Here is a 232,747-nt window from a genome sequence, read left to right as displayed (position 1 = left end):
TCTCGTTTAACTGCTGTGTAATTAGTGCCATTAAGACTTTTAAATCATTTCTGCAGAGAAAAGAAGCAAATAAGTGAACGCTACAAACAAGAACTCCAATACAGTGCAATGTACGCGCAGCAATAAACGAGCTTTGCTTCATATTTCTGTCCTTGCTTTTATTTATTTATTTTTTCTTCCATATTTTCCTTCACCGCTGCAGTATCATCTCTGCTAAAACTTCCGGGTGTTTTTTTGTTGTTGTTGTTTTTTATGATTCAAATGAGTTTGTAATTGTCTTTATTACTTTCATTATTCCGTTTATTTGGCAAATAACATCTTTCTAATGAAAGTAACGAACTGGCGAGGCAGTCATCGGACCTCTTAGGCTCACAATATTGGCTGAGTGGTTAATTCGGTTTGTGTAATAAGGTGAACCGTTTTGTATGGCGATGTGTTTCTTTTTTCTTTTTTTTTTCTCCATTGGACCGAGTTCAAGTCCTCCGTTGAAGCTGCGTTTTTTTTTCATCACAGCAACAGAGATCATGAGGCATCAATTAAATTTACTATTAGCAGATGAGTGTTTGAATTTGTTCATCTGTGTTTGGGTGATTGATCTGTGTGGCATCTCTACACCGAAACATGTCTGCGCTGATACTGCAGGGATGGAGAAGATGGGGCTCAGTATTTATTTGTTTTTATGATTCGTGGCCGTGGTATCAGTTCGGACACTGGATGTTATAAAGTTTTGTTAATTTATTTTTTATTACAGGATTATTATAGATCCTTTCAGGAGCACCTCAGACTTATTTGATTTGAGTTTATCACGATATCGATCTTGTTTTTTTTTTTCATCATAATTAAAGAATCCCGGGGAAAAAAACAACGCTTTACAGTCTGATACTAAAGAAGTGTGAAGTTTGTTAAATGCAGGTTTAGATTTTAGATATTTTTTTTTAATATAAAAAATAAATAAATAAATTCTGGTGCAACTCGTTTTTAAATAACCAAAACTGCGCCTCATATGACGCAATATTAAGAAATAAAAACAAACATCTTCCTTTTGTTGAATTATTGGCTTATTTAAAATAGAATAAATGAGGTTTTCAGGTTGGATGTGGCACCAAGCGCGCTTATAAATCGGTGCAGCTCCTGGACTCGCTTGCATTCGCCATCAATTATTTTTCCTGCACAATTGTTGACGTGCTGCAGTGTGTTTCTCCCTTTTATTCCGTGTGTACATTGTCTTCTCTGAGCTTAACGTGAGCAAGAAAAAAAAAAAAAGTTAATTCTTTCTTGACACAACCCGGTGCCTATTATGTAAATGTTTTCTTTTTTTATTTTCTCTTTCCACACACGAGCTGGGACCCAAAGAAAAAAAAAAGAGGAGTTGTACCAAATGGTTAATTTGATTATTGAAACCAAAGAGCCAAATGGTTCACCGTCCTCCCTCCACGCGTCTGGCAGCGAGAAAAGAAACCATCTCTGGGAATTAATCTAATAACGCTCAAAGGAACGAGAAGTCTTTTCTGATATTTCGCCGAGGCAAATACAATTATAGCTTTTAGCCATCGGTTTCTTTCACTGAAGCCGCTCTTTATTCTGGTGCTCTATAGTCACCGCGCTATAGTCCACCAGCTATTGAGACGCCTCCTCCTTTATATTTTCAACATCTTTTAATTCTTTCATCTGGTTCTGGTGGTGACCAGAAGCCACAGATGTTGGATGTTTTTTTTTTTTTTTTTAATGTCAAATCCAAAAGATGGGACTGATTGTGAAATACATTTTTAAGGCAAGATTCAAACAGTGCGGACAGGGGCCTGCGGGGTTGAAGGTCGAAGCCCCCTTTCCCAAACTAAAATAGTGATTTACAGTAACATAATGGTCCTTTAATTCAAATAAAGCGGTGGTTAATTCGTAATTACGTGGCAAATAAAGGGCTTCAACCATATGCCTTCACTTAAATAAATCAGCAAAATGCGATGTGTGCAAGACCCTAAATCCCCCTGGCAAGTGCCGGACAATAGCCTGGATATGGGAGGAACTCCTCTCCATTTAGTGCGCACTATCGTTGCTCAGCAATATAGGAATGCGGGTCGACAGGAGGGACAAAAAGAGGAACAAAATGCCATTGTCTCTGGATGGATTGGATGGATCCACTCCCCAGAAAAGGCAAAGAGACGGAGGAGGATAAAGAGAGAGGGAGAGAGGGAGATGGGAGGGTCCCGCTGTCACATTTCACCTACAATGTCTCACTCCTCCGCCCGAGGAAATCCTACGCTTATCAAAACGGTTATTAATAAGGCCGCGTGTTGTAGGGGAGGGGCTCTGGAGCAGATAGAAAATTTATTTTTTAGGGGGGAGGGATGCTCTCATGACAGTTTAGTCTGATGTCTCAATTTGACGGGATGGATGAAGGCGAGCTTTCACCTGCACGAAATGAAAAAAAAAAGAATATCTGAAGTAAAAACCGTCAGATCCTAAAAAACGATCCATCCAAAGCGATTATTACATTCTGCATTGAACCAAATAAGTTATTTTTTGTCTTTTCTACGACTTTAAAGTCTAAAACAGCAGGTAACAAAATAATTTAACCAGAGAGATGGAGAGTGGAGTGGAGGGGGGGGGGCCTCAGACATCAGACTTTTAGGTGTTCCGGGCTGGTGCGTAAAAAAGCGCATCGCGTTTCCAAGTGCACAGATGGAAAGTGACATCTGGAGAAGAGGCGAAATTCAATTAGAAGCTGGTCTCTTCTCTCGATGTCTGCAGGAAGAGGGGGAAAAAATAGCGTGTAACACAAAAGATGTCAGGGATTCAGTCCTCTGCGTGCGGTCGAGTTGGTCCAAATGTTTTTTATCTGGTGACGGTGGACGCTAAACCACCTGACCTTGTTTTCCAAAGAGTTTATGAGGTTTTATAGATTATTATGAATGTTAATTTAACTGACTTCAGGTAATGTTTGGATGTCACAGGCTACAGCTCGTGTCGTGTGTAATATCTCTCTGTTATCTCACATTAACTGGTGCCGTTGTCTTCCAGATGCTGCAGAGAGCGACTCCTCTTTCCCTCCTGGCCTCTCCGGCCCCTCTGAGCCTTTATCTGCGCTTCCCAAGTGACCAAGAGACCAGCCAGCGGATTAACATAAAAATCTTATTCCGGGGGATAAGATTAGGAAACATATTACCCTCAAACGCGGCCTTGGCACGGGCGAGAGCCAGGCAAGGAATCAATTACTAAATTACTCCAACCTCTAAGTCGACATTAACGCAGAGAAATGCCATCGACCGGGCTCTGAAATAAGATTTCGCAAAGATGTGATCATTAAATCTCTTGCCAGTGTTCAAGAATTTGATTCATAAAATCGTCTGAAATGAGATGGAATTAAATTCTTATCGGGGCTCTTGTCATCGTTTCATCCCGCGCTGTTTAACGTTGGTCAATGGCCTTCATGAGATTTTCCCTGTAAATAAACTTAGTAATTGAATCGGCCTCTCCACGACACATTGTTTGGTTGTTATTAATTTATTTGGAGCCGTGCAGGCGGGCGGACGGATGAGGAGTGGGTGGGTGTGTGTGCGCGCAGGCCTGACTCGGGCCTGGATGTTGCTGCATCGCCTCTTAGATCGAACCAACATTGTGTTTTTTTTGTTTGTTTGTTTTTTAGTTAATCTGCGACGCGCTTTAAATGAGGAGGGGGGAGGAGGTTATCTGAAACATCATCTGTCATTTTTTTTTTTTTTTCTTTTTCAACCCCCTGCATTTCACCCCCAGTGGGGTCAAGGCATATTTTATTTGGCATAGTCTACCCCCCCTGCCCACCACCACATTAGCAATTGACAATTATTAGCCCCGGCCTCATAAATCAGCTGCGTGACCCGTTATTATTGTTGAATTGAATAGCTGTTGGGGAAGTGAGGGTCAGTGTCATTAACTCACCCCCCCTCCCTCTCCTCCTCCTCCTCCACACCCACCCGTCCGTCCTCTACCTCCCTGCACCACCACCACCACCACCACCACCCACCCCCGGGCCCCCTGAAGGCATTTGGCCCTCTATACAAGGACCTGCTGGCTAATAATGCCGTGTGGTCGGACCCTAAAAGCTTAATCACACATGCATTAAGCGGCAGACAGCGGCCCTTTGTGCGCACGTAGGTTTACTGGAATTAAGCGATTAATGGTCATCTGAGCGGCAGGCGACAAGGCGGCGCATCGAGAATGATGGAGCGGTTTTTAATGCCAAAAAAGGAGGGAAGAGGGAGTCGGAGCGGAGGCGTCGGGGTGAGAGGAAGGAAGATGGGAGGGAGGGACCGGGCAGCAATTACAGTAGGCCGTGTCTCCCAATCCATCATAAAACGTCAAGGTCATTGTGAATTATATTGATTATCATACCACTCTTTGTGATGTTTATTACCCTCCCTCCTGCTTAGACATTATAATATGCAAACAAAAAGAAAAAAAAAAACAAACGCCACGTGTAAACACCTGCTATCAATTTCTAAAGCTGCTAATTTGTCTCGCCTCCTGCCCCCTCCTCTTCTCAGTTTCATATTCTTTTCATGTGTTGTACATTAGACTCGTTGTTTTGCCCCCGCCAGACTCCATCTGCATAGAAAGCACCGGACAGCTCAGATGAGCTTTTATTTCCATATATTTAAAAGAGGTGCGACAATGGGACCAACATCCACGCAACAGGGCTGCGCAAACATATTGTTTTCTCCGCATCTGAGGTGTCAGACATGTTAATTTACTTGTCTGTAACGTGGTTAAACTGAGTGACTGCGTGAAATGATGGTATATAATTGGTATATAGGGTTCCATACGCACATCATCTGCCCTCAGAGGCGTTTAGAGGCACTTTAGTCCTTTACTCAGGCCTAGACTGCTTCACTTTCAAAAATAATTTCATTTTAATTTAAGACAGTGGCATAGAAGTACCCATACCAACACTGTCCGAGGTGTAGCTGCTGCAGTCCTCTGTACAGAATAAGGGAGTTAAGGGATGGATACACGCACCGATCAGCCTTAACATTATGACCACTGATGGGAGAAGTAAATAACATTGAGCGTCTTGTGACGATTCAGTGTTCTGATGGGAAACTTTTGCACCTGGCCTTGATTTGTGTGATTGTCACTTAGACATGTACCATCCACATAGACCAGACCAGGCAACCCCCCACCCCATAGCAACAGGAAACAGCTAAATAAAAAAACAGCACAAGGTGTTGACCTGGCCTCCAACTTCTCCAGATCCCAAATTGATCAAGTATCTGTGGGATTATCCATAGAGACCCCTCCCCTATAGGACACAAAGTACCCCCACTAACATTATTTTGTTACCAGACACCACAGGACAATCTGAGAAGGCCCATGTCCATTCTGTGATGACTGTTTTAGAGGCACAAGAGCGACCTACACAATATTAGGAAGGTGGTCATAATGTTGTGGTTGACCGATGTAATGTGCACAATTCATTCACAGATTTAAAAGGTAAGAAATATTGTGACCATCGTAGTATCAGGAAGCTTAAACCAGTGGTAGAGGACAATCCAAAAGTGCATCGATTTATCAGTCACACTGTCAAACATCATCATAGATTTATAAGTGAAATACTTCATGTTGTGTTTTGGGTAATTTTCACTGAACGAGAAACTTTTACAGTATATTTCAGGCTTGCTGTAACTTTGCTGTAATGTGCCAGGGTAATAAACAGGAGGAGGATTGCTGTAAAGGGTGAGATGTGACACCTGACATCACATCACAGATGAGCAACGGCACCTGATGTTACACTGTTTGGTGAGTTTGTTTTACTTTATGTTATTCGTTAAAGTTTTCATGCATAGTTTGTTTTAGTGAACATCCAGACTGCCAGCTAGTTAACCCACTGATGTCATAGCCAACCTTCAAAAAGAATAAATAAAAACACAGTGTTCAGTAACCAGAGTTCAGATTGTTGATGTATTTATTTTTTTGGGGAAAACTTGTGTTTATTCGAAACAAACTCCAAATATAAACTCATAATTAGTCTGTGTCTTTTCGCTTTTTGTGAGTCTGCACACAGTCAAACCTCCCGTTTCCTCTAACGTACCTGTTCTGTCAAATTCTAAACTTGGTGATTTAAAACACATTCCTGATGCCATTTAAGTGGTAACAAAGAATATGTGGGTTCCTTCATAATTTTACAAACTTTATGGGGCAGATAATCATTGAGGTGGGGGTCAACTCTTGTCCTCTTCACAGAGGATGCGATCCAGCATTAGGGATGGGCATCGATAAGATTTTATTGATATCGGTGCCATTATCGATTCTGCTTATCGATCTGACTCTTTATCAATTCCCTTATCAGCTCCTCCTTTTGGTTTAGAAAATGTAAACTAAAGAAATTTTATTGAGTTTCTAAACGAGAAATAAAAGCTTGTGTAAGTAAAAAATAACTTAGCGTTAGCTTCACTCATTGACCGGAGATTGTCGAACACATTTCACCCTCTGTAATTAATGCTGTTAATCGTTGACTATGTTTCATTGTGTTGGTGGTGTTGCTGTCCTTGCTTTAAATTATAAAGTTGCATGTTGCGCTGTTACAGTCCCTTCTGGAGAAGTGAAGCCACATGTTGAGTCGTTTCAGTTTCTCTGCCATCGTGTCGTCCTTGTTGGCAAATAACGTAAAGATTCGGCACGAAAAGAATCGATAAGAACGAAGGCTACTGATATCGATGAGTCGAACGAGTCCCATCTCTATTCAGCATATTAACTAAATGCTGAACTATCTCCTCTTTGTTGACTTGTAGCTACAGTGTTAGCATTGTTGCGGAAAATCTCTGATTCTTTAGTCGCAAACATCTGAGAAATGTCCGACCTGAGGAAATCTAACCCCAGTGGACAGCAACAAACCCAGCAGCATAAAGATATTTGACTCAACCTTCATTAATTTAAGGCCGGATTTAATGATTTGGGTCTTTTCTATGCGTCAAATTTGATCGTTTCGCATCTGAGAACAACTTATTTTATGGTAAAATCCTGTGCCACATACTGTAAGTATAAGTGATAAGACATCATCTTGATAGATAGATAGATAGATAGATAGATAGATAGATAGATAGATAGATAGATAGATAGATAGATTATCTTATCTTATCTTATCTTATCTTATCTTATCTTATCTTATCTTATCTTATCCATCTCTGAGCAGAGCCATATCATCTTATTTCATCATCTCTCTCGTCGCTAACAGAAGCCTCAAATTAGTAAACTGTGTATTGGACAAGAGGAAGTAAACCTCCTCGAGTTTCATCCCCACTTTGTCACCGTTGCTCTTCCTTGGAGAAGCCATCCGTATCGATGGCACGGGGGGTGATTTATATCGCCATGACTACCATCCAATGGCAGCGCTTGTTGATCAATCAAAGCTAATTTGATTGGATGGAACCCTTTAAGAACAGCCAGATGGGGGCCATCACAGTCGGCCTGTCCGCTGCAGACTCTGATTCACTTCCTGTTCCCAGAAGGCCGCTGTCTGGGCTCTGAAGGATGATGCCGCACCGCAGAGCTGGAAGGGGAAGATTCGCTTTTCTGGCTGGAATCAATAAATGTGGATGGTAAATCGGGCCGTAAACAAGAAGAGTGCTCTGATTTATAAGGTTTTTAAAGAGAGTCTTCATTGTTAGAACACATTTAGAAACTAGCAAGTTGTTTCTGTACCATGTTTTTCTTATTGTCAGCAAATCAAAAGACCAAAAAAACAAAAATGATTTGATGCTTGTATATTCCGTGCAGAGAAAGCTTCTCGTATCTTTGTTCTCCATTAAAGACACATCACTGAGTCGTGCTGTTGCTTCTTTAGGATGGACACACATGCTGGAAATACAGATAACGTATGTATTAATCTGAAAATAGTCCCTGCTAAATGCACTGTTTAATTTAATTTTTAGAAATAGTTCAGGCGTTTTCATTATTCTTGTGTTCCTGGATCCGACAGCCACATACAAAAGTGTTTATTTTGGAATTTGCGTGACTTTTTGCTTATAGAATAACTTATAAGGAGATCCAAACATGATTTATTATTCTCTCTCTCTTTTTAATGAAACGAAAATAACTGCAGCAACAATAATGATGCTATTTGCCCAAAAGAACAAAATAAGCTACAAAGACACTGCTAACTTGGAAACTGATTGGCCCAAAAAGGAGGACATGACCATCATCCATCAAAGGCTAACTTAAACCACTCATTCTTTTTGTCTTCAAAATGGAGGGTGGTCAAAGTTTAAACACTAAAACCATTAGCCAGTCACTTTTCACACAAAGCTAACTGGTTCCTGCTTGTAGTTTAGCCCCAGTTGTTAGCTTGATGGGCAAGATGGGTTCTTAAGTGATCTTGCAAAGGGATGATGTTTCTCAATCCAGTTAATCATCCTAGGAACAGTTCTGTCGGCACAGACCTCTGTGTGGAGTTAGAAGTTTATTGTCTCTGTAATCCAAGCTCTAAGCTAAATGCTAACTAAGCTAAAGCAAAGGCAACATGACTTGTTTGGACTCTAATGCAAATGGCTTCTGTTTCTCTAGTGTTGAGGACATTCACACACACTCAAACATTTATTGTTCTCTGTTTTACTTTGGTGTTGTTACAAGAATTTTTCCGTAAAGGTCGATTCATTGCAAAACCACATCTAGTCATAGAAAGGCTGTAGTACATATCCCAGGCCTATGCGTGGCGCTGTCTCTGCTACAGAGCCCTGGTGCCATGTACAGTCCATAATCCTTTTTAGCTCACCGTAGTGGCGAAGTAACAGTCTGTACTGCCCTAGCCACCTAATCATGTTTATATTACACACAAATGAAAAAAAGAAACCACACAGGCTCTGTATTTGTTCTTGTTTTTCACCCTGGAATCTGGTTTCAAAAAAGATGCGGTTCCAATCACCAAAATATCCGCATCCGTCATGACGGTCGACCTAAATGTGAAAGACTTATGCTGCTTCACCCAAATATCAGATTCGTGTAAACGTGGCCTTAAAAGAAGACGTCTTCTCAGACGAGATCATTAACATTAACAGCACTAACATTATTTAGCAGCAGGTTGTAAAAGAAAAATTCAGGAGTCAGATGAGAATGGTATTAGCTCTGCAGATATCTAATCATGAATACTGACGAATTTAAAATTTTACTTGATCGTGGTGTTTGTTGAAAAGTCAAATATTGAAAAGCATCATGACAGTGATGTTTGAAATGTACGGAATTTAATGTCGAACCCAAAACCACATTTACCAAATACATGTAAAGTGGAAATCCCGTGGATCGACGTTAGCGTGGCTAAATATTTGTGCCCACAGCCTTAGTTGTGTGACTTGCCGTAAGCTTCCTCTCTATCTGTATTACTTCTATGCAGTGCATCTGCCCTCCTCTGCCTCCCCTGTGGAAGCTTGACGTGACAAATAGCTGGATCTGCACTTTTCTGCAGCAAAACCATCGTGCCCCTCATCATCGCCGGGTGCAAATTTGATCAGAACACACCCAGAATCCCCATCGGCCGCCTGATGATGAATTGGTATATTAGGAGCGATGTTTATGCATCAGGCCGGCGCTCTTCTGCAAATGACAGTAAATTGCCTCTCAGACAAATCTCTGGTCTGGGATTCCACTGACTGGCGATGAATTGAACCTTCTTCCTGGATCCCATGGGTTCCAGGAAACCTTGTCAAAGAGAGCAGACGATGCCTTGTCCTTAATCGTTTGGGGTCTGCAAAAAGTTTACTGGAAAATTCGTCAATTGCAGCTCATTCTTGGCAAAACAAAAAGTGAGATAAAACAAAAACCAAACTGCACCGTGGCACTAGAATAAATAAAGGCAGAGCTGAAGCTACATTAAAAACCGCAAGCTTTTTACATAAACAGTATTATATTAATACAAAGAAGCACCAAAATGAGAACATCTATTTGCCGTTGCTCATTTGAGGGAATTGAGAAAAGTGACTTCATCAGTAAATTACTGCTGCTGTATATATTTACCTTTTAATATACTCTGTCAGATATAACGTCCCATTGATGCAGTGAGCTTGTGAAGTCAGGAGTTAAACTTGGCTGTTCATATAGCTTTTATATGAATTAACGTCAGTGTAAGCTGGTCGAGAGCTTGGCAGCCTGGTCCAGGTCCAGATTGAAGCCACAGAATGAAAACCAATAGCCCAGGGCTGATATAGAGTAGCAGTGAGAAGACGGAGAGGGAACCGTAAGAGGAGCAATAAAGCTAATGTGATCAAAGAAAATGGCTTTCTGAATGGAGGTGGGATGAAAGCCATACCCCTGAAATCTGGGGTTTGCAGGCCCTGGCCGAGGTGACAGCGTGATGAAGTTTCTATTGGATTTCCTGAGAGTAGAAGCAAAGTAGCCTTAAACCACTGCTACTCACGTGCTGGGTATGAAATTGATAGGCAATATGTGTTCATGGGGGTAAATTACATTGGTAGGCTTGCTTATAATGTACACTATATATACATCTCAGGCTCCGGAAAACGTCATACTGACATTATAGGGAACTAATGGTTCGAATTACAGGCAAATTAGCTGAGTTAGCAAGACTCATTCGTACATACTGCAATATATTTCTTTTTAGTACTGAATATAAGACAAAGGGAATGTCCAACAGATTTGGATGGCCTCCAAAATTCAACAAATAATCAGAATTATGACTTTTTATTGGTTGCTCAGGTTATTTTAGCAAAAAGTGTAAACTAAAACTCTGCTTGATGGTACTGATATTATATAAATATGTAATCAGACACTGAACTGGAAAACTTGAATTATTCTTACTTCATTGGGGTTTAACATGTTTATATGAAAAGTCCCCCCCCCCCCCGTGGTATCCACAACGTCATAACTGGGAATTTTCTTTAAGGTCTGAATTGATGAGTTGTGATGCATTTGCCAACAAGACGACAGAGGTAAGTAAGTAAGTCAATGGTTTATATTCCACAGGAGTTTGCTTTATAATTTTATGATGTGTCTGGAGAAAAAAAAATGTGGATAATCCCAGCCTTTCATTAAGTATTTGGAGGTACATCTAGCTAACAAGGTATAATACAGTGCATGTGCATACCAGACACATGCATGAAGTGTGACATGTGAAAGTTCAGCTAATTTGAGTTTTTTTATTTTCTTTACTAGTTAAATGCCTCCAATAAAGTCAACTAGCGCTTGAGAAGTGCTGCAACTGTACAGTAATTAACCTGGTTATACTGACTATGTTGTAGCTTTTCTTGCTAGTAGTCTAAATGCCAAACTTTCTGTGTATCCACATAAGCTTTTGATTTCCACTTGGAGGCACCATTAATTCTGTAACTGGTTTGTAAACAACCGGCCAGAGCTGCCCATTGCCAAGCTAAGCTAGCTGGTTTCTAGTTCTAGCTCTATACCTGAACTACTAGCAAGGGGACAATTGTTTCAGCTTTCTCGTTTAACCCTCACCAGAGAAGTGATGGCGCGTCCCAAAATACCTTTAAATGTCTCCATAAATAGTCACGGAGGTAGAAATCTGAACCTGTCGGTATCGCTACAATCTAATTTCCTTATGTCGGTTTTGATGAGAATTAATTCAAGTAACCAGGTGTGTGTTGTTATTTGGTTAGAGTAACTCGGCTAATCTCATATTTTGATTATGACAAACACAGTTCACGTGGTTGATTTATTAGTGCAGGTTAACTCTCAGTGCCAAACAAGACACAATGAGTTTAATCGAGTGATGTAAAGTGCACGTTAATCTGAATATCACTGAGTTATCGTCTGCATATCTCTAAATCAACACCTTTTTTTTTTGATGCTATCCAATCAATAATCATCTTTTATCATCTATCGTGTATCCGTCAGCCGACACGTGTCGCTACCTCGTTTAGTTTCTGTTCGGAAGCAAAAATCACAAAATTGCCCACGAGCTTGCAACAAGCGTTTGTTCGTCCGCCCTCTCCTTCCCCTGCCAGTGTTTGCAGGTTTGCATCTGAATCAGGGTGCTGGTGGGGGCCCTGAGCGCTCGGCCACGTGGACCAGATTGATGTCATTGTCTCGGCACACTGACCTTTGCTGTAATACCCACGGCAGACATCACAAACTCTCACATCAATTTAGTCCAATTGGATGTGGCATGTCTTGGCTAACTCAATTTGTGGAGAAATGCACCTGTCTCTGCCTTCCCTCCCTATAGATTTACTCAAGGGGAGGGGAGGGAGGGAGGAGGAGGAGGTATTGCAGGGAAAGAAAAAAAAAAAAGGGAGAGTGAGGGGAGGGAGTTGACTGCTGATCCACTACCCTCCCCCCTTTCTCCTCACCCCTCAAAAAACCCACATGCATATAAACTCCACACACCAACTTCTTCCTCCTTCTCTTTCCCCCTGCTCCTCTCCCTTGGCCATACTTTGCAGATGTAGCGCCTCTGCAGCAGCACACACCCTCGATGCTCCCTGTCTGTGTGTGTGTGTGTGTGTGTGTGTGTGTGTGTGTGTGTGTGTGTGTGTGTGTGTGTGTGTGTTTGTGTGTATGCGGTGTGTGTTTTCCAAGGTCTGGGCAGAGCGTCTGGGAGGAGCAGAAGGAGAGCCATTAGCCCAGCGGTAATCAGATTAGAGCGACGTTAAAGGGGGATGTGAATTTAAACAGCCAGCAGAGAGGAGAAGAGGAAAAGTTGGAGGTGTTATTAAGGTTGTTCATTACTCATATGCTCTCAGTGTGTAAAAGTGTGTGTGAAGCACATGCCGAAGTATGATCTGCAAGGTCACTTCTGCATATGTGCATTCGAACAGTTGCACAGCTGCTTGTTGGTTCAGGTTTTCTTTTGATTGTCGAGGCTTAACACACCTTTTAAAGGTTTGTTTGAAGGACAAAGCTTCGAAAAGCTTCAGGTTTTGGTTAAGGTTACGAGTTTAGACGTGAAGGGTCCGGTTTAAGGTGAGGGGCCTGGGAATGCTTTATATCAACAAGGGTCCTCAGAAAGATAGAGGTACAAACATGTGTGTTTATGAGTGTGTGTTTGTTTTATGCAAAGCAGGCAAGCTGTCAGAGATGACTAATATGTGCAGGGATCTGAGCATTAGGTAATGAGCAGCATGCTGTGAGGTGAGGCACGAGTCCTCCATCTGCACTCGTACTGCTTACTAGTGAACACAACACACACACACACACACACGCCTTTTCTGCTATCCTTATGAGGTCCCGTGTTTATTCGCTCACCACTAATCCAGAGTCTGAAGTGAACTTTCCACGGAAACAGGACGATGTGTATTACAGGTTCCGTTTGATGTGATGAAAAACGACAAAGATTAGTCAAACTCTGCAGCTCCTCTGAGTTTTTAAGCCTCTTTTAGCCTCTTTCTTTTGGTTTTTATGGCACAACCTGTTTGCAGCAGCAGCAGCAGCAGCAGGTGTTGGTTTTCTGCATAATAAAGCCCAGATAAACCTCCTAAATGTCGCCTTCCCACCGATAAACAACTCAAAGACAGAGTTGGCAACTAGCAAGTAAAGAAAGGGAAACAGCTGAAACTAGTTAGCCATGTTTTTCTTCTTGTGGTATTTCATTTGCCTGGCAATTGTTTCTTTAAAAAAAATATTTCAACTTGAATTTTTATCCAAAATCTCCTCCTTTTATTCTGTCCTTGCATTACAACATTTTTAACCCTTGTGTGTGTATATATATATATATATATATATCCACCTCATATTGTGCTAAAATGTTCCGTGAGACCTTTAAACCTTGTCACGCACGAGCGAACACACCCACCCACAAACGAGCGGATGTTAGGATAACATTCACAGGCCTTATAGATTTGCCTGCAATGGTATTGACAGCCGAGTCAATAAGCCAGCAGGGTAAAGACGAACCTAACCTTACTATTCACTTAACATTGACTTGAGTGGAATCTCCTGGACAACACCAGTGAAAAGAGCAGCGCATGTCAAAATAGCAAAAAGCTTTGCGTGTCACAATGGAAGTGCTCTTTGTGGGATGAGTGTTGAAGCTTTTTCCATTTCAACGTGCCTAATAAACCTTTATATACTGTATATATATAGTACATTCATGCATGTGTTACAGGAGAAAGTGTCGAGTGAAATCTGGCCACTAAGCAGTTTAGTTTGTAATAATTTTATTGATGATGATGACTAAATGATAATTGATGAGGGCCTGGATGAAATGCCCTTCTACCAGTTTCTGCATCCAGATGTTGAATTAAACCATAGACTGTATATAAATATGGACACGTGTCTCCACTTCCTTGCACTGACGCTGTTTTCCTGGGGACACGGGTGGCATTATTATTTTTCACATTTTACTTTACAATTCTCAAGGTCCCATGGTACTGCTTTACGGTGCGGTTGGCATGGCAACTGGCGGTCGCCATTATGTCACATCTTGTTTCTATAGTTTTGGCACGAAAAAATGCAGCAAGACGATATTTTCATGGTTGAAAGTGACAGTTTTCGCCTCAAGCTTCCCTCTGTTTTTCCCTCCAGCTAACGTTGCAACGTGACAACGACGTCGGCCATGAAGGGGAAAATACTGCAGCCAGACAACAGGGGGAGCTCTACTTGCTTCGTTTTCACTTTAGAGGAGCAGTTCCCGCCACCAGTCTATGGTTTAAACAGGTCAGTATTATTCAGTCGATGTACTTGTTTAATTATTCCGACGCTGTCCTCACCTTTTAGAGACCCTGTTGACACTGTATAAAGCTTTAGTTAATACTAATATTCCACTAATAATCAAAGAAATTCAAACGAGTGGTGTAAAATTTTGATAATCTGTTCAATAGGAAAATATTAGCTCCTAATTATTGTGTAATGAATTATTTCTGCACATGTAAACACCACATGGGGTCAGTTGATGTGACAAGTTTCCAAAAACATCTTCTCATGTGATATTATCAGCAGGTTTGATGATCTAAACTGAGTCTCTTTGTGAGAAACCTTATGTTCTGATTTATGTTTTAGGGCTTATAAACTCATGTATCTGATCAGATCATTTTATTTAGCGTCCACGTAAAGAGTTCAGTCCCTAATCAGAACAATGCCACTCGGGCTGAAGACATATTGTCCAGGTCGCCAGGTCTCAGTTCTGTGAGCTCAATATGTTCTTTGATTTCTAGTAATTAGCCCAGTATTTGGTTTTACATTAATCTCCTTGATTAAGACTCTTGGTTTGTAACGATTCTTTGGCCAAATGTCGTCAGTCATCTGCAATTATGAAGCCAAATAAATCAGAAATAAATCCACAATTGATCAAGTGATTACTTGGAGGGAATGAGGACAAACAAACAAGGATTTCAAGCTAGTGGAGGATTTTACACAATGATTTGATTCATTTAATCTTGATCGTATAAAAACCTTCATAATTTATGTCTTACCTCAAACAGTTATAGGTTATTAGCGTATGAAACCTCATTTTACTTCTCACTAGAAAGTAAAATAATGTGCATGGGGGAAGAAATAGAGCAGGTTGCTTCAACGTTTTTTAGGCCAAGGACCCTCAAACCGATTAGAGAGATTAAGTAGGGACCCCCATCCTACTGTATGTGTTCTATATTAAACTCGGCCTAGTGCTATTTATAAATATGCAATATTATCATTTTGTATTCACTATTAAGCTGTTTAAATAATACAAAGGTGCAGATATTAATTTTTTATTTAAATTTTATTTATTTTTTAAATATATATACGTATAAAAAATGTCTAATCAACTAAATATTTTGCGACCCTCCTGCAGTATCTCTGTGGACCCCATAGGGGTCACGGACCCCCTGTTGAAGACCTATTAAAAAAGAGAATAACTTAACGAGGAGGAGGTTTTATTTGCAGCATTTGCCTGAAGCAGGAGTGCTGCCTGTTGCTACGGTTACCTGGAGTTTAATACACCTGTAGCTTTTTTTTGTAATTAGAGCCGGCTGAATCAGATATGTTTGAGTTCCCCACATCACTCTTTATATCGTTTCAGGGTGACAGAGGCATTCTGGGAAATGTAGGAAGTCACTGGTGCGGAATTAGAAGAAGCAGGTTGAGGGTAAATTAGTTAAATCTTCTGAAGGTGTCAGATTTATAATTTCTCTTGCAGTTTCGCTACGAAGCAGCTGCAGAGGAGACGTGTTTTTCACTCTTTATATCACTTCGGGGTGACAAAGGCATTCTGGGAAATGTAGGAAGTCACTGGTGCGGAATTAGAAGAAGCAGGTTAAGGGTAAATTAGTTAAATCTTCTGAACGGGTCAGATTTATAATTTCTCTTGCAGTTTCGCTACGAAGCAGCTGCAGAGGCGACGTGTTTTTTTCCCCTCCTGCTTCCAGCCAAAGGTCCGGTCACCAGTGACCTATTACAGCCAGGCTGCTCACAGTGACCCCCTCTGCCCTCCTCACAACACCACCACCGCCGCCGCGACCGACCCGTCCCGTCCCTTTGGCCCCCCGCTCCCCACCCCGAATGCTGAGGCATCACTGCTCTTGAGCACACAGTCCTGTAGCACCCCCTGACCCCGCGCTGTCCCCCATTATAGAGCAGTCAGAAAGCTTTTAGGGGCTCCGGTAACGCTGAAAGATTGATGGCGTAAAATGGGGTGGAGGAGGGGGTAAGAGCAGGTGGTTAAGAAGAGAATGTCCTGCTTAATGGGTTGCCAGGAATGTAATTCAATAATTATGAAAAGTGACTCAGGAGAGCTGGCTGGATGGATGGATGGCGGGATGGCCACTGAGGGAACCAGGGAGGCTGCCCGGCCCTCTGCACATGCCGGAGCATCCTCAGCCTCCTGGTGCAAGACAGAAAAAAAAACAAAAAGAAAAAACAGGTGAGCAGATTTCCCAAACATTCAAATTCAATCAGTGGTGCGACATCATCTCTGGTTGAATTATCAGGTTGTAAAATGATCAGCTGCATTAATATGTACCTGGTTGCTTCATAAAACACAAATACAAGGCAACATTTAATTCATCCATTCAAGGTTTGCCTGCATAGAAGTAGATTAAAATATATTTTAAGTGCCAAAATTAAAAAGTGCTCATTCTATATTTATTTGCATTTTGCCTCATGGTTTAATAACCTCACTTTACCTGGAATAATTCACCATATTTCTGTCTGTGTTCTTCCAGTTAATCTGAAGATTATCACAGCATAAAAAAACACTAGTATATGTCATGAAGTACTTTTCTAGATTTCAGTACTAGATCAAATTAATTTTCTATGTTAGAAGAGAAAATGCATTTGGGATGAGCACGTGTTTTTAACGGTTTAACGCTCGGTTTATTTGGAGGTGAAACTACCTTCAGTCTCGTATGTAGCTAACTTGGAAGCACGACTTCTGCTACGTCCCCTCCTACAATTGTTTTTGTGCCATAGGTCCGATGGGAAACTGGGATTATTCCCCAGCAAAGACCTGCAGATGAGTAACAACGTGGTACAACGTGGTACAACGTCTACGTCATCTACGAATTTATTTACAATAAAACGGCTGCCGTTGGAGAAGCTAGCTGCTTTGAGTCCACTATCTCATTTCTTGTGTTAAAAAAAAAATAAAGAAAAAAATTGACAACGTAGCGCGAACTAACTTTAAAATATTAACACTTAACGATTAAATCGCTTAACACCACGCACTTTATTGCTCCGGTTGGTTGTTGGACTCTCCTAAGAGGTATTTTATTGCCCTGTTTTGTTTGAAACGCGCCTCATAATGAAATCTAAAAGCCACGTAACCAGACTGATATTCTGTTAACAGTCGAGGCCACACCGGGCCAGGATGGAGGCGCTAACTGAACCAAAGCCTTTTATCACTTCAGTCCTTTTAAAACACTTAGTAATTCTCAATTTTTAAGTGCGGTAGATATTTATTATTTTAAAATAAACCATTAAGCCAATTGTGCTAATCATTGGCTGCGATAGAGCGCTACAACTCTTTTTAATGTTATTTTCTCCTTGAAGTCTGAGGGGGTTACAATAACTTTAGATTTACGCTTTGTGGAATATTCTCGTATCATGTGCAATATTACAATGTCACTCTTAATTTAATCCATGCTTCACATTATTTATTGCTGTACTGAATCTGCTATTTTACTTTTATTTCATATTTACTACTATTAACCTCAACTCTTTATAGATACTTCTGCCTTTTTACCTCCACAGTAACAACTCATACTGTTACTGGCAGCAGACCTGACGTTGCACACAATATGCTGCTTTTGCACCTTTGTGTATTTCTTGTGCCACTCTTTTCCCTCCTAATTGCCCCTCGGGATAAATAAAGTTTTTTATTTGTGATTCTGGAGTATCACTGTCCTATAATATAATAATACAGCCACATGCACATGGCTTCAACTCAGGTCACTTTAGTTGCATCGTGGGTTTGTAGGTATCGGTTTGTTTGTTTTTCCTGCTGTTGAGAGTAAAGTTAGTCTAAGAATTTAATACGTATACACTGTTTATAATGTCTTTTTTTCTTTTGTTTTTTTGTGGGTTTGTTTGAAGGTTTTCACCTGCTTCATGATCAAGGCTGCCAAACCACTGAAACTGAAAATAAATGGATGATAGAAAGAAGAAACTGTTTGGTCCTTTGAATCCAGCTTAACTCTGCATAGACTGACAGTATCTGTCCCTTTTCGAGTGGGAAAACTGCTCAGAACAAGGCAAAACTGATACAGTGGCACCAAAAATAATCCCTGGTGCTGCACTTTTTAGTCTCATTTACAGAATGAAAAAAAAAAAACATAAAAGTGTTCAGATCTAAAGCTTTGTTATAGTATCAGTAGTGTATGTGGTTGATACTAGAGTGAAAAAGTAGCTGCAGCGAAAGTTAACTTCTTTAACTTGAAGACGAGTACAGTATGTGTTCCTATGTTTTTATTTTTTTTTTAAACCCCAAAAAATGATATAGTTTTTGATTTGCTTTTAAATCTCTGCTGTGGGGAAATACATTTTTTTATTCCTTATCTATTGTACTCCGCTTCCTCCACATTTCAATACACATCCGTTTACTTACTGGATTTAACAGACGCAGAATAAAGTAGCTTCTTCCCTGCAGGAGCAGTATTTTGCAGTTTTGATGTGATTTGCAAACTGCAGCGTATACATCTGACCCCCAGTATGTCAATAAATCCCGCTTCCAGTTGGTGAAAGTCCTCCCATCAACTCTTCCTCATCTTTCATCCACTGCATCCTCCTTCTCCCTCTACCCAGGGTCTACTTTTGCTCCGCGTCGTCTTACTTTTTTCGTCTCCCCAAGATGTATTGATAATTTCCAGCAAAAATACGATTTCAGTTTATTCTACAGAGCAAAAAATCTAATAGCTGACTCCTCAATTCGATTGTGTTTTACCGGAGTGAAGAACAATAAACAGGGAGGAGGGCTCCTTTTTTCCAGACGTTCACCAAGAGATTATTGTTCAAAAGAGATCTGATACGATTACAGGAAGCAATAGATGATAATTACATCAGAACATGACTTTTCCTCTGCGAACACTTATATTCATCTGGGTTATGCATCGGCCCAAAACCGAAATGTGGCAACGCATGAGATAGCATGGCCCGCTAGTCTCTGGGAGAGAGGAGGGGGTGTTTGCAGTCATGGAAGGGTCATTTGTGATGTTTGAGGGGGGACATTTTGGCCCCACAGTGTATATTTTACCAAATAAACTCACCACCCTGACGCAATTTTCATTTAACATTACATATTTTTTCGTCCCCCTTTTTCTCCTTCTCGATTTCCAACTAGCGGCCACGTATTATATGTCTAATTTGCTCTTGGTCCGTGGAGATTCCCCTGCACGCTGTTCGGTATACAACGAATAAATCTTTCAAAAACTGAAGTAATGCATCCAGGAAAAACATAATTCAAGTTGTTAAAGGGCCAGACTCCACATTTTTAGCTCAGATGTGGCAGATAATACTTGGGAGTCTGTTTCTTCTTACTTTTATTGGATTGTTATGAGTTTTTTGAGCTCTTCATCACGAAGTAAAAAAAGTCCTGACGTGAAACCCTGCAGAAGCTGCAGCCTTAGAGCGTTAGCTCTCCGGTTAGCTTTGGCTAATGTTTAAAGTGCATCGGTTTAGCTGGTTAAGATCGCGATGATTAGCTGAGTTTGGTTTTATTTATTATTTTTGCATCACATATTCTATTTGATGTTTGATGAGTTTCCTCATTAATTGTACTTAAAGCAATAATATGCAATACTTATAGTGAATGGACTCTTGAAAGGTAGATATGTTAATTAAAAGTCTATTAAAGTCGTAGCTGATGGCGCTCTTATCAACGACCTCTACGCGCAGAAGTCTGAATAATTGTTCTATGAGCAAAAGTGTCCGTATCAGGTGATAAAAATGTTAATTACAACGTCCAAAGCAGCTCATTTAAGTGTCAGCGTGTCCAGAGAGGCTGCGACATGCATCAGAGAGGAAACAGAAAATGTTATTAGCATCTACTGTTTCCACCGCAGTGCAGCAGACAGATGTAAACATGTAATAAAGTTCTATAATGCAGTATGCAGCCTGCGAGGGGCTGTCTGTTGGCAGCAGCTGGGTCTCTGTTCGTGGAGTTTCTGTCCTCGACAGCCGCCCCGAACAAAAACCTGTGAAGAAACAGCAAAACAAACAGAAAAACTAACTTGGAGTAATGACACTGAGCGTTTGCCAGACTCGGCTGTTTGGTAAAGAGCGGAGCGGAGCGGTGGTGAGGGCCAGGCGGTGAAAGATGGCCACTTTTACAAGGCAAGACAATGCAAAAGAAAAATAACAAAACTGGCCAACTTTGATGGCCCCTGAATATATTGGGCACTCTGCCTCGGCTGTGTGTGTTGTGTGTGTGTGTGTGTGTGTGTGTGTGTGTGCCTGCCTGCCTGCCTGCCTGCAGCAGCGGGTGGGGGGCAGAAGGGTTAAGTAGGATAGAAGGCACCCATACTTCAGATTGGCAGCAAGCTGCCGCAAGGATAATCTAATCAGGGGATGCAATTCAATTAGCCAAGGGTCTCTGGGGCCACTGAGCCAGGCAGCCGGTGGCAGCGCTGCAACCGAGGGGGCTGCTGCCTCCACACCCGACACCCCGACGCTAGCCTCCGCCGGGGCCCTGGCCGCTCCGCATGAATGCAGATGAAATTTGAAATATGAAAATCTCCAATAATTTATGGAAGTTGTCAGGAACACAGAGCCAAGCTGCCGCTGGCCGAGGGGAGGGAGGGGAGGGAGGGAAGGGGAAGGGGGAGAGGGAGAGGAGTGGGAGAGGGGTGTTATTTTTCTATGAGGTAAAATTGTCTCACAGCAGCTGCTTTTGCTGTTGCTGCTGCTGCTGGTACCACAGTGTGTGAATACTGATGTTGTAACACATATTACAGAGCAGTGAGCCAGGAACCTCCATTATATTGTCAGTCCGAGTTTTATTTTGGGTTGGTTATGTTTTGTTCTACTTCTCCGAGATTCGTTTGAAGTAAGTGCGCATGCAATTTCCATGAAATGGAATAATCTTTTTGAGAAAGACATCTTTTAGAAGCTTGTTTGCATGAAGGCCGATGCCGATTAAGATGACGCCTAAAACAAAGGAAACTGGACTTGGTTCCTCGAAGACGTTTCATCCGAGTGGTTTCTTCAGTTTTAGAGGATTAATGGAGAGTTTACAGTTCAACTTAATACACAGCTGCAATTCTGGTTCAATAATGGCCCAAACGTTCTTGTTAGGTCCAGGCTCAGGGGGCTGCAGCATAACCTGGAGCCAGACGCAGTTTTAAAAGTTTATTTCCATAAATTACTTAAACAACAACAACAACCGTTGAGTTGTGGTGTCTTTTTCTCCAGGCCTATCTGCAGCCAAGCCGTAATATCCACACCTCTTATCAGGTGTGGATATTAAGGCAATTAAGGCCGTGCCAAAGACGCCTGCACCGCCGCTGCCGGGCCGCTAGGGGCGCAGAGAGACACGACACCGTGTTGAAAGTGGCTGATAAGTGATGCCTCAGTGTCCCCCCTCCCCTCTTCCAGTTTTACATGGACGGCTCTCTACACCCCTATTTCAAATACAGCTGTCATCTGTTGGCTGGTGTTGTCCTCAAAAGGAGACAACTATAGCATGTCTCATTAAATAAGGTGCATATTTAATCTGCACCAACAACAACAACAACAACAACAAAAAAAGAAGCATGAAAGGACGAGCTGTAGTTTTTGATTAATGTGGTTCCTGTGAATGCATTTTTTTATATATATAATATGCTACACAAGTTGGTTTTAGTACATGTTGTTACATATATATGAATAATTTAGATTTTGGACAGTGGTTATCACTAATGTCTCACAGCCAAAGGGTTCTGGGTTCAAATCCATCAACCGACTGGTTTGCATGTTCTCTCTGTGTCTGCGTGGGTTCTCTCCAGTTTCCTCCCACTGTCCAACGACATGCTCGTTAGGTTAACTGTTGATTCTTAATTGGCCGTAGGTGTGAGTGTGAATGGTTGTCTGTCTCCCTGTGTTGGTCCTGAGTCGGACTGGAGACATGTCCAGGTTGGACGCCGCCGCCTTTCAGCCCAATGACAGCTGGGACAGACTCCAGCCGGACTCTTGCAATATGTTTTTGTTTTGTTGTTGTTGTTCAACTTGTCTGTGGTTACTGATGCTTTAACCCTTTCACTGGCATTGTAACCGCACAGTTGATCTTTTTTTTGTAGTTGTAGTAAAAAATAAAATGCTTAATTTCTCATTTTGTACCCATATTCTAATCATTGCTTGTCATTCAGTTTGTAAGATACACAATTTTACCCTTGTGTGCACACATTATATATTTCTAAGTTGTGGCTTTTGTAGTTTTTTAGACATAGGGCTTTTGAGCAGATGACCATAACTAAAAAATATAACTTCAGTATGAATATTGTATAAATCTGTACAAGTGTGTAAACATTTTAATAATGATTTGTCAAAATACTCAGTTTGCAGTGCACACTGTTAATATAGATTAAAAATTAGTGATATTTAATCGCGATTAATCGTATTTCTTAGTGTTGTTACATTTGTATCACGCAGGTTAACATTTATGACTTAGCAAAATAAATATCTACAATATCTTTTTTCAAGCTATTTTTTAAATATTTTTTTTCCAGTATCTTAAAAATACAGAATCAGGGCTTAAACATAATTTGCCTTAACACACGTCGAAAACATTTTATGGTTCAGTTATTACAAATATTATTTGTGTACGATGAAGATTCTCGTAGTGCGTCACTAGATCTTCGTTAAACGTGACCAAATCCACTGCACACTCCTCTTTACCGTCCACTTCGCCCCCTCCTCTGTCTTCCATGTCACACAGCTGTGACACGCACCTTCCCTGGAAAAGAGAAGAAGCTGTTGAGAGCTGGAGTAGTGGGAGGAGGGTGGGACGGAGGAGGAGGAGGAGGAGGAGGAGGGTGAGACAGGATGAGAAAGAAGATGGAGGGAGAAACCAAGCGGCAGAGAGGGAGAGAAGCTCTTAGACAGATTATTGCTCATTAGAGGCCGCCTTGCACCGTACCATTATGTCAGGAGGAATCTTTTTTCATTTGCACAAATTTGCCTGGAATTTTTCTTATTTAGCCCGGCCTCCATTATCAGACCTGGAAATCAGATTAGCCTATGATTATTCTCTGGCTCGCTTGCCAACATTTCCCCATGCGGCCAACGCCGGTGGCTCGGGTTTTGTCTTGGCCTTTTGTTAACCTCTGCCCACCAACAATGCACACAACAACAGCAGCAGCAGCAGCAGCAGCAGCAGCCGCGATATGAAATAATTCAGTGCTGGCTAATGGCTCCACCTGAGAACATGCGGATTGGATTTGTTCCTGCTCCACATCGGTCATAAAGCGGACATTAACATCCCTTTTGGACGCGTGCAAATCTTCACTGTATCGTCCATTAAGTCTGAACTGACTTTAACCTCGTTTGTTTTTGAAAAGCAAGAGATTTTCCACTAATTTGGCTCATAAAAGTCGTGTTCTGTTGGAGTACGACTGCTCTCGTGGAAAAAGATCTGCAAAAAAAAATGTGATAAATGAAAATTGGCAGCTGGGTTTGAAGAATACAAGTTTGAAAATATAATACAAAATGCTGCATTTCTGACTGAAGTATTGGTGCACTATGGGTAATGTAGGCGCCAGGTTTTGACAAGGAATAAAAATGTTTAGTTCAAACAAAAATCTTCTTATTCTGTTAATTCTTTCTGCAGCCTCTGGTGAAGCTTCCTTTTTTTTTTTTTTTTTATGCGAGAACTGGAGCTTGTTTTTGCCACTAGCTTCTCCTTGGAGAGCTGCTATCATAAGATGTCTCGCTGGCAGCCATCCAGGGGTTATCTCCCTTCAACGAGACCTGACCCCTTTGTTGGGAGTCGACGGACTAAAACGATTACAAAGTAATTGAAACTAGTTGCGTCATCCTCAGAAAACAGTTGCTCAGACGTTTCTTTTCTGCAGAATAAGCCCCGTTAGCTCAGACGATGTAAAGATGTTTAACCAGGATTTGGATGCAGGACATTTAGAATCTCATTAGGATGTAGAGTGCAAAGAAAAACTATTGACCTACTTAGATGTCTCTCGCCCCTTTTAAAGCTTGGAATCATGGTCAATAAAAAACATTTTGGTGTCAAAGTGAAAATAGATTTCAACAATGATATTTAATTTAAAAAATTTATACTTTAGGAGTGACGTAATTAAATGGAGGTCCAGCCAGTTGTTTTTACGTAGATCATCTGAGTGCAGTGACTGTGTTTCCAGTGGCTCTAGAATAAAGACACCTGTTTGTGGAAGGTCCAGTCACTGGTTCATCAGTATTCCTGCCTAAAATTACACAAAAACACCTTTTTTTATATAAAATTTATTAAGCGTGGGGAGCCCATGTTTTCAGGGACTGTAGCTGCTTGTGTTTACATGACTATCAAACACTGCAGAAGCTTCCAGACGTACAGAGGAGAAACAGGTGGAATGGTTTCCCATTGCTAAATAATCACTCCAATTAGGCAATTAAAATCCGAGGCAGGATCCAGTTATGGATACCCCACGACTGAGCCCCACGCACTAATCGCAAATCAATAAAGACACGTTTCACTGCGGCGCTTTCATTAACCTATTGTTTCTGAACAAATTTTTGGTGGCTTTAATTGACGGCGAAGCAATAAGATGCAATTTGTAGACGGTTAGGTCGTTTTAGGTTCATTAGTAAAATGGTGCGAGTCACTGATTCGAATCGCGAAGGAGATGAGAGGACGTAGAGGCACGAGGCTTCTCAGTCACTTGCACAGGTATGTCAGTCAGTTTGGTCATAATGGAGATTTATCCTTTTAGCTCCTTTTCCGTCATATATTCAAATCTCTTTTCTGTTATAAACTTAAACTTATGTTTGTTTGTGATTCTCATTGCAGGTCTGTCTTCATCTTAACATCTCAGAAGAGACCTCACTGATATCAGTTCTCCTTTAAAGGTTTTGTACATTTTATATTATTTTTATCATGTTTATTTATTGCTCTGAGAAATAGAAAGTGAAAACTCATGAGGGTTTATTGTTGACATATGCATATCTTTTAAATTATTCAAAAGTTTTAATAATCCAAAGAAGAGAAGAACTTGAATTTGTGCAATGGTATCACTTTAATATTTTAAGCTTTTGGCCGTAAGACCTTCATCAGAGCATTTAAGCATTTTTTATACTGAAATGTTTAATCATATGTGTAATCGACTGAAAACACATTTTATTTGGAGTAAATCCAGTCAACTTTCAACTGAAAAATGCTCCAAACTTGGATTTGAATCTTGTTTAACGCAGAAAATGTACATCGACATTCCTCTCATGCAAATCATCTGCGTACGAGGAGACGAGTAAACAAGCTGGAGTCATTTTTATAAAAGTCATGTCTTTTCTGCAGCATTATCACCATGATGCTCCTGATCAGCTCCGTGATGAACGTTTTGGTTTCATCTGGACGAATAATATCTGTTTTGTGAGCGTTGCTCCGTCCGCCATGTCTCAACCTGGCTCTTAAGATGTGCCAGAAGAGTGAGACTGTGCATAGCTGTAGAGGGCAAACCATAATTTAAACAAATTAAGTTAATGAAATGCCTGAATAAGGTAATCACAGACATTATGCTGGTCTGTCCGAGGTGCCTGCATGAGAGTAAATGTGCGAGTCGTCCTAGCAGAGGTTGACTTCCTGCAGTGTCGTTCGCTCTCTCTGAGCAATCAGTAAAAAACGGTCTCCAGCAAGTCAGATGTAGGTTTGCATAATTAACCAGGATAGATCTCCCTCTGTTATTTGTAGCACGTCTCTTCCTCCACCTGTGGATCCCTGCTGCACATCTCATCCTCTGATGATCTCCTCCCGTCTTTACAAATCTAGTTCTGTTTCCTCAGGATGTGGAGCCAAACCAGGCTACAAACCCTCCCATGCAATAAGCCTTAATATGAAATTATATCACATTTCTAGTGTTAAGGTTGTACTTACGGTTTAGATTTGGTGTTAACTAAAAGTTTAGGGATTGCATTTCAAATAGAAGAATGGAAAGCATATTTTGTATTATGTCTCCCTTTTTTCTTTGATTTTTCTTTCATGCATTTACTTAGAGCAGTATGCTCTTAAAACTTGGACTTGAGTCAGACTCTAGTCACAAAATTCAAGACTTTAATCCCCATTTGTCTCCTTTGAGTCTGGACCGCCAGAAGACTCAAAAAACCTGATTAGTTTTGACCCAGTAAGGGAATAAAAACTGACCTTGCAGTCCGTGCCTCCGTTCACAGGAGAGATCTGTCTTGTGGGTCATTTGGAAACTGTGTTTATTCAGTTTACCGCGATTAAATGTATCAGCGCCAGTGAAGCCTTACGGCTGTGTGACTCGACTGTCCTCTCGACATGTCAGGCGTTTTTACCGGAGCAGTTTTAGTCATGTTTGCGGTAACGAGTACAGATATTAAGACATTAACTGCACGTGCAAAATAGTGTGTATTTGAAAAAGCAGCTTTGAAAGAGAGATTCTCAAAAGATTTTCTGCTTCTGTGGGAAGAAGGACGTCAGAAAACAGTTTACAGGTTCAATATGTTGCATTCAAGACTGATTTTATGTACGTTAGCTTGTGTTTGAACTGCGTGCTCTTTAAAATCTTGTCTTGACTTTCAAACCTCCCCTCAAAAATCTTAAAAGCAGAAGTTATATCAATGAATGAAGTGAAGGAATTAGGAACAAAAAGCAGATTTGTTTTGCATAAACTCAGATTTATTTGCAGGAATCGCATTAACAACAGGTCTGACACAGGATACCACAAAAGAAACGACATTTTAAAGAGATTTGTAGAGTTTTAGAAACTTCTCAAACTCCAGTTGCCTCCATTTACCACGACCTGGATGACTGAGAACTTTTGTTAAACATTTTGTTAAAATACAAATATAAAAGTCTGAATTACACAGGAAAGCATGTGTGCAAAGTATTGTAATGCATTTGGTCGTCTTCACCCAGCTTGCTTTTATTATTTCAGAAAAAAACATTTCCCCTCGTCTTTCACCTCTCCAGACCCTGCAGAGGGAGGACAGTCATCAGTCGACTCTCCCAGACCTCCGTCCTGCCAACTCCAGCCAGGAGGGTCTGCAGGACACCGTGTAGCCACGCTGGAGTCACTGAAAGCTGGCTTGGTAGGAGCAGATTGCTGTCTAATTGTGCTTTTCAGAGCTGCTGTGAGCTGGGGGTTACAACAGGGCTGCATGTGGTCTGGGGCCACGGCAAGTGGATGCGGCGGCACCGAAGGAATCCAACCTAGCAGGGTCTCATTGATCCGCAGAAGCAAAGGTCACCACAGCTATGCATCTGTAGGATGAATGATGGCCACCAGAGTAGCAGCAGCAGCAGGAGCAGAGAGGTTTTAGGCTCTGATCACTTTCTCATGCTCAATTTTTCTTTTTCTTTTTCTTTCTCTCTTTTTTTTTGGGCTCTTGATCATTTGTGTGAAAAGCAGCCCGCGGATCTCATTTCCAGCGCTGCTCATCCGCTTCCCCTTTTCCCATTATGCATCCTGAGACTGGATGATCCATCTCTCCCTCCCTCCTTCTCCCTCCCTGTATCTCCCCCTCCAGCACTCCACCAGCCAACCCCTGCTATTTTCACCCCACACACATCCGTCGCTGCACTTATCCAGACTCTGACGGCTGCTGGCTCGATAGCTAAACAGATTATCCAACAACAGAGCACCTCTCCTTCTCCCTCTCCTCCTTCCTCTCCCTCTATCCCTCGCTCTCCATGCACTCTTCTAGCCGTGAGTCCTCGGAGGCGGAGGGGCCCTATTGAGCGGGGCCCAGGCTCTCCACTAGCCAGGCTCTTTATTGAGGCGTCTATGGGGCTTTATGCTGCCAGCGCTCGGCCTTGCCCTCGCCATCATCAATCATCCTCGGCTCCAGGGCTGCTATCACTGCCCAGACAGCCGGCCAATCACAGCCTTCCAGGAAGCTCTATAGGAGATGGAGAGAGAAGCAGGAGAAGAAGAAGAAGAAGAAGAAGAAGAAGAAGGGAAAAAAACAGAGAATCAGTTTGTTTCTGCTGCTGCCAGTCTGATTTGATCGACATCTTCTATAACTTCTGGGTGCATGACAACACAGGCATACAGGCCTGCGTGGTATTTGATTAGATACAGAGTCTGAGTCATGAAAGCGCATAAAAACATCATAATTACAGCAGACTTTTGGAAGCAAAGTCTTTTTTTTTTTATGACGGATCTTTATTAATCCTATAAGGCTGAAGTTGAAGGAAGCAGGGTTCAGTATAAAAATATTGCAAACCTATAAATCCCCAGAGAAATAAAAGATTATTGTGGGAGGTAAAAACACACCCAGTAATGAGTGCGACACTGGAAGCTGATATAGGAAAGTGTATTTAGAGAAAAGTCAGGATAATTTGTATGTTAAAGCGTTGGCTTTCCCTTCTTTTTCATCAAGCCTCAACAGTGTGTTGAATTTAAAGCTTAACTTTTTTAATAACGATTTCTCCTCTTTTTTCTTTTTTTTATATATATATATTTTTATTTTTTTTATTTTGCCCCATCTCTTTCTCTCTGCAGCCCTGAGCTCTCATCCTGCTCCAGGAGGAATAGGCGGAATCTGATTACAGACCTATTTTACAGCAGACGCCGGGGCGCAATAAAGGCAGGGAAGAGCACGGAAACGGGACTCGGCCCATCAATTAGATCTCTATTAGCAGCCAATGCAGACCTCACCTCAGGAAACGCCGGGGCCCTGAAATTAAACAATTCTTCAAGCACGACAAGGCAGTCAGTTCTGCTATATCTTTGAGGAGGGAGGAGACGGTGTCCTTGCCGGAGTGCTGCTGCAATAAAAATTATTAAAAATACACTATATTGAAACAGGAATACTCCATATCCATGGAGATAAGGACCTAACCCCATGATAGGGTCAATACTTAGTACTAAATATAGACTATAAATCCTTATTTGGATGTTTTAAAGGTTATGATGGTAGGATTTTAAATAACATAAGGGGGGAAACAACAATATTCTCTGTTATTGGAAACACGTTGTACTCTAAAGACCTTAAAATATCTGAACATTATCTGTCAAAAAACAAAATATAAAACATTACATGCGTATTACAGAAACATCACAGTCACTTTTCCCTTGTTTTCACTTTCCTTTAACCTGCTTCCGGCGCCATTAATCTCCTACTGTTGACCCGGTGACCTGAGGCGGGACAAAATGTCAATATGGGATAATTAACCGCGGTATTAACGCCGTTTAGAGGGGACACCTTCAGAGGCGTCTGCGCCGGCCGTTTAAATCATAATTGCTTTGCAGGAAAATTAAAAGTTTTACTTTGCAAATTTCTAAATTCATTCCGGCTCTGCACCAACGAGGGCTGCAGCGAGATGCCGCCGGATAATTGGGTTTAAGTCGAGAGGATGTGGTATTTCCATGTTAATGGGGGTTTATTGGTTTGGGAAGACGAGCAGGGATACCGGTGCAGCTTCCTGCAGTTCCAGGCCAAAGAGTCCTATATGTTTATGGGTCCTAATCCGGTTTGTTAGTGCCGGTAACCCGGTAAGAAAGACCAGTATTACTGGGGTGATGTGGCATCTGGAGCTCATGGCTGTCAGTCAGAGTTAGGGGTTGAGTTGAAGAGGTAAACTCAGGATTTGTCTTCAGAAAAAAAAACAGACAAAACATTAATACTTGCCATGATATTGGCTATTAGGCTTCTACATCTATATTTAAAGCCTATTTTATTACATATTATAGACGAGTTATGGTTTATCCTGCTCTTAGGCCTCATTTATACCCATGGTTTGGGAATACTCAGTTGTTTTCAATCCTACCCATTTGAAGCGATTCATTTCTGGCATGATCCTGACGCAAGACTCCTCTCTCAACAATCTTCGCCTGTTTCTCAGTACCGTGGCACGTATTTCTCTATTTGCTCAATCAAAGGATGCCCATTTATCATCGAGAAGGACAGCCTCGTATTTTCTACCTTGCCCGCTCGGTTCCAGGACCAAATTCAGCATTTTTATGGAAAACTGCAGTCATTTTGATTGATGAAATCCAAAGATGTCCAAAACAATCCGGGAGATCCCCAACTGTGGCGCACCGGCGGGGTGCTCCAGTGTTGTCATTGTTCCGCAGAAAGAAAGGAGCGCGTCCGGAGAACACCAGGGGAAAAATCACGATTTTCAGTTCAAAAGGGCCAGAAAAGCAGCATTTCTTTACAGGCAGTGGGAAAGTGCAGGAAAACCTTTTCCACTTGCAGACGAAAACAATACTTGCTTGGCTTTTTTCCCCCTCTTGATGCATTCAGCTATAAAGGCAGGGTCTAATAGAAACAGGCCAGAATAATGAATTGATTATTTTACTGTGAGGGCTGATGTTATTTGTGTCTGAGCCAGCTGAATGGCTGGTGCAACACATCCCCCTGCATTCATCCGATTTGCGCATATAGACTCATTGTGTGTCATGTAGCCGAGAAAAGCAAAATAACTTTTCCTTAAAACCGATTTCCGCATAGCTTTTATTTACCCACGCTTGTCTCGTTTGCGGTGATTCATAATGTCTCGAGAAATGTCACCTGTCTGGCCTAATTGGCACCTTCCGTTATTAATACCAGGAGCGTGTCTCCCCTTTGCACCCGCGGAAATAAGCCTATATTGCGTACTTAATACAGCGTCACCCAAAGGGAGATTCAATAAATCTCCCTTTAACGGCGTTTCCCCTCAAAACTCCTTCAGGCGAGTGGAGGCCGTGTCAAGATTGCGATTGTGCGCCAGTGCTTAGGACCAGCTGCTCCCAGGACAGACAAGCCCTTGTCAATTAGGCGGTGACAAGCAGGTCCTCCAAATGCCCGCAGGCGCTCCACCAGCCAGCAGTGTACAGTCCCCGCAATTAGTATCAATTTCTGTCGAGACCTCCTTGGAGCGCGCAGACACAGGCCGGGTAAATGGCCAAACATTGTCCGAATAACACCAAGAGCCACAAATGACAACGCGTAATGGGGCCAGTGTTAACCGTGCGGCGCGCTGTGGAGAAAGAAAAACGTTTGAATTTAGAGAGAGCGGGACATAAAAGCACATAAACACACAAACCTCCAGCTCGCCGCCTTATTGACCTTAATTGCTGTTGCTATTTGCCTAACAGCAGGTGAGGGCAGCTTTTAGCAGCTTTGTTTTTTTGGGGGGTGGAAGGTGAAAAGCAATATTGTTATTTAATATTTAAATCTTGTTTGGTAATCAGCTGTCTGACTGGAGAGATAAACAGGCGAATTAATAAACGCAAAAATATGAAATGTTGGCCATCTCGCCCTTTATGAACGGCTTAAATTATTTACTAATAATTTATTAACATGATCAACCAAAGGTCGACAACATCACAATACAATTTCCACGTTTTAGTGAGACAGAATTTGTGGAAGATGGGCAATGTGTGCCTTTATTTCTGCTTCAAACGCTGCATAATAACGACAGGTTATTCGCATCGTTTCTGTTTGATAATATTTATAGATTAGTCAATGGTTGGCTTAAAATGTTATTTTCATTAATGTGCCATTATTTAATATTCACACATATAAGCGTTTATAAGAGGTTAATGAATAGACTTTTGTCCAGATGATCTCTGGCCTGAGTGAGGAAGTTGGCACCGCGTGGCATCTCATGACTTGTGTTTATTAGTGGCTTATAACTGATTTATAAAGCATTAATAGACACCTTCTTAAACCCAGTAGCTGCGTCTCATAAGTCAGTCATAGCAGTCGCGCTTCCTGCTTCTTGTGGCCTTAGCCTGCAGTGACTAACGTTGAGAATAATCCAAATTTGGCACCTCTCTGCCTCAACCAAAAAAAAAAAAATGGATCCTATGAGAGAGTAAATAAATGTCAAACTGGGACTGTCACAACACTGACAACCCATAGAAGGATTGCTCACCAAGCACCCTTTGTAAATGGTGTCACCAAAAGCAGCTGGTGGTGGCATTCCCGGGCCTTGGACGCTGCCCTTTGGCCCCTGGGGGGTTGGACTCCGGACAGGGCGGTCCAGCCGTCTCCACAGCTCTGTGATAGCTCGGGTCAGTGGGGCCAAGTTTCCAGCAGGAGAAGCTGGGCCAAAGTAGGCGAACAAAAACCCCAGAGCTCACCAGGCCAGTGGGATCATTAGTATGAGCGTTTGTTTAACTAATTAGCAAGCTGGGCAGCCAGAGGGAGGCTTGTATAGGCGACATGGACGTCATAAATGGCAGAGGTATGGGCATCCGTCATTCTGCGTCAATGGGGAGTGGACCAAGACTTTCCAGTTAAGACTGTAGCATTAAAGATGACACTGGTGAAATTATGACGAGCAGGCAGTCAGCCATCCTCCCCCCTGGTTTCCGACAAATTGAGGAGTCTGCAACAGTTTCGTGGACCGACTCCAGGCTTTGTAAACAATAAGTCGTTATTTTCTGAGGAAGATTGTTTCGGTTCAAAGTACAGGGTGGGGACAGGGCAGCGCACTGAAGTTCAAGAACAGTGCAAACAGCACATGCCAACAAAAGGAGCCACAGAGCATTCAGCTGTGGCAGAGCAGAAGAAGTTGGTGGGGGCAGGCTGAGGGTCCCGCGTTAAATATGGGAAAGTTTGGGGAACGGGGTCGACGGGTCAAGAAAAGTCAACAAGAGAGCAGTGTTGATGACAGAAGGAATTTAATATCAAAAATACATAAATCTTCAAGTGAGGGCAGGCGCATAATGGGCACAATGAAGGCGAGTGTTAGAGTCAACACAGATTTGTTGTTGGAGATTAAATGGATCGGGCCAAGTTGTTAACATTTAACACAAAACGTTGGCACTAGAATAGAGGTTGCGCGGGATGGAAGGGGGTTTCCTGGATGGAGCAGGGCAGTCGTGACACGCAGAGAGACAGCTCGTGAGTAGCGGTAACCGATGTGGCTCTGCGAGGCACGTTTGGCACGTTTGCACCATTCCCGTTTAAAATTAAAAAGTGTGTGAAATAAATGTAAAGAAGAAGTCGTGTTTAAGTTAGATTATTTTTGATGATGTGTTTGGCTATAGCTCTGAGTCGTCCTTGTGTCCATTGTTGCGCATTTACGCACAAATTTTACGCACTGAATGAATTGTCATGGAAGCCCACTGCTTGTTGAATCACAGTGTCATTGCATGGGCGTCGTTCATCACGCACAATGTCGAGATTAATCTTCCCAAATAGGCCTACATTTGTCTCCACGTCTCCTCTGACTGCGGTGCCACACTGGACCCGGCGATGAGAACTCTGTCTGACCTTCGCCCTCGCCCCTGCGAAGCCCTGCGAGTTCCCCGGCAGTCGCAAACAACTCTGAATTCCATAATTCTTCGCGAAAAGGCACTATTAGGGAAAAATCCTTCCTTTTTGACAATTTAATAGTGCAAACTAATCATCTGGTTGACACGGGCCATTCATCTCTGCACAGGCAGACAAAGACAAGGCCTTTTCCATAGGTTCGTCTGGATCCTGCAGTCAGACCAGCCCCTATTTTGAGATCAAGTGCACAATAAAAGCATTGTGACTGCTTAATGACTATGTTTGTGAAGCCACCCAAAACCCAGTGTATTAAATGCATTTTTTTTTTTTTTTTTTTTTTTTTTTGCAAAGGATGAAAAATAGGCGAACGTGTACAAACGGCTGCAGAACTGAGGGTAACCCGGTTTCAGTGAGAGGCAGGATGGTACAAAAGTTTGTTTGGATGCTTAAAGCAATCAAAACATGAAACAAAAGAAAAGATTGTGGATGAAAACTGGGCTCGGCGAAATTGCTTAAACGCCCCAAGTTATGAATTCGTTTCTGAATCAATTTAGCGATGCAGGCATTTTCCAAACATCCTCTTGCGGGAGTAACAAGACAGGGAAATTGATCCGGAGAGACCTCACCTCTCGGTGCGCCTCAATAAAAGAGACATCAGCCTCTCTCGACGACTGTATAATTTTTAATATATATGCAATAAATGTTCAATTTGTTTCCAGAAATGACGGGAAATAATAACGTCACATTTTAAAGCCATCCATTACAGCCAAACAATGCTCATGTATAGGTGCTCTAACGCAGAGTGCTTTGATTAATTCACATTTTGATTGCGTTTGATAAAGCAATAAGCTCACTGCGCTCGACTTAAGATCATTTCTCCTCATGAAAACAAACACCATGGTGGATGTTTCTTAGAAAATGTATATCAGATGCTATACTTTATGAAGCCAAATGATCCATTTTAGAGGCTTTTATCTGCCTCTAGTCCAGATGAGATTAGATGGACTCTATATAAACAAGGAATTAAGAAACTGTTAATTTGTTGTCATTGTAGAAGCAAGACACAAAACCGTTTCAAATAATAAACATATACATTTAACATTTACATTTAATTTAGCTGAATAGGTTCGTATTGGTTAGAAATGAAAGGATTTTAAATGCACAGTTTAAAAGAGCAAATATGAAATACAAAATAGTATTTTCGTGATTCTAGATATTGTGTAAAACCTAAAAATCAGTCTAACTCTACCACAAATGTAACAGCCAGCCTTACAAATATGCAAATACACTTGAAGGGACACTGTAGAAATTTAAGAACTAAACAATTTCTGCTACTAAGTTTGGGAATTAGCTCCTAAAGTAAAGTAAATTTAAACCACAAGTCACTAAAGGACTGTTGAGGCGATAACTGGTGTTGTATTTGTTTTAAATCAATTAAATAAAAAGGTCACAGTCAGTTTTAGTGCAACATCACATGTCCTCTGTGGAGCGTGATTGTGTTTTCACTTAGGTTCAAGTCCACACATGTTCAGAAGAAAGCAGTTCAGGTAGGAGGAGGCCGGGGTCTCGGATCACTGTAGACACAAAGTGCATTAAGTTGGCCGATTTCTCTCAAACCATTTGATTAATTCACTCCCATTCAAACCCGAGCGAGCAAGGAGTGGAGGGACGTGACCAATGACATAATAGGCTCTGTCAAACAGCCTTGCAAAACGCCCAGACCATTTGTGGTGACAATCCTGATGCCATCAGATCCATTATAGCCCCCCATTCAGGCCACAAACAAACATAGCTTTACTCCCAAAAAGGGAAAAGTCAGCTTTCTGGTGGATCCCTTTGCTTTCTGTGTCAATAGGTTTTTGACTCGGGGTCTGAATGTGGGCATCAGATACCTTCCAGAAAACAGTTTCCCTTTCACCTTTCCCGAAATATTCTACCAGTTACAGTTTAGTGCAGTAAATAACAAGCTTGTATTCAAAAGCAGCTGCTCAAATTGCATATAAAAGAACAATTTAATGCATGCATAAAACATGATAACTGCATTTAACCTTTTATATTCAGTTTGGAAATCAAATATAAGAGAAGCTTCTCTTTTCTTTTTCTTTTTTTTTTGCAGGTATGAAAGATTTTATAGATTCTGTAACAAAATAATATTTTCTGGGGTTTGGTATGAAGGTGTTGATGGAGGAGAGAAGAAATTCAGCAGCAGAGTAAGAAATGATGAAAAGTCACTGCATATAAACAACTTAGAGCAAAATTGAAGCCTCATCTGCAAGAAAACATTTCCCAAAGTGCTTCTGATTTGATCAAATAAAAGATTGCTGCTATGAGTCTACCAAGAGATGGTTAAACGTCCAGATCAACAAGCTGAATTTTGTCATTGCATTTAGGACGGCGGCCTGCATCGGGGATAAATCACGACAGAGGACACAGGATGTTTTGGAAAATATTGCACCGTCTGATAAAATCGAGGAGGTTTGTTTGTTGGGCTTTAATCTCAAAAGGCTTCCCAGACAATATTTTAGCAAAAAATATGATGAAAAAAAATAATAAATAATTTAAGAAAGGCAACTCAGTCTAATATTAATCTACACAAATATCAAATAGTATTTTAGATGATATGAAAAGACCCGGAAGAACCAGATTAAGATGCAGAATGGTAAATCAGAGCCTTGACCTTCATGATAGAAACAATCCCAAATAAATAAATAAATAAAACAAGTGTAAATACCATGAATTTTTTGCCAAATATAAATTTTACAACTGCATTAGTACAATTCAATTTAAATTTAAAGATTTTTATTTATTTATTTTATTATTATTTTTGTTCTCAGAGTCTAAAAAGGGGGGAAACCCATATAATTCATCATCATCAAAGAGCTTTTTTCTCCTCACTGTTAATCATTGAAATAATCCCGAAACGCCTTCTTAGGTCGCGCAACAAAGAGAAAAAAGCCGAGGAGTCTGTTGATAACTCGCTTTTTATTGTTTCTTTAACCAGTCTGAGGGAAATTCACCGTGTCCTCCTTTACCTCCCTATCAAACCGACTCTTTCTTCTCGTCCTCTTCCTCGCTTGTCCCGATTTTCCTCCCCTTCCACGCCCTGTTTGTTTTTTGGCCGAATGGATCCAGAGGCAGAGATGGAGCTGTTACAAGCGCATTCATCTCGGCATATACACGCCGGTTTATTTCTTTTCGAGGCCTTTCGCTTTGGTCTGTCACTCACTCTCCTTTCTCTCTCTCTCTTTTTTTTTTTTTTTTTTTTGCTCTATTTCTCTTGAAAACTGTTGACGAGCAAGCTTTGAGTAGATTTAAGGCGGAATGAAGTGAGCACAGACTGGAACTTTTAGGTTTACGCAGATGGAAAATTCTTTTTATACCAAATAAACAAATATTATTTTAATGCAGACAGTAATTATAGCCCCGGAGGCCTTATAATTATTAATAATCTGAAAAGATCTAATAGAAAACTGTAAAAAATCTACATAATCAAAGCCAGATAAAGAGCCGCCTTTAATATTTTCTAACGAGAATATTTAAATAAATAAATCATATTAATTTAGTTTTTATCATCGTGTTTGTGTTTTAAGCAGACAGACGTTTTAAGCTTCAGAAAAGATTCACAAAATAAATTGGTTGACGTTTGCTTATTCTTAAAACAAAACTAATCCACGTAAATCTTTGCTATTAAAGAGAGCGACAACTATCTATTTTAAATGTATATATCTGAGGAACAATGTCAATTTTAAACGGCTAATATTAAAAGTAAGACCAGTTTACATTCAGTGAATGGCTCATCGGCAATAATAATGAAAGCAAATACCCCATAAAAGCAGATGTATTTTGTAATTTTGTGGCATATTTCTCCTTTAAATGTCATCAAACTGTCTCCCGGTCCTTCCTCCGCAGCCCTGCCAAATTAAAAGTCAGTCAGAAAACGTTGTCTCATTTAAATTCTCACCTTGAGCTCTCTAGTGACTGGTAATGGTCCGAGAGGAGCTGACGCTTAAAAAGATAATAATAACCAAGGTCTATTTTCACCGTGCGCTCCCGCTTTGGAGAGCGCAGTCATGCCCAAACGGTTACACGTTAAAGAAAAGGAAAATAGTTGCAATATTCTGCAGCAAGCAGCTAGAATAATCAATTAAACGTAGAAAATGCATGCATGGCAGGGCGCCGCAGCCTTACTTACTCTGTGCGCTGTGCTGAGTCCCCGCAGTTTAATTACAAGCCCTAATTTCCAATCGCAGATAGTGTCAAAAAAACTCTGCGACTATTTCTCAGAGATTCCCTTTAACAAGTGGAAACTTAGTGTCCTCCTGCACCATTTTATACATGATGAGCCGTCAGTAATGGGATTATTAAACAAAAACGTTTCAGGCGCTGGCGTTAACCTTTTTTAATGCCTAATTAGGTTTTGCAAAGAAATAATTAGATTCTACAGTGCTTACACTGCCTATATTTTCAAATGGCATCTGCAGCAAACACATCACCCCGCGACACTCGTGCCAATAATCTGCGGATATATCCGCTACAGAAGCAGTCAGATGTAAGATTTTAAAACATGTTGGGACCAAATAAGGTGCACTTAAAGCTAAAATAATTATCCAGCGCAGACTATAGGTCGACCTGCAGCAAATAAGATGCTCTGGTCGAGTGCGCCCCCTTGTGGTAGCCTAAAAAAACATCATTTAAATTCACCGGCACTGCAGAAGAGAAAATAGGAAAAAATAAAAAATTATACACTCTATAATGCTGTAATATTGGTTTCTAATTACAGCGCCAGAAATGCTAATCATATTTATGGGAGCATCACAGTCAGCATTGCTAAATCTAAATCAGAGGAGTGGACTTGTGCTCTGACAATGTGGGCGTTGACCTGGGCGCATGCGCAGTCTGCAGTTCTCCAGACTGATGCAGTGGTCGAGTGTAGTTCCTGGAAGCAATCTCTTGGGGTTGTCTGGCTTTTGAATTATGTGTGTGTGTATACAATATGCGCATCTCAGGGAGACTACCTGTTTAATTCAAGACATAAAAGACAAAAAAGCAAGTTATAATATTAAAATAATAAATGAAATAAACCATTTAGACAATTAAATGGTGGTATTTGAACTCAAATGTTTGATCAAAAGAAATATGACAATAGTTTAAGTTTTTCTTAGCATTACTGCATGTCTGTCCATCCTTTTTTTAAAAAAAAAATGCTATTTCACCTTGATTTCACCTTTATCCAAGGGAATCAACTGAGAACGAGTTCTCATTTGCAGTAACGACCTGGGACAGAGGCAACAAACACAGAAAAATCCATATACACATAAATTGCACAATTCATTACAACATTAAAAAGAAAACAAAAATTAGAAGTACAGCATGTGAGAACATTCAGGTGATTAGAAACAGGATCAGTCTGTCTATACATTATATGTTTTATACAATACGTTACTATTTACGTCTACACTTTTATTACAAAAAAAATAATAATAATAATCTGTAAATGATCAAATCTTGGTCTTGTGTGTGTATTAATGTTCACCTGATTCGACAAAACTGGGTTTCTAAATATCGTGAGATAACCGCTAATTCCCGTCTTGGTTCAGAAGGTCAGCTGATCATTTACGACAGTGACGAGCAGTTGGCTGTAGTGGTGTTCGATGCCACCGAGCCGATACTGAGCAGAATACGGGCTGGTATCGGCGATACCGATATTTTGTGTAAATACACTTAATGTGTCTGTTAAACCCAAATCATTGCGTCATAAAGAATACAAGACATTAGTGATTCATTTATTTATTCTAAACTCGGAAGTATATTGAGGCTCATTTATAGCCGAACTAATACAACAACACTTGACAATTGGGCAGAGTCATACAAAGTATCACAAAGTATGTGAAAATGTTCTTTCAAACACAAAAAAAGGAATACGTGAAATAATAAGACCATTAAAATAAGTTGTTTAGCTATTAATAACTTCTATAAAATAAAAAAATTGCATCTTAATTCTGACTCTGTTCTCTCCTCTTCTGTCCACCTCATCATAAGTGTCTCATATTCTTTGCTGTGGTTAACCTGAGGTGTTTCAGAAGGTTTGTCGTGTTACCACAACCCATTCGTTTAGTTACTTCCCATTGTGTTACCACATTACCTCCGATGACGGAAGTATCGAAAGTATCGATGCTTTGATTTGAGCATCGATTTCATTTCAGTATCGATCCGCACATCGCAAGTTGGCTGTATCCTAGCACACGACGGGGCTGTTCGACGTCTTAGCACCGGTAAGCTACGTAATGTATTACTGATATACACATAATATGAACCAGATACGTTCAGAATTAAAATCCGTAAAGATTCGTGAGACGGTTTGGACGGCTAAAGGTCGTTAGCCAATGTAATGTACGCGGACAATGTGATGTACGTGGTCGTATAAATGTATGAAATGCTATTGAGAGGCTAGGTGGCTAACACGCTAGTAACGATGGTAACAGAATATTCTAGATCCACCTGCACCTAATGCTAGCTGCTAGCACGGGAACATTAACAAAAATACACTTTTCTTATCCACTAGAGTCACCCCCCTCACAATTGGACAACATTAAAATGATATTTTCTTTCTATTTGGCGTCTTACTCTTGTCACTCACTCATCACTCAGTGCAGCTAGCCCAGGCTAAATGAGCTACTTAGCTACAAAACTACATCTTCCACTTTCCCGAAATGATGGAGATAACGTTTTTCATTACGTTGTTAGTTTCTCTGGCGCCTTTTCTACACAGCTCGACCTAATGCAGGGTTAATAGTATAATCTTTAACGCTATGAGGTTTATCCTATTTAAGTTACCGAATAGCTACTGTCTTATCTTTGCACAAACCACTACCTCGCTGTCTTAGCAACTATTTACCAGTTACAGCTATTTTAATTACCACCACACTGTACATGTGGTATTTATATTTAAATGTGTACGTTTTTTGTGTATTTTTTATTATAGTGTTCCTGTTAAAATTCGTTAGTGTTTCTTGTGTATATTCTTGTCAAATTCTGCGATACTGGTAAAAGGACATTTCCCATATGTGGGATAGATAAACAATGTTTTATGTCTAAATTACTGGCCACATGCAGTGTCAACTACCAGATAAATACAGATTTGACCTCGTAGATGTAAAGTTTATATGCTGAAAAATAATAACAAGTCCACAGTGAAAACTTATACATACTTATTATACAGCTCATTATCCCTGATAGTTTTTGTTTTTGTTTTGGTCACATTAAAAAGAATGGCTGAAAATGGAATGAAAGTGTCCCCTTAATACTTGGCTTGTTTGCTTGTTGACTTAATGGCTTTTAATTGATAATTATAACTATAATTTAACTAAGCCTCGTATTCAGCCAAACAGCGAGTTTCCCATAAAGGAAGTGAGACATGGTTGTTAGTCTTTCGTATAATTCATCAGTGTTGCTTCATAATGTGACTTTTCTTCTGACAGTAACTCACACTCCCAAAGATGGCTGACACAAACAACCAACCGGGGCCTCTGGTAAGTTTATTTATAGTCTATTTCTAATCTTTATATCCTACAGATCAGTCTTTCATGTAGTCTACTCATTCTACAAAACAAATACAGTTTCCACAATGAACTGGTCCCAACTTTCAAATGTCTCTTATGGCTTTGTTGGGATCTCTAAGAAGTTAATCCCTGATTTTGTGTCCAGGATTATGTGAAGAAATTTTAACACGAAGCTTGTGTTACAGCCTGGGAAAATGTATATCACTCAGGAAGAATATTAATACAACACACTGTGTTGCTTTATTACGTTTTTTTATAGTTTGCTTCATACTGGAAACTGAAATTTAGGCTTCCTTTATCTCTCTTTTTTTATTTTAGACTATTTCCCTCATTTTTGAATGTGTTATTACTCTCTACACTGCATTTAAAGGTGCCACTCTCGTTACAGTACAAAGATCCATCCCAAAAGATGAAAGTTTTATTTTTCCACTTTGTATTTTTGCACCAGTAATGAACCAGTAACACAAATGAACTGAAATAGTTCACTTGTCTTTCTTAGATTATGAGGTGATTGTAGATTTGTAGCATTTCTTTATTCCTCAGACTCTGTCTTCAAACCAGTCCTCTTACATTGACAACATAGGCTGGAGTATTTAGTTTTTTTTCACAAACTACAGCTATGTTCTGCCTTTTGAAGACAAATAATCTAATCTAAATTAACTACTAAATTGAGTTAAGTTGTTTTTTAGTTTAACTGACTTATAATTCCTACAGAGAGAAGCCGAGTGAAGAGCTGAGCCTTTTATGTTTCTGTCTGCGTTCTGTTCTGGACCGAGAGATGCAACAACGTGTTTGTGAAAAACTGTGTCTGTTTTCTCCACAGCAATTTTTAATGAGCAATAAGCTGGAAACTGCTATGTGGCTTTCACGGCTCTTCACCGTCTACTGCTCTGTAATGTTTATTCTACCAATCTTGGGGTAAGTTCGCTCACTGACAGTTGAATAAGACGCCTTTTTACAACACTTTATTGTTAGTTTGTCGGCTGACATAAATCAAAACTCATATTTGTCTCTTCTTTTGTGTTTGCAGACCCTATGCAGCAGCTAACTTCTATCAGAGAGCCTTGTTAGCAAACGCCCTCACCAGTGCCCTTCGCTTACACCAGAGGCTTCCACGCTTCCAGCTGAGCAGAACCTTCCTGGCTCAGGCTCTGCAAGAGGACAGCTGCCATTACCTCCTTTACTCACTCATCCTGGTCAACTCCTACCCCATCACAAGTATCCTTTCAGACACAATGCAAGCAAAAAAGCCATAAATCGTGTTAAAGTAACTGTAGATGGTTGAAATTATGAGAAGTGTTTATTATTTGGTGGCTTGACAGTGTTTCCATTTAGAGGGTGAGTAACAAGCTTTAACATTACCGTATTTTCCGCACTATAAGGCGCACCTAAAAACCTCCAATTTTCTTAAAAGCTGACAGTGCGCTTTATAATCCGGTGCGCCTTATATATGGACCAATATTGAGCCACAACAGGTCTCGCAACTACGTTAAGCAGCCGCCGACTTCATTTTCCCCCGTAGAAGAAGAAGCGCGCGGTGCATGCTGGGATATATGACTGCGCGAGGCGTGCCGTTTTATTTCCATTTGTGTGTTTATGTAAAGACGCCAAAATGGCTCCTATTAAGAGACACGCTCACGACGCAGAGTTTAAACTCAAGGCGATCAGTCACGCAGTAGAACACGGGAATAGAGCAGCAGCGAGAGAATTTAACATTAACGAATCAATGGTGCGGAAGTGGAGGAAGCAACAGGATGACCTGCACCAAGTAAAGAAGACTAAACAGAGTTTGCGAGGGAACAAAGCGAGATGAGTGAACGGAGTTGTCAGAACGCTGGTTTGTAATCTATTAATAAAGTTTGACTGGCCTATCTGACTGTTATTTTGACATTCCCTTTAGCGCAGCTCCATCTAATGGACGCATAACGTAACCCCAGCCTCTACTGTAGCGTCTATTCTATGCGCCTTATAATGCGGTGCGCCTGAAATATGAACAAAGTTTTAAAATAGGCCATTCATTGAAGGTGCGCCTTATAATCCGGTGCGCCTTATAGTGCGGAAAATACGGTAATCTGTAGTTGTCCAGCACTAAACTGCAGTAAAAATAGTTTTGGAGGTTAGGTTTTTTTCTATTTTTGTTGATCCTTAACATTTTGTCCAGTGAGCATCTTCCCAGTTTTCCTCTTCTCACTGCTTCACGCAACTACCTACACAAAGAAAGTTCTTGACGTGAGTATGATTCAGCCGTCGTCGTCTGTTTTGGTTGTTTAATACCGTTTATTAAAATGTATGTCTGAAAGCAGTTTGTTGAACAGGGTTAAGCATCCAGGTGGGCTATTAGCACAAACCAAATGGCATTTTAATTACCTGATCAATCAACCAGCCGCCGCTACGAGACACTAATTCAGCCCAAAAGTCTCCTCACAACTTAATGATCACTAATGTGATTTTCTTGACATTAACTTGAGGTAAACTGAAGAGTATGATTCACAGCTACTTTTGTTCTCACCTCTTGTATTTTGTGTTTTCACAGTCCATGGGCCCCAGCAGCCTGATGTTTATCAGGAACCTCCTGGACAAACTAACGGCCAATCAGCAGAACATCCTCAAGTTTATCGCCTGTAACGAGATCTTCCTGATGCCCGCCACAGTTTTCATGCTGTTCAGGTACGCGCTGAGTTTCCCGTTACCAACATATATTAAAGGTTGTTGACATAACAATATGTGAGTCACTGCCAGTGTAGTGGAAGGACTATTATTTTATTTTATTATTACTTTCGATGGGCGAAATTTCACTGCTCTGACTTCATTGCTTTTTTTAAAAAAATATATATACAGATTTCTTTAGTGTAAGATCACTTAACACATATTCATGTTGTTTATATATTGTCAACAGTGGCCAAGGAAGCTTGTTGCTGCCTTTCATCTACTACCGGTTCCTGACTCTCCGCTACACATCCAGAAGAAACCCATACTGCCGGTAAGGTGTTGGATGACACAACATTAGCACAATTTACTTTAACTTTAATCCAGACCAGTATGGTCCATATAAACACAGACAAAAAATAAATACCAGACAGCGAAACAATCACATCAATAAAGTACTAAAATTCAAAAGCTAACAAGCTAAAACACGTACAAACAATTACTCCAGTACTTCCAGAAACAGGGAGAATATCTAGTATCACTCAGTGTAGGCTCAACCTAAACCTGGATAAATTTGTTATCTGAGTCCGATAATCTGCAAATAAATTTGAACAAAGTGGGGACATTACTGCTCACAAACATTTGGCTTGTACTTGCATCTTAAAAGCATCGTTTTATGCCACCTGGAGCTTTTTTATTTTTTATTTACTGTAACTGCATCACAAGTTTGCTGTATAGAGCAGCGTGTAGTAAGATCTGAAGAGGGCCATCTTCACATCATTAGTACACATTAAATTTGCCTTACAGTATGTTTGCCTGTGCATACAATTTACAGTACTGTACATATAATAATATGTAATCTTTATATTTGTATGTTATTATGTTATTTTATTTCTAAACTTTCTATTCTGGGCCCCAGTATGATGATATTGTAGTTATTTATTATAGTTCTTTCATTGCTTTTATGAGCTAAAAAAAACAGATGCTGCCATGACGTTGTTTGTGCAAGAGAGTGCAGTGTTTATGTTTTAATCATACAAGTGCAGCCTCTAACATCTTGTCATGCAGCATAATAAATATCACACGTTGCAGTAAAGCAGCTGCAGTTGATCCGATCGCTCAGGATCATGAGACAGGCTGAGGATTTCAACTGGGTGATCATTGTGGAGGATGTGGTTTCTGGTGGTGTTAAACTGTATTGAATTAAACTCGAGTGTTTCTGTTATTTAGGCCACTGATACAACAATCTGCAGTAGTGATGTCAATTAAAGCCTCCAAATTAAACACAGTCGAATCAACATCTCTTCTTTACTATAAACCATGATGAATACCATGAATTCATGACTGTCTTTTAACTCAACGTGTTTCCACCCCAGCACCTTGTTCACAGAGCTGCGAATTCTCCTGGAGCACTTCATCATGAAGCCCGCCTGTCCTGCCTTCTTCAGGAGGATGTGCCTCAGCAGTATCGCCTTCATCAGCCGCCTCGCGCCGACAGGGGTCTGATCACACTACGTAGAAAAGCTCTGTTCTCCTCACGTTTTGTTTCTTTTTCTTTTTTTTTTTTAACCATGTAAGATGTGACTTAAACTTTGATGGGACAGACATTGCCATCAACGGAAGGAACAGTTTTTTGAATGTCAACTTTATGGCCTGTGCTCCAGCTCCTCTGCATATTTGAGTACAGTTGAAGACCAGCCAGTCATGCACTGAAGTCTCATGGTGATTTTTTTTCTTAATGTGACCACGTTCAAGCGGTGGATGCCCCTCACTGTGTCACATTCACTGAACAAAACGCAGTCGACATCAGCTATGTTCCTTGTGTATCGGCTGTCGTAGTTTTTTTCCCCCTCTGTCATTATTTATTCTTGAAATTTGCTTATTCTATAATGAAACATTAACATTCTAAGAAGAGTAACTTAATGAAAACATGCTTATTCATAATTGAAAAAAAGTCCTGTCTTTAAATAATCATATTGTTCTTTTGTTTGCTGTTTCTACCTTCTTATTTCTTTTGTGCTGATTTGTCTTAATGCCTGTCTTAACAACTTTAAACTTATTCTATTAATGCCATCGACTCACTCTTTCACCCACACGCAAAATCCATGTAGCTATGACGTCAAAATGGACGACAAGCTGAGAATTAAACTATCTGCTGTATTTTTTTTTTTAGATTATTTAAGGGTACCAGACGTTTTGCTCAAAGTTTCATATTTGAAATGATTTGCACGATACATGTCAAGCTGTTGAATGCATTACTGTTGACATTGTCCTCAGTTTGGAAGCTGTTTTAAATTTGTGTTATTCATCTTTTGTGTTGCTCTAGCTGTCCTGCTTAACGCATGCTCTGATTTTTTTCTTTCTGCCATGTTACATGTTGTTTATTTGCCTACAGACAAACCACATTTTTATGATGAGAATAAAGTTATCTCTTAATTAAACTTATAAGATATCAAAGAATGGATTTGAGTGTTGCGCTGATAATTTATTGTGGTCTGATAGCTCATCAAAAACGTCTCTTTTTTTCATTGAATTGTTTGAGGTTATTTCTCAACCCTTTTATAAATTATATAATTTATAATGACTGGAAAGAAATATGATGACCTACTAGTTTGAAAAGAGAATAAGTTGCATGCATTAGGTCAAAATGATAAAGCTTTACGGTATCACTTGAAACCAGGAAGCTTTACAGGATTTATCCGAGTAAATCAACCAATCAGGGCACAGCTTCATTTTCTTCGCTTCATTTTCGCCCAATGGAATCGCAGCTTGTTAGCGGCTGCGTCGTTGTCATTGACAACAGCAACTGCGTTCATCAGAAGTGTTGCCTTGTCAGTTTGTGCCTTGTATTAATGTTAAAAAGGGACTTTAATTCCTCTTCACGGACACAAAACTACAGGTTTTTCATGCCGCTGAGTAGACTTTCTAAGATGATTTTTGTTCGACGAAGAAGACGGTTCGCGTGCAAGCTAATAAACCAATTAGCTTGCTAGCTGGCGTTAGCACGTCGAGCTAATCTCCTCACTTTAGTTAATCCCGGTCCTCAACTAACCACCTCTACTTTAGTTGATATCTTTTCTAAGTGGTCGAGCCAAAACTAAGGATTCCTGCAGCTCCGTGTGAATACCTGGAAGATTTGCACCATACTTTTAAATACCTTAAATTAAGACACATAATAAGGGAAAGAAGATGGAGCTTCACCTGAATCGAGTTGATTATATCCAGGTACGAAATAGAAGTAGCAATTTATCCAATTTGTGTTTCTTTCTCAGAAGTATTTCATATATTATTATGCAATTGTAATGCAGAGCAAATAGAGTCATATAGCATTTTTTTTTGTCTTCTCAGGTTGGTGTGACATCCCAGAAAACTATGAAGCTGCTTCCAGCACTGGGAAAAAAGGCAACTCAAAAGGTATTGTTAATGTCTCAGAGAAATGCCAGTCAATGATATGTAACACCTTGTATTTTTTTTTAAATCTCATTATTTTCCAGGTTGCTGTTGCTGATCACGATGGTATACTCACATGTTTTGGGATGAAGAAGGGAGAAGCGGTCGTAAGTTGAGCTTTTCATCCCATTAAACAGCTGAGTTGAATTAAAATCGAAGGTTTCTGTTCAATCGAGACATTTGACTGTCTGTTTCAGCCCGTGTTTAAAACTCTCCCGGGGCCGAAGATCGCCAGGATGGACCTGGGAGGCGCAGCTGGAACTCCCCAGGAGAAGATCTTTGTCTGCTCTGGTTCCCAGGTCCGAGGATTCACCAAGAAAGGGAAACAGTTCCTCACCTTTGAAGCCAACCTCACCGAGAACATTAACGCCATGTAGGAACCACATCTCCTCATTTTGATTCACTGATTGACATTCCCTTTACCCCCCGCTAAGAGACGCTGATCACATCTTTCCAGGCACGTCTCAGGCGCTGACCTTTTTGTGTGTGCAAGCTACATCTACAACCACTACTGTGACTGCAAGGATCAAGACTACTACCTCTCTGGAGACAAAATCAATGATATCACGTGTGTGTCCTCGGAAAACCTGTCTCGCCTCGTCCCTGTCCTGGCATGCCAAGACCGAGTTCTCAGAGTCTTGCAGGTAGACCAAGCTTGTACTTACTTACTGATCTGATTTTGATGTTATGCCTCAAACAGTTGGATTAGATTTATTTTTATTTAACCGTAGGGATCTGAACTTGCCTATGACATTGAAGTCCCTGGTCCTCCGTCCGTTTTGGAAATGTACAACAAAGATGGAGGCAAGTTAATTTCTCTTTTCTGCTCTGTACTATGACAATAAAACATGAGATTTCTTTTATACAAACCACATTTAACACAATATCATTGATTTTTCTTTAGGGGAGGACATCCTCTATGGAACCACGGATGGAAAAATAGGACTCGTCCAGATCGGTGAGCACTCAGCTGTGACCAAATGGGAGATTGACAATGAAAAAAAGAAAGGAGGTATGTTGTGTATGAGCCCATTCTGTGTTTAAGGCTCCTAAATGATCTCTTAATTCCTACACAGAGTACATTCACTTCATGTTACAACACAAGTTCTCTTTCCTGTCCCCAATAAGGAATTCTTTGCATTGACACTTATGACATTATCGGAGACGGAGTGAATGACATCCTGGTGGGCCGAGATGATGGGACGGTTGAGGTCTACGGTTTTGACAGCTCCAATGAACCCACGTTACGCTTTGAACATGTGAGTATTTATAACATCATCAGACATTTATTGCAGTCTATTAATTCAGTCCTGTTGACAGAGACTGTGGACATATTTAACACATTCAGACAAGGCTGCGTCTCTCTTCGTATGCATTTTTACTTTATATGTCCTAAAACCAGACTTATTTATGTCGATTTAAGTCGATTCATAAATTGTCTAATGATGCTTGTCCCGTAGAAGGTTGTAGGAGTCTATCCTAGGTGTCAAGAGGTGGACAAATGTACCTAAAAACAGTTAAACAAACAAACAAACAAATGTGTTTAAACATGCAAATTCCATAGAAAGACCCCAATCAGGGTAGGAACCCAAATCATGTTGCTGACAGTTAGAAAATAGAAAATAGAAAAGCCTTAATTGTCATTGTTTGCATGATAATAATGATAATAAAATTGCAAATAATTGGAAAGCATCATATTGATATTAAAACACTCTGCTACATGCACAATCCCAGGGAAACAATCCCATTTACAGACAGAGTAAGACCATAATAAACTATAAATATATTGCACACAAAGCTCTAAATTCTAACCTCTGCATCGCCCTTAAGATCCTGAACCAATATCTTTTTAAAACATCAACCAGGAACTTGTTGGACCTTTCTCTGAATAACAAATTCCTTTTTTCTGTCTCAAAAAGACAAAAATATTTGTCTCCGAAGAATATGCTGTTCCTCACTGATGGTCACATTCTTGTCCTTCCTGTTTGCAGGTGTTGTCTGAGAGCGTGACCTCCATCCAAGGTGGCTGTGTGGGCAAAGAGTCCTACGATGAGGTCTTGACTGCTACATATACAGGTTAGTATATACATTTTTACTTCTTTATTTATTTGGTCATTATTGCTTGAGCTTACACTAAGTGGTTTGTACTACTGTCCTTTCCTCTGTCAGGATGGGTGACTGGTTTGACCACCGAGCCCCACAAGGCAGAAGCCGGCCCCGGAGACGAGATCAAGATGAGTAAAGAGACTCAGTCCAAAGTAGAAGCACTCAGGTATCTGCATCTACTGTATTTCCTTCTCATGTTCATGTGTTTTTCAGCCCTAGATTTGTGTGACTCTGCACCGAAAAACAAATCAATTCATGAGCAAGTAAGGTTGTTACCTTGCAGGGCAGAGCTGGAGCAGCTGCAGGTCAAAGTCCTGCAGGGTCGTGAGCAGTACCAGCAGACCTCTCAGTCGAGCACGGCCGTCTCCGCTGTCCCCGTCTTCAGCATCAATGACAAGTTCACCCTCTGCCAGGACGACGCCAGCTACAGCCTCACCCTGGAGGTGCAGACGGCCATCGATAACCTGCTGCTGCAGGTACAGATATTACGACAACGATTAAACTCTGTTGTACTCAATCACATGCTTCAGGTGTAAACATTCAGAATGAAACCCTCAACTATGATCTTTCATACAGAGTGACGTCCCCATAGACCTGCTGGACGTGGACAAGAACTCAGCTGTTGTCAGTTTCAGTGAATGCGACTCAGAGGTGGGCGGTATAAACTATTACTGCACAGGGCAAACATACAGTAAAAAATAAAGTCACAAACCTTAGAAGCTTGATGCTCTTATTTTGTTAACAGCAGCCTAATGGGAACTTCCTCCTGGCCACATACAGATGTCAGGCCAACACTACCAGACTTGAGCTTAAGGTAACAAACACATCTAACTGTGCTATAACAGACTAGAGGATATTCCTTTAATTCTGTGCAATGGTTTTTTGTAGTTTTTCTTTTGACGTGGGGTCATAAGGTACTTATCCATAGTTAATGTATCACCTAAACTAGGTGGTTGTCGCCGCCCCACCACCACTTTGGAGAAGCATGTGCAGTCACAGGAATTTGTGTGAATAGGGTCAGCAGTAAAGTTTCATTTTAGCCTCCAAAACCAAGATTTATGTCGTGTTTATCGTCACTTCCACACTGTGTTAATAAAAACCTACAGAGTAGCAGCGTGCCACGAAAACAAATAATCCAAACAATGTGTTTCATCCACAATGAACTCCTGTCCAGGTGAGGTCCATCGAAGGGCAGTATGGGACCCTGCAGGCTTACATCACCCCCAGACTGCAGCCTAAGACCTGCCAGGTCCGCCAGTACCAGATTAAACCTCTGTCCCTCCACCAGCGGACACACAGCATAGACCAAGACAGGTGAAGACTTCAGCTAACACAATCACAACAAATTACTGGGCTAAATACTTAAAACAGTGTGTTTCACAAGTATATTCGCATCATGCACAAGCCACATATGGAGCGATCGCCTTGAAATTGTGGATCCTCTGTGTTAGTTATAACTAAAAGGACTGAATAAAACAACTTTTTATTAAAAATGTTTTATCATAGAAATTCACTGAGTTGCCTGCTCTTAGTTTTTTCCCATTTAATATTTCTTTCTTCCTTCAGGCCCATGAATAGGCTCAGTCTAGTGGGGCAGTTCAGTTTCGCAGAGATCCACTCCTGGGTGGTTTTCTGTTTGCCAGAGGTGCCTGAGAAAACGCCAGCGGGAGAGAGCATCACTTTCTATTTCCACAACACGTTCCTCGGCACTCAGCTTGAAGCGACATATTGGTAAGGACAGCACACAGTAGTAAAAAGGCTCTAACCTGTAAGAGATTTCCAGGCAGATGAAATGAGAACTTGAATTTCTTTTGCATAAATTTTAAACTTGAGTTGGACTCAGACATGTCTGAATTTGCATTTTCAGCAAAGGCGAAGGTCACTTCAAGTCCGACAACATCTCTACTATCTCCATACTGAGCGATGTCCTCTCTAAGGAAGCCACCAAGAGGAAAATCAATCTAAACATTTCATACGGTGGGTGCATTATTATTAATATTATTCTGCTCCAGGCACAGTTTTTTTGACAGTGAATGGTCTAAAAAATAAATAACATGTGCGTGTGTGTTAATCTTCCAGATATCAGTGACGAGTCCGTGAGCCATACCCTTAGGATGATCCATCCGAAGCTGGAGTACCAGTTGTTATTGGCTAGAAAAGTTCAGCTTATCGACGCACTTAAAGTAAGTATCAGCCAGTTTGAATAAACTTTAGCCTGTCTGCATCAATGATGCTTCCTTCGGGGAGAAGTTTGCTGAGAAAGGATACTCACAGCTGCACCTGCAAAAGCCTCGAGATCAGAATTTAATGCACAAATGTGTTCAGCTGCTTTAAATGTCTTCAAGTCCACTTTAAGTTAACATGCACGCTCATTCCCCGTTTTGTTTTTTTTTCTTGTCCTTTGTTTGTTTTTCTCTGAGAGATGCTAATGTTCATCCCTAATCACCCGTTCCAATTTGCTTGACAGGAGCTTCAGGTTCACGAGGGCAACGCCGACTTCCTCATCCCAGAGTATCGCAGCATTTTGGACGAATCCGCTAATCTCCTGGAGGAGTACAAGAAGCAGCCGGCTCACCTTGAAAGACTTTACGGTGCAGTATTTAATAACTGCTAGTGCTGCTGTTAGTATTTGTGTTGTTGACTCGCGTAGCTTAACATATATTATTTCTTTCCTGCAGGAATGATCACAGACCTCTTCATCGACAAATTCAAGTTCAAGGGCCAGAACGTGAAAACAAAGGTGTCCTCGCTGTTGGAGATACTCGATAATTATGACTTAAATTCCCTGTTAGACTTTTTCAATGAGGCGTAGCATCGAATAGATCAGAGGTTGTTTATTTAATTGTCGTTTGTGCTATTTTTGTAAAAACATCAGCTTTGTTTGATGGTAGTTACTGTCTGTGTAAATGTCACGTTGTCATATTGTCATTAAGAAGCTGTTTAATCACAATATTAAAATATTTGTAAAGTCTTTTTAATAGCATCTAAAATGACTAATACAAGGGTGTCAGTTTTATTAGAGGCTGTGATTTAAATATCAGAAATACCCCTGTTAAAAGCATATACTGTATGTTTTGTATCATAATTATCATAGAACTGTGTTTCTTTAAATAAAAACAATAATCAATGTAAGACTCATTATTTCAGGAACTGAACTCTTTTTATTTTATTTATTCATCTTCATTTTATTTTTTGCCTAAAAGGCCAAATTTATGTCTACGATCACGATTCTATTTATAAGAGCAATATTATTAATTATTAATCATTATATGTGATCTATCAAATGTTTTTTTAGTGTATGGGCAATAATGCTTCCTTGATTCGCTTTAAACATGTTTGTTTTGGGTTGATTCTGACATTCACAATGACGTTATGTTGTATTGTTTGATCAAGTGAAACCATAAATCATAATGAAACGTTTGTGTGTGCGGGTTTCTCTCATAGGAAGCGACTTTTGTTTTCAAATAAGTCAAACCGGTTTTGAATTTGTAATTAAAGTAGCATTGTCCTCCTTCGGCTCCCGTACTCATGTGACGTCACCGCCGCCGACGCCTGTGATTGGTCCGTTTCAATCCTCGCGGGCTACTTGAACCGAGAGAGAGCGACACAACTATGTGTGTTTCTGTGTAAATGGATCGAGGCTACGTTTAGAGACAGTGTATGTGTGTGTAGGTTGGTGGCGGATATTTCACGGCTATGGCGACATAACACGTTCAGTTTGTAGCTGTTTTTACTTCCTTAAAGCTGTGCGTGTTTTCGTATTTTTCGCCACTTTGAATCTGCTTCGTTGTAGCAGTTCCAAGGTTCGTTGCCATCTCAACAGGTTCGTTTTGATCGTGAAAGATTCTTCCTCTCCGAAGACACTCGTGGGTTTATTGTTTTTTTTTTTTGGTTTCCCACGACGCCGAGCACACATTTGTAGGGTATATATATATTTTTTTATTTAGTAAACATGTCGGGAGCTAATAGAGGGCAGGGAAGCGCGGCTAGCAGCGAGTACCACAACCAAGAAAACATGCTATCGAGGCTAAGAGGCTCGATGAAACACAGAGGCGCCGCTTCAAATGACAACCAGGAGAACCTTCCCCCGAAACAGGCCGGCACCAGAACCGTGCTGGGAGCCCTGCAGAGCAACAACCAGCACAGCAAAGCCCAGCAGCACAGCCAGCGAGGCGGAAAGCAGGTAACAATGCTTGCAGCAGCAGCAGCTGCTGCTTGCTAACATAAGGTGTGCAGCTACAATGGGATGTCGCTCCAAAAAAAAAAAGGAGGCAACATGTTCCCCCTTAATCATAACTATCTGCAATATTTTGCGCGTAAAAAGTGGCTTTGATCGCCGGTTTACCTAGATGTTTATTTACAAAAAGACGTGTGTGAATTGAGCTTTAGCAACCCCAGTTTCCCCCCCTCCCTCCCTTAGTCCGCCATTTTAATAGCTCCACTATCTTAATGTCCTAGCACATTTTTTTTTACTTTTCTGTATTAAATGACGCGTATTTATGTTGGCTATGTTTTGCTTTTTAAAAAAAAATAAAAAACGAATCCTCCCGCCATCCAGAGAAACTAGCGATTGCAAGTGAGAGTCTGCAGAGTTTCTCAAATGATTTAATAATTCATCCCAATACTGCTTATCATCTGTTCAGGCGGGATTTACTACAAGATCCACTTTTTTAACCATCCATGAACACTTTAAAAACCCTGTTTAATGGTTTCATCTCTTAACCTTGCTGCACTTCCTCATGGGAGGGAAATGTGACTTTATTTCCTTTTTTTTTTTTTTGCTTTCTCCTAGGAGTCATCACAGCCCTTGTCTTGTAAAAATGAAGACTTTGAGAAGAGCTGCTTCGAGAAGCCTTCCGCCAAGCAACCCACTTTCCAGATCCACGTGGACGAGCCTGACGGAGGCAGAGTCAAGAAGCCGCCGCAGGTGGCCGATGCTGTCAAGGCGAAGCCGACGGTCGAGGACTCTCCTCCGGTCAGCAACACTGTGGCGCGGCTCCGACAGCCCCTGGCTGCTATCGAGGTTCCATCTGTGATGGATGTCAGCTTTGGTGGGTCCCAAGTTCTAAGCCAGGCATTTCACAAATGCATATTCCAGACATCTCGTGTATGAATGAATGTAAAATGCCCCCTGTGCAGATTCTCCCATGGACATGTCTGTGGTTGAGGGGGAGGAGAAACCTGTCAATGTAAATGAGGTCCCAGAATATGCAGCTGAAATCCACACGTACCTGAGGGAGATGGAGGTGAGAAACGCTTAAGCCTCTTGGCATTGCTGTTGTCAGTCAGAATCTACATGACTAAGGCTTTGACTGTGTTGATGTCCCACAGGTGAAAACCAGACCTAAAGCCGGCTACATGAAGAAGCAGCCAGATATCACAAACAACATGAGGGCCATCCTGGTGGATTGGCTGGTCGAGGTCGGAGAAGAGTACAAACTCCAGAACGAGACGCTCTACTTGGCCGTCAACTACATCGACCGCTTTCTTTCTTCCATGTCCGTCCTGAGGGGGAAGCTTCAGCTGGTTGGGACTGCCGCTATGCTTCTAGCTTCGTACGTGTCTACTCTTCACTTATCAGATGTGAAATCAGGTCTCCTGCATAAATGTTGAAGGGTTTTTTTTTCTCAAATGTTCAATACAGGAAATTTGAAGAGATCTACCCTCCTGAGGTGGCAGAGTTCGTTTACATCACGGACGACACCTACACCAAGAAACAAGTGTTGAGGATGGAGCACATGGTGCTTAAAGTGCTCTCCTTTGATCTGGCAGCGCCGACAATAAACCAGTTTCTCACGCAGTACTTCCTCCATCAGTCGGTGAACAAACGGGTCGAGAGCCTGGCAATGGTGAGGATACAAAGCCCCTTTTATGTGTTAGATTCTTTGTAATCTACACGAACTATGTGGCTCAGTCTTTGTTTTTTATTCGTAGTTCCTCGGAGAGCTCAGCCTGGTTGATTCAGATCCCTTCTTGAAATACCTGCCATCACAAACGGCAGCTGCCGCCTACATCGTGGCCAACAACACGCTGACTGGTGGCTCATGGGTAAGCTTTTTTTATAATGGTCGCAAATATTAGACGATATGCACCGACGTGCAAAATAACACAATTCTTCTCTCAGCCCAATTCCTTGGAGGAGATGACCGGCTACTCCCTCAAAGATCTAATGCCGTGCATTGAGGATCTTCACCAAACTTACCTCGCTGCCTCTCAGCATCCTCAGAAATCTGTGCGGGAAAAGTACAAGGTTGCAAAGTAAGTTGACAACTGCTGTGTTTAAGATGCATAGAATTGCACAATCTTCATCATTGCTTATGTTTTTATTTGTTCTTTTTTTGACAGGTACTTCGAAGTTTCTTCTGTTGAAGCGCCACCGAAACTGCTACTGAACTGAACTTCCTCCGTTCCCCTCGTCCATGTAGAGTTGTACGCCTTGTCTTTATTTTTTCTAAATGATGTGCCACAGTTTCAGATAACATGTCCTGCTCTTCTTGGAGTAGCGCTAGACATTTTAGAGGTTTTAATATTTTTATATTCTAAATCCCCCCCAAAATTCATGCCATACACTACAGTTGATGGCCAATCAAGCAGTTTTAATGGTTTGACTTTTTAAACGGACAAAATGTGGAGGTCTTAACACCACTGTGTGAACATGCTGCTTTAATCTGCACGGTCTAAACTCTTATTAGACTTGTAAACGTGCAAAAACCCAGATGGCAATTGTGGCTTCCCCAATTTTTTTGTTTTTTGTAGGGCCTGTTATTGCTGGTTAACCTTTGTTTCTGGAGGTGTAACCTTTTAACTGTCTAGCCTCATGGGATGCAGATTAAAGTACGTTTTGTCTGTCATGGGAGTCGGCTGTCTCATTGTATTGGTGTCTCGGAAGTCAACAGCCTTTTGAGGCATCTTCTGCACTGTAAAATATGGCTCTTGTAAATAAAATCCTATAAACTAAAATGTTATCTCGATGTCTATGATCGCATTGGACACACGGGGGCAGTAGAGGACAAGTTTGGGATCGGAAAGCATCAAATGAGGGACACTTCGTCAAAACGATGGTTTCTTTTAATTACTGGTCAAATTAAAGGGGTTTTAACTTGATTAGGGATGGCTTGTGTTCACCCAATTTGTGTAGGAAGTGGTGGTTGATCATTTCAGCAGTAACGCAAAACTTAATGACTAAATGGTACAAGAATGTGTTTTAAAGTCATCTGTTCAGCCATCAAGGCTGAAATTGTGAATATTGACAAATGGGTATATTGAATATGTTCTGAACAAGGGTGGTGCTACATTAACTTGACATCTAAGACCATTATCAGTAATTTTACACAACATTAAATTTTCTGCAAATTGGCTTTAACAAATTTCTAATTGTGCTTGTGGTCACATTGCAATTGACATTTGTTTTGCTATTGGCAAGTCAAATTAAGGTTGGTGTAGACACAGGTCTGGCATGTCCAGATTTTATTTGCATGTAATATGAAACGTATGCATTGGGTTTAGATTGTAACATATGGATCTTGTCTATTCAAAACACACTTTTAGCTTTTAAATGTATAATTTGAAGGTGCAAACTGAGTTGAGAGATTACTTTTTTTTTTTTGAAGTTGAGTAGACAATATGATACGGGGTTACACAAAAATCTGTTCTACTTTTGAAGCTTTTAATTTGAGCTAGGTACCTGAATCCCTATAGCCACTCCAGTGACATTGGGTTTATATACCACAGAAGGAAAAAAAGCATTTAAATTGTTTATTCCCCCTGTTTCTACCCATTTTTCTCAACTGTCCAGTGGGAGAAGATCTCAAATTACACAGTTGGTTTCCTTGGTTATTTCTATTTCCCGCTGTCAAACTCAGAAGAGTCCAGCGTGTGTGTGTGTGTGCGTGTGACAATCGTCTTTGTAATGACACGTCTCAGAAGAACCACAGGCTGATGGGCTTAGTGAAATCTTGGCAGATTTAATTCCCTCCCGAACCACCCCAGCGCAGCGAGATGGAAATAAAGACATGCATGGCAAACGGAGCCTGACCTTTCAGCGTGCACGTTGTTAATTATTCAAAAAGCAGAACTGAGATTGACATTTTTTTTTTCTCTTCTCATTCATCGGTGACTTAATTTTCTCTTGTGAAGTGAACTAACCGAGCCAATGGCGTTGAAGGTACGACGCTCTCTCTTCCCCCCTTTCTCTCTCTCTCTCCCTCTCTTTCTCCCTCTCTCTCATGATAAATGGGGAGGCTGGGTTTGCGCGAGGACTCTGACAGGAGAAGGAAAGCGCAGCTGCAGAATGATTGCTCGGGAGAATGGACGAGACCATGGGCTCAACAGGTTTGCTTCATCGCTGATGCCGCACACACGTGACTACGTGGAGGATTTAAACAATGGAATATGATGGGAATTCTATAACACCGCCAAACCAGTTTGGATATCTGCATGAACAATGACTCCTGCAGCCACAGCGCAGCTTCTGTCTCACCCCTGAAGAGATCCAGGTGTGGGTGAAAAGGCGTTTTTTTTTTTTTTTTGGAGGAGGGTGGGTTGCTGCCTGACCCCATGCCTGCCCCCAGAAAATTTCTGGTGGCGTCCACCTCGCTGCCCCTGTCCCTGGGCTGGGGCTGGAACCTGAGCCTGTACGTGGGGATGCTCCTCGGGCTCCTGGTGCTCATGATGCTTCTTCTCTGGATGCTCCTCAAGCAGCTCAGGAACTCGTTGGCCAAATCCATGCTGCAGCCGGTTCGCTCTTTCAGGCAGCCTTACATTGAACGGGGGCTGCAGCACGTGGTGTGAGGAATGGGACTAAATCAGACCAAAACACTGGACACAGGACTGAGGTTTGCTGGAGGGCTTCAATGTGTCTTTCCAGATTCATGTAAGAGACATTAATTTAAAAAGAAAAAGAAAAAAAAAAGATTTGTTGTGGACTAAAATGCTTTTATTGCCTCAGACACTAATAAAAGCTCATGTTCTTATACGTAGAACCCTCCGTCTGTTCTTTTAGCAGCGTTACTTTCTCATGCAATCATGAAACAGGGGCTCCTTATCTTTATGTCCTTTTGAGTGATTAACAATAATCGTGTGAGGCAGCCATTTCTTTTAATCTTTAAGCTCAAACATCCAAATTGCTCAGTAAAAGCACAAGCCAAGATTAAATCTACATCTAGATTCGTCCTGATTAAAGCGATGCATTCAGGAGGGCAATTTGCACTCCTCTCATCTTATTGAAGATATCCGCGGATGAGATATATGAAAGGGTCTGTGGCACTTTGTTTCTCAACTCCTGTGTCCAGGTCAGAGAGTAAATGGTGCCTTGAAGCAAAAGGCTAACGTCAACTGGAAGATCTCTCGTGCTTAATGCTGTTTAATATTTCCCACTTATGCACAAGTGGTCTCCGTACATGGGCCAACATAGTCAATCTGGCTCTTGATGTGGTTCAGGTTTATTCTCCTCCAATCAATATTCAGACCAGGCAGTCTTTGATTGAATAGTGTGAGAGGAATCAATAGCCTCTTAACCCTGAGGGGAGCATGTTAATAACACCTTGACAGCTGATTTCTACCACATAATAACACGCCAACACCCCACGGTTCAGACTTGTATGGCCTCATTTGACAAAGGGTGTAAACATGAAACCAAGGCGCTGGTTTCTGCCTTGACTTTCTTAAAAAATAGGGAAGTCAGTTCATTTTAAAGTTTTATTCCAAGATTTATGCCCATTAGCCTAGCCTAGCCTAGCTTAGCATACAAGCATACAGCCTTTGATTGACTATATGTTCAAAAGTGACAAAATCAATAAAACTTGTGGTGGTTACATCGAAGGAAGTGGTGTACGCAGTATGTTCGGTGTTCAAGAGGTAGCACTGACCCCGAGTGGTAAGAAAGTAGGCACAAAAAAAAAACTTGCAGGTTGGCAATGCTAACGACCATGTATCCCAGTGTGGGAAATGTAAAGTAATATAAAAAAACAATGAGGCTGTTGGAAATATTAACATTATCTTCAGATATATAAAATTAGAACTTTATTGGACTAAACTGTAATAATTCACATATTGTTTTTAATTGACCTATATTGTCCATGTCCAGTATTCCTGAAGGTGTTAGCAAACCATATGGAGGTTGTAGTAATGAGATCTGTAGTAATGTACACAAAATGTTCGAAGTTAATATCTGTAAGAACACTCGGGAACTCAGACCTGGCAGCTTGTGTTTATGTCATATGTAGCTGTGTCGCTAGCATATTTAGCCTTGACCCTTCATAGGGCACTCGTTGAAATACTTGGACGCTTTAGGACAGTTCTAAATAAATCAGTTCTGCTCAGCGTTCATACAGAGGTGGACCTTGTAGACCACATTAGACCCTGATTAGAGCGGAGAATGTTTCCTTGATCTTCTCTGATTGGTTGAGTGAAAACCACATGCTTCTTAACCTCACTGAGAGGAACAGGGACGCAATTTAAAAGTTAAAGTGTGCCGGAGTTGCCAAATGCAGTTCATTTCCCCATGAAGTGTAAAGCTGTGAGAAGATTGCAACAGCGAGTTAGCGCGCTGACGAGAGGCTAACTTAATATATGTAAGGAATAATAATGAAAGGATGATACTTTTGGGAATATTCGGGAATTAAATACCAACTGCGTGATGCTCAGAAGACATTAATGAGCCCAAATTATTTTGGCCCCAACAGACCGACGCCCAGCCCAACTTATCGGAAGTCGCGTTTGCTTCCAGACTTTAGAATATTAAGATATTTCTCGTTTCTCATTTCACTTTGAAATTAAATCTCTGTAACACTGTACTACAACATATTTACTTACCATCCACTGCCACCATTTTGTAAAACATCGGGATCTTAATTTAAAAAATTTCCACTTCTAAGGTTGCGAATCCCCCAAGAAGAGGTCACATGTGAACACAAATCAGCTGCTGGCTCTAGCTTCTGGCCAGACAGGTGTAGCAATCTTCTCATCCAGCTCTTGGCAAGAAAAGCGAAGAAGTTTATTCCCCCAGTATGTCAAACTGTTCCTGTAAACATTTTTTCCCTCAGACCCTTCTAATGGTCCGTCTGAAAGCGTTTCATCCCTCGGCTATTTTCACACCGTCTTATCCTCAGGGATTCCTCTTCCACAGGTTTCCACTGAGCTTATTTCAAACTAATAACAGTTTGCTTGTCTGCTCCCTCCGGCAAGAGATCTGTGGATTGAACGTGTCTCTGTGTTTAGATTCCACGGCTTTGTGTTTTTCCACCTCTGTTGCTGAGCTTAAATTTGTCCTCTGGTGCCACTCGGTCATCTTAGGCCTCACTCACTAGGATTTATCCCGCAGACGGCAGAGAAGGAGCCCCTGTGGTCAAATCTGTGGAGTCTGTCACATCTTCTGTTTCTCTAGTTGCATTTTCAGACTGAGGCACTGATGGAAAGAAGATCAAAACTCCTGCTTGGTGATTATAAAAGACAAATCAAGGTAAATGATGCCTCTGAACATTGAGTAGGTTAATAATAATAATAATAATAATAATACATAATAATAATAATAATAATAATAATAATAATAATAATAGAAGTAGCTAAACTAGCATTTGTAAAATAGTCTCAAACCTAGTCCCTTGTTCCTTTTAGTTGTGTTTTTTTTCTTTCTTCATATGTTGTCTGGACATATTTTTCACAATAAATATGTACAGAAACGCATGCACCATAAGCAATGTAGATTATCAACCATTTTCATTGTGCACATGTTTGTGATACTTCAGGTTTAAAACAGAATCTTAAATCATTAATAATCTGAAGCCTAGATGTGATTAGCGTTGCATGACAAATAGTGTGATTTTTATATGAATTGGTTTTTGAATTAAGTCATAGGTCTTCAACAGGGGGTCCATGACCCCTAGGGGGTCCACAGAGGTACTGCAGGTGGGGTCACAAAATCGTTGGTTGATTAGACATTTTTTATGTTGTTTTTTTTTATTTATTATTATTTATTTACTTATTTTTTCCCACAAATTTATATGTCTTTAAATACACATGAACATGAATCCAACATATTTTAGTAAAGGGATAAACAGAGGCAGAAGACGTTATCTTTCAGTCACACTTCACTCATTCATTGATACAGTTCACTGTTTCACACTAGACCTATCAATCTAAGCTTCTCGTACACAGTAGGCCCCGCCCCTATCGCTGCTGAGCCAATCACGAGGCTGCATATTAGACGCCGACTCTGTCAGGTTCCCCTCAATTGGCCGAGAGTTTATTCAGTCCCCAGGTGAAATCCCGGACAGAAGAGAAGCTAACATTGCAGCTTGCTCCCATCAGCCAACTACTCAGGTAAAAATGCTGTTGCACATGTTTGAAATAAAAAACAGACAGATCTGAGCGCCTATAATGAACATGCATAACTCCACTATACAAGCTTAAAACATATTAGAACGTATAGTTTAATGTCTATCTCAGCTCCATGTGTTTTTACATCCAAGCCACGTAAGATATCCGACAGGAAAGATAGATCCCAATCTGAGTAATATCTGCCTCAAACACGATGATATTGTTGTGGACACTCTCAACAGGTCCAGCTAATATTTGCTGAAACTGAGCCTTTCCTCAGCAGAGAAGGAGACGGCAAACAGAGGTGATCAGTGGCGGCTGGGGAGGCCCTTTGATTGATGATGGCGCTTATTGTCCGTCAGTCAGCGCTGGACAAATTGAGCTGTCAACACGCAGCTCTGTTGCACAGCTGCCGCACGACTGTGGTGAATAAAAAAATCTCACATAGTGGAAAGTAAAACCAAGCAGTCAGCAGTCTGCAGTCTGACTGAATATATTTAATTTTTAAACATATTACATGATTTTCTTCAGCAGAAGAAGTTGGATTGTAAATTATTTCATTGATCTTCAATGTGGGCTACATAGAATATTACAATGTGGCCACTTTATTAGGTACACCCTGCTACTAAAAGGTTTTGCCTTCAGAACTGGAAGGTACAATAATCTCCTATAATCACCTATAAATATAATACGAGTTTGAGATTTAAATAGATGTTCCATTGCAGATTTCAACACTCAGCATAGTAAAGAAATTTCTAATATGTCTTATTTGGCCAATGAATTAATTATTATGCATCCACCAAGTCAAGCAGTGCAGTGTTTTTGTGAAAAACAAATCCCTTAATGTGTCAATTTTCTTTTAAATTAAAGAAAATTAGTTTACACATACAAATTTTTAAATAAAATATAAAACACTGCAGTGTTTTTCTTGCCGTTTCTATTAAATCGGTGCAGGATTATTTATTTTGTTGGGGCAAAATTAATTTTCTGGTGCACAAGTTGGTCCCAGCTACGGGATAAAGGTTTTAGCTCATTAGATATATCCATTTGCTCATTTCCAGTACAAAATATACCACAAAGAGCATTAGTTGATGGGGCAAGAGTCAATGATGCAAATATGTTTGCTTTTTTTAAAAATTATTTTAATTAACTGTCTGTTAGCGATTGAGCTAATGAGTTTGCTAACTAGCCCGCGAGGGAGCTTGATTTCCAGTCTTTAATAACATTTTGTTTAATTAAAAGTTCCATGCGATGGTGAGCAAAACGCCAGAGGAAACACAACACACATCAGTACTGAGAAAAAGCAGAGAAAAGTCCCCGAGGGCTATTGCCACTGAGCTAACCATTAGCTAACACCCTACAGCCATTCAGCCCTCAACATGCTTCAAGCCCAGTGTCCCTTTGTGGTGATATATAGAACATCTGATAAGATGTGGTTCAGCAGGAGCTCAATTAGCTACATTTGGCACATCAGTAGCAGACATATATGCTAAAATAGAGTGTTAGCATTGGCAGCATTAGCCACCATATCAGGCTGTAGCAGCAAAACTCTTCAATGTTTTGGAATTAACCTGCAGACAGACCTGTATTTTAACATTTATGAGATTAAAAATGCCTTTTTGTTCTTACAGAAGTTAGAATAACTGCATTTAGGATATGTTTGAGGCTAAAATTTGGATAAAATGTGAACAAATGATTCATTATATAAGAAAAACTTGAATCAAATTACTAAGTAGGGCCCAGCTTTTCAATTGCCATTACATGTTACTCTATTTTGACAGTATTTGACCAGCAGAAAAAACACATTACCCCTTTAATTCAAGTGAAAGACAATTAAAATTCTCACTTTTTGAGATGCTAAATATCTAGAACTGTACATAATCCCTTCAGTTTGCACAGGTCTGACACTAGTAACTAAAAAAAAAAGACGATTATGTGGGAAAATCTCTATTTAATCTGATATGTTTGTTGTTAGCCGCCTGTATATTTGCTAATAAAGGAAATTGGCTCCACGTCGGCCCCGGGAGGCTTTGAAATGAAACGGTGAGCCGCGGTAACCGGATCGAGTCCAAAGATGGTGTTCACGCTCTCATCTTCTCACAAGTGCTCACTTTAATTAAGGTTTGCAAGGGAGAAGACGGCAATAACGATACGTGCGCCGCACCTTGACGCTTCACTCTGTTGATCCCGTCGCTCCCATCAGCCCTCAAGCGTCTCCCGTTTATGTCCCGCTCGCCATAAGGCGCGTTTACCTCAAATTAAGCACGCCTGAAAACAATTTGCCACGGAGCGTTGACCGTAATAAATGATAAAGATGACATGGAGGACAAATGCGAAACTGGACCAAATTAAAATTTCATGTTATATTAAGTTCACATAGAGAATGATTTATTATTTAAAGGAACCTCTTCTGGGCATTGATTCACAACATTGAAGTAATTAAGGTTTAAGGTGATTAATCACCTCAAGACATTTGCTTAAATAATAATCAAGTTTGAGGCACTTGTGTTTCCTTTGTTTTAAATTTATCCACTTTATTCTTCTGTCATTATTTATTCAATTTTAATTTACATATTAGGCTATTATAATATAGGATGTATTCTTCAGATAAGAAATTAGTTAATTAATAAGAAATTGCATTACATACTTTTAATTTAATGCTTTATTTCATGTATAATAACATTTTTAGTGGTTTAAATTCCTATTCTTTCACTTTATAAAAGGTTTGAGAACAGGAAAAGTGTACGTTGTGCACCTTGAATGGAAAATTAAATGCAACAATTATATATTGTAGAGAAACTAAACTGAGAATAAAACTTTTGTGGAGGATGTTTAACCTTCCTTGTTTTCACAAACTGCAATTACATTTGTGACGAACACTGCCGGACAGGGATCTTCTTCTTTTGAGACATATTGGATCACACGGAGTTGGAAAAAACATTTAGCCCTCGAACCGGCTGGATGCATGAGCTCATGATGTCCGGCTTGAAAGGCAACACTGAAGGTGGATGAGGAAGTGCATCTTGTCAGCTTTCCCTTGTGAGGAGGAGTTTTAGGTGACAGAAAATAAAGAGCGTACCCGAGCCACACATATCACCTGTGCGGAGAACGAAGACACACACCTGCTGGTAAGAACTCATTGTAGTATTTTGTAGCATTTAGTAATTCCTCAGTATTTGGTGCTGCAGAGGCTTTACACCCTTACAAGATCTTATTTAATCACTTTTATTTTAAACTTCCTTTCCCTTTTCTTTTAGATTACATCAAACAAAAGACATGGTAAGTGTTTCCTTTATTATTTTAACTTAAATGAAATGAAGTATCATAACTACATCACGTGCCTCGAGATCTTTTGTTTTTCTACGCTGAAATTAAAAGCAGCGTGTTTCAGCATCAGGACGAACATTCATTTGTTTGTGTAATGAACTGCGGCTTCAGCATTGAAAGGTCACACTCAGCAGTACACACCTGATGATTTGCATTCTCCCCCTCTACACGTTTACCCTCCGTGTGAAATTAACCGAATTCCCATTTTTCAAATTTCTTCTTTGCGACTTCTTGATCCGCGCCGACTTTCAGACGATCCTCATTTCGCTGAAAGGTTTTTTTTTTTTCCGTGAAGATGCGCTCATTAGTAAAACATTAGTGCAAGTGTACTCACATTGGCACGAAAAGAGAAGGATCATTTGATATCCTTGATTTGATTTTTATCCCCTTCCACCTTGTTGCGAGACCTCAGACTGTCTGATGAGGATAAGTAGATGGCAAGAACTCCGTTTCAGCTGATGACGGTGGTCTAATTTGTGCCATATTGTGTTTCCAAGTGCATGGAAACTGCAGGTATATCTTTGTCTATTGTGTCCCCCACTGGCTTACAATTTCATCAAGGAACAGATGGGAGACAATTCTCCCTGATGGCACTTTGTCTGAGAAGGAAACACACTACCGCGTCTGTGCTATAATAAAGAGAAAAGTTAATGAAACAGTTTTATTAACTTTTTGTCTTTAGGCTTTGAAAGGACCATAGCCTAAACCAAGAATCCACTATATTCCAAAGTTAATCCTACTTTATTTAGTGTTATATGTGTATATGTGTTTACTTATATGTATATATCTGCATGGCTCCATTTTATTTATTTATTTTTATTGTGTTTATAGTGCTTTTTACCATTAAAAAAATAGTTATGCACACACAAAATGGCGGTAAATGATTCTTGAATCTGAAATATTATTATACATGAGCCTTTTTGACATTTTCCTTTTGAATTTACTGGTACCATTCAAAATTTATTGGTCCATCTGTGCAGAGTTCAGAACAAGGCTGCAGCTGAGGCACATATTTCTTTCAACAACTTGAGCAGCACCGAGTCCAACAAATTACTTTTATTTACTTTTTATTCATAGTTTGCAGCAGTCTGCATTCTATAACAAAAAATTGTCCAGTTCCATAGTATAGCTGCCAGAAGACGTTAGGAACCATTTTCAGCGTGAATTTTTTATGCTCTCTGAGAGTTTCATTCACAGTTGGGAATTGAAGCCAAACTGAAATTATATTTGATTTACGCGGCTCTTGCTGTAAATCCAGTACCTTTGCGTTGAGAATTAGTGACGTGTTATTTGAGTCTTTTTTGAATTCTGTTTCAACCAATTTCTAAAAGTTTTTTTGTGTCTTACAGGACTTCAGAGGCAGCGTTAGACCTTACGTCAACTTCGACGCCAAACACGATGCCGATGTTCTCCACAAGGCCATGAAAGGAATCGGTAGGTTTTGCTCAAGATGAGCGCTTGACTGCATTGATTCTTGTGTTTTCCTAATGACTCTCAACATGTTGACCCATTGTGATCGACCCTTTGCTGACCCCCAAACCAGAGGGCTGATAACTTCCTTCTGGTTAGACAAACAAACGGAGCAGGTTAACTCTTTTGCCAATAAAGAAGAATGAATCTGAGAAGTATTATGCTTGAATGGAGTGCTTCTAAAAGCTAGTTGTGTTATCCACATCACAATGAGGAGTTCCTCAAACTGAAGGTTTACGTCAAGAACTGTCACCATTAGTTTCATCCGTGTGAACAACAACACAGGACGTTCATTCCTGGCACTGCCATTAAAAATATCCATAAATAACCATCCGTAGCATGTTGAAGTCACTGTTGGACACATGTAGGAGGTATTAATTCAATTCAATTTTATTTATATAGCATCAATAACAATAACAACAAATTGCCTCAAGAAGCTTTATAAAAACCGACCCAAGAGATAAAGAAACCTCTGTCACAGATGCATACATCGAGCTGAAGGAAACGTGTAGAATCTAATAATACAAGATACAGCTGATGATCTTATGTGAGAGTTTGAGAGTATAGGGACTCCTGGGTCCAGAAATTCTGGCTAGTAGAGTCTAGAGCAAGATTGGAGGAGTGCAGGACGAATTTGCAAACTGAAAGAAATTACTTCCATTAAATAAAAGTTGCCGCAATCACTAATTTGCCCACTAGGGGTTGCAATGTTGTAGTCAGAGTTGTGGACGCAACACGACGCTGAGACCTCGAAATAGACAGCAAACAGCAAAATGGCACCAAAAAAAAACAATTCAGTTTGTTCATAATATTTTTTTTGTAAAAGGCCCCCTTGAGATCAGATTGGACCGTATGTGACCCCTGAACTAAAATGAGTTTCACGCAACTGGTCTAGAGGGATCATGGAGTTGAGGCAGCTAGTGTTAGCAACGGTGCTAATGTTTACTGCAGGTTTTCCAGTGCTTTCTCTGCTTTGTCCTAAGCTGATAATAGTGACATAGGAAGCCACGACATAACAAAAGATCAGATGGATAAGTTATACACAGGAAAGATGAAGGAATAGTTGTAAATATTGTATGGATTTTGTGCACAGTAGTGGTTGTATAGACTATTGGAGATGTCAGTTTATCAACTTCACTGCTGTGCACTGAGGGTTTGAGCATTTTACCGACAAGTCACTGATCTCCACGTACGTGTTCAGGTCAAGAACATAGATTTCATCGTTGTGAAGCGTTTCTTTCTGCTGTGCTTTTATTAGTAACGGTGGCATTGACTTGACTTTCATCACATAACAGTCGACTTTAAAAAAATCTGAACTCATGCAAACCCTTGTGCGCGGTAGGAGGGTTATTTCCACAGGTTATTTATCCTTCCCTGGACGTTACTCTACCACTTGAGCTACCTTTGCATATAACCACGAGGGAAGGCTGAGTCTTGTTGTGTATTTGTGCCTCATTAGTAGTTGCACATACAGCGGAGTTGGTTTAAAAGACATGCACCCCCCCATGTCTCTAATGGTTATATGGAACTCTCTATAAGTCCCCTCTAAGGCCCTATAGGCTGTCAGGGAAGCTTAATAAGCTCTTTGAAAGTTTATACCAAGACTTCCACTGAGGCGGTAAACAAAACAAGTCAATCCAAGTGCTCTGCAAAAAAAAATAAATAAATAAAAAAATAACACCAGTAATGAGCGCTTGCTGTATTGCCATGGCGACAGTCTGTACTTTGACACGTTGGCAGGGAAGACTGGTAAACTGAATCTGAACAGGTTGGAATAGTTTTTGAACACCTTTACACCTGAGACCAGCTACACTCAATAATTGTCACATGCATATAGAGCCCTTCACGGTTTGTAAACAATGTGACCTTTTTTGAGGGGCGGGGCTTAACTGGATGCCAAACATCTCCAACACTATAGCCTGTAAATGGCGGTTAGCATATTTCAATGGACTGTTTTGGCAAGAATGGACGAGAGAAAAGTTGACTCATAGGACTACATTCACTGACCCCTACACTCGGATGGACAATTTAACCTAAGGTGGACACACAGAGGGGACAAAGTCTGGTCTGTCTTTATCAGTGAAGCTTCTCCAGCAAAGATATTACAAGAAATAAGTGGAACCACTGTGGAGGGAAACATAGTAAATGCAATTTCTGCTTGGACACCACTGAAATATGCAAGATTGTCTCAAGCCAAACCAAAGTTGTCAAGACTGGCAGTGGCTGGTATGTGATAAAACTTGTTTTTTTTCGGTTTGGCTCCAAAAATTACAGCAAGACAACATTTTCATGACTGAAAGTGACAGTGTTGCCTCAAGCTTCCCTCTGTTTTGCCTCCAGTTAACATCGTGGATAAAGTGTAAAGGATGAAGTAAACATCTAACAAAGTATAGTCCAGATACCCAGATCTGTGCTGACTTTGAGGATGCATCAGGAAAATGCCTTTTGCAGGATGCATCTTCTTGGTCCTGTGTTCCTCAGAATCAAACTTGTCAAGTCCAAACTCCAGAGTACAAAAGTCTTGAGTTACAGACTAAATGTTTGTACAGAAAAAGTATTTTTTTATATATTATCTTAATTTTTGTGCATTAACTTACATATATATATCCTGTATTTGCTCGCATGCAAAATATATCCATACGATTTCTATTGTAGTTAATCTTCTGTTGTATAGTACTTATTTAATGCTACATTTTTTTAATTAATTTATTTTTTTTTAATCTCCCAACGATTATTTTATTTTATTTTAAATGAAATTTTCAACCATATTTTAGTCACCACAATGTAAACAGTTATTTTGGAATTTAATTGTTCTTTAAAACTGCTACAGCTACAGCATTTTTAAAACTTTTTTAAACTGGAATTACAACCCAATCAGCATTTCCCAGACAAACACGACATTTTTCTTGGTGCTAAATGAGCGTAGTAAAGAAAGGAGCATAACAAATGACGTGTGAGGGTATTTTTTCACTTAAAGTATCCTATGTCACATTACATTTGCCGTTGCTGCAGGCTGTTAGCCTAATTTGGATAAATTTTTAATAAGCTCACCTTCAACCCACTTATCTTTTCTTGTGAGAGAATCATTTTTTATTTTTTTTTTAAATTTAAACTAGTAGTTAGCACTCATTAAATAATACCTGTGATGGTTTAAATGTTGTGATCAGCAGCTTTTAACTCCTGATTTTACTTCCTGACAGTTCAGTGCGTTCACTGTAAGAGCGGGAGCGCCTCTTTTCTTTCTCCAGACCTGTCACCACGGAGCTCCAGGGCTTTGTGCCATAATTACCTCGGACTAATTGAACGTTTGGATCCGTCCCCTTGAAAATTCCACGTACGGCTCTTGAGCCTGTTTGTCTACCTGAGCCCTTTTCTCTGAGGCGCTGGTGACTTTCAGGAGCTATTGATCGTTAGCGTCACCAAATGAACTCGATCTCTTGCTTCAAGGAGCAACTCTTCATTTGAGTTTATCTGTCTTTTCTATTAAAAGCAAGATGTTCAATCATGTTTAATAGTTTTTTTTTTCATTAAAAGAAATGAATGAAATTAAATCCATGTTTCTCTCAGTGGTGTTTTCTTTTTCTTTTTTTTGATTAGGTACGGATGAAGATGCCATTCTCATGCTTCTGGCCGCCCGCAGCAACGTTCAACGGCAGCAAATTAAGGTGGCGTACAAGAAGGCCCACGGAAAGGTGAGATGGGAATGAAACAGAAAGACAGTGACAACTGTAAGTAATGGATGTTTACAGGTCACGTCAGCCACTGTGTCCTCTTAACCAACCAACATGGACCGTGACCGATGCTCAATCCACCTTCACCAAGACATCGCATACGCAGTTTTAATCCTAAACAAGCTGACAACTGTAGCATTGGTAGATATTATTTTAAAAAAGAGGAGCACCTTTCGCTTTATAGGGTTTAGTTCTGCTCCAGTTCAGTACGTTTTTGAGGTTTGTGACTCTCAAAAAGACTTGGAAGATCAAATTGAACACACAAAAAACAGAGTTTGTTATGTGCAACTAAGCTACTACAAGCAATTTCCCTTGTGGAGGATTGAAGTCTATCCAAGTCTAAAAAACATTACACCAAGTTAGGGATGGGCATCGATAAGATGTTATTAATACTAATGCCATTATCGATTCTGCTTATCGATCCGATTCTTTACCGATTCCCTTATCAATTCCTCCTGTGAATTTTTGTTTTAGAGAACGTCTGCGTTCGTGGTTTCGCGTAAACATCAGCAATTTTATTGACTTTCTAAAGAAGATATAAGAGCTTGTGTAAGAAACATAGGAAATTGGTCACTGGAATCTCACTAGCGCTGCTCTGCTGAGACTTAGCGATAGCTGCACTCGTTGTCCGGAGATTGACGAACACATCATTTCGGTGGTGTTGCTGCCGTTGCTTGAAATTACAGTGCTGCATGAATTGCATGTTATGCTGTTACAGTCCCTTCTGGAGAAGTGATCATCGCGTCTTCCTTGTCGCAATGTGAATGACGTGCTTCGACCTAAAGGCTCTTCTTTCTTTTTATGGTAGTTGGCAAACAAGCTTTAAGCGCATTACTGACACCATCCGGACTGGGATGTAAAGATTCAGCACGAAAAGCATCGATAAGGGGAATCTATAAGCATGAAGTCCAAAAAAGCGTTGAATAAGGTCAGCTGACCTTATTCAACGCTTTTTTGGATTACCATGACCTGGATGACTGAGAACCTTCACAGACATATAAGCATGAAGGCTAATGATATCATTTAATTGAACCAGTTGGACTTTTCTTTCTGGTTGTTAATACCTCCTCTAGTTATCTCGTCCTGCCACTTAATTTTTCCAACCTTTCCATCTTCACCACACCTTGCAGTGACACAGTCGCACCATGTGTGTTCAGAAGCTCTACATTGAAAATGGTCCAATCTGAAACAGTGTCTTGCTGGGTAATGAAATACACTGGTATGCTGGTGTATTAACAATCAGATGTGAAAAGTTAACATCTTGTACCAACACTCAATCAATTTGCCTGGAAAATACTCATGACTGAAGTGGAAGTAAGACCAACAACAACAACACCAGACGCCTGAATCCTACGCTGTTATGCTCTCGCGGTTCACTCACACTGTCAAGTTGTTTTATTACCACCTGTGGAGTGAAAGCCTGCCAAGTTAATCTGCCCTCCTTGGAGGTTATGGAGGAGCATTCTGGCACAAGTAAATGTTGCCTTGAGTGTAAAAAGACAAAGCATTCGGAGAGAGAAAGGTGAGGGACGTGAGGAAATCGCAGAGTATCTGCTGGAATACGTCTCATTATATTATCACAGTGTTTTATCAAAATGAAGGAACCCATTAGCTTTTTATTACTAGTTCTTCAGTGCACTTTTATTACATGTTATAAAATTGCCTGAAACTACTCACATGAAGAAAAAAAACACCTGAATCCAGTTCTCTATATTATATTATATTATATTATATTATATTATATTATATTATATTATATTATATTAATATAAGGAATCATTTCTGCCCTATTAGCCATCTTTTAACAAGTATTTCATGGGAATTTATTTGACAAACTTTTAAAGAAGAGACAAAAAGAGACAGAGGCGTATTTTATTATCTAGAAATGAGAGTTTTCTGCTTCTCAAGTATTGAGCGGCTAAAGAGAGGATTGTTGGAGCGTATAGTGAAGAGCAATGACTGAGCACAGTAGATTAAAGGTTGCCATGGGTGTTCTGTACACAACACACACACATACACACTCAAATAACAAAGGCCTATAAGCTGTGTGTTCCCAGCAATGACGAAAATAGTTGCAGGCAGAGATCAATTCCGATGAAGCGAGCTGTAAGTCCTAAGAGCTGCTTGAGTTGCTGGTAGTTTAAGGAAAATATTGCATGTTCTTTTTTACCAGATGTTTTTCTAATGATTATCCTGTAAAAATGTAAGAGATGCATTGAAATGTTATTCAAGACCTCACTTCAGTGACGTTAAGAACCCGAGCGCTCGCTTTCTGTTTATGCACTTGTTTGTAAGTATATGAATGAATGGATGAATGAATGAATGAAAGTTTACTTGAACACAGATTCAAAGAAAAGAGCAAACAAACGTCAATAAACAAAGGAGAACCACGCAAAGTAAAACGACAAATCAACAACATTTTTATGTTCAAACTGAGTAGGAAGAAGCCAAAGCTTATTAATGTCTATGTCTATATCCTTAAGGATAAAGAAACCATTTAAGAGAAGTTTTGTTTTTGTTTGTCTGGTAGTAAGTTATTAGCTGCTTTGTACATTATTTGTGCTGTTTGGAATTGAACTATGTGAGTTTTAACAATTTTGACTGCAAAAAAAAAGTGAGCGTGATAGCCTGCATTATGTAATATCCGTATTGCTCTTTATTTGTAGAATAAGCAGTGGTTTTATTGAACTCGTACAGTATAATTATTGCCCCAGATCTCTGTGCAGTAACTGAAATATGGCAAGACAATGGTACAGTTTGTGTTGTGTAGTGATTTGGCGAGCCTTGTGTATGTCCTGTCACTTTGCCTTTTAATAATCATTTCAAATACGTTCCATACAAATACAGTTATCATTGTTTTGACTCCAGGATTTGGTCAGCGCTCTGAAATCCGAGCTCGGCGGGCTGTTCGAGAGTCTGATCGTGGCCTTGATGACTCCATCTGTTTCATACGACGCCTTACAACTGCACAAGGCTCTCAAGGTAACTAATGACGGTTTCCCTCAGATGAGCTGAAACCCACAGATGATGAATTGGAAGGAAAAACACGTTTCCAGTGACAGTAATTAATCAGAGCTCCGTTCTGTTTTAAGCCTCGCCAATAAGACGCCATGCACAAAAACCACTGGACCTCTCATTAGCCCACATAAATAGAGCCATTATTGATGTAGATCGTCACTTTAAAATATAATAACATATAAATTGCTCTTCTAAATGTCAGCATCAACATGATTTATCTCCAGTAAAACCACTGGAATGATGGTTCCTCCAGCTTCTTTATGTCTTAATTTATTTTTAAAGAAATCAACTCCTCCATTGAGCTCTATGGCCTCTTTTAGCTTGTTGTTTCAGTCACATCGCTCATTTACAGCTAGGTTCGTATGTATTTGGATACTGACAGATTAACCATTAAAACATGTACTTTTATCACTTAGATTTTTATTGAGAAATTATTGCAAGAATAACAAACAACTAAAGAAGCCGACAAGCGAAAAGAAGTTGCCTGGGGAGTGTTTAATATTTTAATATTATCAATCCATTAATCCAGTCCATTAAAAATATTTATTCCACAATTATTTTTGTTAAAACATATATTAAGTTATGGTATGAACACACTAAACCAACACTAAGACCTATAGCGGCAACAATGGCCGACTCCACCTCACGACCCTTGAGTCTGGACGAAAAATGTTACACTTGAACACGATGCAAAGCCTACAACCAATGGCCAGCTGACACATACACCAATCAGGCACAACATTATAACCACTGACCAGATAAGTAGATAACATTGACCATCTTGTGACTATTTAATGTTCTGACACATATTCAGACACCACAGGACACCCTCAGAAGGCCCATGTCCATTCTCTCATGGGTCACATCTGTTTTGGAGGCACAAGGAAGATGGTCATAATGTTATGCCCAATATGTGTGCATTGTGCGGCCAAGATAGTCCAGATTTGAATCTATACCACCTGTAACTAACAAAGAGTTTTTGGACCTTTTTTTTTAACTCTTCTTATTAGCCGGAAGCGAGGAAAAGCTACAATTAGCCGGGAAGCTAAGAAGAGCAACGGTTAGCTTTGAAGCAAGGGAGAGCTACGATTAGCCAGGAAACTAGGAAGTGCTACGATTAGCCGATGAATGTAGGAAGAGCAACGGTTAGCCAGGAGGCTAGGAATCGCGACGATTAGCCAGGAAGCTAGGCTAGGAGAAGCTACGGTTAGCCAGGAAGCTAGGAAAAGCTACGGTTAGCCAGGAAGCTAGGAAGCGCTACGATTAGCCGTGAAGCTAGGAAAAGCTACGGTTAGCCAGGAAGCTAGGAAGCGCTACGATTAGCCGTGAAGCTAGGAAAAGCTACGGTTAGCCGGGAAGCTAGGAAAAGCTACTAACTGTTGTAGAGAGCTGACGTAATTTCCCTGAAAGTAGGAGACAGTTTGAATTGGATTATGTCCAAATTCAATAGTCTGCACAATAATTCAGTTTTATTCATTATATTACTGTGATTTCAGTGTGTTTTGGTGGACAACTGAAATAAAATAATGAAAACTGTATGTGGAGTTAACTGTATGTTCCAGTTTGACTCCTTCGTCTGAAGCATTTACAGCTGTTTTTTTTTTCCTCTAATGTTCATTTATGACAAAATTGATTTGTGAATATTGGAAATTCTCAGGTGTTCAGATATCACATGCTAATGCTGGCTAGACGTTTTTATTTTAGCAGCCCATCTAGCATTAGAGCTACTGCAAGATGTCTCTTAACATTGACTTTTTTTTTTTTTTTTTTACTTCATTACTCTTTTTAAAACTGGCATTCACTGCGATTGCTCAGGGTTGCATATTTTTTTTTTAATGGAATTCATAAGAAGCTGCGTGTGACCCAGGTGTTTCATACAGTACATAAAGAAAATCATCTTTCATGTGGCTTCATAAACTGTCCAACCATGTCGGAGGATGGGGCTCTTTCTTGTTTTATTAGAACATCTCAGAAGATGTTATTTTCTTTGGAACATTATGTCAATTCACTTTCTCCTTTAATATTTATGCATGTGTCACTCTCAAGGCTCGTGAAGTAAAATACATTTGGCAACTCGAAGACTACAAACTGAACTTATCAGAGGGAGAACATTTGAAGGCAAATTATTTCAGGTTTGGCCTCGACGTGCCCTCCTCACCTTCTGCTGCGTTACATTGGTTTGTCAGACTTTTTCTTTCGCTGGGAGGTTAATTGCAGTAAAGAGAAGTTATTTCTCTTTGGTTCTGAACCCTTTGACTTAACAGCTCTTACATGGCTAATAAATCATGCTTCTTATTCTCCAACTACCATTATCTTAAAGTTTTTTTGACTTTTGTTGTACTTTAATGACCAACATTTGACTCTCTACTCCAACCGTGACACGGGGCAACATAACAGAATATAGCACAGCTTTATGAGTCCACATTTATAAACTGTGTTTGTTCCCAGGGCGTCGGGACTGATGATGAAGTGCTGATTGAGATCTTGGCCTCCAGGACCGGCGAACAGATTAAAGAAATCACCAAAGTGTACAAGAAAGGTGAGGAAGAGACAGATAACGGTGGATAAACCAGGCGACCGTGATGGCTACCGTTTAATTAAAAACCTGCGAAAGGTTTCCAAGAGTAACTACCAATGTTTTTTAAATGCGCTCTTCAGATCTTACATTCTCATCTGCAAGATCTGACAATGCACGTGACTATAGGGTTGGTTGAGAACCAAAAACACCTCAAAGTAAGAAATGTTTTGGTTTTAGTTAAATCTATTGTACATTTACTTTAAACTGTACGTTTATCATATGTTAACTAATAACTGCAAAGACATGGTTACAGTTCATGGCTAAGAGAAACCAATATTAATTGCAAAGCAGGAAATGTAAAAGTAACAAACTCTCCATGTCAAAGTCTGTTGTCCTAACAGACTCTAACTGTGTTTCTATTACGTTTTTTTTTTTCCCGCAAAATAAATTAGATTTTTCTGAAATTTCGTTAAAGCAAAATTGCGCTCTGTACGTGTTTCCACTGAAAGGTGTTTCGCAAATGAGCTGTGACTCTCGTAAAGTCTCGTCTCTTAAATTCTCGTCACACAAGACTTCACTTTGACGGAACAGACTTCAAATGAACTGGTCACATGACCCTTTGTTTCATCTCCGGTGACACCGGCGACGGGGAAATGAAAGAAAAGTGTTTCCACTGCACTTTTGCGATAAACTTTTACATTGATACGTCTGAAAAACCACCTCGTGAAAGTGTTTTAGCTTTGGATATGTGAGAGGTTTTTGCAAATGAAAACGTTTTCTGGAATAACATTGAACTTGTTGATTAACTCATTGTCTTTTCTAACTCTTACTTCCTTGTTTACCTTCTCTCGTATTTCAGCTTAAGCCTGTAACTGGCATCTTTCTTTAATTTCCTTTACTCTCCAACAGTTTCAAAGTTAATATATTCTTATGCTGCATTCACACTTGCTGCGTTTCCATTACACCTACAAATGCGCTAAATATCGCAATAAAAATCTGGTAATGGGCATTTGGAAAAACCTCTCAAATATCTAAAGCTGAAACACTTTTAGTCTCTCGTGAGGTGGTTTTTTCAGACGTATCCATATAAAAGTTTATCGCAAAGTGCAATGGAAACACCTGTTTCGCATTTCCCTGTCTCCACCGTCACTGGAGATGTCTCAGGTGTGACCAGTTCATTTGAAGTCCATCGTCCTCGAAGTGAAGTCTCGTGTGTCAAGAACTGGAGATTCGTAGGACCTGGTTCATAGGACCACAGTACATCTGTGCCTGGGTTTAGACTCTAAGGGTGGACACACTTCGTTTGAGTTTACATCCCAACCTCGGCGTCAAGGAAACGCCATGCGTCACGATCCACGCCGCTGTCGCTATGCAACCGGCCAAACAACCACATCACCTTGGACGCTGTTTTGCCAACTACTTTTTGTATATTTGTTCACGGTGCTAATTCTGTAAATTTTTTGATTGCACTGTTTATTTTTATTTTGCTTTCTTTCTCGTGGTTTTCTTGTGGTTTTTATGAGTGTTTACTTTTTATGTGCAACAAAGCTACGGTGACAAAGTAATTTCCCTCCTGGATCGTTGAAGTCTACGTCTGAGTAATGAAGCCCATGTGGAAGTGCAAAAAGCTGCAGTTCATCACGTTTGCTTGAGGCTGGCTCCAAAAGAGAGCAAATCCCCATAGACCCACATGTTAGAAAGCCCAACTTTACAACGTTACTGAACAGGTTTACAGCCTGGTTCAAAAAACTATTTGGCTTTCAGGCTTTTATTTCACTATTCATGACAACTCTATGGGGGTGAATTTTTGTCTAACTAATTTGTTTATTTTTTATTAAGGTTTGAAAATCTGCATAATCAAGGTTGCAGGTTGCAGAAAGTTGGGGTGGGCACATTTCAACGTCCAGCCTCCTTTAGCGCCAACCCAACATGGGAGTTAGCACACTTAGCCTACATTTAGCCCCAAGCGTAGCCTGCCACATGGTCACAGTTTGCCCTGAAGTGCTACTCAGGTGCTCATGCTTGATTGGTGGAACACGATTGGTTCACTTGACATCGCATCAACGTAGCGTTGAAAAAAGATGGAGGCAGCTCAGATTTCATACGTAGCCTCGGCATCAGCTTAAACATTTCTTATGTGAACAAAGCTTTGTTCTTCAGATCTATCAAGTATGATAGTTTACACTGAAAAATACGGAGTGAAGCAATATCGGGTTTTGAAATCATATCATAGAAGAGATGATGGGTTTTATTTTAAGACAAAATTTTGGACTGAGAATTAATGCCTTTGGGAACTTCAGGTGGAAAGACTAAAGGTTTGAGTGCATCGCATCCTCCCTCTGGATTTGTCTCCACTCATATCCGGTGCCAAATCCTCCATGCCCTGGACAAAATCAAACCAGAAAAATGTGATTAACGCTGGACTTCTTCACTCGAGCTTCAAACTATTTACAGCAGCGTGAGACAGTGCTTCCAGTGTATTGCACAGGAAGACTGATATGAAATATGGCAGTGGCTGTATTTCTTATTTCATACACATTTCAAATTCCTTCTTCCTTCACAAAACCCAGTCTTTTTTTCCTTTTTTTTTTAACCAGAATAAAATATCTTGCTCCATCTCCTACATCTAAATGTGTCAGTGCAGGAATGTAGCGGCGGCGGATTGCATCAAACCACTGTGGAAGATATTACATGTGAGAGCGATGACTCAAAAGGCCCAAAAGCGAAGAGCTCAGTTGATCCAATTTGGACGAAAGGCAGGGTTACACTGCTCGCTAGCCAACTAATCAAATCTCTCATGTCTCAGATCCCCCCCCCTCCTCCTCCTCCGAGAAAAGAGTAAACAGTCTTCTCTTTTTTTCTTTCCTCCAGAGTTCGGGGGAAAGCTGGAGAAAGATATCTGCGGTGACACCTCAGGGCATTATCAGAAGCTGCTGGTGATCCTGCTGCAGGTAGAGACGGGAGACTTTTTCCTGATAATGAGAAGCCGCCGGTGACGCCGGTACAAAGTCACCAGAGATTTAAGTGTTGGCCGGAGACCGGAGAGGAGGATGACAGCATAATACACTACAGTTCTTTAATGTGTTTTTTGTTTACAGACAGAAAAGTAATCTCCACTGGTTCTGCAGATAATGTCACCTTCGGGGTTTACGGGGGCTGAGAGCGACGCTCCGTGCTCCTCGTGTCCCCATCAACACTGACCTACGTTTGCTTTCTGTCTCCCTGTTGTTTGTGCCCATCTGTCTTCCTTCCTGTCAACGTTTGTCCGACCACGAAGGCGAACCGGGAGGAGGGAGTGGACGAGGGTAAGATAGAGAAAGATGCAAAGGTAAGAAGGATGTGGCTTTTTGAGTTTGTCGGACACTTTCAACAAATAACATTGGAAGTCACGAGGAATAAACAATTACACGTCAGACAAGATTATTGATATTAAATAAAACCTTTATGGTGATGTTTAAAGCCAACATGTTTGCAGTGTCTCCACATGGTTACTACAGTATAGGAAAGCTTCAAAATGGCTTGTGGTCGTAGCAAATAAAATTATTAATTATATCAGGACCAATAGAGGAATAGATCAGCGTGTTCCTTCCCAGTAAATTGGTTAATTTAATAAAAACGACTAAGTTTTCCCCTTTTATCACTGTGATAAATGAAGTCAAAGTCAATTTGTTGACAAAAAAAAATGCAAAAAAAGCCCCCTTTGTTATATGAAAGAAATTATGATTCCGCTTAAAAACCGTATTTCCATGTTTACTGCATAGTATTTAATGGAGACACATCTTTGTTTTGTTTGTTTTAACTGAAATAGAAACATATTCGTCTTTTATTGTTTTTTAAATTGCATTTACATTTATTGTGTCTTCCTCTATAGTTTGTGTGGACCATTGAAAATGAGAGTTCTCCTTCATTCTGTTTTCTAAGGTTTTAAATGAATAAAATAATTCTAAAAAAAAATCAATGGATGTTATGAAACTAATAATTTAAGCTTAAGAGACGTATTAAGGTTAATTAAAGTCTCTGCTCCACTTTATGCACACAGACATAATCATCTAATATCGACATAACCCCAAGGAAAAATAAGTATATTTACATGAACAATCAAGAATATTTAGCTATTTATACAGACTGTGTTTCCATGTAGGGTAATTAATGGAGACATGTTTTTCTTCTGTATAGAAATGTGTTCGATATACAAAAAAAGCCTCAATTTATTGCGTCTGCCTCGGCCTCGTACGCGTCATTGAAGATAAGGGTTCCCCTTCAGTGTGTTTTTATAAGGTTTTACATAAATTAAATAATAAAAGTAAAAATCAGTGCATGGCTTGAGACCAATAATTTAAGTTTAAAGAGATTCATTACGGTTGATTCAAGTGCAAATAATTAAATGCAGGTCTGGTCCATTTTCTGCAGGCTGACATCAAACATCATGTCATAGCTCCATATTTACAGAACATTTAGCTTCTAATATGTTTGAATGTAAGAACAAACTCTTACTCCTGTTTTATGATATAAAATGTGATTTAAATCTAATGTGTCTTAATAGAAAATATCCTACCTGTGCTGTCGTCTGCGTGATTTTTTTAAATTGTTTACAATAACATCTTGAAGATAAAAATGCAATCCTGCGCCGCAGACGGCAGGTGTAGACAGCCGGCGCAGATTCATCTGAATTTCTTTTAAATGTCACGTATATGCTGAGGATTTCATCATATTCACGAGGGCTGCTCTCTGAAGCTAAAGGCCAAGAGCGCTGTGAGCGAGTCGTGTCTGCAGAACGGTCAATACAGTAAATTCATTACAGGATCTTAACCTTTGTGAAACAGGACATCTCAAAAACCATAACTCATTAAAAAATATTGAACTGTTGTGCGTTGGAGTCCAGCTCAGGGGAACGTTAAGTGGTCCTCTGTGCATCTGCAGCTGAACGCACAACACATCCAGGCTAATGCTAATGCTCTGTGATCAAATTAGCAGACGTAGATTAATTAAAAGCAAAAAGAAATCGACATATTTACACATTTTTTTGGATGTTATCTGGAGGAGGACATGAGGAAACAACCCGATGTCCACGATGTCTTTCTAATAGTAGAGACGAGGAGGAAAAACATCCCTTTTCTGTGTGTGTTTTTTGCAGAGTACAAGGTCCCACATTAGTGCTCGGCCTGTGAGCGCCAATGAGACATGTCGAAACCAGGTTTCTCTTTGTGTGTGTGTGTGTGTGTGTTAGTGTGGCTCTAAGTGTTTGTGTGTTTGTGTTTGTGTGTGTTCTGCCATTACAGGACCTGTTTGAGGCTGGAGAGGCCAAGTTTGGCACAGACGAGGAAAAATTCATTACAATTCTGGGCAACAGGAGCCCAGAGCATCTCAGGAAAGGTGAGTCTGTTTGTGTGCTGTATACACCGATCAGGCATAACATTATGACCGCCTGCCTGATATTGTGCAGGTCTCTGTTGTGCCTCCAGAAAAGAAGAGCTGTGACTCATCAGAGAATGGACATGGACCAGAAAAAACTATGTGTATAGACTCTAGTAAACAGCCCAAAAGTCAGACAACAACCGTGAGTTCAGCAGATGAAGTACAGGTCAGAATCGTTCACAGTAAAGGGAGGAAAATGACAAAACATTCATGCAACAAAGTAAAGGCCCTGGTCAGTATTCGAGGAAATAAGTGGCTACTTTGCATAATTCAACATCAACACATCGCTAATTAACTACATGTCGATAATTTTATTACACAGCCTCCTCATATTCAATCATTTATTTACTCATTTATTCTTTTTTTATTGATTTATCTCGTTGACCGCTGCATGAAAGAAAAAAATTAAAATCCTCTCTCACTACACAGATGGTGCTTTTGCCTTTTCCGCCAATCATTCAAAAATAGCGACTGTATGTTTCCTCTTCCTGCTAAAGCTCAGGGTACAGGTCACCTTTTTGTTCTGCAACCTTTATTATCAACAGAGCCGTTTTGCCCCCTCTTCCACCGAAGAAAAATAGTCTGGAGCCACAAAACGTGACACTACACAGTTTAGAAACATTTAAAAGTTTTACTCTTTTTTTTTTTTTATTATTATTATTTTACCCGTTACAACAATGCCATCAAACAGAAGTGCAGTGCACATGTGTTGGCCCGCTTGAACCTAATTAAACAGTAAACTATGCAGGACTATTTGACTCCTTCCCATATCTGTGTAAAATCAAATTAAAAACTAGCCCATATCAGTATAAATAAAACATTAAGCTGCAACTTAGCAGCTTTAAAAAGGTAAACATAAAATCAGTGTTTTCTCTTCGGGTTTCTTTCTCAGATAGAAATCAGTTGAAGCGCCTGAACATAAAAAAAAACTCCAGGTTTGAAATAATTTTAAAATAATAATAATAATAATATCCCATACAAACTGAGTAAGATGGGACATTGTAGGTGGTCAGTGTGTCAGGGACACACTAGTAGCAGATTGTGGTCGGAAATGGCCCAGAGTGATGGGATCTCACATGTGTCCTTAGTGCTTAATGGGTGTTTGTACAGCCCAGGATCAGTGATAGTGCAGCAGCCGAACCAAACAGGACACACACACACAACAAACACTCGAGGAACAACTCAAATAAAACACGAAGAACAGCCCACGTCCATTCTCTGATGAGTTACGCCTGTTTCAGAGGCACAAGGTACAAGAACCTACACAATATTAGGAAGGTGGTCGTAATGTTATGCCTGTATTGGTGTATTTGTGTATTTGTGAGCTTGTTCTTACCGCGTATTTATTTGGCAAAAATAAATAAATAATTTAAGCTCCATCCACACACAGAGCAACTGAGTCTCTCCAATATCCTTTAATCTCACAGTTGATCACTAGTGGATGGCCCGGGCGCCGGTTGCCTAGGTAACCATCTTGTATATTTCCCACCAAAAACAGGTGAAAAGAAAAATGAGAAAAGTGTATTACTAGTGACCGAGCTGCCGTCACTGCTCTCTATTATATGTATATATATATATATATATTTGAAAAGAAAATATCGCCAACAATGACAGTGTTTAACTAAGATACATATTTAAAGAACTGTATCTGTGACGGTTCTCAGTCCATCCACCCTTTTTACGACTCAACCAAATGGCTTCACATCATTGAATTTCATTAACGCTCATGGTCCCTGATGAATTTGCGCGGCGATAAAATAAAAAATCTAGCAAATAAAAGCAGAAATGAAATATAATAAAATCAGATAATAACAGTAAAATGATAATAAAGGAAAATCCTCACACGTATTGGAACTAGAAAACTAAATTAAAGAAAGTTAAAGTCAAACCAGAAACGGATGAAAGCGTCTTGAGTTGAGAGTCTGAGAGTCACCTTCTCTCCTCTAAAATATTTTACTACTTGGTTTCCTCATTACAGACAATAAGCCGCTAATTATCTGCAGACTGCAGCACGTTGTTCGCCAAGAAGGCACCAGCGCGCCTCGTTTTTAAAGTGTCCGAACAAAAGACTCTTTTTATTCTGCAAACCTGTCTCTGGTTTAAATACGAAAACTTAAAAAAAGGCTTGTTTTAAATACCTGGCATTAATCGGCCACTGAAATATGTTCACATTTGTTGCACCAGAATGGTTTTATTATACAAGCTAGTAGAGCGTCCAAACGAACATAATGAGCTCCTCTGAAGTAAAAACACACTTTTTATTTTTCTTTGGCGAGACAGATTTATTCCACCCTCTTTTATTCTCCGTAGTGTTCGACGCCTACAAGAAGCTCTCCGGCTTGGACATCGAGGACAGTGTCAAAGGCGAGACCACTGGGAATCTGGAGAACTTGCTTCTAGCTGTTGGTAAGATGACGATTTATCGGGGAGACGCTCGAGTCGTCGCACACAGACACAACAAATCGGTCCCCCGCTGTTTTGCTTTGCTTTGTTTTGTCATGCGTGTAAGACTAAAATATAGCAGAAAATCAATCCCAGTGCAGGGTCAGCTTATCGTGATGAAACCGGTCACATGTTTGTCCCCGCAGTGAAATGTACGAGGAGCGTCCCGGGATTTTTCGCTGAGCGTCTGTATAAATCCATGAGGGTGAGTATCGTTGTTCCACTCACTCTGTTAAATATATGGAGAGAGCAGCAGACTCATGCTTTCAGATAAAGCTTACGAAAATACAACCAGCAGCCGATTTGCTTAGCTTAGCTTAGCTTAGCACAAAAAGTTGAATCTGGAAAGAAAAAGCTAAACCCAGTCTTTTCAGTTTCATTTACCTCTTTAACCAACTCCCAGGTTAAAAAAATTAAGCCAATGCGTTAAAAGAAAAACCGTAGTTCCTCAAATGACCACTTGAGGCTGCCTTGTACGGCAAGTCACACCCGTAGATATTCATTTTAAAATGTTCACGTTAAAACAGAAAAATACATGGTTTGAGACGTTTTTATTCATGACAACTATATGGGACAAATTTCCGTTTGACTGACCAGCTCCGATGCCTCAGAACAAGAAGGTTCTGGGTTCGAGTTTCGACTTTTCGACATTCGTGGGTGGAGTTTGCATGTTCTACCTGTGTCTGGGGGCGGGTTCTCTCCGGGTTCCCCGGCTTCATCCCACCCTCCAAAGATGCGCTCGTTGGGTTAATTGGTGATTCTTAATTGGCCGTAGGTGTGAGTGTCTCTCTCTCTGTTAGTCCTGAGATAGACTGGACCCCATGACCCTCCAGAGGAGAAGCAGTTACAGAAAATGAATGAATGAATGAATGAATGTATGTGTAAATTCGTTCCACTAACGCTGCAACTCTTTGACCATTTTTAAATCGGTTGGAAATTAGTCGGAATCGGGCGTTGCCAAGATGGTGACGCCCGTAGACGCCACACTAAGCCTCAAAACCACTGTCAGAAATCTGTTTTTTTGGGTTTTTTTTTTTCACTCAACCAAGTTTGAAATCTATTTGAATTGACTTTTATATCACACAGAAATCCACCAAAACTGCAAAGCAAAGACTTAAACCATGGGTCTCAAACATACGGACCAAAACATTCCCTCCAGAGGTTCCACTCTGGCCCGCGAGATATTTAGTTATAAAACGAACTGATCACTAGTCAGAGTTGAAGACATAACAAGACACTGAGACACAGAACTAAAGGGAGATGATGCAGCAATAGGGTGGAGTTGCACTTATTTTTCTGTAAAATGACAGATCATTAAATGTAAAGATTTTATAGTTGTCGTCATTTAGATCTTATTATGCCATGATGTTATCGGTCTGACTGGTTTGAGATCAAATTGGGCTGTATGAGCTTGACAACATTGATTTAAAAACCTTCAATAGAATACCATTTGTAATTCAGTAACGCAATCAATCAGAAACTACTTGATATCAAAGACACTTTTCAAAAAGTTGCCACACAGTACAAAAAATAAAAAGTTGTTGGGTTTGCCAATCTATAATGGCATTTAATCAATGAAATTAGAAGAAAATATATTGCACCATGCAGCATTTACTCAAACATGTACAGAGCTCTGATTGGTTCAAAAAAGCTACTGCTGTCCCAGACATAACCCGGTGGAACAGAGCGTTAATTCTGACCCACCCTCTATTTTCAGAGAGCTGGAACCGATGACGACACCCTCATGCGGATTATGGTTTCCAGGAGTGAGGTGGACATGCTGGACATCAGAGCCAGCTTCAAAAAGACGTACGGCAACTCTCTGTACACCACCATCCAGGTACTGCTCCCTAGATCTGTTTCATTGTGTGGTTTTTATGATAAATCTTTAATAGTCCTTCAGAAGAAAAAGGGGGTGATGCCCCTCATGTCTCCCTCTGCATGACTTTAAAGCACCAGCTGGATGTACTGTAGCTATGCTGCTATGCTGCTCGTGCCGGTGCAGTGATGGAGTGGGGATTAGTGATTTACTTTGAATGTCTTGTTCATCGTGAAGAGACTGCTCCCCGGCTTTTCCCACAAGCTGAAGTGAATTAATCTATTCTCCCGGGGCCAGATGTTCACGAGAGTTATTGCCATTCTCCTGTAGATGTTCCCAAACGGCCAAACACATAAATAAGACACTTAGAAAATAACCTGTTGAGTAAATGTAAGAAAATATAATGTAATAACCAATGTTTTTTTTTACCAGTTTGCTTAATTTTACCAATTATTATTTAAATTAGCCGTGATTTATGTTATACTTTGGTATTGTCTACTTACCTTTCATGTTTAAATAGATAAAAAATTTTAATTAAGGATAAAAACTATAACTAGTTAGCTGCCTAACTAGCTGGTTAGCACCTCTCATTGTTGAACTACAGTGACCAGATTTGAGTTTGTGAAAAAGAGGATCCTTCTTCCGGGTTTCACAGAGAAACGCAAACCAAATTCAATGTAAACATGTTTGAAGCTTTAGAAGAACAAAATCCTGGTTTGAAATTGTGTCAAAGTTTGAGTTTTACACATTTTTAGGTCTCAAAAAGAAGACGTGTGGTCACCCAACCTTTCCTACCCTTCATTAGCATTACTAGCTAAACAATTAGCCTTGTAGCTTCTAGACAGTTACTTACTAGTGGTGTTCTGACTTAACACTGACGTAACCAAACTTTTAAAGTTAACAAGTGACAAGTTAAAAGCAGCATTACATAGATGAAAATAAAAATTAAAGATAAAAACTTCAACAAGTCAGCTGCCTAACTAGCTGGTTAGCTGTGTAGCACCTCTCATAGAAGAACTAGGGTGACCAGATTTGAGTTTGTGAAAAAGACGATCCTTCAGTAGAACAAACATTGTTTCAAAGTCTGAGCTTGTCTCAAAAAAAAGGACGTGTGTTCACCCAACCTTACCTTCCCTTCAGTAGCTCATTAGCCAAACAATTAGCCTTGTAGCTGCTGGATAAGTTGCCCTAAAAGCGGCGTTCTCCCGACTTACGCCGACATTACCAAACATTTTTCAGTGTCACCAGTTACAACCACAAGTTCACAAGTGATAAGAAGCATTAAAAAGATAAAAATCTAAATTAAAAATAGAGAAACTACAACAAGATAGCTGGCTAACTAGCTGGCTAGCTGTGTAGCAACCCTCATTGTTGAGCAAAATAAAAGGACAACGTCATTGAATCATGTCAACATCTATTGCATGTTGACTAATTTAGCTTTAGCTCATCGATTCATACTTGTATGTGGCTTGTGAAGCTAGTAGATGCTGAGGACATGTGACATGTGTGTAATGTCAGGACGTTGAGACTCACAGTCAGCGCGATTACATTTCAACAGCCACATGTGCCAGAAGGGACGTGCAGTTTTTTTTTGTTTTTTTTTTGCTCAAGGACACATGTGGAGAGGAGTGGCAAGAGATCGAACCACCAGAGCTGCAGCCGCCCACATGTACTAAAATAAATAAATAAATAAATAACATAAGTGAACGGTTGGACATCACAAACTAGAGGAAATGACATAAAATATAAAGCAGCGATTTCTGACTAAATCTATGAAATGAAATGAGATAAAAAACGTGTAATTTGTGTGTTGTGCCGTTGCAGGAGGACACAGATGGAGACTACCAGAAGGCCTTGCTCTACCTCTGCGGTGGGAATGATTAATGTGGCTTTATGATGTGTTTAGCAGCGCTGAATGATGAGCCGCTGTACGCATGAGATGAGGATATCGATCCACGGTTCTTTCCTCTTCATCTTCTAATTCTTCTCGCTGACTTTTGATTGAATTAGCGTGAATTACCCTCTTGTCATTCCGACCTGTGACCGTTATCTCCAGCTTGAATATCAGTGACAGTGCACTCACTTTAAAGTTATTTAGTGGCCCTTTAATGTCATAGTTTAACCCATGAACGGACGCAGGTTTTGATTGTGAAGCACCGAGTTTGCAGCCGTCGAGCCTCGTTTGTGCGTTCGCAGCATGTGTTAAATGCAGATCAGAAAATACAATACGGCTGCTGAATTATTAAACCCCGCATGTCGACAGCTCTCATTAATTACGGATGAGAAGCTGATCCCGGCTTGAACGGGCGATGCAGCTGTCGGCGATCAATAAGTAATGGGACGCAATTAGACATTCGTTGACTCATATAAAGACATCTATGGCCTCCAAACATGACGGGGGCCAGATGTCAAACACATGAAAAATGGCTTCGACGGTGCTGGAGCTGAGCCACAGGGTGGCAGCAGAGTTTAAAACGAGCACGTCGTCCTTTGAAGAGATTTCACTCTCACTGAATTCATGTAGCCTCTTGTTTTTATTATTTATTTAAGGGATTCACAAAGTCTTAGATTAATGTGTTAACCCCTTATTAACCCCTTAACTGTTTGATCCTTCTGTCTGTTTCTGCGTGTTTCCTCTCATGTGAATGTAATTCGGCTTCACAGAATAAAATGTATTTAAATCTGATCTCTGAGATAATTTAAAATAAAGGCCTTGGTTTGGGAAATCCTCTCAGTCTCTCAGTCTGCTGTTGGCGATTAAAATATTGTTCTCTACGAGAGAGAGCACAATAGTTAGGCTGGATTCATGAAATTAAATTAAATGCTTCAGAAACCCTCATGTCTGCATTTAGAAAAAATAAATCCACCTGAAGGTTCAAGATCAGAGAGCGTTTTCCTGTATTGGCATTGTCTCTCTCTCTCTCTTTCTCTCTGCAGACATGTATTCACTCCATTTCTTTGCAAAATGACGCGGAAAATAATGTTTGCATCACTCTGCAGTTAGAGCGGTTTGAGTTAAATAGCCGCGAGATCTTTTATTTATCGCAGTTAATCCCCTTTATTATTTTGTTGTTGCTGTTTTGCAGACAGATTTAATCAGACGTCATGAATTAAACAGAGTCAACGAGTCTATGACGACAGTAAATGCAAAGACAAAGCTAAAATCAAGGCAAACTTTCCTCTTCAATTACTAAATGACTGGTAGGCAACAGAGTTTAGTTTTTTTTATTAGTACAACCTCATTTGGGTCAGTTCCCACATTATGGTACGATAACTAACGTAATGAGCGTAGCTGTCGACAGCAGGGTGGTGAATACAGTCAATGAGCCTGAGTCAGCTCTTGGGCAGCCACTGGCTGATAGTCGTCATAAATCAGTCGTGTTCACTGCAGGTGGAAGCTTTAAACAGAGTCTCTGGGCTCACATTTCATTCTCAACTTAGAATAATGATGAATTACTAATGAGCTGTTTGCTTATATGACTCTTTTTTTTTTGCCAACCAGGAGGATGCTGATTCTTAGTTGACTGAGTTTCATCTTGTGGTTTTCACTCAGTCAACCAGGGAAGATCAAGGAAACATTCTCAGGTTAAATGTAAGGGCCATGAAAAAGTGGCCTAACGTTGTGTGATGTGATAACGTGTGTCTCTCTCTTATGTTCTAATGGTCTAAAAATACACTTTGTTTACAAACAATATATAATAAAGAGTCTGTAAGTTTGACTGAGGAGGTTTGGAGATACAGACACTTGTGTTTCAGTTGTTGAAAGTGAAGAAGGAGCAGGAACAAGAATTAACCCGACTGGCAAAAAAACGACACAGCGCCGACTAGTGTTTGGGTGGTGTTATTACAGAAGGAGCCAGACTGACAAATGGTCACTGCGTCTAGGAAAAAATTAAATATTTATGGTAACTTCACTTACCTTGATTTTCTACATGAAAATGAAAAAGTAAAAAAAAAAAAAAGTCTTCTTCTGCCTTACAATAACACACCATGGCTGAAGTTACAAGTATTTCAATGAGTTCCCTATAAAAGCTTAACAATTATTTTTCCCCCACTATTCTTTGTAATCTTGGCTCCACTGAGTCTTAAGCCCTTTTTAAACCAAATCTCTACTTTTACAAATGTGAGCAAAAAAAGTTCAATCTTGTTCTCATCAAACCATTATGTGCTTTTTGGCTTGACGTGTGATTTTCATAAGAACAGAAGAAAAAACTTCTTTCCATCCTTACCTGTCTGGCATTTTCTCCACGTACTTCACTGTGTTACTTCTTATTAGGAATGTTTTCTTTGCAGCGAGCAGCAGATATTTACAACACTTACGAGTGCAATCGGAGCCACTTAAGGTGAAGACGTGTTTAACAACGCAAGACCAAGAGCTTTGAGAAACCCACCAGAAACAAATCAGCATCAAGCTTTGAGACAGTTAACATCTTGTGATAATTAGTATCTTAGAGCTTGATGGTGGATTTGTTTCTGTTGGGTTCTTGGCCTTGCTTCGAAGAAATCAGGACGTCCTATTCCTGGTTTCATACCAGACAAATAAACGAGCACAGCTCCCGCATCATTTTAAATTATCATCAGGAATCAAGATGCTAACTCCAACAAACAAAACCAAAGCACTGATAAAGTGTAACAAAAGTAACTTGTAAACATTGTCAACTTTAATATTTATTACTTTTTTGAGAAAATAATAAGGTGTAACTCAGATTATAGGCCCTAGATGACGTCAGGTGAAGTCCATGTTTGTTACAAAGCCATGTAAAAGTTTCACAGTTTTTTAAAATACACTGACGTTAAAATAAATGCCATCCTCACCATTACCATCATCATCATCATCATCCTCACTTCCTCGCCAGCAGAACTTCCAAACACTGTTAGCCACGTTTTCCAGTTAGTCCGTATATTGTGTTTCATTTCTACCATGTAGCTCGTTCTTCATATGATGCTTTGTTTTTAATACGATTGTGAACATTATTGTTTTGAGTCCTGGATTCGGTCCTAATTTGCTCAACAGGCTCGAGGCGGGTCGCGTGAAGAACGTAGGGATTCGTCCAGCATCGGCCCACAGTCGGAAGAGAGACGGGACTCTGAAAGCATCATACGTCCTCTGGAAGTCTTCCAGCCTGTCGACAAAATAATTTAAAAAAAAGGATTTGAGTTAAAGGCAGAACACAACCACTCCAGAGAAAAAGGCCACACAGAGAGAAGAAACCTGCCAACGACTGAGGGTGTAAAATAAATGCATATGTTTCAACGATGCAGGTTTCAAGCACTTAATAAGCTTTTTATATGTCTTCACTCTCCTTTAAGAGCAAGAATTCTTGCTCCACCCTAACGCCCTTATGATTTACTGAAGGGGGACAAAATGCATGTTTCTCCAAGCAAATCCCTTCAAAACAGTTGTGACTCATCAGAGAATGAACATGGACATGGACATGGTGGTGTCCGTGTCCATGGGAATGGTCCCTCTGACCATGAAGACTACACCAATAATCGTCACATCACTCTGTGAACAAAACCCACTGATCTAGCGTCCAAAGAAGCGTTGAAAATAAACGAAGGCAGGTCCGATAATAAGGTGAGATCTCAATCAGAAGAAGTGACGTGCTTCAATTAGCACAAGTGAGCCGATGAACCGCCCAATGACACTGTTTGAACTGTGATGGTTAGGAAACCTCGGGCAGCCTTTAAATGTTCTTGTAATTAATTTGAGGTTGGTTTAACTTATAAATCTAAGTTTAAAAGCTGCTGGGATATGTCGCCCCATATGTGAAATTTAGTCACTCTTCATATTCTCCAGATTTGGATAAGTGAGAGGAAGTGTGTTTAAATCGATCCAGGCATTGTCCTCATCCGGCAGCACAGCTGTTAGCTTAGCTTAGCTTAGGCGCTGTAACGTAGAGTTGCTAATTCACAAAAGTGATAAACAAACTCAAGAACTTTCCCAAGTGCAAATGTCAAAGCAATTAACACGAAAGGGATTGAAAACCGCCAACTTCCATCAACATCTTTTGATCTTATGTGAAAATTATTAGTCCCTTGAAATTTATTTAAAGCTATTTAACTACTATTGTTACTGAGCATTAATTTTGCTACCACACCAATGGTCACGGCCAGTTCATGAGAGATCCAGTTACCATTGTAAAACTCATATTTGTCAAGTTAGGTTGACACATGTTGGACTCGATGAAGCCCTTAAGTTGGAAAATCAAACTACGTTAAATTAAGTTGATTTAAATGATAGAAACAAACCAGGATAACTTATCGAGCCGGAGCCTTTTTGCTCAACCAAACTCAGCTTCGTCGTACTGGAGCTGGTGGCATTACTCACCGAAAAACATCTGCAGAATTGTGCAAAATGTGACACTTATAGACATAAATCCTACGTCACTTTAGACATTTCTTTGGTGATTCCCCAGTTATTTACACCTGAGTCTGGAAGTCAGAAGAAATTGGGAAACTGGGATCATTAACAATCAACAGACCACGACAACATGCACTATAACAATGTCACCCTTCAGAGCACTGAACTGAACTTCTGTCCAGTGGTTTCTGAGCTTGACTGACCCCGTAGAAGTCAATCAGCCACAGCATTATGACCACTGAAACGTGAAGTGAACAGCACTGACCATCTTGTGAGAACTGAATGTTCTGCTGGGAAACGTTTTAGGAACAACTCAAAAAAAAAAAAAAAGCACTAAGAACATCACCCCCGCCCCGACCTTTCTATAATTGCATTTTTCTTAATTCCAGCCACATCACATCGGTTCCACTCACCATGTGCTGGAAATACGTCATGTCTCCGGCTCATTCACAGAAGTTTAAGAGTGGGCAGTAAGATGGGAAGTAAATTGATTTTCTCCTCTTGTGTTGATTGAATGGCTCCATACAAAGGGCCTGATGTGGTCTCAGTGGAGCCTAACTCAGGATGAACTGCTAAATTCTACACTGAATAATGCTCCATTACTGTGTTACTGCTCCACTGTGCAGAAGCAGCAAGGGACCGATGGCTTTTTAATGCGTTTTCATTTAAACCCTTGACAGCTGTGGCAAGCGATGAGAGTAACGTACTGCTGTAATACTGAAGTACATAACGTAGCATAGTATTTTGATTGCGGAAACCTTACTAGTAGTGCAGTATTTGTACGATGTATATCACCCAGTATAGTGTTTTTATTTCACATAGTTTTCACAGAGATAAATAAAATATCTAATCTCATCTAATTTAGCTTTATTGTCAAAGAAATGCAGTTTAGCATCTAACCAAAGTACATGTAGCATAAATGACTGAAACTGATTGATTGTACTATAAACATATTATACACTCTATCTACCGTCTATCTATCTGCACGACTGTCAAAATAACATAGCGCCAACTAGTGTTTGGGTTGAGTTATTACAGAACGAGCCAGACTGGCGCGTGCACACCGGCATTGGCTACGTACATAGGTAACGGCGTCTATGTCCCAAAGCACCAGCGTTGCCAGGTGTATGATAATTATTGTATTTGTACGAAAATATCATCCTCAATAATTCCAAAAATCCCATAATGTACGATAATTTGACCCCTTGAATTCAAGGCTAGTCGCAAACACAAACAGTGTTGTTGGTTTATTTAAAGGTAAAACTGCATTTTCAGTTATATGCATTGACATCACTGCCCCCCTGAGCGGTGAAAACATGGTGAAATGTATCAGTAAATACAGCGAGACCTGGAAAAATGTGGATTATCAGATCAAATTAAGGACGTTTGGACTCGACAATGATCCATACGAACTAGTACGGATTTGGAAAAGTGGATTAGCCTCAGTTTCAGTTACTTTAAGTTAGTTTTAGTTCTTTTTAGTTATGATAAATGTAGCTAAATAAAAGATGCTAACGCTAGGGGCTTTACTCCGAAGAAGTAACGTTAGCCGCACAATACTACAGGAGGTGATGGCAAACTTTTCTGACAGTCCTCCAGAACATAACTTCAGAAGGAACTTAAAGTCATCATTCCAGTTGTTTCTTCGTAATTGATCCATTTACTGCTTTTCAAATCTGTTGGTTCAGTCAATCGCACAACAGCTCTTTTCCATGTTTTAAATTAATTTTACAGTTTAGATGCTATTAAAGTCTATGATTCAAACTAATGCTGCTAAAACCCCCTTGATCAACTGTCACTTTTTAACACTCAGTGGCCGTAACCACGGAGACGTCTGCTTGTTGTGACATCATATACCCTCTATATGGTCTGTGCAACGTTAAATCGGGGTATGAATTTCCTCAAAATGCCAACATATTTAGCCGTCATCTATCTATCTATCTATCTATCTATCTATCTATCTATCTATCTATCTATCTATCTATCTATCTATCTGTTATATATGTGTGCATATGTCGTGCTGGCTGCGTGTGACCTCAGGTTCATTTACGGTTGTGTAAAATCACAAGCAAAGCAAGAAAGTCTCTTTTCCTGCAAACTGTGTCCACAGACTCAGTGGCTCTGAGAAAATAACTTAAACAAACACACACTCACACACACACACACACACTAACACATATATAATCCCCAACCACCTCTCTCTCCCTCTCTCTCTCTCTCTCTCTCTCTCTTTCCACCAGCTGCTGCTGTCTGACAGGCTGATGATGACTGTGTTTTTTCCCCTCATGTTTCAAAGTATGCTGAAGCAGATGGCCTGGAGAGGCAGAGTGGGGGAATGTGTTGGAGAGACTACGATCGAATGTGCCAAGTATTTGTGTGAAGTGACTGTGTGTGTGTGTGTGTGTGAGTGACTCAGTGAGTGTGTGTGTGAGAGTGTGTGTGTGTGTGGTTTCAGTTCGCGTGCCTTCCCGCTGCCCTCTGCCCTTCATGGCGCCAGCTCCACTTCCCCTCCACTCTAAACATCTGGTGTCTGGGACTTTCAGAACACACACACACACACACACACACACACACACACACACACACACACACACACACACACAGAGGGAGAGAAACAGCCGGCCAGCAGGGAATAAGCGCTCAGCAGCTAGTTTACATCTAGAAGAGCAACATGATTGCATTAGTATGAAGCTGGATGTAATAGCTGTACACTGTGACTCACAACTTTATCATTATTTAATAATGTGCATAATATTACGACGGCGGGAGTAGTAGAAGAAACTACGAGATTATTACTGTTGACTGCTGATGCCTTGTATGTGTTTGTATGCTGGGTCTTTAAACTTTGGTGCACGCTGTCATTATCTAGCACCTCTTTGCAAATAACACACAGTATGTTTACAGGCACTAATCCGACTCTAACTGGACAACTTAAGTGCACCTAAATGCATCACTCCAATTAATAGAGATAATGCATTGAAAATCAATTTTCCCCTCCGTGTATACGTCTTAATTGGAGTTTAACTAGACAATATGTGACCCAGGAACAAAAACATCAAAGAAAGCTGGTTAAAGAAGAGGAAGAAGAAGAAGAAGAAGAAGGTAAACAGAGCTGGTAGAAGAACCACCTGAGGGATAGCGCCATCTTATCTGCACCATAAAGTAGCGTGCACATAGTAGCGCTCTGCCGCATGAACAGTTGTTTATTATTTAAAGTAGTAGGTCAAATGGAAAGGGGGCTGTATTAACCCGCTGACAAGACGCATATCGCCACCTAGTGTGGAGGAGGAGAACATGTTCCTGTCTGTTGTTGGATTTTCTCTGTTGCATGTATAAACTGGGACAAGGAGCGCATTCAGAAAGTCAGGACCAATACATGAAATACATGAAAAGCCAATCTTTAAATAATCAGACTCACCCCAGACTCTGTGTCCTCTCTCACTTTCACTTAAGGTAGCCGACTCTCTGGCGCCCCCCAAGGTAGGCGCGCCTCACCCTTTGAAAACCGCTTATATATATATATATATACGGTTTAGACTTCTGCGCCAAGTTCACGCAGAGTCTACGACAACAACGCAGACGCTAGCGCCGTAGCCTGACGTCCACCTCCCCAGAAATGTAACAACTCCCGTAAGAGCTATGATTGGTCCACTCGGAAGCAGCGTGTTTCCAGTTTTAGCATTTCCATATGCTCCTCCGCCTCCGCAGTTTTCAAATTGATTGTTTGGGATCATCAAAGTATCGGTAAGGTTAACTGAGAAGGTTTGGTGATATAGACGTTTGTAAGACTCGTGTTTGGCAAAATTCGGCCCAATTTTTTAACGAAAGTTTCAGTCGCTGAATGTGAAGCAGGAAGTAGAAATAAATGACAATGAAGTGGCCAAAAAGACACAGCGCCGACTAGTGTTTGGGTGGAGTTGTTACAGGCACAAGTATAAATGGCTCACACCGGCGTTGGCTACATGTCCCACAGTACTTTAAATGAGGCTTACGTTTAATACGTTTAAACTTTGCGTCCATTCTTAAGATACATCCTTTGGTGGTGCTTCTTTGGGAAACACATTCAGAAATGTAAAAGAGCATTTATCTATCTATCAAACATCTTTGTGGAAGGGCTACTTCATGCATACTATACATTTTCAAGTAAAACAAAAGTCAAATATAGTTCTGGATGACCACCAGAGATGGTACGTTATACCTGGATATGCACTGCCTCCCTGCACAGGAGACTGAGACGTAATAATCTGTTAAAGATGCTACCAGTCGTCTTCTGGAGAATCTTTTCATCTATATTTTCAGAACCTATGAAATCAAGTCAATTCAGAACATTGTTACGTAATGAGGGGAGGCCACGTTAACTACATAGAGAGTTCAGAGCGAGCGCTAAGGAAAAATCTTTTAACGGGAAGAAACCTGGAGTAGAACCTTCAGCTCATATGGGAGGATTTATCTGCTTGAAGTCAACCAGAACTAGATAAACATTCATCTGTCATACATACATAGATCCGTACATGTAGAATCTGATCATGACACAAACACTGTGGTGAAGTAGTCGTTCTGTTACAGGTGAGTTATCTGCTGTAATGACTGAATAACGATGTCTTAAGTGGGTTGTTTATGCATTCAGATGGGAATTTATGACTATGAAGACTGGGGAGGTTGATGAGACCAAGACCACAAATAAACACTCCACAGAGCAGAAACACAGATCCAGTCTGCAGGAGATCTACATGATGTACATGAATGCATCAGCAGTAACAATCGAGAAATTAGAGGACAGGTGCTTGGTGTGAAAGAGAAGAGAGTAGAGGACATGTGCTCAGTGCATCGTGCAGAGCGTCTCTCTGCAGGCCTCTGTCACCAGAGGCACTGATAAGAAATAAATATATATATATATACACACTACGGGTCAACATGTTTTTAGAACAGCACACAGTGTCCTCTGGTATAGTTGGTCAGGGCTTCATCCCACAGCAACATAATGACCCAAAACTTTAGTCCGAGCTTCACCAGAACTAGCTCAGGATAAAAAACAAGATGGGAAGCTTGAAAACATGGAGTGAACCATGGTTCAGTCTCTGGACTTGAACCATGTGGAGCTGGTTTGTGATGAACTGCAGAGAGGAGTGAAAGCAAAGTATTCTGAAAGAGACACACACATTTCTGGGAACTTCTGCAACACAACTGGAAAGAATTCTCTGGAAAATATTTGATTTTCTTTTTCAGAAAGAAAGAATGTCACAAGTTTGTTCACATGTTAAATCGGACAAAGGTGGATACTTTGATGAGTCGAAAGTTTAGAATATATTTTAAATTATGTATTTATTCCATGTTTTTTCTTTTACTTTAGTTGTTTATTTGGTCTATGCTTTAATTTTAGAGTAGAATGAGACGTTAAACTGCACATATTTCAATAAAAAAAGAAAGAAATATTGGAGAGTCCTGAAACTTTTGACCGGTAATCTACATACTCCCTTTAACATCCCCAATGTTTTAAGAAGCAATTAAAAATTCAGTAATAAACTCAGTTATGCCTGAAAATCCCAGAAGAGCTGATGAAGAAAAGTTGGAAATTCATCTGACTGGGACTATTGCTACTGTGTCCTGTCACTGTTTTCAGTTTATAATCTACAGCTGGAATGTAAAGGGCCACCTCATGTTTTGGAGACACTGTGGAGCTTTGAACCTGGACAGTCTACAGCAGGCGTCTTCAACGTCTTTCTGTCCAAGGATCCTCAAATTGATGGAGAGATTAAGTAGGGTCCCCCTACCTACTATATGTGTTCTATATTAAACTCAGCCTAGTGCTATTTATAAATATGCATTACTATCATCATTTTGCATTAAATATTAAGCTATTCAAATAATACACAGGTTCAAATATTAATTTTTTTTATTTCAAACATGTGCAGCAGTAGAGCGGCCGTGCACCTGCTATAAACATAAACACATCTAACTGGTGTAAACAACTGACAGAAAAAGAAAATAACTGACAAATTCAAGTTTTAATTTTGCCTGAGGACTGAATAGGCTCTTTAGGCCAATATGCAGACTCGTGATTGGCTGAGCAGCGAGAGGGGCGGGGCCTACTGTGGACAGGAGGCTTAGATTGACAGGTCTCTGCTAGCGTGGTGCTCTCTGTGTGAAACAGTGGCTGCTGAGACAGCTCCTGTATCTCTGAATGAGTGAAGTGTGACTGAAAGATAATGTCTTCTGCCTCCATTTATCCCTTTACTAAAATATGTTGGATTCGTGTTAATGTGCATTTAAAGAAATTTAAATTTGTAGGGAGAAATTGGAAACGAAAATCAACTAAATCAACTAAACATTCCCCCCTGCAGTACCTAATGTGCTGAAATACTGCAGCAAGGTTCAGCTGTGCTACTGTCCTTCCAGAAAGAGTTTCTGTCGTGAAACCAGCGAGGAAGAAAACAGTTTAACATTCAGAGGGGAAATGGAAGTTTAGTCTGAGCACCGTGAGGCTAGAGAGCGACACGTGCACCACATCCAACTCTGCTTGTGTCACTGGAAGATTCACACAAGACGACTCTGTAGATAAATGAATATAATCCTCAACACGGTCGTTGTAACAAGGAAAAAAGACCTCTGCATATAAAACTACTCTTTTAATTTTATTTTTATCTTCTTTTATTTTACTCTTTTATCCTCTTTTTATTTTTTATCTTATTTTTGTATGACCACTTGTAAAGCAGTTTGGTTCACCTGTGGGTTGTTGTAAACTGCTATATAAATAAAGTACATTTATATTCTACACTTACATCTGAATTATTTAAATTCTGTTACTCAATATAATGATTTTGAGTGTAGCATGGTGAGTGTCTCCCACTAAAACAAAGGCTCCGATGTGTCAGACGATATGAAATCACACTCATTTCATTCTGATTCTACTGAAGTACGAGACGTTGTATGTGTTCCAGGTATTTGTGATGAATGACCGTGATTTCCAGGAGCGTTGGGGACTCACCTTCCTCTTCTTGCTCCGGCCCTCGGCCTGCAGGGTCCTGGTGCACTGTTCCACGCACTGAGAAAAGCTCAGGCTGTTGTGGTCTGGACTGTAATCCAGCTCAGCCAACTGAGCCAGGGACAGGATGTAGTTGCAAGCTATACGTAAGATAGCCAGTTTGGAGAGCTTCTGACCGTACGAGTAACACGGCACCTGGAGAGGAAAGAGATAAAGAAAGGGAAATGAATAGTGTTTTTTTTTATTTATTTTTTTTTAATTGCATTTAATTGACACCTTTGCTTAAATGAAATTGTTACAAGGAGAGCATCAATTGCACAGGAGAATAAATACAAACATGATACAAAACACACTACAAAATAAAGGTGATGCAATTTACATGAGAGATTAATCATGAATTTATATAAATTTATTATTATAAGTGATAAACAACAGCACAGGGCATAAAACTCTGGTATATTTAATGGTATATTTAAAACGTATTTATTTACTATTTTATTTTATTTTTAATCTCTTTTAGTGTTGTATTAGTGACCATTTTTATGGTATTTTTTATTTATTTATTTTTCTCATTTTATGCTCTTAGGTCTTAGAGGTTAGCATTTGATTTTTTTTTAGTATTATATATTATTTTTAGGATTTTTAGGGTGTTGGTTTGATCTTATATTGTTTTTTTATTCAGTCTCCTTAATGAATTTTTAAGTTGTGTGTCTGTCTGTGCATATGTGTGTCTGTGTTGGATGGATTGGGGGGGTATAGGTGGGATTATTGTATACATATATTGTATTATTGTTACAAATAACATCTGAGTGATTGATCGATATAATCTATGCACATACACCGATCAGACATAACATTACGACCACCTTCCTAATATTATGTAGGTCTCCCTTGTGCCTCCAAAACAGTGGTGACTCATCTGGGAATGGACATGGGCCTTCTGAGAGTGTCCTGAGGTGTCATTGCTATGGGGTGGGGGGGTCTGGTGTGCTCTAGGTGGATGGTACATGTCTAAAGAACAGCCAAATCAATGCCAGGACCAAAAGGTTCCCAGTAGAACCTGGGTAACTATCGCATGATGGTCATAATGTTGTGGTTGATCGGTGTATTAGGTATCATAGGTGGGTTGGAGAAGTCTGGGTAGGACCGGATAACTATAAGTCCTGAATCTGTTTTTGTGTGAAAGCCGCCCAATGTTTTGAGACACTCTATCTGAGTTGTTTTGAAACTTTTCTTTTTTTTCGTAATTCCTAACGTAATAATATATCATAATAACATAATTATGAACAATACAGGCGGCCAACATGCCTTCATGTGTCCCAACTCAACCTCCGCCCAAATGCCAAATAAAAGAATGCTTCAAAACCCCACTCCTTATTGGAAAAAATAGGATTAAATAGAGTTGGGTCTATATGCAGACGGACAAGGACAACATCTGCGTTAACTTATTTATCATTATATATAAACATATATAGAATTTGTGGTTGAAGTTCAGACTCTCAGGTTTAAGTCAAACCTGCTGTATTTGCTCTTCATAGCAGATCTGGATAATGATGTGATAATGACGTCATACTTCCAGGAATCTGGATGTTTAAAATGGTATTTTCTTTACCACAGATCCATGTTATGATCCGCCGCTCTTTGTCTCATGTGATTGTCCCAGTCTTTTAATTTTGCTGAGCCACAGACTGTCCATAAATATGGACAACGTGCGTCCACATCCGTGCATTAGTCAAACTGATGCTAGTTCCCTGGGATTTTGTTTGGGTGTGAAAGCTGAGAGGCTGCGCTTTCATTATCATCCTGAGGCCCTGCGTCCTCATACGGGGACATCAAGGTTTAGATTTGTGGCGGTTCATTCTGCTGTTACACGTCAGAGACAGAACCCACTCCCACTACCGGAGGGAGTGATTATTTCCCTGCGTGACGTCAAGAAGGGAAAACCCTCAGATCTGCCTGTTTGAGCACATAATCGCCAAAAAGTGGAGCAAGAAAGTGAAGAAAGTGACAGAATTTTTTCCACAGACTATAAGGAAAAACTGAATTTTGCACAATATGGGACCTTTAATTAAATCTAGATTGTGTATCTGTTGCATCAAAGGTGCATAATACAGCATATAGTGTCTGTTGGTTGGTAATTCAGAGTTTTTAAACGTACGCGTATGTTTTGTGCATATATATATATAATTATTAGTTCGTCTCAGTCCGACCTGCTTCCTTAGGGCCTCAAACGCTGCACTGATGGTGTGAACGCGGGACCTCTCCCTGGCGTTGGCCAGCAGCCTCCTGGTCTGTTGGATGGCTTTGACTTCTGGAAGACGCCCAGGTCCGTCGGCGCTCATTCCAATCTGCTTGGTCGGAGAGTCCTGAAAGCAGAAGACAAGGGCCGCTCTCAGAATATAGAAACACAAGAGGAACATTTAGGAATCGGACGGAACCGAACGGCCAACGTTGGGGCTTTTAAGAGGCACCCTGAGACCCATTTTTATTTCCTTGGCCTTTAACAGCGTTTGATCTGTTTTTACTTTCATCTGATTACTCTGGGTTTTAAAAACTTTTTATCTCTTGGATAAATTTATCTGTATTTTACACGTTTCTCTGACTTTGGTGCTCTTTGCTTTTAAGGTGCTATAAATTAAACAAGAAAACACAGTGTTGACTATTGAACTTAAGCTCTACAAGTAAAAGTGGTGACATTTCCAAATATATCATAATAACTCGATTGTCAATATAGGATCACTTTACTTAAGTTTTATTTATATGGCATCAAAAACAAAACAAAGTGGCTCAAGAAGACGCCAAGATGTCTAAAAGCTAACATTAATTAACATAATTATTTCATTTAATTTCCATGACTCTTTGCATGATCACCTTGGGTGGCGGGTCCTGGGACGCCATATGTTCCTGACACTGCGTGGAGTTCGTTGCTCGGGGCAGAGCCAGAGCTGCAGCCTGGCCCGACTGAAGGGAGGAGGGCTTCAGGGAGAAGGCCAGCTGGCCGGGCGACTGGCTGCTGCCGCTGCTGCTGCTGCTGCTGTTGTTGTTGGTGGACGTCAACAGGGGAAAAGCGGAGTGGACGCCCAGTTTGAGTTTGGTGGACAAAGGCTGAGAGATGGAGGTGGGCCACTGGGAGATCTCCGGGCTGAAGAATGGGAAGGCGGGCGACACTTTGGAAGCGATGGCGGGCACGTTGATGCCGATTCTCATGTCGATGGCGCCGCTCTGGGCCGGAGACATGTTGTCTTCTGGTTGTCCCGGGTGAATCCCAGCAGTACCGGCTATTGGCTCCTGGGACACCATCAACTGTCTGTGGAGCGGAGCCAGCGCGCTGGCATCGCCCGCCTCTGTGAGGTCGTCCACCGAGTCCACGTCCGACGGGTAGGTTTTCATCCTCTCGGGCTCCGGGCCCGTGAAAAGCCTTTTGGGCACCCGGGACTTCCTCTTGAACTTCTTGTTGGTGTCCGGCCTGGAGATCAGCACCGCATCCTTGTTGATGGAGGCGTTCCAGGTGTCGCTCAGTGGAAGAGGGCTCTTCATTTTTTAACAAAATGAACCCCAAAGGCAGTTAAATGCAAACAGAGTTAATACTTTCAAAAGTCAAATGATGCACTGGAATGGAAAATGAATGGAAATGTCCATGAAAGTTCACAACGCGAGTGCGAGCATCATCTTTCTGTGAGTTCACCTCCTGAAAGGAAACCATTAGTGGGAGTCTTGTGCGTCTGACACAACTTTTGGCCCCGGTCCTGATTTTTTTTTTTTTTTTTTGTCCTGTACTACAATCCCAGCCCAACAATGACAACAACAACAACACATGCAGACAAAGCCTCATTTACTAACTGTGTGACACATGTTGTTGGCCTGCCCTGACAGAAGCTGCACGGCCATGTGTGCGACTTTAATTTTCACCAGCACTTCTTCGTGGCTCCACTCTGTCTGCATAGCAGCATCCTGAATAATCTATATTAGTACACAAAGCTGTGCAACATCTGCTGTTCCACACAAAGTCCTCTCGTCTGGACCCGAGGAGTGCAGGGAGAGATTTGTCTTCGCCGCTGAAGGTTTTCTTTTCTGTGTGAGCAGTCCAGGGCCTTTGCCTCAGAATTGGGGTTACATTAGAGCTGTCTGAGCGTGGCTCCAGTCAGTCTGCATAGCAGCACTGTGAATAACTCACACAGGCACACACACTGAGCGCAGCTATGCTGCAGCGCAGCTGCTGGGTATGAAAAACCAGAGCGGCACAGGCACAGGAAAGCGGATTTAGGAGCAGAATGACAATTGCACAAGCGGTCACACTGTGCAGTCATGATACACAGGCGCTGATTTTACACGGGTGTTCGCGAACAGCCGGGGAGACACAACCTCTAACGAGAGATTAACACTTAAAATGAAACTGCGCATGAGTGGCGATCGCGATAAAGACGCACTTTGTGTGACCGCAGGGAGTTTCTTAAACTTCACCAAACCTCTGTGGAGAAGTGTCTGCAGTAAAAGTGTCCATGTCTCCGGGCTACGGTGTCCCCCAGAAGCGATCCATCCCTCTGGGAAGTTGGAGAAAAAGTCCGGTGCGCGTCAGTCTGAGGGATCCGTGGGATTATCAAGTGAGTTGCGCGGCTCCAACAGGTAGTTTTCTTATCTAGGTGTTATCACTGTCATATAATTAATCCTCTAGCTGTTACTTTTCTGAGTTTGCATCCTGGATCGTCTCCGGTGTCTGTGTCATTCACTCGCCTGGAGACACCTCGTTGGTGCGCAGCGTTCAGCGAAACACTCCGTATGTGGAAGACGGATCAGATCAGATCAGATCAGAGCAGATCAGAGGTCCTGGAAGGAGGAGGAGAAGAAGAAGAAGAAGACGAACTCCCCTGGCGTCTGACTGGCTGGAGTAGAGAGAGAGAGAGTGGGTGAGAGAGAGAGAGAAGGGGGGTTTCTGTACTGGTTTATGTCCGTGGAGCGGCCCAGTCCCGTCCACGGTGGCGACTCAGCGGCGCCACCTGGCGGCACATAAACTCACACTCTCGGTTTTTATTTGAGATCCAACAGCAACGCGGGGCTCGGACTCGAAAGCCGAGAGACATCAGTGATTTCTCTCAACCGGGGATCGATGATGCTGCTGCTGCTGCTGCCGAGAGGGTTTTGTTCCAATCAGCTGTTTCTCCGCGAAGTTGTTGCTGCGTGCGGCGGTTTTTTTTTTTTTAATGTCATGGAGACAGCTGCTGAATGTCCTCGGGTTTCTCCTTTGAGTATCATCGGCATTAAAAAAGGAACGAGACACCGTGGGTGGAAATTATGTGGCCGAGAGGAAACGTACACCGATCGGGCATAACATTATGACCAAATTTGTGTAGCTCTCCCTTGCGTCCACATGAGTTGTGAACCATCACGGGTTTTCTGAGGGTGGGTTGATGGGAGGTTTCCACTGTGGATCACCCCACAGATACTTGATCAGTCTGGGATCTAGTGAATTTGAAAGCTAGATCAACACCTTGTGCTGTTTTTCGTGTTTATTTGAGTTGTTCCTAAAGCGTTTTGTGTGTGTGTGTGTGTTTTTGCCAGGCTGCATCCTGCCAGAAGATCATTTGCTGTGGGGGTGTCTTGTCTGGTCTGGTCTAGGTGGGTGTAACATGTCTAAATAACATCCACACAAATGAATCCCGGAAGATAACACTGAATTGTCACAAGATAGTTTAAAAGTTATTTACATTTTACCCGTCAGTGGTCATAATGTTATGGCAGACTCCATCATAAGGCCCGTGCTCGTTCTCTGATGAGTCACGACTGCTTTGGTGGGACCTGCACAATATCAGGAAGGTGGTCATAATGTTATGCCTCATCAGTGTTAAACCTTTGGAAAATGTGCATCTGGATCAATTAGTTTATTGTGACATAATTAACAAACATTAAAAACAAACTGTGTAAAGATGTGCAACCAGGATGATGCAGAATATATATATATTTTACTGTACAACAGATGAAGAACGACAATTTATCCTCCACTTTAATGCTTTAGTGTTGCAATTTGTACTGAGTCAGAGGAAGAAACACACTAACCGCACAATCCCTACTAATATCGGAGGTAAACACACGAATAACGAAGAGTACATCAGCTTCACTCCCACGTCACATTCATTCATTTGAATCTTTATTTTCTGTGCAGACTCGATACATCTTTTCTACGTCGACCCCCCTCCCCATCCCATCCCCTCCCACCCCACTCCCCCCCCGGCAGGGATCAAGAGACACACATCTACTCGGTTTTCCTCCAAATCCTTAACAAAATGCACATTAAAATGCAAACACATACAGCAAGACCTTTTTTTTTTTAGGATTTGCAGTCAGGTCTTGAGACAGGGTTAAGTATATAGTGTAACATTGTGTGTTTTTATACAATAGTTGTTGTTTTTTTGTTGTTTTTCTTTTTGACGCAGTTAAGCTCGATAAGTTAAGTCCCGTATGACGTGAAAGAAATCTTACTGTCATGGAAAGAATTAGAGTGCTGGTAGATAAACACAGCAAAACTAAACAAACAAACGAAATATATATATATATATATATGTTTTTTATTGCAGTTTAATGCGACTATACCTACGGTTACGGTGTGAATCCACACTATGCAGGAACCATTGAGACTTAGCGTTCATAGTTTCACCTCTCACGATCATTTCCTTCATTAGAAAAGCTTATAGCTACACGAACCACACCTACTGGCAACGTTGTCTTCTTCATTCTTCCCCAAGTCCCAACTTCACTCCAAGCTAGTTTTTAAAATGGTAAGGCACAGACTAAACTGCCCAGCGAGCTTGAGTGGAGACCGTCGGAACCTACCCAATCAGTATTGCGGCGTCGCGTTTTTTTCGGCGGAGCCGCTGTGCGCGCTCGGCTTCTTCTTGTAGCTCGGCCAGCGGCACACCGGGCAGCAGTGCCTGCCCGCCGCCAGCCACACCACGATGCACTGCTGGTGGAAGGCGTGTCCGCAGGGCAGACCCATGAGCAGCTCCTCGCCCGCGAAATTCTCCAGGCACACCACGCACTCCGAGCACCTCAGCATGTCGTGGGGCCACGCCGCCCAGTCGCAGTGGCCGGAGGCGTCTCCGGGTCCGGGGCGGCCGCTCTCCGGCGCCGTTTCGGCTGGTGGTGGTGGTGGTGGTGATGGTGGGCTTCTGTTGCCGTGACAACAACAGGAGGGTAACTCAGCAGCAGCAGCAGCAGCAGCAGAACATTGACAACTGCTGCCGGGGTCCGTGTTGCTGCATGCGGGTGAATGTGTGTGACTGCACGGAGTTCTGCTGGGACCGACGCTCTGTTTCTTACAGTCTAAATGCGAGCCGTCCGTCTCTTCGTCCACCTTTACCCCGTGCCGAGCAACTCTGAGCTTCCAGGTCGGTAGTGCTTTAATGTAGTCCATGTTTACTAACGGGCGAAGCCAGAGGTCGGGGAAGGCCAGGCGCTCGAACAAGAAGGTGGGGTCGTCCTCCCAGTCCGAGTGGTCAGACGGGAACTGCTGTAGTGACGCGATCGGGTGGAGCAAATAGGATGTGTACCAGTCCCACAGGCTGGCCAGCCACTCCAGGTTGGTGGTGCTGTCCTCCTGGCTCCTGGCGCCGCAGCGGCGCTTCTTCTCGAAGTAGTCGACCAGCAGGCCGTGGGCCAGGTAGGTGGACAGGAAGAGGGCCGGGTGGGACGAGTAGAAGGTCCAGTCCGCTCGGACGAGGCTCGCCAACGTGGTGGTGTCGGCGTAACGGAGCAGCTTCAGGCTGTAGCCGTACAGGGCGTCCAGATAAGGAAGCTGGAGGAGAGCCTGGAAGGAGAGAGCAATCAGAGATCAGAGATCATCAGTTCTACTTTCCGTATCATCATTATTAACTTCCAATGTATCGTGCACACTTGCTTGTAGCATGAGAGGAACCCTGATAGAAAAAAAAGAAAAATGGCCAGATGTTGCACTGGAAAGGGAACTAACGGCTGAAGGAAAGTGGAAAAATCCTGCAGAAAGACACATAAAAATTCCAGGTTCATGCACTCAAGTAGGTTTGAAAAAGTAAAAGGTCTCCAGCTCGTTAAATTAAAGGCCTTTTCTTATTTCTTTTTTTTTTTAAATTACTTTAAACTCTGTTTTTCTACATGATTTTTCCATTTTCCTTCCATCATATCTATAACTTAACACCATAAGAATAAAATGAAAACATCAGCAGGTGTCCTCTCAGGAGAAAAAGACACAAAAACAATGAAACAAGAACATTACGCTCAGATATTTGTTTTTTCAGGACAATGACCCAGTACTACATATCTTTGAACGTCTGACAAGTTAAACTTAAGGCCAAATTAGAGACATTCTGTTCAGAAGTGTTTGTACTGTATGTGATGAGACTCGTGCGTCACTCAGTGTCCCCTGTTTTTTTAAAATAAATAAAAAAATAAAAATAAAAATCAGTGATTAATCTCAGTCTGTTCTTCACAAGTCATGTTTGTGTGTAGTGTATGATGGCACAGACAAAAGAAACATTCTGAAGAGCTCAGAAAAAGAGTCGTTGTTGCTCATTTGGGCTGAAAATGGTCACAAAACCACCTCTAAAGAGTTTGGATTCAGACAGATTGTGAAGAAGTGGAGGAGATTTTAAAGTATATTTATTTGTGTCAATGCGGATCAAGCAAAAGGACACATAAAATATGTTCTGTATGGAGCTCCGTGTATTTTATCCACGTATTTTAAGGTGTTTTCTGGTTCTGTTTGATATTTTTCTGCTTGTACTTAAAAAAACAACAAAAATAAAGTTAAAAAAAAAAAAAAAAAAAAAAAGAAAGTTAAAGAGGGGACAGGGTGCAGGTGTAAATGTTTAATATATAGTTAGTCAAAAAACTCCTCAACTAAAAATGGCTTCAGCTTCATGGATGAATCCAAAAAAAGAATATAAATGAAGGAGGTATAAATAATGAAAGTGAGACGTGCAGACGTTTGCCTACCAGGATAGGAAGCCAGGACACCAACAGTACGGAGTTGTAGGTTCCAAGTGTTCGGATCAGAACTACAAATCGTTTTACTGTGGCTCCCTGTCCGTGAGAGATAACACATGTTAATTATATATAAAAAAAACACGAAATACAAGAATAACATTTCCTTTGAGTATGTAGAAACTGCATTAAAGTACAGCCACTGACTGAATTCAGCATGATAATGGAGAAAGTGACCTGTGTAATGAAGAGGTCCATCCAGGCCAGCAGGTTGATAAGGACCAGGCTGAGGACAAACACATCATTGACCTCCGGCTGAACCGAACGCAGGAAAGTGTCCATAGCAGCAAGAGACAGGAACTCCCCTGTACTGCAAACAGGTGAGAGGGAGAAGAGACACAGAATGAATGAATGAAAGTTTATTCCCGAGTCAAGTCCATAAATAAACAAGACAAGACACAACACAGAAAATATAACAAATAAAAAATCAGCTACCAACTCCATCAGTGCACCTTCAGACTGGAGGTATAGTAAGTAACATTATGATACCATTCACTAGGGGTGGGGAAAAATATCGATATGGCAATATATATCGTGATATTTTTTTCTTACGATACAATATCGATTTTAAAAGAAAAAGAAAAAGTCAGTTTAAGCTGCATTTAAAATGTCTCAGGGAACCATTTAGAATATTGCAGTACATCGCAATATCATAATATTGCAATATTATATCGTATCGTGGCTCAAGTATCGTGATACGTATCGTATCGTGAAGTCCTTGCCAATAACCACACCTATCATTAACACATTTGTGCAGTTGTTGCATGAATTTAAACATTAAGTTTCTTAAAAAATGCTTTGCAGGTGCTGTGACAAACATCTGGCTGGCTTTTTATTACAATGAAGAAATGCAAATTTAGCGCTCAATTTTTTGTATATGCGACGTGCATATGCTTCAAAATTAAAAGCCAAAATTTGATCAAAAAAAAATAAACTATAAAATCCTCTCCGTGTTCAATCACCTGTTGCCGTAGCGATAAATGCCCTCGGGCATCTTGAGGATGTACGCCGGGCTCTGCGTCACGCCGATCTCCGCCAGGCTGGTGTGGTTGTCCCAGCGGCGAATGTCCACGAAGATGAACTCGATCCTGCCGGTGAACTTGACGGACAGCGAGGAGAAGAAGGCCGGCGGCTGCGACAGTCGAGCGAACAGGAACATCTTCACCGGGTGAGCCGGGTCCGAACGCCACTCCTCCATCAGCTGCTCGGAGCGCCGCAGGGTTTTGATCCGGTGGGCCACGTGCGAGGTCATCCAGCGGAAGATGTGTTCGGTTTGGCCGTGGAGGCCGTTGTATTCTTTCAGCATGACTTTGCCCTTCGATGCGGAGGTCTGGGGGACGGCCATGATGAGGGTGGAGCGCTGCCAGCCTCGTTTAATACAGGACCTAGTGGAGAGGAGACACACACATTACACTTTTATGTAACTGAATGTGACAATGAATAAGTAAAAACAATGGGTGTATACAAGAAATCATTAAAAATCATAATATTAGAAAGACACGAAAGAAGTGAATAAATATTCTGATCATGTCTGTGGAGAACTTATATTACAGTTTGTTATGTGAACCAGTTGAGGTGAACAAAGTCTTTGTTTCATTTTATTTATTTAATTTTTTCTTCTCTTGTAGAAAAAGAATGAGGAACAACGCAACACGGTTCAGATAAATAAGCAAAATAATCTTTGGCTTCGGTCTACACCTTTTTTTTTTCCCGTAAAACAGGAAAGAATGAATGAATGTTTGGTAAAAGGGACATTGTTTATGTTGGAGATATTTCCTCCCTCTTTATTTTCTTTAACCTCCTGAGACCCGAGCTTTTGTTTGCTACGTTTTTTTTAAATTTCTCCGAGGTATTTCGGATCAGTAAGGCCCTAAGAAATACAAAAACTCTCATATGCATCATATGTCCTCATATGTGGACACTGGGATTATTCCATTATTTATGTTATAATAACGTTACTAATGTGTATCAAAAAAATATATATATAAAATTTTAATACCTGAACGTGGCTGTGCAAAACCAGAAAACCAGAAATGTGAACAATGAACTCCCAATGTCCTCAAATGAGTACTTGCTAATAAGTGACATTGTTCCTATTTATTACAATTTGTTAAATTTGCGTGTTAATACGTTAATAACCAACAATAAATACGTTTTAGAATTTGATGGGACTCTGTTACTTGTCCATTATAGAATCAATTGTATGAAATGCCTGCAATTATCTTTTTACCGACTAGTCTATTGACCCTTTGCTACCACTAGATGGCAGAATAAAGTGTCCACTAACGAGGACAACGGGTTTAAATGAAACAGAATAAAAACCTAAAACTTAATGTCCCCATATGAGGACGCAGGGTCTCAGGAGGTTAAAGTTTCCTTGTGTTGATGATCATTTTTATATAAGAAACAAATTGTGAGAACTCTCATAATTATATACTGCAAACAATAACCTTTTTTCTCTTGTTTTTAGTTCGGTCTGAGGTGGCCCTATTCCTAGTTCTGGCTGGTCCACTCAAAACTCATTTTTATTGTTCTCCTGATGTATTTTATTGTACTTTTGTTTTATTATTTTATTGTGGTTTCATTGTTATTGTATTTTACCGTGCTTTACTGTTCTTCTGTATTATTGAGGTTTACAGAGGCAGACTGACTGGAAAGCACTTCTGTTGTTTTTAAATGTGCTATATAAATAAAGTGACTTGACACTTTATTTTATTTTTTTTTTATTACAGATGTTATTATGTAATTTGACTCTACTTCATGGACCACAGGCTGTAAATAAAGATGGAGAACATCTTCCTCTAAAGTGAAGCCAAAGTAAGTAGAGCTCCCCCTGGTGTCTGGCTACAGAACAGGTCATAAGCTCCACCCCCTCCGTGTTACTTGGCGGGGCTAAAACTATAACACTAAAATCCCCAGGAAAAATAGCATCAGTTTTGCCACCACAAGTAAGTGGGGAGGCGTTGTCCATATTTATATACAGTCTATGCTTCAGACAGGTTGACTCATGTTCTTCAGCATCTTTTGTTGTAGCACACATGAACTGACCTGTTGTACAGGGATGACAACAAGTGTGTGGAGTTGCAGCTTCCTACCTGGAGTCATTGGAGCAGTTAAAGGTTCCAGTTCTGATCCCAAACTGAGACACTTTCTGTACCATCTTCCCCCAGTTTGACTGGCTGAGCAACGCTTCCTGGTCCTGGGCAATGACCTACATTTGTGCATACAAAGAGACATCAATCATGTCCTACATCAAAGTTTCCCAGGAGGAAGACACATCTCAACTATGGCTGCATGAGATCAAACTAACCACTGTGATGTTGTCTGCAAACTGTTTGTTTGTTTGTGGCATTGCTGTTTGCAATTTACATGCTCTTCTTTTAACTGTTTATTGACGTTTTTGTTGCTCTGTACCACTTTGAGAAATGTAAGGTGCAATACCAATAAAATGTATTATTATTGTCATTATTATTATTAATCACCCAGTAAATTGGTGGATGTACAATCAATTGGACAGAACATTACACTAATTTAAGTCGAACACACAATGTCTGCAGTTAAAATTAAAGGCTCAGTGTCTTGTCAGTCCCATCTCCTTTCATCTTTGCAATAAACTGGATCTGACGCATATTCAACCATGCACATCTGTGGTAGTTGTGGTTAAACAAGCGCCCCCTTAAGGCACTTTCATAGTACTGCAGCACCTGGACACTGTAAACTACGCTGGTTAGAGAAATTTCTACTTGTGCGCTTGTCTGTCTGGCTCATTGTGTAACAACACCACCCAAACACTAGTTGGCGCAGTGTCTTTTTTTTCCCAGTCGAATTCCAGTCCTGTTCATTTTTGTTTCTACTTCCTGCTTCACTTTCAACAATGGCGACTGAAACTTTTGCCGAAATTTCGCCCAAGACATCTAGTCAAACAAATGTTTGTATCTCTCTGTGACCTTTCCTCCACGTTTTCCATCTCCATTGATCCAAAACAATCAATTCAGAAATTGTGGAGATGGAGAAGCAGCTGGAAACGCTAAAGCTTTCTCAATCACCTCCCACGATCTATTCATTCATTCAAGCCAACGGTGTTTATCCTGGAACATCTGGAAGCGCAGGAATCCTGGTTGAAAGTTTGCAAGCACAGCTATCATCATTTAGCGTGTGGTAACAGTCGTTAGCAGCCTCCGCTCATCGACTGTGTGGTGAGATGCTTCGGTTTTCATCAGCTTATTCAGACTGAACCACAAACAGAGGTGGGTACGAGTCGACTGGCTCAGCTGCTGTGTGTGGTCTAACAAAATTCCTCGTCAGTTAAGCATTAGCGCGGCAGGAGCTTGTGGTTTTTGCGTTTTTTACAGTTGACAAACGATCCCGCAAGATAAGGCTTTGTGTTGCGTCGTGTTGGTGTCTGTTACACGGTCTTCCATCACCACGGCAGCCCCTCAACACAGCTTCCTTTGTCTTCTTCTCCCGATCTGTTTCCTATCTCCGACAGTTTGCATGCTGCCTGCACACAGAGCTCCACACATACAGGGCGCTTTAAAGTAATATTTTTGACTGACAAATGAAGGTGAGGAGATTCTTGGGCTTGGCATGTTGTTATTATGCCACAGTAGAGACGACGTGCCTGGTTGTTTAAAGTCAGGTGATGTGGTTTTCAACATATGTTAGTGTGGGTCTAGATGAATTTTTTCTTTACCTGAACCAGCCAGATGCCATCTTTAGTGTCCTCCACTAACTCATAGAAGTGTGTCTCCCCATTGAAATGTGTGGTACTGGAATCTCCCGCCTCCCTCTGCTCCTTCTCCTTCTTGATGGCCGAGTACAGCTCCCCCTGGGTCAACTCTCCTGAGGGGGCAAGAAACAATTCATTTGAAAATGGGCTTTGGATCCATATAATTTTGAATACATATTATCCCATGAATTGGACTTATCACTTTATCTTGCTGACAATTCATTTAATGTTGAAACCCAGCAGGTTGGGTAAGGTTTAATACTTATTAATCACATCCAGTCCATGCATTTATTTATTCTAATGTACCTATTTGTATAAGTTACTATGGAGTGAAGAGTTTGTTTTCACATTCACTTGCTCAAGACGAAATTTTATTCTGCTTACAGACTTCCGAAAACACCTGAAGGCACCGCAGCTCATTTTATTAACCAATAATAGACCATTTTAAAGTATCTACAAGACACAAATATGAGCTCAGCTTTAATACGAGTTGTATATCTGTATGTATTCTATCTGCATCGGTTGCTTTTACCTCCATGCACATTTAGTCTGTGTTATAGTTATAAAGGCCTGCAGAGCAACAGTGTCCCCCGACAGAGGCCCAAGAATAAGCTATTAGTTTGTGTTATGTCAAGTATTTTTTGGTCATTAACAGTGTATTGCATATATTGTAGTGTAAAGTTGTTAAAACTTTAATTCTATATAATAAACCACAGTAGTTTACTATGTACACTGTACAATGTATCCTATTAAATTACTTGAAATGTAGTATTTACAGAAGACTAGCAGATGTTATATATTTTGCATTTTTTCTAGTGTTGTCAGCTAAAATGGATCATCAGGGCCCAATAAGGTTGGATTGTCATAGCTCTGTCAAATTTTAGAGCCAATCATGATACCTAATCATTCATTGCTTTTGTCGCTACAACAACAACAAAAAGGGGCTTTTTTAAACTTAAACTGTCTGGACACACCACGACCTGGATGACTGACAACCTCCAATTCAAAAGAATAAAACTTTATCATCCACTGAGTTGTCTCCAGCTCACCAACACAGAAGACAAGACAGTAGAGATGTGCGATACCAAGTAATACCAAGGCCGATTCTGATATCGGTACTTTTAGGCGTGTACTGGTGTATACGAAAATGAAATTTTACAATGAACATCTGTGAATGTAATTATGATTTTTGTACCTCTGTATAACAATTAAACGAGCTGCCAAACATCAGACGTCTCTTTAATCAGAGCAATTAAACACAATATGTGAAAATCGACAAGTCAACTGAAAATCTGAGCAAAAAACAAAAAAACTCTCAAACGAAACTGAATTAATAATTATTATTCACTTTTTTATAGAATTACTACTGTTAAAAAACAATAAAAAAAAATACAGAATCAACATAATGATGACTCTACAACATTAAACACGTTGCGTGTGTTTAATGTTGTAGAGTCATCATTATGTCGATTCTGTATTTTTTTATTGTCCTTATGTTGCAAGTTTCTGGACCACAATCCAAAACCGCCTAAGGTCACTGAATATCCGTCTTAAATTTACACCTTTAAACATTTTATTGGGGCATTTGGATGAGAACTGCCTCCAGATAATAAATACAACTGCATGGCTCAATCAAGCACCAGCCTCGACATTAGAATCTCTGAAGACAATTTCTTTTAGAAAAGGTGCAAATAATTGTGCATAGTTTTTTTCTGCAGTAAACTGGGACTATAGAGAGTTATTGACGTGCCCTTCACACGTTTTTCTTGGTTTTTCTAACTGGAGGCTGTTGTCAGTTTGATTTCTTGAATTTTGAAGGGATCCTATATATTTTTTTTACATTCTTAATTTTGTCCTGTCTTGTTTTCTTGTTTTCTTTTCTTGTTTGTTTGACTTTTTGTGTGTGCTCATTGGTTCGATGTTGTGTTGTTGGAAGTGATATGTTTATCTCTGTATGCTTGCCTGCATCAATAACATGACAACAAAGGTCACATTCTACATGGTCTATCATTTCCCATATATATATTTTTCTTAAGAAATGTTGACATGATCTACGTGTTTATTCCTGTGATGTATTTTTATTATTTACCTGGATGTTGCCTGTCTCTCTGAATTTAAGGGCTTCCATCATAGAAGACTATCTCCAGGTGTGGGGGCATTTCCCAGCGCTCCCTCCCTCTGTCTAACACTTTAAACTTTTTTTAGAATTGATTATAGATTCATAAAAGTATTAATATTTCATCTGAAAGCGGACTTGGTATCGATATTTTGACGTGAAGTATCGATATTTCTTGATCGATACGACCATCGCTAATAGCACTAAAAACACAAAAGGTGACATATGTACAGACATTGCACAGACACAATAATAAACACAAGTTCAAGTCACTACATGTGCGGCTCAATTGGCACAATGTCACCCAACCTTTACCTGATTTCTCCACCAGCTCACTGACATCGTTCTTCTCGGCCAGCCCGGAGTATCCCAGTCCTCGACATTTCAGGATGGTTTTTAACTTCTTGTAGCTCAGTGTCACTGGGTCCACGAGCTGCGTGGCGAACGTACCGGTCTCATACCAAACCACCGCCTCAAAAATCCTTGCCAGCGTAAACAACACGATGAAATAGAGGAGCAGGAAGAAGAGCCTCAGCCACATCTTAGCCAGTTAGCTTAGCATCGCAGGGAGGCCTTGGTGATGTAGCCGGAAATATAAAAACAACAAAACGACAGGCTTTAAATGTCCGCTGCAGGGTTCGCTTTACGCATCAGCGACTACTGAGTGGTGATTGTACCCAGTGACATGTCGCTCATGATATTAAAACATGGTTAGAGTCACGGATCTGATCGAGATCCGATCGCTAGTGGGCAAATAGGAGCCGACGTCACTTCCGCTTCCGCCTTTGCATGTAAACAAACTACAAAATAAAAGTCTACAAAGGGTTAATTACATTTTTCAATGAAAAATATCTGTTATTCTTAATTCATCCACTGTTTTAAAAAGAGAAGTGGACCAGACTTGACAGCAATGAGCCCAAAGTGTACATAATTTATTCAATATACACATTATTCTAATTAACTTGTTCTTATTTGCACTAAAATAAATGCTGCATAATAATCTGCATAATAATCTATTATGCTGTTATGTTACTGGTCTAGGTCCACTTCAGATCAACTTGGGGTGCATGTAGCTCCCAAACTAAAGTGAGTTTGTCACCGTCCTAGTGGCGCTGACAGACTCACCACCTTCTGCATGTAAACCAACCACAAAATAAAAGTCTACAAAGGATTAACTTACTGGCATCAGTACATGTGTGTGTGAGAGTGTGTCAGAGAGTTGCATTACTAATCAAATGTGATAGAAAGTTGAATATAAGACAAAAGAGGACCACCAGAAGGTCTAATCTGGTCCACAGCATGAATTTGTAAAGTGTGAAAATTACAAAATTACATGCAATTACTCCATTGAGATCGTATCGTTAAACCAAATAAAAGATGAAGCGCTCCCTTTTTCTCATATCAGTGTCTCCTCTAAAGAAAAACAAATTATGAAGCCGATACAATGTGATTGTCAGTCTTGTTTATTGGACTCACAATAAAACAAAAACATTGAGGTCTCCACCTTCAAAAGCGTGTTCTCACAGACAATTCAACACGGGGTCAAAAGTTGCAAATGACATCAATAGGACATTAAAAGTACGTTAGACGCACTACAATATACTACAGCTAATTATTAATCATACATTTTAAAGGTGAGGGAGAACGGTGGAAATCTGTGGACCGCGTTCAGCCTGTTGTTGTGGAACCGATACAAACGATGACAAAGTGACTGTGCTCGGCTGAACTTTTTCTGTGGGCAGCTGCCTGTAAATTCGTGGCACATCGTTGTCTCTTAACTGTCATACATGATGACGAGGCTTAAAGGCATAGTTTTTATTTATTTATATTTATATATATATATATATTATTTTCCATGTCCAGCCTCTGGTCCTGGTGCGCAGACAGGGAATACACGGATTCAGCCTTGTTGGGCTAGTGCAGGTTTGGATACTTCAGGCAGAATCTGTTGAACGCATCATATATGGCCTGCCTGCAAATAGATGAAACAGATATGAAAATGTTTGTGAAATGATAAAAGAATAGCACAGAAGAGAAAATGCATTAAAAAATAAATGTATCTTGAGTTTGCATGTTTCTTTTAATCCTACAATTCTGCCCCAATTCATGTAAATGAAAGAAAAAAAATCTATTTCCTATCATCACCTTCCTGAAATAATGATGATGGGAGCAAAAATAATCCCCCGTAAGTCAAACTTTGTCTCCTGGGTAAATGCCCTGAAACTCTGGTCATTAATTCTAAACAATCACTATTTATTAACTTTGGACTCCTTCAAACCAGAAGACCAACAGCTCTTTTCTGGAAAAATATACAATTGCCTTTTTTAAAGTTATGGTTAAAGGACATTGCAACAGATCTTGCATTGGAAAGACTTGTGTATATTGTTAGAGGGAAAAGAAAGAAGTTTGCTGAAGTTTGGAGGATGAGAATGTTGTAATAACCTGACGTCTTCAAGTAGCTGCTACTACTTTTTTAAAAAATGTATTTATTAGCTTTTTTTTAACTTCTGTTTATTATTTTTTTATTACCATTGTTTTATTTTCTTTTGATCGTTTTGTTGTATAGAACACTTACACATTATTACTACTGATGTCGTCACTATTATTTATGTTTTTCTTATATGTAAAAAATAATAATGATAACAGCCTAAGTGATTTTTTTGAGAAAAATATTTCTTATAATAAATATCTTATATTCAATATTTGGTTCAGTTTTTTTATGTTTTCTGAAAAACCTGAATAAACAGACTTTATTTTGAAAGGGTGTCGATATGCATCACAGCACAAATGTTCACTGTCTTTACAGAAAATAAATAATTGAAAATAAAGCACTTTTAATTTAACTTTAAAAGCTTAATACTGTCTTTGTTTGGTATATGACAAATAGAGTCAAGGTTCAAATCAATAAGGTTGAAATACACAAGTAAAATCAAATTGTGTTGTCTATTAGGACTAATTCAACATTTGGGATAAAATATAAATAAATGCCATCTATATTTTTGCTTTAGCATGTGTAACTTGTACCAGGCTTTGACATCTCACCTGAAGGTATTCTGTTTAAACAGGTACGCACTGACGTGTCCCCCGTTCAGGTATCTGACTTCACATCCCGGCCAGATCTCCTGCAGACTGAGGACCCCAGTTCGAGGAATGTAGGCGTCCTCTTTGGCCTGGACCACAATGATAAGACTGGTGTCTACAGGGACTGGGACAGAGAGGAGCACATGTTTATCTCTACGGGCCTTGAGTTAAGATCTGATCCGTCATAATGGCCAGCTTTAGGTACGTGTGTTTGGACCTAGAATTAAAGATGCGTCCAGTAGAATATTCTAACATCTGTCGTCTCTAATGTATCTCCACCGCGGCTCCAGAACGGAGAACAGATCTGTTTTATGAGTGAGCGTCACGACTTTGGCTTCACTTGTTGAGTTATTATTTATTGACCTGCACAAAAACTCAAACTATAACTCCAGGAAGTTTCCACACACACACTGTAATCTCAGATAATAAAAATGATGTAAACGAGGAAATATGTAACTTAACCGCACACGGCTGCTCGTGCATCAACATGAAAAAAAAAATGGGCATCGATAGCCGGTTCCTTAAAAGAACCGGTTCAGTTCATCGATATCTTTAACCTTCGCGCTTCCCGATACTTTTCGCGCTTGAGTCTTTACTAGTCCGGACGGTGGCGATAATGCACCTAAAGGTCGTTTGCAAACCGCCATAAAACGAAAGAAGAAGCAGCAGCACGTCATTCACAGCAGAGTAACACTTGCGGACTCATATTAAACACTTTCATCTGTAAATTCTTACTTAGATTTATTTATTTTGAGTATAGCAGCTCTTAAACGTGACTCAGGACACGTTGCGTTCACACTACTAAAGGAATGAGATCAGATCAGATGTGATTTCAGTGCGTCCACATCTGTCTTTTAAGTGATCGGATCAAAACCAGATCAGATCTTTTCAGAAAGCTGAAATAACTAGAAGTTTACGCTGCCTCCATTTCACGAAAACCCTTCTAGTCGTGCTTAAAAAAAAAAACCCTCTGGCTCACGGACTTGGAACTGGAGCAGGAGGGAGGTCTGTAGTTTGGCCCTTCTCCTCAGAGACCTAACCTAGATTCAACAGTCTCGAGCTGAGGAGCCTCCCAACCGCCCCGAATGCTGAAAACACAGCAAAAACAAAAACCAGAAAGCAGAAGCAAAACTGAAAATAACTTAATGGTGCTTTTGTTTTGTTTGTTTTTTTTAAAACAAAAAAAAAACAAACAAAATCTTGGATCTGGGACATATAGTCTAATGTTTGGCAGCGTGACAGTCAAAATAATGAGCCCATAGTCGGCGTAGACAATCTCTCCAAGCCAAAGCTATTTATTTATGTCTTACTGGTGTATTTACGAATTGAATCATGTCAGTCATGGGTGCACCATCAGAAGAAGCAAACCAAGCAATTATTTGGCACATTTTGCAATAACCACCATCTAACATATTAAACCTATGCACCCACATGACTCCACAACCCCCTTATAAATAACCTACATCAATACTGGATGATCATTTCTACAATAATGCACATATAATTGCAAATCCCATTGTCATATTTATATTTTTATTTATATTTATACAACTTTCCATTAACTTAACTTTCTTTTTACTCCAGTTTTTACCTTTTTTTGCTGAGAATCTGCACAACCTGTGCTCTCTAATGATAATAAAAGCCGATAATCCAATAACCTGGGATTGCTGCAGTGTGCGTGCCTCGTCCACAGGCCTCTGGGGGTATTTGAGTTTTCTTGTTGTTGTTCTAAAACGTGAACACGACGCCTGTAAATTTAACTCACCAGAGAAGTTGGCCATGTGCGTGCATTCGTCCATCACTCCCTTCATGAAACTTATAGACTCTCTGTGCGACGTCGGGAGACAGAATTGGGCCGAATACTTCCTCTTCTTCCCGTGGGTTTTATGAGCATCTAGATTTCTGAAAATGAAGGAAGGAAAAAAAAAAATCTGTATTTTAGATCAAACCGATGCAACATTGTCAATGGAAAAACGTCTGAGGTCTGAGAGCTCAACACTTTCTAATGTCCTTTATGACCATTATTAGGCTTCTTAATGACAGTCTCTAAAGGAGACGTGTCCCACAGAAGCCCTAAGCAGCCACGTGTTCACATATTATTTCTTTCTAATAATAATGATGACAATAATAATAGCCTACTGCTGTGTAGCCAAGAAAAGCAGCTTTGGAGTCAAGGTAATTCATTTCAATTCGTTTATTCAATTAGCAATTTAATTTTACTATTTTTAAGTCCTTAGTTTGCAGTTACTACACATTCGCCTACATCCATGATTTTACTTTAAATCTTTCTGACAACAGTGATGTGGTGGAAATTTTCCTCTGTGCTTCTGGTGAATAAGGAAATAGAGACGTCCGCCGGCCGACAAGGCTTTTATTTCTTTAAAGAAAGGTCAGCCTACACAGTGACTTCAAAGAAAAAAACACTGGCTTAGATGATGCCTTCGTGAAAACTCGGAAATTCTATATTTTTCGAGATTTGAGATTTCAGACTTCCTGTTCACGTTACAGGTCAACTTGTAGGAGAAAAAAATAAGTTTGGTGTCTTGTCACCGTTTTTATGAACATTAAAATATGTGCAGCAGCTATTTTTTTTATTATTATTAATTTGGAAGCAGTAATTTCTGAGTTTGACAACTCAGACCTCATTTTTTCTGACGGATGCTTGAATGCAGCATCAGTTGGATCAACCAAGTTTCCTAAGACCCATCCCGAGTCTTCTTCTGATTGGCTAATGATGTTAGTTTGGAGAGGGAAAGCTGAGTTAAATGTTTTTTTGTTTTGTTTTTTTAATCGGATCACACACTTTAAACCCTGAATATTGTACATGTAGGGAGACACATGCAACACTGGTTAAAAACTGGTGAAACAGGTTAAAACTAATTGTGAGCTCAGATCAGACACGTTTTGGTGCAGCCCCTGTGATCAAGTGTTTCTGGAAATGAGTTTCGATAATGAGCTAAATAACTCGTTATCTGAAGAAAACAGGAAGCGACCTCGTTATCACCGGAAGACGGAGGAAATAATTTGTATGAACGCATGGGCGCTCAGGGCTTCTGTTGTGTCCCCATGTGAAAAAGAAACTAAAACTAACCCAAGTTTTTAAATACAAAGACATGAAATATTTGAGTGTTTCTAGCAGCTGTGGTTTAAAATCATCTTCCCTCATGTAGAGAAGAAATGTTCCTGCAAAATGTGTCGGCCTCACAAATAAGTGTCAACTTAATTCGGTTACCTTGACAGAGCGTCCACGTTTGTTTCACTGCTGTTCCCTGACGACAGGAACACGTTTACTCGACCTTCCCCTCCTGCTGTGGAGCGCTGAGCCACCCGTGACACACCGTGGTCTCCGGAGATGTCGAGGAGATGCTCTAAAGACTCCACGTTCTTCAGAAGCTCTGGGCCCATCTTAAAGGAATCAGCCTGAAAACGATACAGAAGTTTTGACGGATTATTAAAGATCATGTGATGGGTACCGACACCAAAACGGCACTGGTGCTGATGCTAACGGTAGCAACCAGGCTTAAAAAGCAACGCAGATTTCAGTGCTTCAGTGATTTCATTTTGAATTAGCGCCCCCGAAGCTCTATTGCTGTGACGTCACGTCAGTCTTAGTCATATTTATATTATTTAAATTAATATTCAGTTCAACTTGCACATCACAAAATGCCTTAGAAATACAGTACGTTTACATGCATGTGAAAAAAAACAAATTATTGCCTTAATCCGACTTTAACTGGACAACTTAAGTGCATGTAAACACGTTACTCTGACTAAAATCTGAGTTCTCCTTATCGGATTAAGACACCGAGATTAATGTGATTGGAAATCAATTTTCTCCGGCGTCTATACGCCTTAATCGGACTTTAACTGGACAAAGTGTGTGTGCATGCTCCACAACCACTGCACTGGTGTGTGACCCCAGAACACAAAAACATAAAGAAGGTAAACATGGCCGATAGAAGAACCGTCTGAGGGAAAGCGCCATCTTATCTGCACCATAAATAGCGCACGCATTAGGTACGAGATTAAAAAATCTGTACTTTGATCCATCGTGTTATTGTTTTAGATGCTGGTCTGACACATGGACGACTCTGGCTGTTTATTATATGACGTATTAGTTCAATTGGAAATGGGGCCACATCAACCTGCTGACGAGACACATATCGCCACCTAGTGTGAAGGAGGAGGACGACATGTTCCTGTCAGTTATTAGATTTTCTCCGCTGCATGTCATGCTGCATTCAGACAGTCAAATTTTGTGCATAACTCAAAAACGTGCATGTTTTTGGACCAAGTCTGTATGTTTTCCATTATTTAAGCACCAGCCTAACACCTAACCATGTGTTCATGTATGAGCTTGATATGTGAGGACTGTTTCTCCAGCGTATATCTTACCCCACAGTACTCCAGCATCTTAATAATCTCCTCTTCATACACCGAGTTGATGGCATATTGCTTCTCCAGCTCGGTCCAGTTCACCGCTCTGCTCAAAACCCCCTAAAACAAACAAACACGAGGTCGGTCACAGTTAACTGGAGGCAATAAGTGGTAGAAAATGAGTCGTGAGATGTGATGTCGACTTATAAATGAATGACTTCTTCCTATTTGATAGTGTTTATGAACAGGAGGAGGCGACGTGTTACCGTGATGAACACGCTGGAGGCGGTGGACCAGGACAAACAGGGAATCAGAGGAATCGGCTTCGGCCAGTTAGTGACAGCCAGAGACGCCATCTGGACACGAAGACACAGACAAAAGAAGCTTCAGACAAAAAGAAATCTGAGTGAACTCCTTAAATTTGCACGTGGACCATTTTCTTGATTAGTCACTTATTGCAACACCTGTAGGAAATAATGTTTGATGAATGACACTCACATATCCTCCCATGGAGATCCCGGTCATTCCGAGTGGCCAGTATCCTTCTCTCTCCAGCCACTGGAGAAGCACCGTCGACTCCAGGATCAAGGCCCCTCCCATCACAAACAGGTCCGACACATTCTTTAGACAGGACCGCCTTAAATAATCAAAGGACACCCCTGTTTACTTCACAATCATTTTTGATTTACAAACACAGCCTTATTATACTGCAGGTCTGAGTTGTTCCTAAAGCGTTTTTGTGTGTGTGCTCATGTCATTGCTCTGGGGTGGGGGTCTGGGGGTCATATCATATCATATCATATCATATCATATCATATCATAGTCACTAGTGTCTGAAGGCGACTTACAGTTGGTCTTTGGGTTTGCGATAGCCATGTAAAACATCAGTCAAGGAATGAAACAATATTCACAGACAATATATATTTTAGTGATTTAGTTTGGTTCAAGTCTCGTCCGCTAACACATAAGAGGTGGAGCTTATGACCTACACTACAGCCAGACACCAGGGGGCGCTCTACTTGCTTCATGTTTGAGGAGCTGTTTCCATCTATGCTGGTTTGTTTTGTTTGGCCTGTTTCGAGTGAAGCATGAAGTAGTAAATTAAATCAGTGTCATATTTCTATTAGGAGTCAACTTGAATTATTTTCAAGGAAACTAAACAATTAATCGTCGTAACCTGATTTTAAAATTGTTACGTTGTTACCATTTAAGGGACAAAAGCGTCCTCATCAAAAACGTCCAAAATAATAGCATGTTAATGTGTTTTTTGTACTTTCATTTATTTTTTACTTTTAAACCACTTCAGAACTAATCATAAATATCAAAAGTTTGATTAATTTCTGAAATTTAACCCTTTATGTGCCAGTACCAATTTTTTTCCGAAACAAAACACAAAATTGTAATATTTTCAATAATACAAATGCAAAGTGTTTTTGTTTTGTTTTCTTGGGGAGATTACTAGAGCCTTACACGTGTCAGTAATTAGTAGCAGCATTGTTTTTGATTGACTTTTATTTTGTAGTGACCGACTAAAAAAATCTCTCCCATTAAAACCCATTGACATCCATTGAAACTGCTGTTGTAAACTGCACTTTGGCTTTTTTCTGTCTTTTAAGTAACAGGATAAAAGATATAGTTGAAAAACCCTCAGTTACACACACTCACATAGACACACAGGTCAATGCAGAGATCACTATGAACCCCCATGAACTAACAACACTATCTCTGAATCATAACCAACTTTTTTTCTTTTTAGTAATTTCCGCCATTTTTAGGGCGTTTTTGAGAAGGACGCTTTTGTTCCTTAATGGTAACAAAATAACAATTTAGGATACGCGGTGTAAAAATGGAGCATGATGGGATTTAAATATCAAAATTTGCCAAATATGAAAGCAAAAAGCAGAACTGCCACTAAGTTATGCTAAAAAAAATAAAAATGGAAAAGGACAGTTTTGTCCTTATCAGGGCATGTGGGTTAAAAAGAGGCAGACGTTAAAGAACAGTGGAAGGATATAATACGGGTTCTCCAGGAGCAGTGAAGCCATCCCTGCCTCTTTTATCATGGGCCTGGCCATCAGGGTCCGTCGACGCCAGAAAAACTACACGGGAATCACAAATACAAACAGCGTTAAGAGTCAGAAAGTTCAGAGAATAGAGATTAGTTTAACTATTGACTTTGATGCATTATTAGGTTTTGTGTAGCATCAGATTTTAAATTTACTATCCTCTCGCGTCAAAAAAACAAAACAAAACAAAACAAAAAAATGTCCACTTCCAAAAACTGCTATAAAAATAGTATATATATACACACACACACACACACACACACACATATATATGTATGTATTGCTTTTTTTGGGTCAATCTTGATGAAATATATCAACTATTGAATAATTGTAATGTTTAACCCTTTAAATGCCATCATTTAGTTACATAATGAGAATATTTATAATAAAAAATGTGTTATTTTCCATAAAATTAATGTTGGAGGGGCTGGGGGATTTTTTTTTTTTTTAAGCCAGTGTTGGATATGTCAAAGATTATTTAAAATATTGGTAGTATAGAGCATAGATTAATTTTTTTTTTGGGGGTTAAATCAACTTCAATCCTGATGAAATGCATCAATTACTTAATAATTGTCAAGTTTAACCCTTTAAATACCAGTTTGATTACAAATATTTATCATAAAAAAAGTGGTTTGAGTGTTGGATGTATGAAAGATTATCTAAAATATTGACTTTGATGCATTATTATTTTTTGTGTCGCATGAGATTTAAAAATATAAAACCAATTCTGGTTTATTTAACATACTTTTTTTTTTAGTTTTAATTCTATTTCCACATGTTCCTTCATAGGTTTCATATCGTCTGCATTAATCTACAATAAAGAAAATAATAAAAAAGAAAAACTATTGAATGATGAATGTGTCCCAGCCCTAAATATCTAAACCTGAATATCACAATTTCAATACAACGGGTCATATTTTATTGAAACCGATCCATTTGTAGCTACACATTAATTTTCAAGTAATGCTGATAAAAAGGTTAAAGGGTCCTCACATGGTCTCCGGTCCCAGCTAAGTGGATACATACTGGTCTGTCCTTCTGCCACCTCTTAGGAACTATGAACTGGAACCTGAAACAACAACAACAACAACAACAACAACACACTGTGAGGACTCACTACAGCTCATCATGAGTGACTCATTTGTAACTAGATCTGTCTATTTTTGGACTCTGACAATAATAGACTGAAATTATCCAATCAGCTTCAGCTGCAGTAGTCGTCACATCCATATCAGAGGACGGGTAAAGGAATTAATACGTAGCCCCACGGGAGATTCACGGACACGTGTGGAGCGTCCGTCATTATTCATCAGCTACGGTGGTGAAAGGTCATGAGCTGAGTCCAGCTGTGGCATCTGCATTTGGAAACTTGCTGCTATAATAATAAATCCTCAGAGCGTGATCTAAATGCATTATTTATGACTGGGTCCATTTGTGCACCTTTCCTCTGATATGCTGCTTTTTACCGGCGATCGAATGAGTCCAATCCTTTACTTGAGTATACGCTGCTTTCTATTTACCTCGGAGGTCGGAGCAGGAAATGATGTCACATCTGAGTTATCGGCGTTCCGGTTACAAAAGATGGAAAACAAGATGGCCGCGTACACGAAAAAGATTTCCTGGTCCCAATATAACTTGGTGTATTCAATATTTACACTTTTTGAGTGAAAATCTTGATATTATCTAATATTGTTATTATGATATTAAACTAAATCTGGGCTGTTTAAGTTACACAAATTGTAAATGGAACTTGGACCGACTCGAGTTTTTTACTAGAATTATTTGCAGTGATTGAATCTAAAAGACGTCACGAGGAAATTTATAAAAATATTCAAAAGTTTTAATTGTAGAAAAAAATACACTAATAATCTCAGTTTGCTACAATAGTGTTTTTCACTGTGTTGCTATTGTTTTCAGCCATCGATATTTTGCTTGTAGTTCCTATATAACACGTGAAAAACTTAAATTACACTGTAACAGCACTTTAACACACGTATGTGGAAAAAATTCTGTCCGTGCGACGGATTAAATGCAAACGAAACTAATCAGACGAGCTAATAAACAGGAGCTTCTAATTCCTGTTGATACGCGGAGCGGCCATCTTGCTAAAAACTCGGGGGTAGTGAGGAATCTATGACTTTCTGAGTAGGAATTCAGCACCGAACGCTTCAGATGCTTCTTTGCGTCCACCGCCATCAAAGTGTACAACAGCAGCTTGGACGACACACAGCTCTGACCTCACGGAGCCGACACGCAGCCTATTTTTACAGCCACTTTATCCACAACTGTTGTCACTTTGTTCTTGTTGACTGTATTGTTCGTCCGACTCCATGTCCCCTTTGGCCGCCTGCTCTCTGTGTCCTATTTTTCTTGACTTTTGATGCTGTAGCGTTTGAATTTCCCCCAATGGGGATTAATAAAGTGTTATTTTATCTTCTCTTAGGAAATCCGACTTTGTGGGGCGACTTCCGAGTACAAATGGAACGCACCATTATCCAATCAACATCCTATCACAATAAAAGCCCTGGACTTAAAATCCTACTTAAGTAAAAGTATTATGAGCAGAATGTAATGTAAGGTACTCATGACACCATTAATCACCATGATTGTGTGAGATGCTTGTACATTTTATAGCTGCTGAAGGTGGAACCAGTTCATATACAGTTTTTGCAGGTTGCATAACACCTCTTCATAAACTGCCACAAGCTGCTGCTTGATAATTACAACAGGAGCTGTAGTAAATGTTCTGTACCTGGCTTTGACGGCCTCTGGCGGCAAAATCCCAGGCACCAAGTGCTCAAGGGGGGAAATGAAGAACCCATCGTGAATGTGGCAGTCGGTGAACTCCTCTGTCTGGGGCACGGACACAGATAAAGCCATAAATATAAATAAAAAAAATGGCTGAATGTGGTGAATAAAAAGAGAAGAGACGGTGTACCTTGTTTATGTGAACGGGATAGTCCTTAGGCACCAGAGACTTGCACTTCTCTCTGTCTCCGATGATTTTACGAAACTCAAAGATTCTGCAAAACACAGCGAAGGAAGGAAGACGTTCAAATCTGTTTTTAATCTTGTGATCTGGTCAATTAAATAAGACAGAAGCTTAAAAAAGGACAAAAGTGTAATGACTCGAGTTATTTTTCCGTCGTACTCGTCTGTTTTTCATACCTCTTGAGGTCTTCAGGCTTCCCCCATCCTCCGATGAAGAGTTTGGTGAGGAGCAGCCTTCTGTAAAAGACATCCAGTCGGCTCACACCCATGGACCAGGCCCAGGCATCTGCACGGAGAGACACACAATCTTCAATCAGGAAGTGGAGAAAATAATCGAACGTTAAGAAATGACGAAGCAAACAACTCTGTCTAAAGGCCGACTGGCTGGAGAGCTGCTAGAGAAAAGGAGAATAAATAGAGGTAATGTGTAATTCATCCAAAGGTTCCTGATGTACTCTGTGACCAAAAACATAACAGTTTAAGTCTGTTTAAGTCCTCATACTTGCCTTTTAAAAGTTTAAAATAATTTAGCAAGTGATATCTACCCACAACATATCACAATGTGCTATTTGTCGTCATCCATCCACTACAACTTAAGGTTAGCTTTAAAATTCTGAGCGAAAAATGGAAGAAAATTAATAAGTCTTTGTGTTTACATTAAAAATTGACCCCAGAGTCGTTACAATTATTTGCAATTTTTATTTACTGTGAACTGTGACACTCTGTAGTCCACGTGTGATAATTCAAACGAGTTAAACGTGTATATTTCAGCAGTAAAAGAAGCAACTAAATCTGTCCGGAGCTTGAACCGAGTGAAAGAGAAAAGGCCTTTCAGCAGGTAAACAAATCTGATCTGAACCATGTCAAACCTCCAGGGAGGTTCTCATATCAGTACCCGATATCCACAAGTATCCAGTCAGCCAGAGAGACGTATTAATGCACTCGATGCTTGCGTAACTTTAGAGCACATGACTTGTTAAATATTAAGCTTATCTGAAATAGTTTTATTTAGTTTTTTCAATGTCCAACTGTGTGTTTTGTCCAGGTTTTTTGCTCTTTTTGATTGCCTATCAGGGATAAATAAAGTTTGTTTGAATATGAATTGAATTTGAATACCACAGTTCTCAACAGTTTTATTTACATTACCCCCAATTTAGCCTCTGTCTGCTACCAGTACGTTTTAGGATCCTGTGGTTTTGCTTTTGCTTTTCCACGATTATGGATTTGCCTTCACACATCAGACTCAGGCCTATTTCTTTTTCTAGTTTTAAGTCACTTCTTCAAACCCACCTCTTCTCCTCGACCTTTGACTTCCTGGAAGATGTTGACTTTATCTTATGGTTTTTATTGCATGGCTGCTGTTGTCTTTTCCTCCTTTTTTTTGGTGTTTGTGTCTTATATTTACTTCTTCTGTACAGCACTTTGGTTCACATTGGTGGTTTTTAAAGTGCTTTATAAATAAAGGTGGACTAAATGTTAAAATTAGACGGATTTAAACGATTGGTTTAATCAGGATGTGAGGCCCTGACAGTCTAGAGATCGGATAGATCAATAATTAATGATATTATCTTTATGGTACGTTGTGTTAGATTTATTGGTGCATGTTTAAATTATGTAAATTATATAAAAGCCGTGAAAAAAAATTAAGTTGAAGACCAAGACCGTAGAATTTAGGTTTGGGCTCGAAATTTAAAATTCAAACTTAAACGAAAAACACGAACATTTTTCTCACTTTAGACGTGTTTTAGGTTTGGAGGTACGATTAAAAAGCTATAATGACAATATCCTGCATCATGTAGGGAGTTGTGTACAACATTGGGGGTTTTGACAGGTGGTGTTCAGGAAGGAGCTAACAGTCCATTTCCAATGTTAATAATCCTTACTAACTAATTAACTAACTACTAACTGTGCTAATTGAGAAGATTTGTGAGTAAACAAAATAGAGAGGGCGACTCAGGACACAACTTTAACACAGACACAGCACGAAGTTCAACTTTAGCTTAGCTTAGCTTCCCGTCCATTCATTACTAAAAGACGCAGAGCGCGACGCGAACAGCGCAAATAATTTACCTCAGACTGTCACAGCTACAGTTGTTTTCCTTTTTGTGGATGCGTAGAGTTTGTTGGAAAGATTAGCCAACAACATCCACCGTCCTTCAAAGGGCAAATCGCAAGTGCACTTTTATTTATTTTTTTAAATAAACTTTATTGAGACATTGGCTTGACTGTTTATGTATTCTCAATAAAGTTTATTTAAAAAAAATAAAAAGGGAACTCCTTCTGTTTTGGTTTGATTGGCGGCTGCAACCAACGTAAAGGTTCAACACCGCCACCTAACGGACTGGAGTGTAGATCAGTAGATTAGTAAAACATAAATAAATTAATTAATTAATTAATTAAACCCATTAACCCTGTTCCCTTGAGGTATATAATCCGCTGATGTACTTGTTCCAGTTCCTGTTTTGTAAAATGATAAATTTAGTCTCAGGCCATAGGACTTCTGAACACTGCAAATAGTTTGTAATCTGTTGTCAATAATCCAGTGGAATAATCTGGGGCAGTTTTCTTGTGCACTTTATTACCGTTTACTGTTTGTTTTACGCTTTTTTACTCTTTGTTTAAAGACACGTTTTCTTTTTTTTCCCCAATTGTGTAAGTACTTGTGCCTTAAGCGTTGCTGTCTGAGTCATTTGCAACAATATTTGTCCAGCCTTCTTCCGACTAACTGTTTCTGAATATTATTATAAAAACGTCTTCCAGTGTCATTTATGTCCCAGTATTCTAGCCATGTTTTTGTTTTTTTGTTTTTTTTGTACTTGTTTCTCAACTATTGCTTTTCCCTCGTGCTTGTGAGCACTTGTTTGGCCAACGATACTAGGTCAACATCCTCATTTCCCTCTTTTTCCTTTTTTTTTTTTTTTTTAAATAAACTTACAAAACAGTATAGTGAAATGACATCCACCAGGGGGCAACGATAACCATCACAGAGACAACACCTCAGAATGTCCTCAGGAAACGGCTCAGCGTCCAACTACACTTAAAGGGCAAAGGACACTTCACTTTGAATATAACAACGTCCAAATCTTAGCCAGAGAGAGCAGATGGTTTGTAAGAGCAGTAAAGAAAGCTATTTGAGTCAGATCGGAAGGTAGTGTCTGGTCATTATGGAAATTAGTTGCACTAGTTTTTGGTCAAGCAAGTTTATGGTGGTTTGTAACCCACTGAGTTCCCTATTTAAACCTCAAACTTCCCTCCGGTGCCATAGAACTAAAGAAGCTACTGGTATGACTGACAAAATGGACGAGTTAAGGACAGCATTATTTTCATAAAACTGCAGTTGTCTATGTAATTTTCATACTTTGAAAACGTGCATGTTGTAGGTCAGATTAGACCCCTCTGCTACTTTTGTCCTGCAGGTGTATCGACATTTGTGGATGTGCCATTTGGCTAAATGTACAACACGATTAATGATTCTTTCTTTTTTTGCTGACGGGTGAGTCAGTAAAGCCAAACAGTACACACTATAAAAGCCAAATCCATCCGGGCTAATATGACATTAGTCCACCCTTTGCAAGTATAACAGCTTCAACTCTTCCGGGAAAGATTTCCACGAGGTTTAGGAGCCTGTTCATGGGAATGTTTGACCATTTTTCAAGAAGCGCAGTGATGAAGTCACAGCCTTCATCTAATTCATCCCAAAGGTGTTCTATCAGGACTCTGTACAGGCCAGTCAAGTTCTTCCACACCAAACTCACTCATCCATGTCTTTATGGACTTTGCTTTGTGCACTAGTTCACAGTCATGTTGGAACAGGAAAGGGTTTGTCCCAAAAACTGTTCCAACAAAGTTGAAAGTATTGAATTGTCCAAAATCTCTTGGTATGCTGAAGCATTCAGAGTTTCTTTCACTGGAACTAAGGGGCAATGCTACTGGAAGAACAACCCCCAAAGTTCATGGCTGAGTCACTGTTGGTCCCAATCACTTCCACTTTGTTATAAAATCACTCTGTATTGATATATATATATATACTGGACACTGGAATTTATCCCCAGGAGACAAATAAATATTTTTCTATTCTATTCTAGAATAAAAAACAATACTTTTGGCAATATATTGTACATTAATTGGCTCCAGTGATTATTCTATTCCAGTCTATTCCTGGTGTTTGTTTGTTTTTTTAATATAAAAGTTGTAATTCTAGTATTTGGCCTGTGGGGGCAGTAATGCCGGTGAGCCGCAAAAAATACAAAACGACGAAGAAGAAATACCCCAGAAGAAAATTTTACAAGATGGCGGAAAGCGAAGACAGCAACAACATGGGCCAATCCTCAAATGCAGATGGAAACCCTCTTAGCTTAACAGATTTACTAGACGGCGGCTGGAAAATATTCGAAGAGGTGGACAGCACAAACAAACCCCTGGGCTCGACCGCTGTCCAGGCCCGGGTCGAAGAAGGAGTCCGCATGTTGCAGGAAGCCTCCAGGATGGTGGCTCAGCTCGACCTGTTCAGTCGCAATGAGGAGCTGGAGGAGATCGCCACGACAGACCTGAAATATCTGCTCCTGCCCGCCCTGCTAGGGGCTCTCAACATGAAACGCACCAGGCAGGACGCACGGCTGGAGATAGTGGTCGCATCCCGGGCTTATTTTCTGGATTTCCTGAGGAGGTGTAAAGAGTATAACGTAGCGCGGTTTGAGCTGCCGGACACAAACACAAGCAACGACGAAGCGTCGGAGGATGGAGAATCTAAAGCAATGGTGAGTTTTTTAAGTTAGTGACTAATGATGGAAACCGTAGGAAATGAATTGATAAACACTAATCTCTTGATTCTCAAATGTAGTCATCACCCGATCATTTTTCAGGTAAGTTATCTCATGTGCCATGTTCAGAATAAATAGCAGGTGTTATTCAATATTACTCAATATTTTTATTGGAAAAATGCAATTAAAAAAATATGCATATGGACACAGACTCATAAAAACATAAAAAATAACTTAGACAACACTCAACAAAATAAATAAATAAATAAATAACAACCTTCCTCCCACGCCCTCACTCAGCTCATCACAACCAACACAGATATTACTGGTTATTTGTTTAAAATAAAAAGGTACAACAATAACAGACACACATTCAATTAGGTGGTGCCACTAAATTAATGAAATAGGATATAAAGACTTGCCATTTGTGGAAAAAATTGACTGTATGTGCTCTCAAAAACAAAAAACATCACGTCTTTGAGCCACTGGGAAAAAAAAGCTGGAGATTTACCCCGAGAACAGAGGACGTAATAGTAAAATAGTTGTACATCTATACTTATATTTTCTTTTTACCTTTTGTGCTGTGTGTAATTATTACGGTTTTTACTGTATTACTTTTTGTTTTACCACTGGCTGCAGGTACAGACGTACATTTCACTGTACTTTTACAGATACTTTGTGTAACTGTGCATGTTACAAATAAATCTTAAACCAAAACCACGTCTTTATATAGGGTCAAAACATCGACTTCTTCTGTTTTATTGGTAAATGTGCACATGATCTAGCAGAATATGATCAAAACAAGAAAGGCTTTTATGAATCTCCAGGGGCAGGAGTTTATTTTTATTATTTATTAAGATCAGATCTGGACTCGGATTTGACTGATATTGAATATTAAAGAATCGGTATCAGATCAGGGTTTAAAATTAATAAATAAACGAGACGTCCCCTGTTATTGAATGTATTAATTTGAGTAAATGTATTGTTCAATGTGTCAATATAACACGTTAACACGTATGAAAGTATAGCAAACATATGACGTTGTTCACCGTACAGTGAAATGTATTTAATTACAGGTGAGTTATAAGTCTACAGGTTCACAGGGCTGAATGGGGCTTCATGGCTCTTTAAATATTATTAATTAATTAATCCATATATTTTGTAACTTATTTCCTTTAGCCCACTGCCCAACACAAATTATGTTGGACAGTGGGCGGAAGGAAATAAATTACAAAATATATGGATTGTTAAATGGTCTCTGATTCACACATTAAAAATAAGTCCTATAAACCTGTGGTCTCATTAAATCAAATTAGCTGTTTTTTTTTCTTAATATATCATGTAAATTCCCAACTATGGCCAAAAATGGACAGTCTTACTGACTAAAGGAATATTTAAAGTGTGTGTATTTGTACATATCCGTCCTCTTTCCATTGTACACAAAGGGCTGACTTCCTGGTATTCATCCTTTAAAGACTTTCCTCACGTCAGAGATGATGAACGTGTTTTCCTCAGTGAATCCTCGAGGCATAAGATGCTTCTGAGAAATACTCTGAGATCCCAAAACACTGGATGTGTTTATTCATCCATGACTTCTGCAGACATCTTTATTTATGTATTTATTTATTTTTGTTGGGTTTTGTGAAGAGGATACAGGTAGATATTCGATCGGTGGGTAGATAGATCTTCTTCTTTCTTAATTTATTCCAAACGGGGAAGTTGAAAGACTCCAGGCGGAAGATATTATCTTTATGATTATGTTTATCTTAAGATTTTAATGCAAAATGATAATAATAATTCTTAAATAGCTCTAGGTCGGTGTCTCTACTTAGTCTCTCCATCAGTTTAGGGGTCGTTGGCCTGAAATACGATGCAGATCCCTGCATTAGATTATTAGTATTAAAAATAAATCGAGTTATATATCTCTCTTTTCCTTTCAGTCGGCCCCCTCCGCCCCGGACCTGGTCGCCATGGCGACCCAGCGACAGGCCAAGATCGAGCGGTACCGTCGCAAGAAGGAGCTGGAGGCCAAACTGTCGGACGTCCGGAAAGCCGTGGACAGCGGACAGGCCGACGACGAAGTCATCAGAGAGTTCTACCTCCTGAGCGTCCGGAGGTGGATCGCCGTGTGTCTGGAGGAGATGGAGAGCATCGACCAGGAGATAGAGATTCTCCAAAAGATGGACGTTCTGAAGCACAGCGCTGCCAAGCAGCCGGCTCAGCCAGCCAGGCCTCCCATGAAACCGTTTGTCCTCACCAAGGACGCTGTGCAGGTGGGATCATCCCATCACGCTTCTTATCGGTTTTTGCTCATGCTCACATCCACCGTACATACATTAATATTCGACATCAGACGATCTGAGTCCGGATCCGATCTTAAACAAACTCCTGGAGATTCTGTTTGATCACACATGAACCGTGTGACTATATTAAGTCCAATAAACAGAGCTGTCAAAGTAGGAGACTGTACCTCGTGCCTTAGCTCCAGGGTTTAACTCCACAACCGTCTCTAGAATATTTTTATTCTTGACACCGTCTCCAGGAAACTCTTCTCGAGACAATGTGGTGTTTTATTTCAGTGAATCAAGTTGAAAGTATTAAATAATCATCTCTACTACATAGAAACTAATATGGTTTATTTTTATTTAGCCTGCATTTGTCCTCAGAGTTGAACACCACAGGAAGTCAACATTATATGAGGATTATTTTGTTATTTCAGTGCTTGTGTGTGTGGTGCCATCACCAGCCCTCCCTTTTTTTAAGTTTTTATTTGTAATCATGTTTTCATCAGCTTGGATGCTGGTGCAACTAGGAAGTAGAAGACGTTTTCCTCTACGGGTTTAAGGTTTTAGTTTGTTCTGATCTAATCCCATCGTTTTAAAAATGCCTTGGCCGAGACAATGATCTCCCAATTAAGAAAAGTCGCCTTAATATGAAAATCTCGTCTTGTTTCTTTATGATATTTTCTAATTCCAACATTTTTAACTCCTCATTCCTTTGGTTTTGAAAGTGTTGGTGCAGTTTTCCGTTTCCAAATAAGCGAAATCAGTCTTCATACTATCAGACTGATGAATTGAATTTGTATTTGGTTCGGTCTGATTTGATGTTAAGTCTTTAATTCATAGATGATCTGCTGTAAATACACGGGGGGGGGGGGCTTAATCCGACTTTAACTGGACAACTTAAGTGCATATTAAAATGTTACTCCGACTAATATCAGAGTTCTCTTTATCTGATTAAGACACCCAGATAATGCCATTTGTACATAATAGCAAATATACGCCTTAATTGAAGTTTAACTAGACAACGTGTGTGTGTGCATAGAAAGAAATCTGTACCATTATCCATCGTGTTGTATCCAGTGCTTCCAGGTGTCGTTACGTAGTCTACGTTACATTTTATACTTGGTTGGACAACAGGAAGAAGCAGAAGATAGGTTAGCAATTTTAGCAAAAAAGAGCAACTTAGCGGTTTTGTTTTGTCTTTTTATATATAAATTGATAAAGCTGTATTATTATTTAAACTTTCTCAGGAAAAAACGTCTTACATCTTTTCGCACCCACAGATACAGATTAATGGATTGAAATTGAATTATTTTGTAATTTTATTACTTTATTATTTTTATGAATGATGTGCTGTCATCGTGTTTTGTGTAAAATTATAAATTATCGAGTCATCTCTTCCAAACATATTGTGAAAAATAAATTTAACACTGAACGTAGCCGTACATATAGTTGACAGATCTGCTGCATGAACGACTCCAGTTGAACCAGAAACAGATCCGTATTAACTGGCTGAAAACACACATATCGCCACCTAGTGTAGAGGAGGAGGAAATGTTCCCGACAGTTATTGGATTTTCTCCGTTGCATGTGTTTTGAGTATAGCTCGATTAAGCCGTGTACGTGAACGCACCGATTAATGAGGTGTGTTTGTGTTTCAGGCGCGGGTGTTTGGGGCTGGTTACCCCAGCCTTGCCACCATGACAGTAGACGACTGGTACGACCAACACAGGAAACACGGAGCCCTGCCCGACCAGGGTATACCCAAGAGGATCCCCGTGGATGAGGACACTGACGCCAAGGAGAGGGAGGAGGAAGAAAAGGAGAAAAAGGTGGAAAACGACGACGAAGAGGCTCTGGTGAAAGCCAGAACTTGGGACGACTGGAAAGACACTCACCCTCGAGGCTACGGGAACCGACACAACATGGGCTAAAAGGATCCCGGTCCAGGATGTGGACGTTCTCCTGCCGCGTTATTCTATTATCCACTCACCAAACCAAACTAAAAGACGGTGCCATGACATTCTTCAGTAAACCCATTCATTCGATTTATCCCTAAACACTGCAGCTGTCTAACGTATCACATTCACTCTCGTCGTTCACGAGGTTGGATTGAACAATCCTCTGGGAGGTTTTCGAGTCTTACACGAATGTACAACTTAGGAGTGAACGTTACTACTTGGTTGTGTTTCCCCTTAATGCTGTCACTGGAAAATAAAGAGACTGTTCAAGCCAGAGTTTGGGAAGCGTTTCTGGATGTGTTACAGGAGCTGCAGTGTTGGCCAGAAAAACAAAACAAAAATATTCAAATTAAAGTTCACACACAAATGAACAAACCAACCATAAAGGAGTCCAACCGGTTTATGTTTCCAACAACAGCTGAGATACAAACTTGTGTGTCCTGTAAATATAAACCATTACAAAACCATCAACTTTACACATTATTCTTGACAAAATCCTAATCCACAAGAAACCATATGACACAAGATGTCGTGTACTTGCTGAGACTGGGATTTAAATGGTAAAAGGTCAGTCAGTGGCTTTAATTGACGTGGTTTTTCTCGTTGGGACACTCGTGAGAACTTCACGTCCTCGCGTTCCTTTCATCGCTTTTGAAACTCTGCGACCCTCAGGAGCCCCACGTGAACAGAAAGCTGCAACAGAGACAACGTGAAACTAACACCTTGCATTCGCAGCGGCAGTAAAGCGGCGTGAAGTGATGCGACTGTAAACGCGGGCGCCTACCTGTACGGGTAACCGTGGTACTTGGCTCTGAAGACCGACAGCAGCCAGCTGAAGAAGAGCATCACGAGGCCGATGCCGGCTATGCACATAACTGTTGAACACAAACGCACGGCATCAGTTACACAGACACTAAATTAAATTTACTGTGATATTTGATAAGTTTTGATCCTGATTAATTCCTCCTGTCTCTGTGTGGTGATGCTACTGGGATAAATAAAGTATACATCTACCTAAAAGTACTACTTGTCTAACGCTAAAAGACGAAAGACGTATAAAGTTGTGATTTAAGTACATAACAAAAATAATCTTTTAAAAGGCATTTTTGTACCTTTTACTTGATCAAATCAATTCAGAGAATAATTAATAAATAATAATTGACACACATGAATTGATTTTATTACAGCACTGAGAGTCGGCTGCACCTGCAAATATTTTCTTCTTTCCATGTTGAATCTGTCAAAATTGTTAAGAGCATGTCCTGCCAGTGTAGGGATGAGCCCCTCAAGCCTTTCTACAAAACTCATTATATAAATCATTATTCCCTCTAACTTCACTAGACTTCATTTGTTATTTCCACCAAAAATGGCCCAGAGCACAGCAGGAATACTCAATAAATAAATAAATACTCCCTAAACATACACTCATGCACTAACGACAGTTAAATACCACTAATGTTTCATTGTTCTCTTGCGTACACAGTGGAAAAATGACAATAATCTTAAAAAGGCTGCTCACACTTAGGCTGTTTGGTTATAGCTTCGAGCAAAAAAATGGAGGACAAAATAAAAGACACAATATATATATACACAGAGTTAAACGGTGTCTGATTTGCACAGAAAGTCCTATAAACCCTTGGACGACTGTCTCTTTAAATCAAATTAGCTGTTTAGTCTTATTTAACTAAGGGAACTTTTAACGTGTGTGTGTTGTACGTACTCTTCCTCTTTCCAATGTCCAGGTCAGAAGTGGCAGCTTCGCAAAGCAGCACCATTCCCAGGGTGATGGCAGCATCTGACCGTAAAGTCAAGGGGATGAAAACAACAAATATACATAATAGACATAAATATATATACATGTGTGAAGAGGGAAAAAGAAGCCGTGGCTCCGAGTCTGATAACCACTGGTAGACAAACAGCTGGCATTAGTTCAATAGTTGGCAGAGCATTAACACAATTCAACCATGTGAGGTGCTGCATCAGGGTTTTTCGGGGCGGGCGTGTGCAGGATCGTGCCTGATACGAGGCCTGTTCAGAGCTTGTGAGCGTTTATTTACCGACGTGCGTTAGATCTGCACAAAACTCACATTACAACTGAAACCCCTGGAAGTTTCCATATGCATCGTAATCACCGGTAATAAAGATAAAAGTGAGGAAATACTTAAACCCACGCATGACTCCTCACACGTTATCAATAATTAACACAGAAACACACTCCTGTACTCAGGTTAAATACGTTCATTCATAAATTCTTACAGCTACAAGGACAGAATCGCTTTAAAGTGTCTCATTGCTAATGAACAAACATCACTTTTGTAACTTTTCAGGTCACTTATAAGAGTGTTTGTACGTCTTTCTACCAGAGGAAAGCAGACGCATGTGACCCAGATCGCCTCCACATGTGGTCAGAGATAAGATCATGGTGGGTGGGGGGGGGACATGCAATGCAACGCATGGTGGAAGGATACTGAAGAGTAAGATGATGTGTGTCTCAGCCACAAACTGGGCCTGGCTGCTGCCGTGGATGTAGCTCTGAAAACACACAATTAAAACTCTTTAAAAGAGTTTTGGTCTGAACAGAGGAAATAGAAGAAGTACAACAACACAATCGACACACACAACATCCCACCGTCCTTCTGAATGGTGAGATTACAGCAGTTAAATGACGATGTTATTTGACGTCTTAAGCCCCGTTCACACGGGATTAGTTTTACCTGAGGACGTCCTGTCTTTTAAATGCGTTTCATGTGGTGAATTCACATTCATTCTGTGTTTTACACAAATTCACAACGCGTTGTTATGTCTCTGCTACTTTCAGCCTCCGCTGTGAGTCACAGACAGTTTCGATTACTTTGCAAATTGTGACGGATGATGAAAATAGATTTTTGACAGGAAATTACCAGCGACCTGTTGGTATTTAAATCAGCTTTACATTCATGAAGGTGTCATCCGTCTAAACGGGGGCATAGTTCAGCGAACTCTGAGTTACGGCACATCCTTCATACGTCTTACGTGACAAAAAGGGCAGAAAAAAGCTGCAAATCAAACAAAAGTTGCGAAAAAGTAAAAGCTCAGCCCTGAATCACAGAGACGTCGACTGGCGCTGGATTAGTTTTATCAGAGGACGTCTGATGTGGTGGGTAATTTGTGGTGTAATTTTTTACTTTACAAATCGCGGACATGGACGATTAGCGCGGGATTAAGATCACAGACGACCTCCGTGGTTGTTAGAAATCACCAGAGGACCCCAGATAAAACTAATCCCGTGCGAATAAGGCTTTCGGCCTTTATTACGGACACTCGAAATATCCATTTACACTGAGTTTATCAAAGTCTGCCATCAGTGAGGTGATTTATTAGTAAAATAAAGGAAATAAAATCATTAAACCCCAAGTCTGTTTGAATAAATGAACAATGGGCAACATTTATAGGCTATAATGACACAATTTGATCATTTTCTTTCAAAATATAATTTCTATTTTCCGTTTTACAGTTTCGTATCCGCCAGGCTAAGTTGCCCATTTAGGGAATAAATTTAAAAATGTCCAATTTCTCAAATAAAACACATTACAGGTAAACATTAGCTTTTCTCTTTCATGCTCACAAAGTTCTAATAACACAACAGGAACTCCCTGACGTGACTATTTTCTTCTCTGCCCGTTTAACCACAGTGAACTTTGCGTCATTGTCAATGTGAAAGTTGCCTCTTCCTGCACAGCTGCAGAATAATCTTCTCATCTCACACAGTTTGAGGCATGAAGATTAAAATTTTTTATTTTTGTTCATTTTAAATTTTTTCTTTTGTTTTGTTGTGCACGGTCGCTCTGCGGGAGCTAAAATGACGATAAAGACGATTCTCTTCTCTTCTATAACCTGGCACCTTGACCCGTCCTTCCTTAAACGTTCCTCATGACATGAAGTGCACATACTTAACGTCCTTCTCCTCACAGCCTGATAAATGTCTATATCCTCAATTTAAGGGCCAAAACTCACAAATGATGAGTTCAAAAAGACGAGGACTGCTGGATAATCCATTACTACAACCTGACATCATGGTGGGATTTAAAAAGACGTTCAATAATGAGGATTCAAGGAAAACTTTTAGACAAGAGGATCGTTTCCTTTTCTGAAAAATGTTTTTACAAAAATAGATGCAACAAGTGCTTTGGTTTCTAGTTTTAGTTGATGTATATCTGGGGTGAGTGCGATGACTTACGATTTGTCCTGTGCTCGGGTTCTTGTGTGCGTACGGTGGCCCTCGGATGTGGTTCCACATCTGGCCAGATGTCATGATCAGGACGAAGCACTGAAAGGAAAATACAACGAGTCTCACTGACCTCATGAATATTTACTCTGTATGTTACTCTTTACTATAAAAAGAAAAAAAAAACATTTGAATCTGAAATCATGATTTACTAGTTTGGAAATAAAAGAAATATGTGGTCACAGCATCACCAGTGCAGACACACGTGAATACGCTCCACATAAAAGAAACTCATTGATAAAAATCATCAGCACTGGATCCTGGAAAATGGGAATGGCAATAAAATTTAGATTTTTAGATATTTGGTTCCAGTGTTTTAGGCAATAATTCAGGATTTTAACATGAATATGAGCAAGAAGAATTAGAGTGTAGATACACAGACCCTCAGCAGGAGGTTAAAATTAAGACAGAATTAAAAGTAAAACGAGTGTCTCATTCTGGATAAATACTCTAGACAGATTGTGTTATAGTTTTAGATTCATAGACTAGTAGGTTTTTGCAAGCGAGCCTATACATGTTCACTCCCATGTTGGTAAGAGTAACAAAAGAAACGTCCTTTGCACATTTAAAACAGATTCACCTAAAAGCAAAAAAACAGAGAGATAACTTTTTATTTTATTTATATATTTATTTTTTATTTTTTATTAGGGCCAGAGCGTATTTATGATCGTTATAAATAACGTAAATATGCCAGATTGTAGCCGATATCATGTTCACATGATATAATAAAAAATATATATATAAAATACACATCGGCGAAAATGCAGAAAATACCCTGGGAGCAACTGAATATGGACTTCGCTTTAAATACACATACACAGAACAATTTCAGCTGAGTTGATTATATGATGCACTTCTCTTGTGACTGGGCTGTTATTACATTATTATTATTATGGTTTGCAGAACATACTGGTGATTGACACTCTCATTACTTGTGGACATTTTAATGCTCTGCTCTCACCTTAGTGTGAAACTACTTCACAGAGCACTGAGTACTGTGTCCTAATGTTTTAGTTTGTTTTAATCTTTGTTTGATTTTGTATTTTTAAGTTGTTGTATCTCCACATTGTTGCAAATTAGGGAAACTTCAATTATTTTCGAGACTTAAATAAAGAATAAATAAAAAAATAAAAATAAATAAATGCTACTGTAAATGTAGCCTATGAGTTCCAGATATCAACTTAGATATTATATGTATATATATATATATATATATTTTTATAGTTGAGTTCATTTGTCCGATTATATTTGACTGCCGGCATATAAGGGTTTGTGTGTGAGGAAATTCCACATATAGCAAAGTTTTATTAACTTACTACGACAGGAATATGTTTAAGTAAAAAAAAATGTATAGAAATAATTGGAAATAGCATGCAAAATGCAATGTTTTAGTTTTTTTCCCCACCACCCTGCACTTATATCTTTGCACGGGTGTACGTGTTGGTTGTCGTTACCAGGGACGAGAAGGCCCAGACGTTCTTGTTGAAGAGAAACTCCAGATTGTGTCGCCGTAGATACGCCAGCCCTCCAATCACGGCCAGGAGGAAGCCCAGCAGAAGAGGTCCTGCATAGTTGGGGGGACGGATGACTCGGATCTGAAACAGACGAACCCGACTGTAAACCTCCTCCGAGGCCACGGCCGTACCAGTGCCAAAGCAGCGTGTGTTTGTGCTTCACTCTCACGTGTACGTCGGTCCTGTCCGACACCCATCGAGCCAGCTGCTCGGCCGCGTAGCCTCTGACCTGCAGCTCGTAGGTGTCGGCCCTGCGCAGCTTCCCTTTGGCCGGAAAGTGGAGGAACGTCGGAGCGGAGTTCATGTTGAGCTGCGAACACACAAACACTTGGGAATCATTTGGGAAATGTGCAGCAGTGGGATTCAATAGCACTCAGTTATATCCAAAAGGGAAATCAGTTGTTGGTCCCTTCCACGTGGTTTTATCCTGGTTACCGGTGAAGCAGCAGGATTATTTGGATCAAAATGACCATTTACCACATTATTAAATATATATTTACAGTCTCACATATATATACATATATATACACACACACACACACACAAAATTCTTTAACAACCTTAACAAAATGAAACAAGAATTCTTTATGTCGCTTTAGCCATTATGCAAATTTCTGTTCTGCAAAGTTATGCAAATTAGTGCATATTTAAGTAGATGGCTCATAATTTGCATATTTAAAGATAAATTCACAGAAAACTTGTAACACATAACAAAATATTATATTTATGTACGTTATAAACTGGAAAAGTTCTGTGGTGACATCTATCAGTTAAACATTTTTACCCTATTCACCTGTAGCGTCTCGCCTTAAAAGTAAAAGCAGCTGCAGATCAACGTTTATTAGCTTCACCATGAGGCTCCATTGTGGGAAATGCACAGAGGAACTTTTTAAGCGGCGTAACTACAATAAAACCCCTCATCTCACCCTAACGACACCATCCACGGGAGCACGGTGCAGTTTTCTTCAAGTTAAATCTATTTACTACCAAAGCATTAGTATATTCTTCTCATCTATAACATGTTGTATGAAAAACTATTAGCAAGAATAATAACAACATATATTATGGCCGGACCATTAAAGTTATTATGAGTGAGTATGAAGAAAACAAATTATGTTAATCATGTATTTAGAGACGTTAAACACTGAATGATGTCAAACTGATTCCAAAGATAAAAGGAGGGTTAAATATATCATCTACTTCAAATGTGTCAATTACGTGATCAGATCTTAACGCACGGTCTGAACAGGACCCCATTTATTTCATGTGTATGTTTATTCTTCTATGCCACTCAGTCACTCAGTCATATGTCCTGGTCGCCTGCTCCGTGTGGCCTTAAATAAAAGTTTTCTGCATCTGAATCTGAACCTCACCATCTGAAAGACGTCCGACCCGTCGTCGAAGTCGACGGTGGCGAAGAAGACTTTGTTAGTGAAGGCTGAGGAATAACGCCAGGAGTTTGCCAGCAGCTGGAACTCATCATCTGCTTGTCTGGGAAAAAAAAAAAACAAACAAACAAAACAAGATGCATATCATTTAATTCATTATATTAAACTCTTATCATCTTATCATATCTGCTCATGAACATTTAGGATCTCACGCATAGTAAAAAGAATGACTCTAAGTGGTGTTGCTGTTGAGCAACACAAGTTGACACGTGGTTTAAAAAAAAAAAAAAAAAAAAAAAAGTGGTTCTTTTGGTTTGTTTCAGAAGAAAATGACATAACGCGTGCAGCGTGCACTCAAACGCACCTCGCGCACAGTGTTAAAAAAAAGGGTTAAAATGAATGAATTAAAAGCTAGTTCTCGTTCCCTGGTTGGTTCTTTCTCACTTACTTGCAGACCCCGCACTGCCTCTGCGGCTGCAGGGCCGTGAACATGATGATCATCGAGTAGTTTCTGGGAACAGCCTTGACGAAGCGACGGAACTTCTCCCCGTTCATCCTGATGACCGGATGCCTGGTGGTCCACTCCATCATCTGGGTCACTTTCTCCGACAGCAGAGTCTGCGCACAACACACAACACACAAGACACACACAACCCGTGAATGGAATAAAACAGCCGAGCGCACGTCTTCCCGTTTTAAAAGAAAAGTTGCACAACGTGGCTCGTAAAGTGAGTCGGAAACCAAATCAGTGCCATTTGCTTTTTCCGCCTCATTTGTCACCTCGGTTGAGGAAGCGACCCCCGGACATGGGCATGAAAAAGCGAAAGATCAATCCACACAAAAAAAAAAAAAAAAAAAACAGAAAAGAAACACACAGAAACATTCATAAACTTGAGGCAAAGTTTGTTGAAAAACCTCCTTCTCTTCGTGTCGCCTACCTCTTTTTTCTTCTGCGCGTCCGTGAATGCATTGTAGAGGCAGAGCAGGAGAACCGAGGAAATTAAAAGTTTTATAGACATTTTCTGCTGCACTCTGACACCAGCTGGACTCCAGAGCCGCGCGCACAAGTCTCACACACACACACACACGCGCGCGGGAAAGCGCGTGCACGACGATTTCTTCGTCCGGGCGGCGCGAACTTCTGGATGAGTTACTGCCCCCTGCTGTGTGGGAGTGGTACGGTAGATAAATAAATAAATAAATAAATATAGATAGATAGATAGATAGATAGATAGATAGATAGATAGATAGATAGATAGATAGATAGATAGATAGACTGTATATATGGGACGTCATATATATGTGTGTGTGTGTATATTTGAATGTGTATAAGTTAGCGATTTTATTTTATTTTATTTTATTTTATTTTATTTATTTGAATATTTGAATGTGTATAAGTTAGCGATTTTATTTTATTTTATTTTATTTATTTGAATATTTGAATGTGTATAAGTTAGCGATTTTATTTTATTTTATTTTATTTATTTGAATATTTGAATGTGTATAAGTTAGCGATTTTATTTTATTTTATTTTATTTTATTTATTTGAATATTTGAATGTGTATAAGTTAGCGATTTTATTTTATTTTATTTTATTTATTTGAATATTTGAATGTGTATAAGTTAGCGATTTTATTTTATTTTATTTTATTTATTTGAATATTTGAATGTGTATAAGTTAGCGATTTTATTTTATTTTATTTTATTTATTTGAATATTTGAATGTGTATAAGTTAGCGATTTTATTTTATTTTATTTTATTTATTTGAATATTTGAATGTGTATAAGTTAGCGATTTTATTTTATTTTATTTATTTGAATATTTGAATGTGTATAAGAAAGCGATTTTATTTTATTTTATTTATTTGAATATTTGAATGTGTATAAGTTAGCGATTTTATTTTATTTTATTTTATTTATTTGAATATTGAATGTGTATAAGTTAGCGATTTTATTTTATTTTATTTTATTTATTTGAATATTTGAATGTGTATAAGTTAGCGATTTTATTTTATTTTATTTATTTGAATATTTGAATGTGTATAAGAAAGCGATTTTATTTTATTTTATTTATTTGAATATTTGAATGTGTATAAGTTAGCGATTTTATTTTATTTTACTTTATTTTATTTATTTTTTTATTTTATGTCTTCCATGCAAAAAAAAAAATTAATTGTATGTACAAATATACTTGGCGATAAAGTCTATTCTAATTCTGATTATATTTATATGGATATTTATATAGAATAAACGATGATATAGTTAAGTGAGGGATAGTTAAAAGGGGTGAAGATTTTTTTTTAAGTGTTGCTTTCGAACAAATGGGCTGTGTCTCTATTACTTTTTGTCTTTTTTTTGTTTATATAATCATTATTTTATGTTTGAAATGTTCGATGCAACAAATCAACTGACATTTTTTATTTTTTGACTGAATCTGCTGATCAGGAAGGTTGTCTCAGTCATCAATTTCTCCAAAAGACTGTATTTTTTTTTACTTTATTTTATCTATTTTTTATTTGAAGTCTTCCATGCAAAAAAAAAAAATTAATTCTATGTGCAAACATACTTGGCAATAAAGTCTATTCTGATTCTGATTACGTTTATATGGATGTTTATATAGAATAAATGATGATGTAAGGGATAGTTAAAAGGGGGTAAGATTTTTTTAAGTGTTGCTTTCGAACAAATGGGCTGTGTCTCTGTTACTTTTTGTCTTTTTTTGTTTATATTATCATTATTTTATGTTTGAATTGTTAGAAATACATTCATTCATTCATTCATTCGTAGATGCAACAAATCAGCTGGCATTTATTTTTATTTTTTTGACTGAATCAGCTGATCAGGAAGGTTGTCTCTGTCATCAATTTCTCCAAAAGGCTGTATTTTATTTTTATTTATTTATTTTTTGTTATGTATTTATGTCCTCACACTCCGCTGCTGTAGGTGGCGGTAATCCCGCCTTAATTTAGCTGGTTTGTCTACGTCCATTCCTAACCGACGAAGAAGAAGGAGGGGGAGGAAAAGGGAAGAAGAAGAAGAAGAAGAAGAACTTGAGCTTTGAGCTTTTAGCGCATCACTGTTTTCTCTAAACTCTTTTCACCTTTTCACCGTGGATGAACCGAAGAGCGACCCGGTAGGTTAGAAGCTCCGCTAAACGGAGGCCTCTTGGAGGCGACGTGTTTTTAGCGTTGTTGTCGTAGTTGTTGCGTGTGTTTGTCTTTGTGTACAGTGTTCAGCTGAGGCTAGGCTAGCTGCTGGGCTAGCTTCAACAAAGACTTCACTGTATCTTGGGTGCGTTTTTCCACTCCGGCTCGCTTTGACATGACAGTGGTGGTCAGCGTGAACTGATGGGTATTAAAAGACCTTCAGGGATTTTTTCATATCCTACTCTGTCTGTCTGTACTTTCTGTAATAGTTAACTCCATGACATCCATGTTAATGCACCTTATTATCATTCCTATGCATATACTGTATATTCTTCCATCACTATTTCTCCTACATTTGTTCATCTGCTTATAAATTTTGTTTGCTTTCACTATTTTCTGTTTTGTTTTACTAGATATTACTTATATTTTATTTGAATCTTATTTTGTCTTCCTTCTTTTTTTGTTGTTGTTTCTTTTATGTGCAACTAAGCTACTGTGACCAAGCAATTTCCCCTGTGGATCATTAAAGTAAACGCGTAAAGAATTCAATGAACAAGGTGAAATAAGTTCCCTGAGTCGATGATGCAGATGCTCTGCTCGTGTTGTCACCCGAAGCACTGAATATCCTTTCATAGTTGCTCACAACGCTTTCCATTTTTAAATACTGGCCAAACAATGCAGGAGAACACGTCTGCACACTTTAGTCACACTATAGCAGGTTGTGAAGAGAAAAACTGCACAGCCCTTCTTTGCATATGTCAGAAAGTTTTGCAGAAAGTACACAAACTCCTTACACATCCAAAAAAATATGTTGTTCGGATTCTTTCTGTAAATTCACGCGATGCTCTTTGGTGGCTCTTGGCTCAATGCATTTAATTAATCTAATAATTTGAATTTTCACGTGAAGATGTGTGAAACTGAGAGTAGTTCTCCCTCGGCTGTCGCCCAACCTCCATATTGATGCAGGCAACATTAGTCTGATGGATGTGATTCTGTTTCCCAAGGTCTGTTGTGGGACAAGCTGCTGTGATGTGTAAAGTTTATTAAAAAAGTTTAAAATGACCCAGAACAGGGCGTTTTAAAACGTGCTCCGTCATTGTCTACTTGTAGGACTTGGGTGAAATTTCCGCTGAAGTTTTAAATCACTTTTTATTCAGAAATCTCGAACATTTTGAAGGCTCCTGTGCAGAAACGTCACATTTAGTGCATGTCGACTTTGATAGGAACGAATGGGAGGACGGTCATTTTGATATTAATTCAGACAGCTAATGTTGTTGCTAATGTTGTTGGAGTATGAGATCATCTCTGCAAATCGTGCATGATTTGTGTTTATAGTTTTAGGAAGCTGCCTTTGTAAAGGTCTGCAAATGTTTTTGTGACGTTCATAAGTTTGTGCACTGATTTGAAAGCGCAAAGATTCCTGCGATTGTTCAGCTAATGCATTAAGAAGGGGAGCAGTATATTAACACATGTATTAACGTATATATCCAAATATTCCTGAATATTAACTGAATTTATCTTAAAGGGTTGTCGTGGGGTGGGGCTGACATTGAACTCTTGGAAAGCAAACCATTAGAGTTTTCTTTAGCAAAACATTAGAGTCTTCAGATAGTTCTAGATCATTCTCATGAACAATAAATCCACTTTAATTGTTTATACTGACAGTTCAAGTCCATTGTACACTCACCAGCCACTTTATTAGGTACACCTTCCTAGCCTTCAGAACTGCCTTAATTCTTAGTGTCATACTTTCAACAAGGCGTTGGAAATATTGCTCAGACGTTTTGGTCCATATTGACATGATAGCATCACACAGTTGCTGCAGATTTGTCGGCTGCACATTTATCATGTTCCAGAAACCGAATGTTGCAGCTGAAATCGAGACTCGTCAGACCAGGCAACGTTTTTCCAGTCTTCTATTGTCCAGTGTTGGTGAGTCTGTGTGAACTGTAGTCTCAGTTTCCTGGTCTTAGCTGACAGGAGTGGCCCCCGGTGTAGTCTTCTGCTGCTGTAGCCCATCTTATTCAAGGTTGGACGTGTTGTGCGTTCAGAGATGGTATTCTACATTCCTTGGTTGGAACCAGTGGTTATTTGAGTTACTGTTGCCTTTCTATCATCTCCAACCAGTCTGCCCATTCTCCTCTGACCTCTCACATCAACAACTGCCGTCACTGGATATTTCCTCTTTTTCGGACCATTCTCTGTTAAACTCTAGAGATGGTTGCGTGTGAAAATCCCAGTAGATCAACAGTTTCTGAAATAGTCAGACCAGCCCGTCTGACACCAACAACAAAGTCACTTAAATCCACTTTCTTCCTCATTCTGATGCTCAGTTTGAACTTCAGCAAGTCGTCTTGATCCCCTCTACATGAATAAATGCATCAAATTGCAGCCATGTGATTGGCTGATTAGCCATTTGTGTTACCAAGCAATTGAACAGGTGTACCTAATAAGCGACTGTATATATCTGCTTTATTTATTTATTTTATTCTGAAAGTCTAATTTACGTTGTACAGTTTTCTATTTTTTATGCTTTTATTTTCACGCTTATTTAAGTGCTTTGTTTTGTACCAATGAGTTAAGAGTCAGGAGTTAAATTCTGATTCTGAATTAATGACAGGGCAGGTTTGCTTCTGTGCATACGTGTGCGTACGTGTGGTTTAGGGCATGAATTTTGATTTTGAATATATCCTCCTGAAACCCCAGCATTTGTTTTATTTCTTTAAGATAATATTAAGATCTTTAGGTATTTAGGATTAGTAGGACCTAAGAACTATAAAAAATAAGCATCATCTTTGAACTGGAAGTAGTTTTTTGAAAACAATAATGTGGACACAGGGATTATTTCAATGTATATTACAATTTAAGTCACCAATGTCAACTAAACTATTAAAAAAATGTTCATATAAATGTAAAAGCAGAATTGTAGTACGTTGTGAATTTGTTGAATTTTCATGAAATATCAAACTAGAAAAGTTAATAAGCATAAATAAACAAGTGTATTGACTCTTCGCTACCAGTGAATGACATGACAGAAGTGTCCAAGCCTTGTGAGGACAACAGAATAAGCTGCCACAAACTTAAAATGTATTGTCCCCGTATGAGGACGCCGGGTCTCAGGAGGTTAAAATACAATTCATGATAAAATCATAGTGTTAATTGACAAAAAAAAAAGGAGATGAGTTTAAAAAGGCTACTACCTCATGTTTCTTTCATCGTGTTTCCAGAACTGAGGTTGATGCTCGGGAAATAGAGCTTCCAGACTTCAGGAGGGCGTTCGTGCGCTTGTCGTGGACGCGATGGGGCCGAGGAGGAAGGCGTCCAAACTCCAGCCTTTGATGGGCGGCGGCGGAGGGGAACTGTTCCTGAGACTCACGGAGCCCAAAGACTACATCAACGAGCTGTCCCACGAAGTCCTCTGCCACATATTCAGGTACAGTCACTTTAGACCAGGGGGGTCACACTCCTGTTAGTTCAGGGGCCACGTACAGAACCATATGATCTCAAGGGGGCCAGACCTTCAAATAATGACAACTTCAAATGTTTCCCTTTGTTTTAGCACAAAGAAGTACATCACGAAAGTGTTTACATTTAATGAACTGCACTATTACAAAATCTTGTATGAACAACCATGTTTCTTAAGACAAAGAAGTGCAATTTCTGTATGTTTAAATGTTGTGTTATGTCCACAGCTCTTACTAAAATTGTGTGAAACGTAGGAAAAGTAGTGACTTTTATTGGAAAATTTGCAGTTAATGTCTTCAATGTAATTTTTACACTTTGCAAATTCATCCCGCGGGCCAGATTGGAGCCTCTGGCGGGCCGCTTTTGGCCCGCGGGCCACATGTTTGACACCTGTGCTTTAGACTCTGCCTCTATGTTTGGTTTTACATGGGTTAATACCTGCTTAGAAACATGATGTGATATTATCTCCGCTCGTAGGTACCTTCCCATGAAGGATATCATGTGCATGGAGTGTCTGTCTAGAAAACTTCGAGAAGCTGTGACTTTGTACCTGCGCGTCGTCAAAGTGGTCGACCTATGCGCCGGCCGCTGGTGGGAGTACATGCCTTCAGGTAAGCGAAAGCCACACTTTTTTTAAATAACCGTCTTCATCTGCTCACGTCCCACGTGTCCTCCCTAACTCTGATCGGCTTTAATTACGCGAAGGCTTCACGGACAGCAGCTTTTTGATCCTTTTGAAGAAGATGCCCGACCTGGAGCAGCTGTACGGCCTCCACCCGCGGTACCTGGAGAGACGACGGGTCCGGGGCTACAAGGCTTTCAGCATTCCTGGAGTCCTGGAGGCTCTGCAGGCCTGTCCCAATCTGCTGGTCAGTGTCCTGCGAGTAATGAATCAGATCGGCCTGATAACTGAAGGAGTTCTAGCTGTACAACGATCAGGCATAACATTATGACCACCCTCCTAATACTGTGTAGATCTATTAGGCAGCATCCACATGAATGGATGCCGGGTCCAAATTTACTTCTCCTGTCAGACTGTGACTAAATAAATAAATACATGTTGGATCGGATCAAATACATTGTTGTAGATTCAAGCTTCTCTAGTTTGCACGTGAGACCTCGTGTCTGTGTGAAACGTAAGTCGTTCTCAAACATTGACGGAGCCCTGCAGCGCTCAGTAACTTCATTAGTTGTGACTTTGCTCTTTTAAAAGAACATTCACTGTGTTTACATGTACATAACTGCATTTTGAGAACATTGTTGTGTTGGTATTATTTCCCTTAAACAACCTTGTCTGATTTTCTTTTCAGGGCGTTGAGACGTCCCACTTAGAGCTGGTTGAAGCCATATGGAACTACATGCCCCAAGTTCACATCCTGGGAAAGTTTCGCAACCGCAACGGGGCTTTTCCCATTCCTCCCGAGAACAAGCTCACCATCCCGATAACTGCCAAGATCCAGACTTTACATCTAGTGGGTGAGTGGAAATGAAAGAATAAACACTCTCGTAACACTTCTCGTTTTTTATTTATTTATTTTTTTTGTTATACTTTTAACCCTCTGCTGCTGATTATTATAGGAGGAGCTTAAAATTTACTATTTCAGCTTCTTGTGTTACTGTGAACCGGCTACATTTACATGGCAGAGAGTTTAACCGGTTTGAAATATCAGTAAATATTAGTCTAAACTCACACTTCAAATATTATAATAAAAAAAATTGTAATTTATTATCTGGTGTTTTTCCTATGGAAGACAAACAACAAAGAAAATATATTAGATATAGATAAATTATAATATATTAGCAACAATAAATGTATGTGTATATATGTATATATTATTCAACATTCTCTATATATTATTGTCTATCTGTTTATTTATTTATTTATTTATTGATGATCTCTATATGATTGTTTTCATGTTTATTTTGTTGTATTTCATCTCAAGTGACCTTAAGGCTTAAGGATAAATAAAATGTATTATTATAGAATTTAAAGGGTATGATTATTAATAATATTATTATTATACTAACAAGAAGTGAATAATACATATATTATTGATCTATTAAGAAGAGGTTGGATAAAATAAGTCTATACTTCCTCCCACATGTAGAGGATGGAACATTCAGTTTATATTTACTTTATTTATATTTTATTTTTTTCATTTACTAGTTATTTAAGTTCATTGTGTCCATTCCTGTGTGATTATTTTGTTTCCTTATTTTACATGTACAAAATAAAGTCAACTAAAAACTAAACAAACAAACAAGAAAAACTTTATTTAAACCGGTTTAACTCTCAGCAGTAAAATAAATACTTTAACTCTCTAACATTAACTTAAAATTTAATTATCAGATTAAAGCAAAGTAACACAAGAGAAAATATCTAAAATTACATAAGAAAAGGAAACAACCAAGCGCTTTTTTACCGCTGACACATAATAAAATAATTCATTTTTTCGTTGTCGTAGGTGTGAACGTCCCAGAAATCCCCTGTGTGCCAATGCTGCGCCACCTTTACCTGAAGTGGGTCCGTCTCACCAAACCTCAGCCCTTCAAAGACTTTCTGTGCGTCAGCCTGAGAACGTTCGTCATGCGCAACTGTGCCGGACCGACCAACTCCCTCAAATACGTGCCCCTGGTCACCGGCTTGGCCTCCGCCCGAAACCTGGAGCAGCTGGAGCTGGTGAGAGTCCCCTTCCTGGGGGGGCTGATCCAACATGTGGTGGAGGACAGCTGGAGGTCAGGTGAGGGGTCTTAAATTAATTTATTTATGTGTTTTATTGGTTTGATTCCCATGAGTGTGGACAAGGATGGATATTTTTTGGGGTTTTTTAATTTTATTAGCTGCATGTTCATGTTTTATGTCTCACATCTAATTATCTTTGACCCCAAATGTAACTGTCTGTGTCGTTTCCATTAATTGTTAGAATAGTTCTGGTTCTGCAATAAGAAATGTGGGTTTGAACTGTCTAGTATCACAGGGCCAATTGTTCAAAGGTGATCTGATCAGATTGGATCAGATTTTGAAAATGGGTTGTTTAAAAGGAAAGAACGAATCTGAAATCAGGTTAGATCATAGTTTTAATCTGGATCAAACTTTTCAGTTGGATTTGGATCATTTTGATCCAAAAATTCAAGAAAAAAAAATTTAGTAAAAAAGAAAAAAGAAGAACCCTGATCATTCATTATTTTGTTAACTATTGGTCATTTGGCCTTTTGTTTAAAAATAAATAAATAAATAAATGAATAAAAAATGAAGACATTTTCATGTATTTGTTAGTGGCTCAGAAACTATAAGTGTAAGTGGATGTTTTGTTTTAAAATAATAAACACAGAGTGAGCGTACGTTGACTCTTCTAGCCACTTTGTGATATCTCGTCCCATTTAGAACAGTGATAATGTAAAACTGTTTATCTGGATCAAGGTGATGCAATATAATGTTGCTTTGAACAACCAGAATAAAACTAAGACAGATGACCTGATCCTGAATAGTGAGAAAAATGGAGAAATATCTATATGCGGAGAATTTTGATCCGGATTCCGAATCTTTTTGAACAACTGCCCCATTGGGTTTGTGGATCCCATTTATTTATTTAACTGTTATATTTTGTCTCACCATACTTTGTTATCGTGTAATTTCATTTCTATGTGGCTTTGCCTCTTCAACGCATCAATTGATTTAAATAAATAAATAAATAAATGTGTGTATGTATCTATCAATAGGAGGATTTCGGAACCTCCACACCATCGTGTTCGGAGCCTGTAAAAACGCTCTGGAAGTGGATTTAGGCTACCTCATCATAACCGCTGCTCGCAGGTACTCGGCCAGTCACCGGTTTGATGAATTTAACCTGAGAGAGAAATGTTTGTTCATGCTCCCCTGGATTCAGATCTAATAAGTCACTGCAGGAGACACAGATATAGATGATACTTTTAATTTTGACTTGCTCTCCCCTGTTGGCAGGTGGTTTATTAGTTGTTAAGGGAAAGATACGATAAGAAGAAACACTTATTAATTAATGTTTGATAGGGATGTAACAATACAATACACTCCATTCATGATTTGATATGAGTTTGTCTGCAAAATTGGATTAATGGATAAATTATGATTCGAAAAAGATTCCTTTAATTATTTAATTATTTATACTCGTCTGTGTGGAACATATTCACTCTTTAACTTTACTCTTTGTGTCAGTTGCACAACAGTTTCATGACTTATTTAATACATACATTGAATATATAATTGTTTCTGTGTCGTCAACAGGCTTCATGAGCTCCGCATCCAGCCCTCACTAACCAAAGACGGAGTCTTCTCAGCGCTCAAAATGGCCGAACTGGAGTTTCCTCAGTTCGAGACTCTTCATCTGGGACACGTGGACGAGTTCCTGCTGCAATGTTAGTTCCTTCTGCAAGATTCTCGGCCTGGACGAGACGGAAAGACTGAGAATTAGACGCCTGTTTTATGGCGTTTTGATGTATCTTTGAGTTTTCTCTCAGAAAATCAATTTAATTCTTAAAATGTAGTTTAAAAAAGACCGTTTTAGTTTATTTAACAGGAAGAAATAAACATTATCTTATTTCTATTTATTTAAATGCAGGTAAGATGAGTCATCCGGAGCTGGTGAAGTACGGTTTGGCCGACGTCATCGAAAACCCAGGAATCATCACTGACATCGGCATAAAAGTGGCAAACGAGGTGTTCACCAACATTAAATACCTGCTCATCTACAACTGTCCTCACCTTCACAATCCTCACTTCTGGATCACAGGTAAACTTAAAATGTAATCCCTCTATCTACTTGTTTTGAATTATTATTTTTTTATTTTTGTGGTGCGTTCACGGTTGTGTGTAATTTCTGCGTTCTCTTTTTTTTTTTTCTGTCCTCAGATCAGTCCAGATGGAGCCGTCTCGTTGATCTCACTCTTATTCGCTGTCATGCCATCAAACTAGAATCTTTTTCCCAGTTCATAGAGTTACTGCCCAGTCTGGAGTTTATCTGTTTGGACCAGATGTTCAGAGAACCACCCAAGGTATAAATACATCTTACACTCATTTATCATGTACGGCCAAGTGGATATGAAAACTTATGGCTCTTAAAGTATATTTAAGCAAGGAGGCACTTTATTATTTTAAAACTACTGACATTTAGACATTAGATATTTAATCAGAGCTAAAAATTGTCAGTCAGAGCTAGAGATCGACCGATATGGATTTTTTAGGGCCGATACTGATTTATGTCAGCCTTGGCCGATGCCGATATTTGGAGCCGATACTGCTCCAAATATCATTTACGTACTAGTCAGGGCAGCTTTTTATTCATTAAAAAGCTTTTCATTAATTAAAAAGCTGCACATCCGCAAAATAAAATTGATATTTTTGAAATATCGATACTTTTGAATGTGTTTACATTGAAAGGTGTTTTGTGAACGAGCTGTAACTATTTTACTCTCTTGTCTCACAACATCTCATAATTGTCTTAAACTCAGAAAATCTTTCTCATTTAGTTATTTATTTCTTCTAAATTTCTAATATTGTTTTCCCATGAAAATGTTCAAACGAGTTTCTTAAAAGCACGTTTATTTCTACTGCTACGTAAAGAAAACAGATGGTTTAAAGCGTAAGATTTTGCATCTTTGACCACGACTTGAATCTTAAATCTGTACGTGTTTCTCTATGAAGAAGCTTTGTCAATTATAACGCTATAGACGAGTCATGAGGTTGTAATTTTGAAGATAACTTTGATTAAAATTGTTTCCTTATGATAACATGAGAACTTTGTTTCTCACTCAGTATTGTGAGACACTAAGACGTCCTCCACGTTTAAATAAATTTGTAAATCATAGTTGTGTCAATTCGTGATGTGATGCAGATGAAGTTGGTGTCTGTATGTATTCATGCTTTATGTGTGTTGTTGTTGTTGCTGTTGCGGTTGCTAGGGTTGTGCCAGGGTGGGCCTCAGTGCAGGGACTGGCATCGGTGTGTCGTCAGCACTGGTCAGCAACCAGAACTCCAACAACGACAACGACAACGATCACCACCATCACCACAACGAGGCCAACGTGGCTCCCGCTCCTCCGCCCGTCCACAACATCAACAACAACAACCAGCGGCAACAGCACAATGGCGAGTCCCACTTTATTTATTTATTTATAGTCGTACATGGTGACGTCCAGTCTCTTAATGTCAGTCTCAGGTTTAGAAATGTCAGATTTTAATAGAATGATTCATCACTATGAGCCATAGACTTTATATAAACGTGGACAACATGTCCCCACTTCCTTCCATTGGACAAACTGACGCTATTTTTTTCGTTTAATTAATACTACGCTCCACTCTACCTCAGGGGACCACTGTATGCAGTGGTTGGCATGGTAACTGGTGGTCGCCATTATGTCACGTCCTGTTTCTATAGCGTCAAACAACAAACTAAAACGAAACTTATACTAAAAAAATTGACACTTGGACTTGCATCAACATTATATTATCTGCCTGAAATGGCAGAAACCACCCTTAGGAGAAAATAAAAAATTGACATGTATGTTAGTGTTTTAATTTGGCCCAAGTCCCGCCCACTAACACGGAGGAGGTGGAGCTTATGACCTATACTGCAGCCAGACACCAGGGGGAGCTCTACTTGCTTTGGCTCCACTTTAGAGGCTTTTTCTGTTAAAACCTTTATTTATTGACATGCAACAAACTAAATTTTATTACCTTCACAGTGGAGTAAACACATAATTTATCTAAAATACACATATTCACGGAACGTAAATGCTGGAATGGCTTAAAAAGAAGTTAAAAAGACTGTTCAGGTGTCTTATGACCAGAGGGAAACATTAGTATTTTAAGAATGTGATTTCTTTCCCGTGTTTAAATGTTGTTGTTTTTTGTTTTTTTTATCACCAGTGGAGGTAAATGGGATCCAGGAAGAAGTTGAGGAGGAGGAGGTAATTTTGGAGGAGGACAACATGGAGGCTGAGCCTCAGATAGCACTGAAAGGAGCCGAAGGGGGGGCGGGTGCTGAGGAAGGTGACGTGGGTCCAGGGTCCAGTCAACCAGCTGGAGCCCCTCGACCTCAAGACGAGGAACAAGCAGGTTTGGAACAACTCTTTTCTTCCTTCATCTTTTTGAAATTTAATATTTCCATTTTCTAATTTATTTATTATTTTATTTTTTGTCACACCTCCAGGTCCGAGCGGTTTAGTTCAGCAGTCCAGACCCTCCGGCGCCCCCGCTCCCAGACCCCCGCTGGTCATCTCCGACTCGGACAGCGAAGAAGAGGAGCGACTCGTTTCGAGGCTGATGCCGCCGGCCTGTTTGCAGCAGCCGGCGACGTCCCAGACAAAAGGTGCCACCGCGACGTATTTCCCAGCGTCTGTCTCTGCACAAAACTCAGATACAGTCGAGATAATCAGAACTTTTAGTGTCAGTTTGACGTGTGTGCGTGTGTGTGTCTCCGTCCAGGTAAAGGAAAGACTCCGCTGCGACGATGCAACACTCTGGGCGTGTCGGTGGAGGCGTCGGAGCAGCCGAAGGCCAAGGTGTCGGAGAGCAGCTGTGAGAAGAGCTGCCAGGTCACCAGCGAGCAGATCAAGGCGGACATGAAGGCTGCCACCGAGAACAGCAGGAGGACTAGTGGTAAAGGAATCGCCGTGGAGTCTGTGGAGAACCCGGCGAGGCCCGAGGCCGACTCTGTGACGGAGCAGGGCCCCGGGAGGGCCGGGGCCGGGGTATCACGGACCGGGGGGAGTCTAGTCAGTGGATCTGTGGGCAGGGTGGGGCCTGTGGCGGCGCCCCCGTCTGGCCACGGGAGGGTGGTGGTGGTGGGAGCGGCGTCCGCGACCGCCGACAGAGCTGCGGCGTCCGGTAGGACTAACGGGGGCACGGAGGGGCCGTCCGACGCACAGGCCCGGGACAGTTTCACGAGGGAGGGAGGGGGGAGGCAGAGTTTTGATCCTGCCGGCGGCCAAGACGGCGCCGCTGCTGCTTCTGCTGCTGCTGCTTCTGTCAACCACCCCCTCAGGAGACCAGCACCACCGCCTCGACATGGGGAGGGACAACCTGCCCGGGTTGGGTCTGGTTCAGACGCACAGGGTCAGTCCTGTGGGGACCTCGTTAGGAGACCTATGACCCGATCCTGCTCCCGCACGTCCTCTGTGTCCTTACTGCCCGAGACAGGTAAGACTGGAGATTAATTTAATTATTAGTTATTCATTTTATTTTAAGACAGTCAAAAGAAAAGAGATGCAGCAAATGGACGTACTATTGAAAAAGAAACAAAAGACAGAAAAATAAAAATACTTCGTATAAGTGACATAAATTACTGGTGATGTTCGAAAAGGAGTGTGTGGGGGGGAGCAACACGCTCATCTGGCCCCATCCCTTGTCAGAAGAAGAAGAAATAAAAATATTTAAAAAATAAAATACATAAAAATATTAAATATTAAAAGAAAAAAATAAAAATAAAACAGACTAATTTTTTATTAAAAATAAAAAAAATAAAAGAAACTAAAATATAAAAAATTAAACTGTAAAGAAATGAAAATATAAACAATAAAAGAAATGAAAATATAAAAAATCAAACTATAAAAGAAATAAAAATATTTAAAAATAAATAAATGAATAAAAATATTTAAAAAATAAAATAAATAGAAATATTAAATATTAAAAGAAATAACAATTTAAAAGAAATAAAAATATAAAAAATAAAAGAAATAAAAATATAAAAAATTAAACTATCAAAAGAAATTAAAATATTAAAAATAAAACAAATATATATAACAAAATAAAATTATTTTAAAAAATAGTATCTAAAGTGTTTTATATACCCCTTTTCCCAAATTGTGTAACATTTCCACTGTGCTTCATTTCCTCTCCCAGTGGATTCCACAAAATCACCCCACAAACAGATCATGCACTTGCTTTTGTGCAGCGATGTTTAAAGTTTAAGGTCCCTCAGAGATTATAACCCTCCTCTCTGTCCATGAACATGTTTTGTATATTGTTAGGAAGTGGATTATTTCTTACTTTGAACATGATATGTGGAGTTTTGAGTACAACCAGTTGCAGTTTCTTTTAAGGATCTGACATCCATCACTTCACAGGAGCAGAAATTTTAGAACTTGGAGTTTTTTATTGAGTTGCAAAATATATGTTCACAGACTGATTCAGTAAGTCGACCCATCCTGAGCGAAACGAGTCAAGTGAATGGAGCGATACAGATGCTTTGGATCAAATTAAGGTTGGAAGAGGTTGAATCAAATGTGACATGAAATCAATGGGAGAACGAGATCTGTCTGGAAGTCACAAAAAAATGATTTTCCTAACCTTAACTTTGTTTAATGGGAGAATAAAATAGTCTAATAAGCCTCGACGCGCTTCTGCAAAGGAAAAATTGAATGAACTGACTTGTTTCTTGAGTTTATGTCTAAGATCTAGAGGTTTGTTTTGTTTGGTTTTGTTTGTTGATGTTTATTTTATTTTCCATTGCCAACAAAATATAACCTCCTCATTTCCTCAAAAACATATAAAACATATACATTTAGAGACATTAAAAAATGAGATTTTAAAAATAAACATCCAAGGTGTAAAATAGCAAACTTGTAGGTTTCCTTGAGATTATTAAACCACATTTGCACAGATTCCTCTTCACGCCTACAGTCCTTCCATCTGACCAGGAGCATGGACAAAAACAAAATAATAATAATAATAATAATAATAATAATGAATTAATTTGTGTTTGTCTTCTATGCCTCCACACACTTCTGCAAAAGAAAAATTAAATGAACTGGCTGAAATGTGATTCTTCCTCATGGATTTTTTTATTTTTTCTCTTGCAAACTACTAATTCAGCTGAGTTTGCTTTTAATTGTGTTGCCTCCAGTCGTTAAACTACTTGACTTTATAGTCAACCCTTCTGTTATTTAGGTGATGTTTTTGCCGTTTGTGTCGTGTAGACCTGTCGAGAGCGAGGCCTCGCGTGGCCGTGAGGAGGAAACGAATGGCTGACAAATCCACCAGCACATCAGACCCGGTCACCGAGGACGACCACGTACAGGTACATGTGGGATAAAGACTGTTTTAGGGTAACGCATGATGTAGACGCAGTAACTTAGACGCATAACCTACGCCGGTGTGAGACATTTGTGCTCTCGCAGGTCTGACTCAATCTGTAAAAACACCACCAGTCGAGTTAATTTTTGTTTCTACTTCCTGTTTCACTTTCAACAAGGACTAAAACTTTCACAGAAATTTCGCATAAGTCGATTTGTACAAAGGTTTGTATCTCTCCGAACCTCCTCAGTTAACCTTTCGTTGTTATGTTCCATCTTTATTGATCCAAAACAATCAATTAGAAAATTGCAGAGATGGAGAAGCAGCCGGAAATACTGAAGCCGAAACAGGCTGCTACCACGTGGACCAATCACAGCGTCATATTCACTAGGGATGAGTAGCGTTTTATTTGATACCGGTGCCAAACCGGTACTTTTGAAACGGTTCTGGTGCTTGAAGAATGAAAAACATACAAACTTTGTCCAGAAACGGCGCCTTTTTATTTTTAAGGCTTTTTGTGACGTGGAAGTTACACAGATTATTAATTTAAATAACATAAATACAACTAAAACCAAGAAATAAATTAACCAATATAAAATAAAATTCATGACAAACTGTCAGAATTATCATAATAAAACAGTGGGGTCTGGCAGACTATTAAACACGGCACATTTCTTTGCTTTGTGTCGTCAGATGTCATCTGCATCTTTTGAGGTGAAATACTAAGGTTTGGCCTCAGGCATTTTAAAAGGTTCACTTCCATCCATGCAGGTGAAAAACTGATGTATCAGCACAGCAATAGAGCTCAGGGGGCGTAAAATATAAATTCAATAGCACCGAAATCTGCGTTGTCTTTCTGTCTGGTTTCTATCGTTAGCATCAGCACCGGTGCCGTCATACAACCCAGTATCGATACTCATCCCTAGTAGATACATTTCTGGGCAGGTGCACGTTAAAAACTACGTCTGCGTAGGATCAAATTGATGCAGTGGTACAAACCGTGAATAAGTTTTTGAGATAATAATGTTAGCAGTGTGCTTCCTTCGTTGTACATTTATATATTGTATGAAACGATCTCCACTGAACCCAACGTTCACTGATTATTTGTTTAATTAAAATGCTGAGATGCTTTTGGTTGTACAGATTTTGTCTCTAAAGAGTAAGAACCTGGTGGGAATCACTCTGACCAACTGTGGGATCACTGACCTGGTCCTCAAAGACTGCCCCAAGATGATGTTCATTCATGGTAACAGGCTGCACTGTTGTTGTTTCCATTGCTTTATGAAGAAATGTACAAATAATCCATAATAATAATGTTTTTTGGACTGCTTATCTAATGTATCCCGCATGGGGGAAGTTAGTTAATTAATATTTAATAATTTTATTTCAGTTTATGCCGAGTCAGAAAGTCTCTTCAGTCTCTTTTGCGTCGTCTCTTTGTCTCCGTAGCCACCAGATGTCGAGTGTTGAAGCAGCTGCAGGTAGAAAGCGCCCCGATAGTGAACAGGTTCGACTACGCTCAGTGTAAGAAGCTGGACATGGAACAGGTCCTGGATCAGATCCTGAGGATGCCTCCCGAGAGGAACCGCATTATCTACATGCGTCCCATGCACCAGGTTTGAAAACTGAACTCAAGCTATGGAGTAGGAAGATGACTGTTCGCAAGGATGCAATATATTATGCATTTATAACCCATGTTGATTTTAGATTCCCAACGTTTTTATGTCATTTTAAGTTTTTATTGAAAGTGTAAAGTTTATGTAGCCTGAGAGAGACACTTCAATGATCATTGGTCATTGATTCATTGGTCAAAAACCATAAAAGCAAACCTGGAAAGTTAGATGTTGAGAAGGGATGGGGTTGGAAAGGGTCTGCAAGAAGTAAGCATGGCATCAATCTGTAGTTACTGCAAAAGAGGCGTCTAAACACACACAAAATGATCTAAACATTTAACATCTGTAATGTTGAGCTTTTTAAATTATGCAATTTATTTTTTGCCTTTTAAAGAAATAAAAATGTCAGTACGTTCATGCACGCTTTGCCACTTTAGTGAGTCTCACTGTAGGTTTTCTCAATATAATTATCAGAATAAATATTACAAATGCTACAGACTTAGAGCACAATTTAATTACCTTCATTTTTTTTAATTATTATAAGGGTTATGATTATGGTTTAGCTTGTTAATCTTGGGTTTTTTTATGCAACAGGCCCCTGACAGAGTTGTTAGTAAAACATCTGTGTTTTGTTGCACTATAAAAGGAATTCCAGCATTTGGTTATTCATTCATTATGTACATCCAACCCCACATAGAGTGCAGTTACGTTAATGGTCCTTTTCCTTCTCCTCTCTTCAGATCGACACAGTAGCGGTGGAGCGTCAACTCTTCCAGGGCCCTTATCCCTATCACATCGCCGTAGTGCACGAGTTCAGCAATCCTCCAAACATACGCAACAAAGTTCGCATCCGCAGCTGGATGGACACCATAGCTAACATCAGTCAGTAAGTAGCATCTCTCACATCAATGAATCCCAGGTCCGAAAGTTTCCCAGCAGAAAACTGAATGGCCACAAGATGGTCAATGATATTTACTTCTCCTGTCAGTGGTCATAATGTTGCGGCTGATCTGTGTATTTTGGGCAAATTGTCCCGCCAAAAACAATTCGCGATTTCTGGGGACAGTCCCCATTTTGGATGACCTGTCCCCGAATATGTCCCCGATTTTAGTGTATTTTGAATGAGAAAAAAATGTTGTGCGCTGACTACAACTATTACGGTGGTTTTTCATTTCATCTTGAGAACATTTAATTCTTTTTGAGCTGTATATATCCATTTCATTTCAGAAATCTGGTCACCTTAAGGCAGGGGTCTTCAATTTTTTTCAGTCCAATAACCCCCAAACTGATGAGAGATTAAGTAGAGACCCCCCCTACCTACTATATGTGTTCTATATTAAACTCGGGCTAGTGCTATTTATAAATCTATCATTTTGCATTCAATATTAAGCTATCCCTTTACTAAAATATGTTGGGTTCATGTTAATGTGCATTTAGCGATTTTAAAGAAACATATATAAAAATATCTAATCAGAAAATTCAGAAATTGCAAACCCCCTGCAGTACCTGTTCAAGACCTATGCCTTACGGTAAATTAAAAATTTTAAAAAACTTGTTCATGTCAGACTTGTTTGATTAGTCTATTCAGTTTTCTTGCTTCTTAAACCTGTAGTTAAGTAGTTTATTTATAACTGGTCAGTATCATCTTAGAGCTCAAGACATTATTTAGAGACTGAATCAAAAACATGGATTGAAATTATAATATTTTTTTCATCATGATTTTTTGTGGTGTGCCTCAAGGATCTATTCTGGGTCATTTTTATTTCTTATCTATTTCTTAACGATGTTCTCCATGTTCAAGGGAGATGTTGCCACCTCATGTTAGTATGTGTTAAAAGTTTAAATTCAACAAAGATATGTGTTAAAATAAATAAATAAAAGCATTAATTTAGTTTCAAATCCTTCTTCTTGTCTAGTTTTCCTGCTTTAGATGACGTTTATTTAGCTGCATCTCACATTATGATCACGACCGGGCGGACAGCTGACTAGTGTACACAAATACTGATCTCTCCATGTTTTGGTCTTTCTGTCAGAGAGTTAATCAAGTACGAGTTCTTCCCCGAGGCCACCAGGACGGAAGATGATGTGAAGAAGTATCCGATATACCCCTGGGGTCGGGATATCTACACACTAGAGGGTAATACACCAACATTAAGCCATTAGGATATTTGTAGTTTACCACAAATATTTACACGCACACGGACACACATTCACCAAATATTATTCAGCATTTCTGGCCGCGTGCAGATGTTTCCCATCAGATAAACAGCGTAGACCACGGCTGTTCATTTACAAATTCAGCTGGGATGAATTTTAAATTGGGGAATTGTATCCGGGCCCAGTAAGCAGCTGGAGCTAATGAACAGATTTCAAACCAAAACATCAATCTGATGAAAAATATGCTTTAAATCCACTGTGGGATAAATTAACCCTCTGGGGTCTAGACTGTAATTGTATTGTAATTGTAACTTTTTTATTTATTTATTTATTTATTTTTTCTACTTTGGGTTTTTCCTTTATATTTCAGCTTAAAAACAGTTAATTTTGTATTATTTGGTGTCATTCTTTTCAGCACAACATCAGTTTATTTATTTATTTATTTATTTTCATTTTGAGAAATGAACACATTTGACCTAAAACCACACTAAAAACATAAAATACAAGAAGGAAAAATGTCGATTTTTCACTGTGAAATCCGGAAACACGTCGCAACGAACCAATTTTTAGAACTTACAATGCAAATCTATTCTGTAAATTTCAAAAGCTTACAAAATTTAGCAAACAACAACTATTTCCATTAAATGCTAGATTTTAAATGATAAATCATGATAAAGGCACAAAAACAGAGCTGTGATAGAGCAGAATCTGAGGTAGTAGAAATATTATAAATATATAAAACAATAAAATGGAAAAAATAAAATGAAATTGTACCATGTTACCCAAAGTGCATAAAAACAATATGATGCACACAGTTCTGATCATATCTGAATAAAAGTTTCAGTGGAAAACTGAAAAAGAAATGAAGAATAAAAAAGAGTGACTGAGTATTTTTGTTGTGAATTAAAAAAAAAAAATCTTGGACATCGTGGTTACAAAAACATTTATTCCAGTAAATTATACCAACACATAAATGGGTAATAAATAATACAGTGTGGCTCCGGGACCGAAGTTAAATATAAATGTTGAGACTTAAAAAGCTTCTTTCCTGACATGTCCTTTCTCCTGTTGTTCAGGGGTGGTGGACGGTGCTCCCTACAGCATGGTAACAGATTTCCCGTGGCTGAGGACTCTGAAGGCGGCCGACTCCAACAGCTACGCCCGCTACGACTTCGAGGACGACGAAAGCAGTGAGTGTAGTCAGTAGATCCATCTCTTTTCTCGTCATATTGACCCTGGCGTTTGTTTTGTTTGCATGTCTTGTTTGTTTTTTTTGGGGAGTTGGGTGCGATATCAGTCAGTCTTTAGAGTTCTGCAGATATTGGATTTAGCACAACAGTTCACAACATGAATACTAAACAAAAATTGCTGTAGAGACGTGGCAAATTTATCTAATAAAATATATAAAAATTGTCTAATCAACCAAAGATTTTGTGACCCCTCTGCAGTACCTACGTGGACCCACTAGGGGGCGCAGACCCCCTGTTGAAGACCTATGATTTAACTGATTAATAAACCAAAAGGCAAATCATAAAAAAACGGTTAAACGTCGTGAAAATTCATTCAGATTTAAGGGATTTAGATTTAGATTGATGATGCATGCATCTTAAATATTGAAAAGTATCAATATTTGGTATTGGTATCGGCGATACCGGCCTTCCATTTACTTTACATCGGATTGATACCAAACCTAGCATTACTAAAATACCAATTAGCTTCTCGTGCAATAGCATGCACAACGTTATTTGAAGCGTGCAGTTCGTTAAAAGACCATAGTGGAGTAAATTAGACCCAGGCGGGCCACCGTAGTATTAATCCTGCTTTCTAAATGTACACAATTATCATTATTCACCGGTACCCGTGACACTGAAACGTTTCTTGTCGTTGTCTTGTGTGCTAGCCACCATTTACGCTCCGCGCCGCAAAGGACAACTGTCGGCCGACATCTGCATGGAAACCATCGGGGAGGAGATCTCAGAGCGCAGACAGAGCAAGAGAGGAGTGTTTCAGAGAGTGGTCGTCCTCTTCCTTCACCACTGTGACACACCAGGAGAACCTGTGGACGACGACTACATCTAGACGTGCAACCGTACTCGGCTGTCAGTTCAAGAAGGCACTTTGCAAACTCATTTCCCAAGACTCTGCACTCTTGTGATTTGCTGCGTAACGACCAGATTGAAGGCTTTGTTCATTTTTTTTGTTTTGTTTTGTTTTGTTTTATTTTTTTCTCTCCCCCCGTTTCCATTTCCACGAGTGAATAAACTTGTTTTTTTGGAACGTTTGATGGTTGATGACACGCATCCGATGCTGGTTTTCTTCTTAGTTGAACACGATCCTTAAGCAGACATGAACACCCAAAGATAAAAAAAAAAAGTATCAGATAAAGGCCTGAAAAGACTTAAGAAAAGAAAGAATAACCCACTGGATCCATCATGCTAACACGTGCTCTTATCTTTGTTCTGCATCACAAAATTCTACACTTTTAATTTAGTTTGAGAAATTAGAGTGTCACAATAAGCCTATACTAATGTTCTCTAACAGACATTGTTGCCTCTTGTTAATAATGGAAAGCGTTTCGTTATGAAACCGTGAATGTTCGCAATCGAATGAATTACAAACCCAACCCTGTGATGACTGACTGGACTGAGTGTGAAAGATGAAGCCTTTGGTTTTGGGGGGTTTACTGTTGTACAGATGCCTTGTATGACGGCGTTATTCAGTGTTTACATGGAAAGGATAAGATTATTTCACATACCAAAAAGTAAAAATAAATGGAAATATGTCTATGTGTTTATTTCGGGTGCAGATTTTATTACCGGATACTTATTAAAAAAATGGGGCCACTGAGGAAAGAGGTTACAAAATAAAAACATTAATTTTCTAATGAAGGACTCATTGTTGACAAATAATTTAAGGGTATGAAAACCCCTCAAAGAAGACACTGCTTCCTGTACCTCTGAGAGAAGTCAAAGCAGGTAGGGCTCCCCCTGGTGGCTGGCTGCAGTATAAGTCATAGACTCCCTCCACGTTAGTGGATGGGACTTGGGCCTAAAACTAAAACGTTAAAATAAAAGACAAATTTTTGTTTTTCAAGGATGGTTCCTGTCGTTTTAGGTTTTAGGTAGATAATATAACAAGATGCATGTTCAAGTGTCCTTTTTTTTATGTAGTTTTCGCTTTAGTTTGACGCTATAGAACCGGATGTGACGTCATGTTGGCTACAAGTTGCCATGACAACAGCTCCGTAAAGCAGTGAAAATCGTAAAATAAAAAAAATAATAATAATAATAATATATATTTTTAATATAGTGTACAATCCAACATTTCTTTGTAACTAGTGGCGATGGAGCAGATTGTAGTATTCATAAAACTAGAAGTGGAGGAAGTGTGGCCAGACTCTGGCTCCAAACTCACAAGATGGCGCCGCCCGTATCCAAGGGAAACCAGCATCAGTTTGACCAAGGTAAGGTTCAGACCCAGAGCTTCAACAGCCCAAAAATAGTCAGAAAAAGAGAAAACATTGTTTGATCAAGATTTAATGTGAAGTGGAGTGCAGTGAAGGAAAGGACACGTCTTTGGATTTATTTGTTTATTTATTACAGCTTAACCAAGTGAGGAAACATAGCACTGTCTGATGGTCTAATTAGGTAACAACAGGAATTTAAATCCAACAACAACACTGAGTGAAGGTTTAAAGACATAAAAGTCTTTAAAGCTTCAAATCTAAAAATATACATCCCAGAAACACTCCCTCATCAGAGCGGCAAACTCTTTGCTAAATATCTCATCACTTATCACATTTTTTAAAGCGGTTCTGACCTCCAGATGTGGTCAGAGATCACATCTCTCATCCCCTCTGCATCCTGGGGCATTCACACCTGTTTTTTACATGATCAGATCTGACCCTGAGATTGTGCTATAACACATGCTTAACTTCATTGTTTTCATACACTTGTGTATATTTCCTTATATTCTCACCATGTGCAATAATGTTTTTCACTGTAGAGCAATAACTCGGAACACAGGTTCACTTCACTTATACTTGTACATATTGTTATATATATTTCCTATATTTTTCACATTCTCTTACTTAATCTAAATGCTTCAAACCATAACTGACCTGAAGGATTTGTGAGTTTATTTTTTTTTTATTTTGAAACTGTATATCAATACTAAAGTAAAACTAAATATGTATAATATTTTAAATAGAGTACCCACAGTTTGCCTTGACAGCTTTGCCACAACATCTGGAATCATTTAACAGGTGACCTCTTTGAAAAGGTAAATGCTACTGGCTATGAATGGGGAGGATCGAGTCAATGAAACAGCACCTCAGCTCTACAGTGATTATTGAGAGTTTGTGAAGTAACGTTTCCCAACATATTTTCATCTCATGCATCTGTAATGTGCGTCAGAATTTACAAAACTGATCATAAGGTTAATAATATTTGTCACATTTGACTCGGGGCACCCTTTTTTTTAATTCGGTTAAATAATGGGTCTGTCCCATCCCCTTCTCCTCAATCTTCCTTCTATATCATTAGTGTCATCATTATTACTATTATTAGTAGTACTGTTGTTATTTTTATCATTATCGTTTTCACTATTTTTATATTTTATATAGGTTTTATGTATTTTTATATTAATAATAATTTAAATGCTTACACATTTTATATATTTCATTTATTAATATTGTTTATTATTTATGTTTTTGATTTATTTTTATATTCATTTGTACTATTTTATTATAATTTAAATTATTATTATAATTAATAATAACAATAAGAAGAAGAATATTATCACTGTTATCATAATGATTAATAATAGTATTCCAAAAAGTGGCAGTATTATAAAAATTATTATTATATTTTCAGTGTTGTCTGACAGTGTTTTTCTTATTTTCAATGCAAACGTCTTAAATATTACTGTCACCCCTTGGTTCACACTACATTTGTCTGTCCATGTCACTGTCTTGTCTCGTTGCACAGTAAAAAAAAATAATAATAATAATATTTCACAGCATCTGCATTTTACTGCAGAATGAGTTCCACCAAATAACAATATATTCACACATTCCTTTGTTTTGAATCTTTATTGAGCAGAAAACCTTAAATGGTACAGACGAGTCGTCCCGTTGCAGCCCCTCAGACAGGAAGGATGAAGAGAGCACCCGAGCCGCTCGACGCGAAGTCTGCGACTCTAAATCTGTAAACTACTAAATTATTGTGTAGCGTGCTGCACGCGGACGATAATCCCCGCCCCCAAGAACAGTATTTCCAGGAATCCCCATATCTGATAGGTCAAGGGATTCCTGGGAAAACTGGACCCCAGGAGAGAGGAGCAACACCTGCTAATGTCAAATGTCTATTTTGCGCCCAATTAGTAAAAATAAATAAATAGATAGTAGTTTATAATCTGACAGCCTGTCAGAGGACCCGTGGCCTGGACGATGCTCGTCTCAGATCGTCTTTCCTCCGTCCCGAGCTACAGTGCTTCATCTCAGACTACCAACTGACCAGAGATGCAGCACTGCACCATGGGCCGCAGGGATCGCAGCAAATTAAAGCAGCTGGGGGAGGGAAAGGAGAGAATAAACATGGAAACCGTGCACGTCCTGAATAGAAATAGAACCTGTGTTATAAAACACAGCTGGGACAAAACTATCATGACAACTGTCTCTAAGAGGTGATTAGTGGGGAGGAAAGGGAGGGAGTGAAGTGTTCTTTCAGGGGGAGGGGGGGAGTAAACAGGAGATGACTTGAAGCCCCAGTAGGTCCACACTGAATAATACCAACTTCCAGTCGTGCTGCAGCCGTCGCTCCGTCTCGACGTCCACACGCGACGAGAGGAAACTAAACGACAAAAAAAAAAAAGAGACAGAGAGAGAGAGAGAGAAATGTAAACACAAGAACAGGACGTCAGATGTGAAAACGTTAATGTGTCTTTTTAAACCGTAAACACGTCGCCGGATTAACGTCCTTATGTCATAACGTCCTTAAACTACGCAGACGGCTTTTTTCCGAAATGGAAATCACATCGTTCCAAGACTGGACACGTGTGTGATGAACACAGATATTTTTTTAATGCTTAGAAAATACTGATGAGAGTAAAACGCCAACTTAATTTAATTTAGTTTCTTTGTCTTTCTCAGTGACTGCGTTTGAGTGTGTGAGTGTGTGTGTTCTCGTACAAGTGTCTTTCTGGGGACCAGGGGATGGTTTTACATCATCGGAGTGAGGACATTTGTGCAAAGTGAGGACATTTTGGCCCATTTAGACTTCTGCATAGATAGATAGATAGACAGATAGACAGATAGATATTGCAAATTGTCATACATAGATATATAGCTATAGAAATAGTAACAAAAACAATAAAAGTCATTCAAATATTAAAAATGTAATTGCAACAAATTGAATTAATGACCAAAAGTGACTTATATAAGCCGGTTAAAGACAGTCCAGTGTCACCTCTCATGCACAGATGAGGATCTGCACAGTTGTTTTTATTACTAAACTAATACTAGACATTGATCTCTGACAAAGGAAGCCCCCAATTGTGGTGAGTCTTGCAGCCGAAGTGATTTCCTCCACGTAAAACGTTAACAACCTATTTTCCCAATCACTTATTTACTTATTTAAGGGACCGTGCAACAATGTCCTCAAGTCTTCCGAGCTATCGGAACAGGGGACAGGGGACATGAGAGTCTGAGAAGACAGACATGGGAAGACAGGAGGGGGACAGAGAGAAGTTGCCGGGTGTTTTCCAGGAATGCTCTTGACTGCTCGGCTGGAAACTCCCAGGCCGGCCCATATAAGGAGCGAGGCAGTCATTTATTTTGAGGATCATGGAAAATTGCTGCTTTGGATAAACATTCCCTTTTCCAGTCTCTGATACCCCCACCCCCAACCCCTCTCTCCCCCTCTCCCTCCCCCTCTCCCTTTCTCTCTCTCTCTTTCTCACACACATTGACCTCCTCCTCCTTCCAGCCAGCAACATACTGTACATTCCCTTTTCTGGTCACATTGGTGAGAGACTAACTTAAAAGGCAAGCGGTGCAAGAGGAGGCCTTTATCTCACTCAGTGCTCCGCCATCTGCTCCGGTCTCAATAAGTCCATATTAAGAAGAAAGCCTCGCTGTCCCCGTTTTCTCTCTCGCTCCCATTCCCACAGACGGACTGACATCAACCTTTTCTGGGCCATGCAACGCTGCATCACTCAGTGATTTTTATGTAACTTTTCCCACATGCATATAGTTCCTTATATTTGTGCCGTTGTTGCGCCACTAAAGATGCTGCACCTGCTCACAGCAACATCCCATTGTTGAGAACGAATGCAAAGAAGCATCACTGGTGCACGTGTGCAGATAAATGCAATATAAATGATTATCTTATTTCATCCGTCTGTGACGTTTTTCCCCTTGATTTTTGTTTCTTAGCTGCAGGATCTTCACAAACTAACAGCGTTAGTTGTAGAACAGGACGCAATGATTTAAAAACTTCTTCTCTAAAAATCACTGGACTGTGTGTAATGTGCATATTTACTCCCATTTCATACATCTCTTGTCCATTTGTGCATTTATTAAGTTATTATTACTGTTTTATTTTCATTATATTCTGTTTCTAATACACCAATTTTTCTTTTACTAACTTCAAGAGTGTTTTTTCAAATTTTTTTAATGTGCATTTGTGCTACCGAGACCAAGCGTTTTCCCCCTTGTGCATGAATCAAGTCGGTTTAACCTACCGTGTAAACGTCTAATGATCCAAATGGTTTTCCTAAATGCTCACACACACACAAACACACACACACACACAGCTAAGTAAAACCACACTGATTGCGTTGTAATTACGTATGTCGCAAAAAACAATTCTACTCTACGTTGTTATATTTTTTTTACATCGGTGCAGATTTAAATGAAAATGGACGAATGTCGTCTGAGCTCACAGCAACTTCTCAGTCGAGGTCTATCAGCCGTGAGTGGAAATGTGTGTGTGTGTGTGTGTGTGTGTGTGTGTGTGTGTGTGTGTGTGTGTGCATGAGGCATGTAAGTGTATTTAGACAGAGGGAGCCATCTCTCCTGGTAGAGCCAAACATTGCCTAATATGGTCGTCTTTTTCTTTCCTCCTGGCTCCGTAAATCACATAACCCACAGGAAACCCCACTCTTCATTTTAGTCCATTTCTCACTTCATTTCTCTCCATCTACTCACTCCTTCTCTCTCTCTCTCTCTCTCTCTCTCTCACACACACACACACACACACACACACTCACACACAGACACACAATACATGTGCATTGAAGGAAATAATCTCTTTTTTAAACAAATGTAGTGACCAAACAGCTAAGACACAGATTTACTCGAGGGATTCGACATCTAAGCTAAACTGAGTGTTACCGTACATGTTACGCTTGTTATAATCGTTCACATTCACGTTATAAAAAAAAGGGAAATCTAATCAGAAAACAGAAGGAGAATACATTTGGGTGTTAGTCATGAGGGGGTGCCAAAAAACAATTTAAAGCATTTATGGTTGAAACCCAGTTTAACCCTAGATGACAAATAAAAGACCAACTGGAACCAGATGGTGACAATTAGTTTTTCAAGGTTCACAGGCCTTGGTCAAATTACTGACCTATACGGCATGTGATTAGTTTCTCTTTTTAGTTATATGTTTGGAAGAAACTGGTCGATAAAGTTTTGAGAAGACATACACTTTGTTACAATCATTTCACGACAACAGATAAAATATAGATTTATTTTTTTATTTATTTATTCCAACTTTAAAGGTGATAACAGAGATTTACGCGCCCGCTGCTGTTGTAAGTTTCATGTACATTTGTTTGGTGCCGGATCACTTCAGGTTATCGAAAACTCCCGACGCAGCTGCTTCTTTAATAATTAGACTTTTTTCCCCAGATATTTAGAGAGTAACAAATTCGGCCCAAGGAACAGAAAAGACTCGGCAGGGAGAAGTAAAAAAAGGTGCCGTCAAACTAGATCTGTCCTATTTTATTTTTTGCTTCACTTACTTCATTTATATATGTATTTTCTTTAATTTTTTGTTTGTCTGGATGTACGTAAACTTACTGAGGGTCCAGTACATGTGGGAGGTATGAATGGACAGGAACTCACGGTTCATGTATGGATACTGTTTGTTTACTTGAATACTTTTTGTTACATTTGGAAATAAAAATTACCTTTATCAAAAAAACGCTATCTTACCGACAAATCAGAACACGTTAATGAAGGCTTAGTGTGTTTTCGTGGAGATTTTCAGCTTTGGAAATGAAATAAGTGTGATGCATATTTCAAAATATCGTTGAAAAGCGGTGTAATCGTAGACATTGGATGGTGGGTATTTCTGCGTAGGTTATTTAGTGTGGAGAAATGTTTCCATAAGAGGGGTTTATCGCCCTCTGTATCTCCTTCTCCCACTTCCTTTGACTTCCTCATGCCTCTACCAACCCTCGACCCGCACACCATCCCCCCCAGTCCATGTGAAAAAGACCCTGGGAATTATGGTTCCCCCGTCCCACGGGGGGAATGGTGTAAGTATGTGTGCGTGTAGAGGGGTTATGTGAATGTCATCTTAATGCAGTACCCCCTAAGAATCTCGTCTGCTCAGTAAATAAATAGAGCATTTCCTCCCCTCCTCCTCTTCCTCCTCCTCCTCCTCCTCTTTCTCATGCACATCCCAATTCTCAACAGATCTTGGCTGCCTGGGGAGTAAAATGCATGTTTTGGGGACACTTTATAGCCCTCCCCCAAAAAAACCCCAAATAGTACCAAATAAAGACACTTTTCATGAAGAAATTTTAATTGTAAGCTTTTTTTTCTTACATTAGTAAATAAATGTCCCCATTCTATTGTTTGAATAGATGCTTGAGCTCTTTGTAAAAGGAATATTTTATCTGATAAAGCCAAGTTTTTGCTATTATTCACATTAATCTTTATTTGTTCCGTGAGTTTCTGAGATAAGTTGCAGAAAACGCAGTAAACGATGGCTTCTTAAAACCAACAGGTTTGCAGTTGTACTGTTAAATGTTCCTAAACGAATGGTCCAGATGACCTTCCAGCTCTTTCCAGTAGGTGCACGGCCAAAACGCTCCATTGGTTGGAAAATCGCTAATGAACTGAATAACTTGTGATAAACGGGGATTGCACGCGAATTAGCAAACGCAAAAGTTGCAGTCTTGGAATGAGAAAACGGGAACTGCCATCACCATTTGAAGAGGGTCCCCCCCATGTCCCTTACCCGCAGATGTCCTTTTAGATTTTTACAGATGTGTAGTTATTGTTTTTTTAGTTTCAAGCAGAAATTCAAGACAAACAGGAACCAGCATCCTCAACCTACTGTCCACAGAAGGCAGTTCTATCAGGAACCCAAGTTTAAACTGGTTCAAAGACACAATTTTCCATAAAGGAAAAAAAAATGTCATGAAATTGCACTTAGACACCAGAGTGATCTAAATTCTGTGAGTGTGTGTGTGTGCGTGACGCTCGTCCTCTTACCTGGTCTGTTTCTTCCACACCTTTGGTTTCTCCTTCTTGTTCATCTTGTTTCTGAGCAGGAATCCACACAGGCGTCGTTCTGAGGGGAACAGACATGACTTATGTACATGGCATGCATGTGTAGTTACATAACCAATATTTCTTTTTTTCTTTTTGTTCCTTTATCATCACCTAGTGGTTTTAGTACTTGTCATCTGCGTACGTGTACGTTTGGACTATGTATTCGGTCTCTTTTGCATCGTTTCCCGTGCTAATGCAAATGCGGGTTTATACACCTGTGTATGTACCAAGTGACTTCCAGTTTTGCTGCTTTTAGTTTTTGCAAAATGACATATAAACATTCGTTATAATGTGAGTGTGTTGCACAAAAAAACAAATAAAAAATTAAAATTAAAAGTCTTGCTCTGAAAAACATTCATTTAGATGGAAAAGTCGTGACCGTACCTCGTTCTCTGCTGAGGTGGTGCTGTTGAAAGCTGTCATCGGGGGCAGCAGCCACAGCAGGACCGCTTGAGGTTTCCACTGCTTCTTATCTCCACTTGGTGCAGTGCAATCTTAGGCTTTTGATCGTCTATCACAAAAGCAAATTTTGCACAAGTGAAGCCGCTCGGCGTCCGCTTTACAACGTTCTCCCAAAGCCTCGGCATATTTCCGGTGAGCGGGAGTTCAAGCCAGAGTAAAAATTGGGTTTGATCTTCAGTGTGGGACCCACACTACTTTTCTCTGTGAGTCTGTCTTTTGAAGCAGATGGACTGCTAAGACATACATTCCAGTGTTACCTTGTATGGTCACTGGAGGGTGGGCCCTCGCGCCAGTGCGCTCTCGAGACATGACTGATTGGCTGATGTTGGAGGACCCAAGAAGTCACCACTGACCGGCAGAATCTGAGTGGGGAAAGACGCGAGACGGTAGACAGGACAGGAATAAACAGAGAGGAGGAAGAAAAAGAGGGAGAACGGAGGAGAGTCAAAAGAGGGGAAGTTTGAGAGACAGAAGAAACACTGCGTTAAGAGCACAGGGGAGGGCGAAGGAAGAAAGAGAAGGAGGTGGGGGGGGGGGCAAAAAGAAAGAGGCGAAGGAGTTAACGGGGGATGAGTGAGTGCGTGTAAAGGGGCTATATTCTCCCCACGAATAAATAAAAAAGAGCATTTGACAGTTTCCATACCTCTTCTAAATTTGGTGCTTTTTCGTTGGCCAGTGAACTGACTGGATAGTGAACTGAAATGCCATGTGGAACCTATCACAGGAGAGGGGAGAAACAGGAGGTGAAAGTCGGGTGAGACGGGGGGCGAGGAGGAGGAGGAGGACGAGGAGGAGGGTGGAGGAGGTGGGGGGTGAGGGGGGAGTGAGACAGAAAGAAACCAGGGGAAGGAAGGAGATAGCGACCATAAAAATCAAGGTGCAATATCGTTGTTTAACATTCTTTGTCTTTCTTTTTTCTTTCTCTCACACACGTGTTTATACAGCGATCGGCCACAACATTACGACCACTGACAGGAGAAGTAAATAAGGTTTAAACCATCTGGTGACAATTCAGTGTTCTGCTGGGAAACGTTTGGACATGACATTCGTTCGTGTGGATGTTTCTTAGACATGTAGCACAGACCTAGACCTAGACCAGACACCCCCCACCCCATAACAACGACACTACTTGATGGCAGCAGTAGAAACAACTAAAAAAAAGACGTGAATAGCAGCAAAAGGTGTTGACCTGGCCTCCAAATTCACTAGATCCCAAACTGAATCTGTATCTGTGGGATGATCCCCAGACGCCCCTCCCCTCAACCCATAAGACCCGAAGGCCCCCACTAATAACATCCTGTTACCAGACACCTCAGGACACCCTCAGAAGGCCCATGTCCATTCTCTGGTGAGTCACAACTGGTTTGGAGGCACAAGGAAGGTGGTCATAATGATATGCCTGATTGGTGGTGTGTACTACTAGCAAACATCACATTACAATATATCACAAACAACAAATTTTGGTGAGCCTGCGTGAACTGTAGTCTCAGTTTTCTGGTCTTAGCTGACAGAAATGGCCCCCGGTGTGGTCTTCTGCTGCTGTAGCCCATCTTCTTCAAGGTTGGACGTGTTGTGCGTTCAGAGATGGTATTCTGCATTCCTTGGTTGGAACCAGTGGTTATTTGAGTTACTGTTGCCTTTCTATCATCTCCAACCAGTCTGACCATTCTCCTCTGACCTCTCACATCAACAACTGCCGTCACTGGATATTTTCTCTTGTTCAGACCATTCTCTGTTAAACCCTAGAGATGGTTGTGCGTGAATCATCAGTTTCTGAAATACTCAGACCAGCAGCCCGTCTGGCACCAACAACCATGACCACGTTCATAGTCACTTAAATCCACTTTCTTCCTCATTCTGATGCTCGGTTTGAACTTCAGCAAGTTGTCTTGATCACCTCTACATGAATAAATGCATTGAATTACAGCCATGTGATTGGCTGTTTAGCCATTTGTGCTAGCAAGCAATTGAACAGGTGTACCTAATAAAGTGGCCAATGCTTCACATTCGCCAATGGTGAAATTTCTGCCAAAATTTAGGTGAACACGAGTCACAAATGTCCAGACCGCCTCAGTTAACTTTACAGATTCTTTATTGATCCAAAACAGTGAATTTCAGAGATGGAGAAGCAGCAGGAAATACTAAAGCGGAAACACGCTATTACCAAGCGAACCAATCACAGCTCTTGTGTCTGCGGCACGTAGTTTTCTAGTAGTAGTAGTTTTTTCTGGGGAGGTGCACGCCAGCTATGGCACATAAAGAAGTGGAGACGGGCCAAAATGTCCTCACTTTGCACAAGTGTCCTCACTCCGATGATATAAAACCATCATGTGGTCCTCAGAAAGATGCCTGTACAAGAACACACACATACACATTCAAACACAATCACTGAGAGAGACAGAAACTTTCCATTTAAGGATACACCTACATTGCCAAGTAGCTTTTATTTTTACTTTAAGAACAAACAATCGCTGTTGCTATGCAGATTATATACAGTATTACATGTAGTGGCAGCTGGTGGTGAAATTTGGTGAGTGGAAACATCACCTACAATAAACCCATTTAAAATAAAATTTTCAACTTGTATTAAATGAAAAGATTGTGCAGTTTGAACCAGAGACAGTATGAAAACACAGAAAACCAAATGTAATGATAAATCAAAACGACCAGCAAGTGCCAGTGCTGGAGAGGGAACTGTTCCCTTTTACCCTCAATTAGCTGCAAGTGTTGTTCCATTCAGTCACTTCTTCCAGCATTAATCATAAGGATGACATGACAGTCACAGCATTTCACTGACAGACATTTTTAACGGACTCAGTTGGTGTTTTCATGCAAAATGTGTGAAATAAAAAGGTGCAACTTATAGGAAACATTAACAAAAAATAACTTTAAGTATGTAGCTTTAGCTGAGAATCTTCACTTACTGAGACTATGACAGCAGACGCTGCATTATGGAGGAAAAAAAATCATTTTGAGTCTAAAAACTTGAACCTCAATGTCCCACGTGGCATCAAACATCACTAATTTTGTCAGACAAATGGTTCAAGTCCACAATTCCTTCTTGAGTCCGTGCCTTATCTCCTCCAAAAAGCAGGAATGGAAAACAGAAAAGTGAATCATTGGCGACGCCCGCCTTTAGCCAGTCATTTCTTTCAAACCAAGAAAGAAAACAAAACTTACAGCTTTGTGGTTTGTTCCTTTGACTTATTTGAACATCGTTTGGTTGATGCGATTCCAGGTCCATAACTTAAAACCTTTCCTCCAAAGACATTGAGGAAAATTGATTAGAAATCAAGTAATCCATCTTGTTCATGCTAACGCCGCCATAGCTGAACTTCTTCTCCCTCCTCTCACTCCAATTTTGACGTTTTTGTTGCTGCCTTTGGTTTCACCAAAACTTAAAACAATCGATTGTAAGTTATTTAAAAAATAATCTTTTTTTTTGTGTGTGTGTTAGCTTGGGAGGGCTTAGCCCTGTTAGCCGATTTAACCAGCTGTCCCTGATTATATGTATCTAAAATGCAGCATGAAACCAACTTAGTCAGGCATATCTTAAAAATATGGATGACTTGTAATTTCCATCTTGTAAATTTAAAAAAAAAACAAAAAAAAAAAACAGGTGTTGTATTTGACGACCTCATATACCGTAGTTACTCGAGAGGACATTAACTTGGCCTCCACTGCTGGGAAGCCCTCGAGTTATTTCTGAACGCTACGCCATTAAACCCTCGTGTAAATTATTATTACGATATTGTCAAAATTAGGGACATCCTGTCTCAGAGTGATGCTGCACAAGTACTGTCAGGGAAAGAGAGATAATCTCAGAGACGCCCGTTGCACCTTATCACTGTCCCCGCAATGAAAAACCAGAATGATCAGGCTCGAATGAAATGCAGCACACACAGCTAGAACCTGATGTGCGTTTCCTAAACCGTAGATATATCTTCATATGTGTACGAACATGTGTTTGGGAGAGAAGTGGGGGAAGGTATGAAACACTCCAGAGTCTTTAAACTCTCCCGTCTGTCTTCTCGTCCCGTCTCTTGTGTCTTAATATGGTAATGTTTGGAGATGGTTCACTGTTTGCAGCAGATGACAAAATTGAGCTATTAGTGGTGGCAACAAGGCATAGACATACGCACACACACACTTCCCCGTCTTACTATCTTTGGGCAGACTCTCCATTAACACAACGTCTTCTCTCGCCCCTAATCCTTACATCACAACTGAAACTGACCCGGACTTTAATCTAATTCTTAATCTACACAAAGCAGGGTCACACACACATACACATATATATATATGTATATATATATATATATATATATATATACAGTGCAGAGCAGGTCCCAAGTAACTGTAGGCATTTGAATGGTTTATTATTTTGGAAAAAAAAACACAGCAGAGGCCAACAACCAGCTCATGGACAATCATCCCCACTTCCTCCCATTGGTCAAATTCACTTGAGAATACCAGGGATACGGGCGGCGCCAACTTCCGAGTTTGGAGTCAGAGTCTGAGCAGCTCGACCGTCCGAGAGCGGAGCCACGTTATCAATGACCTCCCCACGCTTACCACTGCATTCCCTGGTGTTTGTGTTTTATCGATACCACGCTCTGCCCCCGACCACCACCAGTTATAAAAGAAACATTTATTTTAACCTATACTTAATTATTTAGTCATTTGATTTGTTGTCATATCCTGTTTCTGTGAAACTTGTCAGAAAAAATATCTGAGATACTTGAATATACACCAATCTGCCACAACATTATGACCACTAATGGGAGAAGTAAATGACATTGACTGTCTGGTGACAATTTAATGTTCTCCTGGGAAAATTGTGCATCTGGTTACTAAGACATGTAGCACCCACCTACACCAGACCAGGCACCCCCACTCCACAGCAAATGGCACACACACAGAAAAATACTTTAAGAACAACTAAAAAAAAAAAACATGAACCACTCCACAACCTGTTTCCAGACACCACATCCCTTAAAAGGCCCACGTCTGTTCTCTGATGACTCCCAACACATTTAGAGGCTACACAATGTTAGGAAAGTGGTCATAATGTTATGACTGATCGGTACTACAGGTATTTATCAAACTTAACTGCTGCACAGGAAACATCACATTAATATATATCAATAACAACAAACATTTTTCATTTTTTTCATTGTTATTAATGTGAGGATTGTCAGTGTATCCTCATGTTCATTAATTAATACACAATACGACAATGGACATATTCATTAACGGGTAATGGATCCATTCTCTTCACGTCCTCTGAGTCGAGCCAAGTGCTCGTGCGTCAGCTTGGATACAAAACCCCGGCTAATGTTTGGGAGGTTGTCAAATATGCTTCTGTCTCCTCAAGTGGCCGTTTGGGAACCTACAACCTACTCTCTTTAAAATACTCCACGATGGGTAATGCGTGTTTGGGAAGTGGCATGTAGGCACGGATCACATTGGGCGCCATGTAAACTGACTTAAATGATACGTAGGGAGCGGCTGAATCTGCCGAATCTTCTATGGCTTCTCCTTGATAGTGCTGGATAACTTGACAGCTTTGGGTGGTGAACCATTTAATGCACATCTCATCATATCTGGTCTGAGTAAACTCTTAGCTCCAGTGGCTACGACTGATTGAAAAACTACTAAGGAAGACTGTAATAAACCATGTCATTTTTGGGTAAGAGGATCGTTAGTGTAAAGTATCAGAGCAACACCGCCACCCTGTGGTGACCAAACGTGCTACCTGGTCCAAACGGGTTCACATTTTAATTTTATACAACATGTTGCACAAAAATGACTTTCCACCTTTGTATTTTTTAATTGAATCATCATGAAAAAGTCTCCTCCCATGAAATTTTATCAGGCATGAATTTCTTTATCACATAATGAAGGTAAAGACGCTTTAAATCCAGCTTTATGTGGGCTGTTGCTTCTAACCTCTAACCCTAAATGTTTTATTTAGCTAAAATAATGGCCATTAGATTAGAAGGCAAACTCCCAACAGTGTTTCACAGTGATCTCATAAAGATTCATAAGATAATTATTACGTCAGAAAAAGGATTTATATTAAGAAAAAGTATATTTTTCCCAGTAACAATCAGTTATTTACATATAAACACGTCCAGACGTCTTAAAACTGTACAATTAAACATATATATGCAATGGCTGTAAATGAATATTAAGTAAGTAAGTAAAATAAAGATGATGTCCTTCTGGCTACATGACACAAGTCTTCTGTGGTTAAATATAGAAAGATCTGGTTGCCCCCCCCCTTCAGCCCTACTATCTTCAGCCCTTGCTATTCTCAGCTCTTATTTCCTGAATCATTAGACAGTGGTGTCTTTCATGCAGGTCACAGGTCTGAAGACTTTTATGTCCCAAAACCTCCAGGTTCACCTTCTTTACCCCAGACTATTGACCTATGACCAGTCAGCAGTGGACAATATGCAGTAAACTCACATCAACTGTGGGATATTTGAAGGTAATTTAAGGGAAAGATGCTACAGAAGAGCAGTAGCGATGGATGAAGACTTAGATTAAGGTGATTAAGGTGGAAATATTTGAGTCCAAACAACAGATTCAATGGAAGCTGATCCAAATGAAAAGCAAAAAGAAGTAAAAATGAGCCAGGAAACAATAGGAAATGCCAACAAGGAACTCTTGGACACGATAAAGCACAATGTTTTACTACAAAGACATGATCTATCTTTTGCTGGTAAGTTTAAACTGAGTGTACGTAGCCAAGATAAATGAGAAGACCAAAGACACGTTGCAGTATGTCCCTTTATTGAAAGGTACAGGCCAAATCATATCTCTTGTCTACGACAGGGCTTCACTGCTGAAGTCTTTTCAGCTCAGCATGGTCCTTGCTTTGTCACTTGGATGTTTTTCTTCTCGGTTCTGCAGGAGAAATAGAGAAAAATAGAATAATTACCATGGTGGTTTGGTTTGTGTTTGTTCATGTGCACTGGTTTTTCTACGTTCATACATTTTGGAGAACTGGGAGGCCACTATATTCATGGGGATTCCTGCTGGAATTAATAAATGCTGGTAACTTTTACCAAAATTGCAGTGTGTGTGCAACCATTGATCCGACTGAATTGACAAACAGGAACCAGGAAATGGATTTCGGACCAATCGAAAGGAGGTTAGTATCACCGAAAGAATACAAGGTACAGCATGACGTGGTGAAGGCACGCAAGAAAACTATTTGGTTGGAGATAAAAAAGAGAATAAATACACTGGAAGTGAGAGCAGAGACAAGTGGCATGCTAGCTGCTGACAGACACTAGTCGTGCCAGTTTGGTTTCTTGTTGTCAACAGAAACAAGTCAAGCAAGTTTCTGATGAGTAACACCCCAAGATGTTTCTATTTGACTGAGAAACTTCATATACTTTTAACTTATACAACCAGACGTTCAGTTGTTCCAGTCCAGGGCCAGCGTCTCTTTCATCCTTGTTGCCATGAAACTTTTCATTTAGACTCCCCATGCTGCCTCTTTCATGACCTGCACTTATTCGTACTTATTTTTTATTTTATTTAACTTTTATTTAACCAGATAAATCCCCATTGAGATTAATACAGTGCTTGCACTTCAATGTATCACGTTTCATTAATAGTATTTTCATTACTTTACTGAGTTTTTGTCGATGTCATCTGATGTTGTCCTGTGTCTCTGGTGCCTGCTGCAAAATTAATTTCCTTTGAGATCTCAATAAAACTGAACTGAACTAAGTTTTAATCCGACCATAATGACAGTGCCTCTCCTCAAATTACTTGGAAAGCAGTGTTCTGTCTTTACCTCTTTGCAGATGATTTCCCCTGATAATTGATCATCTTTGGGAGTTATTGTGTAGTAATCATGTGGGATATTACTATGATCTGTGACATCAGGCTTCATAAAAGTGTTTTTCTATGCAAATAAAGCAAATATCCGTCTGATCTGGTAGAATCTGTGCATATACTGTACATACACCAGCCACATCATAGGCTGCTCTAGTGAAAATTAATGCATTCATATGTAACCATCCTGCACTAAATCTTCTTCCCTGTTGCCACAACACAAGGCAATTCGACGGCAACAACAAATCGCAGCCTGTAAAATTAGTTGTTTGTTGTTTTAACGCTTTGCACTTGCACGATCACATCACCTCCACCCTGAAAACCCTTTACCGGCTCCTGGTCCAACTCAGAAATGAATACGAGATCTCCCTCCTCACCCACCAGTGCATTCACGGACATGCCCCCCCTTTTTTACCTACAGGAACTCCTCGATCCTCAGACAAGCACAAACACCCTCCAAGCCCCCAGAACCAAGCTCTGCAGCATGTTCACCCTCCCCCACCCACTCGAAGGCCTAAAACTATATTATTTTTAAAAAGCTGAATGTATTTTACAGACTCTTCTTTTAACTATTTATTGACCTTTTTGTTGCTCTGCAGCACTTTGAGTTGGTTAAAATGTAAAGTCCGAATACAGATAATGATAATAATAATAGTTTTCATGGATAGAATCAAGATTAATGAGTTTACCATATATGGTTCCTTAGCCTTAAGTGGTAAACAAATGTAAACATGAATTTAGACCCTTAGAACAACAGACACGTTATCACATTAGACATAAACACAAGGCGTCTTCTTCGTGGCACAATGAGTTCATGCAGAGGTGGACCTTGCAGACAACATTAGACCTTTGATTAGACCTGAGAATGTTTCCTTGATCTTCTCCGAATGGCTGAGTGAAAACCACGTCCTTCTAAACCTCACTGAGAGGAACAGGGATTTTAAATGTGTGCTGGAGTTACAAGATGATTAAACAAACACAGAGTAATACGTTAGAATGAATTCATGTCCACTTGTGTATAACCATCGTGAAGAAGTCTGCAGAACAAGCTGAGGCTCAGTCAGACTTGTGACGATAGCGCCACAGTGTGGCCACATCCACAGCTACAATTCTTTAAAATGTTCACGCACTCATGTGGTGCTTTGATTCTCGGGGAAAGTGAACAAGCACCAGTAGCTTGCACATAAATCATCATGTCCATATGCTTATTTTGTGAGTGCAGCTTGTGCACGGGTCAACTAAACCAAGTTGTACTGTGTGTGCATGTTTGTGTGTGTGTGTGTGTGTGTGTGTGTGTTACGTGCCTGATCTTCCGGCAGAGAACACACTCGTTGCTGTAGGTTTCTCCATCGCTCCCGCATAGCGGCTCGTACTGCTTGGTGCACATATGTGCTCCATAGCGCTCACACTGAGGCTGCAACACCCAACACAAGCAGAGACATGATCACTGGTGACGCACTCACGCGTTCAGGTACGTCACTTTGATTTAAAAAAAAATAACTAGACAGAATGCACACTGGAAGGGTTACAGGGATGCACCACCCTCGCGGACAAGTCGTGACAGGAGGCGGTGGGAAAATGTTCACACGTGAGGCACAGAGGTGGGAACCTCAAGGAAAATACTTTAGATCATCCACGAGGACCAAGGCAGGAAATGGAAGCACAGGGAGCGTCACTCTCGTCTTTTCTTTTCATGTCACTGCTCCCATTTTATTGATCCTACATATTATTGCACATTAACCTATTTTATTTTATTATTGTAAATATATTTTTACTATTTTTATATTATAACTGTTATATAATTATTATAAATATTATTATTATTATTATTATTATTATTATTATTATCACGTCTATATTTCTTGTACCTTTGTCCACGTGCAAATGTTGTATATTTCTTTGATTACCCTGTTCTTGTCATGGTCGTCATCTAACACTTATCCTGATATTTAATTTAATTTAATTTTATTTAATTTTATTATTGTAACTGGATATTTTTAATATTTTATAATATCCTAAAATTGTTATAAAATAATTATAAATATATTATTATTATGTCTTGTATTGTATTTCTTGAACCTTTGTCCACATGGAACTATTGTATATTTTTTTGCTTAATGTATTTTATTTTATTTTATTATTATATATATAACTGTATATTTGTATATTTATACACGTTGAGATCAGTGTGAGCTAACAGGATGAGGCTGTGGACTTTTAAATAATGTGAAGAAACTATTTGGAATAACTTAATTTTTATGAGTTAACAACTTAAGAATGATCATTTGCGTTAACAAATATTAAGCAGGTCATAATTAAAAACACTGTTGATTCCCATAATTCAGTTCAATCTGTTGGTTAAAAGTAATTTCATGAGAAGTTGTCGGAACTCAAAAAGACTAATGGCTGATTTTCTTTGTTCAGACAAAGGCTGCTCTTTTCTAGAGTGTGCACTGAGATTTGGTGAAATAAAATACTGAATCATCAGGTCAATTTTATCAAGTTACCAGTTCGATGCCAAGTGACGCAGAAATATCAGTTCAGACTGCGCACAATATTCAGTAGATCTTAGTGCCAAAAATACTCGACTGAATGCAGCAAATATTGTTTGTAACTTAAAAGTTTAAGTTTTGTATTGAGTGTTTAATTAGTGTTTTAGAGTGTTTTTACATAATTTCCTCCAGGACTTTTGAGCAGTAAACAACAAACTGCTGTCTCGTACCTTGTGTTGTGTTGCCTCTGTGGTGATTTCTAAGGTTTGTCAGTGATAACGTTGTGTAAATATTTCTTAGAAGTGATGTCATATTTGTATTTTGTTTTTCTTATCTCGTGACTACGACCATAATAATTTCCCTGATCTTAAATCTTGAATTCAATTGATCTTGATGTTGTTTGTTTGTTTTATTTACCTTTTTGCTGTTGGTTCGTTGGGACAATTTATAAAACCTAATTTTCAGTTTTTATGAGGAGATTTGACGAGAATCAAATCAACCCTGTCGGTCTCACCTCTGTAAATCCAGCCCGAACGTCCTGGTCTGGTGGCGTCTCATTGCTGTCTAGACAGTTCTCCTCCGCCTCTGACAGAGCTGCACACACACAAACACATTCGTACTTGTTTATTTGTGAAAATCCTCTCTGGTGCACAAATTTTTTTAAACCATCTGCATTGAAAGTAAATCGGTTCCAGGAAATACTGTGTTTCTGTTCTTTTTATTGAATTTTTACTGATGCTCCTCTGACTCCATCCATTCACTCACTTGACTTATTACACATTGGACATTTTGTCAGACTTTGGAAACAGAAAGCAAACAACCCGAGGCAGATTACGTTTTGTCATGAGCAGCGGAAACATTGAGCGTTGCTAAACGTTGCCCTGTTAGCGTCAATGTTTGCACTGAAGCAAGCTACATGTAAATGATCCACCACGACCATGCGAGCACATGTAAGCTCATAATAATAAGATAATCCTTTATTTTTCAGTTTTTACAGAGCATAATGCTTCTAAAACGTTTATCAAGACAAGCAAAATTTCCAGATTTCACAGAAAATAAGTAAAAACTTAGTTTATTTTGGTCTTTCGGGGAATTTTAAAACAATAACTCCTATACTCTGTTCATTTTAATGGGTTCCTCTACAACTCAACTCACTATTCCTGTATTAGAGGCGGAAAAAAATCCTTTAAAGACATAATCTGAGATTATGTTGCTTGCTAAGATTCATATATATATATATATATATATATTTACTGTTAAAAATAAATGACAAAACTCACCAGAGAAGGAGAGCAGAAGAACGGAGCAGAGCAGCACAATCAGCTTCATGACTTCCAAAGTGTTTCTGTGGTTTGGAGGGCGACAGGTGTCTGCTTCTCGTGTAACGTTATCTCTTTATTCTTGCTGAGGTGGCTGAGTAATCCCGTCGCTGACAATGCAGTGAAAGATAAGATGGCAGATTTCAATGGATTAAAGGAATAATAGAGTGGAAATAGAGTGGAAAAACAAATATGCAGTTCACAAATACATTGACGTCTATCCGGTTAGGGAGGAAGGTGAAGTTGTAGCGTGATTACACAGTTTGCAAAATACTTAGTTGTGGAGAAGATAAGGACTGAATGGGGTACAAACTTCAGTAATCCTAAAAACATTGGGCCTACACTAAAGAAATGCAACATCTCACATAAATTAATCTGTAATTTACAGAAATTCCTTTGCTTTCTTCAAGCTCATCATTTCACAGTGTCACCAGTATCCAACCAGCGTTACTTATAGTCTTATATATAAAGGTTAAAAAGTTTATTGTCCAAATTATTTCTATAAAACTTGCTGGTAAAATTTTAGAAGTGTCCATCACTGTGTGTATTTCTGTAACACTGGTTATTAAGTGTTAATGCTTCTGGGCTCCATAGCTAAGCTAACGAGTTGTCTGACAGCTCCTTTAAAGTGAAGCTAAAGCAAGTAGAGCTCCCCCTGGTGTCTGGCTGCAGTATAGCCACTTAATGGCCTATGTCACAGTGACAGCGTCATGGCGTTAGCTGAAGGCCAAACAAAGGGAAGCTTGAGACGATCAATGTCACTGTCAACTGTGAACATGTCGTCTTGGCCAAAATCGAAAAAGCAAAAACACTAACTTGGAAGTTTTAGCGCATACCAGCCACTGCCAGTCGTAGACGACTCTGTTTGAACGCAATTAAAAGAAAGTATTGGACTGAGACATTTGATACCAGGTATGATTAATATCTGATACATCATAATTTTCAGCCTGGATAACGTTACGGGTGAAATAGCGTTAAGTTAATTATTTTTTGGAGGATTCTTGGTACAGGCTAATGCTAATCGTAAGCTAACGCAACATTAGTTGTATGTTTCAGGTGTGTCCAAGCAGAAGTTGCATTTACTACGTTACCCTCCACAGTGGTTCCACTTACTTCTTGTAATATCTTTGTTGTAGGAGCTTCACTTGATAAAGACAGACCAGACTTCGTCCTCTCTGCGTCCTCCTTTGGTCAAATTGTCGATCCAGTGAGTGAGAGTGAATGGGTTAGTGAATGTAGTCCCAACAGTCAGAGTCAACTTTTTAAAAACACATTCACGGTCTAGGGAGTGAGTATCTTAGTTTTCCTCATTCTTTCGAAAACAGCCTGTTGAAATCTGCATACCGGCATTCACAGGTTATAGGGTTGAGATGTTTTGCCTCCAGCTAAGCCCCGCCCCTCATAAAAACGTCACATTGTTTTCAAGCTGTGAAGGGGTCATAAACTCCATCTTAGTGGTTTTGCAAGGACGGGTTCTGTCATTTTAGGTAGTTCATATAATGTTGATGCATGTTCAAGTATCAAATCTTTGTTTTTGTGTTAGTTAGTTGTTTAATGCTATAGAAGCAAGATGTGACCTAATTGACGACCAACTGCCCTGGAAAGTGGTCCTGTGGGACGATGAGAGTTGTAAAACAAATTAAATTAAATAGGGGCTTTTTCGTTGCCGTTTTTATTTATATTTCCACTTTATTTATATTTTATGTTGTTTATTTATCTTTAGTCTTAGCCATACTCTTTATTTACATATATACTGTTTTACTTAGTATATATATATTATAGCTACTATGAAATATAATGCTTCTGTATGGTTGCAAATGACATAAAAACCCTTGAACTCTTGAAATGCAATGTACAGTCCAACATTTCTTTGTAACTGCTGGAGGACGAGCAAAGTGTAGTATTAATTGAATTAATTATAAATCTGAAGGAAGTGTGTTCTCCAAAGTTGCAGATGCACATATCCCCTGAGAAATTAGTTTGGCCAGGATAATAATTATAATAATAGAATTGATTAGTCGTATTACTAATCAAATATGATACAAAGTAGAATATATTGTGATTAACGGTCTTATTTAGGCTACTCCAGTGAGGACCAGGATACTCCGGTATCAAGCGGACCACCAGCGGGTCAAATCTGACCCTGATCCGTCTCCACGAATTTGTAAAGTGTGATTGTTACATAAAATACTGCAATTTTTCAATGAAAATAACTACTATTTCAAATTTGTCCATTGTTTTAGTCAGAGAAGTGGACAGAACATGACGATAAGACCCAGGACTAAACATCAATGGGCCTAATTTACTCTTATTTTTCTTTTTTTTTGAAGGATAGGTTATTAGATGAAAACTGTTTTTTTCTAATTTACTTCTTCTTCTACTTTGCATTAAAACAAATAGAAAAAAAGTCTGGTTGTTGGACGTTGGACACACTGCTCTGCTAGCTAAGGTAACTCACGTTAACCGTCAAAGAAAGAGCAAATAATCAAAAGCACAACTGATGGGAAAATGTAGGAGACTGGACAGGTGGATCTCTGTGGGAGCTGAGTCATGAGGCCCAGCTTTTACTTTACCTGTCTATCTATATTTCAGCACTTTCCCATGGCCATGAGTCTTGGGTTTGGACAGAAATGATGTCACGACAGATAAAAGCAGCCAGAATGCGTTTCCTTCTTATTATATAGTGGCTGGGTTGGTTCTGTACCAGCTGCAAGGCGACAGAGAGGCCTGGCCAACACCAGCAGGGAGGGCGTTACAATAGTCAGGATATCCTTGATCCTTGTCAAAACCAAACAAAGAAAGAAAATACACGTGACTGTCATTCATAAACTAATAAGCATTAGATTTGTGTACAATGCTGCAGCCGAAACCATTAAAACAGTAAATTATTTGTTGAACAATCAGTAATTACTTGTGAGAAATGGTGCCACATGTGAGTCAATAACGTCTGGCTGCTGACCTGTCAGGATGACTCACTTTGGCCCCGCCCGACTTGGCAGCATTTCTGTGGCCGAGAGAAAGCAAGGGAGGCTTTCTTTCTTTCTTTCTTTCTTTCTTTCTTTCTTTCTTTCTTTCTTTCTTTCTTTCTTCCACTATGGGTGCCACTGCTGTGTTCAGATTCAGATTTATAAAAAACAAAAAACAAAAAAACCCGTGAGTAATTAAAAGCATATGTGAGCAGCATGACTTACAAAAGACAAGATACTTTTAACGAAAACAGAAAATAGAACAACACACAATATGTACAATAAAAGTACACCACACATGTTTGAAACTGTCTATAGAGGATGTATACATGACTGCATGAATAAAACAAATAAGGTGGAATACAGGAAACTCTACATTTCAACCATAGAGTGTTACAGTATGTGGAGAATATCCAGATTAATGAAGTTACCATATGTGGTTCCTTGTTCTTAAGTGATAAATCAATGTAAATATGTATTTAGGTCATTAGAACATAAGAGCTCCATTCAAGCACTTGTCAACGTTATCACATTAGACGACATTAGGCGTCTAATAAATCCTTCATGCTCATGCAGAGGTGGACCATGCCGACCACATTTGACCTGAAAATGTTTCTTTTATCTTCTCTGATTAGCTTAATGAAAAACACATGTGAAACCTCACTGACAGACACAGGGACGCAATTTGAAACGTGTACCGAAGTGACAACATATGATTCCTCATCCCATAAAGGGTTAAGCTGCAGCTTGTGCACACAGGAGTGGACATCCACCTCACATCCTGGATGGTGGACTACCTGGCCAACACTGGCACATGCTGGACGTCTGCAGCATGGTAGCTCCTCAGGGAACCGTCCTGGCTCCCTTCCTCTTCTCCCTCCACGCTGCTGACTCTCGACACCTCTCAGCCCGGCCGTCATCTGCAGAAATTCTCAGATGACTCTGCAGTCGTCCGCCTCATCCAGGATGGGGGGGAGACTCATTTGAGATTTTGTAGTCTGGTGCCAGGAATACTGCCTCCAGCTGAATATGGGAAAAACCAAGGAGCTGGTGGTGAATTTCCGCATTTATAAGCACACAACACACACTCGGTGAACATCCAGAGAACGGACATAGAGGCTGTAGAACCAAGCCTCCTCATAGTAGACCACAAAAGCACAACTGCTTTTATATTTAATTTGATATTTTTTAAATTTATTTAATGTTTTACTTGTTCTTGTCTCTTATGCACTGTCCTTAACTGCAACTATAGGTTCCTTACAGTGGGATAAATTAAAGGATTAGATCACTTATCTTACCTTATACTTACATTTTATTGCAGAGGTAGTACGGATAATAATAAATAATAATAATAATTATAATAAATAACAAGAAGATACAGTTCCAAAAGAAATAAATAACTAAACGTGCGAGACAGCTGCTTAAAGGGTAAAAAAAAATGCCAAAGATGCATGAACATGGGTCATTTCACTCACTTCTGATATGTTGTCTAGATTTGCTGACAGCGTGAAAAGCACTGAAAACTACAACACAGGGTCATGCGGTATGCAGAGAGTTCTCATATGGGTATCGCGCAACACAATCTGCCACCTTACAATTCTGTGCAAGTGGGCATTATGCAACACAACAAGCACTTAAGCACTTTAACTCAGCACTCAAGCACTTTATAACTTTCCATTCGAAACTTCTATGGTCCCCAAACCCTGGTCTGCTCCGTGATCTATGGTCAGTTTTTAACGTAGCTTGTCTGATTATGTGCATTTGTTTTCATTGTTTTGTTGATTTTTTGCCTCTCTTTTTTTCTTATATGTATTGTTGTGTATTATACTGTTTTATGTTAAGGGAGTAAAGATGGAAATTGGCATATTTGCTATAATCTAACATGTTTATATTTCATCCATTGTCCCTTTCAAAAAAATACAAATAAATAAATATATAAAAAAAGGTGACAGTGCAATAGCGGGGTTTATCAGCGATGGACAAGCAGGAGTACCAGAATCTAGTTAACAATTTTATCTATCTATCTATCTATCTATCTATCTATCTATCTATCTATCTATCTATCTATCTATCTATCTATCTATCTATCTATCTATCTATCTATCTATCTCTTTAACTTGTAAAAGCAAAAACAAAGTAGTTTTCCACAAATGCACGAATGCCAAGTCGTTTCTCCTGTTTGCTGACGAGAAGAACCTGACGAAACTTTTGGTGAACCGATTAAGAGCCGGGTTTATAATTATGGCTGGGAAGGGAAGGACATGATGGGAATATCCGTACAACCAGAAGAGGCGTTCACGTGCACGTCAAACCACGGAACCCAGAATACTGTCTATAGTTTTTCTGACGTTTGTTGTAGAAAGGCACCTTAAAGCAAGTAAGTTACATTATTATTACGCAGAATATTCGACGAAGAGACAAAAACATTCAACATGGACAAATGTTGTCCATGTTGAATGGCACAGGGAAGTTAGATTTTCCGTTTAGATAAAAAAAAAACTAAGATCCTCCACGCATAAACAAAAAAGTAAAAACAGAAACATATTGTTTTATTAAACAAAGTTCTGTTTAACCCGCATCTGGTAATCTGGATTATTAAAGAGAGTAAAATCCCCGTTTTGGTTATAAGTGGGTGTCACATTTTTTCGGCGTTCGCGTTGCATTTGGATTATTTCCCACGGCAAGTGAAGGGCTCGGCTCAAACGGAAACCAGCTCAGAGAAAGGGTAGAGAAGACAAGATGGCGGAGTGAGTGGGTTGCGTTTTGTACGGACGCTTGCGACCCTTAAACTTAGCCGAAAACGCTTTTAACGGGATCGACCAAACAACGACACCGTCGGAAGCGTAAAAAAGTCCGCTTTGCCGGTCTGGACGAAGGCGGTCCGGGCAGTTTTCCGACGGCGTTAGCTCGATGCTAACATTATCTGCTGCTTCGAGATAGCAGCGGTTGTTAAAGGCCCTAAGCTTCTTCGGATTTAGTTTTGGATGTATAGACTTTGATATCGACCCTGTAATTCTCGTTTCTCTTTGGATTTTATTGCAACTGAAATCCGTGTGTCCCGTAATCTGTTAAAACCCGAGGAATCCACAGAAGAAATTTGTCGAAAATTTGCTCTGGTGTCGATAATATTTTTTTTTTTATTTTTTATTTTTTTTTCGGGGGGGGGGGACTCGAAAAGCTAGTCTATAATTACCCCCCATCAAGACCAAGTGGACATACAGGACTGTGCTACACTGAATTTTGGGGAAATTCATAAAAGTTAATCGGGTGGAAATTGTCATTTTGAAGAATACTATGGCGAGTAGCAGTGGCTCCAAAGCCGAATTCATAGTCGGTGGAAAATACAAGCTCGTCAGAAAAATAGGATCGGGATCTTTCGGCGACATATACCTGGCCATCAACATCACAAATGGAGAGGTAATCAAGTGTTTTTTATTTATGCCAAAGTCGTCATCTGACCTGTTTTTATGTTATGGAGCAATATATCGGTGGCTGTTTTTGAAACAAAGCACTACGAAGTGTTGCTAATGCGAAACTGTACCGTGAATTCGCACTCAAGCTAAAGTAAATATAGGAACCGGGTGGGGGAGCACAACTTGGGGGGTTCTTATATTTGTTTTTATTTCATTTATTTTCGTACAATTTTTCAGGAGGTAGCTGTAAAACTGGAATCACAGAAAGCCAGACATCCACAGTTGCTATACGAAAGCAAGCTGTACAAAATCCTACAAGGTGGCGTCGGGATCCCACATATCAGGTAAGTGGACATGGGTTCTTAACAACGTAACACGTTTATAAAAACAGTATCTTTTATTTATTTATTATTTGCGGTATCGCTAGCTTTTGGGGAAAGGTAAGACGGTTATCCCTGGCTGTAAAGTGTCAGCAAACTTGATGGCATTAGGGGCCTGCTTGCTAATCGTCGGCCTCTCGGTTCTCCCCCGTTAACGGTTGATTCCCCCAAACCGAAAACGCGCCATCGTCTTTATTTTATATACATTTTAAAAATGTTCGTCGCGACACTGTTTACACCCCCAGTTGCGCAATTACGTCCTAATAAATGGCTGTTTTAAGAGTGTTGGGGAAAAGCGACTGTGTCGTTAGAAATGGCCGCCCCTCTTTTGTTGTGCTAGCTCCCAACATGTCTTCCCTCTCCACCGATAGAAAATGGCGGCGGAGCACAGAGGCGAAAACAACGCACAGTAGACGTCTTCAACCTCCCTAACACGACCCCGTCTTACTGTACGACACTAACACGGTCCTCGTAATGATATATATGACGCATTTTGGTGTGATTCTCGACTAGAAAGTGAAGCCATATGGAGCAAGTTTAACGCTGAGGAGATGGGATCCAAAAAAATATCGATACTTAACTATCTAGACGTGTGTGTGTTTTTTTTTTTATTAGAATCGGTCTTCACATCAATTTATCGATACCAAGTCTGTTTTCATAAGAAATTTTAATACTTTAATTGATCTTTAATCAATTTTAAAGAAGTAAAAAGTGTGAGACCTCTATGGTGTATATTCAGAGAGGCAGGTAATAGCCAGGTATGTAGTGAACATACATTACAGTGCCCAACCCAAGCATATAGAGGCAGATCATGTCAACATGCTGTTGTTTCTTAACAAAAACATATAAATGGTGAATTATAGAGAATGTGAACTTTGTTGTCAAGGTTCTGTCAGGGTCTAACCTGAAGACCATCTGTCTAGTCCAAAAACAATTATATCGAAGTCAGAGCAACTGTTCTTATTTTCATTTTTACTTGGTGGTTTATATATTTTTTCATGTGGTTTGCTCAGATTTTCAGTTGACTTGTCGATTGTGTTTAATTGTTCTGCTTAAAGAGAAAACTCATACTTGACAGCTCGTTTAATTCATACACAGAGGTATAAAATATGTTTTTTCATAATTACATTCACAAATTTCCATTGTAAAAGTCATCATTTCCATACACATAAGTAGACACCAAGAAGTATCGACACCGGGATATTAGCATTGGTATTAATTGGAATAATTGGAAAGGAAAGATGGTGGTATTGCACATCCCTAATGGGAATCATGTCCCAGTTCCTTCCTATTTCAAGATAAATAGTTCATGGTTCGTTATGCATACGTGCATCCAGCAGCCTTATGGTGGGATGGGATAAAAGAATTAGTGGCACATAATAATAATTGTGACCTGAATTACTTCCATACTTACAAGGGGACGTTAATTATTAAGTTAATTGCTGTCAGTGGTTTTTGTCGATTAGAAATATATGAACCAATAATGCAAAAGACGAGTGACATGCAGTGTGGAGTCCCCAACTAGGACTACTTGTTGCTGCAAAGGTTGAGTTAAAGGTGTGGTAGACGACTATACATACACATACTTGGATGTAATCTTCTCTAGTCAGAGCTTAACGTGCTCTTCAACTTTTGCTGAACACTCCCATGTTCCCTCGGGAGATTGACTTTTCACATTACGCTTTTGCTTCTCTTTGTTCATTCTTGCATGAGGTTAAAGTGGGTCTTATCTTGAACCCTTAAAATTGCCTCCTTTTTTTGACGGATGTTTGTCACGCCAAAGCTATTTGTGGATCCTGATTTATGAATGTCCTGCTTTTTTATTTTAATTACTTTAGGGCTGCGGTCGCATCCGAGCGACCGCTGAAACACCTTGATTTGTGTGGAATAGGTTGATGCGTTGCGGTGTTAAAAGTAAATTCATTAGGCAGGGAACCAGACACTTAGGAGAGACTCTTGTTAATAATTTTATTCTGCAGAGGCCAGAGAGTAATACGACCAGTAAATCAAAACTGCCAAAGCCCCAAAGGAAGGAGAAGTCGCATGCTTATTAAAATGGAGGCTGTTTTCCGCCGTAGCTGAGCGCTGAGCACTTGGACTTTTGCAGTAAATTTGGTTTGATTGTTATTGTTGGTGGTGGTCAAAACCTGGGAGTTGTCGTTTTTGAGTAACGAAGTCTGCACATGTAAACCTGTAATATTAAATGTCTTAAATTTCCATTAACATTTCACTCTAACTAGGTGTTAGCAACCTTTAGCAGTAGTTATCATCACAGTTTCTGGGAGTTGACATGTTCTTCCTGTGTCTGCTGTGTTTCCTTTCATGTAGGTATCCATGTTTGGTTAATTGGCTTTATATGGACACATGATTGTCCAGCTGCATTTCACATTACAATGAGCATAACTCAATGAATTTAAATCATACAGTCACTCTTTGGTGTCATTTATAGGTGCGTTGTGTGTCTTCTGCCGTGTGTGTGTTGGAGTTTGAAACATTCATTCAGGGTTTATTTGTTCTGCTGTAAAGGAGTAGGCAATCCAATGTGTTTTGAAGGAAATACTTATGTTTTTGTGACATTATTCAGTCATTGTTAGTGCATGCTACATTATCAGAGTGTTCTGAGTTTTCCTGCTTATACAGCTGTTATTCAAAAATGCCACATGTACCAGAACGCATTGCATTCGAGCACATTTTAGGGCTGGAGATAGAGCTGTAAAGATAGATTTTCTGATTCGAATTGAACTTGATTTGATTTGGGTCATCTTTTGTCCTTTTGGCTTTGGTTGTGTTTTTCAATTGATTTCTAAGGGATGAGTAAAAGTTTTGTTCTTTTGTGGTTAGCGTCGGTGACAACATACAACAAAACAAATAGTTCAGTTCAGAGCAGTTTCAGCAAAGGACCAACGTTCCCTGTTTGCTTATGACGCCTTAGTCTCTAGACAATCCCCACTGGCCTAGTATCATCTTTCAAGGCTAACGCAGTTGCAGCCATTTTTTTTAAAGGCTAATATTTATTCTCTTACGATTTTTGATGTTGCGATTGTAGTTTGTTTGCAGTACAAGCAAGTGGCATTAGAAATCCATAGAAATGGCTGGTAGTAAGAACCAGCGGTCTCACTGGTTCCCAGTTAACAGATAATACCATTGCTCACAGTATAACCTTTAATCTGATAAAGAGAACACAGTGACACGATGGCCATTTTTCTTTTGTTTCTTGGGGTGAGAAGTTGTTGTTGAGAATAACCAGCACTGCTGTGTTCAGGATGCAGCAAGTCACGTAGACGTAGGGAATGTAAGAAAATTGTTAATTCAGCATTTGCGTATCAGCCACAGAGGAGATATTTGATGATTATAATCCAGGGACAGAAGGCTATATCACTGCTAACAATCTTGCTGGCTTTTTCATCCAACCTTTGACACACATTCGGATCAAGTCAGTAGGTTATGAAATGCACACTTCTGCGTGAGCCATATAATTTGTATAAACATTACAAAGGCGTTTAAGTAATGAGTAGTGTATGTGGTATGAGCAGTCCAGCAAGACAGACAATACGTCTGTTAGTTGTTTCATGCTACTGTGTAATTAATACAAGCCACATTTTTTGTTTGTGTAAGCTATTGGATTGATTCTGTCGTTACTTGTTTAAGTAGAGTAACTTTACACTCACATTAACGTAAAAACGCGAGCCAACATTAACTTAAATTTGTCAGTGTGAACTGGACAGGAGCTCAATCTTACTTTCAGAAATGTGGATCTAAGCTTTAATTCACTTGATGTGTTCCTTTTTTTTTTTTTTTTTTCATGCCCAACCCTTTTGTGCAGTCATTGATTGTCAGAAGGCTGAGTGATATCGAATGAATGAATCAGACGACACTCCCTTACTTACAGCCTAAATCCATTTTCACTGGCAATAAATCATTGACGATTTCCTGGGCTGATTAAGTTCTAACGTTATTTCGGGATATTTGCTCTACCTGAGCAGCCCTTTCTACCAACAGGACGAGTTAATCCTGATGAATAGGCCCGCATATTAACTACAAAACCCTTCAAACTCACGTGTGCTGTTAAGATATTTGTCTTAGTCCGGTCTGAGATAAAGGGAAAATGAGTGAGGCTTTTCGTTCAGTCACGTTACCGTTCCCACTTCCTTCCACCTTTGTGTGTGTGTTTGTTACACATTGGGAATACCGTCTTCCTCATAGGATATCAGTGGGGGATAAAAAGAGAAAAGGCAGCACTGTTTATGGTTGTTTTGTCTTGTTTTACTGTCTTTTAAGCTTTCTTCTCCTAATATAATAAAAGCTCGGTCTGTTCATGGAGTGTCTGTACTCGTAACGCTGGCTGTATGTGGCAACCAAGTCTTGTCAGAACCTGTCCAACCTGCTGGTCCTGCTGCCTCTCCCCTAGACAACCTGACTTGCTTTTTTATCCGGTCACACCCTATCATAGTTTCAGTATTTTTCCTCATTCTTGCTGTTTTCTTACAGTGACTAAAGGTTGTGGCACAGAAAAGGGAGTTAAGCCTAATTGTACTATATAATTCACCCATAAAATTATTTTAGCCATTTGTAACTATCACTGCACCCAGAAAATTTTGAGTCATTTTGTGCTCACCTGACCCCAATTGTGTAGGAAGTTTGACGCGTCCCCATGAACGTGGAAAATGGCTGTTTTCAGCTGTTGTGTTTTCTTTTCTAGAACTTACTTGAGCTGCTTCAATTTTGGTCTGGCACAGTCTGAAGATCTCAACAATGAAAAGTTTTCACAAGCTTTTGCCACATTGACCTTGTGCCCATTCAGAGTTATGAGTTTTACCATTAACAAGAATAATTGCCATTACGAACATTAGCGCTTCTCTTAACCTCTTATCATTGCAGCCTTTTAGAATATACCCAAAGTAAATTTAATGTTATTCACCAACATTTTGGAGCTCATGCATGGTCTTGGTCTCTTTTGAAAGTAGTATTGTTCTTGCGTATCTTGAGAATCAGAGTTGTTGGGTTCGCCTGAAATCTTTTGTTTTGAATAAATGTGTCGGTTGTGTCGACTGTGTTGGTTGAATAATGACTTTATTGTGGATTTTTAAAGGGTTAAAGAATTGAGTCAGTCTACGTGCAAAGGTCACATGCGAGTATACGAATGTTTACTTTAAAAAAAAAAATAATAATAATAATCGGAGCGCCCCTTTCGTTTGTGTTTTATTTCCTGGAATGTTTTTGGTGATACATGACTTACAGTTTTGAAATGTGTTCCAGACAAATTGAACACGGGAATTCTACAGGACATTTAGTAACAGTAGATGGGATGCGTTAAAAATACAGAAATGGCTCATAATATTTGCAGACTATTCAATACCGTATATTCATTAGAAAGGCGTATGACAGGGTTGAGTGTCATCCTCTCTTTTTTGTCTAGGATTAGCTTCAGCTTCGTGTTTGTATAATGAATCAAGCTTGTATAGCATCTCCAATGACCTCGGTAGAAACAAAGAACTGACCTCTTTCAGTTAATAAAGTCCGCCAGACAGGACCGTCTGCTTTTTCTACATCTGTTTACATTGACAATCAAACCTTTTGCAAAATCTGCGCATGTCTCACATTTAGACGATGTATTATCCTGTATTCCCGTCGATAACTTTAGTGTTAAATTCATTCGGAATAAGATTTAAGATTAACATTTGAAGACATATTGTTCTCTGTTAGTGCCCTTGCAATGATCATTTCAAACTTTGCCCTTAAATTGTTTAAAATACGTTTAATACGTCAGTGCCACAAAAACATTTGGTTCGGAGATTGTCCCATACTACCACCGGTGTGGTTTTGCGTTGGTCTTGAAGGAGTTCCCCAAGGTGTTGAGCACTTGTTGACTGCTTTGCTTTCTCTCTGAGCTCCCACTATGGAATTAATCGAATTAATTCCATTTATAGCCCAGTCCCACCTGCCAGCCTCAGCAGCTGCAAGCAAACTGCAGCAGCTTTCACGAATCTTATGCTGGGAAAAGCACCCCAATCGCTCCATGTGTATAAATATATCCGTAAAACAAACACCTTAACAAAAAATATGTTGCCTTCTTAGGCAAAACCTAGTCGGTACGTGGTTCAGAGAATGTGGTGTAACTGACTGAGCTTATCGTACTTTGTCATCAGATGGTACGGCCAAGAGAAGGATTACAACGTCCTAGTCATGGATCTGCTTGGGCCCAGTCTGGAGGATCTGTTTAACTTCTGCTCTCGCCGCTTCACCATGAAGACGGTCCTCATGCTGGCAGACCAGGTAAATGACTCGCACACACTCGTACTCCAAACTTTAACATGAAGAAGATGTTTGAGGAACAGCACAGCTAAATTAAAAGGCCCTAAATACCAAGGCCCTGGTTCCTTTCTGAAAGCTTTTGCCTATATGCACTAGGCATGATTTTTTACTTGAGTTTCATGCTGCAACTGAAGCTTGATTTATACGACCGCAACCAGTTTACACTGAGCCTACAGCAAAGGTTGGAATCCGGGTAATTACAGCACTAAAACACTAGCTGGCGACTAGACAGCTGTGTGAGTTTCACTCCCGTACTTCACACTCACGTTAATACTGTACTCTGCTCTACCAGTTTCAAAGAAATGCTGGCTTATGTGCTGCACATTTTTTTAGAAAGCATTATTGATTCAGACTGCAATCCGCAGATTGCTGACTTATTTTCTTCACAGACTTCACGTTAGATTGTTGTTTTACTTAGCTACTTAATTACTTTAATTCACTACAATCTCACAAAATAAAAGTTTAACTTACCGGAGGAAAAAACTGCAAAGATCCCTCAGATCCTTGAGGTAGGTTAGTCCAGTTTACAGCGCAACTACACATTTGGTAGGTTTCAAACGCCACTACACTTCAGTGTTTTTAGTTTGGCACAAGTTACATCCACTAACATGGCGGGGTTCACAGAAAAATGTTTGGGCCTCACTTTTGAAGTTGTCTTTTTCCATTTGAACAAGGAAGTACTTTTCAGACCAGTCACAGATGTCGTGGTTTTGCGTCACCATGATGTTTAGTGAGATTTCAGGGGAAGTGCTTGTTGGCTTATGCCATAGCATCCGTATCTATCTATATTACCTCTGACGTAGAAGTGACTCGCCACAATAAACCATCCAACAGTACAAGGACAATAAAGTCTGTTGAATAGGACTTTTAAACGCCGACCATTTGACTTGTCGCAGCAAGAAAGCACAAGTGCAACTAATATTTTTGAAGAAAGGTCAATATTTTTGACATTGACACAAATGTTGTTGATATAATGTTGTATTATGAGTATTGGTTTTCAAGGCTATTGACTTTTTCTACTGCCTCAAATATAATCAGTATTCAGTACCTGCAAAAATCTGTTTTTTGAGAGCTAATTTGAAATCATCCTAAAACTTTTTTGTCATCTCAAGACATTTTAGGAGAATAGATTGGTAATAAGAAAGCGGTTTCTCACGCTTTACATGACATGACTTTACCTTGTCCATAATTTGGTCCATTGAAAAGAGAATGTTCCACATTAAGGAGCTTTGATTCCTGCAAACGACCTCATATTTGGATCCTTAAATTAAAGCCAAGGGCCTGCAATTTAGGCCCATTTCTTTAAACTTGAGTATTTTCGGTTATTTCCCACATCTGTTAGGGTAGAGAAGTTATGATGATGATAAACAGCCTGGTGAAATATGTAACCATGATTGCTTTTTCCAACTTTAGATGATCAGCAGAATTGAGTATGTACACACAAAGAACTTCATCCACAGAGACATCAAACCAGACAACTTTCTCATGGGAATCGGCCGTCACTGTAACAAGGTAAGATCTGTCCACGTCCTGTATCTCCTGTGAGTATGACTTAATGAATGACTGTGAATGCCATGATAACAGTCCTGTAGTTCTTGTAATGGTGATCATTAGAATAATAGTGATTACTTACTTCCTCTGAAGCTTTTTTCTGGTTGTGCCTAGACCTTTTATAAGTACTGTTTCTAGAAAAAGTAGCGCAAAAAAAAAATTAAAGCAACTGAACAGATTGAATGTGTTTCAGCTGGTCGTCTCTGGTACAGGCTTTTGAAAGCCAGTGTTGAATGTTCTACTGTTATCACTAACAGAAACATGGATGACAGCAGCTGTGAAACTTCAGTTTCAGGATGTATGAAAAGAAGAATTTCTGAACAAACAGGAGATGTTAAAAAACAATACCAAGAATTGGGTATTTACTCCAGCTATGATAATTACAACAATAATAACAAGACAGAAGATAAAATCCGAGCAGTCTTTAAATCTTAATCTAATGTTTTAGTGGAAACCTAACTGTATAGTGAGCATATTCTGGTTTTGATATATATATCGCTGTACAGGACAGCATTCAGGTACAAAATCTAACTACATACCAAATGAACATTATTTTGGTTATTCACAACTGTACAAAACGACAGTACAAGATTTAAGATAAGACGATCCTGTTATCCGTTCATATAGTTTTAACGACGGTGCACAAAAGAGATGGAAAATTAAATTCAACAGTAGAATGAATGTTAAGTTGTTCTGAAAGTGAAGGAAGAAACTAGTACGATGGCAGTAACACGTGAGAACAGGTCAGTTATTGTATTCTATATCTTCTGCATATACTCGGAGAGGGTGACGTAAATGACACGTGTAGTTCCCCCCAAACCAGCGAAAAAACAAACAAAAACAAGCAAAGGTTGTTGGAAAAGTAAACATGTGCAACCACGAGTCGTCATTCAAATGGAGCAGATTTCTAAAGCTAGATAACCTTCAGTTGTTTGTCGCTCGCTGTCCAGGGCACTTCTAACAAAACATCGTGACCTAAGTCGAAACAGCTGCCAATATGCTCAGCAGTACATACATTTAGTTAGAATTCAACAATCCTTTTATTTGGGTTTCAAATAGTTTGTGTTCATTCGTTTTTACTTAGGAAAACAAATTGTTCATGTTCTTGAGGTCCAATAGACATGTGGCATAGGACTAATATCAATTGGGGTGAAAAACAAATTACCTGCTGCTTTTCTTAAACGACTTTCCACCGAGGATGGCATCCATTAGACAATTTTAAAACTTAATTTTTTTCCCCTCAGTTTAGAAATATGGCATGACACTAATCCCATGATATGACACTGCAGATTTGGGGAGTGGTGGGTACATGCAAATTGGCAAAAAAAAAAGCAAAACAAATCTATGATGGCAGAACTTTTTTTCTGGTCACTTTGTGTTTTGAACCATTGTAATCATGAACTGGAATAAACTCAATAGGGTTCTACCCTCAAGGGTGTTGAACCCAAACTGGGTCGGCAGACACTCAATGGTCATTGAGCCCTCCTACTTTTTTTTTTGTATGATACACATGCGCAGCAATTTCATACCACTCTCCCGCTTAAATTGCATTAAGTCTAGAGGTTATCCACAGTTAAGGGTGTGACCGCTTTGACTGACTAGTGGGTGCTGTCACAGGTTTGCTAAACTGGCAACGGGCAATTCGTGTGAGCTTGAAAAAAACCCTCTTCAGGAAATGTGGCATGTTTTTCTGATGGGGTTGTCTCATCTTTATATGCAACCTACAACATTGACACATGGCTGTGTTCATGCGTGACCCCTTATCGAGCAGAGAAAAAACTAGGCCGGACTGGATAATGTACTTTCAAGCTGCTGCTCTTCTTGGCAGACTCGCAGCCCTTTTTTTTTTTTTTTTTTTTTTTTTTTTTGCTGGAACTTACTTCCTCTCTGTGAAGGGAGGGTCTGGGTGGGCTCATTCTCCCTCGGTCCTGTTCTTCCCCTGGCAGTGGCACTAAGAGTGAGTCTCTGTGACTAGACAGAAAAGGCGAAGAAGGGTTTTACACCTCTGCCATCGGCCTCCACCGTTCACTCTCACCCAGGAATGCACCTATGATATTGGTGCAGCAGTTAGAGGCACAGTTTTATTTTTTATCTCTCTCCATATTATTCACAGATTGTGAGATCAACTCTTGCTTTTGTATGTTTGAACATGCCGATTATGCAATATTCACTTGCATGCTAATGATTAATCAGCTGCAGAATGCATTCTGTTTTCCCCTCCTGCTGTGGCACAGGAAAGGTGGACGGATCATCCACGTTGAAACCACACGTCCCGGGGTTTGTAATGGACCTGATGCATAGTGATGATTCTTATATAAATACTGTATTAGTCAAGCACAGGGGTGAAGGCGAAGATGTCGTATTCAACTGGGTTAACGGTTATTGTACTTTACTGGTGGGATCTGAGTCGGGCTGACAGCTAATATAATGAAATGTATTTATTTGGCAAAAAAAAATATATATTTATAATTGTATTGACATTTGGATTGTGTAAGGGGAGGAGCTTAACATTTATGAGGCCAACAATGGTCAGAAAAAAGGAAATAAGTCTGTGCACCTCAAACATGTTATACACATTACCAGTACCACCCAGAGTAAATACTTTGATGACAGCTTTGCACATTCTGAGCAATCAACTTCTCAACCTTCTTTTGAGACTTAACTTCATGATTTAGTTGCCTATAATTGTTTTCCAGTATTCGTGAAAGAACTTTACCTTCACTCTGCAGTCACTCGGGGGGGACCTGGAGGCCAGATCATCTGACCCAGCACTCCATCACTCTCCTTCCTGGTTAAATAGCCTTTCCATAGCCTAGAGATGTGTTTGGGGTCCTTGTCCATCAAGTCTCAAATGGAAAGCCTTGTATACCATCATACGAAATGGCAGCAGCAGTCTAGTCTAGTGATCAACAATGTCAAATGCAGCACTATTATCATGCTGTTTCAGTATAGAGACAAGATTGTAGTCTGAAGCAATGAGGAGGTTTTATGAAACTTTGCCATTCCTGTTTTAATGGTCACTTAATGGATTAGCAACAGCATTTCCAGGATTTTCAAAATAAAAGGAAGATTGGATGTTGGTGTGTAGTTGCCTGGGACACATGGGTCCAGAGTAGTTAGCTTAGTTACAGCAACCTTAAAACAAGCTAACACGTAGCCTATTAAGCTAAATCTATCTGATTTAATATGAGAGTCTTAATTCACAGTTATATCATTGGTTTCTGTATGTTTTTGTTTCTTTTTCTTTATATATATGTGGAAAGGTAATTGAAGTAATCTGAGATACTCCAATCAAACAGCCACCAATGTTTATTGGTCAATATTCCACTGAAATAATTTGAGCGGCCACCTCTGTAAAGGCTTATTAGAAAAGCCGATCAGATGATGGAAGAATTTCCTGGCGCAAACCCAAAATGAACTTGAGCTCCAGATATGCTGACCACTGAACTGAACCAGAGCAGCAGAATGGAGCCGAGAGAAAGTAGCACTGAACTGTCTCCTTGCATGATATCTATGCAGCTGTTTGCAGAACCCAATTAGTCAACACTAATATTACATACTTTATATTTATCTGTTCAAGAAAATGAATCATTTGTACAAATTTGCCAGTTGTAAAAGTAAGTGAACCCTTGTTTTCAGTAGTAATATTGGGTGAGATAATTTAAGTTGGAGGGATTTTATCCTGTTCCTTGGAGCAGAACCATTTCAGCTCTTAGATGTTGGTGGGTTTCCTTACATGAACTGCTTTCTTCATGTCCTTCCACAACATTTCTGTTGGGTTCAGGTCAGGACTTTGACTTGGCCGTTCCAAAACATTAATTTTGTTGTTCTTTAACCATTCTTCTTTAGTAGGACTTGTGTGCTTGGCGTCGTTGTCTTCCTACATGACCCAGTTTCTCTTAAGATTTATCTCACAGACCAATGTCCTGACATTATCTTTTGTAATTTTGTGGAATAATTCATAGTTCATTGGTCCTTCAACGATAACATAGATGCAGCAAGGTGCTCAGAAAGCTTCTTGCCATCCTACATTTCATCAAACGTGTTGTGAAATTCAGGCTGACAAGCCCCTTGATTTTTGATTTTTTCTTTTTTTTCCTCCCTCTCTTTAACTAAACAGGTCACTGAGTATAATCTCATTGATTGGAAACACATCTGAACACATGGACTGTCATTTGGCCTTGAAATTGAGCTGTAATTGTAAAGATGCTTTTGCCCATGCGTGTAATGGTAGGGGAACACTTGTTATGTCTGTGTGTGTGTTGTTGGCATCAGCCAATATCCATTCCCGTGATCAGCTGTTGATGATTGGCTGCAAAAGTGCTGATCGGAGCTTCCCCACTCTACTCGGAGAAATCTATTGGAGCGAAGTGATCTAAATATAAATTCAGATTCAGTCCAGGCTGCAGTATTGTGAAATAAACCAATGGATGGCTCAACAGACACCGCTCTTTGCCAGCCTGGGAAATATGAGCTGTTTTTTATTTAAACTTTAAATCTTTACAGGGTAGCTAAACTGTTTCTGCATTAATGGAGTGACGCCGTCTTTCCAGCATTTGTGTTGTTTGCTTTAAAGCGAATATTTGCAAATTATACCAGTGAGCTTCGTTACGTATAACAATAAGAATTTGAATGTTGAACATATTAATGCATAATTGCGGCTAAAACCAAGCTCCAAATGGTCTAGTAGGAAGAAGCAGAGGCAAGGAAATAAATGAGTAAATCTAGATAAAACATATGCAGCATATATACCTGACAACAAACATGAAGTCTGGAGAGAAATAGTGACGTACAACCGTGTCATACAGTGCTAAGGAGAGTGAAAGCGTTCAGACCTAGTTTTAAAGCTCAGCTCAAGAGTTTCCAGCAAATACTGCCTCTCATTCTACTTTGAGAAGCTCCTATTGAGCTAATTAGGTACTAATCTCTTAAGATAAGACAACACGGTAAGAGTTGCAGCAATATTGCCGAGGCGAAAGTAACGTAGTCCTAGCGAGAAACGTGTGCAATGCATGTGTAATTGTTGCCTGAGGTGAGCCTGGATGAAGTTAAAAGTGTTGTTTCTAGGATAGAACATTGTGGCGTCCATTACTAACCTTCGTCTACCTGGATGAATCATTCACACGAACAAAATGGAATCTGGTAAATAAGTTTTAAAGTGACTTAGTCCCGTTCCCTTTAATCCAGTCACACGTTTCCAGTCTCTAGTTGTCAGGACGAGTTTGTCTCAGGATCATCTCTAACATTCACCAGTGCCGTCTGTGCTATGATGTCAGAGCATTACTGAAATAGAATTCCTGCCTCAATGGGTGCACATTTATTATTCATAGTCCACGTTTATTTATGCAGTTAAAGTATGAACTTTTAGACTCTCCAACAATTCCATTGTAACTTAGTTGGTCTGGGATCAGACATATTTTTGGTGTTTCCAGTGAAGCATGTATTCAACTCCACCCACACGCCTCCAATCTGAGTTGTCATGCTTTTTGGTTGTCTAATAAACTTGGCCATATTTCTAGACCTGAGAGTTTCAAATAAATACCATCTCCAAATCAGTTTTCCAATTTTCTGTAAAAAAAAAAAAAGCCACACAAAATCTAAACACTGACTCTTTACCATTTCCTGTCCCAATCCGCTCTTTCCCCCCAGGTCTTTTCTGAGCTACGGTGTTGTTACCTGTCTCCACTGGCTCATATTGCCTCTGTCACACGTTATTTTAGCGACGCCTCCCAAATTCCAGAGGCACATTTGGTTTCTTCTCTGAACAAGGTTAAAAAAAGATAAATAAAAAAAAATTAAAAAAATCCCAAACATAGCGTTTTTTTGTAGACAGATCCTCAGAACAATTATTTGAACATGATTTGTACCGTGAATCCTTTGCCTGTGTAGGTCCACTCTTGGATGTACAGTAGTCGGTACCTATCCAAGCTGCACAGGAAAAGTGAGAAAAAACGTCTGGGTGCAAACAGAAGTGTCTGTTGTACTCATGTTAAGTGTGACTGAAGGTGGATAGAGGCTGTGTAATTTTGACCCCTGCCCCTCTACTGTCTGCCCTAGTGTTTAGACTCGTCAGTGGGGAAGAGGAAAAGAAGCTTGGCTGTTAGCTCTTCTCAGGACCCATCTTTCTCAGGATTAAACCAGGTGTGACCTTTACCACGACACCAGCTGCCTCACCACAGCAGTTGTTGCTTTACAATCATATCTAACTACTCTGGTTTAAAGTTAGTTAGACCACTAGCACCCATCTTGCACTTGCACCATAGTACATTGGAACAGCAATGGAAGGCCAAAATGGTCTGCACACAACTGGCATATATATATATAGAAATATAAGTCACCTCTTATGTCATTTTTTTTTTTTTTTTGCCCATTTTAATCCACCGGCATCAGTGGACCCACTTAAAGCAGTTAAATGTTTGGTTTTTCCCCAGAGATTTGCTTTGCTCTGCTTTTGTCCGTGGCACTGGGTTTGTAATGTTTACATGAGAAGTTCTGAAATAACGAGTAATTTCTTAAAAAGAACTAGAAAACTCTCATATGTCTGACTTTAATAAATAAAATAAAAAAATATCTAGACTCATAGGCCTTCTGGTTTCCACTTGACTTGGTAACGAGAGAATAGTGCTGTATGAAAATATTTTTCTAACGAATATTTTTGAACCAGAGACTCAAACAAAAGTAACTTGGCAATAAAACTATTGATGAACAAAGGCCATTCATGGAGAGGGAAAAACAAGCCAAGAAAACTAATGAGGAGCTGGATGCTGCTAACTTCTACTCCTTGGAGGTAATTGAACACGTTGGAAACCCAAAACCGACCAGAGTAGAGGTCCAACGGGAAATACTATTTTAACTGCATTACTGCAGAGAGGTAGTAGGTACAAATACTGGATTCCTGGAGGAGAAAGTGGATAAAGCACTTGTAACCGGAGCCTGGGACACATCTTCCCACAAATTAGCCGCTAGGTCAACCTTCATCACCGTTAATAGAAAGCTTTGAGATGCTAATGTTGTGTACAATCTGTTCCATACAAGAAAAACTCCTCAACCAGAAGATGGACTGAATGGACAAACTGGTTGATATAAACTATTATATAAGCTAATACGGTTTAACAGAGAAAATAATACACAATAACAGATATATCCCCCCCAAAAGAGAGGAAAGCCTAACCCTAAAAGTAAAAAGTGAAAACATTTATTTAACAGAGGCCCCGATGCTTGAGAAACATAATATTTTAAAATAATATGTGGGTTTGGCCATTTTTACTACGAGTGTGTTTCACAATGGCCACAACCCCAAAAAGAAGAAGATAAAGTGGTTGCACACTTACTAAACAAAAGCTGCTTTCAACTGTGGCTGAGCCAATAAATATTTTGACTATTGCAGTGATTTAGTCTGATTGTTGGCTGGCGGTCAGAGCCTGGGAGTCATCGTCGTCGTCGTGTCCTTAGCGGTTGTTTTAGAGAAAGGATGAGATTCGAGCACAGATGCTAATTGCTGGCATGGCAGCGCGGCTTTCCAGTGCATTCACAAGTCGTAAATGGTTTGTTTCTGCACACATAGACCTATAAAACTAAACAACGGAACGTTATGCACTAAGTAGGCGTAAGCAACCTCTAGTGTTGCATCATAGCATGGAGGGAGGTTCTGGTTTCTAAGCTGCTGGCCGACTGGGTTCTTTCTTTGCGGAGTTTCCATGTTCTCCCTGTGTCTGTTTTGTTTTCCTCTTGCATAGACATGAATGTTAGGTTCATGTGAGTATGAATGGTGACCCATCTACATGATGATGCAGATGCATTTCCAGTTGCAGTCAGCACAAGTCGTTGAAGTTGGATCATATTCAGTGTATGATGGAATATAGTAAGATCTAATTTCTTAACTACACTCAATAAATGTTGATTAGAATCATTTAGTGAAACCTGGGTTCTCCATTCAAAGATACCGTGTTGAAATATGTCATCAAAATGTATTAGTGATAGTTTTGTTATATTTAGTTGTTAACCAGAATAGAGAATAGTTGATACATTAATTGATTGATAAAAGAAATAGTTGGTTGCAACCATAGTTCAGATATTAACAGTTTGTTCCAGGAAGGAGATTAAAAAACCTTTGGCGTTTATGGAGTTCAGGGTTCAAATTAAGATTGTTAGTATTTTGTATATCCCGTTTCGCCCCATTTTAAAAAGTTCTGCTCCAATTAAATAAGAATTTGAATAATAGATTTTAATTGTTATGAACGTTGATGTCAGATAAGAAAGTCAAGGCTGATTTGTTCACACAGAATAAATATTTTGTTGACAAAAAATCACTAATCACCAGGCGACAACCAAGCGTAACGCAACCTTTTCCATGTTTCGACCACGGCTGAACGTGCCATTCAACACGTCCCATGTGCCGTTGCCAAACCAGACGATTTGGCTGGTTGTCAGTGGGCAGCTGAAAACTTTTAAAGAATCAAAAAAAATAGCCTTAAAATTAGATTGAACTAGCTGAACTGCCCTGGTTCGTCATGGATTCTTAAAACTAGATCTTATATGTGGAAGAGTCTAGGCAGTCATTTCAGGGTTTATGGTTCCTAAAACTATGACACTGGGGGGTATTAAAGTCAGTACCTGCACTAAAATCTTGCAGAAGTTAAGCCCCCAACCGCAAGCGTTTTGCACTTTATAGCGAACATTTGCAGCAGGCAGAGGTTCCAGATGCTACTTATCCAGTCAGTAGTGCTGAGCTTTCCCTTTTTATAGGAAATAGGCAGCTTGAATAACTCTGTAATTTTCTTAACTCCTGTTACGCTGAAATAACGATCATATGCACGTACATCTGTTCCCCAAATCGGTAGCAGATACATTTTTTTTTTTTTAGGACTTGAAGGGCTTTTTGTGGCCTAGATAGACTGTTATGATGCAAGCATGTTGTGGTTTGGGTGGGTTTATAGTGTATTTTTGGTCGGCCTGTTTGTGAAATGAATCAGCGTTGAAGTGGCCTAACCGTCGGAGAGTCAAACTACTACACGACACGGTAGCTGTTTAACTGGATTGACCACCCAAGTGAGCAGCTTCAAAAATTCTCCTGAGGAATGTTGACTGGTCATGAGTGTGTTGTAACCGAACAGTAATGACCGTAACATGTTTTACAGCATCTTAAAGTGTCTTTACACACGAAAAGAACACAGTGGACACGTATCTTAAATAATAAAATGAACGTTGTACCCGTGGCTTGAACGTAGTGTTGCTTCATTGAAGCTGTGAGAATTTATAAACATTTTCTCTTTTCTGAGGACACTTTACCCGTATTCTCATCAGGATATATTCATACTTTTGTGTTTTACAGCAGGACCCAATCATTAAGCATCTTTAAAATGAAGAACATGTTATTTTTGTATTTTGTTTTTGTGTTATTGGTGTCACTGTGGTATGTCTTTGACTGATAACCACCTTGATCTATTTCTCTGTCCGTCAGTTGTTCCTTATTGACTTTGGTTTGGCGAAGAAGTACCGAGACAACCGAACACGACAGCACATCCCCTACCGAGAAGACAAGAACCTGACTGGCACAGCGCGCTATGCCTCCATCAACGCACACCTGGGTATTGAACAGAGGTCTGTGCACACTCGAATTCTATTATAGGAGAAAATAATTTAAACTTTTAAATCAAAATAATTAAAATATGTGTGGTCTAATCATTTGAAGAAAAAAAAACAAAACATTTGTCTTTTGTCTACAGTCGCCGTGATGACATGGAGTCACTAGGCTACGTGCTTATGTACTTCAACAGAACCAGTCTACCATGGCAGGGATTAAAGGTATGGAGATAAAACGGACTCAGGCCCCGTTCAGACCTCACCTAAACGTCAGTCCTGGAGAATCTGATCACATCTCTGACCACATTTGACCTCTTACTCAGCAGGGCTGCTCCTTTGTTGGAATTGTTTTGCTTCATTCATTCATTTAAATGTATTACCAGAGATTATGATACGTAAGCCTTAAGGATTCCAGTTATAATCTGAGATCAGATCTGAAGGAGTAGCTTGGGACGCAGGTGGAGACCCATTTTAACGCCAGGTGTGAACTCTGCCATTAAAAGTAGGTCATTTACGATAGGATTTCTGAGGCAGGATGTTAGTGCAAGTTCTGAACGGAGCCTAAGAAACAAAATAAGGGAAGACACGTTGATGTATATATATATATATATATGCTGTTTAAGTTGATTTTATTTATTTGTTTTGACACATTCTGCATGTGTGGATACTAAAATATTGTCATGCAAACACATTATTACATATTTTATACCATTCATGCCACCAGGCACGAGTGGTTCTGTCAGCTACTACAACAGCAGCTGTTGAACTGGTGTGTCAGCATGGTTGTTATGCCTTTAGCAAAATAATGCATACCACCAGACCTTTGTCACCGGAAGCACTGTGGCCACTTTACTGAAAAATTAGGACAAACAGCAGAAATTTAAGTCATGAACCACATTTTAATGCACTTTTATCTCGTCGTCACTGACTGTAATAAATAAAGTTGCAGAAATTACAATGTGCTGTTTTACTTCGCAAAATTTTCAGTCACAGTCTGGTTCCCTGACCATGGTTATGTTGCAAAAGCTAATGTCACAGACGTTATACACGTGGTGGCAGAATGTGGCTCCTAACATCATTCATTCTTCTTTTGTTTAGGCTGCCACAAAGAAGCAGAAGTATGAGAAGATCTCAGAAAAGAAGATGTCCACCCCTGTTGAGGTCCTGTGTAAGGTAAAAAAAAAAACCCCACATCAAACATGGTCATGGAAAATTAGCTGTCTCCATATCCACAGGACCTAACACAGTGTCATTTTCGCAGGGTTTCCCAGCAGAATTTGCCATGTACCTGAACTACTGCCGTGGCTTGCGCTTTGAGGAAGCTCCAGACTACATGTATCTGCGCCAACTGTTTCGCATCCTCTTCAGGTAAACATCTATCATATAAACACGTAATAAAAAAATAAATTCCAGCCAGATATGACGCCAGCGTTTGCTTGAGGTTTACAAATTATACAAGTTATAAGCTAATTCAGTGCATCCCTTGCTGAATAAGATTATCCTCGTGTGGTAATGACTATGCTTAATTAATTAGACACAACAGAAAAGGTGAGATTTTATTTACATGCTTTCAGTGGGTGCTGACATTTATTGCTAATTACTTGTAAATACATAAACAAAGTGAGCTTTAACACGGACTCCTTTCTGTGCTGTCGCCATATATGTGTAGTTACCAAAAACGGGGAACTGCATAAAAAAATGTGTGAAACACTTAACCCTTCCCCCCATTTTGAACGGAAGAGTCGAGATTCAAAGAGTATGTGCACAGTATGAAAACATGAAATTCTTCTTTGCCTTCCACACATATTCCTCACAGTATAACCTCTTAAAAGTGGACTATAAAATAGCTACATATAATATAATGTAGTGTAAATTTGCATGTACAATTGGAAAATGAGTTGAATCTATTTCAGTACATAGATGCAATAACAAAAAATGTCTTAATAACATATAGTACGTGTACCAAACTGTATGTAAATGATTATTTTGCTGATGATCAATATATATATTGTTGTCTTTTTTTTTTTTTTAGGACTCTGAATCACCAGTACGACTACACATTTGACTGGACCATGCTGAAACAGAAAGCAGCTCAGCAAGGAACATCTTCCGGGGGCCAGGGCCAGCAGGCACAAACCCCGACAGGCAAGCAAACTGACAAACCCAAGCCTAACATGAAAGGTTAGTAGCAAACAGCCAAGTGACGTTTTTTTAGACACCAATTGCCCATACTCATTCACTATCGTATTTAAAGACTATTAGATATTGTTTTATTCCTAAACCCACACCCCAGTGCCCCTTAAAAAAAATAAGCGAGAGAGAGAGAGAGAATAAGAAAACCAAATTGGAAATCTAAAGCATAAAGGCTCATTATTCCTGCTGGAAGGATGAAGCCAAACAGCAATGCACATCTGAGGAGGCACCAGAATATAACAAAAAAATCCAAAAGAATAAAATAAAAAGAATAAAAAAAAAAGATACAATTGGTCAGTCTTGCTGAAGCAAAGACGTCCTTGGGGAATTTGACTACTAACTTTACAACCATGCTGTTCTGTCCCTTTGTTGGAGGCAGCAGACTTTCTCTGCTATGACTGTTTCAATACTGACTAACTAGCTCTGATCATATACTTCTTGACTTTTCCCAAGTCTTTATTAACATTCCCTCTCTAAACTGTATAATGTTGAAAATTAACCAATCAGCTTTCAAAATTGAAAAGGCACAAAGGGTGGTACCTGTAAAGGGGATGGGGATGTATTGGACAGTAAGTGAAAGCAGGAATAATGGGTAAGAGTGAGGAATTCCGAATCACTTTGACGGGGCTAAATTACGACAGGTCTTGTAGTGTGTTTCCTGGGATTGTGAGTGAGGACGGCGAATGAACCACACTGTCACTGCATGAGGAACGCTGGCATCCTGAAGAAGAGCAATAGTTGCAGCAACATTGGCATCAAAACTGTTGTTTTTTTGAACACTTTACAGTCACCATAAATGCATCGACCCATTCATTCACTTAGAGCGCATGCACACGTTTTTGTATGGCTGTCTTTGTGAGGACATTCATTGACATAATGCATTCCCTAAGTCCCTAACCCAGTTGTACCATTTGCCTTAAAACCAACCCTTACAACTTTTAACCCTCAAACAGTCTGTGGAAGAAGTCAAAATGTCCTCACTTTGCACAAATGTCCTCACTACGATGGTGAAAAACTGGTCCTCAGAAAGATAGCTGTACAAGAGCATCATACAAACTTACATGCAGCCTCAGGACTAAAGACTAGAAGCAGCTTCAGTTTCTCGCTCAAGGACGCTTCAGCATGTGAAGTGGCTCAGCTTATCTCAGTCCACTAGAGCACCTGTGGAAAGTGGTGCCATTGGAGGATCTGAATCGTGGATTGTGCACCCAACAAACTCAACCTGGTATCGTCAAGCTGGTGGCTGACTTAAAAGGACAAATTCAATATTCAGTATCATCAAACACCAAGAACTGTGGCCTAGAGGTTAGAGAAGGACATTTGGAGCCTTGTGGATTCATTCAAATCCTAAGTCTGCTGGAGAAGAGTCCTTGAAGAATCACATAACCCAACAAGCCTAGTTCCCTTTGTTTTAGCTCCGTCTTTGGATACACAGTAGTTCTATACTAAACTGAAAGGATATCGTACGGGTAACAACATAAGGACAGCAGGGTGGAGGTACAGAGGAATGATAAAACTGTTAACTAGTCCTCAGGAAATAATCCTTGGATGGTGAGGTAGGGTAGGATGGAGGATAAGTCCTCAGTGTATCAAGTTCCTCAGCAGCCGCCTTGATTCTGTCTTGATCCATTTTCCACCGAGCAGGTTCCAGGCCTTGTTGAGAGCCAGTGCCTGACTTAGCACCAGTTGTTTTTCCACCGCTTAATCATCAGCCAAAACAGGCTCCAGGCAAACACCAACTTTGAGCTGGGGTTTCTAAACGGGAGCCAGAGATAAGAACCAGGCGGAGTTACATACCAAAACAAGGAACAGTAAAAGCATTGAACCGCCAACTACAACCAGCAGGTCACATCAGAAAGAAAAGACAAAGAATTATGGGCACTAAAAAACAAGCAGCGCAGTGCTTTCTGGCAGTGTGGGATTCATTCAGAGTCAAAGACAAGTTCCATTGTTTTGCTTTTATACAGGAAAAAGTGTAACCTACCACTGACTTGATAGTTTATCTTGGCTGTTTCTGTGGTGTCTGGCTATGGAAAAGCAAACGCGTTCTTGGAAGACACCAGGTTGGAACCAGTTAAGCACTGGCTATAGCACCAGGTTCTTTTTAGTGGAAAAGGGGTAATACACCTATTCGACAAGTAGAAAGTTAGTTATCCCTTAGTGGGAAAGAAGTAGAGCCAGGGAGAGGAGCTGGATCTGGCTGCTGACTCCCCCTTCAGGTAGGGCTCTGCACTTTACCTCCCCCATGCTGCCTGTTTTCCATAAGAAGAATAGAAGAAGAATGAAATGGGGAAACCAGCTCTTAAACACCAGTACCACACACCAGTTGTGTACTCTGGATTTCATCGTGTTTTGAGGCATTGATAAATGCTTCCGTGACAATGTATGTTGCAGTGAAAGAAATGTGTTTTGTGTTAGCTGGCAGCAACTTAGATAACCTGATGATGAGTCGCAGTACCGTAGCCTGGAAGTACCAAATTCATGGCATAGTTTTATTTATTTGTTAAACTTTGAGACAGAATTTTTATGACACATAGTGCTGGAGGCCAAGCTTGTGCCGTCCCGACTGTTTTATTACGCAGCAATAAGGGTTGGGTTTTGTTTGAGTTAACAGGTAGTTAAAAAATCATCCAAGCCTTTTTCTTAAAGCGACAAGGCGACAAGGTACTTTGAATTTTAATAAAAGGGAAAGGCTGAACAACGGCAGCCTAGTTTAATATGGTGGCGTTAGTTCATGGAAAAGTCTCTAGGAATTAGCTGGGATGGAGTCTAAAGGATGTCCTCAGTGTAATTTTGTCATTACTATTAAGGACTAGATGGTTCATCAGCCTGGCTTCACTACTGAGTTTTTTTACACAGGATTTGACGGATGGTCGGTTGCATTTCTGTCAACTTTAATAGACATTTTGTGTAAGTTAATCTGCATTTTAAAGTCATAAAAGGCTTATATTAGCCCATATAAATTACCCTGTATGACCATCTCTTGTTGAAATAGGATAATGCAAAGGATATTGTGCACAATTATAAAAGGCTCCGTTCTGCACCAGATAAGCTGCTAGGTTCAAAGTGTGTAGAGGTAAACGCAGACCTGGTGACATCCAGTAAAAGAAAAGTAGATAAACCTCAATGTAGATGGAGGGATAGATTTAAGATCTAAAGGTTGAGGCCATTGTCTTGTACAGGTCTTGACTTGATGACGTCCCCTTGTGTTCCCTTGTTAGTCCACCATAAGCTGATATTTAGTTTGACGTTGGACGATGCTCATTGAATACATGTCCACATGGAGTAGCATGGAAGATTTCCCTTTAGAGTCTTCACTGCAAATAAAAGTCTGGACCAACACGAGTGTAAAATGCAACTACGATCACAAGGTAAAGCTGGAATGACTCTCGGACCTGGAGGAAAAATAAAAAATGTTGGCTTTCATTTCACTTAAATATAGAAGGAGCATTTACTGTCACAGGGACTAATTAAGACAAGATGGATACAGGAAAAATATGGCACAATCCTGAAAGATACTGCCAAGAAAATACAGAAAAACAAACTTGAAAGTCTTCGGAGTGTCCCAGCCAGAGTACATACTTGGAAGACGAGAGTATTTGAGGAGAGCTCTGAACAGGTACCAACGCATCCCATCCAACCTGGTTGAGCCTGTACACATCTGCCAAGAAAAATGGGAGGAACAAAGGAAAGAAGCTTGTAGGGTTAAGAAAAAAAAATCTACTTACCAATTCCAATCTTAAAGCTCTGGTACCTGGGGTTTTTCCTGTCCGCCGCTTTCTGCTCTTTTAACTTAACATTGCTGCTTCCTCTTTGCTATTAACCCGCCTGCTTTCACGAAATGTCTCTCTGGTTGTGGCTTCTCCTTCCTCTCTGGGTATTTATTTAACGCTGGTAATTGTGTTGCCTGTGTTTTTCCGTGTGTGTCCGTAGGTTTTTGAGTAGTCTGTGCCCCCCCCCCCCCCCTCCACCGAGCAGAGCTGCCGAAGCGTTGGCGACCAGGACCAACCCATCTCTCTTCCTGGACAAGCGACAAACAGAAAGTCTGTGTCCTTCCTTCCATCATAAACTATCAATGTAATGGAAATGTATAGATTCACACGCACCTTTGTCAGGTGTGTTATCTATATATTCATATGTGTATATATAATAAAACTCTCCACTCCGAAAAATGTTTTTTTTTAAGGATGTGGAAGCTGTAGCCCCCTTGTCCTTACCCCAGACACAAACCCTCCTCCTCCTCCCCTGTCCACGCCCTCCACCCTCCACATCCATCTCTCGTCTCTGTCCTCCTCTCAGTGCTGACTTTCTGTAAAGCTTCTTAGGAAACTGAAGTTAAGAATAGTCAGCTGTCCTTCTTCTATTTTTCCTCTCCCAATGGATACATCTCAAGGCATTTCTTCCCCTCCCTCCCTCCTTAATTAATTCACTCCCTCTTTTTACCAAGCAGATATTAAAACAAGTAAACCTAATACCTGTTTTCCTTTTTTTTTTTTTTTTCTCGTTTCTGAAGTAATTGAATGATGCAACATTGGGTGTTATTTACTAAAAATCAAAAATGTTGGAATTACTATTATTATTTTATTTTTTTTTCTTGTTTTCTTTTTGTTTTCCTATGGTGATATGGAGTTTGCCTGTTGACAATATAAGCAGCTGATGCCAACAGTCAGTGGTAGAATGATGTTCTGGCTCTCTTCCTCTCTCTAGAGCTCTGGATTATTAAATCTGTTGTAAAACCTATGGTCTTCTCCAAAAAAAAATGCCAATAAAAACATCACATAATCCACGCCTCCAAGCTTTGGTTATTATTAACCACATGCACGATTAAAATAAACTCTTGGCGAACCTCTACATGGAACTGTTACTGTTCATGTTGTGTTGGTAGTGTGGCAGTGTGATGCATCATGGGACAGCATGTAGTTTTTTTCCTCCCAAGGCTCTGACTTCAAATTGAATGAAAATACCACAAATTATACTGCATATTAATAAAACCTGATGTCAAGTACAAAGAATGTAAGTAATGGCAAACAAATTCAATTATATAAAATATTCTTTAAAGCCGTTTATAGGGCACAGTGACTTTACCATATGGTTCCTTGCCCTTAATTGGTTATTTTATTTTATATAAAGGGTTAAACATGCGTTGATTTGAGTCAAAATGGAGCTCGTTGTTAGATTAGAGGTGGGAACAAGGCAGAAATTTAACCCCACCGGTCTTTAAAATGTGGGGTTAAAACCGTGGACTGTATATAAATTTGGACAACGTGTCCCCACAATCCAAACTGACACCATTTTCTTGGGGATACGGGCGCCGCCATCTTGCGACTTTTGGAGCCAGAGTCTGATCGGTACGATCCACTATCATGACCCAATCACACTTACTAAAGATCCATTTGCCTGTCTGTTTGTTTGTTTGTTTTTTTATTTGTTTTTTAAACGTTTTTACAGCTCCAGTGCAACTGCTTTACGTAGCGGTTGGCATGGCAACTGGTGGTCGCCATTATGTCTGGTTTGTAACGGTTTGTAAACAATGGGACGTTATTTAGGGGCGGGGCTTAGCTGGAAGCAAAACATCTCAAACACTGTAGCCTGTAAGCGCTGGTTAGCATATTTCAAGGGGTTGTTTTGGCAAGAAAATGGACGAGAAAAACGTATCATCACTGATCTCATTCACTGGATGGACGATTTGATCGAAGGAGGACACAGCGGGGACGAAGTCTGGTGGGTCTTTATCAAGTGAAATATATTACAAGAAGTAAGTGGGAACCACTGTGGAGGGTAACTAGTAAATGCAACTAGACACCCCTGAAACAAACAGCTTTACTAACGTTGCGTTAGCTAGCCTAGCGGTTAGCATTGGCATTAACATGTAACAAGAATCCCGAAAATAATGATTAACTTAAGGTCATTTAAGTCACAATTTACCCATAACGTTATACAGGCTGAAACTGATGATGCACTACATGTTAATCTTTGATTAACCTGATATCAAGGGTGAGCTACAAACAGTTGTTAATGATTGTCTCAGTCCAGTTTTTTAATTGCGTTCAACCGAAGTCCAGCCATTGGTGTGACGTCACAGTGACGTGGGCTGTTATATTAACTACCTAAAAAAGACAGAAACCATTCATCAGGTAAATAGTTGTTGCTTCCATAAAGTGACGGCTGCAAGGAGACAAATACAAGATGTAATATTCATAAAAAACTACATATTACGCAAATATCCACAGTTTGCAGAGATGAAACGGTTACACTCAGCGTGAGGAGTTATAAAGTTTGATAACCACAGGCGGGAATGACATCCTGCCCTGTTCTGTGCTGCATTTTGGTTGGAGAAGTCTGTTGCTGAAGCTATTTAACCAGCAAATGGGACGAACTTAAATTATCTCCCAAAATTTGAACCTGAAGCTCACTATATATTGATAATCAAAAATTTAGTCTTGTGCAACTGTAGAATAGCTCTGAGTACACAGCACACACATTTATTGTCCACTTTTATTGCTGATTGCAGGCTTATTTTCTATTTTTTACTGCGCAGGATATTCAAGGCAGGTTAAAGCAGGACTCTGACCACTTATTTTCCAACATGGTGACCATAAACACAACGGTAAAAATTCAGCTATGACGTCAACTGCTCTGCATGAGTAACGGCTAAAATACGAATGGTGAATCTCTGTTTAACAATTGGAGCCACTGGTATCATTTATATTGGCACACATCCTTTAAAAAAAAAATTATAGTGCTGCATTTAATATGCGTGTCATGACGTGAACTCGTTCAATACAAATGAAGTACGAGCAACTCCAAGAAGGTTACTGAATGACATTTAATCAGGCGTTCACAGTGAAATGCAACATTTACGTTTTGGAAAATAAAAGTTTGACAAATTACGTTTTACATTTCCACATTATTAGACTTGATAAAGTTTTTGTGTTAGAAAAATGCTACACACCAGCCTTCACCTGAAGTTACTCCGATTTAACTCCTGAAACGAACAAAGCAAATCCCCTGAGGGTTTATTTAAATCATTCATAAGGCTTAGGAATAAAAAGGGCCAGATTAGAGTTTGTCAAAAAGAGCAAACCAACAAAAAGGATAGCGGTGAGTCACTCAGACCGGTACCAAAATAGGAATAAAAGAGGGAGAAGGCTTAAAATGCTTCCACCAGTGGTTTAGAAGGTAAAGAAAAAGAACATATTGCAAGAGCAAAGAGGCCGTCACCTGTTCGTGTATTTAATTTGCGTAAAATTAAAGGTAAGAAAGAGCCACAAATGACACCTGAAGATCGTGGCAGTTAAAGACAATAACATGAGAGAAAGTCTTTCTCTGGAGACGTCCGTGGATCCCAGTCTTCAGGCTGACGATTCTCAGAGTTCATTAGGTTAACTAACCTTCTGAAAACGGACCTCTGTGTGTGAATGGATTCTTACACCATGTGAACACCTTAAAATGTGCACATCTACACATTTCAGTTCATAACTAGAATATACACAGCCTGGACAAATTGTCCTGTTGGATAATTACTGCATGGGTGATTAACTTTCAGCTGGCAACAAGTCATTTAACCCCAACTGATGCAATGAGTACCTCCTTAAATTTCTTAAACAACCATGTGGAGAGACGCATCTCGTGGCCGTGGAAAAGATGTTCTCTGTTTGAGAAGGGTCAAATCATTGGTATGCATCAAGCAGAGAAGGAGACTGAAGCAGAAATGACTAAAACTGGGTTAAGAACTGTCCAACGTTGCATTATTAAAAACTGGAACGATAGTGGGGAACCATCGTCTTACAGGAAGAAATAATCAGTGATCACTTAAACGTTTGGTGAAATAAAATCGAAATAGCACAACAGTAGAATTCATGTTTAAGAGTGAAAGTAAGAGCATTTCCTCATGTACAATGTGAAGGGAACTCAAGGGATTGGGACTGAACAGCTGTGTAGCCTTAAGAAAACCACTAATCAGTGAGGCTAACCAGAAAAAAAGGCTTCAATTTGCTAGGGAGCATAAAGACTCTGAAGCAATGGAAGAAGGCCATGTGATTTACCTTATTGTTCCACACTGATGGGGCATCAGGGTAAGAAGAGAGGCAGATGAAGTGATGACCCCTAGTGTCTGCTGTTCAAGCCTGTAGGGGGCAGTGTTATGATCTGGGGTTGCTGCAGTTGTTTAGATCCAGATTCAACAACATTATGTCCAAAGAATGAGGTCAGCTGACTGCCTGAATGTATGAACGACCAGGTTATTACATCAGTGGATTTTTTTCTATTGTGAAAAGGGTATATGGGTATATTCCAAGATGACAATGCCAGGATTCATCAACATTTTCACACATGGATTGGCCACCGCAGAGTCCAGACCTGAACCCCCATTGAGAATCTTTGGGATGTGCTGGAGAAGTGGTCGGACTCTCCCACCATCAATACAAGACCTTAGTAAAAAAAAATAATAATAATAATAATGTAACACTGGATGGAAATAAATCTTGTGACATTTCAGAAGCTTCTTAATGAAACAATACCACAGAGAATGCTGCTGTAATCAAAGCTAAATGTGGTCCAACCAAATATAATAAGAGTTTTTTTTAACATCATAATACTACACAAAGTAGGGACATTCCCAAACATTAATAACATAATAAGTTCAAACTGAGTCTGGGGACTGTCCTGGAGCCAGGGAGTCAAGAATCAGAGGTCGAGACCCTTGCAGCCCCAGGCATCCGACACATGACAAAGGTGGAAACCCTTTGAGGAAGAGGTTTGGTGGCATCCAGGAGGGTCCTGCCTTCCATTAAGGGCCCTCGTGGTTGGTCCTGTTTTCTTAAAACAGAGGGTGTCAAACATACGAGGCCACCACAGCTGTCACTGGACCAGAGGGGGGGTGAACACTGGACAGGTCTCCAGTCTATCACAGGGCAGCTGTTTCAGCTTTAAGCTATAAAAATAACTGCTATTCTTAATTTGTCCACTAGGTGTCGCGCTCTCTTTTTTTTTTTTTGTCAGAGCTGGGGACATACATGAATCAGCCATAACATTATGACCACTGACAGTTGAAATTAATGCCGTTGATCATCTGGTAACAATTCACTGTTCTGCTGGGAAACTTTTGGACCTGTTATTCATTCATGTGGATATTACTTAGACATGTAGCACCAACCTAGACCAGACCAGACGCTCCCCCACCCCATAGCGATCACACTCCTTGATGGCAGCAGGATGCAGCCTGACACAGACACACACACACACAAAATGCTTAAGGAACAACTAAAAAAATATATATGAATAACAGCACAAGGTGTTGACCTGGCCTCTAAATTCACTGGATCCCAAACTGATCAGGTGTCTATGTGATGATCCACAGAGGCCCCTCCCCTCAACCCATAGGACATCTCTGTCTCCTCCCTGAATGTCACCATTTGGTCTTTTCGCATCAGCTTTGATACGCCGGCTCTAGAGAAATAAAAAAATATATATGTGTTTTTTACTAGTGGAAATATTTAACATATCTGTTTAACGGAAGTATAATTTTTACTCATCGACTAAGTGCTGACTTTAAAAGTCTCGCCTGAATACAAACTGCACAACGAAGGCCACAGCCCTGGAGGAGGTCAGAGCTCTTTATCACCCTGTTAGTTCCACACAGGGCCACATAGGTTTGGATTTTGTTTTCTCTTAATAATAAAAAAACCTTCATTTAAATATTGCATTTTGTGTTTGCTTTGACTAATATTTAAATTTGTGTGATGATCTGAAACATTTAAATTTTTCACACCCCTGTAACTGCACCGTCAGAAGATGAAAGCGTCTTTGTGAACAGGAAGAGATTTCACAGTATTAATGTTCAACTTGTTTTCAGTGCTGACTATAAAATTTTGGACATTGTTACTTTTCTAACTCCACTTTACCTCCGTCCAAACCAAAGGGCCACAACTAAACTACAGCAGGTTATGGTGGCAACTCCAGTAGCTTCACTTTGTTAACTTTAATCTATTGTGCCACAACTTTGGAAATATGTTTAGGGCGTATTGTCCTTTCGAAAGCCTTAACATGATGCTGCCGCCGCCGTGCTTGACTGATGGGACATCTTTGCCTCAATAACAGATGTCTAGTGTTTTGTTTTCTCTCATTCTTGCACAGTTTGCATTATCTTCATAAGTGTGCACACATGCAATTGTATCGTCCTTAGTCTCATGCCTTCATGTCTCATCTCACTATGTACTGCACGTACTATATATGAGCATCTTTATAATGATTTTCTGCTAATCACGAGTTTCTGATAATATTTAAATCCCCGATTCCCCATCAAGTTCTTGAGAACAGAAGAAGCTACTTGGATGAAGCCTGTTCTCTTTCTTTAATATATATTCACAGACACATTTTAACTTGAAGCTTTGATTGGATGATAGATAGATAGATAGATAGATAGATAGATAGATAGATAGATAGATAGATAGATAGATAGATAGAAATCCACACTCGACGCCTTATATAATATATAACAAAAGAACAATGGAACAAACTATACACAATATTTCTAAGAATTATAAAATAAGTGCATACAATAAGTGCTCTCTGTTTTTGTGTAATGTCTTTTTATAAATGCATTTTCTCACAAGTGTTTTGTCCTGTCTTGTATTGTGTTGTTTGCACGTTCTCTCATTCTTGCACCGTGTTGTTTTGTCTTCATAAGCTCACAGATACACACTTTGTGCTCAGTCCCTTGTATTGTAGTCTTATCTCATGTCATGATGAAGTGTCCCTTCAGTATATGAATAGTAATAAAAGGACATATTTGACCTTTGACCCAACAGACACTAATCATGTGAGTTTCTGATGATGTTTAAACTTCCCCACCATGTTCTTCATACTTAAATGAAGCTTGTTGCCTTTCTTTAATATATATATATTTTTGGGGAGGTGTAACCATGACCTGGAGGACTGACAACCTTCACAGACACATCTTCAGTTTCGTGTATGAACCCGTGTCTCGGCTGCGTAGCGACGCCTTCCCCCCGCCGCGCACCGAGGGCGCATCCAGCCGCGTAATTGAAGCGCACCTGAGGCCAGATACGTCGGGACACGCGGCTCCGTGGCGGTGGCCGCTGGAAATGAAACGGATTGTTACAGAAAAAAAAAGACTGAGGTGTCCGACAAGACGAAGAGCGGCGGGCTGCAGTCTGGCGAGGAGAAGAAGAGGACAAGAGGAGGGGCTCTCCGGTCCGCATCTGTTGCCTGGGTGAATTCATTAACACGTTAGCACCCGCGCTATCTAGATACGTTTGCGGTGCCTGACATAGCAACGAGAAAGAGAGAGGAAAAATAATAATAATAATAATGACAATAGTGTGATTTGGATACGTTATTAGCAGGAACCAGTAAATATCGGACCGGGTTATATGGTGTCCGCGTTTAAAGGCGGACCTTTAAATGTGTAGGAATGGATTTCGTGTAGGGATGTGCGAATCGATACCACTATTTTTCCCGTCGAGCCGATACCAAGTAGTACTATCCCGATACAGATGCAGATATCGATACTTTTAAACGTGAAAATGGTGACTTTTAATTTTATACTTCTGTATAAGACTTAAACAAGTTGACAAATATTGTAATTCTCTTTAACATCGGAGCAATTAAAGACAATCCGAGCAAATCAACGAGCCAAATGAAAATAAGACTTGAATGTAATTCTTTTTGGACCACGTAGAGTCGTCTTTGGGTCAGAATTTAATACAACAATCCAACATCCTACATTCTCTATCGTTTCTCATTTATATGTTTTGTTAAGATTTAAGGGCTTCCATCAAAGAGGTGTGTCTCAGGTGTAGGGGCACGCTTTTTACTATTTTAGTATTTAATATAGATACGGAGTACCGGTATTGACAATAATCGCGGTATTTATTAAAAAAATAATAATAATAATTCAATATATTCTGAGTGTAATTCATCTCACAAAAGACAAAAAACGACATAAATAGGGTTAATGATGCATTTCCTGGATTTTGCCATTATTGTTTACATTTTTGTCGATATCGTGATACTATATAATATACTGTGACATTGTCTTTGTCCACGTCAATCGTGAAATAAAAAATCTGACGTCGTGACAGCCCTAATTTGGTGTCGTTAAAAATATACATTTTCTTGTGAAAGCGGACTTGGTATCGACATTCTGACGTGAAGATCGATTCTAAAAAAAAAAAAAAAAAAAAAAAAAAACACGTCTAGGTCTGAAGTATCGACAGTTCTGGATCGATACGCACATCCCTAGTTTCGTGCAGGGCTAAAAAGAGCTAAGGGGAGCTAACCAGGCTAACTCCATGTAAACACAGTTGTAGGTTATCCGGGCAGCGTTTTTGAGATTAATAAAGATGACGATACTGGAAGGCTAGACGCGATAATGGAGCCTTTCCTGCAGATAGCTCCCCATTCCCTGGCTATAGTCCTGTCCAGGGTCGGGGCTGGGGAGGCTTCAGGGGCGGCCAGGCTTTCAGAGAGCGACGCACCGCCGAGACACCACATCGGCTACGAGATATTTGCAGATTTCAAGGCAGAAAATACCCAGAAGCATGCGCGGAACCAGCGGATTACCGAGGCTTTGTCCGACACCTTCTTCCTGGGGTGGATAGACGAGCATGTGCTGCTGATCCAGGGGAAGGAGGACCACCTGGAGGAGCTGAGGGAGGGATGGATGCGGAGGTCTCTCAATCCGCCTCGGGGATTCACCATCAAATATCTAGGTAAAAGGCCTCCACACCCACCCTTGGTTTATTTGTTTGATTACACCGACCTCCAGCCTCCATGGAGACCCTTAGCTGCTCATCATAGCCACTAATGTCCCTTGTCCTCACATAAGAGTTTGGCTTGTACCCTCCTTATTACCTTCAACACTTTTTTTTTTCTTCTTTTCCTTGGGGTGTCTCATATGACCCCAGTAAAATTAAACCTCCAGAAAATGATTACAATTAAAAACTTTTCCCAAGTGTAGCAAACCCACCTCATCCCCACATTTCCATCCAGGACACTGTAAAATCTCACTCATATTAGAAAGAGATGTGTTTAAGTGGCTTTTAGTGCATATTCTTGTCATCTCTAACATTTGGCATTTGGTCATTGTCACCGTTACACTAGGAAAAGACATTAAATATGAAGCAAAAAGCATGTATTTAGAGATATTAATAGGTTAAGTTGCAGTTCATACTGGAAGTAGATTAGAGTTTCTTTTAAAATCACTCATGGGTACAAATGTAATTGCAGTTTCAAGGGTCCTCACCAAAAAAACTAAAAGTTAGGGGTTAGGTATTACTGTCATTACAACAGGACAAGAACCGCCGCTTAACGTCTTTTATTTTTGTGTCATGCAGAAGCTTTGCAGTGTTTGTTGGCTGCGTCTCCGAGCAAAAGATACAGTTCATGGTGTTGTTTTTTTTCTTAAATCCATGTTAATTCTGCCAGCTATTCATGTTGGAAATGTTGTTGTGTCGCCTCACAATGGCTTCTACAGTGCGTCTACATGCACAGCTTAATGGAGCTATGCTTTCTGAATGCGGTCCTTGTCCCAGTTCACATGCAACTGAGAAAATCAAATAACTGGTGGAAACGTGTCCTCCTCCTCCTCCACACTAGGTGGCGATATGTGTCTTTTCAGCAGGTTAGTACGGTCCCCCTTTCAGGTTGACCTATTACGTCGTATAATACACAACTGGAGTCGTTCATGCGGCAGACTGGAATCTCAAACTACAACCAGATGGATAATAGTTCAGCTTTTTTAATCTCGTTCGTAATGTGCGCGGTACTTCTGGTTCAGATAAGATGGCGCTATCCCTCAGGTCGTTCTTCTGTCGGCTCTGTTATCCTTCTTCTTCTGCAACCAGCTTTCTTGGATGTTTTTGTTTCGGGTTGTGGAACATACTCGCATGCATTGTTCAGTTAAAGTCCGATTAAGGCGTATATATGCCGGTGAAAACCGAATTCCAGTCTTAATTGGATATGTTTGCTCAGCACTTAAATTGTTTAGTTAAAGTCGGATTAAGGCAGTTTTATCTCATGTGCTGACTTCGGTTTAGACTTCTGCGTTGAGGCTAGCGTCGTAGTCTATAGTCACCATCCCCAGAAATGTAACTATCCAACGCGGTTCATTGGTCCACTTGGTTGTTGCGTATTTCCGCTTCAGTATTTCCAGCTGCTTCCCCATTTCCACCATTTTCAAATGGATTGGTTTGAGTCAATAAAGATGGAACCCACTCAGGAAACTGAGGACGTTCATACGAAGAGAAATTTTGGGGAAAGCTTTGTTGAAAGTGAAGCACTAAGTAGAAACAAAATTAACCTCAAGACTACATGCGTGAGTTACGGCGTCTCGGTCCTGCAGCACCTTATAAGCGCCTTTATTCCGATTCATTAGTGGTTAGAAGTTAGGGAAGGAGGTCCAGGAGGTCTAGAGGAAGACCAAAGAGGAGGTTTATGGACGTAGTGAAGGATGTCTCTCATACATAGACCAGTGTAAACCCCTATGAAGCACAGTCTAGTCCATCCAGTTCCTCTATGCACAAAGGAGCAGACACCGGTTGTGCTGATGGGTTGAGGACGTCTCCAGGAATCAGGAATCACCTCCATGCTCTTAAGACTGTCCTGCAAGTCACAGCAAAACCTTCTGGCAATTGCAGTGTTTCCATTACCCTCAGAAATGCTTAAAACCCAAAATATCACAATAAAAAACTGGTAATGGAAACACCTCTGAAATATCTAAAGCTAACACACTTTTCCGCTCTCATGAGGTGGTTTCCTCACATTTCCCTGTCGGTGGCGTCACCAGAGCTCATTTACACGACACCTTTCAATGCAAAGACATATAAAGAGCGATTTTACTCAGAAATATCACTGTTATTTAGCGGAAAACTGTAATGCAGCTACTGTCACCTGGTACTGATGTGGCATCCAGTAGGAGATGGACTATGTGTTGAACTTCTGTAGGGTCCAGGTTTCTCCTCGTGCTACCAGACACCGACCTTAGCCAAAAACAAGACCAGTGTAAAACAGTCAGAAAAGACGAGAAGGGGAAACAGAGGAGTCGTGTCATTGTTGCCCCTCTAGTTCACCTGTTGTTAATTTAATTAAGCAGCTGAGACTGATTAACGACCCCCTCTGCTACTGAACTGACCACATCAGTGTCCCAGAGGTTTAATGGACCTCATGCTATACTCAGATTAAACGGTGTTCTCTTAATATTTTCAGCAGTGTATGTATTATAGTTTAATTGTGCTGATTTTTATTAGAAATGGGGCCTGTATTTTGTGGTTTCTTAGTGTGTTTGTACCAGTTGTTAAATGAATATTTATATAGAGAATCCAATATAAAAAAAAAAATGGAAACAAATCGTATTTGTTCATGAATGTGAAACAGAAAAAAACAAGTAATGCTCTGATTTTTCAAACTTTTGATTTTATGTTCAGATCAAAAATACAAAATTCAAACATGAGGGATAAATTTAATGTTGATATTTTTTTGGGTGAGTCGCATCTTATTCCACGACTGTGTAAACGTAGAAGTAGAAATATTTTCCTGAAAGTTTTCAGAATAGCTTTGCTTAAAATGGGAGTACATCCTGACTTCAGTCACAAAGTTCAACTCTGTGAACCAACTTATGAGAACATGGAGGACGTAGGACAATTATTCTGTTAAGTTTATTTGCACAAATGTGAAAATTACAGTTGTACGGAATAAGAAAAAAAAAATGTGCTTGCATAAGATTTACATTGGAAATGTATGAACAGTTACAAGAAAGAGGGAAAAATGATAATACCACTAAAGTTCATTGATTAAATTTGGTCTTTGAAGAACTGAATTTGAGTTCTGTAACTGGAACATCAGTGCATTTGGTGACAACACTGCTTCAGCCTTATTATTATATGTGTTATTATAATATGTATAAAAGTATTTGCATCCATCAGAATTTCCTAAAATGACTTGAGCCCAATCTACCAAATGAAAAAGAAATATTATAGATGGTTGATTACTTTATTTAAGTAAATAAACTTTGTTTATACAGCACCTTTCACAGGTAATAAACCACAAAGTGCTTCACAATGAAATAGTAAAAAGACAGAATGTTGCACAAGAGAATAAAACAAAAGTAAAATAAAGTACATTCAATGCAGTTAAGACAAAAAACATAAGAAGAATGAACCCCAGATTAAAAAAAGCCATAAAATTACAATTTACCAAAGGCCTGTTTAAGTAAAAGAGTCTTTAAGCGCTTTTTAAAAACATCAACACAAGTATTAAAGCTATTTTGTCCGAAAAACTTGCACTGTATTTATCTAACCTGGAATTATGTCACCGCATGTAATGGATCTTTTAAGAAGCATGGGTTCAGATTCTCAGGCTACAAATTGTATATTAAGAAAACATGTGTCTCAAGAATTCAAGAAATCATTCCCTGAGAAAAAATAAATAAATGGGTATAACCCGGCCCAAAGACTTAGAACAAGGCCATGCCATAAAATGAAGGAAGATGGAGCACTGTACCATTCCTGTGTCTTAACAACAGCAAGTACACAAACTCATCTCATAAAATGGGACAAACTTATATCAAGATTCATTTGACATGGAAAAGAGACCTTGAGAGCAGTTATTATAAGACAAAGGAGGATGGGGCCTCCCCTCATCCAAAACCTATTTTAATGCAGCACAAATAAGAGCAGCAATATGTTGGTGTATTGCAGCCTAAGAAGAACAATGGAAAGGTTGTCCTGCCAGATAAACACCTACAGTGTAGGTGTATAGGGAAACTGGAAAACCCCTGGATGAAATCAGAAATCAGAAGAGGAATTTAAAATACTGTGTTGGTGTAGATATCAGATTTCCCACTGAACAAATATGGTGACGTATATAACTCTCAGACGGACCACACCAGAAAAACAGCGTCGTTACAGATGCATTTAAACTAAAATCTTACTCTACAAGCAAGAAATCAAAAAGAAAAATAATAGAGGAGATCATAATCGATGCATATAAATCCAAAATTAAACTATATGAGGGCATTATCACTTTAAACTCATACTGCAAAATACATAAAGGACAAATGGGAGCTGATACAAAAAGCAAATGACTGGAAAAAAAAGTTTTGTGTTTAATGATGTTTAATCACTATTGTATGATTTGCGTCTACTTTTATTTGACGGTGAAATTAACATTTACTGTCAGCATAAGAGACAAAATAAGCTCAATTATAAATAGAATTTCTTGTTTTTATTGTTGAAATAAAAAGGTTTTAAAATTAAAAAGGATAGACTATATTTACTACTATAAAATGCAAGTGTTAATTGCTTTTTAATGCCCAGCATGACTCTAAGGGGTTACATGGGTTTGTCTTTTCAAAATGTGGTACATTTTTAAACATGTGTTGTACACCCATCAGCCATAACATTATGACCACTGACTGGAGAAGTAAATAACATTTCAAGCAACTTGTGACAGTTCGGTGTTCTGCTGGGAAACTTTTGGACCTGGTATTAATTAGTGTGGATGTTACTTAGACGTGTAGCCCCACACTAGGGTCAGTTGTCCGGTACCATGTCGTCCCCCACTGGCCCAGACTCAAATTACCTGAGGCTGAGAGACGAACGGTTACCTCCAACACATACGCCATCACGTTTATTATACGATATACGCATGGCACCACGTCATCATAACATTTGGAGGCACAAGGGATAGTTACAGAGCTTTATAAAGTAAAATGTGAGGTAGAGCCTTCAGCTATCGGCCCCCTCTCCTTTTTGACAAAGTTTATATAGTTACGGCTGGCTAGGGTGACTCTGAGCCGTGCTACTATAGGTCTGTCCTCTAATTTATTCTCCCTTGCTTTCCATGCATGCATGTGCTACTACTCTGCACCATATTATTAGGTTGCTGCTCTCCTCTCTATGTTTTTATGTCTTTTCCCAGTAAGACCCTCCATACAAGCTCAAGGTGTCACTGTCACTATAGTGTCAGTGTGACGTCTCTGTGAAAGCTCTTGAGACGATTTGAATTGTTATTGACGCTATATTGATAAAATCTAATTAACTATTCCCATGAGTAACGTACATGTGTATGTCTCGTTCTCTGTGACCCTTAACACTTCCCATTGTGTGCGCTCTTGTACTGCTATCGTTCTGAGGACCGGTTTGAGTTTTACATCATCTGAGTGAGGACATTTGTGCAAAGTGAGGACCTCACTTCTTTATAAGGGTTAAGACTTTATTTTAGTGTAAATGAGGTTACGGTTAGGGTAAGGGGCTAAGGTGAGGCACTTTAATTGAGATGGTTAAGGCTAAGGTAAGGGGCTAGGAAATGCATTATATTAATCCTCACAAAGATAGCCATACAAACGTGTGTACGTGCGTGTGTTTCTGTGCGTACACTTTGTCTGGTATTGCATCATTCTAGCTGTATTGAAAGGCTGCAATGATGTAACTGGCAGTAACACCTCCAGACTGACAAAGGGAGTGAGGGAAAAGAAAATATTTGGAAAAAGAGACTGAGGGGGGCAAGGGGCTTGTGGAAGGAGAGCAGAGAAGCAGCTAACACTGTATTATTTCAGTCACTTGAGATTAGCATTATGAGAATATATCTGGTTTTATACCATGTCTCAAAAACTGTTGGGTTCCAAAACACCAAATCACAGCTTCCCTAAAGAAAATGTTCGGTGGAGCCTTGGAGTTCAAACCTCATGAAATCTAATGAGATGTGTGAAATGTCTCTGCTCTAACTGCTTCTTCTCTTTTACTTTGCTCAGGTGTTCCCACACCAACAGAGGAGGTTCTGCACCATACACTAAGTATGTTGGTCCGTGAGCAGAAGATCTACCCGATAGTCGACGGATATTTCATTGTAACCCCTCAGACTTATTTCATCACTCCGAGCCTAATCCGAAGCAGCTCCAAGTGGTACCACCTAGACGAGCGATCTGCTGACCGACGCCAACACCAGAACCAGCAGCAGCCCCAGCAGACTCAGTGCACCTCACCTCTCTCCGGCACCGTTACCCCCTCCACTTCTGGAGGGGTGCGAGACCGAACACACCCGAGCTCCAGCCAAAACCACAGTGGAGGAGGTGGCGATTCTTTTCACAATAACAGTTATCGTGGAGACGATCCCCCTAGCCACCACACTAGCTTGCAGCGCCGATCCCCCAAAGGCCACCGGGAGATGTACTCATTGCCACACTCCCCACAAACACCTCCTCAGCAAGCAGGAGGCACCACAGAAAAGAGTCGCAGCACGCTTGGGTTCCCATTCAAGACGGACACACTTACCAAGCACCGAGGAGGGGCAGTTGGTGTAGGAGGAGGTGGAGGAGGAGGAGGAGGGGGGACTGGAGACGTAGAGAAACAAGCAGGAGGAAGTAGTACAGGAAGTCGAAAGTTTGGCTTGAAGTTATTCCGTCTGAGTTTCAAGAAGGACAAGACCAAGCAGCTGGCTACTTTCTCTGCACAATTCCCCCCTGAGGAATGGCCCCTACGGGACGAGGAGGTGCCCAACCAGCTTCCACGTCACATAGAGATGGAGCTCATCCGCAGAATCAACCCTGACCTTACTGTGGAGAACCTGGTCAGACACACAGCGGTCATGAAGCGTCTCGAAGAGGAGCGTGCTCAGAGAAGTAAAGCGTCATCAGCCAATGCCTCTCGTAGTAGAAGAAGTGGAGGGAGACAAAGAAAGCAAACGCAGACCAAGGTCAGTTCCTCACATAGCAAAACAAGGGCGTCCAGAGGCGACCCCGGGGTCGGTTCCCACCTAGAGCTGGCTGAGAGAGACTACCGCGGTT

The 232,747-nt window shown here is 39.8% G+C and overlaps 13 protein-coding genes and 2 long non-coding RNA genes across 21 annotated transcripts in view; 8 read left to right on the top strand and 7 right to left on the bottom strand.

Moving 5' to 3' along the window:
* Positions 1-27,156: 27,156 nt before the first annotated feature.
* On the bottom strand, positions 27,157-39,000 carry LOC125007727. Its single transcript, XR_007112784.1, has 3 exons — positions 38,928-39,000; positions 37,907-38,729; positions 27,157-28,401 (listed from the first exon to the last, which is right to left on the bottom strand). It is a non-coding gene; the product is annotated as an uncharacterized LOC125007727 (long non-coding RNA).
* A 909-nt stretch (positions 39,001-39,909) lies between these two features.
* tmem33 (transmembrane protein 33) lies at positions 39,910-46,383 on the top strand. The gene is made up of 8 exons (XM_047585951.1): positions 39,910-39,986; positions 41,193-41,243; positions 42,097-42,191; positions 42,304-42,491; positions 43,435-43,502; positions 43,807-43,940; positions 44,170-44,253; positions 45,296-46,383. Exons 2-8 carry the CDS (start codon positions 41,211-41,213, stop codon positions 45,423-45,425), a joined length of 732 nt encoding a protein of 243 aa, XP_047441907.1. The 5' UTR covers positions 39,910-39,986; positions 41,193-41,210; the 3' UTR covers positions 45,426-46,383.
* Positions 46,384-46,710: 327 nt separating this feature from the next.
* Positions 46,711-52,820, top strand: bbs7 (Bardet-Biedl syndrome 7). 2 transcript variants are annotated; one of them, XM_047585258.1, is made up of 19 exons: positions 46,711-47,144; positions 47,268-47,333; positions 47,414-47,476; positions 47,567-47,742; positions 47,827-48,013; positions 48,101-48,173; positions 48,274-48,381; positions 48,498-48,628; positions 49,361-49,445; positions 49,539-49,641; positions 49,759-49,951; positions 50,052-50,126; positions 50,224-50,289; positions 50,650-50,789; positions 51,042-51,206; positions 51,343-51,452; positions 51,555-51,658; positions 51,943-52,066; positions 52,154-52,820. In XM_047585258.1, exons 1-19 carry the CDS (start codon positions 47,109-47,111, stop codon positions 52,285-52,287), a joined length of 2,139 nt encoding a protein of 712 aa, XP_047441214.1. In that variant the 5' UTR covers positions 46,711-47,108; the 3' UTR covers positions 52,288-52,820. The 2 variants fall into 2 exon arrangements, with proteins under 2 accessions (XP_047441214.1, XP_047441213.1); XM_047585257.1 differs by having other exon boundaries at positions 50,221-50,289; positions 52,154-52,799.
* A 262-nt stretch (positions 52,821-53,082) lies between these two features.
* On the top strand, positions 53,083-56,326 carry ccna2 (cyclin A2). 3 transcript variants are annotated; one of them, XM_047585955.1, is made up of 9 exons: positions 53,083-53,278; positions 53,423-53,658; positions 54,268-54,526; positions 54,615-54,721; positions 54,807-55,030; positions 55,120-55,324; positions 55,410-55,523; positions 55,600-55,733; positions 55,821-56,326. In XM_047585955.1, exons 2-9 carry the CDS (start codon positions 53,428-53,430, stop codon positions 55,870-55,872), a joined length of 1,326 nt encoding a protein of 441 aa, XP_047441911.1. In that variant the 5' UTR covers positions 53,083-53,278; positions 53,423-53,427; the 3' UTR covers positions 55,873-56,326. The 3 variants fall into 3 exon arrangements, with proteins under 3 accessions (XP_047441911.1, XP_047441909.1, XP_047441908.1); XM_047585953.1 differs by having other exon boundaries at positions 53,083-53,298; XM_047585952.1 differs by having other exon boundaries at positions 53,083-53,658.
* Positions 56,327-64,694: 8,368 nt separating this feature from the next.
* Positions 64,695-88,260, top strand: anxa5a (annexin A5a). The gene is made up of 13 exons (XM_047585332.1): positions 64,695-64,918; positions 65,048-65,069; positions 66,467-66,551; positions 70,185-70,279; positions 73,187-73,300; positions 75,785-75,875; positions 78,726-78,805; positions 79,132-79,182; positions 81,134-81,227; positions 83,580-83,675; positions 83,858-83,916; positions 85,429-85,551; positions 87,355-88,260. The coding sequence occupies exons 2-13, from the start codon at positions 65,067-65,069 to the stop codon at positions 87,412-87,414; spliced, it is 951 nt and encodes a 316-aa protein (XP_047441288.1). The 5' UTR covers positions 64,695-64,918; positions 65,048-65,066; the 3' UTR covers positions 87,415-88,260.
* Positions 88,261-90,169: 1,909 nt separating this feature from the next.
* On the bottom strand, positions 90,170-104,020 carry atoh8 (atonal bHLH transcription factor 8). Its single transcript, XM_047584933.1, has 4 exons — positions 101,748-104,020; positions 101,087-101,242; positions 98,880-99,071; positions 90,170-90,653 (listed from the first exon to the last, which is right to left on the bottom strand). The coding sequence occupies exons 1-4, from the start codon at positions 102,411-102,413 to the stop codon at positions 90,627-90,629; spliced, it is 1,041 nt and encodes a 346-aa protein (XP_047440889.1). The 5' UTR covers positions 102,414-104,020; the 3' UTR covers positions 90,170-90,626.
* Positions 104,021-104,737: 717 nt separating this feature from the next.
* Positions 104,738-115,504, bottom strand: rnf103 (ring finger protein 103). Its single transcript, XM_047584932.1, has 7 exons — positions 115,046-115,504; positions 112,579-112,727; positions 110,981-111,096; positions 108,848-109,270; positions 108,063-108,195; positions 107,838-107,924; positions 104,738-106,674 (listed from the first exon to the last, which is right to left on the bottom strand). Exons 1-7 carry the CDS (start codon positions 115,269-115,271, stop codon positions 105,706-105,708), a joined length of 2,103 nt encoding a protein of 700 aa, XP_047440888.1. The 5' UTR covers positions 115,272-115,504; the 3' UTR covers positions 104,738-105,705.
* A 673-nt stretch (positions 115,505-116,177) lies between these two features.
* On the bottom strand, positions 116,178-129,479 carry abhd18 (abhydrolase domain containing 18). The gene is made up of 14 exons (XM_047585938.1): positions 129,316-129,479; positions 127,423-127,531; positions 127,193-127,277; positions 127,007-127,107; positions 125,248-125,323; positions 124,203-124,287; positions 123,037-123,064; positions 122,687-122,825; positions 122,455-122,544; positions 122,207-122,308; positions 121,044-121,231; positions 119,577-119,713; positions 117,773-117,935; positions 116,178-116,702 (listed from the first exon to the last, which is right to left on the bottom strand). The coding sequence occupies exons 2-14, from the start codon at positions 127,512-127,514 to the stop codon at positions 116,645-116,647; spliced, it is 1,344 nt and encodes a 447-aa protein (XP_047441894.1). The 5' UTR covers positions 127,515-127,531; positions 129,316-129,479; the 3' UTR covers positions 116,178-116,644.
* Positions 129,480-131,503: 2,024 nt separating this feature from the next.
* On the top strand, positions 131,504-136,524 carry igbp1 (immunoglobulin (CD79A) binding protein 1). Its single transcript, XM_047585349.1, has 3 exons — positions 131,504-132,002; positions 133,946-134,278; positions 135,949-136,524. Exons 1-3 carry the CDS (start codon positions 131,535-131,537, stop codon positions 136,219-136,221), a joined length of 1,074 nt encoding a protein of 357 aa, XP_047441305.1. The 5' UTR covers positions 131,504-131,534; the 3' UTR covers positions 136,222-136,524.
* A 106-nt stretch (positions 136,525-136,630) lies between these two features.
* LOC125008214 (magnesium transporter protein 1-like) lies at positions 136,631-144,526 on the bottom strand. The gene is made up of 10 exons (XM_047585350.1): positions 144,353-144,526; positions 143,863-144,032; positions 143,400-143,517; positions 142,196-142,336; positions 141,967-142,107; positions 140,465-140,554; positions 138,717-138,780; positions 137,969-138,043; positions 137,033-137,123; positions 136,631-136,941 (listed from the first exon to the last, which is right to left on the bottom strand). The coding sequence occupies exons 1-10, from the start codon at positions 144,431-144,433 to the stop codon at positions 136,917-136,919; spliced, it is 996 nt and encodes a 331-aa protein (XP_047441306.1). The 5' UTR covers positions 144,434-144,526; the 3' UTR covers positions 136,631-136,916.
* Positions 144,527-146,427: 1,901 nt separating this feature from the next.
* Positions 146,428-166,637, top strand: fbxo38 (F-box protein 38). The gene is made up of 21 exons (XM_047585785.1): positions 146,428-146,547; positions 149,788-149,993; positions 150,503-150,636; positions 150,731-150,894; positions 151,336-151,501; positions 152,491-152,766; positions 153,746-153,839; positions 154,287-154,417; positions 154,621-154,791; positions 154,911-155,053; positions 155,960-156,146; positions 156,927-157,115; positions 157,210-157,368; positions 157,485-158,198; positions 159,977-160,077; positions 161,217-161,319; positions 161,523-161,689; positions 162,427-162,572; positions 163,720-163,823; positions 164,920-165,033; positions 165,744-166,637. The coding sequence occupies exons 2-21, from the start codon at positions 149,860-149,862 to the stop codon at positions 165,920-165,922; spliced, it is 3,576 nt and encodes a 1,191-aa protein (XP_047441741.1). The 5' UTR covers positions 146,428-146,547; positions 149,788-149,859; the 3' UTR covers positions 165,923-166,637.
* Positions 166,638-168,920: 2,283 nt separating this feature from the next.
* LOC125007651 lies at positions 168,921-175,218 on the bottom strand. The gene is made up of 3 exons (XR_007112757.1): positions 174,801-175,218; positions 174,357-174,435; positions 168,921-169,695 (listed from the first exon to the last, which is right to left on the bottom strand). It is a non-coding gene; the product is annotated as an uncharacterized LOC125007651 (long non-coding RNA).
* A 6,441-nt stretch (positions 175,219-181,659) lies between these two features.
* On the bottom strand, positions 181,660-187,819 carry LOC125007710 (trypsin inhibitor ClTI-1-like). The gene is made up of 5 exons (XM_047584455.1): positions 187,660-187,819; positions 186,508-186,656; positions 185,742-185,821; positions 184,040-184,149; positions 181,660-181,793 (listed from the first exon to the last, which is right to left on the bottom strand). The coding sequence occupies exons 2-5, from the start codon at positions 186,554-186,556 to the stop codon at positions 181,748-181,750; spliced, it is 285 nt and encodes a 94-aa protein (XP_047440411.1). The 5' UTR covers positions 186,557-186,656; positions 187,660-187,819; the 3' UTR covers positions 181,660-181,747.
* A 4,393-nt stretch (positions 187,820-192,212) lies between these two features.
* Positions 192,213-217,725, top strand: csnk1a1 (casein kinase 1, alpha 1). Of its 4 annotated transcripts, none has more exons than XM_047584552.1 (11): positions 192,213-192,929; positions 193,163-193,269; positions 199,452-199,578; positions 201,031-201,129; positions 207,226-207,309; positions 210,629-210,768; positions 210,894-210,972; positions 211,849-211,923; positions 212,012-212,118; positions 212,783-212,895; positions 216,877-217,725. In XM_047584552.1, exons 1-11 carry the CDS (start codon positions 192,807-192,809, stop codon positions 216,882-216,884), a joined length of 1,062 nt encoding a protein of 353 aa, XP_047440508.1. In that variant the 5' UTR covers positions 192,213-192,806; the 3' UTR covers positions 216,885-217,725. The 4 variants fall into 4 exon arrangements, with proteins under 4 accessions (XP_047440508.1, XP_047440507.1, XP_047440510.1 ...); XM_047584551.1 differs by having other exon boundaries at positions 212,783-212,931; XM_047584554.1 differs by lacking the exon at positions 207,226-207,309 and having other exon boundaries at positions 192,214-192,929; positions 212,783-212,931.
* A 7,121-nt stretch (positions 217,726-224,846) lies between these two features.
* The window catches only part of LOC125007627 (storkhead-box protein 2-like), a 12,205-nt gene continuing 4,304 nt past the window's right edge, over positions 224,847-232,747 (top strand). The window contains exons 1-2 of the mRNA XM_047584344.1: positions 224,847-225,677; positions 231,716-232,747. The exon at positions 231,716-232,747 is cut by the window's right edge and continues 1,360 nt beyond it. Coding sequence (XP_047440300.1) covers positions 225,338-225,677; positions 231,716-232,747 — 1,372 coding nt within the window. The 5' untranslated portion in view covers positions 224,847-225,337. The remainder of the gene's footprint in view (positions 225,678-231,715) is intronic.

Source organism: Mugil cephalus, chromosome 5 (genome assembly GCF_022458985.1).
Source record: "Mugil cephalus isolate CIBA_MC_2020 chromosome 5, CIBA_Mcephalus_1.1, whole genome shotgun sequence".
In the NCBI taxonomy this organism is placed as follows: Eukaryota; Metazoa; Chordata; class Actinopteri; order Mugiliformes; family Mugilidae; genus Mugil; species Mugil cephalus.
Note: the sequence above shows the minus strand (reverse complement) of the source record. Positions and strands in the feature narration are given on the sequence as shown.

Bases quoted from the DNA above. Each gene is read 5' to 3' on its own strand.
- tmem33 (XM_047585951.1), top strand. From the start codon at position 41,211: ATGGCTGACACAAACAACCAACCGGGGCCTCTG. The intron at 42,192-42,303 runs GTAAGTTCGCTC...TTGTGTTTGCAG, and splicing joins TTTATTCTACCAATCTTGGG to ACCCTATGCAGCAGCTAACT. The intron at 44,254-45,295 runs GTAAGGTGTTGG...TTTCCACCCCAG, and splicing joins AGAAGAAACCCATACTGCCG to CACCTTGTTCACAGAGCTGC.
- bbs7 (XM_047585257.1), top strand. From the start codon at position 47,109: ATGGAGCTTCACCTGAATCGAGTTGATTATATCCAG. The intron at 48,174-48,273 runs GCAAGTTAATTT...ATTTTTCTTTAG, and splicing joins AATGTACAACAAAGATGGAG to GGGAGGACATCCTCTATGGA. The intron at 51,659-51,942 runs GTAAGTATCAGC...TTTGCTTGACAG, and splicing joins AGCTTATCGACGCACTTAAA to GAGCTTCAGGTTCACGAGGG.
- ccna2 (XM_047585955.1), top strand. From the start codon at position 53,428: ATGTCGGGAGCTAATAGAGGGCAGGGAAGCGCGGCTAGCAGCGAGTAC. The intron at 55,325-55,409 runs GTGAGGATACAA...TTTTATTCGTAG, and splicing joins GGGTCGAGAGCCTGGCAATG to TTCCTCGGAGAGCTCAGCCT. The intron at 55,734-55,820 runs GTAAGTTGACAA...TTTTTTTGACAG, and splicing joins GAAAAGTACAAGGTTGCAAA to GTACTTCGAAGTTTCTTCTG.
- anxa5a (XM_047585332.1), top strand. The intron at 78,806-79,131 runs GTAGAGACGGGA...CCGACCACGAAG, and splicing joins TGCTGGTGATCCTGCTGCAG to GCGAACCGGGAGGAGGGAGT. The intron at 83,676-83,857 runs GTAAGATGACGA...TTGTCCCCGCAG, and splicing joins GAACTTGCTTCTAGCTGTTG to TGAAATGTACGAGGAGCGTC.
- atoh8 (XM_047584933.1), bottom strand. From the start codon at position 102,413: ATGAAGAGCCCTCTTCCACTGAGCGACACCTGGAACGCCTCCATCAAC. The intron at 101,243-101,747 runs GTGATCATGCAA...TTCTGCTTTCAG, and splicing joins CCCAGGACCCGCCACCCAAG to GACTCTCCGACCAAGCAGAT. The intron at 90,654-98,879 runs GTGAGTCCCCAA...TTTTGTCGACAG, and splicing joins GCCGGAGCAAGAAGAGGAAG to GCTGGAAGACTTCCAGAGGA.
- rnf103 (XM_047584932.1), bottom strand. From the start codon at position 115,271: ATGTGGCTGAGGCTCTTCTTCCTGCTCCTCTATTTCATCGTGTTGTTT. The intron at 109,271-110,980 runs GTAGGAAGCTGC...CCTCTCCACTAG, and splicing joins AACTGCTCCAATGACTCCAG to GTCCTGTATTAAACGAGGCT. The intron at 107,925-108,062 runs GTCACTTTCTCC...TCTCACGGACAG, and splicing joins TGGACCTCTTCATTACACAG to GGAGCCACAGTAAAACGATT.
- abhd18 (XM_047585938.1), bottom strand. From the start codon at position 127,514: ATGGGTGTGAGCCGACTGGATGTCTTTTACAGAAGGCTGCTCCTCACC. The intron at 125,324-127,006 runs GTACAGAACATT...TTGTTGTTTCAG, and splicing joins CCAGAGGCCGTCAAAGCCAG to GTTCCAGTTCATAGTTCCTA. The intron at 116,703-117,772 runs GTGAGATGTCAA...ATCTATTTGCAG, and splicing joins TTTAAACAGAATACCTTCAG to GCAGGCCATATATGATGCGT.
- igbp1 (XM_047585349.1), top strand. From the start codon at position 131,535: ATGGCGGAAAGCGAAGACAGCAACAACATGGGCCAATCCTCAAATGCA. The intron at 132,003-133,945 runs GTGAGTTTTTTA...TTTTCCTTTCAG, and splicing joins ATGGAGAATCTAAAGCAATG to TCGGCCCCCTCCGCCCCGGA. The intron at 134,279-135,948 runs GTGGGATCATCC...TTTGTGTTTCAG, and splicing joins TCACCAAGGACGCTGTGCAG to GCGCGGGTGTTTGGGGCTGG.
- LOC125008214 (XM_047585350.1), bottom strand. From the start codon at position 144,433: ATGTCTATAAAACTTTTAATTTCCTCGGTTCTCCTGCTCTGCCTCTAC. The intron at 143,518-143,862 runs GTAAGTGAGAAA...TTTTTTTCCCAG, and splicing joins AGGCAGTGCGGGGTCTGCAA to ACAAGCAGATGATGAGTTCC. The intron at 142,108-142,195 runs GTGAGAGTGAAG...CGTCTGTTTCAG, and splicing joins CGGACAGGACCGACGTACAC to ATCCGAGTCATCCGTCCCCC.
- fbxo38 (XM_047585785.1), top strand. From the start codon at position 149,860: ATGGGGCCGAGGAGGAAGGCGTCCAAACTCCAGCCTTTGATGGGCGGC. The intron at 158,199-159,976 runs GTAAGACTGGAG...TGTGTCGTGTAG, and splicing joins GTCCTTACTGCCCGAGACAG to ACCTGTCGAGAGCGAGGCCT. The intron at 162,573-163,719 runs GTAAGTAGCATC...TCTTTCTGTCAG, and splicing joins ACCATAGCTAACATCAGTCA to AGAGTTAATCAAGTACGAGT.
- LOC125007710 (XM_047584455.1), bottom strand. From the start codon at position 186,556: ATGAAGCTGATTGTGCTGCTCTGCTCCGTTCTTCTGCTCTCCTTCTCT. The intron at 184,150-185,741 runs GTGAGACCGACA...TGGGTGTTGCAG, and splicing joins TTCGGGCTGGATTTACAGAG to CCTCAGTGTGAGCGCTATGG. The intron at 181,794-184,039 runs GCACGTAACACA...TTTCTCCTGCAG, and splicing joins GTTCTCTGCCGGAAGATCAG to AACCGAGAAGAAAAACATCC.
- csnk1a1 (XM_047584551.1), top strand. From the start codon at position 192,807: ATGGCGAGTAGCAGTGGCTCCAAAGCCGAATTCATAGTCGGTGGAAAA. The intron at 201,130-207,225 runs GTAAGATCTGTC...TGTCTGCCCTAG, and splicing joins TCGGCCGTCACTGTAACAAG to TGTTTAGACTCGTCAGTGGG. The intron at 207,310-210,628 runs GTGTGACCTTTA...TCTGTCCGTCAG, and splicing joins CTTTCTCAGGATTAAACCAG to TTGTTCCTTATTGACTTTGG.